Raw genomic sequence first — 238,562 nt, forward strand, 5'->3', positions numbered from 1 at the left:
TGAAAACACACCATATGTACCTCGGATTCTTCATTTCATATCAGCTGAACCGTTTTTAAAAGACAGTGATACGATTACAGAAAATGTGAAAAGTATAATTGATGAGTGGAAAAACAAACATGTAAATTATAAAGTTATTGTATGGACAGGCAGTACGATAAAGCTGAAATTTCCAAAACTAACAAACATTCTTAAGAAGATCCCAACACCAGCATGGATAGCTGATATAGTACGTTATAAAGTTTTGTACGAGAATGGAGGTTTGTATTTAGACACGGATATACGGGCTATTAGGTCAGTTGAACCTTTGTTAACAAAGTTTAAATCAGGATTCGTAGTTTGTGAAAGACCAAGAACAAGCAATATAATGATGGAGGTTCATTGTTTAACAATGTGTAATGCTGTTATTGCCTCAAACAAAAACAGTGCATTTATGAAAAGATTATTTGAAAAAAGTGTAAGAGTAACTCAGAAATATTTACATACTATAGAACCTAAGAAATTATATTCCTTCTTTAGAAGAAATACATTTACAGGTCCTTCACTGTTGACAAAGGTAAATAAACAGTCAGAAGTTCCGGTTATTGGTTCTATTACATTTTATCCTTGTGATTGGAGTGATCGTACAAAATGTGTCTTTGAACTCTTTGTAAATGGCAGTAAAAACATTTATGCAATGCATCAGTGGAGAAAGCGATGGTAAAACGCCTGATGTTTTTTTTTAATTAAAAAGTAAAAACATTATATCAATTCGTGTTTTGTTGTTGCTATTTACATATGCATTTGTTTTACTAACGATTTTTATAGAAACATTGCTACACTGTTAAATTAATAAAAATTGTTGATAATGACTTCTGAAATGACAATTTCAACAGTTTCTAAAATTGTGTGTGCATTACATTACACATGTCGAAAATTAACCTTAAAAAGCTGTATAGATTGGCTTGATAGCACAAGACAGATAACATACTAAAGAACTTGATATGGGCCTTTTTAAATCTTGATCTTTCTCTGATATCATCTAGATCTACCAAAACCTTAAGTGTATGTGAAGTTAAGGGCATACGATATAGTTACAGGGGAGGTTATGAGGTTGATAACGTAAATTGTAATTTTTGCGACGTCAAACTATGGCTTATCGGGAAAAGATGGAGTTTTCGACTGATTTTTATCATTCATTTTTTTTAATTTTGATAAATATACAGCAAAAATGTCATTTTTTTCTCAATGCATGAACATTTTGATTAATATGAGTTATTTCTGAATAAAAAATGCATTAATTTTTCGGATACTTATAAAATACAGAAATTACAAATTATCAAACAAGAAACAACTGTGTTAATCTTTGAAAATAAAAAAGATATGTATATCTTTCGAAAGGGAAATTACGGCCACAAATCCGAATTTTGAGCAAATATTCAAACTTCGACCTCATTTTACTCAAAAAGTAGCACGTGAAGGTATATTTTTTATTACATATTTAATTTATTCAGGTAAAAAGTAGTCTATAAGGAAATTTTTATCAAAATCTAAATACGAGATCAAAACTGCATCGTATGACCTTCGATAGCTCTAGAAACATTTTGAAATATAAACATAAAATATTTATGGACAGCCCAAAAAAGAAATGTATTGTCAACATTGCCCTGTGCCCTTTTTCCTGAAATTTTGACAATCTTAGCCTTTGACAAACGGCAGGTATCGAAGATAACATTATTCTCGGAAATCCTTCCGATGCAATCTTTTTATATATAAAGTCTATGAATTCGTCGTCTTTTGTGGACTGTGAAAGAACAGGGGGGTCTCAACGTCATTTAAGCGGTCTCATGTAGGTTTTCGCTATATATTTTGAATATTCAACTGGAACTTTTGGCCCTCAGTAAACATAGAAGACAGATAGATTTTCGCTATATATTTCTTTTTTTTTTTGGGGGGGGGGGGGCTTTCCATATATATTTCTATTTATATTTCTAAGTGTTTCTCGAATGATCGGTTTTTGTTTTCGACTGAAGAAATATTAGATATAAAATAACAGTTTTGATGTCGTTTTATTGTTAAAAATCTATACTACATAAAGACAAATATGCAACTTACATAAGCATTAATGAGGAAAATATGCTACTTACATAAGCATTAATGAGGATTTGTATTCGAGTTTAAGACAACTTGAACGCGTCATAAAAATATTTACCGCTCTTCAAAGAAATATCACTTTTCCAGATGTTTCCTTTGTATTTTCTGTGAACTTATATTTTCCTGAGTGTTTTTTTTTTTTTTTTTTTTTTTTATTTCTATTTTTTGTAGAGTTAGTACGTCTTCCTCCATTTTCTTGTGATTCGTTTCATATTTTGTCACACTTGTGCATTTTGGGCCTTTAATATGACTAACTCTTCTTACAGATTTCATTTATTTGTGTACTATTATCTTTTACTTTGGTTTTATGGTTGACTTTAACTCAATGCTCTTCAACTTCGTACTTGTTTGGCTTGTTAATGTTTTTGATATGAGCGTCACTGATGAGTCTTATGTAGAAGAAACGCGGGTCTGACATACTAAATTTCAATCCTGATACCTTTGATAACTATTTACCAGACGTAGCTTTGATAAACAATCAATTAAGAATTGTGGAACACGCAAACAAAAAGTAATATAATAGAGCTATTGTTCTTTTTTTTCGTGCATTTTCATTGATTTATCAAATTTTCATTACAGTTGTTAATGATTTGGTGTATATTTTTATAATTTTAGATTCAATAAACATTGTCTACATTAAACCTTATGTTGCTTTTTTTATCACGATATTTTTCTTTCTTACCTTTTTTCCAGGTTACTGCATTCAATATAGTTATTATTCAATAGACAACATTTTATCAAAAAAAAAAATCAAACCAATATCAGGTGTTTGAAGCGCTTTTTTGGATTCATCTCCTTCAGGAACGCTCAAAGCGTTTTATTCTAAAGCCGAAAAATGAATAAGAACCGAACAAGTAGTGTGTTTAGATAAGACAACATATTTCTTTGACAAGAGTTCTATTCTAGTTAAACTTTGCATTCCAACTTATCAATATATTCAACTTATCATTTGAACGTGTCTAATGACTAAAATTAATAAAACTGAAATGTGTCTATCAGTAATCTATTTGTCATGCCATGTGCACGATGTGTCTAATAAGCCAAATAAAAAATGTCTGGGTTACGTATTGATCTTTAAACCTTGTAATGTTTACGAGTGTTTTATCAATCTCTATCTCCCATTAAACCAATAAAGAGCGTTTTCTAAGACTTTGGTTATCCAGATATCAGTATAGTCAACAATTTGACTGATTGTGGATTCGCATGGCAGTTGTCCCGGTATGCATTGATTGCGTCGCTTACCCTGTCGACGCACACTGTTCCGTTTCTGTTAATTGTTTTTTGCTCATGCAATCCCAAAGTTTTTGTCTCTGCTTTCTCGATTTACGATTTAACATCGGTAAATTACTCTCGCCTTAATCTATATCGAGTTTTAAAGAAGATTATTATATAATTAATAAAGAGAATGCAATCAAACAAAAACATAAATTCCAGGTAGAAATCAGACAAGAGTACATTTCAAACGGTAATTTCTAAATCCCGAGTTTAGAGAAAAGTGATTTTTTTAATTTTAAAGAATACAAGAGATCTTAGACCAAAATCACATTATGTACATAAAATACTTCTACAGTATAATCAAATCCCTGTCCAACATTAGGGAAGTGTCATGACATTCAAACGAGTTTAACCCCGCATATTATGCAAGTGTCTGAGAGCGTGTATTTCTGTCACGTGTTGCTTTGTACCATCTTTGTTTTGTTAATTATTTTGTTCATAAATAAGGCCGATATGTTTCTCGTTCGAATAGTTTTACACAGATAATGTCATTTCAGGGCCTTTTTTCGCTAATCATTTGCTGTGTGCTTTACTCATTGTTGAAGGTCATACGGTGACCAATAGATGTTTATTTCTCTGCAATATTTTCTTGTGAAGAGTTGTCTCATTGGCAATCATGGCACATCTTCTTTTTTTATAAAGACAACAACTGATCTGATTTTAAACTAACAAATTGACAAGGGGTTAACCAGGTTGAAAGTTCTCAACTTTCTCCTTTTACTCTCAAAAGATGATAAGTAATCGATCAACTATGCAAGGCCCGAAAAATCTTTTTTTGTAATTATATATACATTAGTCTTGCACAAATTTTTGAACTTTTTTCGTGCATTATTTTGGATAAAGGAACATACCGTATATGGAAATTCTTTTCGCTGAATGGGAAATTTAGTTCAAAAGGTGTATATCGCAGTTAATAGTCATAAATTGAGTTGACAGAAACAAATCCGGATCAACTATAGAAGGAAAGCAACAGATATGAATGGCACAACACACAAAAAAAGGTATGACATGTATGATTCGTCAATTTAAAGATTATGACAGAAGAGATTTTAATTGAGTATGTCTAGTCTTGTGATCTGCCAAACAACCCAAATAAGTCCATAGTTAGTCGTATATTTATTATGATAATGGACAAAACTTTCAAACAACAATTGTTTTTGAAAGTCCCAGGGAAATTCCAGCAATGCAACGTTTTGTTTCTTCTATAAGACAAATAAAAATAAAATAAAACACAAGCGAAAAAAAATATATGCGGTATTTATTGAGTATTTCAAAATTGAGATTGGAAGCAGGGAATATATCAAAGAGGCAACAGCCCGACCAAAGACTAGAAAACAGTCCATGGCAATCAACAGGTCTTAAACGCAGTGAAAAAGACTCACATACCCAGGATAGACTTCAGATGGTCACTTAACAAAACATGTTTACTAGTTCAGTAAAAATGAACGTCACACTAAACTCCGAAACATATAAATAAACTAAATTAAACAACATGCAAGACTAACTAAGAGGATTCTGATTTGGTAACGGCCAAAAATGCAGCAGGGTTTAACATGAGTTGTGATATATAAGCCCTCCCCCTATACATCTGGAATAAACAAGCACACATCAACACTCAAAGCTAAACTCAATTCAAAAGACGTCAGAGACCGATGTCAGAAAAGGTAACAGACGAAACAATGACATGACAATGATTCATAAATAAACAATGGTCTACTAGTAGTTACTGACATGTCAGCTCCAGACCTCAGTTAAACTGATTGAAAGATTATTTCTTCATCAAATGAAAATCAAGCACAAACCCTGTAATTGAGAAATAAGTATCTTACTGTCATAAAAATATATGTGTATCATCAACAACAACTAGTTAAAAAATAAACAAGTTAATTGATACTAACGCATAGTATTCGATGATAAAATTAAGTAAACATGTGTTATATAAGAAACCCTGGTGTAGTAATTTCGGTAATACAGAGGTTTTTTTTTTTTGCATGCAAGTGAAACAAGTATTTTCACATGTATAACAGGATGTGTTGTCCTTTCTATCTGGAGCATTATTATGGTTCTATAATTTTTTATAAAGTTTCAAACAGAATTATACAATAGCCAATAATTAAAAATACTATTTTATTCATCTTATGTCGAAAACTCAGTTCTTGTGTATATCTGTTTGGTGACACTGGTAGGTGATTAAAAAATCAGAAATAATATTTATAACAGCAATCATCCTTATAACACACATCTTCGAATATACTGTCCTTATGTAAATTAATACGTAAGCTCCGTCCAATCAGTTGAAATAAAATTGGTAATACTATTTCTCAAACCGCTTTATCGTGAATGAAAATATATTGCATTTTGGTGAATCATGTTCTCAAAGCCAAAGTGTTCAATCTTGCAGACAGGTAACTTTTGTCATCGGAATTCTTATTTTGAGATGCTCAAAGTTAGACAATGTTCTACGACAGTGTTATAATATTCTGTTAAGGCGGATATTGCACATGTTACAAAATTAACTCTAAGATATTAACTTTTTTAATTTTGTTATTACCCTTTCTAATTTGTTATCAAGATTGGCATACACTGAAAACTTAATCTTAGGATTAGACTTCAAATACTCTGAAAACGGAGGAAAGATAATGCAGTGGAATATGCCTTTAAAGTATAATAAGCTAGTCCTAAGCAATAGTGAACAGATATTTCGCGACCTGTACGTAATCGGGGTATTTCACGTTATGCGCATTGAACCCAACAGGAATCGTGAAGATGAAAGCAACACATAAAACGCAGAAAATGTGTGTAGATAAGAGGTGAAGTAACAATGCACATAATATCCAAAATGTGTAGCTTCAGTTTTAGTGGTCTAGCCTTAATACTATCATTGAACCCATGAACGTCTACAAAAGGTCGCCTGCAAATGTCATGTGGGTTCATAATGCTATACTTAATGGCCTCAAGTTCCAAAGTGTTGATGTGTCCAATATGCGTTTCAATATCAGAAGTTCCTCGGAAACCATATTTTTGTAAAATATGATCCATTAAATCTAAACATGTTTTATAGCTATCAATGGAGAAAAGGTAAGATGCCAAACAGAGCCATCCTGTGATTGCGTCTTTCTGAAACCCAATTACAAGCCACGGTAAATAGGTTTTGTATCTTTTATACTGGTCTTTATTAGATTGCTCCGGAATGCCAATATACTTATATCCTATATGTTGACATATTGCGCACCAAAACAGTGTATACAGGTATCTATGTGATACCATTTTGTATCTTCTAAATAAGACGACGACTATATTTGGAGGCACATCATAATACCACCATTCTTCTAAAATACTTAACGGAGTAGTTATTAAATTGAAATCAAAACCGGTCAATAAATTCCTTTTTGATGAATGTCTGTCAACATATCTACTAGACTAAGTACTTTATGTTGTTCTGAGTTAAATCTGTTTTCAAATAAATTGTTTTTGGGTATGAAGTCGTGCGGAAGGAAGCTGATTTGAACATAATAACGAAGCCTGAATATAAGTAGATGAAAATAAGATATTTTAGTCATTTGGTTTAGTTTAGTTAATAAACCTTCTTCTTCAAGAACCCAGAACATCAATGTTTTTATAAAATACGAACAAAGCAGTCCTTTACAAAATGCATTTAAATCAATTATGTCTTTTAGGAGAATTTTTAAAAATGCATAGGATAGAAATACTAACAGCTTTTCAATCAGCACCTCTACAAAGCAAAGTTATATCATCTACGTTAATGTTAATTGTATGACAGATACCTCAAATAACGTATTAATTCAACTTACCTGGGTTTGTTTGTTGTTTTGGGGGTTTTTTGGGGGTTTCTTTTATGGGGGGCTTTACAGCATGTTGTTTGATGTGAGCCGAGGCTCTGTGTTGAAGACTGTACCTTGACCTATAATGATGTACTTTAATAAATTGTGACTTGGATGGAGAGTTGTCGCATTGGAACTCATATCACATCTTCCTATATCTATATCATGGATCAAAACTAAAAAAAATATCCTCTCACAAATCATCATCGCTCAAAGAAGCATGCTTTTAAAATTTCACTTTTCAAATCATAGAAGTTAACGATAAGTACGACACTTCAGAGTGTTGACGAAGATTTAAATGTAAAATCACCATGTAACTCTACATTTGAGATGGAGATGGTTTAAATGGGATAAAAACGAAAAAGATAGAAGAAAACTTAAAATTAAATTTAAGCTGTTACATCATACTTAATATCTTTGCAATATTTTCCAATGAAAATAATTTGCCATTGAACGTTAAGCAACCAACAATCAATCAATTAATCAATCAACCAATTCAAAGAAATTCAAAGATGGGGCTTTGGCTTTCGAACTAATCTCTTGCATGTTTCGTACACACATAAACTAGAGCTAATCAAAATGAAGAGTATCCGTTTAATTCATATATTGACTGATTTATTCAAATAGGAAAAAACTAAAATGTGTATTGTATGCTTACAAATTGTCAGTGCACTGAGGTAAATATATACGTCTCATCAAAAGGTAATATATATGTTATGTAATTTTCAGAAATCGTATTGTTATTTGTTTTCTTGTCTAAAATATAAGAATCAATATGCAACACGTACAGTTTTTCAGTTCTCTTGTTATGTTTTACTGCATATTTTGTCGTTTATTTCCTTTCCTATCCTTTTTTCGCAAATCGTCTTAACGTATGTTAAGATTTGAATGAGTCTCTGTTTTCCATTGCAGTTTTATACAGAGATGACAAACAACGTGAGCAATTCAATCTTGGCTTTTCCGTTATTAGTTTAGTTTAAACATATTTATTTATAGTGTATTGGGAAACAAGTTTTGCAACTTATATTAATCCCTTTCAAATTTGATTTATCGTTATTATTAGCAACAAGGAACCAATGCTAAATACTCAAATAGTATGGGCAATAGCAATATCATTAATAGGATGACATTAAGATTATTTAAACCTTGTTAATATGTTTTTCTCTTATGCAACTTCATGCAAACGTAGATCAACGTCTAAGCCCATGATTAACCGTTTAAAGACCTTGCAATTGCTATATATTGTTCGACGCTCTTTCAATTATTAACAATATGCTCTATTAAATAGATTGTCAGCAGTTACATTCGAAGAATAATTGATTATAGGGCCGCATTTCTTTATAACACAAACGATGCAAACAGCTAAGCGCGAACATGTTTTGATTATTTCTTTCAAACATACGTGGACAAACTATGCAAACGCTAAAAATGCGTCTGCAGTTTGTCGTATGTCGTTTGTTAGTACAAACGTTACATTTGTTTCTAACTTCAACCTGATTAAACGAAGTATTTGTTTCTACGTTTGTAAAAAGTCTGTTTACCAACAACATGTGCATGCATTATTTAAGTTCAAACAGGGTCAGTAAAGACTTATTACACGATGTATTTGTTTCTACTTTTGTAGCGTTTCGAAAACAACAACAAACGCGACACAACGTTTACAAAATTTTGGGTAGAAAGAAATGCGGCCCTAAGTGTAACGGGTTTCTTGGAACATTATTTAGGAGAAATGCTGGATAAAGAAATTCTACACTCTATAACAATTTTATTATGAAGAAAAGGAAAATATTCCTAGTGTACGAAGGGAAATTACAAAACTGATAAACAGGATGTAAACATGAAACATGAGAAGCACGATCGTGTACCTTGGTAAATAAAGGCAACAGTAGTATACCGCTGTTCAAACTCATAAATCCATGGTAAAGTTTTTCTTTGATGCAAATTCAATTGTTTGCACACGATATTTACAATTTATGAATAACTCGGAAGAATTATTTAGAAAATCTGAGGTTTCTTTTTATCTTGTATTTCTTGTTATTTATACCGAAAACGATTTAATAGAAAATTATTCTAATTTTTTTAGAAATGATCGAACAATTTTCTTGTAATTACAACATGTACAATGTTAAGGAAATTATTGAATTGTAATGCATGCATATATACAACAGTTAGTCATCAGAGCACGTTTCTCATACATTTTCATCGAATCCATATATATTAATCGGCAAAAAGTATTTCATTCTGTGATTGTTGATCGAAATATTGCCTACCAAATTTTAGGGTTTTGATGCCGACGACATTTATCGATTGTGACCTTGATAAATTATCAACGCAGAACTCCTCATTTTTTTCGTTAAACAATCTGAACTGACGTAATTGTTGTACAAATTGAAATTACAAAAATGATGAACAGGATGTAAACATGAAACACGGGGAGCACGATCGTGGACCTTGGTAAAGTTTTTCTTTGATGCGAATTCAATTGTATGCATACGATATTTATAATTGATAAATAGCTCTGAGGAAATATTTTGAAATCTGATATTTCTTTCAACCACTGTTTCGTTTTATTAATACCGAAAAAATTTGCAGAAAATAATAGCAAGTTGTTTAAATTCTATGGAACAATTTTCTTGTATATGTTTTAATTACAATGTTAAGGAAATTATTTAATTGATGCATGCATTTATAAAACAATAAGTCATCAGAGCACGTTTCTTTTACATTTATTTCGAATCCATAATGTGTAATCAGCATATTTCTTTCGATGATTGATGATCGAAAACTTTGGCTGCCAAAATTTAGGGTATCAGTATAATATTTATGTACACATATGAACGGCTGGATTTTATTATCAATAAATATTATTTTTCGACCACAGAATTCTTTAGAATGTATTAGAAATCATATAAAAGGTTATTGAGAGATAATACCCTGGAGAACTAACATTCCACACTGTATCGGTTAAGTAAGAAGCAATTCCGATTTAGCTTCAGTCGAATCGTAATTGCATACATAACTTATAACATGAGTGATCAGATGATCATTTAACCTGAGACGTTCAATAAGAATGAAAACCATTAAGGGTCAAATTTGCTTAGATAAAACTTTGATCTCCAACAACAGACGAAGGCCACCAATGGGTCTTCAACACAGCGAGAAAATCACGCATCTGGAGGTGGGCTTCGGCTGGCCCCTTATCAAAAATGTGTACTTGCTCATTGAAAATGGACGTATTGAATTTTATTTGCAGCAGGACGAATCACCTCGATCAATCACATCGTTTTAGGTAGATTCACCATGTTCACTCTTTATCGCCATCTTGAATTGAACAATAGCACAATCGGTCTATTTATTTTACGATATCTGCAAATTTTGAGACAGATTTGCAATTTATGGGTAAAACTGTTTACTTATATCAAGAGAAATAAGTGATTTTTTTGCATTATACGAAAATGTGAAAACAAATATCAAACATTTGTGTTTTAGATAACTCTCATATCAAACATTCTATACTGGAATGATAGTGAAATTTCAATGTTTTACTTGTAGCAAAAACTGTTCTCCTCATATTTAATTTCAAAACTCTATCTCTATCATAGATTTCTTTTAATGCACAAACATTAGTTTTGCCATGAACAGTCTATGCTATTTTGGACAATTTTAAACGACTTGTAGCTTAAAAAATAGCACGGTGACCCATACTACTTAACATTTTTCTTTTAAAAAGCATAGTTAAATCTTCATTTAAGCAAAATGTAAGAAAAATAAATATTTCAGGAAATAGATACTGATGATACAACTTAATTTATGGAAAAGCAACAGAGTCGATTTCATTCAACTATAGATGTACTGTAACAGTAATAATGATATAATTTTATGACATCTAAACCTGTAAACATTTGATCTACGATGTTTTTTTGTTGTTTTTTTTTATTCAAAATCCAGGTATTATTCAAAATCAAATGAGTGCTATTGTGCAAACCTGTTAAAGAACTTGCCATTGTTCCTTCGTTAACAAAGGGTCAGAATTACCTTTTTTAAGACAAGCAGATTGACAAACTTTTCGCAACGTCTTTATTTTCACTTTCAGATATATTGATTGTGTCATGTTCCTGTATTATATATTTTCTGTAATGTATCTTGCATCTCAAATATTTATTTGTGAATTTAAGACAGAAGAAGATATTCAATGTCTCCTTTTTTTTTGTTTCTTAAAAGCGAATTCTTTATTTAACATTTTGGATATAGTTACTAAAATTGTTCGTAAAAATCGTTCTCATTGACTTAGAAAAAATCGCAATCAAAGAATATTTCGGACCTAATTTCTATTTCAAAAAACAACGGCAATCATTATCTCTTAACCAAGCTCTGTTCTTTACATATAAATAAATTAAATAAAATTTTAGAGGATTGCAACACAATTTCATATTACAGCCCTAAGTATGAAATCGTTTAAATTATAATGGCATATTGTTATTCTAAACTGTTTCCTAAAATTAATCGCCCTGAAGATCATAAAAAAACATTTTATTAAAATAAAGTATGTTAATAAAGGTTTTGATTTTGTAAATATTGCCGGTATTTTTAACGACCATTCTGTTAAATAAGACCAAATTCCTGGGTATTTTGATAATACTGAACTCCCTCTTATTTGTTATCTTTACAGAAAATCTACCCGGAAATATGTGTTTAATTACGGCCAATTGTGTAAAGATGTAAATATCATTGAAAATACACCTATGTCATGTAATTGCACTAATTCTGAATACACTTATGGCCCCATTTCCCATGTCATAACAGGAGACCTTAACATCGTTCGCGACCGAGAGTTAAAATCATTCAACAAAGGACCTAAATATCGTCCCCGTCAATTATTAATTGGAATGAGTGTCGTAATATCATCCACGACTCACTCCGTACCTACTGTTTGAAATGGATAAAACGGGAAAAGGCTGACAAAAATCTTTGGACCCTTTTTTTAATTCAGTAATGAAAATAGTTGATATTCGAATACAACATTTTAAAGGACATTTTACTCTTAACAACATCCATAAAAACCCTATTTCGCGTATCAAACATAAACTAAAAGAACTAGCCAAGGAATTTGTTTTTGTCACGGCTGATAAAGCTGCTAAAAATATCATTATTGTTCGACGTCATTTTTATATTGAGGTTCTGCAAAAGGAAATCACGAATTCACCAACATTCCAACTGACTTCATTTTCAGAAAAAACGACATCTGTAACAAACACAAACTTTTAGCTACTTCTTTACAAGCAGAACCAAATAAATGAAAGTCCCAACTAAGTACTGGCTTCCGAAGCTACACAAAAAACCTTACAAATATAGACTAATTTCATCTTCAAGCTATTGTTCCACTACTAAATTGTCTATTCAACTTACTAGTACACTTGGTACAATAAAAAAAACCTGATTATAATTGTTCAAATAAGGCCTTAGAAAATTGTTTTGATACTATATATGCGCTTGAATTTTTACTTAATAACATTTTTGTTCGCTTTGGAGATTCCGTATATCGTCAAGTTATTGGAATTCCAATGGGGACTAACTGTGCACCACTTATTGCGGACCTGTTTTTGTATTGTTATCAGTTACAATTTATGACTAAAATTAACAAAGACCCATCGATACAACATTTGATACAAAAATTTAGCAATACTTAGATATTTTGATGATATATTGGCTCTCAATAATGACGACTTCAGTATGTATACTAAAGAAATTTATCCTGTTGAACTTCTTTAAATAAAGCTAATACTAACAATGACCACTGCCTTTTCCTTTCCTCTTGATATCTTTATAATGAACGGGAAGCATTATACAAAAGTTTATGATAAAAGAGATGATTTTTCATTTCCTATCGTTATTTATTCATTTTTAGATGGTGACGTTCCCCTGTCACCATCTTATCGTGTTTATGTATCTCAACTTGTACGATTCGCTCGTGTATGTAGCAACGTATTAGATTTTAGTGAGATAAATGTATGTATTGCTGAAAAAATTTTGCACACGGGTTTTCGATTTCACAAACTAGTCAAAACATTTACTAAATTGTATCATCGGTATAAGGAAATAATTAGTAAATAAATCTCAACATGCAGACATCTTATACGTTCAGGTATTTCACATCCAATCTTTTATGGTAATATTCTTTACAAAGCACAAAAATATCAGTATTCACCTCAAAAGTTTACAAAACCTTTAAACAGACTTATTAAGGAGGGATTTAGTTACAATACTGTTGTAAGGTCATTAAAGATTGCATATTTTGGTTTTAATATTGATTCACTTATAGGGTCGTTGCATCGGAACTAAACACATTTATTTAAAAAAAAAAACAGTTGTTGGCATGACACGGGTTATGTTCTTATATATATTTTATGAAAGTATGATACTAAACCCCTAACGGGAGGGATTGTGCCTGAAATTCATATAATTGAGGCCTGGAGCTGGCATGTCAGTGAACTACTAGTAGTCTGTTGTTATTTTTGTATTTTTGTCATTTTATTTATTTTCTTTTGTTTCATCTTCTGACATCGGACTCGGACTTCTCTTGAACTGAATTTAAATGTGCGTATTATTATGCGTTTACTTTTCTACATTGGCTAGAGGTATAGGGGGAGGGGTTGAGATCTCATAAACATGTATAACCCCTCCGCAATTTTGCGCCTGTCCCAAGTCAGGAGCCTCTGGCCTTTGTTAGTCTTGTATGCTTTTTAATTTTAGTTTCTTGTGTATAATTCGGAGTTTAGTATGACGTCAATTATCACTGTACTAGTATACATATTTTTTAAGGTGCCAGCTGAAGGACGCCTACGGGTCCGGAAGTTTCTCGCTACATTGGTTACCTTCTGTTGTCTGCTTTAGGTCGGGTTGTTGTCGCTTTGACACATTCCCCATTTCCTTTCTCAATTTTATCTATTAATGCTTTAAGCTATAAAAAATGCTTACTCTTATGATTATGATTAGAACGGCTGAAGTTCTGCAGTAGTCATCCCTCATTCTTTATGATTCTTCATTTACTAAAATGATTAGAAGCTTTTTCATAGCTCACGTTAATTCTAAGATAAAGATAAAGCAACAGAAACACTCAAGTGCAACAAAAACACAAAACGACAATGCAACACAAACAGAAACGAACTATAAGATAACAAATGCCATTTTCCTGACTTGGTACAGGACATTTTGATAATAAACAAATGGTGGGTTGAACCTAGGTTTTCGGGTAGTCAGACCTACTACTTGTATGGCATTGTTAAATATAAAACTAACATGATAACATTACATGAGAGGACTACAGTAAAAAATAATGCAAGAACATTACGAACAGAGAAATACACAAACAAATATTACAATAGGACATGCTAATTGATATCACGAACAAGGCATACAATCTAATACACCATACAAGCGTTTGTCTACATTAGACCCATAAGCAACGCCCGGATCTAAATAGTGCAGAAAGCCAAACAAGTACAAAGTTGAAGTTCAACGATGACCCAAACATCCAAAAGTTGTGCCAAATACTGCTAATTGTATCTATATCTGGGACAAAAAAATCCGTAGTATTTAGAATAATTTGTACCCTTGCGAGCAGCAGTAATTTTATAAAACAAAATGACTATATAATTGATGTTGATGTCATCACCGAACTGGGGACTAACCACAGAATAAAAACGAACACGTAAAATAAACCTAGGCTAGCACAGAAAGCAGCACAATAAAAACCTGCATTGTCACACGATAATAACGCTTCAAAAGTGACGTGACGTAATTTCAAATAATATTTCAAACATTCCAAATGTAAAAAAGAGTTGAAGCCATCAATATCAATTTCAATGAATTACAACGAAACACACATTCTGATATGAATAAAACTCCGACGTGGTTTCATGTATGAACATGAAAACATGTTTTATTTGAACCTGAACTTTAAGTACCTTATTTTCCTTTTTGATCAATGAAAAATAGAGATAATAAAAAAAGAGATATAAACAAGTACTCCAGTAAGGATCGATAGTACCAACTTGTGAATATCAAAATAATACTCGACTCTCTCCAAGGAGAAACATGTAAGACGGCAATAATATCGGTTTTCATGTTAGGACATAGTCTCTTTCTTTTCATTAGACGGATTTCCAGAGAATGCCCTTTGAAGAATTATCGGGAAGGTCCAAAAATCGGAATACAAACTGCGAATATCGTTTCTATTAAACAATTGAATTCCCACATATAAAAAACAGAAACAGTCATTTTACTAAGGTTTCATTTTCATTCAATATCGCGTTAAGTCCTTTAGAAATATTTCCATTGGTGACCACATATTTAGGTATGTCTCATATGTAATATGTCATGGAAATATCTAAAGGGCAAAACGTTCGGATGAATGAAGATGAACAATAGAAAATAACTCTCCATTCCTGAAAACAAGATGTCCGTCACAGGTGTATTTTAATGTACATGTATTATACTGGGTTATTATCAATGACAATACTGATCTGATTATTTATTCATCAAACTGAACTGAATATGAGGTAATGCTACTTGTGTTTTTGGGATCTTTTTGGTGTACAACATTTATTTATATTTAAGGTTGCAATCAATTTTACCATACGACAAAAGTTTTTCGTCTTTTTTTAATGCAAAAAATAATGAGGATTACTTTATTATCTCAATATTCCAAACAGACTCATTTTACATATGCGCAAATTATCGCGCAAAAAGGTGTCTTTTTAAACGTGTTGTGTTTTAAGGCTTACCGTCTAATTTCAAATATGTCATGCATATTCAAACGAAAACAATGTAAAACTATTAAAATATGAAGGTACTATGATATAGACCAATCTAGATGGATGGTGGAATACCTGGACTGCCAATTGGAAATGAGAAAATATATTTAACGTGCAGAAAACAAGGCACCCGCTGTATACAATTCATTGAATTTAATGGCTCCATTCTCACCGTTCTTTGCTGCGTATATATACATATCAAAATTAACGCCCACTACAGCAACAGTTATAATGAAGGCCGGGAGAGGTTCAGGGATGACCATATATCTTTACTCTAGGTTATCTCTTGAGTAATTGGTGTAACTTTATTATTGTTTTATTTGCGGTTACTATACTAAATAAAAATTTATAACAACACTTGAAAATCTTGCATTAAACTGCATAAGTTTGCTTGGTTTAAACTTATCTTCTTGACGTATATTACTCATCTCTTTTTACTCATATTTGAAATCATATATAACTTATTAAGTTGAATATATCATGGACTGGCGTGTTTCTATTTCGAACAACTTACATTGAAAGAGAACATTATAATGTTATCTTAATAGAAATCGGTTAAAAAATGATATCCTGTTTACACCAGCAATAAATGTAAATGAGGAAACTTTTGTCAATGTGCAGACCATCCTTCATCAGCTCATTGACAAATTTGGACGTCAACAAATAAAGAAGTTAAACTTGCAAGGAGAAATGTAACTAAAAGCAGCATAAAAAGTAAAGAAACATTGTCCACTTTGTGGATAATATTATCTAGGGCTTACCAGCAGAACTATTGACCCAAAATTATAAATTGTCTTTGTTTTATTACATTCTGTACACAAGTGCATTTCAATCTTTTATTTTTTACAAGTTGACCTACAAAACATTGTGTTTTCATTTAAATTTCACTTTATATACATTTCAACGCAATTCAGTCCAAATATTAAACGACGAAGTTCAAAACTCTTTAGTATATGTTTGTAATTCAATTTAAAACATTTTAATTTTTCCTGCATTACAGATAGATATGTGAAGTGTTTCCTGTAAACAGACAAAAGAAAAATAAACAGAATGTTAACGTAAGGAATGTGTTCGTGCTGCTACATTTTAAACTTATTTAAACGAAATATATTTAAAAATAATAAGTTGTTCTCCCCGACTACTATTTCAAAAATGATATGTTAATAAAACATTATAACTCTTGTAGTTTTAATTTTAATATATATTTTTCTAAATATTTCTATTTGTCAAACCACCTTCTTGTGAAACAAAAATCTCTTTCCTTCTCACGCATCATATTCTCAACACCTAATAGCTACTTTTAATTTTAAACAAATAACGTTTGTCACCAGAACTCCTATTTTCAGTTTCTCTTTAGTCCAAATATAATTAGAAAAACGTAACAAAGAACACAAATGGAATCTAAATTAACTGCAAACGCAGCTGGACAATGTTCGTCGACAGGGTTATAATCTTCTGCTAAGACTGAAATTACAGTATTAGTTCTAAGATATTAACTTTTGTAACTTCTTTATCAATCTATCTAACTTGTTAATTTGATCGATTAAAAATCGAGTCTTAAATCTATATTTAGATTTGAAATAGTCTTAAAACGGTACAAGAAAAAATAATGCAGTGGAATATTCCTTCAAAGCATAATTAGCCAATCCTAGGCAGAAATCCACAGCGGAATCGCTATATTTAATCCTCAAACTGTGCAGATCGTGTAATGCGCATCGCATACTCCTGTTATAACCAAGATAAAAATAGCACATAAATCGCAGAAAAAATGTGAATACTAGCGGTGTTATACGAAAAAACATACTGTCTAAACTGTCTAGCTTCAGTTTCAATAGCCAGGAATCTTCAGTCTGGCAAAATCCACCAAAGTCTAAAAAATGTCGCCTGAAAATGTTGTGTACGTTCTTAAAGCCATGTTTAACGGCTTCAAGCACCAAACTGTTTATGTTGAAAATATAAAAATCGATATCTGAGGATTGCTCAAAACCATATTTATGCAATATATATTCGACTAAGATCAAACAAGTATTATAGCTTTCAATAGAGAAAAAGTATGACGCCAAACAGAGCCATCCTGTGTGTGCATCTTTCTGCAACCCCATGATAAGATGCGGTAAATAAGTTTTGTGTCTTTTATAATTATCTTTATTAGATCGCTCCTGAATACCAATATACCTTTTTCCTATAAGCTGACATAGCGCGCACCAATATAGTGTATACAGGTATTTGTGCGATACTAATTTGTGTTTACTAAACATCCTAAATAAATCGACTAGTATGTTAGGTGTTTCAATGGAAAATGAACGATCTTTTAAAATTCGTAAAGAAGTCTTGATTAATTCGTAATCAAAACCGGTAAAATATTTCCATGATTCAAAATATACTGTAAAGAAATCTGAAACAGTTTCTGAATTTAAAAAGCAATAGATTCCTTTTTGGTAAATGTTTGTCAACATATTTACAAGAGTTTGCTGTTGTTGCGAGTTAAATCTGTTTTCAAATAAATTGTTATCAGGAATAAAATAATGCGGTAAGAAGCTGATTTTAACAAAATAACGAAGCCTGTATATTAATAGATCTAAATAAGGTATCAAGTTATGTGGTTCAGATGATGAACTTTCTTCTTCGAAAACCCAGAAAACCAATGTTTTAATGAAATAAGAACAAAGTAATCCTTTACAAAAAAAGTTCAAATCAATTACTTCTTTTAGAAGAATTTTTAACAAAGAATAGGTGAGCAATTGAACATGAGTGAATGAATAAATTAAATGTTTTTCCGCTATTGAAAATGATATTCTCCCTTCCAAATCTTCATTTAAAGAATTTTTACACCCTATTGGAACAAAAAGTACACCGTAGCTTACAATCTTTGAAACCAATTCACTTGAAGGCCATTCCCGATTTCTAAACACCCAATCATGTGCTGGCGCTATCCACAATTTAGATCTGAGACAAACCGCTACATCGTGACTTTCTGTAGCAGTTGTTATGCATGGTCCATGAATGATGACAGGAGACAATTTTTCTATATCGGAAAAATGTATTATCTTAAATTTCTCACTTGAGAGAAAAACACAACCATCCCTCTCACAGCACATATAGTTAAACAATGGTACTACAGAAGTGTGCAGTTTAAGGCGAACGAATCCAGGTTTTGTGTATTCTGATGACATGAGAAATGAAAAATACTCAAATCGGTCTAAAGGATCTTCAACAATGTTTATAAATTCTTTGACAAGCATTATATCTAGATCACTTCCCTTCATGTCTAAACCTTCAGCTTTGCTACCACTTGATATGCTGGTGATGGGTCTCCTATAAAAGGGCACGACGAGACGTCTATTGAATGGTGAGACATAATCATATATGTTATAGCACAATCTTCTTATTTTTACCATGTCCTCTGTGCCCAGTTTTTGACAAAGATAGTTGTAAAATGATGTTGATAAATCAGTCGTCATTTTTCTATCTGAAATGGAATACATAGTAGACAAAATAATGCTAGTATTACAATTTCCTTTTTTTTTTTTACAAAAAGTGAGACTTTGTCTATGAATATTAAATTAGAATTGAAATGGAAATGGGAAATGTGTCAAAAGGCAACAACCCGACCAAAAAGCTTAAGGCCACCAATGTGTCTTCAACAAACCGAGAAAATCCCGCACCATGAGGCGAGCTTTAGCTGGACCCTTAACAAACATGTTCTAGTTCAGGGAAAAAGTGACATCACACTACATTTCAAAACATATTAATGAACTAAATTAAAAAAACATACAAGACTAACAAAGGTCAGTGGCATACATAACACAGTTCGGCTATATTGTTGAAAGATAATTTTACAAAATATAAAAATATTATTATATATTTTAATAAAGTGGATTTTTTACCCAATCAACTCCACTCATCAAAACATTAATAGAAAAAATAATCTTACATATATAAATGATAACGAGAGTCAATGAGTACATATTTTTTATTAATAAAAGTGCATTAAAACATGTAATGCGTACTAAATTTCTCATCGAATTTTTATATGATATTCGAAAATACGAATGGTATTATCTCAATTTATCACTCAATGTATACGTACTACCTATATATAAGGCTCTATATTAAAACAAATCAACCATTTCAAGAAATGTTCTGGCATGAAATTTAGAAAATAAAATTATATTATATACCATGATTAATTTGGAAAATAATTACCCATTTCTGTATTAATCTAGAATAGAAATACCATTAGTAATGTTAGATTTAACATGAGGCGCATGCTGTCGTCGATTGAGCTGTTTGTACGTATAAAATCAAATAGATTTGTCCAAGGAAATTAAAAAAACAATACCCCCTAAAATCTATATAAATTGTTCAGATGCATTTCGCAGTATGAATGTAGAACCTTTACATGTTGAGTATGCTATTTGTCAATCTAAGAAAATTTACCTTTTTATTTGAGTATTTGATGTCCTTGATACGTACTGATTGACAATTAAACTTTTTGAATTCAAACTAATACGTACACTCGTGCTGAAAGTTTGATAAGTTTCATGTGTTCATCGTCTACTCATGTATTTCAGTTTTAACCACTCGGTTATTTATATACACCAGCGTGTAAAACCAGTACAGGAAACTTTAATGTTCTGTAAGTCTTTATGAACCTCCCTTACTTTTTCTTCGTTCAGAGAATTTTTAATTTCCGTAATATGAAATATAATAATTGTCACATTGACGTATAACAAAATGTTCTTTTATTCAAAATCAGGTGCGTAATGTTATTTTCAACATAGATTTCCATGTAATTGAGAAATGTTTTGTAATGCTTGGTTTTGTTTTCTGTTTCGGTTTCGTTTAAATGTATTCCTGGTGCATGTACATGATGTAGCAGCTGCAATTTCAATACAAAAAACCCCTCTCTAAACACTTTTATGCTTAGAAATGTTGATATTAATGAGGGGGTGGGGTCGGAAAGGTCCTGATCCCAAAATCCCGAGCTTAAAAAACATGAAATCCCGAAGTCCCGAATTTAAAGATATTAAATCCCGACATCCCAAAATTCGAAAAAAAGAATTCCCAGATCCCGAATGTAAGATGTAAACACTCTAAAATATTTTGGAGATTTATAACAAACGTGTTCATATCTATACTAATATACGAAACCATCATTATTATATAGAATTTCAAAATGCTAAACAAAGGCAACAGTAGTATACCTCTGTTCAAACTCATAAATCCATGGACAAAAAACAAAATCGGGGTAACAAACTAAAACTGAGGGAAACGCACAAATATAAGAGGAGAACAACGACACAACACTACAATGTAACTAACACACACAGAAACGGACCAAGCATCAGACAAAATCCCACGAGATTAACAAATACAACATCAAAACCAAACACATGAATCTGGGATAGACAAGTACCGTGACACGTCTTATCGCAATGTCAATTTACACTCAAAAATAAGAGAAAACAAACGACGCAACGTTAAATTGTAACACACACAGAAACGAACTATAATATAACAATGGCCATATTCCTGACTTGGTACAGGACATTTTTAAAGGACAAAATTGTGGGTTGAACCTTGTTTTGTGGCATGCCAAACCTCGCACTTAAATGGCAATGTTAAATATAACATAGAAATGACAACTTAATATTACAGGACTACAATACAAATAAATAGGAAAACGTATTAGACAAAGAAACACATGATTAATGAATAACAAAAAGCTTTAGGTTTAAAATTTAATACGCCAAAAACGCGCCTCGTCCACACAAGACTCACCAGTGATGCCCAGATATAAAAGATCGAAAGCGAAAAAAAGTACAAAGTTGTACAGCACTGAAGATCAAAAGTTGAAAAAGGTTGTGTCAAATACGGCTAAGTTTGTATGCTTGGGATAAGAACATCCTTACTATTTAATTAATGCTATTGCAAACAGTAAATTTTATTAAATGAAAATAACAGATATACATAATGAAACTGAAGTATTAACTCATTACATAAAACAAACACGAATACATAATGAATGACCAACACAGAATAGACACACCCGACTCAGTCCAGGCCTCAACGCAGTAAATTATGAAAATGACGTCACATACGATGGTGAAAAGGCATTAAAAATTACGTCACATACGATGGTGAAAAGGCATTAAAAATTACGTCACATACGATGGTGAAAAGGCATTAAAAATTGCGTCACATTTGAATATATGAAATTTCTGAAACAGCAGAAAAAATTACGTCACATATGAAAAACTATATCTCAAAAGAAAGATAGAATTAGGATTGATTAAAGATTAAAATAGAACTAAATACTGATATTGCATTTAAACACAATGCATATTGCAATACTTATTAATAGCAATTAACTATAATATATATATATATGTGCAGTTTGTTATGAATCCAACTTCAAGCGTAAATTATCGTACAGATTATGTTGACCAAAATAAAATCTAATAAATGACGGCGGTGATTAATTTTTGTTTCCATGACACATAAATATAATAGAAAAGACGTCAACACATTTGACAAAATCCGATGAGAATTACAAATATAACATTAAACATTTAAACTAAATACATGAATTTGGGATAGACAAGTACCGTAACACGTCTTATAGTAATGCGAATTCACACTCAGCAAAACAGTCACAATCGGGAATAAGTCACGTTTGGTAATTAAAAGATTAGACGACATAATGACAAACAAAAACTGTCAAACATTATTATCTCTCTCCGAACAAATGCATCCCAAAAACTGTTCCCGTGGTATTCCTTTCAATCAGATATTGACAAATAAGAGAATAAGTTCAACTAAAAATAGCAAACAAAAATACTTTGACAACCACTTTTGACAAAATATCTATCTACGTAAGGTTGCAATAGTAATAGTTTTCATAAAAGCAAACAGAATTAACCGCACACAAAAAGCATTGAGTGTACAGATAAGAATCCAACAGAAATCAAAACACCTCTTGCACTCATCCTAATTTTATAGGTCAAAAGCATATGAAAATTTTAAAAAATCACTTTCAAAATGACAAAAAAAAGCAAACGTCCATGGCACATTACCATCTACGTTAGTTTTAAGTGTAAAACTCAATCTACGTACTAACTAATATGTATCCTCTGTGGTATTCGGAGAGTTAGAGAAACAATTGAAACTATTTATATTTGGCATAATATTCAACCATAGATAATTAAACAAAATTATCGAAATATTTCCCCTCACAAAGCATATTAGCTAAAAAATAAACATCCTTATGGTAACTTATCTTTCCATATTATAGAAGTTAACGATGAATGGGACATTACGGGTGAGACGGAGAGGAGACAATTTCAAAATTTACCATGCAGCTCTACACATGAGAACCTGATGCTATAATTATAAAAAAAGGGAAAAGACAAATGTTTCAGTTGTGGCATCGTAATTTATATCTTTGAAGTATTGGCCAATGGCCGTTGGAAACTGACCACACGACAATCATTATATTTAGGACTGTTTTGCCTCAAGAAACTATTCTGACCATATATTTCCAAATACTAGCCGGGTATTGTTATTAGATATTTTGTAAAAGTTATACAGCTCTAATGATTATAGTTGCCAGTAATGTTGAGACTAAAAAACTTCTTGAACCAAGACATCTCATAATATAATATTGTTTAAGTATCCTCTCAAATGAACCATTAAACAAGTAGCCTGATTTTCATAAGTACTACTTAATCATGTTGGTAAAAAGTAAAATATCAAAAATACCGAAAATTCAAAACGGAAAGTCCCTAATCAAATGGCAAAATCAAAAGCTCAAGGTGTAATGCCACCATTGATTTTTCCCTATTAGTCATTGTTAAATTGGCATTTTTGAAAAAAAATGTACAGTATTTACCTTAATTTAACCAAAGAAATACTTTGCATGAATAAAGTTTTATCCTTTCCAGTGCTACAGTGAAAATTTCACACTATATTTCATTACATATAAGAAAGTAACCATCACTGGAAGTAAACAGCCCAATTTTTACACTGTTATTTACTGGTTACCTGCTTTGGTAACTATGTAACCTTAACTTTCCAAAAGACCATCAAATAAAAAAAGAATGATGCTTTCAGACACCCAACATACATGTTTATGACTCAGAAAATTTAAGAGCATTGAAATGCAGGGTTAATTTTTTACAACTGTCAAATTCAAGGGAATATTATTTTAGACCTACTTTCGTATACAACCGGATGTAACTTACCATGATTTGGTGGTATTTCACCTCAAACACATCAAACGAATATATAACAACTGTAGTTATCCTGACTTGGTACAGGCATTTTCATATGTTGAAAATGATGGATTAAACCTTGTTTTACATTGTTTTATAGCTAGCTAAACCTTTCACTTGAAAGAAAATCGCATAAAATTTCATTATATTGACAACGTGTAAACAAAACACACCTACTAGATGTACTCATCTGTACCATTTTATCATAACTTTTTTACCAAAAGAAATGTTTTTTATTGGTATTTTTTAATATCAGCTCTAGAATAGTTAATGGTAGAAAAAAATAATACGGCAGATATACATGCATTACATATTTGATTACCGGTATACTGCAGATTTCACTCAATATTTCAAAACATCGTGTAGTTTAAGGGCATACGATACAGTTACAGGGAAGGCAATGACGTTGCTAACGTAAAATGTTATTTTCGCGACGTCAAACTATGACATATCGGGCAAAGATGCATTTTTCGACTGATTTTTATCATTCAAACTGATTTAATTTGAAAACGAGTGCATGGACCCCTATTTTTTAAAACAGCAATTTGTTTCATTTTGCAAGGAGATTATGTGACCCAAATTTTATAAAACTGTAAATAGCGCAATTTTTTTTAATTTTGATAAACATGCAGCATAAAATGACGTTTTTTCCTCTATTCATGAACATTTGATAAATATAGAGTTATTTCGGAATAAAAATTACATAATTTTCAATGATACTTATAAAATACAGAAATTACCGATTATTTAACAAAAAACAATTTGTGTTTATCTTTTAAAGCAAAAAAGTTACGTCATTCTTTCGAAAAAGAAAATACGGACACAAATCTGAATTTTGAGCAAATATACAAAATTTCGATCTCATTTTACTCAAAAAGTAGCACATGAAGGTATATTTTTTATGACATATTTGATTTAATCAGGTAAAAAATAGCCTATATGCAAATTTTCATCAACTTGTAAATACAGGTTCAAAACTGTATCGTATGCCCTTAAGTCAAGATTTATTCGCATCCTTGTGCAAGCCTTTCCAATTAATGTACTATATTAGCGTCAAACAAAACCACATACTAGAACATTGGTCCTCTCATTCCTATTAAAATATTTGATATACAGTAGTGTGGTATCTATACTATTTAACGAGAAGACCTCAGTTTGTGTGCGGCTTCTCTTCCTCCCACCATAAATTATTATTATCATGTCTCTGTGTCCTATAGGTACCATGTATGGTCGCATTTGTCATCCATTCTTATAATTAATCAGTTATTTTGGGAGGAATACGGAAATAAATGCGTCCGGATATTGTTCCCGTCATCAGACCTACTTTAAAATCAGACAAGATTTCCTGTTTTAAACATACGTGTACGTAATTTTCATAAGTACTCGGGGACAGGACAATTATTTTCGCGTTAATCTGCATGTATACAATGATTATACTACTATAATATATTGAGACTCACTATATAATATAGCAGTGATCGCCGTGGATAATAAAATTGGAATTAATAGTTAAAAGAAAATACACTTGTTTTATCAAAATCAAATCAAATAATAATTGTATTGATGTAAAATTCCTATACAGGAATGATACCAGCTGGCATTTACAAAATACAAATACAAAAATAGTCAAAAATAAACAAACCAAATATATAGAGACATATTTTCTCAATGAAAAGAGACACATATTTAATATCTAAATTGCGTGGAGGTGTTATTCATACTATATAATGTATAATATACGTATGTTCATAGTATACAGAAACATAAAACTAATAGAACCTAACCGAAAACAAATAAAAATAACGGACTTCGGAAAAAAGGGAGAGGGTTAGAAAAAGTGTCCTATCTGCAAGTACCTATAGCATGTATAGTTAGCAAAGGTAACAGGATTATAATTTAGTACGCCAGACGCGCGTTTCGTCTACAGAAGACTCATCAGTGACGCTCATATCAAAATATTTATAAAGCCAAACAAGTACAAAGTTGAAGAGCATTGAGGATCCAAAATTCCAAACAAGTTATGCCAAATACGGCTAAGGTAATCTATGCCTGGGATAAGAAAATCCTTAGTTTTTCGAAAAATTCAAAGTTTTGTAAAAAAAAATAATTATAAAAATGACCACATTATTGATATTCATGTTAACACCAAAATGTTGACTTTTGGGCAGGTGATACCCTCGGGGTCCTATGACTCTTGATACATGTTCTGGAATTCTCCAGACATAACATCTTTTACAAAAATTCATCCTACTATAGGTTACATACTGTCAACTAAGCTCTAAATGCCCGAGATTTCGCGGGTGTGTTCTAGTAAATATTCAGTTAACACACACCCAAATAACGATACTTACAGAAAATGTATATTTGTTTCGCTCTAAATATAGAATATATAAAATCAATGTTTAAACACTAAACACTAAAAAAGGGTAAATAAAAAAAAATATAATATGTTATATAAGCATTGCAATTAACATGCAGTAAAAAGAATGGAACAAGTTTAATTTTCACTATTATTTGTTAACTGTAATCCGCAAATTCCATGTAATGCTTTACAATTGTAATTGTTTTATTATATTTCCATCTATTGGTATGTATTACATTTTATATTTGTATTGTTTCTTATTTTGTTATTTTGAACATTGACGTAAATTAAGACATTAAGTTTTATCAGTGCTTCTTTTATGTTTTACTGTAATTTCGCCGTTGTATATTAGCCCCTCCAATGGTTGTCGTTAATTTAATCAAAAATATGTTTAATTTTATTAAGAGATTACAAACAACATGAACAATTTATTCTTGAATTCTCCGTTATTTATTTTGTAATGCTAACCCATTTTGCTAAAAAAAAAAACGTAGATAATATTTACAATTTAAATTTGTTCGACGCTCGCAAAAGAATTCATGATATGATTGATTCTATTCAAAGATTGTCTGCAGCTACATTCGAAGTATTGATGCATTTAAATAGCAAACATGTAAATTTGGACTCAAGTAGAAGAAATGATGGATAAAGAATATCTGCCCTTTATAGGACGGAAGATATTCCTATGATACAAAACTGGTACACAGGATGTAAAAATAGAACACTAGATTCTTTATAATGACTTAAATTGTTTACGTACGACTTTTACAGTTTATGAATAACTTTGAATTAATACGTAATTTGAGATGTCTTTATAAAACATTTTGTTTTATTTCCGATTCATTTTATTTATACCGAAATTCAGTTTAATAGACAATAACAGCAAATATGAAACGAGTTTCGTGTAATCACCAGGTTACGGAAATTATTGAATCAATGCATGCATATAAACGATACTAAGTCCCCAGTGCAAGTTTTTTTTTACATTACTTACGAATTCATAATGTAATTATAATCGACAAAACAAATATTTCCCTCGGTTACTGTTAGCTGAAAACATTGGCTGCTACGTTTTGGGGTTTTGATGCAAACAATTATCAATATTGGCCTTAAAGACAATGAACGTAGAATCCTAAAACAAGCGGGGTAAACAGAATATTTCGAAATGTTCATTATGTTTGCTTATGGTTTCGAAATCGTTTTCGTTCAAAATAATACATGGTATATGTAGCAGTCTTAATTAGAATATACAACCCACTTCTTAATGTTATTACAATGTAAGCGATCAAATGTAAATATGTTGAACGAGAAGTAAAAAGTAAAATCACAAAAATACTGAACCCCGAGCGAAATTCAAAACGGGAAGTCCCTAATCAAATGGCAAAATCAAAAAATAAAACACATCAAACGAATGGAAATAAACTAGTGAGGCGTAAATGCGCAAAACATGGCTTGGAGAGTTATAACAACCTTTACCATTTACAATAAAAAGATGTGGTAATTGCCAAGAGACAACTTTTCATCAAAGACCAAACAGAAGTGAACAGCTAAATGGTACCGTGCGACAATGAATAAACACCATACAACAATTTATAAAAAGCCACAACGTACAGATGTAAAACTATTCAAACAATAAAACAAGTGGCCTGCTTTATGCCAAAAAAAAAATAAACGAAAAACAAATGTGCTATACATTAACAATTAACAAACGGCAACCAATGAAGTACATGCTCTTGGTATGGGACAAGCACATACAGAGAGTGATGGAGGTAAACATATGTATATAAACGGTTGCGTAACAGATTAACACAAGAACAAACTGTACCAACAACGCATCGAAACACAATATGATAAACAGAAGCATGCAACAAACCATGCATAACAGGTTCCTAAAATTACAACAAACACACGGGTATTTTACGGAACCCTAATAACGGATCTTAACATGAAAAAAAAAAACGACAAACTGATTTATATGTCAACAACGAACAGGGTAACTGAAAAATTAAGGTTTAGTCACTTTGTTGTATCGTCCTCAATATCTTTGTAAAATTGTTTTATGAAAAGAAATACCAAGATTGGGTAACATGTAGGTGATTTCCATTCCTTTTTAAAAAATCGCAAATTTTCTAAAAATATGTTACGATTTTGATTAGTCGTATGGTTTTAATGCATTTTCATTCAGACATTACACACTTCATGACTAATTCACTCTTAAATTATCCTTTTTTTTCTAAATGTTAAACCCAACTTAATACTATGAACGTACATGTATTTAACAATGTGAATACGATAAAATTTAAATTCTTCAAAATTTTATTATAAAACGTTTTTTTATTTCATTCTCAAAGGACCATAGCCTACTCTTTTTTTTCATATGCAACTTTATACAAACGTAAATCAACGGTCTAAGCATTCGATAACCTGAATGAAAAAACTTGGTATTGCTATATTTCGTTCCACGCTTTTTTAACCACTAACAGGTACTCATTATAGAAACCATAATTGAAATCTTGTATTTATGCCAGGCGCTCGTTTGTTTCGATTCTATAGATTGCAGACAATTTCAGTTATTAATTGCTCGGGTTTGCCATATAGGCGAGAAATATGTCTAGCCATAAAACCTAGTTCAACCCACCATCTTTAGAAAAATGTCTTGTACCAAGTACGTAATATTGCAGCTGTTATCTATAGTGCGTTTCTGTGTATTTTGGCCTTTCCTTTTGTTGTTGTTCTTGTGTCTGTTGGTCCGTTGGTTTCCTCTTATAGTTGATATGTTTCCCTCGGTTTAAGTTTTTGACCTGAATTTAATACTTTTTGCTTACTTGTATTATGACTATTGAACAGCGGTATGCTACTACTGCATGAATTTGACGGTTACCTTGCAAACCTATTATAGAAAATGATTGATAAAGAATCTCTTCCCCCCTAAAACAATTATATGTTTATATCAAAAAGGAAAATATTCATTATGTACAGAGGGAAATTACAAAACCGATTAACATAATTTAAATATGAGACATGAAACGCACGATTGTGTGCATTGTTAAAGTTCTTTGTGCGAATTAAATTTGCACACGACTTTTACAATTTATGAATAGCTGAGTAACCTGAGATTTTTTTATAAAACATTTCCTTATATTTCTGTTTCGGTTTAATTATACCAAAAAAACGTTTTAAAAGAAAATTATAGCTTGTTGTAATAGCTTGTCTAAAATGACAAAAGAAATAATCACTTGTGGAGATGTTATAAAATCAAAAAGATGTATACGGTACTTAGGAGCTTTTCTGGATGAGACTCTAAACTTCAAAGACCATATTACTAAAATATGTAAGACAGCAATGATGAACTACTACAAAATAAAGTGCATAAGATCCTATCTATCGAAAGAAGCAACTGAAACTTTGGTCTTTTCTTTGGTTATATCACATTTAGATTATTGCAATGTTATACTTTTTGGAATTTCACAAACTGATTTATATAGATTGCAACGTATACAGAATATGTGTGCCAAACTTGTGTTAAACCGTTCTAAGTATGATAGTGCCAATCAGGCATTGTTTGACTTACACTAGCTTCCGATCAAAGCCAGAATTACATTCAAAATCTTAACATATATGTACAACTGTCATGTAGGTAATGCACCGTCATATTTGATCAATTTGTTAAATCCTCAAGTGTCGAAACGTTCATTAAGGTCGTCAGAGTCATCTATTGGTTGTTATGCAGTCCCATATAACAAAAAGAAAACTTATTCAGATAGAAGCTTTAGTACTATTGGGCTAAAATTGTGGAATGAACTAGGTACAAATGTAAGAAACTCTGAATCTTTGGATACTTTTAAATGTCGGTTGAAAACATTGTATTTCGAAAATTATTTTGAACTTTTCTGACTTTTTTCTTGTGTAGCACAGTATATATTTTCAATTTTTGGTATAGTACATACATATTGTATTTTTGTATAGTATTTTTGTATTTTATATGTCATTTATGTAAAACGCCATTGAATACATATTGTATATGTAGAAATAGGCGTTTAATTAAGTTTTCATGTTTCATGTTTCGTGTTGTCGAAAGTCATACATTGTCATATGAAATTTTTCATTACAGTTGTTTTTTGCTTTGGTGTATATTTTGATAACTTTAGATTCAATAAACACTATCTACTCTAAACCTTATGTTACTTTTACTTTTATCACGATATTTCTCTTTCGCACTTTTTTTACAAGATTATCGATTTCCGATCCGACCAAGATCTCAATGTCCAGGTTACTACATTCAATATGGTTATTATTCAATAAACATAAAAAAAAATATGAAAACAATACCAGGTGTTTGAAGCGCTTTTCTGGATTTACCTTCTTTAGAAACGCTCAAAGCGTTTTATTCGAAAGCCGAAAATGTATAAGAACCGAACAAGTAGAGTGTTTGGATAAGACATCATGTTTCTTTGACAAGAGTTATATTCTAGTTAAACTAAGGCATTCGAGTATATAAAATGTATTCAACTTTTGTTATCATTTGAACGTTTCTAGTGAATTTAAAAAACGAACTGAAATGTGTCTATAATTTATATATTCATGCGTCAAATAAGCCAAAAAAAAAGAGGTCTGGGTTACGTTTTGGTTTTTAAACATTGTAATTTTCACGAGTGTTTTAACAAGCTCTATCTTCCATTAAACCAATAAAGAGCGTTTTTTTTTAAGACTTCGGTTAGATATCAGTAAAGTCAACAATTTGACTGACTGTGGATTCGCATGGCAGTTGTCCCAGCATGCATTGCTTTAGTCGCTTACCCTGTTCCGTTTCTGTTATTGTGAGCTCATGCGGTCCCCAAGTTATTGTCTCTGCTTTCTCGATTATAGATTTAAAATCAGAATTACTGTCCCCTTCATTTTTAAAAGTCTTTTTTTTTTTAATTTAAGATAACTAGTACCAGAGATCTCTGATAAAGACCAGATTCTGTACATAAAACTACAATATAATAAAACCCCTTTGTACATAAATAAGGCCATTCGTTTCACAAATATCATTTTGTGCCATTTTTCGGTGATTATGTTGTGTGTGCTTTTCTCATTGTTGAAGGTCATATGGTGACCTGTAATTGTTTATTTTTGTGTCATATGATCTTGTGAGGAGTTGTCTCATTTGCAGTCATACCACGTCTCCTTATTTTTAAAAAAAATAACAACTGAGATTTCTGACTTTAAACTGAAAAATTGACTAGGGGTTAAACCAGGTTTTCATTTCCAACTGCCCCTTTCTACTTTAAAAAAAATGATGAGTAGTTGATCAACTATGCAATGCCCGACAACATAAGCCATTTTGGACGAATGATGAAAACAAATAAAAATCGTAAGAATAATATGTTAGTAGTTACAATGTTATGACTTTTTCAAATCACAGAAGAGCTTTAAACTGGAGGTATGGATCATTACAGATATACAATTATCTGCGTAATAGAGAATTATTTTTTTTTACATTTCATGCAAAATATTCGTTAACGACAAAAATCATTAGATCGGGGGTAATTTAACTGATTACTGTTTTGTCATAATGCATGATTAGTCAATTAAATCATTATGAGAGCACATATTTTAATAGAGTATGTCTATTCTTGTGATCTCCAAACAACGCACAACGCAAAAAAATCCATAATTGAAAGTTTAATGATAATGGACAAAACTTTCAAACAACAACGATTCTTGGAATTACATGAAATTTACTCTTTGTGAAAAATTTGTGTTTCTATTATAGCCGCGAACTCATCGAAAATTAATCAAAAACTAAAGAAACCCGATATACAGATATTTATTAGGTATTCTAAAATTGAGATTGGAAACGTGGAATATGTCAGAGTGATAACAACAACACCAGAGAGCATTAGACAGACCATGCAAATCAATGTGTCGTCGACGCAGCGAAAACCAATCCCGTATCCGGGACGGCCTTCAAATGCCCCTAAACAAAAATTTGTACTAGTTCAAAGAAATATTACACAAAACTCCGAAACATATAAATCAACTAAAATTCAAAAACCTACAAGACTTACAACGAGGATCCTGACTTGGTACAGTCCAAAAATGCAGCGGGGTTAGGCATGTTTTGTGATATATCCACCTATACCTCTGGCTAGAGTAGAAAATATCGGATGTGAAATACCTGCATGTTGATTTATATTTACGGCGGATGTTATTGTACCGATGATAAAATTATCTAAGTATTTGTAATATCAAAAACCCTGAGATTTCTTTTGTTTCCCTTTTTGTATGCATAAGTTCTAATCACTCGGTATGCTGTTCAATACATTTCCGAGTTAAACAAGTATATTCACATGTACAGCAGGATCTGGCTTTTCTTCCTTCTGGATCATCTGTGATCCATTTCAGGTTTTGATGGAGTTCGTTGAGTTCAGTCTTTAGTTGTATACTTCGTATTTTTGTACTGATGGTTGTTTGCTTTGGGATTTTTTTACCATGTCGCCCAATATTCATAAATGTGATGAAATGTTTAAAAGCTGTAATAAAAAAAATGATCGGCTGAACTGTGCTTAAAGAAAGTTGTACAGTACTTGCAACCTTAGGCGTTACTATTTCAGCGATCAATCAGCGGTCATCGATCAGTCACCGATCAGTCAAGTTCGCGTCAAACTCACGTCAGCAATCCGTCAGACTTATAGTAAAAGTAATTGACTGATCGGACTGATCGGACGGATAGTACCGATCGACCTTGATGACGGATTGAACTTTAATACGTCACATGATGAACTAATATAAATTACAGAATCTTAGTTTCGTTTAATTTTTATTAAAATGGCGACTCGTGAAAATCGAACGTTCAATGATACATTTTGTTTATTAATTATTTAGCAAAGTTTTATGAATTGAAATGAAAAGAAATGTACAGATAAAACCTAAATTAAAATATCATCATTAAATAATGGTCTTTTTCGTTTTATTTAGGTTATATATTTTAAAACCCGGCGAGTGTCTACATCGCGAAATTGATTTTATTATTTTCCAAACATACTCGGGAAAAACAAAATGAAAGGATCAGTTATGGAAAAATGTAGTCTATTTTTTTTAATATTTTAAATTTTTGTATCCTTATCATCATAAAATTCTTTAAAAAAAATCATAATCATGGACTTTCTATATTCTCGTCACAATCGAAGCCTTTAAAATAACAAATTACAAAACTAACTACTCCTAAACAATAAAAAGTACAAAAATCCAATGGTGGTAAACATAAATACATTCCTTAAAAAGAAAGAAATAATTTTAAGCAGATTTATTCTTGAATAATTCACATTTTCTACAAAAAACATATGAAAATCATTTATAACAACTGATTGCAATTGAAATTACAATATTTTCCAATATGAGGAGAAATATTTGCATTTTGGCAACGCGTACAAAAAATTATATCTTTTTCCTTAAAGTAAACATAATTTATGAAGAACAGCCAATCCTGATGAACAAAAAGTAATGAAATCATATGGTGGTTAATAATTTATATCATAATAAAGCAATAACTGCATTCTTATTCCACAAAAATAAAAGTTTAAGCATTTTAAGTCTCATTATATCTCAATTCTGATTAGAAGACTTGTCTCAAAATGGTAAAAATAACTGATTTCCAATAAAATAGTATCATTTTTGATAAAAAGAAGAATAGTTTTGGTTATTTTAAACAATGCGAACAAAATTTTGGTATGATTTTTCTGATATTCTTTTAATTTTATGAAAAAAAACTATTCTAAACTATAAAAAGTACAAATATTTAATGGCGGTCAATAATTTTCAGTAAAATGAAGAAATATTTGCATTTTAGGCAACGCGTACAAAAATTTAGTATCTTTTTCCGTAAAGTAAGCATATTTTATGAAGAACAGCCAATCTTGATGTACAAAAAGTACTCAAATCATATGACGGTTAATAATTTGTATCAAAATAAATCAATAACTGCATTCTTATTCCACAAAAATAAAAGTTTAAGTATTTTAATTCTCATTATATCTCAATTCTGATTAGAAGACTTGTTTTAAGATGGTAAAAATAACTGATTTCAAATAAAATAGTATGATTTTTGATAAAAGGAATAATAATTTTGGTTATTTTATACAATGCGAACAAAATTTTAGTATGATTTTTCTGATATTCTTTTAATTTTATGAAAAAAAAACTATTCTAAACTATAAAAAGTACAAAAATTTAATGGCGGTCAATAATTTTCAGTAAAATGAAGAAATATTTGCATTTTAGGCAACGCGTACAAAAATTTAGTATCTTTTTCCTTAAAGTAAGCATATTTTATGAAGAACAGCCAATCTTGATGTACAAAAAGTACTCAAATCATATGACGGTTAATAATTTGTATCAAAATAAATCAATAACTGCATTCTTAATCCACAAAAATAAAAGTTTAAGTATTTTGATTCTCATTATATCTCAATTCTGATTAGAAGACTTGTCTCAAAATGGTAAAAATAACTGATTTCAAATAAAATAGTATCATTTTTGATAAAAAGAAGAATAGTTTTGGATATTTTAAACAATGCAAACAAAATTTTGGTATGATTTTTCTGATATTCTTTTAATTTCATGAAAAAAAACTATTCTAAACTATAAAAAGTACAAAAATTTAATGGCGGTCAATAATTTTCAGTAAAATGAAGAAATATTTGCATTTTAGGCAACGCGTACAAAAATTTAGTATCTTTTTCCTTAAAGTAAGCATATTTTATGAAGAACAGCCAATCTTGATGTACAAAAAGTACTGAAATCGAATGACGGTTAATAATTTGTATCAAAATAAAGCAATAACTGCATTCTTATTCCACAAAAATAAAAGTTTAAGTATTTTAATTCTCATTATATCTCAATTCTGATTAGAAGACTTGTCTCAAGATGGTAAAATAACTGATTTCAAATAAAATAGTATCATTTTCAATAAAAAGAAGAATAGTTTTGGTTATTTTAAACAATGCGAACAAAATTTTGGTATGATTTTTCTGATATTCTTTTAATTTTATGAAAAAAAACTATTCTAAACTATAAAAAGTACAAATATTTAATGGCGGTCAATAATTTTCAGTAAAATGAAGAAATATTTGCATTTTAGGCAACGCGTACAAAAATTTAGTATCTTTTTCCGTAAAGTAAGCATATTTTATGAAGAACAGCCAATCTTGATGTACAAAAAGTACTCAAATCATATGACGGTTAATAATTTGTATCAAAATAAATCAATAACTGCATTCTTATTCCACAAAAATAAAAGTTTAAGTATTTTAATTCTCATTATATCTCAATTCTGATTAGAAGACTTGTTTTAAGATGGTAAAAATAACTGATTTCAAATAAAATAGTATGATTTTTGATAAAAGGAATAATAATTTTGGTTATTTTATACAATGCGAACAAAATTTTAGTATGATTTTTCTGATATTCTTTTAATTTTATGAAAAAAAAACTATTCTAAACTATAAAAAGTACAAAAATTTAATAGCGGTCAATAATTTTCAGTAAAATGAAGAAATATTTGCATTTTAGGCAACGCGTACAAAAATTTAGTATCTTTTTCCTTAAAGTAAGCATATTTTATGAAGAACAGCCAATCTTGATGTACAAAAAGTACTCAAATCATATGACGGTTAATAATTTGTATCAAAATAAATCAATAACTGCATTCTTAATCCACAAAAATAAAAGTTTAAGTATTTTGATTCTCATTATATCTCAATTCTGATTAGAAGACTTGTCTCAAAATGGTAAAAATAACTGATTTCAAATAAAATAGTATCATTTTTGATAAAAAGAAGAATAGTTTTGGATATTTTAAACAATGCAAACAAAATTTTGGTATGATTTTTCTGATATTCTTTTAATTTCATGAAAAAAAACTATTCTAAACTATAAAAAGTACAAAAATTTAATGGCGGTCAATAATTTTCAGTAAAATGAAGAAATATTTGCATTTTAGGCAACGCGTACAAAAATTTAGTATCTTTTTCCTTAAAGTAAGCATATTTTATGAAGAACAGCCAATCTTGATGTACAAAAAGTACTGAAATCGAATGACGGTTAATAATTTGTATCAAAATAAAGCAATAACTGCATTCTTATTCCACAAAAATAAAAGTTTAAGTATTTTAATTCTCATTATATCTCAATTCTGATTAGAAGACTTGTCTCAAGATGGTAAAATACCTGATTTCAAATAAAATAGTATCATTTTCAATAAAAAGAAGAATAGTTTTGGTTATTTTAAACAATGCGAACAAAATTTTGGTATGATTTTTCTGATATTCTTTTAATTTTATGAAAAAAAACTATTCTAAACTATAAAAAGTACAAATATTTAATGGCGGTCAATAATTTTCAGTAAAATGAAGAAATATTTGCATTTTAGGCAACGCGTACAAAAATTTAGTATCTTTTTCCGTAAAGTAAGCATATTTTATGAAGAACAGCCAATCTTGATGTACAAAAAGTACTCAAATCATATGACGGTTAATAATTTGTATCAAAATAAATCAATAACTGCATTCTTATTCCACAAAAATAAAAGTTTAAGTATTTTAATTCTCATTATATCTCAATTCTGATTAGAAGACTTGTCTCAAGATGGTAAAAATAACTGATTTCAAATAAAATAGTATCATTTTTGATAAAAAGAAGAACAATTTTGGTAATTCTAAACAATGCGAAAACAAATTTAATATTATTTCTTTGACATTCTTTTAATTTCACGAAAAAACAACCTATTCGAAACTATAAAAAGTTCAAAAATCCAATGGCGGTCAATAATAACCATTTTCGTAGGAATAAGTTGATGTTAACAGAGTCATATAATACAATTATGTATTATATGTCTCTGATGTTAACAATATTTAATACAAAATTATTAATCAACACAAACAATTTAACGCTCTAAGCATATTATTCTGTTATACTATTTTCACTTTTTTATTGCAACCAATTTTATTAGAAATTAACGTGTAAATTAAGGTGCCTTCGTAGAGGTCCGCGTTCATCGTTTGTAAACACTGTCGAGTTCGGTTTACATAAAAATTTTAAATATATACGTATCCGTCCGATCCGTGCATAAATTTAATTTACTGATCGATCGGTGACAGTTGTCAGGGTAACTCTCACATAGGTTATTTGACTTATCTGACGGATCCTATGGGTCACCGATCACCGATCACTCATCGATCAGTCAAACATCCGTCACCGATCATTCACCGATCAGTCAAGTTCACGTCAAACAGTAACGCCTAAGGTTGCAAGTACTGTAATATTGACAGGAAAGAGATTATCTACTTATTGAAATACAAGTGCCTTTGAATACGAATTCCATTTTTATTCGAATGTAATATATATGCTGACACGAAAAAATATATCACACAGCAGTATTAGAGGCACACCTGTACTTGTAAATTGATACAATTGTTATCTGTACAAAATATTACAGAACTAAACAATTTTAATAAATACTAAAAATCAGCCTAGAAACTTCGCTACTCATTTTAAACAATTTTATGAATGTTATACTCTGCGTTACACTCATATTGTACTACATGTATGATTAAGGGAATTTGATGTATTTAAATGTAGTTAACATTAAATTATATGTCTGTTTTATGTTTTATGGTACATGTATAGTTAATTTGTCAAATTTGTTTGTATTCTATAAGTTGTACTTTCTTTTTGAATACAGTATTATGATTAGTTAGTTTTGAAAATTTTTTTGCTAAAGGTCATGAAAAATCATTTCGTGAACAAAACTAATTCCTAAACACATTCATCGTTTGAAATTGGATTAGCAAAATAACCAGATCGAATAAAGTGCAAGACATATAATACATAATTCATGTACATCATGCAGTTGGTGAGTCAGCCCTACTTAGTGACCATAATAACTTTAATAAATGGAACAGCTTACTGCATAATTGTCGAAATTGAAAGACTTAAAACAAAGCAAAGAAACGAAAGATGATTTGTGTATCATGTTTGCTTCGAAAGATGTAAATTATCCACTTAATCAAGACCGCAAGATTTTCACTTTTCTATTGAATTAAGTGAGGAACAAGTTCGTGCTGCAACTGTTTACGTTAATTAAAACGAAATATATTAAGAATGAAATGTTGTTCTGCTAGTCTTTTTTACTAAAACAAATAAAATCCTTTTCATCTAAATGTAAACTTATAGTGTTATCATCATAATAATCTTTTGTGAAATTCATTGCATCATGGCAAATCATGTCCTCAAAACCAAACAGTGTAATCTTGCAGACAGTTAACTTTTGTCTTCCAACCTCTTATTTTTAGCTTCTCAAAGTAAGACAATGTTCTACGACAGTGTTATAATCTTCTGTTTAGGCGGACATTCCACATGTTACAAAATTAACTCTAAGATATTAACTTTTTTAATTTTGTTATAACCCTATCTAACGTGTTATTAAGATCGGCATACACTGAAAACATAACCTTAGGATTAGACTTCAAATACTCAGAAAACGGAATGAGGAAAGATAATGCAGTGGAATATTCCTTTATAGTATAATAAGCTAGTCCTAAGCAATAGTGAACAGAGATTTCGCGACCTGTACGTAATCGGTGTATTTCACGTAATGCGAATTGAACCCCACAGGAGTCATGAAGATGAAAGCAACACATAAAACGCAGAAAATGTGTGTAGATAAGTGGTGAAGTAACAATGCTCAAATTATCCAAGATATCTAGCTTCAGTTTTAGTGGTCTAGCCTTAATACTATCATTAAAACCATGAACGTCTACAAAATGTCGCCTGCAAATGTCATGTGGGTTCATAATGCCATACTTAACGGCCTCAAGTTCCAGGCTGTTGATGTGCCCAATATGCGTTTCAATATCAGAAGGTGCTCGGAAACCATATTTTTGTAAAATATGATCAATTAAGTTCAAACAAGTTTTATAGCTATCAATGGAGAAATGGTAAGATGCCAAACAGAGCCATCCAGTTATTGCATCTTTCTGCAACCCCATTACAAGCCACGGTAAATAGGTTTTGTATCTTTTATACTGGCCTTTATTAGATTGCTCCTGAATGCCAATATTCTTATATCCTATATGTTGACATATGGCGCACCAAAACAATGTATACAGGTATCTATGTGATACCATTTTGTGTCTTCTAAATAAGACGACGAGTATATTTGTAGGCACATCATAATACCACCATTCTTCTAAAATACTTAACGGAGTAGTTATTAAATTGAAATCAAAACCGGTCAACAAATTCCACGATTTAAGGTCTGTTGCAAAGAAATCTGAAACAGTCTTTGAATTGATAAAACAATGAATTCCTTTTTGATGAATGTCTGTCAACATATCTACTAGTACCTTCTGTTGTTCTGGGTTAAATCTGTTTTCAAATAAATTGTTTTCGGGTATGAAGAAGTGCGGAAGGAAGCTGATTTGAACATAATAACGAAGCCTGCATATAAGTAGATGAAAATAAGATATCAAATCATTTGGTTTAGTTAATAAACCTTCTTCTTCAAGAACCCAGAACATCAATGTTTTTATAAAATACGAACAAAGCAGTCCTTTACAAAATGCATTTAAATCAATTATGTCTTTTAGGAGAATTTTTAGCAATGCATAGGATAGTAATTGGGTATGAGTGAATGAATAGATCAGATGTTTTTCGGCCATAGAAAATGATATTCTCCATTCCAAATCTTCATTTAGTGAATCTCTATTCCCTATAGGTACAAAAAGTACACCGTAGCTAACAATCTGTGAAACTAATTCAGATGAAGGCCAAATACGATTTCTAAACACCCACTTCTGTGATTGTGCTATCCATGTTTTCGATCTGAGACATATTGCATGATCATGGCTTTCATTAACAGTTGTTAAGCATGGACCATGAAGGATGACATGTGTATATTTTTCTATTCCCAAAAATTGCATGGTCTTAAAAAGTTCACTTGAAAGAAAGATGTGACCATCCCTCTCCTTGCACCAATCTTTGTCTAACGGTAACATTGGTAATCCTGCGTTTAGTCTTTTTAGTCTAACAAATCCAGGTTTTGTGTATTCAGTTGTAATAAGAAACGAGAACAATCCACAACTGTCCAAAGGAACTTCAACAATGTTTAAAAGTTCCAAGACATGCATCATATCTAGATCACTCTTCTTCATGTCTAAACCTTCTGCTTTACTGCCACTAGATATCCGAGTGACAAATCTCCAAAATAAGGCAAGGGAATCACGGCCAGAGAATCGTGAAACATAATCGCATATGGCATAGCTCAATCTTCTTATCTTTACAATATCTTCTGTGCCAATTGTTTGACAAAGATAGTGATAAAACGATATTGATAAATCAGTCGTCATTCTTCAATCTGAAATGAAGTATGAGGTGGAAACAATACTTGTAGAAAAGTTTACTTTTATTTGCATACCATGCGTTTCATTTAAATGCATTAAAAGACAGACTTTCTATATTAATATGCATACATAATACAAATTGCCTTCTGCATAAAAGATAGTTCACGTTTTTACATATCCTTCATGTCATTGGTATGTATCTTTTTAAATTTCAAAGTTATTCAATTGCATTTGAATTTCACATATTAAGGAAAAGTTTTTTTACGTATGATGGAAAAACAAGTCATAAAACATGATCAATTGTAGAAAAACACATGCATAAACACATGTAGAGTGTAGTTCAAAACACATCAAAGTTACGAATGGCTTATCATATAATTAAACATCCCTCGTCTTTCAATAATGTCTTCTCACCTCTTCATGTCTATGTATTTAAACTAATAGTAATGAAAAAAGCTTAAACTTTTTATTTACGTACCTTCAGCAGTATGAACATATGAATGCTACATGTAAACGATCATGATGTCATGTTCTTGTCACTCTTAAATTAATTACCTATATTTCCTTATCATATTTGAGAATATGATGTCCTTGGTGAATATAGTTCTACAACATCGACCGATTACTTTTTTACTTGAAAAAACATATCTGTGAAAGTTTTGTGAACTACATATGAACTCGTCTGCGTATGTGTTTCAGCTATTACCACACGGCTTTTTATATACGCCCGTGTGTAAAACCCGTACAGGAAACTTTTCCGTATGCTCTATGAATCTACTTTACTTTTTCTTAATTCAAAGCTTTTTAATGTTTCCGTAATATGAAACATTTTAATTTTCACATTGACGTACAAAAAACGTTTTCTTTTTTATTTAAAAAACAAGTCTATATTTTTCCTTATTTATTTTTAGGTAAAGGAGTGATATTTTGGAATGTTTGGTTTTGATGTCTGATTCGTTTTTGTTAATGACGTTTCACACGAATTTGACTAGTATACAGCCCTCGCACGGTCGGTCGTTTTCATTTAAATGAGTTCCTGGTATATGTAGCAGCTGATATTAGAATACGAAATATTATTTAGCCTAGTTATAATGTTAACAAAAAGGTAAAATAATTGAAAAAAATTACGTTTGAAATTAGCATGGAGAATAAAAACACACGTTTTCCTTCATATTAAAAAAGAGGTGTTATGATTGTCAAGGAGAAAACTATCCACCAAAGACAAAATACAAGTGAACAACAATATGTTACCATACGAAAATGAGCAAAACCCATACCACATATCAAGTTATAAAAAGCCTCGAAGTGAAAGTGTCAAACAATTTAAACAATAACTAGAGTAAGCGTGCATCCAACCCTCTGCCTCAATCAGAGACAATGGCACAACAACATAACACAAGAACAAAGTATCCAAAACAATTATCGAAACCCAATATGATAAACAGCAGCTAACGACATCTCATGAATACAAGGTATCCGAGAGGCAAATATATGTTTTACGGACTCATTATTTCGGATATCCAAATGAACAATGCGACTCTTCAAACCAAATGTTCCCAAACACTGCTCTCGTTATACATATTTCAGTTCGGCATTGACAAGAATATGATTGTATAACTAAAAACAAATCAAATGCAAGACTAAGTCAACTATACGTATTACTAAACGTCTGTTCACTTGATGACAAAATAGCAGCATTATAGAAACAGCTTCAATAAAAGGAAAGAATTGACAGCAAACATTCCTGGAGGATCAAACAGATCTCTCGTGATCAGATCTATCACCCAGCACAATGTGTCATTCATCGTTTGAAAGCATTGGAAAATGATAGAGAATTACCCTAATTTTTAACGTTATTTTCCTCACTACTAGCCGTGTGAACATCAGAAAACCCTGAAAAACCTTCGAAAACCAGCCATAATAAAAAAAAAAAAACAAAAACAATTTACTCCGCCTCCTGATTGCTATCAAACCATGTGGGAGATGGAATTGTTTATCCTGTAAAGCTGCCTATACTAGCAGCTCCTCCATCTGCATCTCTACAAAGCAAAGCTATATCATCTACGTTAATGTTAAATGTATGACATATACTTCAAATAATGTATCAACTCAACAAACCGGTGTTATGCAAGGAGTTGGAGAACAATTCGGCCTAATATTAAATCTGAATCATGGATAAAATCTAAATAAAAACATCCTCTCACAAACCATATTCGCTCAAAGAAATATCCTTTTCAAAAGTCACTTTTCAAATCATAGATTTACTGATAAGTACGCCACTTCTGCGTGATAACGAAGATTTAAACGTAAAATGCAATATGTAACTCTACATTTGAGATGGTGATTGTTTAAATGGAAAAAAAAACAAAGAGGGTAGCTAAAAAATTAAAATTAAATTTAACCTGTAGTATCATCCTTAATATTTTAGCAATAATTTTCCAATGAAAAGAATTTGTCACTGGAAGTTAAGCAATCAACAATCAATCAATCAACCAATGAACTTATTACTTTTAAAAATATTTCGTACATACGAAAACTAGATTTAATTGAAATGAAGAGTTGTTAATGCAATTCATATATGACATTTTGTATTATTGACAGATTTAATCAAACAGGGAAAAAACTAAAATGTCGATCGTTTGCTTACAAATTGTCAGTGCACTGAGGTAAACATATTCTTCTCATCTAAAGATAATATGTATGTTATGTAATTTTCAGAAATCGTATTGTTATTTGCTAAAATATAAGAATCGATATGCCAAACGTAAAGTTTTCCAGTACTCTCGTTATGTTTTACTGCATATTTCGTCGTTTATTTCCGTTCCTATCCTTTTTTGCAAATCTTCGTAAAGTATGTTAAGATTTGAATGAGTCTCTGTTTTCCAATGCAGTTTTATACAGAAAAGACAAACAACGTACACAACTTACTCTTGAATTTTCTGTTATTATTAGCAACTAGTAACTAATAGTAAATAATCATATAGTATGTGCAAAAGCCATATCATGAATAGGATAACATTGAGATTCTACAATAATTTTTTTAAACCTTTTAACTATTTTTTTCTCTCTTATGCAACATCATGCAAACGAAGATCAACGTCTAAGCCCTCGATTAACCGTTTAACGACATTGGCATTACTATATGGTGTTCTATGCTAATTTAATAATTAACAATATGCTCGATTAAATAGATTGTCAGCAGTTACATTAGAAGAAGAATTAATCAGGTTTAATAGTTTTCTTGCAACATTATTCAGGAGAAATGCTGGATAAAAAGAAATTCTACACTCTATGACAATTTTATTATGACAAAAATGAAAATATTCCTGTTGTACGAAGGGAAATTACAAAACTGATAAACAGGATGTAAACATGAAACACAAGAAGCACGATCGTATGCCTCGGTAAACCTTTTTATGCGAATTAAATTTTTTGCATACTATATTTACAATTTATGAATAACCCGGAAGAATTATTAAGTAATATAATTATTTATAATTTTTATTTATATTTCGTGTTATTTATACCGAAAAAAGATTAGTAGAAAATTAAACCAAATTGTTTAAAATTTATGAAACAAGTTTCTAGTAACATGTACAATGTAGAGGAAATTATTGAATTATAATGCATGTATATAATAGTTAGTCACCAGAGCACGTTTCTTATTCACTTTCATCGAATCTATAATGTATATTATATTAATCGGCAAAAAAGTGTTTCTTCCAGTGATTATTGATCGAAACATTGTCTGCCAAATGTTTGGGTTTTGTTGCCGCCGACATTTATTAATTGTGACCCTTGATAAATAAACAACGCAGAACTCTTTGTGATTTTCGTTAAAAAATCTGAAATGACACAATTGAATGAAATGGTTACCCGATACGATTTGTTGTTGTCTTAACTCAATAGTGGCATGTTTTCGAGATTTTCAATCCTTAGATCTATATAGTCGTTTGGTCTGACATTTTACCCATTGTGTCTATTCAATATTCTATATTATATATTCGGTTGCTGTCTGCTCTTTTGGTCCGGTTGTTGTCTGCTCTTTTGGTCGGGTTGTTGTCTCTTTGAAACATTCACCATTTTCATTTTCAATTTTATATTGTATTAGTTTGACTAAGAGTAAGTTTGTTTATCATCTTAATAACGTCGTATAGCGTTCATTGTAAATTATTTGTTGTAATAACCATATTTTGTCTCGGTACTTATTCATCCCGCCATTGTATTATTTATGTGTTATGGTATAATAATTTAATTTTGGATGTAACGCGTCTTCTGATTGGCTTACGTTATTTTGTTATGAGCCCATAGACATAATTTAGTCATGTGACCGTGACGTCATCAACGTTTTTTCATGGTTTTCTACGGTTTAAAATGGAATTTAGAATTAAATTATAAGAAATGACTGTAATATTTTTTCTGTCTATTCGAAATAACATAAAAAATGTGGTGCACACTGTTAAATAACCCGTTACGCGCGTTATTCAGTGTGCACCAATTTTTTATGTTATTTCTTCATAGACAGAAAAAATATTACAGTCATTCCTTAATTGTGGTATTCATATTTTCGTGTTTGCTTATGATCTTTGTCTATATGCCTTTTTGATTTTTTTTGTTGATACATTTTGTTTTTGTTTTATAATAACTAAGATTAAAACACAATGTTGACTGCTCTACCCCCTATTTTTGACTTTTTACCTACTATGTCTATATAAAAAGAAGATGTGGTATAATTGCTAATGAGACAACTCTCCACAAGAAACCAAATAACACAGAAATTAACAATCAATTTACGAGATTGGAACATCAGTCATCTACTGTCGCCTCATTTTTATGTTCTTTTTCCATAATATAGTTTTTTTTTACAATTTGACCTTGTATAATTAGTGCTGTTCATTTATGAACGTTAATGCAGAACTTCATAATCGCCGCTTGAGAAAGTCAGCTTTTTCTATAACATGTATAAGTTTCTCTTTTTAAGGTCGTATGGCAAGTTTTATGATAATGGTTGTGTATCAAGTAAATATCGTCTATGATCAGAGTTTATTGTTAGGTATCAATATAACAAATTGCAAACACTGTCGGAAAGATACTTTTATTAGTTGTATGCATAAGGTAATTTGATAAATATATATATAATTCATAAAAGATCTGTTTAGCCACAAATTGTATTATTCATCAGAAGAAACAAAACACTTATTAACTGTTTGTACGCAATTAGATGTTTGATTACTCCATCAACGACCCGACAGTAAAGCATGCATCCTATAAAGTAAACACAATAAATTGACGGTTCCCCGTACAGTTTAAAAAATGTGCTATCGGCTTTTCAATGAAAATGATTGTGTTTATTATGTATGACAGTCTAATTTTCACGCTGTTGTGTATGGGAACAAATATTCCATTGGTTGCAGCACAGTTCTGTTTATGATTGTACTTACATCATAACAAATGGAGCTACATGTAGATGTCGATTTTTTTATTTTTGGACTCGATTTCATAGTTTATATTGTACATTGCCATAGTACTGGTTCATCAATATTCTTGTCATCTTTTATTTTTCCTTGTAGTAATGAAATATAAACAACACTATTCTTAAAAGTTCTCTTTATAACTTTTTCATCATTTAATCTTTTTAAAAATTCAAAACAGACAGAGATGATCCATCATCACTTGTAACGTAAAGTTTAGTATAATCTTTGTTGAAACACAGGGAACCTATTCGACCTAAACCTTGATCCCCTGTGAGTAAAGTACCGATGAGTTGACCTTTATCTGATATACCTACAATAGTACCGCTACAACAGGAAAAGTACAAGATTTTATCTTTATCTACACATAGACCTCTTGGAATACCATTCTCGACAGGAAAACTAAAAATATTGAGTCCATCACTGGATAGACAGTTGGCAGTCGACGTTGAATAAAACAAAGTTTCGCCAGGACCTCTTTTAATAAATTTTACAGGAATTTTATCTTCTGGCAATTCTATACTTCTGACAAAGGCAAAATCCAAATCATAAAACTGGACGGTATTCCAACTTCCGACGGCAAGTAAATTTTCATACCAAACTATTCCGAATGGCGTACATTTGATTTCATTTTGGCTGATTAGTTTTAATTGTTCGCTGTCCAATAAGGCGATACATCCAGGTTTACAACTAAACCTTGACTCCTGAAGGGTAACTGCGACTTGGTTTTTCCCTGGTATTACGGTAATATCTCTTGGAATCATACTAAAATGAAAACTATTCTGAAACTCTCCTGACTCGTCATACCTCAATATGCGTTTATTGTTGACGTCACTGACAAGCACGTGGTTATCGTCTGCTACACAGATCCCATGGATATCAATTTCTGCATTTGACTGGGAAATAAATTTAGATAGGCAAACTAGCTTTTTCTCCGTATTTTCTCCTTCACTCATAGTTATATCTTTTGCAATCAAGGATACAAATATTCTTTAACGTGTCCTAAAAAAAACATAAGAATGAATTATGTTGAGTTCTGTAAAGAGGAAATGAAGATGGCATGTACATGTGTATATTTGCAAATAAGTAGCTTTAAAAATTTACAGTACATGTTCCGTTTAAAATTTTGATACCATAAGCTTCTGTGGTTCACTGATTATGTATGTTTCATAAGAGGTTGACATCAGCAAAAAGGGGTCAGTAAAACCCAGTGATGTATGCATACTTAAGAAAGAAGGAAACTTTGCGTATCGAAATGATAGTATTAGTGCTACCTTCATTATTGCCGTTTTTCAACATACATGTATTATAATGTGAATTGTCTAATGGGGTTTTGATGTGTAATCAAAAAAATGCCCCATAAACACATACATTCACTTCGGTTTATAGTGTTATATGAACAACTCGTGGCACGCGTTAAAAAGAATTCAATACATGTTCCATTTCAAAATACCCTGGATCATTTTAAACAGGAAGACTTCAGCTCGTTCCCTAATGAATGAATCATTATTTCAAATATCTTTCAAACAATAAATTCATTCTCAAAGTACACCCACTTTCCAATTCTACCATCTTTAAACAAATCAAATCAAATTTAAAATAATGTCTTTTTTGTGAAAAAAGTAATAATTTACAATTCTATAATTGAATAGAAATGTAATATATATGAACATGATAAATGCAAGTTCAACTTTGACGTTGGACAGTTGGGAATTGTCTTTTAATTAGATTACGATGATTGGTGAAGAAGTAATGTTATAACAAAATTATCAAACTCATAAATAAATTTAAAAAGGAACAGTCTATAAAACTGACAAAACCAAATGCTCGGGTATTCCTGATTTAGTGCTGGCATTTTCCGCAGAAGTGGTTGAAAGATAATTAACCTTGAGAACTGACAGTCCGCGAGAAATTATATCGGTTAACTGAATAGCAAATAAAAAGTAGCTTTAATCGAAGCGCCAATACATACAGATACGCAATATAAAATGCATAAATGAAACATACTAGTGCTGAAGCAATTGATTTATGGAGAGTCTTATTGTCACTCACAGTGGTATTGAAGATGTGGTAAATACATGCAATTCAACTGCAAAAAGAAAGATTACCTTTGGGAATAAAACGTCAACGCACATTAGCATCGACCAAGTGATGTAAAAAGACTCATCAAATATACCTGACAACGGAATGGAATGAATTCCCACGTGATCTATTAGATATATGATTATATAACAAAAGCACAAGTTCAAAGTACTTATTTACTAAATAAGCGGCTGACATTCAATCAGTCATGTCGTCAATTCAACATCGATGGATGAAGGAAAAGGGCAATACCATACAAGTTTCAGAAATACTGAATGATGCTATGCTATATTATATTACATATTATACCATTTGTTGATAAATCAATTATCCTTTTTTTAATTTACAAAAAAAAAAACAGATGTTTAAAAAATGATCACAAGAAATTTAAAACTTTAATTAGAGATTACTAATTTTATTCTAAATTACATTTTTTCTCTGAACTCGTAAATGTACTATACTAAGTCGCATGTGTATGTGTTTAATAGTATCCATATAGCCCGAATTTTGTCATTATTTGTTTTCTCTTTGCTATGTATTTATCATATTATATGGAACTTTGGTGTTGGTGTAGATATTATTTACGACTTCAAGTCGATTAAGAGATAAAATAGATTAACTTGTATTTGTAGTATTTGTATTGTTATCCATCTGATGAGTTAAGCCTGTTTCAAATGATTTTTATAGTTCGTTCTTTTATTGTATTGTTACTACGCTGTCCCAGGTTAGAGGAGGGTTGTGATCCCGCTAACATGTTTACCCCGCCACATTCTGTGTATGTGCCTGTCCAAAGTCACAAACCTATAATTCAGTGGTTGTCGTTTGTTTATGTCTTACATTTGTACATATTTGTTTTTCGTTCATTTTTTGTACAAAAAATAGGCCGGTTAGGTTGCTCGTTTGAATTGTTTTACATTGTCCTTTCGATGCCTTTCATAGCTGACTATACGGTATGGGCTTTACGCATTATTGAAGGCCGTATAGTGACCCATAGTTGTTAATTTCTGTGTCAATTGGTCTCTTGTGGAGAGCTGTCTCATTGGCAATCATACCACATCTTCTTTTCATAATATTTTTAATCGTCGTGTGCCCTCTGTATAAACGCCTGGTGTCCCTTATACTGGTATTTAAGTTTTTAGACTACTGCTTCGTTGATAATTACATAATCGGTACCAACTTTACTGCAACGGATGATTATTTCGGCCAGCAATGTCATTTCAGTGAGTCTCTCTCGCTCAAGCTAGAATATTCCTAAATCTAAAACCTATTACAAACTTTGAATTAATAGCTATTAACTTTAAGAATCAATAATCTGATGACATAATCATATAAAAATTATGCTAGCTCTTGACAATTTTTGTGTTTAATGTATCAAGTTAATGCAAACACTGTCGACAGTGGGGAAAATCAAATGTTAGCTATTCAAAAATATTCTGTAAAGAACAAGATCATATATCAACATGTACTGCATAGTTATATGGCTTTTTAAAGTCGATGGAAATTAGACTCACATTTAGGGAGATATTTCATAGCTACTAGTACAAATGTAGTATAATCAAATTGAATAAATAAAAATGAAATAAAAACTAATATACAATATAATTGTTGAATAAAACGTACAATGCAAATTGAAAATTTAAACGCTACATGTATATGGTTTTAATACACCTGCGTGTACAGTAAGTGGGTAGTAATCCAGTATAAATGAACTTAAAATGACTTGACCTTTGTCATCAACAGCAAAGCTTAGCAAAGCTTAATAAGAAGTTTACGATAATGTTTATACTTGCAATACCCTTCGTCCAGTGTAGATTGTAAAAAGTGTTAATAAAGGGCGAAGGATACCAGAGGGACATTCGAACTCGTAGATTGAAAATAAACTGGCAACGATATGAATAAAAAAAAAAACCAGACAAACCATAGTACACAAGACACAACATAGAAAACTAACGACAAATCAAGTTGTACATGTTGTAATGCTAAAAAGCAGCACAGCAGCTGTGTTTGCAGAAAAGAGGAAAATTCGACACGTTACGTCGTGCATTGCTTTAAAAAAAAAACTTGCAACTCACTTTAACTAATAATAAAAAATCAAAAACAATGATACAACAACTAAATAGACAGGTATTATGGTTTACTTTTATAAATTGTCACCTGGATTGAGAGTTGTCGCATATATTTGCACTGATACCACATCTTTTTATATCTAGGTACAATGAATCTCAGTTTCTTGGAAGTATCGAGTAAGTTCATATAAAAGATTAGCACAGCAAGCAACTTTCCAATATCGATTCCTTATAAATGCAATAAACAGAGCTACGATTAATGGTGATATAAAACATAAAAAGGCAGATTTACCTTAAAGAACACTCGATATGTTTGATTTTTTTAAGGAGCAGCATCAAACAAGAAGTTTAAAACTTCAATTTGAGGTTACTAATTTTATTCTAAATTGCGGTATTTCTCTGACCTACTACTAAGTCGCATGTGTTTGTGTCTTATAGTATCCAAATATCAGGAATCTTGTAATGTTTTGTCTTGTGATTTTTTTTTATTTATTTAAAATATTGTATTAATCCTTGGTGTTCTCTGTAGATTTTACTTACGACTTCATGTCGATTAAGAGATGAAATACATTAATCTTTTTAATCGTATTGTGCCCTCTGTATTAACGCCTCTTGCCCTTTATATTAGTATCTAAGTGTTTAGCTTACTGCTTCGTTGTAAATAACATAATCGATACCAAATTTACTGCAACGAGTGACTATTTCGGCCATTAATGTCATTTCAGCGAGTCCCTGTCGCTCACGCTAGAATATTCCTAAATATTAAACCTATTACAAACTTTGAATTAATAGCTATTAACTTTAAGAATCAATAAACTAAAGACTTTTAAATTTGTAATGCTAAACAGCAGCACAGCAGCTGTGTTTGCAGAAAAGAGGTAAACGCTGGATACTTAATGACTTGTGTTCTTTGTCTAGCGGCAGATATTACAGGTTTATTGAAAAGGATTATAGACATATGTTTTAAAAACAAACTCTATGTCTAAACGCAGAATCGTATTTTCAAAATGTTCTTGCTGAAAAAGAAACAGTCAGCATCAAAACGATGTGTTATTTTGAACCTAGGAAAACAGGACCACTAAACTAAGTGTTTCATCTGGCGGCCTTCTTTAAGGGTGCTATAGTCCTAATCTACATTGTTATTTAGTATTACTGACCTTACCAGCTGCAATACGAAGTTATATTAAATGTGGACGTGTCTGCGTATTTATACATCCCAAATAAACAGAATTGGTTTTACTATCGTATCGGAATGTTTTTAATCCTCGATTTCCCTTTTTTCGGTACAGTTTCCGTAAGTAGATGACTTCTTGGTTGCACGTATCACATGTATTAGAATTTATTTGTCATTATTGATTCATTTTTATCATGTTTTATAAAAAAGAAGATGTGGTATGATTGCCAATGAGACAACTATCCACAAAAGACCAAAATGACACAGACATTAACAACTATATGTCACCGTACGGTTTAACTACAAATTGTAAACGTAGCGTAGCACGATTACGTAACTGAAAAATGCCAGCCTCTGGTCATGTATCTCTCGGGATACGAGTTTGAAACAATTTATTGAAATACAATTTATTTGATTATCAATGCAGACAGATGATTATTGATAGCACTCTTGTCTTTGAAAACACATTCCAGGTTATTATTTATAACCTCTGGTGATTTTATGTGATGGAATTTCTATTTCGTTTATTGTATTACTATGTATCTACTTGTATATAATAGGTGAAATATCACCTTAACAATTTTCAGACTTTGAAAATGTCATAACATTTTTTCACATCATAAATATAAACTTCATGTACAATGAACACTCCTATATGTAGGATTAATCTAAATACAACTAATATTTGAATCAAAGAATATTCTATTGATGTTAAAATTGGTTTATTTATCTTATTTATTCATTTAAGTTCACAATGAAGCTAGTGGTTTATGTGGAGGGTTGAAAGCTCTCAAAACATGTTTTGCCCGACCGCATTTTTGCGCCTGTCCCAAGTCGGGAGATCTTGTTAGTCTTGTATGTTTTTTTATATAAATTTTCATTTATATGTTTTGAGTTTAGTATGATGTCCATTTTTACTGAAATAGTACACATTTTCATTTAGAGGCCAGCTGAGGACCACCTCCGGGTACGGGATTTTCTCGCTGCGTGGAAGACACACTTCGGTTGTTATCTGCTCTTTGGTCGGGTTGTTTTCTCTTTGACATATTCTCCATTTCCATTCTCAATTTTATTCCATATTCGACACGGTACGTCGTGCATTGCTTTTAAATAAAAATGTTCATCTCACTTTAACTAATAATTTGTTTTTAAAAAAACATGATACAACAACTAAATAGACAGGTGTTATGGTTTACTTTTAAAATTATCACCTGGATGGAGAGTTGCCTCATTTGCACTGATGCCACATTTTTTTTATAGCTAGGTAGAATAAATCTCAGTTTCTTAACTATAATGTCAATCTGATAAACAAATGTATAATCATATGCATTTCTAAGAAATTTTGAAAAGGTAGCCGTCCTCTTAACTACTGTTTAAAAGAGCTTACAAGAAAGCCATGCAGAAAGGTGTTTTCAATTTTAACAAAAGTTGCTTCATTTGGAAAATCTTCCCTTTCAAGTATCGAGTAAATTCATATAAAAGATTAGCACAGCAAGCAACTTTCCAATTTCCATTCCTTATAAATGCAATATACAGAGCTAAGGTAAATGGTGATGAAAAACATAAAAAGTCGGATTTCCAATAAAAAAACTTCGATATATTTGAAAGTTTGTACGGGGCAGAGTCAAGCAAGAAGTTTAAAACTTCAATTTGAGGTTATATATTCTATCCTAAATTGCGATTTTTCTCTGACCTACTACCATGTCGCATGTGTTTGTGTCTAATGGTATCCAAATATCAGGATCCAATCTCCCATACAGACAGAGTTATCGTCCTTTCCTCCTCAATCGAGGAGGAAAGGACGATAACTCTGTCTGTATGGGAAATTGAGGAGGAAAGGACGATAACTCTGTCTGTATGGGAGATTGATCAGGGTCTTGATATTATTTGTTTGCTGATGATTTTTATTATTTATGTAAAATATTGTATTAATAATTTTGGTATTCTCTCTAGATTTCATTCACGATTTCAAGTTGATTAAAAGATGACATAGATTAATCTTTTAAATCATTGTGTGCCTTCTTTATTATCGTCTTGTGCTCTTTATATTCAGGTTTTTAGCCTACTGCTGCGTTGTAAATAACATAATCGGTACACACTTTACTACAACGGATGATTGTTTCAGTCAGTAATGTCATTTTAGTGAGTCTCTGTCGCTCAAACTAGAATATTCCTAAATCTAAAACCTATTACAAACTTTGAATTAATAGCTATTAACTTTAAGAATCAATAATCTGATGACATAATCATATAAAAATTATGCTAGCTCTTGACAATTTTTGTGTTTAATGTATCAAGTTAATGCAAACACTGTCGACAGTGGGGAAATCAAATTTATCATTCTTCTATGTTTTGGTTAGCTATTCAATAATATTCTGTAAAGAACAAGATCATATATCAATGAACTTCATAGTTAAAAGCTTTTTAAAGTCGATGGAAATTAGACTCATATTTAGGGAGATATTTCATAGCTACTAGTATAATCAAATTGAATAAATAAAAATAAAATAAGAACTAAATACTTCTTTAATATACAATATAATTGTTGAATAAAACGTACAATTTAAATTGAAAATTTAAACGATATATGTTTTTAATAGACCTGCGTGTACAGTAAGTGGGTAGTGAACCAGTATAAATGAACTTAAAATGACTTGACCTTTGTCATCAACAGCAAAGCTTAGCAAAGCTTAATATGAAGTTTACGATAATGTTCATACTTGCAACACCCTTTACCTTCGTCCAGTGTAGATTGTAAAAAGTGTTAATAAAGGGCGAAGGATACCAGAGGGACATTCGAACTCATAGATTGAAAATAAACTGACAACGATATGACTTTAAAAAAAGACAAACAGACAAACCATAGTACACAAGACACAACATAGAAAACTAACGACTAATCAAGTTGTAATGCTAAAAAGCAGCACAGCAGCTGTGTTTGCAGAAAAGAGGAAAATGCTCTTATTGTTAGTTTGATCGGATACTTAATGACTTGTGTTCTTTGTCCAGCTGCAAATGTAACAGGTTTATTGAAAAGGATTATAGACATATCTTCTAAAAACAAACTCTACGCCTAAACGCAGAATCGTATTTTTAAAATGTTCTCGCTGAAATGGAAACAGTCAGCATCAAAACGATGTGTTATTTGGAACCTAGGAAAACAAGACCACTAATGTATTTTAGTAAAAAAAAAAAACACAGTGTTTCATCTGGCGGCCTTCTTTAAGGGTGCTATAGTCCTAATCTACATTGTTATTTAGTATTACTGACCTTACCAGCTGCAATATGAAGTTATATTAAACGTGGACGTGTCTGCGTATTTATACATCCCAAGTAAACAGAATTGGTCTTACTATCGTATCGGAATGTTTTAATCCTCGATTTCCCTTTGTTCGGTATAGTTTCCGCAAGTAGCTGACTTCTTGGTTGCACGTATCACATGTATCAGAATTTATTTGTCATCATTGATTCATTTTATTCATGTTTTAACTACCAATTTTAAACTTAGCGTAGCGCGATTACGTAATTCAAAATTCCAGCCTCTGATCACGTGTCTCTGAGGATACGAGTTTGTAATATTTTATTGAAATTCAATTAATTTCATTACCAATGTAAAGGCAAATAATTATTGATAGCACTCTAGTATTTCGAAACACATTCCTGGTTATTATGTGTAATGTCTGGTGATTTTATGTAATACCATGTATTCTTGCATATAGGTGAAATGTCAGCTTAATTTATTTATTTTTCACATTTAGAATATGCCATAACATTGTTTTTCAAACTGTAAATATAAACTACATGTACAATGAACAATCCTTATGTATATATAGGATTTATCTAAATCCAATTAATATTTGAATGAGAGAATATTCAATTGATGTTGAAATTGGTTTACTTATTTTATATATTTATTCTAATTTCATTTCAGTTCACAATCATGGTGCTATATATTCGACACGGTCGTGTATCGCTTAAAACTTTTATGAGCCTCTTAAATATCAGAAAGTAACGAAAGACAACAAAGAATATATGTATCATTATTTTTGTTGTTTCTTTTTGTTGTTATTTTTTTTTTTTTTTGGAGGGGGGGGGGGGGGGGGCCTTGCAACTCACTTTAAATTAATAAACAGAAATCAAAAACAATGATAAAACAACTAAATAAACAGGTGTTATGGTTTTCTTTTATAAATTGGGACCTGGATGGAGAATTGACTCACATATTTGTTTTTCGTTCACTTTTTTTATATAAATAAGGCCGTTAGTTTTTCTCGTTTGAATTGTTTTACATTTTCATATCGGAGCCTTATATAGCTGACTATGCGGTATGGGCTTTGCTCATTGTTGAAGGTCGTACGGTGACCTATAGTTGTTAATGTCTGTGTCATTTTGGTCTCTTGTGGACAGTTGTCTCATTGGCAATCATACCACATCTTCTTTTTTATATCATTTGCACTCATACCACATCTTCTTCTATCTAGGTATAATGAATCTCAGTTTCTTAACTGTTGTGGCAATCTAATAAACAAATGTATAGTTATATGCATTTCCAAGAAGTTTTGAAAAGGTCAGCGTCCTCTTATAATAATCCCTGTTAAGAAGATCTAACAAGACAGCCAGAAAAGTGTTTTTAATCTAAACAAAAGTGGCTCATTTGAGAAATCGTCCCTTACAAGTATAGAGTAAATTCATATAATAGATTAGCACAGCCAGCAACTTTCCAATATCGATTCCTTATAAATGCAATATACAGAGCTGAGATAAATGGTGATGTAAAACATAAAAAGTCAGATTTCCCTTAATGATAACTCGACATGTTTGCAAATATTTACGGGGCAGCATCAAACAATAGCAGAACTAGTTTTATTTATTGATTGCTAAACTCGTAGTGGTAATTACAACTGTATTCCATGCATGTTTAGAACGAGAAACGTCAACAATTAAGGCAATGTGTAGATTCTGCAAGGCAGGTCTACTGGAAAACAAAAGGTATATATTGGATAGGGATATTCTTTTTGTCTTGCAACAAGCTACGTATAAGTTGCTTAGTCTTTAGCTTTATGTTGTATCTGGTGTACTGATGTTTGCCTAATGTTGTTGACAGTTTATTTTCGACTTTTGAGTTTGAATGTCCTTTCGGAATATTTCGGGACTCTTATATAAACGGACCCCCTCAAATAATTATTATTATTGGAAACAAAGGAAAACACTTCCTCCTTTACTGAGCAAACAATGAAAATGAAAAACACTTCCTCTTTTACTGTGCAATCAATGAAAAACACTTCCTCCTTTACTGTTCAAACAATGAAAAACCTTCCTCCTTTAATACGCAAACAATGAAAAACACTTCCTTCTTTACAGTGCAAACATTGAAAAACACTTCCTCCTAACTATGCAATCAATGAAAAACACTTCTTCCTTTACTGTGCAAACAATGAAAAACACTTCCTCCTTTACCGTGCAAACAATGAAAACCTAAATCGAAACTTCATGCGATATACTTCCAAGTTATGTTCTCACAGAAGAACACGTATTCTATATCACATAAAGTTGTTTGTTTACGCTTCTATCAGATTGATGTGTATGTTAGTTTTTATTGTTTTAAGTCAGGTGTGTTGTTTACCTGTGATGTATGTTTATACGTGTACAATACTGGCTGTTGAATCCCAATTATTGTCACAAAATATCTATTCGGGTTGCTTACACAATGTTGTCAATATGACGAAACTTTAAACAGCTGTCTTACAAGTTGGAAGTTTAACATACATTATTCCTCTGAAAACTTCTGCACCAAGTCAGGAATATGAAGGGTTGGTATTTTTTTTCATTCGTTCCCTTGTTGTTATACGTAGTCGAGCATTTACTTTGTCAGATTTTATGGACTTCCGCTTTTTTTAAATTCATATAATAAATTAGCACAGCCAGCAACTTTCCAATATCGATTCCTTATAAATGCAACATACAAAGCTAAGATAAATGTAAATGTAAATAATAAAAAGTCAGATTTCCCATAATGATAACTTGATATGTTTGCAAATATTTACGGGGCATCAAACAAGAGCAGAACTAATGTTGATTGATTGCTTAACTTGTAGTGGTAATTATTCCATGCATGTTTATAGGACGAGAAACATCAACAATTAAGGTAATATGTAGATTCTGCAAGGCAGGTCGACTGGAAAACAAAAGGTACAAAGGTATATATTGGAAAGGGATATTCGTTTTGTCTTGCAACAAACGACGTATAAGTTGCTTAGTCTTTAGTTTTCTATGTTGTATCTGTTATATAAAAAAGAAGATGTGGTATGATTGAGACAACTATCCACAAAAGACCAAAATGGCACAGACATTAACAACTATAGGTCACCGTACGGCCTTCAACAATGAGCAAAGCCCATACCGCATAGTCAGCTATAAAAGGCCCCGATAAGACAATGTAAAACAATTCAAACGAGAAAACTAACTGTTATACTGGTATTTGCCTTATGTGGTTGACAGTTTATTTCCTACTTTTGAGATTGATGTCCTTTGGGAATATTTCGCGACTCTAATATAAACGGACCGCCTCAAATAATTGTTGCAATTGGAAACAATAAAAAGCCCTTCCTCATTACATTTGTAACTGTGCAAACAAAGGAAAACACTTCCTCCTTTACTATGCAAACAATGAAAAACACTTCCTCTTTTACTTTGCAAACAAAGGAAAACACTTCCTCCTTTACTATGCAAACAATGAAAAACACTTCGGAATCATCTTTTACTTTGCAATCAATGAAAAACACTTCCTCTTTTACTTTGCAATCAATGAAAAACACTTCCTCCTTTACTGTGCAAACAATGACAAACACTTCCTCCTTTACTGTGCATACAATGAAAAACACTTCCTCCTTTACTGTGCAATCAATGAAAAATCCTCCTTTACTGGGCAAACAATGAAAAACACTTCCTCCTTTACTGGGCAAACAATGAAAACCACTTCCTCCCATATATTGCAAACAATGAAAAACACTTCCTCCCATACATTGTAAATAATGAAAACCTAAATCGAAACTTAATGTGATATACTTCAACGTTATGTTCTAATAGAAGAACAAATATTATAGGTGTTACATTACTAAAGTGTAGAAGTATATCACATAAAATTGTATGTTTACGCCTTTATCAGATTGATCAATGTGTATGTTAGTTTGAATTGTTTAAGTCAGGTGTATTGTTTATCTAGGATTTATTCCAATTATTGTCACGAAATGTCTCTTCGGGATGCTCACACATTGTTGTCAATATGACAAATTTTTAAATAACTCTTATACAAGTTGGAAGTTTTTCTTCGGAAATGTTACCACCAAGTCAGGAATATGTGGATTTTTCCCCATTCGTTCCATTGTTGGTATGCGTGCTCGATCATTTTTTTTTTTTGTAAAGTTTTATGGTTTTTCCCCTTGTTTGAATTTTTACTGGAGTTTTGTACTTTTGGGCACTAGCTACGATCGAGATATATAAAAAATCTAAAGTATGTTTTTTTTTGTTCAATCATTAATGAAAGTGAAATAGTGAAATAATAATTTGCTTTTATCAGCTAAAGCTGGGGTCACACATTCACGATTTTTACTGCCGTCCTTGACAGGACCATTCCCGATTAAAATTTATCAAAAGTCTGATCAAGATCCTATGAATCGTGGATGTAAATTCAAACTTTAAAAACTTAATCACGACAACAATCAGATATTGTTCAGGAAGCGTCGATATTCAACCGTTTCCAAGCGAATTTATCCCGATAATCCCGTTCTGAATCCGCTTCTAATCCGATTTGTATCTTTCGCCAGGTAAAATTCGACCGAGTCTGTCACGACTGCGTCCCGATTCAACCGAATGTAATCCGACAGAGATCAGATAGTGACAAGACAGTGAACCGACGCTGACGGAAGTTATCCGTTCGAACAAATGTCTCCAGATCATTCCCGTTTCACAGGACACCGTCCCGAATACACAGAACATTGTTAGGAATTCGATCCGATACAGCAGAATCTGTCACGACATAGGCACGATTGTAATACGACTAGACAAAATCGGCTGAGTTTCCCCGAATGTTACGGGACGCACCTAACTGTCGGGGTGCTTTGCCGAACTATTCGGACCCTTCCCGACCAGTAGGAATCTGTTACGAACTAAAACGACTGCGTTCAGACAATAATAGGACATTCCAGATAATTGAGGATACTAATCCGACTTTTTCACTTTTCGTGTCGTATCGCTGTCTGATCTCAAACGGGAGTAATAATCGGCAATGTGTGAACCCCGCATAAAACCGTAGTCCCACTAGGCCACAATCGCACTACGATCTGTGAAAAAAATGCAAATTATGATGATCGTAGTACGATCGTGTAGATCGCAGTAAGGTCGTATCACGGTCGTGGTGAGGTCTTCAAGATCGTGAAGAGCGTGGCCAACTTTGAACTTGTTCAAAACAATCGTGGTGAGGTCGTGGCGAAATCAGGTCATAGTAAAAGGGAAGTGAGAGCGTGATTCTATTCGGAGAGATTGCGCTACGATCTCACAGCGACCCAAATACGCTTCCACTACGACTATACCACGATCTTCGCGACCATAGTACGATTTTAGCACGCCCTTACCGTCCTCATCACGCTCTTCTTACGACCTGACTACGTTCACACTACGACTATCAATCTCATTGTCATTTCCACATAAAATATATGAAACAGCTTTCTTGATTTTGTTTGTCTGAATTTAATTATCCATATGCTCTAACGGCTCAACCATGCTTTTCGTTTTTATGCAGATTAGACCGTTGGTTTTCCCGTTTAATTGGTTTTACACTTAAAATTTCTTGGGCCCTTTATAGCGTGTTGTTCAGTGTGGGCCAAGGCTCCGTGTTGAAGGCCGTACCTTGGTCTATAATGGTTTACTTTTATAAATTGTTATAATCTGTGTCATATCTGCTATCGTTCACTAAAATAGCGGTTTTTTTTTTTTAGCTTTATGGACCAGCAAAGGTTGTAATTTAGGTTGGATTGGTCGGTCCGACATCTCTGCTTGATCAGGATTCGTTACTTTGCTCCCTCTGTCAGAAAAAGACGGAATTGAACAGTATTGATATGGACCACAGAGTTGACGTTATTGCTGAGAACGTAACATAAGATCGCAGTATGAACGTACTTATAATCGTAGTTACGTGTTATTAGTATAATCGCAGTAAGATCATGTTGCAATCGAATAACTTGTGGTATGGTCGTAGTGAGAACGTGAAGAGCGTAGAAAGATCTTGATTAACGTGGTGAGGTCGCAGAATAAGCGTGGTGAGAACGTAGTATAATCGTAGCGGGATCGTTGTAGAAGCGAAATGAGGACGTCGTAGCATAGTGAAATCAACGAAAATTTACATTTTCATACCGCTCATACCGCGACCTCACCACGATCTAAATTTATTTTAGATCGCGGTGAGCGTGGTGCAATCGTGGTCTAGTGGGACTGGGGCTTTAAATAGTTCAAATTTGTCAAATTAAGCTAATAAACATTGATAATGAATTATTCACTTGCAAGTGAATAATTCGACTCATTAAATCCGTATTCATGTGAACTCCAATTTAACCCCGCAGAAATAGATATATAACGCATGCATTGTCCGTGTACGGTTATTTAAAGGAAAAGAATGTCCTCAATATTGAAAGTGAAACAAAGGTAAATAATTTGATTGACTGATCCAATCCACAAAAAATCATTCTTATAAAGGTAAAAACGACGATAAACTTGAATTTTTAATCTATAATACAAAATTTAACAGACCGATAAAAATCCAATTGCACGAGTTGACTAAATCTATTTATATCTATGTTTATGTTTACATCGCTTATATGGTCATAGAATGTCAGCTCGATAGATAATTATATGGCGTCTTGGCTAAAGTTCACTCGAAGCGAAGCTACATCTTATTGAGACAATGTCCTGTAACTTGTTTATTTTATACCTTTGATAGTTTGGAAAACTGTTTTACATTGTTATAAATAAAATATGACAATTTGAGTCAAATCGGTAAACATGAATTATCTACTGCCCTTTAAAACTGTTTGTTTCCTACAGTCAAAATTCTAGTCCTACATAACAGTCAAATTAACAAATTTACCTATTTCATATATTGTTAATTTGTTCTACTTAATATTCTGTAATAATTGCCACTGGACGTTGAACCAAAAACTATCGGTAAATCATAATGTTGTGTCTTTCAACCTATGGTGTGATTTTTTTCTAAAAAAAAATTTCTGTTCCATATTTCAAAAAATCCTTTTTTAATTTATCCAGCATTTTCGGAAATAATCTTTTATTTGCTGTAAATATTTCATCAAACCAAATATTGCATCAAAATAATATACAGATATAATTGAACATCTAAAAAAAGATACGTTCGAGTTTTGCTAATTAATTAATCTATTTAATAAGCATAAAACGAGTAAATACTTATACTTACATTAACCTCTCTTCAACATGTCTGCATATCAATATCCTGTTCTTTTTACGTAACAACACATACAATGCGGAAAAATTAAACCTGACACATATCACGCGATAAATTTATATTTACATTTTACATTCATCATTGTGCATTGTGCATTCGTTTAGTTTTTAACTGTTTAATGACGGCTTTCTGTGTAAATATTTTAAACCTCGATCAATAAAAACGACATTGATGAGAAATGTAAAATATGCAAGTCAGAATTTTCGTGAAGATAATGATTTTTTTGTCAGCGTCGACATTCTGCTAATGGTTGTCTCGGGGGGACAGGTTAATGAACTATTCGAAATGTCTTTTTACGACCTTTTATGAGAGAAGTCTAATATATGTGTGTGTCAGGTCTGCAAGGTGAGAATTGCCTGGTCATGAAAGTTCAGTTTTTTAGGGAGTGAAAAGAGGGGGCAATTTCTTTTTGGCGGACGTTTTTAAAGATCAAATGCCATTTTTTTTTCAAATAAAGATAAAAATCAATCATTTCGGAAATTGGAACATCTTACTTTTTCTTTGAATTCGAGTAAAATTTGTTTTTGGGGGTTCACTTCTTCTCTGGTTTTGATTGTTTGTCGGATAATCGGAATCCTCTAGTGTTTTGCCGCTAACCTTTACCTTTCTTTCCATAATTTAATTACATATAGTAAAAAACCTTTTGATGAAACGTTTATAAAAATCCTTGTTTTTTTCATTGTTTTTTTTTAAATAATGTTATTATATAAATGAATGAAAAATCAAGAGAATTTCTTTCCCGAAAAATGTTCAATTGATTATACTACATGTAGTATATATCTCAAAACAAGGACACTTTCCTTTGATTTCTTTTCAGTTTTAAAATTTTGTTATTTATAAACTATCGACATGATTAATTCAAACATTCTTTTATCAGGTTTTTTTTCCCCCGAAACATTCTCAAATAGCTTATACATAGTATTATATATACTTCCTTTGAAGAAATATACAAGACATATTTACATATGCGGTACAAAATGTTCTACAATCTGTCTATACCTTTATATTTGCATTGTACAAAGTCAAGATTTTCTTAAACTGTTAGTGACGGCTTTTTACTAAATCCATTGGATGTTTGATATGTACTGATTGATCATTTTAGTCTTAAATATATAATCATTGTATTAGTGGATATTGACTTCAAACTTCTAGATTGCAGTAACATCAAGTACTCTAAAATCTGTATTTATGGCTTTTTTGCTTTAGTTTTGAGGGATGTATAAATACCCTGCCCCGTTAGTTTTTTGTATTGTTTTTTGGGGAGGGTAGATGTTTTTCCTGCTTGTATCGAACAGACGAGTCAAGCCTTTCCAACTGATTTCATAGTTTGTTCTTGGTGTTGTTCTGTACATGTACACCACTGTTCGTGTTAAGGGGGTTGGTGCCTCCAAAAATGCGTCTGTTCTATGTTAATAGTCCGTAGTTCAGTGGTTGTCGTCGGTTCATGTCTCTTTTTTTTTTTTTTTTCATAAAATAAAAACTGTTACATTCTATACTGATAGATTAAGCCGTTAGTTTTTCTCGATTAAATTGATTCAAATGTTTCATCTAAGGGCCATTTATAGCCGACTATGATATGTTTTTTTTTCTTTCTCATATTTGAAAGCCGTGTGATTGCCTATAATTGCTTACATCAACTTCATTTCAACTTTGGTAGGTTGTTAACGTTGTCTAAATGAAAATCATACCACAGCTGTTTATGTTTATGTTTAAAATTTTTATGAAATATTATAAAATAACGTGTTAGCTAACACAGAATCAGATTGGTTTATGCGAACATTTAAAGTAAACAATGTTTGGCAAAGATTTATATGAATAAAAGATGCCCATGTGTATAAAATATGAAACTTACAGTTGTCTCATTGGCACTCATACCACATCTTTCTTTATCTACTTACAGACAATTTAAACAGAAACTAACAATTTGATCTTCAACAAAAGTATAAAGAACAAATGTTCGATTTCACTGCAACTTATTGAACACAATAATATCATCGGTGTTCTCAAATGAACACGGCTGTATATATATATATTTATTTTGATTTTTTTTCTTTTGAACTCCTTGTCTAAAATAAAAATTATCACTTTAGTATGTTCGTCGAACAGCCCTTTTCTTCTGTGTACCATGTATGAGCCTTTTCAACTAATGAAAAACACAGATATAAAGTGGGAAACCCTATTATAATTCCTTTTATGCGTTTGATAAGAACCTCGGCAATATTCAATTAAGTTTAAAGAGGAAATTTATACATCTTGATTCTATAGAAAACTAATCACAAAGATACCATGCTTACAAATTACTTAATCTCTAAATGTAACGCCTAAGATTAATTGAATTTTGCTGAAGCGTACGTACATTATACTCCTACAGTATCTTCTTATATCTTTTCGGTTTCTTCAACGTACTTTAGACTTAATGCTTAGAATTTGAAGTAATTGCTTTGCATTTGCCTAATTGCTAAGAAAATATTTTGCACAAGTGTATAATTGTCGTTTTACCGATTTTGCCAATAGAAGACCAGACATAGATGGTCGAAATCCAGTTGTAATTCTATATAGAACAGGAAACGCTTCCATGGCCAGACGTAATATCCAATAACATTGATAGTGCTGTTCGTAGATAAAACTGTCATGGAAGATTTATCTGTCTATAATGTAAATAGATTGCAATGAATTTTCATACATTATCTCAAACTGGTTTTGACAGTCGACGTGCATTATTTCGTTTAAATATCACGTAATCGACTTTCTTTTTACACCACGTTTAAATTGACCATTGATAGATCATTATTTGGTAAAAAAATAATGGTGTTAATACATTTGTATGTGTACTTTATGTGACGCTCAGATCAAAATAGTTAGAAAGCCAAACAAGTATATAAAGTTAGATGGCACTGAGGACCCAAAATTCCAAAAAATCAACTTATTCTATTGTTAATTATAGAAAACAATACTTAACCAGTGGCGGATCCAGATACTTTCATAAGTGGGACCCACTTACTGCCGAAGAAGGGACCCTTTCCGGTCACGCTTTGGTGATTCCCTATATAATCAAGCAAATTTTTTTCCAGCCAAGGGGGTTAAATCCGCCTAGGTTGCCTAGATACTATATTATCAATTCACAATACATTAAAACAAGAGAATAAATATGGAACGACTTTCAATTTTTAATTAGAAAATTGCTGGTTTGTTCTCAAATATTTACAAATTGATGTTTATGTGTTCGAATAGTACTGCAGTATATCTTTTTTTTAAATATATTTTTGTTTTTTATAATATTTTTTTTGTTTTTTTTTACATGTATTTTTAATTAGTTAATTCAATTTGTTCTATTCTATAATACTTTGTTTTACTATGTTATTATTATTTTTTCTCTTGTTTATATGTATAGCTTAAGGGTTTCTAATGTATATATATATGTTGATATGTAATACAGTGATTTTTTTATAGAGTTTTTACTAATTATATATTACAAAATGTATGTGATGTCAGACATACGTTATTGCATCTTCTTATAGTACTTCCTTCTATTTGGCCAAATAACATCCAGGAAAAGGCGAACATGTACTGTTTGTTTAAAACTATTTTGCTTTTGGAATTAGAACTGTGCAGACGTATCTAAGGTTAGTCTTCATTTTGAGAAATGGTACCACCAGATATTTGTTAACTATAAGTATAAAAAAAGATGTTGTAACTATGATTGCCAATGAGACAACTGTCCACAAGATACCTAATGACACAGAAATTAACAACTATAGGTCACCGTTCCGCCTTTAACAATGAGCAAAGCCCATACCGTATAGCCATATTACCAGGGTAAATTTATTATTATAAACTTTCCAATTTTCAATAACAGTTTTACAGCAAATACATTTTCACAATAACAGATAACGAAAATAAATAATAGTCCAATAACAGCTAACAGCTAAAAGTAAAATCACAAAAAACTCAGCCGTGAACTCCGATGAAAATTCAAAACGAACAGTCCTTAATCAAAGTCAAAATCAAAAACTCAAACACATCAAACGAATGAATAACAACTGTCATATTCCAGACTTGGCACACTTAGACTTTTTCTACATATTGAACCTGGTTAAACCGTTAAATAGCTAGCTTAACTTTTCACTTGTATGACAGCCGCATCAAATTCCGTTACTATTGACATGATTGACAACAATGCGTGAACAAATTAGTTTTCAGAATAACAGATAACAAAGAATTAAATTTTCCCCAAAACAGCAAAACAGTTATGCCTCACCAATGTATTTAAAATTATTTGGGTTGAATGTATGAATGAATACTTTATTGCAAAAAGCATATATATATATATATGCTATAGCAACGAAAAACATATTTACAACATGACAATAGGTTAGACTGGGACTACAATCCTAGTATAATTATAGTCCCAGGGTTAGATGAAACACATTTGCCTTTAGACTTCACAATATAGAGGTATGTCCCATGTGATTAGAGTCATAAAATTTATTAAATTTCAGGTGTCCTCAATCCTCAATCTTATGGCCTTATGGCACAACTCTTCTCATTGGTGTGCACATATTACGCCCTATGTGTATCTTCCTCCATGTATTTTCCTCCATGTACTTTAATTTTGTTTTTGCTGTTACGATTGAGGTTGCGGATGTTCGGGTAAGTCGAAACGTCCTGTTTTTGAAATAAAGGCCGAAATGATTTCTAACTTCCGTTTATATTCTTCTGTGTTTTCGTGATCTAGTCTTCCTAGCAGTGCGCATGTGTTGATTTTGCGTATTCCAATTTCGTTTGTAAATTTGGTGGTACATTTCTTCTCTATAACTCTCGTAGTTGGGGCACTCTGTGAGGTAGTGCTGTTGTGTTTCCTTAGTTCCACAGCTGTATAAGTCGGTGGTGTTTTGCCCTATGCGTTGTTTATAATAGTTAAGGGTTGTGTAGCCAGTTCTAAGTTGTATAAAGATGCTGAAGAATTTTTTGGTTGGATAGTCAAAGATTGGGATGTTTTTAACATTTGGTGTTATCTCAAAAAGGTCTCTTCCTGTGTTGCTTAATTCCCATCGTCTTTGCCTCTTCAGCATGACACTCTTGTGTGCACCTTGTTTTACGTCTTGAAGGGTAATTATGTTGTTTTTTGGCAAGAGTTGTGTTGCTTCTTCTGCTGCTTGCTTTGCCAATAAGTCCGCTTCATCGTTCCCTTGCATATTTGCATGTCCTGGTGTCCATAGGATGCAAATTTCCATCCCTTTAGTTCTTAGGTCCTCGATGTGTTCTCTGATGTCTCGAATCACATCAATATAGGATTTGGGTGCCCAATTTAGTGTGAGGAGTCCTACTGCACTTTGACTGTTCAGAGAAGATCTTAAGTGTGGTGATGGTGTTGTGTAGTCTTTCCAGTATACAAAATTCCAGTACCATTACAATTGCTACAAGCTCTGCTAGTAAGGCAGCAACCATTTGATTTTCTGGGGGGGGGGGGGGGGGGGGGGCTATGGGTTTTTTTTCTGGACAAATTTTTTTCGCGACAAGTCGAAAACAATTTTTTTCTTTCAATTTTAGCATTACATATAGTGGCAGCTGAGGGTGAAACAAACAATTTTTTTTTCTCAGAATTTCTCAGAATCAAAAACAAATTATTTTTTTCTCCAAAAACTGGAAACAAACTTTTTTTTCCAAAAAAAACCATAGCCCCCCCCCCCAGAAAATCAAATGGTTGCTGCCTAAGATGGATCCTCTTTGAGCGACAGGTCTGTGTAGTCGTATGGCTGGTCTTGAGTCTTCTGTGTATATGATTGCACCAGCTCCACATGGTCCCGGATTTCCCATGCATGATCCATCAGTGTATGCAGTTGCTTGGTCGTTTGCTGTGTTGCCTATTAATTTTGTCATGACTGTTATGCATAGTTTCTTTTGTTCTGATGTTCTTGATTTCGAGCTGCCAAGTCTGTTCCAGTATGATGGTGTTGTTTTTGTCCTTGATGTTTCTCCAAGTCTATAAGTAAATTCCGGCTCTATTAAATTGATGTTAATGCCAGTTTCTTTTTCCATTTCAACTGATTGACATAGCGCTTTGCCCATTGGTGTTATATGGATGTCATGGCCTATTTCTTCTTGGTAATTTATAAGTTGTTGTTTAATAGGTTCTTTTATGGACTTTGATTGAATTTTTGCAATTTCTCTTATAGAAATCTCTTCGATTCTCAGGTCTATTGGTAGAACTCCCGCCTCAACTTCTAAAGCTTCTCTGCCTGATGTTGATGGCATATCTAGGCACAGAGTGAGAGCTTTCCTCTGTAACCTATCAAGTTTTTGGAGGTCTTTTTGTTCAGCAACCTGCCATGCTGGGCAGCTATATTCCACAACAGATCTTATTAGACAAAAGTACAATTGTAACAGTTTCTTGGTATTCATCTTACTGATTTGTCTTACTTCTCGTAGTATGGTCAGATTTCTACTTGCTCTTTTTTCCAGTGTTTCTAAGTGTTTTCCAAACGTCATTTTCTCGTCCAGTATTACTCCGAGTAACTTTGGGTTTGGGTTATAATTTAGGTCTTTTCCATTTAATTTGATGGTTTTATCCTCTTTACTGATTTTCTTTTTGGTGAACATGCACACTTCTGTCTTTTCAATGCTGATATTAACTCTCCATTTTCTGGTCCATTCTATTGCTTTTCCGATGTCTTGTGCCATTTCCTCTTTCATTTCATCTATTTTCTCTGGCTTTCTGGATTGCCACATTGTACCGTCATCTGCAAATTTTGTGTTTTCACCTTTGATGTCATTCAGAAACTCGTTTATATAGATGTTGAACAGAGTAGGAGCTAGCACAGATCCCTGTGGTAGTCCTATATTTGTTTCAAATTCAGTTCCTATGAACCCATCAAATATGCATTTTGCCATTCTGTTGTTCAGAAAGTTTTTAATCCATTTCCATGTTTTTCCTTGGATTTCTAGTTTATGTAGCTTTACCATTAGTCCTTCTCTCCAGATTGAGTCATATGCTTTTTCCAGGTCAATTAGACATGCCAAAGTTATTTCACCCTTGTTGTATTTCTCTATGACGTTTCGGATAAATCGCAGTAGACAGTTGGAGGTAGAGTGGTTTTTCCTATTAAAGCCTTCTTGATTTATATCAATAATCTGCATTCCCTCTATGAAGGCTGCAAGTCGGTTTAGGATTATCCTCTCTGTTATTTTACACATGACACTAGTGAGGCTGATTGGTCTATAAGATGACGGAGAATAGTAGTTGGTCTTTCCCTGTTTGCGAAGGAATTTGACATTGGCAGTTTTCCATTCTGTAGGGAGTTTCCCATTGTTCCATGATCATTACTCTCATGGCTTCTATGAAATTTGGTCCTGCAAATTTAAATAATTCAGGGAAGTGGTCGTCTGCTCCTGGTGATTTGCCTATTTCAAGTGCAAAGATGGCATCTTCTACTTCATCAGATGTAATTTCATAGTCCAATTTGTGTTTTGTTGCTTTTATATTATCTTTTTATTATTTTATAGGTGTGACTTCTTTAACTATTACGGAAATACTACATGTTTGGTCGGTCATCAATCAAGATCTTATAGACCCGCCAAATACTGGTTTCCGATAAATTTTATTCTTTTTATCATAAACTGCTATAGATCATGTATATAGTACCAGTAAAATGTGACACTGAGATAAACATTGACCAAAGTCCACCGTTGTTGATCACAGACTGCTATCCAGGCCTCTAAAACGTAAATTGACACATGAACGAAAATAATTATGTATAAATAAGGTTTAGCAGATCGTAACACCTTTATTGCAAAGACATTCCGAGAAGAAAACTTTCATAAGGGCTTACACAAGTCAAAATTTACACTAACACTTAAAACAGTTATACACGGGATAATCCCTTTTGCCAGTTCTAGGATTTAGTGTCAAGACCTATTTTTTGATTTGGTCGCTTTGTGTGAGAACTTAGTGCTAGTGTTATAGCCCCATCTGTGTTGGAAAGCATTGAATTAGTCTTTAATACAAGTCCTGCATTCTGTTGGAACAAATTTTCATTTTCATCATGTCGTGGACAAGGTTAGTTTTATAGTTAGTACCTGTTCAGATAAGTTATTCCCAAAATCACTACATGTGCACTGATGTTTGACTGGGGAAAAGAAATATAGTCACTTGCATCTTTGACTGATTGTCCGTAAAACACTTACCAAAGTAGTGCGTCAGTTTGGCTGTGCAGGATGTAAAAGTACTTATCCACGTCCATTTTCATCTCGTTCAGTCTCTATTACCATGATTACATGACCTACCTATTGTTTTTATTGTGAATTTGTTCTCACTGTGAACATGCATGAAATATCTGCCACTGGATGTTTAGTAATCAACAATCGATCACTTTCGAATTAAATTGTGAAACATTTTCAATAGACCAAATAATCTTTTCGCACCCTGTCTTTCCCCCAAAAAAATGCCTTTCTCAAACCGATACAATTGTAAACAGAGAAATTTTTAATTCAATTTTCTGTACTGTACAATGACATGTACATGTAAATTATGTGTACATGTTATTTAATGAACAATTTTCATGTACAGCATTTACAGGTAATTAAAACCAATGTACAGATGAGAACAAATTTAATGTGAAACCAGTGTTCATTACATGAAACTAATTGTAAATGGGTTTACCATGTTTACAGTACGCAGCATTTGGTGTGAACACGGCCTAAGCCTTGTTATAAGAGGTAAGTTTATCCATTAAAAGACCTTGTCTGAGTTGTCTCATTGATTTACCATGGTTGATGAAAAAAAATGAGTATCATGATTATTTTCAGATGCAGCATATGAGAGATACTGGAGGTGCATTAGGTGTAACATTAGGGGCTGTGACAGCTGTTACAGCGGCTGCTGCCACTTATTACATTGCCACACGACCAGAGCCACTGATACCACCTACAGATATAAATGACCAGGCTACCACCTTAGAGGTAAACACCCGTGCCCACTCTAGCTACAGTACGGGTAGGGACTTATTTTTATGGATGTCTTAATCCGTCTAGATGTCAGACTGGGTCGGACAGTTGTCCCAGTGTAATAAACACCTGCTGTGCAATATCCAAGTGGAAGGTCGTAAATCAATCTGTACCAGCTTGATTAGAATTAAATTTTACCTGTACAGATATATTAGTATTTATGGAGGATAGATAAATGTAAAATATTGTTTTGTATTCAAAGAGAAAGAATTAAAATTAAATATAAGAAATAAAATTAAAATTAAATATAAGAATAAAAATTAAAATTAAATATAATTTTATTTTTTTTATAATTTGAAAATGAAATAAAGACGATTTTTAACAATATATTTTGTGCCAATTAACTATTTTGTATTTGTATTTGTAAACCGTAAATATTTCATCTAATTCAAAATAATAAGCCTAATAACAACCAAGACTGTTTTCAATAGAAGTTTAAATCAAATTGTTGAGACTTCAATCCCGTAAATTATACGAGTTTTCGTTGATGGTTATATTATTTCCCGCTTTTAGCGTCCTGTTCCTTTATATGTTATTATAAGAAACTCAATTTTAAGTATAAGGCCAACATATCGTATTTATGAAATATGTATAGGCATTTTGAATTAAGTTATTTTCCTTTTGATACAACTTTCCCCGTCGGAGCCTCTACATCTATTCACACCTGTCAATCATTTCTCGCAAGTGAAACATTTTGGTCAGACAGATCACTCGTGCTTTCTATTTTGCCATGTTTCCCGTTAATCTCTTTGAAAGTCAAACAATTGGTTTCCTTTAGTACAATATTTATAACGCCGAGATCATATTTCGATTCCTATTTTTATTTATTTTATTTAAAATTGTTGACACTCGAGATAATATGCCTTTCTATTTTCATGTCTGAAATTTTTTATGAAAATCGCCGGTGTTATAAATATATTTTACAAATTGTATCAAATCGATACACGAAAATCAAAGTTTAATCTTATATAGTTTATTGACTAAATGCACATTTATACCCCAATGGGGTTGAAGGCTAGTCGTACTAGTCATGATCAGCTGTCTTTACTTTTTCGTCGTACTTCTAGTCATTCTAAAGCTCGCGCAGTCAGTATGATTTTTTAAATCGATGTTGTATTATTTCCGAAGTTTAAAGGAGGTCTCCAAATAGATTATTTAAATGGGAATCCGGGAAATGACTGATAAAAATAAAACAAAAAATAGTTAAAGAAGACTAAATCGTGTTTTGATTATACATGTATGCAGAGACATATATACATGTGTATATATGTCTCTGATGTATGTAAATCGATTAAATTTCTATTCTGGTAAATCGATCAAGAGCCTCAAAACTAAAGCACAATACTGTCAATCATTCCACATCAAATTTAATCATGAATGAATTTTCCCACGGTCGGTCAGTAAGGTCACCTGTGTTTACTGTTACGACATTTCCCGCCATATAAAAATCTCGTGCAGTGGACAAAATCGATCTTTAATATCTTTTATTAGCATTCAATATTATTGTGAGTGGAGTCAAGTTAAAGTTCAACCACGTGCACACGCTGTTGATCACTGATATGTGTATCATGGAATTGTCTTTTCACGGCAATTTTTTCTTTTAGATTGCTATAAAAAATATAACATACAAGTTTCCTTTTTTACATGGATTGTGCGTAAATTAATATTATGCAATTAAGTTCGGGATTTCGGGATTAACCCTTTCGGGATCTGGGAATTCTTTTTTCGCGATGTCGGGATTTAAATTTATTTAAATTCGGGACCTTGGGACTTCGTGTTTTTAAGCCCGGGATTTCGAGATCCGGACCCCTTTTACCCCCTACCCCCAAATGCAGATCAATTATATTAATTTAGCATAATGAACTAACACGGAAATCTTAGAATAAACTTATGCCCGGGAAGAATCAATATTTTCTTCTAGTGTTATTATTTGCGTTCTATTTTAGTTATACATCTCCAACTTTCGAACAATATTTGTTTACAGTAAAAAGTAAAAACTACAAAGAATCATCAAGCTACTAATAATATACAAGTATTGCTCACTGTAATTATTTTTATCTCGGAACTGACACAACACAGACTGAATATTAAATACAAATTATAGAAATATTTTGCATGTGACCGCGTCAAACTAAAACGTATGCAGCAGCACTTGAGACAGCATTCTGCTAATCAATGGATTTACGTGGAAAATAAATCAGTAAAATAAAAATAACCGTAAGCTTCAAGAAATAGAATACATGCATGTAAAAATATATATGTTTAAAAAATTTATGCAAACAAATAAGAAAAAGATACAAAAAACAAAAAAAAAACAAACGAAAAGGAACATAAAATAAAAATAATTTTTAGGAACAAAGAAAATAAATAACAGTTGAAATATCAAAACGAAAATTAACAAAAATAGACTATTTTTATTAAACAAAGTTTTCTCCAGTACTTCACCTGTAAAAATATTTTATGTCAAATACGATGTAGAACTAATATAATCAATAAAGTGACTGAGAGGTTAAAATTACAGGTAATCTGATTCTGAAATCAGTGAACCGTAATTCTAGCAACACGGATTAAGATGAAAGGACCATTCACACCTGGATCTGTTGATTAATGACCATACTACCTACCATAAAAATGTCGGATTAGTCATATGGGCAGGAATTCGCTAGTGAAATTTTAGGGTCAATAGTGTTTATCCAATTAAAAAATAAAGAAATCATGCAAATATGGAGAATAAACATTGTTTAAATATCAAAGTGGGTTAGTCTTTATTGCCAAATGCAAAAAAAATGGATCCAATTAAAAAAATCAACAAAAAATCAGCACTTGTTATGTGCTGGTAGTTGAAAAATGTAGACAAAAAGTGTGACATTTCTGCAGTGGCAAAACCCCTAGTCATATTTAGAATATGCCTGAAGGATTGTTCTACTATAATAGTTGAAAATCAACTGCAAAATGATCCATCTATCATTTAGAAACCCCATTTTGTACAGAATCCGATTATTGCTGCAAATAAAATACGTTTGAAAATGGACAAGTGCATGTAACTTTTCCCGTCAACAAATGTTACATGCACCTTTTCATTAGCTGATTAGCTTTGGAAACAAGTTATTGGTCCAGCATGGCAAATTTTGAAAGGTGTCAACAATGGGTACAATTTGGATTTCATGATTTTTATCAATCAACTGAAGTTTGAAAAATATAGAAGGTAAGAAAATTTATTTCATTTTCGTGTCAATACTGCCCAATAATACTCATCTTTTTATAACAGTTGTATACTTTTTATAGTAAGCATTACCATAATTATTTTTTTCCCATTTCAACCCACTGACAATTACATTAAAATGTGGCTTTGTCATCTTTCACACTAGGCATATACCAGTGATCAAGCAGATGATAAGAGAGTGGGACCAGGTTAATTTGACCTCACAATGAAGTGTTACATGCACTTTCTGTGTAAATTAGGTTCTTTGATAATGATGTGTGACTTGCTTTGCAATTTTGTCAAAAAATATAAGTTTATCTTGTATTTAAACAGGTTTGACCCTTACGATATTCATTTTATTGCTGGAGAGATTTCTGTACATAACATTGACACGAAAATATTTACAAAGGAAAGGTGTCTATGATACATGCAAAAGCTTTTTTTTGTACGGTTTGCCTTATCAATCTAATTTTTTACATGAAATACCACAGATTAATTGCCAATTTGATTAACTAGTACTTGTATTCATTCTCAGCATTATAAAGATAACTGGCCACTTAATTTGAAAACATAAAATGTAACATTGACACCAGAATAAAAACAATATTACTTTATTACACTTAAAGCATAATTGGCCAGTGCATAATAATAAATCAAATGTAAATTTATGCTGAATTCTTAACAGAGAAGTTGTTGATCTTTCTTGATTTCTAGACTTTACAATATTTACTTGTAATTCTTATCGTTTAAAGGCATGTAACATTGACACATCTTCTGCGTCCAGGTTACATGCTACAACCTAATAAATGTGCATACAATTATTCAATCAATAAAATCTTGTTGAAATTTAAATTTGCTTCATTAAAATGATATTAAAGAAATAAATGAGTTTTAATTATTTGTGTTTATTTTTTTCCTGATTGACTAGCAATTTTTCCTCATCATTTGTTGGTGTTCCTGTCAATGTTACATACATAACCCAGAATTATAATGTTTTAAAAGCATTGATTTCCGAACCTCTGTTATGAGCTTTAAAATGAGTTTATCTGAGTTTATAAATGACTAAAATCTGAAATATTGTCATCACACAATTTCTTTGATGCTCCTATGATAACTTTATGAGTAACATGGACTACGATTTTTGTATCAGGTCTTTTTTGTGTTACATGAGAAGATTTTACTGTGTTGAAATCAACAGTTAATCTAATTTTTAATATTCAAAGTTATTATTATGATACCTATTTTAAAAAATAATGTATAAAGTAAACCCAAATTAAACTTTTTTTTCATTAAGAAATTGTGTATGTAACATTGACAGTCTATTATTTAGACTTTTACATGTTCAGGCCAGTGTTACATGCGTAAACAAAACTTACTGCCATATGGAGCTTTTATCTTATTTTTATTTTACAAAATTAAAGCGTTTTCATGTTTTCCTGTTTAATTTGTCTTTTAACACTAGTTAGTAACATTGACAACAATATTTTGTGTCAAGATTTTTTTATGTTACATGCAAAGGTATTGCTTCCTTAAAGTCAGACATTTATATATCATGTTATAACCTAAATGATTAATTAGATATTACTGGGCAGCAATTATATTATTTCTCCAAAGTTGACTATTAAGCACACCACTTTCATCTTCTGGTCTTCATGTATGTAACATTGACATACAACCTTTTACTTTTCTGTCAATGTTACACGCATGAACAGAACTGATAACATTTACTTAATCCTTTGCTCTATAAAGAGATTATTGATAATTTAACTTGTTTTACCACCATCAAACTTCATCTTTATTTCTAAATATAGATATTCTTTTTAGAAGTGTATTTTCTTCATTGACAACAAAATTGGTGTCGGTCTTGAAAATTTACATGCAATTTTTAATAAAAAAAATCTACAGCCAATATAAACCTAAGAAAGAAAAAGATGATCAGCAATAAATCCTAGTCAGCCTGGCAGATGGTGATGTTCATATTAGTCTGTCAGTTGGTGATGTTCCTGTCAGTCAGTCATATGGTGATGTTCCTGTCAGCCAGTCAGATGGTGATGTCCCTGTCAGCCAGTCAGATGGTGATGTCCCTGTCAGCCAGTCAGATGGTGATATCCCTTTCAGCCTGTCAGATGGTGATAACCCTATCAGCCTGGCAGATTATGATGTCTGTGTTAGCCAGTCTGATAAGGTCCCTATTAGTGAGTCAGGTGGTGACGGTCCTTTCAGCCTGTCAGATAGTAGTTCTGTGTCAGAAAACCAGATGATGGTGACTGTGTATGCAGACATACTAGTGATCTCCAATTTGACCATTCTACAGCAGTGTAGAAGATAGTTATTTCAAAATCTTGTTTATTTATCCCTTTTCATTCACCAGTCAACACATGTATCATGTGTATTTACTGATGCTCATTATAGAAATCATGAGGAATTCAATTTGTAACATTTTTTTTTAATTGTTATGCCAATAATTGACATTCCAGAATATCTTTTGCATTATAAGAGGTTCAGGCTCCTTCTGATTTCAAAATAATAATAATAAACTCATCATGGATACCAGAATTGAAATTTTGTAGGCCAGAAACGCTTTTCGTTTACAAAAGACTATTCAGTGACGCTAATGAAACAAAAAAGTAAAAGAAATAAAGTTGAAACAGGACTCACTATGGTCTAATGGGTGTTGGTTTTCTCTTCTGAATTGTTTTACACTGGTCATTATGGGGCCCTTTAAATTGTGGCTTCCTGTAGTTTAGGTAACAAGTTTTCAAGATGAAATGGCATTGAAAAATTGATACAAGATATTTGAGAGTTTCTATATTATTGTAAATTTTATAGTCTATGCATGGATTTTGGTTCTGATTGAGGGTAGATTAATTGTGTTTTGTTTTTTTCTTTTATCAGATAGATAGTTGAAGATGTTGAAGACAGAAAACAAGAAACAAGAAACTTGTTTTGAATATTTTAATGTTTGAAATAAAATTTATTGTTTAAACCTTAAAAAGTTATCATAAATGTAAGATAAAACGAGATATAGGGTAATATGTCTATCAGACAACAACCTCAAAGATGAAACCCAAATTGTTCTTTATAGAAGTTATGTAAACGATTGAAAATAAGATTCTCAATAAATGCAGCTGTATCAACTTCTCGTAGATTTGTCCATATTTTGTCTTGGTTTTTCATACTATTAGTTTTAAGTGTAACTGTGTCACATGAATGAGGGATACATGTAATCATTTTGTACCCTTTGTCAGTATTAGTTATTGAGTGAGAAACTTCTTGGATGCTGATGGTTGTGTGGTTGTCTTCTTATCAATCTCATCCCTGTGCATAACAAAACGGTTTGCTTACTTACTGATATTAAAATGTTTCATGTTGTGGAAATTTTGGATGACTCCTTCATCAATTGATCTATCTTTGGTCTTAATTTTATGTTTCTGGTTATTTTGACATTTGAATATCGTTTAATTTAGCCTTCCATAGTGTACCACCATGAAAAAGCATACTACTGGTATAGTTAAAAAATATGTCTGCTGTCTGAAATTTAGGTGAATGGTTTTGGTATTAACCACTATCTAAATAATATCATATATGAGAAATGTGGCAGTATAATTGTATAATTTACATTCCGTTGGTTGTTTGGAGGCTTTTTATATCTTTTAAGGTCAATTCTGGCATGGTTCATTATTCATATTTTTTGTGTCCACGTTACATGCAACATTTAAGTCACTATTTTATGACAGAAATGAGATAATTGCAATAATATTAATACAATTTTTTAATGTGAGGGGAACACAATGAAAAAGAGCCTTTACATGTTCAGAAAGAAAATGATTCTTACTGTATTTATCTCTTAAACATTGCATGTAACATTGACAGAAAAGTAGAGGAAACTTGCTTTCACAAAATTTCTGAAAGAAATGAAAATATAAATTTTAGAGTTTTGATGATAGACAATGTTTTGTGATCAATATATATGATATTGAATGTTGAATAAGTTAAGGAATCATTAATCTCAATTTGGAAAAAGTGTCCATGTTACATGCTCCAAATTCATTATTTGCTTTGGTTCCAAACTGACGCAAGTTTAAAAATGATTTTTTTGGTTACAAATAGAAGGACACCATTTGTAGCAATAATTTGTAAAAAAGTTAGAAGCTTATAATGATTTTTATTTTTTTCTTACTATGTCACACTAAAGTAGCATTAGCGAATTCCTGCCCATATCCGACTAGACGGATTAAGACATCCATAAAAATAAGTCCCTACCCGTACTGTATAATATATTTTTTTGTAAAAATATTGATTACAAATACTTATCTGCTTTTTTTAAATTGATTGTACTTGCAAGTCTTTTGATTAAACAAAAGAAATTGCATGCCCACTCATATGGGTGGGCAGAGTGGACAAGCTAGAAATTTTGCCCACACAGTGCCCTCTCCCACTGTGGACAGGTGGGCAAAGCAAAATCCACCTGAGCTGTAGTGTAATAATATAAAAAAAATATCTTTTAAAGAATCTGATTTATAACTTGTCCTAACTGCCCAGAGAGAATTTCATAGTTACGAGAAATTTTCAACACTATAAGAAGGCTTAAAGTACAGGTTGTGTTAAGATTTATTGGTAGAAAAAAGACACTTTAGTGTTTTAAATCTTGTAGCAGCTGATCCATGCACTTTCATTGATTGATTTATTGTTGGTTGCTTGATATCCAGTAGCAAATACTTCAGACATGTTCAGAACAATGTGCAAATTCAGACAAAGTATTTAGTTAAGAGCTAGTTTAAACGATTTTTTTCTTTAAATTAATCAATACCTCATGTAAATAGTATACAATTCTGTTACATGAAAAACATGTAAATAGTATTCAAAAACAAGCAAAATTGCTTTTATTGATCTGTTACCAGTGTATTGTAATTAAGTATTTATGTACTGTACATGTAGTATTTTTCATAAGGCCAAAAAAAAAGTATGTGTGCTTAGGCCAAATAAAAATATATGTGTGGTTCCAGTAACCCTACCGTCTCTACTTTTTCAGCTTAAAAATAGCCTACCCTAAAGATTTTATTGTCATTTTTCTTTAAGCACTGTTAAAGTCAGAATGTTGCTCCCATAGACTCAATGTAAAAAAAAAACATAAAATAAAAAAAAAATCCCTACCTACCTACCCTAACTTTTTTTCAGATGTAACTGGAACCACACATACTTTTTTATTTGGCTTTACTGTCACATGCTGAAAATAAACAGGGTAGCTATGCATGGCAGGTAGATAGGGATTTTTTAATATATTTTTTTGAAATTCAGTCAATGTGAGCAACATTGTGACTTTAACAGTGCTCAATAAAAAATGGCAAAAAAAAAAACAGGATAGGGGATAAAAATAAGGGTAGGTAGGGGTACAGTAAACACACTTACTTTTTTTTACCTAACACCAGGGTTGGCAAAAACCCGGGTTTTATGAGTATTGCCCAGCCCAGTGGGAAATACTGGGAAAACCCGGGTTTTACTGGGTTTTACTGGGTAATACTGGGCAATACTGGGTAATATACGTTTCTGGCCTGAATTTCAAAGAGGATTCAGTAATCAAACACAAATGCAATACATTTAAGATATATATGTAAACCTATTTTTATTTATAAATAAGTTTACTTGTTTGAGAGTCTTATGATACATACATGTACAAAAGTACAAGTGTATACATCTGAGAAAGAATTATTCTAACAACTCTGATAAAAAAATATTTTTTCAAATATATAACTAGTATAAAGAATTTAAGGATTACATGTACATGTAAGAAAAATTACTTTGAAATGATTTATATATGTACAAATGTACAAAACTAATTAATAAGTAATTATTCAGATTAGAACACAGATATGTTTATATAACAATAATCAGTCTTTTCATTTCTATAAGAGTTTAATAATGACAAGACCCTGTAGGGTGTTTATTTAGCAGTCATGATTGTGTATATAGCAATTTACTTTACAATTCACTTAAACACTGCAATAAAGTGTTAAGATTATTGAAACAATGCTTGGAAATTAACGAGGAATCCTAAATTGTGCAAATATTGTATTTTGCCTACATAAAATTTATGTGGAGAAGAGAATGAAATTGAATTTTTGATGACTCTCAATGGTTATCTGTATAAAATGTATATATTTAGCTATAATACTATGAAACTACAAGAAGTCTTTACTATTTTGTGTTGAAATAAGCTTAAAAAATCATATTGCCCAGTATTGCCCAGTATTCCCCGTTTCAGGGAGTATTGCCCAGCCCGGGAAAACCTGGGCGGGTAATACTTTGCCAACCCTGCCTAACACACATTTATTAAAGAATTTAAGATAGATTTTGAGACTTGCGTTCTTGGCATCTGCCTCACCAGTCATACACTTAACAAATTATTCATGTTATTAAGAAATTAAAGATACCTAAAAGACAATTTTATAATTTTAGGTGTTATCCAAATCTATTCAGCTACCAGTGATTTATAATTATTTCTATGCGAATGTAGCTGATTTCTAAATCAAAACATAACAAATATGCATTTGTAAGAATTGATCAGGGGTTCAACTGTAAAAGTGGTCCAACATCATAATGAACCTTTGATATATTTTTATCCCTTCAGATGTCATTTTGTCATTGAGTTGCTGTCTCATTTATGTATGTATACCCCTACATCTCCTTGAACTGATATTTTTCTGTTTAATTTTACTTCAGGATGGTTCACGTATATCAAAGTTCTGTAGAGATGGTAAATTGTTAGAATATTACTATGATGATGTTAAGACCACATTTGAAGGATTTAAACGTGGATTACAAATGTCAAGTAAGTACAATGCAATTAAATAGATAATCTTTAAAATTTGTTAAGAAAGGTATGATAAATACAGGTGTCGTAGACTTAAAACTGAGTTTTACTGTGTGTATTGTTATGCATATTTTTACTACATTGGCTAGAGGTATTAAGGGGGGGGGGGGAAGATCTCAAAAAACATGTTTAACCAATGATGTCCCAAGTCAGGAGCCTTTGGCCTTTGTTAGTCTTGTAAGATTTTTTATTTTAGTTTCTTGTGTATATTTCAGATATTAGTATGACATGTATGACGTCCATTATCACTGAACTAGTATACAATTTTGTTTTGAGACCTTATTAGAAGGCAATAAGCATCAACATAATCAACATGCATCTGATTAAGTGGACAAATAGAGTGCATTTGTTTCTAACCCTAAATTTTGTCATTGATGACTATCGTTTAGTAAACGTTAAGCTGCTAGAAACAAATACATCGTTTAATAAACTTTATTGACCCCACGTATTCAGACAGAAATAGATTACACTCACGCACTGTAAACAAACAGGTAAAAGTGCGGGAAATAAATTACCAGGACTTTGCGAAAACAACACGTGCTCGTAATTATTTAAACGACAGATGCAGAAACAAATTTATCGTTTACACGTCTCAACGATAAACGATCAACGACTACGCGACTATTTTGCAGTCTGCATGGTTAGCCACTAGTCCGATGCCCCAGTAAAATTTCATTCGGACTAGTAAGATTTTGCAAAACTTTGTTTGGCCCAATAAGAGAAATGTTAGAATATTGGTCTTCGGACTAGTAGTTGAAAAGTTTTTGGTGCAGACTGATTTTGCGCGTACATCATTTATGTGAACGATGTCAACGTTGACCAAAAAATGTAAGAAACAAATGGACTAAACGACTACGTGCATGATCGTTTACGTCGTTAAGGTTAGAAACAAATGCGCTCATAATATTTCCACAAAACTGCTTTATATACATACTCCAATTTTTTATTTGACACTTATAAATTAGATTATATTTTTACTTATGACCTATATTCTGAAATCTTCATAACCTGATTGCATTGATGAATTTAAAAAGAAAAATAATACTGAAATTTATGAAATTGCAACGTATACTCTATGCTCTACCTATAGATACGTTTCAACTAACTTTGCAATAGATATTTTTTATTACTTTTTCATAATCTCCAGATTGGAAACTGAATCTAGGACATTTTTAGATATTTAACTTGCATGATTAATACATGTAATTATAAAAGCAGATATTTATTTCAATGTTTTTAATCATTTAAACTTTTTAGAATTTTCTGTTGATTTAAATTAAATAATGTCAGTATCATTATCATGTTGCTTACAGATAATGGTCCATGCTTAGGAACCAGACCACCAGGGAGCAATCAGTATGTCTGGCAGTCTTACCAACAGGTAGGTACCAGTATGTCTGGCAGTCATACCAACAGGTAGGTACCAGTATGTCTGGCAGTCATACCAACAGGAAGGTACCAGTAATAACTTGATAGCAACATGATGATTAGTATTATATAAATAATTTATTGATTGGTAATTGCTTTTCATTTTATCTGCACAAAAAGGCTATATCGTGTCGAGAAATGTAAATGAAAGAAACTTCTATGTATTTCAAAGCAGCAGTAACCAAACAACACAGATAACTAATTACGCCGTCTTCAATTATATGATAACCATAGCAAAGAATGTATGAAGTTACTTAAAGATATTCAAGGACTTTGCAAAAACAGCTTTAAACCACCAACTCCGATTTTTACCTTTTCAACAAGCATGTTAAAAAATTCAGCACAGTATGTCAGTCTAGTACAAAGCAGGGTCTATATTCATATCACATTATCATATTCTCCTCCAGTATAGGCATTTTGGGCCTCGGTGGCCGAGTTGTCTAAGAAGTTATTACTGACTGTAATAACTAGCCAGTCAAAACTGAGGTGTGAGTTAAACCCCCCGCTCATGTTGGTGGACTATACTCCAATCTTAATTGACTAGGATTGTCAGTTTTCCTATTTTAGGTTGGTGGTTTTTCCAGACACTCCAGCTTCCTCAACCAATAAAAACTGGCTGCCTCGAAATAGCCCAAAAGCATTGCTTAAATATGGCATTAAAAACACTAAAATAAATCAATCTATGTATATGCACTTAATTAACCATGGCAAGTTGAACAGCTGGCCATCCATCAAGTTGTAAATTCACCGAAATATTGTAAAGTTTAAGACTTATTTAGGATGAAAGGGCTATGAATCATAGATGCATTCAATATATTTTACAGATTTATGACAGGGCTCAAGCTTTTGGATCAGGGTTGATAGCTGATGGTTTGGAGGCTAGAAATGATACATTCATAGGAATATACAGCATTAATAGAGCAGAGGTAATAAGATCAGACTAAATTGCACATTTATCAGGTTTACAAAATATCTGATTCATTTGTTTGGAACTGATGTTCAGACAAGGAGATCTTATTAAAGGTTGCAATTAGAATATTAAGAATATCTTAATCACTGTTTTTGTGGTTTTTTTTCGTAACAGGAAGTCAGATGCTGATATACTATAATTTCATTACTGTGGAAAACTCATGGATATTTAATTTCGTGGTTTTGGCCATGTCTGCAGACATTCCTTTAGAAAATTTGTAATTCATTGAATATTTAAATTGTTTTTCCCCCTGTACCCACGAACTCTCGGAAAATTAGTATCCAACACATATTGATGAATCCACACTGACCACAGGACATTTACATATGAAAAAATAACTTCCTGTTTAAAGCATTATATGACTAATTTTTCAGTGGGTGATTACAGACCAAGCGTGTGCCATGTTCTCTATGGTCTCAGTTCCATTGTATGATTTATTTTTTAGTGGGTGATTACAGACCAAGCGTATGCCATGTTCTCTATGGTCTCAGTTCCATTGTATGATTTATTTTTCAGTGGGTGATTACAGACCAAGCGTGTGCCATGTTCGTTTTGGTCTCAGTTCCATTGTATGATTTATTTTTCAGTGGGTGATTACAGACCTAGCATGTGCCATGTTCTCTATGATCTCAGTTCCATTGTATGATTTATTTTTTAGTGGGTGATTACAGACCAAGCGTGTGCCATGTTCTCTATGGTCTCAGTTCCATTGTATGATACACTAGGACCTGATGCATGCAAATATATTATAAACCAAAGTAAGTGAACAGATTAAAAAATCTTCATTTTGAACTTTTTCTGTAGAAGTTATTTCCCTTAAAAATGACTGCAAACTAGTTATACCCTACCTAGGATAGCATCTGTAGTCTGCATCTGTTTGTTCATCCACAGTTTTGATCTAAAAAAGGGAGGGAGAAAATACCTGAAGGACATTCAAAAGCATAAGTCATAAAAGAACTGATGACCACGCCATGTCTAAAAGAGAAAAAGATTAATAGACAAACAATAGTACACAAAACAGAAAAACAGAAAACTAAAAACTAAGCAAAACAAATCGGGGCACCAAAAACTGGGGGTGATCTCAGATCCTCTGGAAGGGTCAGCTCATCTTGCTCCACATGTAGCACCCGTCTTGTTGTCCATGTTAATACAAAGCCAGTAAAGAAGTCTAATTAGGTTTAATAGTCACATGCATGAAATGGGGACAGGATTAATATTGTTGTTATGACATATGTAACATTGAAGGTTATTATTACAATACTCTTCATCCATTTTAGTTGGTATATCCCATGTTGTTGTGGACAAAGAAGACAAAATCAAACTTTTATTGGAAAAGGCCAGCAGCATGCCAACGCTAGCCTGCATCATTGTGATGGAAAATGTCAGTGAAGAAACTAAATCTCAGGCAGCAAAGAGTAACATCAAAATTGTAAAGTTTTCATCTTTTGAAGTAAGTAGCTTATCTGTTTGATAGTAATTATGCAGAAAACTTTAAGGAATGAATAAATACCCATCTTTTATTCTGTTAACGCTCCTAATGTGTCTCACTATTTTATAAAAAAAATTTTAGTATCCAAGTTTCATATTCATGTTTATTATAGAAAAAGAATTCATGATTTGGTATTGTTAAAATTTTTTATTAAATATCCATAAGAGAATAAATCATGTTACGGTTCTCACATCAATGGAACAACAAAATGATTAATTATAGAGGTGAGGTAAAATTGCTTGTAAATATTGAAAGTTTTGTCTAATCTGTATATATTTGGTGTTATCATTGTTTCTTTTCATGTAATTTTAGGCTGACGGTAAACAGTCATTACAAGCACCAGTGGTATGTTAATCTGTTGATTTTCTTTTTCTTTACAAAAATTATTTTCACACATATATATCACATTGTTAGATACTACTGTAAATTAAGAAATTATTGCATGCATTTATTATTGCAATTTTTTTCATTTTTAGCTCACCTGGCCGAAAGTGACTCGTCGTCCTGCGTTAACTTTTACAAAAATCTTCTCCTCTGAAACTACTGGGCCAAATTTAACCAAACTTGGCCACAATCATCATTGGGGTATCTAGTTTAAAAAATGTGTCCGGTGACCCGGCCAACCAACCAAGATGGCCGCCATGGCTAAAAATAGAACATAGGGGTAAAATGCAGTTTTTGGCTTATAACTCAAAAACCAAAGCATTTAGAGCAAATCTGACATCGGGTAAAATTGTTCATCAGGTCAAGATCTATCTGCCCTGAAATTTTCAGATGAATCGGACATTCCGTTGTTGGGTTGCTGCCCCTGAAATGGTAATTTTAAGGAAATTTTGCTGTTTTTGGTTATTATCTTGAATATTATTATAGATAGAGATAAACTGTAAACAGCAATAATGTTCAGAAAAGTAAGATCTACAAATAAGTCAAACATGACCAAAATGGTCAGTTGACCACTTTAGGAGTTATTGCCCTATATAGTCAATTTTTAACCATTTTTCGTAAATCTTAGTAATCTTTTAGAAAAATCTTCTCCTCTGAAACTACTGGGCCAAATTTAACCAAACTTAGCCATAATCATCATTGGGGTATCTAGTTAAAAAAATGTGTCCGGTAACTCGGCCAACCAACCAAGATGGCCGCCATGGCTAAAAATAGAACATAGGGGTAAAATGCAGTTTTTGGCTTATAACTCAAAAACCAAAGCATTTAGAGCAAATCTGACATGGGGTAAAATTGTTCATCAGGTCAAGATCTATCTGCCCTGAAATTTTCAGATGAATCAGACATTCTGTTGTAGGGTTGCTGCCCCTGAAATGGTAATTTTAAGGAAATTTTGCTGTTTTTGGTTATTATCTTGAATATTATTATAGATAGAGATAAACTGTAAACAGCAATAATGTTCAGAAAAGTAAGATCTACAAATAAGTCATCATGACCAAAATGGTCAGTTGACCACTTTAGGAGTTATTGCCCTTTATAGTCAATTTTTAACCATTTTTCGTAAATCTTAGTAATCTTTTAGAAAAATCTTCTCCTCTGAAACTACTGGGCCAAATTTAACCAAACTTAGCCATAATCATCATTGGGGTATCTAGTTAAAAAAATGTGTCCGGTAACTCGGCCAACAAACCAAGATGGCCGCCATGGCTAAAAATAGAACATGGGGGTAAAATGCAGTTTTTGGCTTATAACTCAAAAACCAAAGCATTAAGAGCAAATCTGACAGGAAGTAAAATTGTTGATCAGGTCACGATCTATCTTCCCTGGAATTTTCAGATGAATCGGATAATCGGTTGTTAGGTTGCTGCCCCTGAATTGGTAATTTTGAGGAAATTTTGCTGTTTTTTTGTTATTATCTTGAATATTATTATAGATAGAGATAAACTGTAAACAGCAATAATGTACAGCAAAGTAAGAACTAAAAATAAGTCAGTATGACCAAAAATAGTCAATTGACCCCCTAAGGAGTTATTGCCCTTCATAGTCAATTTTTAACAATTTTCTTAAAATTTGAAGATTTTCAATAACATTTTCCACAGAAAGTACTGTTATAGATAGAGATAATTGTAAGCAGCAAGAATGTTTAGTAAAGTAAGATCTACAAACACATCACCATCACCAAAACACAATTTTGTCATGAATCCATCTGTGTCCATTGTTTAATATGCACATAGACCAAGGTGAGTGACACAGGCTCTTTAGAGCCTCTAGTTTACTAAAATGTTTGATTTTAATTTTTGAGATATTTATCAAAATCCTGTTTAATTTGTTTGAAATTTTGAAAATGGGAGTTTAATTATTGCAATAATAACCCTATTGTACTTTAGCAATAATAAAAACATTGCTGTAATCTACAGTATTACATTCAAACATGCAATCAGATTGAAATGTGTAAGTACCTGATGTGATACTATTAATACATACTTGTGCACTTCCCATCCTCATTGAGCAATTTTTGTTTGAAACTAATTAGGTACTGTTAGTAGATTGCATAAATCAATCTCTTCTACAGCTTACATTTTTATTTTTTCAGCCTCCCAAACCAACAGATTTAATGACAGTATGTTATACCAGTGGTACAACAGGTAGGTTATAGTATACTATAAGCAAAAGAAGACTATTTGCAAAGAATGTGTACATTTGTTAAGGATCATGTACATGATTAGATAGATATATTATGATAATGATAAGATGTTTTATGATTTTTATTTTGATTTATCAAAAGTCTTATGAATAGATAAATTAAACATTGCAACATGATTCATAAAAAAAAAGCTGGCATTGTTATGAATGCAATTCTTTTTATCTAACTTGTAGTCAGGTCGTTTTATAATATAGATTAAGCCTTTGTTCTCCCATTGTACAATTAGAAAGTCTAGATTCATTATTGCAGCTTGCCATACAATATGGGTTTTTGTTCATTATTGAAGGGTATACAGGGACCTGTAATTGTTTATATTCTTTCATGTGTCGTGCATAGTTGTGTCATTTGCAATTATACAATATCACCTTATTTTTACCTATATTTATTTACAGGTGATCCTAAAGGTGTGATGATCTCACATAGAAACATGGTAGCTAACATGTCGTCTGTTATTTATAGTATAAAGGTAACCTCATACAAAATATGTATATTTCAAATTCCATATATTTATTATCTACAATTTTTTGTAACAGAAATAGATTTTTTTTAAATGTCAATTTTTTGGCTTCGGCATATTTATTTGTGTTATCAATTTTGTTCATTTTGTCCTTCTGATATTAAAAAGATTTTTGGATATTTATCTCTCATTAATTCTTATTGACTTTGGAAACCTCTTAAAAATTATCTTCATCTAAAATGGTTTATAAAGCCAGCAAATGTACATTGAGCAATTGTCAAGAATTTCAGACCTGATTTGTTTTTTTTCAAGCACAGTCATGCATTTTATTAAACGATATAGTAGAATTTGAAAATATTTTTTATGCAATAGTTTTCTAATTCTTTTGGGAAGCTAGATTGTAAGTATTCATTTTTGAGAAGTTTTTACATATTATCAATTTAAATCTTATCAAATAATCTTTAAGCATTTAAATGTTAGTTTCAATACTGATATAATTTTAGAGGTACAAAATAATGCATAAAATGTTAATGAACGTTTTATTATATGTTTACATGAGGCATCATACCTATCTCATGGGAATTTGATTCTATATTAAAATTATTTTGCTTTAAATCTTTATTTCAGACATTGTATTTTATCATAATGATCCTGCATTCCCGAGGTATCCACTTTATGGAATCTACTCAAAGAAGATTTACCATTCGTTGGTTCATGTGTTTAATCAATTAATTTAATTAATTTATTTCAGACAGTTACCACGATAGGACCAGAAGACAGACATTTATCCTATCTACCATTAGCTCACAACTTTGAGAGAGGAATGAATGTAAGTTAACCAGTATTGTTTGTTGAAACAGTCGAGATCCCCACCCTAAACCATATATATTCATGTATATAATATAATAAATCAAATGAAATATAGTGGGAGTCCCTGTGGATCATCCCACCCCTCCTGTTTGAGAACTTGGAAACGGTCGAGATCCCCACCCCTAAACCATATATATTCATGTATGGGACAATATAACAAATCATATGAAATATAGGTGGAGTTCGTAAGGCCACTCTACCCCTTCCTGTTTGAGAACTTGAGAACAGTTGAGATCTCCACAAACAATATATATTCATGTATTGGACAATATAACAAATCGAATTAAAGGGGGAGTCCCTAGGGTCACTGCACCCTCATGTTTGAGAACTTGGAAACAGTCGAGATCCTCACCACGTAACCAAATATACTCATGTATGGGACTAAATAACAAATTAAATAAAATATAGGGGAAATCCCTGCGGTCACCCCACCCCTCCTGTTGTTTAAGAACTTGGCAACAGTCAAGATCCTAACCTTAAATTAAACCATATATTTTCAGGTATAAGACAAAAGAACAAATCAAATGAAATGTAGGGAGAGTCCTAAGGGTCACCCTACCCAATCCTGTTTGATAACTTGGAAACAGATGAGATCCCCACCCCTCAACCATATATATTCATGTATTGGACAATATAGCAAATCAAATGAAATATAGGGGAAGTCACTGGGATCACTCACACCCTCTTGTGTGTGTTTTGAGACTTGTAAAAGATTGAGATACTAACTCCTAAACCATATTCATACCAGTTTGTCATTTCAAAAAGATTGAATGACATATAAGGTCAATCACATAGGCGTTACATATGCATATCACTTTACTAGACCTAATACCTGTCATTTTATTCCAAACTTAGACATCATGGACTTGGGTTGAAGGTGGGAGTCATTTACATTTACTATGGACAGGTCAGTCAGACCTCACTATTGATCCCTGTAGTAGTAAACATTTGTCTGATTTGTGTCTCATAACTTTTGTACTGTAGAACACAAACTCAGTTTTTTTTCGAGGGAAGTAAGTCTATTCATACTTTTACAAGCTCGTACTAAAGTCAACTTGAAATACTAACAGTCAACTAATACAAACAATTATGATCAACTAGAAGATCTGCAATCATTGTGAATTTGTACCACTGCTGACTCAAGACTCATGACCATGAAAAAAAAATAAACTTGATATATATACGTTGCTATTGAAAACCTTGATAAAATATGAATTATTTGCCTTAATGATTATTTCATTAAATGAACATCAATGTACAATTATATATGAATGTTTAATGTTTGTTCTTTTAAATCTTTAAAAAAAAATTGAAGCAACATTGCCACAGTTTTCATAATTATGTTTGCCTTGGTTTTTGGTTAACTGCCTACAGTGCTTACAGCCCTTTGATTAACAATTTTCATTGATTTGGTAAATTTTTTCAAAACATTTTCCTCTGTAACGAAAGGGCCAAGTTTATTATGGATAGAGAAAATTGTAAGTAGCAAGAATGTTCAGTAAAGTAAGATCTACGAACACATAACCATCACAAAAACTAATGTTGTCATGAATACATCTGTGTAAGTTGTTTAATATGCACATATACCAAGGTGAGCAAAACATGAAGAGCCTCTAGTTGTTTTATAAATGAGTTTAAATGTGAACTATATCTTCCAGGTTGTTATGTATATGCATGGTTGTCAAGTAGGATTTTCCTGTGGAGATATAAGGAAACTTCCAGAAGATCTGCAGAGTCTCAAACCTCAATTCTTCCCTACAGTACCCAGGTTACTCAACAGAATTTATGACAAGGTCAGTTGTATTTAATGCCTTACTTCTTTTCAGCAGTTCCAGGCTTCTGCAAAGAATTATGACACCTTTCCTTGGGGATAAAGGTCAAATTATAGATTAAAGTTACAAAGGGACCATTTATGAACTTCAGCAGTTTTCCAAAATAGTATCTGAAAGAGCTGTTAACATCTAAATTATACATGATGAAAAATTAATTGACCTTAAAAAAATAGGTCTTTTTACATAGGACTTTTTCATTAGTACATGTTAGGTACATGAAATAGACCCTTTTAATTTGGTCTTTAGTAGACTTCTCCACTGACTGGTAATACTTTCCACATACTTTTTGACATATCAAGACACATTTCTTGAATTTATATTTTATGTCATACACTGCCTTTTATTTTAATGCTTAAATAAGTTGATCCCCAGATATACCAACATCTATTTTAAATCATCTGTTATTGTTCGTCTGCTAAATGAATACAAATTCTCTTCATACAAATCAAGGAAAGACAACCACTTTAGTCACCTCTATTTGCATATGTTTTTATACGACCGCAAAAAATTTTGCGGTCGGATATTGGTATCACGACGTCGTCGTCAGCGTCGTCCGAAGGCGGTCGGTATTTGGATAATAACTTTAATATAAGTAAACAGAAATCAATAAAATGTTAACACAATGTTTATAACCACAAAAGGAAGCTTGGGATTGATTTTGGGGGTTGTGGTCCCTAAGGTGTAGGAATTAGGGGCCCTAAGGGCCCAAAAACAGCAGTTATCTAGTGTCAGAACAATAACATGAATAAGTTGTGTATAAGTATTTCAATTGTTCTGAAATTGTACCACAATGTTTAATACCATAAGTTAAAGGTTTAGATATATTTAAGGGTTATTGGGCAAACAGTCTGGGAATAAAGGGCCAAAAAGGGGCCAAAAACAAGCATTTTTGTAGTTTCAAGTCAATAACTTGGAGTTATCTTTTTTTGTCCAGAATGGTTGTTGAATCAACTTAAACCGATGCTTTATATAATCTTCTTTGAAAATTAGAGTTATCTTTCTTTGCCCAGAATGGAAGTTGAATCAACTTAATGCTATTCACAGTATACAATGTAATATTCACTTTACTACCAACTGATAGATTAAAGCAATCTTTACCATTCAGTGATTACAAGCACTTTGATTACCATTCTAGGGTTATGCCCCTTTACAAGTGGAAAAATTTAAGAATTTTTTAGTTTCTGTTTGTCTCAACTAAATTTAATGAAATATGTATATAATGCTTATTACCCTCTAAACTCAGTTTAAGGTTTTGGCAGCTTCACTTTTACAGTTCTTGAGTTATGTCCCTTTATAACATTATATGCTAGCAGGGGCATCATCTGTGACCTTTTAGACACATTCCCCATTTATTTTTTAGAAGTTACTATTACATATTAATTAATATTAATTTTAACCATGACTGTATGACATTTTATATTTTATATTTTAAAGGCGCACTTGCTGTCAAATTCATGGTCACCAATTTGACTCAAATTCTCATATTTGATTTATAACAATGTAAAACATTTATCCAAACTATCAAAAGTCTAAAATAAACAGTTTACAGAGCATGGGGTAGATAATATATAGGTTTGTTTCGTGTGTATTTTAGTCCAGACGCCATCTAATTACCTATCGATTTGACCTCAGATGACCATATAAGCGATGTAAACATAAACAAAGATATGAATAGATTAAACCAACACGTGCAATTGGATTTTTATAGGTCTGTTTGATTTTATTTTATAGATTAAAAATAGATGTTTCTCATTGTTTTTAACCGTATAAGAATGATTTTATGTGCATCGAATTAGTAATCAACTGATTTACCGTAGTTTCACTTTCATTGTTGACATTCTTTTTCTTTAAATAACCAGTACGCGTACAATGCATGCGTTGTCAATGTCTAGCTAGGGGTTAAATTGAAGTTCACATGAATAAGGATTTAAAGAGGTCGACTCATTCACTTGCAAGTGAATTACTAATTATCAATGTTTCTTAGTGTAATTTGACAAAATTGAACCTTTTTGGCTGCAAAAAGCGAATTCTTATTTCACTATTTCACTTTCATTATTGATTGAACAGAAAAAAATTAAACTTTAGATTTTTTATATATATCTCGTAGCTAGTGCCCCTTTAATATTTTATGATGTATTTAAATGAGTAGTTATCGTTGCAAACTCCATTAGAAATTTGAATTGAGATAATTTTTGGAATAGGGGAAAGGGGGGAGTGAAAAGAAAAGTTAGGGTGGGGGTCAATTTTTTTTTCTCATTTCAGATTTCAGAATTTAAAAAGAAAATGTCTTCAAATATTTTTTCTTTGAGAGGATTAATATTCAACAGCATAGTTAATTGCTCAAAAGCCCCCAAAAAATAATTTTAAGTTCATTGGACCACATTCATTCTGTGTCAGAAACCTATGTTGTGTCAACTATTTAATCGCAATCCAAATTCAGAGTTGTATCCAGCTGATATGTTGTGTCAATGCTTGCCCCAACCGTTCAGGGTTCGACCTCTGCTGTCGTATAAAGCTGCGCCCTGCAGAGCATCTGGTTTTTAAATAAATAGCTTTGATTTAGATTACTTTATTTTCGCATAATTTACAGTGTCAATTTATTTTATTATTGAAAGGTTCTTGCTGCCACCAAATCAAGTGCTTTAAAGCGTTGGTTATTTAACCTGGCTCTGTCTGAGAAGATGAAAGAAATTCAAAGGTAGGTAACTCTGTTTAATGAAAGAAAAAAAGGAAAGGCACGACAACATGTTGAATCTCAACATTTAAATTGTCATAGTCCTGATATTGACAGGTCAATGTATAAATTGGAACACTTTGATCTTTATACTATTAATGTCAAATGTTGTAAAAGACAGTAAATTTCAACTTTTTGTCATTTATTCATCAGTCAGGGGACTTACTGAGATAAGTGATTTTTAAATCACTTATTTGAGTAGCAAATTCGAAGTATTGTTACAAATTGTGATTTTGTAGTTTTACCAAAATTTTAAACACATAGGTTTAAATAATATCTTTTCATTAGTAAAATTGAAAAAAAAATGAATTTTTTGCTTCTTTTAAGTATCAAGGTTTATGCCTTTGATGCTATCATTTAGCTGCAAATTCTATTTTAGTTGAAAAAATGCTATAATAATGGCTTTACATAATGAACTGATACTTTCTTAACAGATTTTTCCCAGCAGTGGGAGTATTATTCCTGTAAAGTTCAAGGTTTCAGCAGTGGGAGTATTATTCCTGTAAAGTTCAAGGTTTCGTCTTTCAGATTATGTATAAATAAAATTCTACTGTTCGCGATAAAAATTTCACTGTTCGGGGGTGTTGAAATTAGTGGGGGTTATTAACATACTGATACTTAAAGAAGTGATTTTTGGGAAGGAAATTGAGGTATGATACTTAAAAAAGTGATTTTTATGTCATTATCCTAGATTCAGTACAAGGTCATCCCCTGATATGACCTGGTCATCCTAGACAACACAGATGTTGGTTCTGATAAGTTTAGAAACATAATTAGTCCCTGGATCATTAGTATTTTATATTTAAAGCTACAGTAAAATTAAATCACTTCTTCTAGTGATTATTTTGTACTACTTAAATAGGTGATTATTAAAGAAAGACAACTCTTACTTTCAACCTTTGTGGAAATAATGTTACTTGAATCAGTGATTTAGAAAATTACTCATTTAAGTAAGTCCCCTGACTGTTCATAGTTACCAAAACAATGGTTATAGTTACCTCTTAGGTTCAAAATTCTTTTAGAAAATGTTTTTTGTTGGATTTTAACTTTTTGTATTGCATATTAATCTCTCATTCCTTAAAAATAGTTTTATATGAAAATTTTACAAATGTATTATATGAAGCTTTATTCGTCTATTTTAAGCTGTATAATAAGAAAAGACAGTTTATGGGATTACCTTGTGTTTGGTAAGATACAGAAACAGTTAGGAGGGAAAGTAAGGATCATTTTAACAGGGTCAGCACCTATAGAACCAAAGGTCATGGACTTTAGCAGGTGTGCATTTGGTTGTTTGGTGAGTAATACTGGATTTTTGTAAAAGGGGTACACAATTTTAAAGTAGTTCTTCGTTTTTCAAATTTAGAAGAAATTTATAAACACTACAATTATCCCTATTCAATTTAAATGGATCTGAGTGGAGAAATGTAATTCACCCCCTTCTCCAACCAATGTACTTACAGTAAACATACATTCATCAAATGGACAGATAACCATAATTGACCAAATGACCTATGTCCACGAAAAAGTTAATTAATCGAATAGCCCTGAACAATAACATTCTTGCCCCATGAAATCTTTTTCTCATTTTTGTCGGGAAATACAAAACCAAACTTCCTTAAATTTGGCTGAAATATTCATGTCAGCAAATCATCAACTGTAAAAAATGTTGATTTATTATATACATGATCTCAAAGGTAAACATTTATTTCAAACTAAAGAGCAAAGCAATTTACTACTGACAATGAATTACATTGACGAATAATTAACTAAATAATTTAATAATCCTATATATTATCACATTATATAGTGGTTTGACGCTGCAGTCGGTCCAGGGCTATGGTTACACAAGTATATATAAACATATAATTATAAATGAATGCAGATGATATATTCTGACATGCAAATGAATGCATGTTGATATTTCTGTTCTAGATTATTATTTTTCTTAATTCAAAACATTTATTTATCATTTGTTTATGCATATATACTTAAAAGATTTTTTTTAATCTACATAGTCTTGAATGAAAAGCCTTGAACCTTATCCACTGTGTATTTTACACAGCCTTTGTCATCTATCTTAAGTATATATTTTTTGCACACCTATATCTGTCTCTCTTTATGGTGAACACAATTATTCTAATCTTATATAATATGCCTATGTATACAATTCAAGTGTTCTACTAGCATGACTAGTTTTCTGTACTAAAGTAATTATGAATTGAGAAATTCATATTTTAGGAGTTTACTCTTTTGATCTGATTTTAGTGATTTTTTTCTAAAACCAATAATTAAAAATCTTTTACATGGTTTGTCCTTCACTATAATTTAACAGACTTTTATGTAATATATGTTTGAAATATCTAGTTCTTTAAATGTAAAGTTATACTGAAAAGCCATGTTTAAAATGTATTTAGGTGAAACCTTTTTTGGTAAATAGATGCATCACATAAGAAAAGTTTCTAGCCTGTGAGCTTTTTTTTAACATTGTCAACAAAATTAAAAATAAATGGGAAGTCCACCTTATTCAGACATAACAGTAAGAAGGAATAATGCTTTTTTAAAAGAAATAATGTTTAATTTAACCAAAGAAAAAAAGTACATGTTTCTATGCCATGTTTATTCTTCCGACTACTTTTTGATAATATTTCATGGGTTTCTCATATTTATTGACAGGTTATGGAAGGTTATGGACAAACAGAAGCACTGGCTGGGTGTACATTGACTATAGCAGGGGATTATACCACAGGTAAAATATAAGATAATGTAAACAAAATAAAACTATGAAATAATCCATTTTCCACCATAATTGTAATTTTTATGTCCCACCACGATAGTAGAGGGGCATTATGTTTTCTGGTCTGTTCGTCAGTCTGTTCGTCCATTCGTTCATTCGTCCGTCTGTTCATTATTTCTTCCGTTCGTTCGTCCGTCCCTCTGTCCCGCTTCAGGTTAAAGTTTTTGGTCAAGGTAGTTTTTGATGAAATTGAAGTCCAATCAACTTGAAACTTAGTACACATGTTCCCTATGATATGATCTTTCTAAATTTTATGCCAAATTAGAGTTTTTACCCCAATTTCAGGGTCCACTGAACATGGAAAATGATAGTGCGAGTGGGGCATCCGTGTACTTATGGACACATTCTTGTTTAGTATGAATTAAATATACTTTATTGTTCAAAATGACATATGGGTCAGAAACAAGGTAAACTACTTTGCCACATTTTCTGCGATTTGTTTAAACATTTTGGTTTGTATATAAAAACAGGGGATGTGGTATGATTGTCAATAAGATAACTATCCACCAAAGTTCAAATGAAGTACTAGTGGATGTAAGCCATTTTAGGCATCTGTATGGCCTTCAACAATGAGAATAATAGATTTAACTTAAATATACATTCTGGTAACAGTGTATTCTTTATAAAATATTTAGTATTAAGAGTTTGCATTATTTCTACAATGAAAAAAATACTTAGTTGATCAGATCACCTCTTTTCAATATGATATACCCTGGACGTTAATCAACCAACAATCAATCAGTATGATATAAAAAATCTCTGCACTTTTCACACAATGATTTTGATTGACAGGACATGTAGGCAGTCCATTACCTGGATGTAAAGTTAAAGTTGTGGATGTACCAGACATGGGGTACTTTGCCAGGGAAGGAAAAGGGGAGGTAAGTCTGTTAAAATAATATATTTCACAGTTCATATACTATATTTTGGTGTAAGTGTGACCTAATAAAAAATACATATACCTTTATACAGAAAGAAAAAGGTAGGGTAATATATCATAAAAAGGTTACATATTTTCAAAACTAACATCACCAGTTGATACATGCTTAGGAATTGTTTGGGTTTTGTAAAGCCTGCTATGAAAGTCACAGAGGCGAGATAGGGATCATACATTCTGTTGGCATTCTGACTATTTAGGTTCAGATAGAGGTTAAGTTTACTGTAGTTTTTTTAAAATTACCATTTCAATCTTTCATTTAAATTTTTACAACATTGAACAGAAGCTTCTAATGTTCTTATGACAGAATCTGAAGCAGAATTTTTATTTTCCATTTTTTTACAGATTGATGTACTTGCATAGTTTTATGAGAAAAAAAAAACTAACATACATGTTCATGTCTAAATAAACTTTTTTTTTTTTTTACAGTTTATGATATAAGAAAAACAGTCAATTTGTCTATCAAAACTTTACAATCAAGTTTAAGGAAAGTAGAAAATTTTTAAAAACATGTTCTGATTATGTTCTGACCAATGAAAGTAAAGAAAGAAAGATGTAAAAAACAAAACTTACCATTGCTATGGATAGATACTAAAATTTGTCACTTTCATTTTTGATTGGTGTAAATTATTTTAGGTATGCGTCTATGGACCTAATGTATTTAGTGGTTACTTCAACAACAAGGAAAAGACAAATGAAGCGTTAGACAAGGATGGCTGGTTACACACAGGGGATATTGGTGTGTGGTTACCTGTAAGTTAAATAAAAGTATTCAACACACCCCTTACTAAAGCAATGCTCCAGCATATGATATATGATATATATACAACTCGTCTAAACATCAACCCAACAATGTTAGATCTGTAAATTTGCTTTCGCAAATTTTTTGTTCTTCCCTCTCAGGGATTCGAACCCATGCTACTGAGATATCGTGACAACAAATCGCCTGCACTGTAGCCGTCCCGCTAGACCACACGACCACCTGGGCTTCACAATAATAAAGCTTTTGGTGGCCGTGTGTTACCTTTCCTCGTCAGTTTTAATCTAGCAGCGTACTACAGTACATGATATATAAGGCATGGATATGTTATTGTTACAAATCAGCTCAATTATCTATAGTAAATGATCCTACAAATTAATGCAAGATACAGTCACAGAAAATAATTATATTAATAAGTACGTCTGAGTCAGTGACAACTCTACAACAGATTTATCCATCGGATCACCAGCAATGATGGTGATACATGGCTGTGTACATTATGTATATACAACTCGTCTAAACATCAACCCAACAATGTTAGATCTGTAAATTTGCTTTCGCAAATTTTTTATTCTTCCTTCGCCGGGATTCGAACCCATGCTACTGAGATATATATGTAGGACTCTAAAGTGTGATATATATATATATATATCATTATATGTAGGACTCTAAAGTGCAATAGTACTCTAAAGTGCGATGGTCTACGCTAATAAGATGGTGTATCACGCATAAGTGCGATGGTTGTATGTTTGCTAAAGTACAATGGAATATCACGCTAAAGTGCGATGGTTGTATGTTTGTGAAAGTACGATGGAATATCACGCTAAAGTGCGATGGTTGTATGTTTGCTAAAGTATGATGGAATATCACGCTAAAGTGCGATGGACCAAGAGGGTAATGTTTAAAGGGTTTAAAACATTAAAGAACACAGATTTTAATAAATAGTCTTTTTTCAAAAGCTAGTATGCTGAGGTAACATATGTGATAATGTACCGGTAGGCTTAAGTGTTTGTTTTTAAATCAAGTAAAAAGACTGACCACGTGATAATTGTTAAAATGGTAATTTGGTTGTGACAAAAATCTATATATCCTTGTATGTTTGTTTTTAGCTCACCTAGCCCAAGGGCCAGGTGATCTTTTCTCATCACTTTGCGTCCGTCATCGTCCGTCGTCGTCGTTGTCGTCATCATCTGTCGTCGTTAACTTTTACAAAAATCTCCTCCTCTGAAACTACTGGGCCAAATTAAACCAAAACTTCAACCCACAATCATCATTGGGGTATCTAGTTAAAAAAATGTGTCTGGTTACCCTGCCAACCTACCAAGATGGCTGCCATGGCTAAAAATAAAACATAGGGTAAAACATAAATTTTGGCTTATAACTCTGAAACAAGAGTATTTAGAGCAAATTTGACATGACTTAAAATTGTTTATGATGTCAAGATCTATCTGCCCTGAAATTTTTAGATGAATCGGACAATCTTTTGTTGGGTTGCTACTCCTTAATTGGTTATTTTAGGGAATTTTGCTGTTTTTGGTTATTATTATAGATAGAGATAAACTGTAAACAGCAATAATGTTCAGCAAATTAAGATCTACAAATAAGTCAAATGACCAAGATGGCAGACATGGCTAAAAATAATACATAGGGTAAAATGCAGTTTTTGGAAAATTGACTCTTTCAGCGGCATGTTTGGATACTAGTGAACTGAACTTCCATTACATTTCTCTGCCTACCGCGCTTGGTTCGTATTTACTTTCCATTATATTTCTCCGTCTACTGCGCTTGGTTTCGTATTTACTATTTCACATACAAACTAGAATTTGCTTGTATTATCATTTTTGGAGGTACATTTTTGTGTAGTAATCAACCGGGAACCAGTTTACATACCTTCGGTCCTTCTTATTACCAAAAAGATCGAAGTGTACCAACCAATGTTGTTAAGATACTCATATATCTATTTTTGTAACTTTATTTATTATGTGAAGTAAAACTAAAACATTGTTAAACATTAAAGATATATAATTAATCGGGGAAAACTTGATAGTCTTTTCTTTTTACAAACAACAGCCTTTTTAGCTCACCTGGCCTAAAAGGCCATGTGAGCTTTTCTCATCACTTGGCGTCCGTCGTCTTCGTCGTCGTCTGTCGTCGTTAACAATTTTTCAAACATCTTCTCCTCTGAAACTACTGAATGGATTTGAATGAAACTTAGCATGATTGTTCCTTAGATTATCCTGCACAAAGTGTGTGCTTCGATTTTTGATCCATCGAAAAACATGGCCGCCGTTACTTAAAATAGAACATAGGGGTCAAATGCAGTTTTTGGCTTATATCTCAAAAACGAAAGCATTTAGAGCAAATCTGACACGGGGGTAAAAATGTTCATTAGGTCAAGATCTATTAGCCCTGAAATTTTCAGATGAATCAAACAAACCATTGTTGGGTTGCTGCCACTTAATTGGTAATTTTAAGGAAATTTTGCAGTTTTTGGTCATTATCTTGAATATTATTATAGATAAAGATAAACTGTAAACAGCAAAAATGATCAGCAAAGTAAGATCTACAAATAAGTTAATATGACCAAAATTGTCAATTGACCCCTTAAGGGGTTATTGTCCTTTAATGACAATTTTTCACAATTTGTTCTTCATATTTGCTAACTTTAAAAAATCTTCTCCTCTGAAACTACTGAATGGATTTGGATGAAACTTAGCATGATTGTTCCTTAGATTATCCTGCACAAAGTGTGTGCTTCGATTTTTGATCCGTCAAAAAACATGGCCGCCGTTACTTAAAATAGAACATAGGGGTCAAATGCAGTTTTTGGCTTATATCTCAAAAACGAAAGCATTTAGAACAAATCTGACACGGGGTAAAAATGTTCATTAGGTCAAGATCTATCAGCCCTGAAATTTTCAGATGAATCAAACAAACCATTGTTGGGTTGCTGCCACTTAATTGGTAATTTTAAGGAAATTTTGCAGTTTTTGGTCATTATCTTGAATATTATTATAGATAAAGATAAACTGTAAACAGCAAAAATGATCAGCAAAGTAAGATCTACAAATAAGTTAATATGACCAAAATTGTCAATTGACCCCTTAAGGGGTTATTGTCCTTTAATGACAATTTTTCACAATTTGTTCATCATATTTGCTAACTTTAAAAAATCTTCTCCTCTAAAACTACTAAACCAAATTCAACCAAACTTCAACTGAATGATCAGTAGGGTGTATAAAATAAAGTTTGTGCTTTATTTTTTATTTCGTCAAAAAACATGGCCGTCATGGCTAAAAATAGAACACAGGGTAAAATGCAGTTTTTGGCTTATATCTCAAAAACTCCAGCATTTAGAGCAAATAAGACAAGAAGTTAAAGTATTTATTAGGTCAAGGTCTACCTGTCCTGAAATTTTCAGCCGAATTGGGTAACTGGTTTTTCAGGTATAATGCCCCTGAATTGATGATTTTAAAGAAATTCTGCAGTTTTTGGTTATTATCTTGAATATTATTATAGATACAGATAAACTGTTAATAGCAAAAATGTTAAGCAAAGTAAGATTTACAAATAAGTCAATTTGACCAAAATTGTCAATTGACCCCTTAAGGAGTTATTGCCCTTTAAAGACTTTTTTCACAATTTGTTCATCATGTTGACTTACTTTAAAAAATCTTCTCCTTTGAAACTGCTGTATCAATTTCAGCCAAACTTAGGCTAAATGAGTTTCAGAGTATCTAGTATAAATTTTATATTTCATTTCCTTGTATGTCAGAAACATAGCTCCTATGGCTAAAATAGAACATAGGAGAAAATGATTTTTTTTTTGCTTTTGAAGAAAATAGGACGATTCAAAGAACATTTAAATAAATTGAAAAGCCGAAATAATCATTGATGAGAGATTTAACCAAAAAAATTAAGGTGAGCGATTCAGGCTCTTGAGAGCCTCTTGTTTTATAAGAAAATATAATGTGTCAGTGTTGGTCCACTTTCTACTGGTTATAAGACAGATCGAAGTACCGGAAATCCGACTCAATCTTTGTTTACAAAGTTACAACAGTAGAGTCTGTAACCGACTGTATCTGTATGACATGTGAATAAATTGTCGAGATCGATGCTGGCTTTAATACGGTTTTATTGGCGGGGCGGGAGAACAGATTTGAAGCTCTCTAGGTTTGACGTGTGCACAACAGTGTCGTCTAGCTGATTCGGCCCGATCACTGTCTTGCAGTGGTCTAATCAAATCGGCACCTGGTCAATTTGGCACCCGGTATACAGTCAAGGGTCTAACTTAAATAAGTTGTTAGAGAAAAATAACATGCATGTGTTATTACAGACACTTTCATGAGTTGTCTACTCTTTTTTCCTTAATCTGTAATAACATGTTTGTTATCAGTTAAATATATCATAAATATTTTTATCTTTAATGACCACTTGGGAATTCTTAAAACTTTGCGCAGTAACTTAATTTATTACCTTGATAACTAATTTTCTAATTCCATTAATACAATTTTGATCAACCATGGTAAATCAATGAGACAAGGCTTTTAAGGGCAAAACTAAGCTGTAATAACAAGGCTTAAGTTATTACAAGCATGTAACTTACTATATGAGAGTAAATGAGACACTTGGAATCTTGCGCAGTGCCTCATTACAAGCTCTGACCATCATTTCTTACAATGAATTGAAATAAATTGTTATGCATGTCAGAGCAAAGCCTTTAAAGAGATTTAGAGAAGCTGTAATAACACCCTTTTGTTATTGCAAGAATACATTTTCTGTAATAACATAGGTGTACTATGCATGATTGGTAAACTATGAGTTGTTATATCTTTGCAAAGATTAGTATACTTAAAGAAAATGATAATATAAATAGAACTTAGAAAAATTTAACAAAATAAAGGTTGTATATATTCCCTTTGAAACATGTAACATACATATGTTATCACAGTTTTTTGATATTTTAGCCCACAATAACAACATGTATGTTATTTTTCTCTAATAACTTATTTAAGTTAGACCCTTGACTGGTATAGTCAAATCGGCATCTGGTTAAATCAGCACTTGATATAGTCAATTCGGCACCCATGTTAGATTTGTTTAATATATATTTTTAACAGTATTTTAAGCAAAAACAGTAGAAATAAGAAATGGGTTGTCCAGAAATTTTACAGTATTTACCCAAGAAGAGTTAGATAAGGAAGGGGTTGGCCAGAAATATTAACCTAATTTTATCATGTTTATTCACATTTTTAAGGGTTGAATTATTTTTTTTTCCACAATAATTGTTTCGTGGTATTCTTTGAATTTCTCGGCAGATATGGTTCTCTTCGGACATGCTTTTAAGAGGAATTTGTCTGGTTCAATAGCGTGAATCAGCCCCTCAACTTCTTTGTACATAAATACTAACTTTGGCTTCAACGCCTTGTTCGTCCTTGTCTGGCGATCTTGTTGTAGTTCCAGTTTGGCAAGCATTTTGGAGACTTATCCATCCTCTTTTGACTTGTAATCTCTGATGATAAATTTTGCCGCTTGACATGTTTATTTTTGATACCGAGTAGGGGTTGTATACGGTAGCTCCATCAATCGATCAATAGATCAATTCCTAAAGGTCTAGTTCATTATCCAATCTGACACAAATTTCAATAACTGGAATGCCACCCAAGATGAATATATGATGACCCTCTATAACAGCATAATTACTTGGAATTGTGTTTAATACCATGATGGTTCAATGGCATAAACTTAAATGGAGACAAAATTTAACATGAAAGATTGTGGATTAGTGTAAAATAAAAAAAACTAGCTTACTATGATATATGGTTAAAGAATGAATATCAAATTATATAGGTCATGGGCAGAGTTGTTATAAAATATCACTGATATGGCAGAGAAGTGGTTTCAAGTTTCATATAAAGGGACCTGACTGACATGAAATAAAAAAAATCATAGGAGTATCCCTATTTGTCTAATCTTCAATGTGAAATAAAACAAGTATAACAATATTGTGAAAATCTACAGAAATAGAATTTGCTTCAAGTTACAGAAATAACTACATTTGTGTATGTCACTAGTAACTTATTTAATAAGTATGTGGGTAATTAGTCCTATAACATATGACCTCAGGAGCATTATTTACTATTTCTATTTACTGTTCTGATAATTTTTTTTTACTATCAATGTGTCACACTTTGCATTCAAAAATTTAAAAAAAAAATGAAAATATCAGTATAAAAACGTTAAAAATTGAATAAGAATGCGAAGTCATATGTTATAGGACTAGTGGGGTATAAGAGCTTATTACAACAGGCTCTTCATAATCATTTGGTTTGATAGGATACTAGTAGTCTGTATTCTAGATTTAGTAAAATGTAATTGCAAGAAAAAAAAATACACATTACTTAGAATACTTTAGATCATTCAGGTAGTCTTTATTTAGTACGTACAAAAGAACAGTCAGTAGTCATTGGGTATTGTAGATCATATAAATAGTCTTGACCTATTTATTAGTACAAAAGAACAGCTAGTAATCTTTGGACATTGTATATCATTCCAGTATTCTTGACCTATTTATCTGTACAGAAAAAAACAGACAGTAGTCATTGGATACTGTAGATCATTCAGGTAGTCAAGACCTATTTATTTGTACAAAAAAAAACAGCCAGTAGTTATTGGATACTTTAGATCATTTAAGTAGTCTTGACTCTTGACCTATTCATTTGTATTAAAAAAAAAACCAGTCAGTTGTCATCTTCACTTCACACACTCATATACGAATATCAATTATATGCTTACGAGACATGTTGCAATGTTCAACTTATTACGGTATGTGAAAATCAAGACTTGCATAAAAAATATCCCAATATTAGAGGCAGTGGCATCATTTTTCCTCAGAGCTTTCAGCTCTTTGATTGGTTTATATCTCTGAAACTGAAGCAAATCTGACTGGTGGCAAACATGTTCAAATTTAAATATATCTGCCCTGAAATTTTCAGACAAATCTGACAACCAGTTGTTGGGTTGCTGCCCCTGATTTAGTTATTTTATGGAAAGTTTGCAGTTTTTTGCTATTATCCTAGATATTATTATAGTATCTAATGATATCTTATACTATAAATTATGATTTTAACCTTATTTTACATGATTTACAAAGCGTCAGTAAATACAGGTGAGCCACACAGGCTCTTTAGAGCCTCTAGTTTTTTAGATTCGAGTTTATCAAATAGTTTGATAATTAGCGTAGCTTGCAGTTCACATGTAGTTTATCCCTTATGTAAACATCTACCCTTAAAGTCGTCATCGTAAATTACAAATACCATATTGTGTATTTGTTTAAATCTTAATTTAAATGAGAGAGAAATGCAATGTTCTCCGAGCTTTCTTCTTTTTGGCAGCTAGTACAAATACAGGTTGTATTTTCCTAAAATGTACAAAATTATGTTTTAGTGGACAATTTATGATTTACGCATGAAAACATGTTCCTTTATTTTACCGACTTTAATTTTTCATATTTTAACAGGGACAGCAAAGTAAACTGCAACATAAACAATAATTTCAATGTATCCGTTGGCTTCTAGTAGAAACGATATAAAGGATACTTATGCATATACTTTTGTATCTGTATAGTAAAACAGTCGAATGCAGGACACAAGTCCTTCCTCCAACACCCAGAAAAAATACATTTGCCTCAGCTGACAAAGCACAGTTAGGTTTTAATTATAAAGTCATGGACATTTGGTTTAAAGTTGTGAATAAAACATTCTACATTTATCTTTCGACATGTTCATTTGTCTTTCTGTTAGTATAAACGACTGTTCACGTCATTATCCATAGTTCGTTTATTATATCTATACTTTCGCGGACCATCATACTTAAGCGTGTGTAGGCATTGACTTTAGCAAAGACCATCACACTTTAAAGTGACCATTGTACTTTAGCGTCCCCATTGCACTTTAGAGTCCTTCATATATATTGTCTTTTTATAGGTTTTTAAACACAAAATTTTCTACATGACTCGTTCTCTTTAAACATGATTTTTAATTTATACAAGATCTTACAATAGAACTGTGTTAATGTATGCTTTTCTAGAATATTCATGTACAGTACACACTGCTGCAGAAAACTAATTTGAATATATTCTCTATTTAATTAAATTTGAAAACCATTGTAAATAAATTGATTGATTTTTTGGTGTTTTAAAACCACTTTTAAGCACCGCATTTAGGCTATTTTGTGGCGGTCAGTTTTTATTGGTGGAGGAAGCTATAGTGCCCTGTGAAAACCACCGACCTTCAATAGGAAAACTGACAATCCTAGTTAATTAAGATTGGAGTTGTCGTGCACCCTCATGAGTAGGGTTGGAACTAACAACCTCAGTGATAACTGGCTATTGATTACAGTAATAACTACTAAGACCACTCCGCAACCAAGGCCCATATTGTACATAGATATCATCAAAAAGGATCGATAGGAGTCATTGTTATTTTTTATTTACAGAATGGTACTTTGAAGATTGTTGATAGAAAGAAAAACATCTTTAAACTTGCTCAGGTAAGATCTTCATATAAACACATGTAAGATTGTTAAAATTTGCTCAAATACATGTATGATCTTCATATATGCTCATAAAAGATTTTCAGAATTGCTCAAATAAGGTTTTCAGACTTATTCAGATAAAATTGTGTTGATACATGGGCAACCCATACATCAGGAAGACAATTGTGAAATCATTTCAATATAAAATCTTAATTGTGTCATGTGAATAAAATAAGAGGTGGGTTAAATTATCTTAAAACATATTGATATCTACTAAAGCAAAAGATTTATTAAACTACAACATTAACCACTGTACTTCTGATTGGCTTCATACAGCAACATGATGAATGTTTTTGATATCAGGTCAAAACTTTGTTTTGTTTAAAAATTGGTGAAAAAGTTAAAATTTTAGTTGTGAAAATTACTAGCTTGGAGATAACAATAACAAAAAATGATATTTTTATTACAGGGAGAGTATATTGCTCCTGAGAAAATAGAGATAGCCTATATGAGAAGTGAATATGTTGCTCAAGTGTTCATTGAAGGTGATAGCTTAAAGGTTTGTATATACAGAGTTTAGTAAGGATCATTTCCAATTATATACTTTGAGCGTAAAGGTTGAGATAATTGTTAACTTTAATGTTAGCTTTTACAATTCTTTTAATGCTGTATGTAAATTATTGTATTATATATTTGATAAGGTTGGGGATTGGTTATTGGCAACTACTGTAGTTTTTCGGTGATATATATATGGAAATTAGTATGGCGTTCATTATCACTGGACTAGTATATATTTGTTTAGGGGCCAGCTGAAGGACGCCTCCGGGTGCGGGAATTTCTCGCTACATTGAAGACCTGTTGGTGACCCTCTGCTGTTGTTTTTTATTTGGGCGGGTTGTTGTCTCTTTGACACATTCCCTATTTCCATTCTCAATTTTATGTTGTTGGTTTTTTTTTTTCAAAAGTCAAGAATCTTACGGAAGTTTTCTCTTCATGCAAAAAGTATTTTCCTTTATTTACAGTAATTGTATTTGAAAATATCCGCATGATTATTCATATCTTTATGTTTTGTTTGACAATGAAAAGGAACATCCGACAGGTAAAACAAACAAATGATTCAATCTGATACCTTTAATAAGAAATGTACTCCACTCTTTATCTCTACCTAGGTATTTAATATACAACAGTGTTTCTTCTGTTTCAGCCATTCCTACTGGGTATTATAGTACCAGATGCAGAAACTATTATGAAGGTTGCTAAAGATAATGGCGTGTCAGAAGATATGGAATCAGTCTGTCAGAGTAAGGTAAGACAATGAAATAATTTTCTTTATCTTTCCAATAGAAAATGTAAAATATTTCCAATTAAGATATATTTATAATGATGACATTGTATATATCTTATATGTATTATATTGTATGTATGTCATGTATATGTTGCAATTATTGGAAATAAAAAAATCAAAAGTTAAAAAAAAGTCAATGGAGTACTGGAAAATATGGAAGTTAAACGTTTGGTTTGAGGTAGTTTACCATGTGGTCACATCAACTTGAAACTTAGTACAGTGAAACCTGGCTCAACTGAATCCTGGATAAACAGAAAACCTGTATAAACCAAAAATGTTCAAAAGCACCATCATATCAAAGGGTATGCATTGTGAACCTGATAAAACCAAACATCGGCCAGAACTGAACAAAATCCTAAGTCCTGAAGAGGTTCGGTTTAAACAGATTTCACTGTATACATTTCAAGATGATAAAAATTCTAAAGTTGAGTTTGAACCAGATTTTATGGTTCACAGTAAAATCACTGAAGTTGTAAGCTGATAGTGTAAGATAGACATGGCGTCTTAAAGACACATATTGGTTTTTTTTTTAACTAATGTGTTGTCAGTTGTGGGTTCAGTAAAATGTGTTATGCAAAAAATATTACTTTAAATTTGCAAAAAGTAGAATCACAAAAATACTGAACTCCCAAGAAAATTCAAAACGAAAAGTCCCTAATCAAATGGCAAAATCAAAAGCTCGAAAAACATTAAACGAATGGACAAAAACTGTCATATTCAGGAGTTGGTACAATTACTACAATAAATATTTATGGACGAAGTGTTTAGAAAATAATAAAACATGTTTGATATTTTAGGCTTATATGAAAGTTAATAAATGAATAAGTTAACATATGTTTCATTATTTCAGAAAATCAAAGACATCATTCTGAAAGACATAATAGCTGTTGGAAAAAGTTTAGGACTGAAATCTTTTGAACAGGTTAGTAATTATCATTGTTTATTTAAAGGGCCTCAATATTGGTAGAGATAAAAAAAAAAAAAATTGGTGTCTGGAAACTAGAAAAATGCTTATTTGGGTCCCTTTTTGGCCCCTAATTCATAACGAGGGACGAAAGATACCAGAGGGAGAGTCAAACTCATAAATAGAAAATAAACTGACAACGCCATGGCTAAAAATGAAAAAGACAAACAGACAAACAATAGTACACATGACATAACATAGAAAACTAAAGAATAAACAGCACAAACCCCACCAAAAACTAGGGGTGATCTCGGGTGCTCTGGAAGGGTAATCAGATCCTGCTCCACATGTGGCACCCGTCATGTTGCTTATTTGATAACAAATCCGGTAAATAGTCTAATTCGATAGGTCACATTCATGAAAGGGAAGGGGTTGTAATTACAATGTAAGGAACATATCCGATATCGTTTGTGAAACGGTTATTCCATAACGGTCAACCAACTCGTGATGGCGTCTGTAAAATTTATGAAGTGATGATTTTAACTTCACCATTTGGAAATCTTGGTTAAATAGCTTCCTTGTGAGCAGCAACCCTCTATCAAGGAAATCATGATAGGAAATGCAAGCACAGGAATATCGTATCAATTGGGAGATATATACACCGTATGTAGGTGCTGCTGGAATGTTGCTACTTAGAAATGGAAAGTTCACAATTGGAAAGCTGAATCATCTCTTTTGTCGTAAAGTTTTGTTTTCAACTGACCCTTATTGTCAATTTCTAGATGTAAGTCAAGATATAAGGCAGACTTAACTGTATCTGTAGTATCCTTTATCTCTAGTTCGATGGGATATATGTGTTCAACATAGTCACCAAATTTTGAATTATTTAGTGAAAGAACATCATCTATATAACAGAAAGTAGAGTTAAAGGATATTGCTAACTTCTTATCTTTCTTCCTAAGAAGTTCCTGTATGAAGTCAGCCTCATAATAATAAAGAAACAAGTTGGCAAGAAGAGGGGTACAATTTGTTCCCATTAGAATGCTGACAGTCTGTTGAAAAGCATGTCCTCCAAACGTAACAAATATGTCGTCAATCAAGAAATCAAGCATCTTGATAATGTCAGTTTCAGAGAATTTTCTATTTGAATCAGAGTGATCCTTTACAAAGTAGGATTTATCCCTTCCTAAGACAAGATACTTGTAACTACGTTGGCCATTCTTTTTTATGAAACAAAGCAATACCAATTCTTTCAATTTGTCTTTTAGTTTGGAATGTGGAATACTAAACTATTGGGACCATAACCCCAAAAATCAATTCCAACCTTCCTTTTCTGGTTATAAACCTTGGTTTTAAATTTCATAGATTTTCTTTACTTTTACTAAAATAATTGTCAGGAAACCAAATGTCTTTGGACAACGATGACGTGATACCAATATACGACCGCAAAATTTTTTGCAGTCAGATAAAAATTACAAAAATTTGAGCTTCCATTCTCTAACTTAAGTTTGCCTCAACCAAATGTTATGAAACTTATACACAATGCTGATTACCACAATATATAGATCAAGGTTGAATTTTGGGGGTGTCACTTTTACTATCCTTTAGTTATTATAAAAAAGATGTGGTATGATTGCCAATGAGAACTCTCTACAAGAGACCAAAATGACACAGAAATTAACAACTATAGGTCACTGTACCGCCTTCAACAATGAGATAAGCCCATACCGCATAGTCAGGTATAAAAGGCCCCGAAATGATAATGTAAAACAATTCAAACGAGAAAACTAACGGCCTTATGTCCCTTTATAAATTGAAAAATTACAAAATATTTTAGTTTCCGTTCTCTAACTTTAGTTTGCCAAAACCAAACGTTATGAAACTTATACACATTGTTTATTACCACAAAACACAGATCAAGTTTTTAAAGTCACAAAATAAAGACAAACTTGTCAAGAAAATTACATTACTTGTTCCAGGTGCAGAAATCTAATATCTGTTAGTCCATAATTGTAGCTGAATCAACTACATGGTTTACAACCAATGCTACATACGATGAAATATTCACTGAAAAAAAAAAAAAACAGTCTTTACCCTTAGGTGCTTAAAAGCACTTTGATTAATATTCTTCAGTTTTGTCCCTTTATAACTTTATATGTAATGCAAGCGGGGGCATCACCTGTGTCCCGTGGAATCATTCCCTATTTATTATGTTTTGTTTCATCTAGTAATAAACCTTTTGGAAAGAAACAGACAATAACAATCAAAATCAAGGAGTACTAAACAAAGACTCACAAAACCAAAGGACATTTACATCAACACTTATAAATAATAAATAAGAAACAACACGAACTCCCCTAAAAACTGGGAGTGAAATGAATATCAGATATGATTTCTGACACTTTGTCATAATGGCCAATCAGCTCATGATGGCGACCGTAAAATTTCTTGAGTGATGACCTTAATTTGATTAATAAGACTCTATATATATGTTAAATTATAATACTCTTTGTTGTTGGTTTGTCATCTCATATGTTGTCTGCATGTCTGTATGTCTCCTTTTCATCAATTCTATAATGTATTTTGACAACAGTGAATATATTTATTTCAGGTAAGAGATATTCACCTTCATCATGAGCTGTTTTCTGTGGAGAACAACTTACTGACATCAACCTTCAAGAATAAACGACCTCAGCTTCGGCAGTTCTTCAACAGAAAAGTTCAAGATCTCTATGCCAAACATGAAGTATAGGATAAAAGAACAGCTGCTGAAAAGATCATATATATTTTGTACTGATTTAATTACCAGTGTTTTCTATTTAGACATTTATTGGAAATTTTGTTGTTTTTTTATGGATACATTAGTTATATATTAAATACTGTGATATATTTTTGGGTTGTTAAATTGTAGGGTTATTTCATCCAGTTTGTTTTTTATTGATATATATCAGGGATATCAAATTAAGAGCATGACTTCATACTATTTTATTCAAAATGCCATATTTTACTATTTTTGATTGATTTTTATATTGGTATATTTTTTATGCTAAAAAAAAATACAAGAAATGATGTATGAAAAAGTATTTGGTCTATAACCAATTGTTAAGAATTAAATGTTTGTTTCATGATCATATGACTTGTTTCAATATGAAAAGGTTTGGAGATGCAAGATCTCTTCAATCATAAATAAGCATTGTTTTTAACATTTTCCACATTTGATAGTTTTTATTACAATTAATAGTATATCATTTTCTCCACTACCCACAAATAACTTGTCCATTATCCCAAAGGATGGTGCTATTTTATAACATTGTCAATCAGGGTAATAGTTTTATTTTGAATTGTTTTTGAATACATGTAATTTACAAAAGCTTTGAAAAATATTTGTTTGTCATTGCACAGTAAGCAATTTTACAATGCTGAAAAAATATAAAAGGTACATCAATCATTTCATCGTTTATGTATTCTATCTATCAGGGTTGTGATTAGGTGCTTTTGTTTACCAAAGATTTTGATTGTAACATTTTTGTATTTGTTTGATATTTTGCTACACTCCCATTTCATGATCCAAAAAAACTGCTGCATATTTTTTCTAATTTTAAGTAAAAGTGTATTTTATCCACCCTATATAACAATCTATTTTTTGAGGCTTCAGTAGGGTTCCCCCTGGGTTAAATGATTATGTTTAATTGAGTGCCTCGGGTGGCAAGGTCTTAACAAAGTCAGTTTTAAGCAAACTATACAGTTCTTAACTGATATGATTCTCTGTTTTGAACATTTTTATAGTTCACAGGTCAATAAGAGATGTTTCAAGGTCATCTGCTTAAACCCCAAGGATATTGATAAGATTTGGAGTCACATATTTGAAGTACCTACCCCCTTTAAAAAAAAATGTTGTTATGAATAAAATGGATCTTATTATTTTCACTTAGATCATTACTGAAATATAACATGTAAAAGACAATCATCTGAATTTCATAAATAAAGTAATACATGTAGTGTCAACAGGGTTATTATTCATGAATAATATTTTATTTTGATATTGATTAAAAATTACTGTATACATTATAACTACTCTTACTTAGTTGTAATGAAATAAATAAGATTTGTTGTTAATGTTTTTTGTAAGCCAGTATTTTTGACCTCATAAACTGGTGCTCTAATGGTGCCATAAAACAGTTCAGGGAATTACAAAGATGTGTTTTATTATAAGTCAGTTATATATTATAATCCTTCACATAACTCTTTATCATTCAATCATTGTTATAGTTGACTGTTGTTTAAGATTTTATTTTTATAATTAAACAAATAATGCAAAAATTTATGGCGAAAATTTAGAAGATAATTATGTACATTGTTTTATAAAAAATGTATACAGATTATTTTAAAAGTAGTATTTTAAGGAGTAATCAGCATTTGTCTTCCAAATAATTTATTAAAACAACAAGATAGCAACTTGCCATGATAGATTGATCTCTATCAAAGAAAGGATTGAAAGCAGATCAAGATAAGAAAAAAACAATTTGTAATGTTAATAAGGTTGCAAATAAAAGTATAATGACAAATGTGTGAATGTATTTGTTGAATGGCACTTTACCACTCACTGCAACAAGCTAAGCTTTTTAGAGAATTTATCTCATTTCATTGAACTTGCCATGGTTAATTAGGAGTCAATAGTATATTAGCTGTTTGCTCTTGCCAAAAATAAAACTGTGAGTGAACTTGCAATAAGAAATACCACATCCACATGTTTGATTATCTCCCCTTTAAGATATCAAACATCCTCATGTTTGATTATCTCCCCTTTAAGATATCCAACATCCTCATGTTTGATTATCTCCCCTTTAAGATATCAGACCAGGATACCCCATCCACATGTTTGATTATCTCCCTTTAAGATATCAGACCAGGATACCCCATCCACATGTTTGATTATCTCCCTTTAAGATATCAGACCAGGATACCCCATCCACAGGTTTGATTATCTCCCTTTAAGATATCAGACCAGGATACCACATCCACATGTTTGATTATCTCCCCTTTAAGATATCCAACATCTCATGTTTGATTATCTCCCCTTTAAGATATCAAACATCCTCATGTTTGATTATCTCCCCTTTAAGATATCCAACATCCTCATGTTTGATTATCTCCCCTTTAAGATATCCAACAACCACATGTTTGATTATCTCCCCTTTAAGATATCAGACCAGGATACTATTAGTCAATGCTCGTCATCAGGTAGTGATCTACAACTGTATATAGATTATATAAAGATGTGGTATGAGTGACAATGAGACATCTCTCCATTCAAGTCACAATTTATAAAAGTAAACCATTATAGGTCAAGGTACAGCCTTCAACACAGAGCCTAGGCTCCCACCGAACAGCAACCTATAGAGGGCCCCAAAAATAACTAGTTTAAAACCATTCAAACGGGAAAACAAACGGTCTAATCTATATAAAAAATCAAGAAACGAGAAACACTTATGAACCACATCAACAAACGACAACTACTGAACATCAGATTCCTGACTTAGGAGAGGTGCAAACAATTGCAGTGGGAATAATTGTTTCAGCAATATCTGTCGACCTTTTTAGGAAGAGTTGTGCTAATGAGAGAAAATGTCCACATTGCATCAATGAAGTATATTGTATTAAATAAGGAGAATGATGTTGCCACAATTATCCACATAAAACCAAATTATGCAGATGTTAATTTGATATCTATCCTCAAAGGCAAGACCAGGATTTGATCACTTCATACTTATCCTCATGTAGTATTCTGCAACCGTGTTAAATTGCACCAATAAATGTCCACCTTTTAAGGAAGAATTGAACTTACAAGAGATAATTACCATTTATAACAACATGTAAGTTGGTTAGTTTGATGATCTACCCATTAACTTAAACCAGGGATTTTATCCGTTTATGCTTATCTGCATGCAGTATTCTACTGGGAAAAGCTATTTAGCAGGAGGTTAGCCTGGCATTCTGGCCAAACCACCTCTATGTCAATTTGAGCAGTTAGCCATGGTCTTGGGCTAGCAAGAGTTTAGCCTGGCATCCTGGCCAAACTTCTTCACGTCAGTACGAGCAGTGAGCCAGGATCTTAGGCTAGCAGGAGTTGCATGCACTTCCAAGACACAGTAGGACACAGACAAATAGACAGGGAGACTATCTAGGAGCTACATGTATCTATATAACTCCTTCATTTCTTAGAGGGTACTATTATCATATTTAGAAACATTGATATCTTGTTATTAAAGGATACGGACAAAAAATATATACATTTATCTATACACCATGTGAGCATTAAACAAAATGTCCTTCTGATCCAGTATTCTAAACTAAATTTTTGAAATTGGCCATTTCTGAAATCAAAAGGATGAACTTCGACTGTTTGTACATAAAATTAAGTAATAGAAATGCTTAGTCACTGGTTAACTTTCCATTTTTTATGAAGTTTTAAGCCATTTCAGTGGTAGAAAACGTTGACAAAAGTTAAAAAGAGGAGACACAATAAATAACTAAAATATGGAAACCCAAATCACCAGAGATTTATAAATAATTTTATATATATATATATATTATGCCCCACCTACGATAGTAGAGGGGCATTATGTTTTCTGGATTATACGTCCGTTCGTCCGGATTCAGGTTAAAGTTTTTGGTCAAGGTAGTTTTTGATGAAGTTGAAGTCCATTGATTAAAATTCATTTTTTTCTTCCGTTTTTTGCCAAGTCATGGTCAGTTTTTCATTGACTTATGCGGTTTTGAATGTCCGCTTGCTGAATCCCTTTGTTTTTTAGACTGTTATTTTAAACGGAAGGAAATATTTATCGTGATTCTTACATTTCACAGAAAATGAGTCTACTTTGAAAACAAAGTAAAACAAATAGATCATAATTTATCGATTTGTATCGTTTTAAATTCGCCTGTTTTAGAATCTAAAGAATCATGGGTGATTTCGTACCCCAAAATGAAAATAACGTCACGTCATTGGTTGAATTTCCATTGTTTATAACATTTTTAACCTATCACGAAGTTTTGGTGTACACTTTTTAAAATCATTACCCAGGATGCATTAGATTCTGAAACGGCGAATTACTTCGCGTATTATGGAAGTTTTTGCACTCTAAGGTACTTGAAAGATAAATGCAAGATACGAAAGGTCATCAAGTTTGTTACTCATTCTTAATTCCTTATTTGTTACTTATTTCTTAATTATTCCTAAATGGTTATTTATTCCTTATTCGTTACTTTTATACTAGTACTTTTAAAATTATATCCATTTTAATGTTCGAAAATTCGCCCCAGTAGTTTGTGCAATGATCAAAACGTAGCGGATCCCTAGCAGGCAAATTTGAATATATAATAGAAACAGAGAATGTGTCAAAGAGACAACAAACCTACCAAAGAACAGAAAACAGCACATGGCGGAGACCAAAGAGCAGAAAACAGTCCAAGGTCACCAATGTTTATAACCTTGTTCGATGACTACACAACTAAAAAAAAACGTGATGATTTTAAATATCTGCCCCAATGGCCTCTACGTGTGACTTGTTATAATAAAGATAAGGCACCGGTCTTATTCAGGCACATAATCGAACCATTAACAGGATGAGGCCGCTAGTACTAATTATTTTAGGATTTACTTTGGTAAATGGTATGTATCGAATTTTTATAAACGTATGAAACACAAAGAGAAGTTTTTTTTTATTGTGTTAATATTTTTACGAAATTCATATTATATATGTTATGTTTAAAACTATGAAAGTGTGGATATGCACAAAAAGGTATCGTCAATATGAATGGGTGAATTAAAGAAAATAAAGGAAACAGAAAAATTGTCTGAGTAGTGTGCTGTACAACAGCAACACAGATTGTCATCCCAGTTCAAAGTTGAGCTTTAATTTTTTTTTTTTTGTAATTTTCTCTGTGAATTTTGGACATGTGGTTAACTGCCAAATCGAGTTTTAGTCTTCTTTGTGTTCATCATGACTAAATTTATTAATTCAAAAATCAGGGTTATCCAATATCTTCATGCATTTTCATGGTTACTTCTTCAATACGCATGAGCAACTTTTGATAAAATGGATAAACATCCTACCAAGTGAAGTAACTCTCCGACAAAACGACTCGGATGATTTGCGGTCACAATGCATCTTTGTGAACAAATTTCAAAGTTCGGAACTCCCGCACGAATTTTCAAATCGAAACCATTTTAACAAAATGTAAAGAGTTTTTGTCGAAGGACACCAAAAGAGATGACTATGTTGAACGAATCTATCCCATCGAACTAGAGATAAAGGATACAACAGATTCAGCAAAGTCTGCCTCATATCTTGACTTACATCTAGAAATTAACAAAGAGGGTAGGTTGAAAACAAAACTTTACGACAAAAGAAATAATTTCAGCTTCCTAATTGTAAACTTTCCATTTCTGTGCCTGCATATGGAGTATATATCTCCCAATTGACACGATATTCCCGGGCTTGTATTTCCTATCATGATTTCCTTGATAGAGGATTGATCCTCAGAAGGAAGCAATTAAACCAAGAGTTCCAAATGGTGAAGTTGAAATCATCTCTTCGTAAATTTACGGACGCCATCACGAGTTGGTTGACCGTTATGGAATAAACGTTTCACAGATGATATCGGATATGTTCCTTATGTCGTAACTACAATACCCTTCCCTTTTCACGAATGTGACCTACCGAATTGGACTATTTACCGGATTCGTAATAACATAAGCAACACGACGGGTTCCACATGTGGAGCAGGATCTGCTTACCTTTCCGGAGCACCTGAGACCACCCAAAGTTTTTGGTGGGGGTCGTGTTGCTAAGTTTTTAGATTTCTATATGTGTCTTCTGTACTACTATTTGTCTGTTTGTCTTTATATTTTTCAGCCATGGCGTTGTCAGTTTATTTTCTATCTATGAGTTTGACTTTCCCTCTGGTATATTTCCTCCCTCACTCGCAAATAAATATTCAGTTAAAAAGCTTAAATCAAAATGGTCCCATATAAATCAGTCTCGCAAGAAAATAATATGATGACCAGGGGCGGATCCAGCCATTTTAAAAAGGGTGGTGTCCCAACCCAGTTTAGAAAGATTTTGGGAATTAGAGTCGTTAGGAGTAGATAGCAATACGACAGATGTTGAAACGGTAGACTATATGGAAACAAATCAAAAGTCAGCAATCGAATTTCGAGAAAACATAAATGTGTGGAATAAACTAAATAAGTCGTATATGTACTTTGCGTTGTGTTTACTTTAAATGTTCATCAATAAAGAAAAGAAATTTAATTTTACACTTGCAGGAATTACTGTCTCTTCAAAACACAAAAAATAGAAATCTGAATTAAACTTTAACGAGTCCATGATTTTATTCTTTCCTTTGCACGAATTGATGCCTTCCGCAAGGGCATTGTTCTTGTCGGTATTTCTTCGTTGTTTGGTTCTTCCACATATTCATCAGATGGTGTTACTTCGTTTATTTCTTCTTGACGGGATGATGCGGGATATAATGTACAATACCTTTACTAATATCGGGATCCTTAACCTTCTCAATAAATCCTCGGCGTTCTTGATCCTTGATTATCTGTCCATATACCTTAAGCATTTCGGGATCTTGACTTAATTTTCGAATGACGTTTTCTGTTCTTCGTTTCGTAACGAAGAAGTTTGTAGGCAAGGGTTCGTGATCTGGTTTCCATGGCAACTTTGCTATGTACTTGTTTTCTCGGAATTCAATTGCTGACTTTTGATTTGTTTCCATATAGTCTACCGTTTCAACATCTGTCGTATTGCTATCTACTCCTAACGACTCTAATTCCCAAAATCTTTCTAAATTCAACTCCTCTGGTTTGTGCGATGTCAATATGTTGTACATACCTACATTACTCTGTTGACGATAAGACGTCGGAATTGGACCAGACAACAAATAACCAAGTTTGGATTTTACGGCGGTTGGACCATTTCCTCTTAATATTGTATCCTCTACGAAATCCCAATAGAAATCAGCTCCGATGAGCAAGGAGATTTCAAAAGAAGAGTTGTCTTCTGTAAACGGATGAGCTAAACGTAATCCTTTCAGGTACTTGAATTCTCGTATACCATTACCGATGTAATTGCTTAACGGGCTGGCGATGTTCGGTACTACTAGAACCTCAACTGGAATTTTCGTTCTATTTATCGACTCTACGTATACGCGTGCTCTTGACAAATGACGGACTTTGCTGTCGGTACTTCCAAATGCCGATAAATGTATGGTTTCTGTTCCTAGTATTTCTAAATCTATTTTCGACGCTAACTCCTCGGTAACAAAAGAGCGCTGTGCTCCTTCATCAAACAAAATGTGCGTATCAACATATCGATTTCCCCCAACTGGTGCAACGGCAGTTTTTAGAAGCACGTTCGAACGGAATTTTTCTTCAGACGAATGAAAACTTGCGGCGATCAATGTATTTTCGCTATCATCAACGACGGCATTTACTGACGTTTGCTTATCATTAGTACATGTATTTTCATGGCAGAGACTTGTGTGGTGCTTTTTATGGCACTGGCGGCAACGAAATTTCGATTTACAATCTACGGAACGGTGTGATCCTAAGCAGTTAAAACATAACTTCTTTTCTTTGACGATTGATAGGCGTGTGTCGTTATCTGTAACATTTGGGCATTTTGCAGGGTCATGTAAATTCTGGCAGAATATGCAAGGTTTTTGTCGAATATTTTGTGTTTGTCTCTCACGGTTATCGAATGTAACTTCTTTACTCGGTGTACCTTTTCTATTAGCGCTTGTCAAAAACGATGCGGTCATTGCAGTAGGCTGCATTGAATCCATAAACGACGACGAGCGTTGTCCAGCTTCAATTATAGTGATTTCTTTCAAAATTCCACGTCTCAAATCAATCAATTCCCAATTATCGGAACCGTTTTCACGAGCTAAGTGTTGTCGTATTTCTGACGGAAGCTTGTTCAGTATTATCGGAATAAGTAATGCACCATACGATTCTCCGGAGCGGCCTAACGATTCAAGACCTCTTATGTATGCCTCTAACTTGTCGTAATAACCCCTTAGACTGAGTAGGTTGTTTTGTGGTGCTCTAAGTTCTAGCATAGCTTGCATATAAGCATTTGTAATCTTATGCGATTGTCCGAAACGCTCCTTTAAAAGTTTAATAGCTTCCATGTAATTTGAGTTTGTGAGCGGTAACCCGTCAATAGTTCTTGCAGCATCATTAACAAGCTGGGATTTTAAATAACTAAATTTCTGTACGTCTGTGAGTGTTACATTGTAATGGACGGAAGATTCAAAAGAGTCCCAAAATGTTTGCCAAGTCAGAATTTCTCCGTTAAACATGGGTAGTGTAAGTTTCGGCAAATGGTGATTTTGGTTGCTAGGTTGCTGAACGGGATACATTTGTGTTGTGTACGGAACAGAACTGTGTTGATTAATGTTTTCAAAAGTGTGAGAAGGTAATGCGTGATCATGCTGTGGGATATCATTATCAGTACATAATTTGTTTGCGAATGTTTTCCGTAAATGTCGTATTTTGGTGTTCAAAAAGAATTTGTACTCATCTGCATTTAGAATTTCTTCCTCGATGTCCTCCTCCTTTAAAGAATTCATAATATCTTCGTCCAATGCACTAATAATTTTCTGTTTTTGAATTAATGTTTCTAAAAGTTCAGCACTTTCTTCATTGTCCAAGTTTGAATCATCTTCTGTTTTCCGTAAAAGTCTCTTTACTGCACTTTTGTGACCAGCTCTGACTGCTTTTGGCTTGCTGTCCATCTTATCCTGGTCACGGCACCATAAATGTGTGGAATAAACTAAATAAGTCGTATATGTACTTTGCGTTGTGTTTACTTTGCGTATAATATTTACAATGGCGAAGCCCATACAAGGTGTAAGAAACGTCACAAACATGTGAACGTAAATACGGGAAACGTAACGTTATAACTTCGAACTATTCTCAACACCCAGAGTAAAGAGGGGGTTCCAGCTATATGCACCCATTCAAATGCATTGATCGGTAAAAAAGGGGGGTTCCAACCACCGGAACCCCCCCCCCCCCCCCCCGATGGATCTGTCAATGATGGCAAATAATCCTATCAAGTATGAAATCTTTTGAGCAATTGAGCTATGAATTTGAATGTCCCTCTGGTATCTTTCTCCTCTCCTTTATAGCAAAGTCTTTGTGTGTTAGACTGTCACAGTGATTGCTAAAACATTCTTTTATAAGGTCACGCGGTAACTGTTTGATTTTCATGACAAGGCTTTTTATTCATTGTAAATTAAAACAAATAATCAGAAAGCATTCCTCCTTTTATGGCTTGAAATATTATTAAACAATTTTCATTTTTTTTACACAAAGGACAAGGTTGCGGTAATCAGACGTATGCACCTCACACATATCCACTGCCGAGCTCACGGATAGTAGGTGGCAGGGAAGCAGTGCCTCACAGCTGGCCATGGCAGGTAACTATAGACTTTTTTTCTAAATCACACATTTGTAAGAACAGAATTATGAGATATAAAGAAAAGTCATTTTCATTTTCTAAATGTACCCATAAATGTAATAGTCGAGCCTTCAAATATAGACTTCGTGATTATCATGTTATTGTTTCTTGTATTGATCAAAATATATGTCTATATCTAAATATTATTGTGTGTATATTTAAAATCTGTCAAAGTAAAACTGCATTCGTCATGGAGATGAACAGAAGCATTCGTAATGGAGATGAACAGAAGAAAATCTTATTGAATTAGAAATACACGTCTGTCTACATGTATGATATACTAAAAAGTTGTATTCCAACTATCATGGCAACATAAACCGGTACTTGATTTGTTTTGGTATATATTTGTTTTGTAGTATTGTTTCTATAAATTGTAGATAGATTTACGATTCCGGGATAATCCTCTGTGTGTTTTGTAGTATTGTTTCTGTAAATTCTAGGTAGATTTACGATTCCGGGATAATCCTCTGTGTGTTTTGTAGTATTGTTTCTATAAATTGTAGATAGATTTACGATTCCGGGATAATCCTCTGTGTGTGTTGTAGTATTGTTTCTGTAAATTCTAGGTAGATTTACGATTCCGGGATAATCCTCTGTGTGTTTTGTAGTATTGTTTCTATAAATTGTAGATAGATTTACGATTCCGGGATAATCCTCTGTGTGCTTTGTAGTAATGTTTCTATAAATTGTAGGTAGATTTACGATTCCGGGATAATCCTCTGTGTGTGTTGTAGTATTGTTTCTGTAAATTGTAGGTAGATTTACGATTCCGGGATAATCCTCTGTGTGTTTTGTAGTATTGTTTCTATAAATTGTAGATAGATTTACGATTCCGGGATAATCCTCTGTGTGCTTTATAGTAATGTTTCTATAAATTGTAGGTAGATTTACGATTCCGGGATAATCCTCTGTGTGAGTTGTAGTATAATTGTTTCTGTAAATTGTAGGTAGATTTACGATTCCGGGATAATCCTCTGTGTGCTTTGTAGTATTGTTTCTGTAAATTGTAGGTAGATTTACGATTCCGGGATAATCCTCTGACATGTGGTGGATCATTGATAAGAGCACAGTCTGGCCGTCTGTTTGTACTTACTGGTGCTCAGTGTGTTGATGGGTAAGTTATTCCCGAGGGTATCATCAGCTCAGTGGTCAGTACTTCGGTACTGACATGATTTAACAAACTTTTCTAAAATTGTCCGTTTATAAATTTTGAAATTATAAGAAATCAAGTTTTCAACTCCCTCAGGCATAGTTGACTTTAGATGAATTTGGCTACTTATTTTGGGTATTTTTGTCATATAGCTCTTCAACGGTTTCGGTACTTATACATCCTCGGATTTCAAATGTTTGGCTCTGAGCGTTCTGATGAAGGTAAATCCAGAAAAGCGCTTCGGATCGACGCATGAAATTATTAAACGTGTTGTTTCCACTTTTTTTAGTAATCTATGTTGTCTCTAAGATAACGACCATTTTACTTCAAGCGTGGGTTATGTTTTTTTTTTAAACAAAAATAGTCGGATCCCCAATTTGATTTTAAAAAAAGTGTATAATATTGAAAAAATAATCTGATTGATTACGTCGAAACCCTAAATAAATTTGTGCGCGAACAAAATTTTCTGGCTAAGAAAAAAAAAACCATACCCCCTTTTTTGAAGTTAAATGGTTGGTTTTCTAATACATGTACGTTCTATATATTTTAACAGCCAACATCGCTTCATACTAAACGTGAGCCCTTTTGTAACGCATTTACAAAAATCGTTATTTGCAAAACAAACACAAACCAATTTTGGTCATGGCAAATACATAGACAAAACAAACATAATGAAAACTTACAAACCTACAAAAGTACCCCATAAAATCTGTTTACTGAATTGTAATGCTACAACTAGAATTAAAAGTTAAATCAAGCCTTTCGTTTGATCTTCTGTGCATTGTTTTGTCGTTCTCACGAATTCAAAACTTATGAAATGCCTCGACAAATTAAAACTTCGCAATCTTATGCAATTTCTATGCAACGAAATTATATCCAATAAAATGCAGGATCATTTGATTGTCGATTCGGTTGACAAATACAGTGAAACCTGAATAAACCGAATCCTGCATAAACCGAAACCTGTATAAACCAAACATGTTTTTAAGCACCGTCATACCAAATTTTATGTGTTGTGAACCTGATAAAACCGGTTATCCGCCAAAACCGAACAAAATTTTAAGTCCCGAAGAGGTTCGGTTTAAACAGGTTTCACTGTATATATAAATTTCATATGGTTTATGCTATAGGTCAGTTGCGGCAGATTGGAAAGTAGATGTAGGAGTCCACTCTAGATCAGCATTGGAACCTGAACAGAAAACATATAATGTTAGAGAGTTCATAGTTCATCAGAATTACAGTCCATATTATCTAGAAAATGACATAGCTATCGTGAAATTGTCTCAGCCAATCGCAGAAGGAAATACCGTCTATCCAATTTGTGTTACTTCATTGCCAAGCAGTGATTTCTGGGGACAAGACTGTGTTGTCACTGGATGGGGCGCAACTGTTGAAGGTACACTTCCAAGGGTGAATTTTAGTGCAATAATTTCATTTTGGATGTAACGCGTCTTCTGATTGACTGACGTTGTTTTGTTGATCAGCTCATAGACATAATTTTGTCATATGACCGTGACGTCATCAACGTTTTTTCATAATTTACTCCGATTTGAAATGGAATTAAGAATTAAATTATAAGAAATGACTGTAATATTTTACCTGCCTATTCAAAGTAACATAAAAACAAAACACTTCTAAGGATGAATTTTAGTGCAATGGTTTACGTTTTTTCAATTTTATTTAAAAACATAAAAAAACTCACATTTTTGCTATTTTGTTCCACAAATCAAAATATGATGTTTTTAGAAATATAATTAAATAATTCGTTTTGTATTGAGGCGGGGGAGTGGATCAAAGCGTTGATTTTGTACATGAAGAGCTTAATACTAAAAAAGTGCACATATTCAACGATTTTACTACTCTATAGAATTACAAAAAAGAAGCATGCAATGCTAAATATGTAATTGCATAGTAACTATATCTATGAAATTACGTATTTAAACCTAAATCAAGCATTTCGTGTATGTTTCTATTCAATATTGACACGTTCGCGTAGCTATAAGATGTTGATTTTTATTCGGACATATCTCGTTTAAAACAATTAATGGAAATATATAAGGCGAATTCTGAAAACTGACAAATTAGGTTTCTTGTGAACACCGGAAAGATTTTTTTAATTGATCTCGAATTCGAATTCACAAGGCCAAACTAGTGGCCTTATAGTGTTTCCTCCTTTTCGGATATAAATATAACAAAACAACAAAGAATATGAAGTATTCATTTATGACCCAAAATCAGTACATGCAAAACGAAAAGACACACAAAAAACAACAAAGGAACAGTGATTTGCTCATTGTTGAAGGCCGTACGATGACCTATAGCTGTTAATTTCTGTGTCATTTGGTCGCTTATGAAGAGTTGTCTCATTGGCAATTTTTTTTATATTTAATGCTGTTCTTCATCTCAAATTAACAGTTAGTTCTTCAACGCAGAGCAACATAAAAAAAAGCTCTCATCGCAGTGCACTAGCACCGGTATTAACGGAGTTCTTTTAAAAATAATGCGGCTAGACTTAGTAAGAAACTCAGGAATATAACAGTTGTTGCCCATTCGTTTGATGTGTTTTATCCTTTGATTTCGCCATTTGGTTAGGAACTTTCCGTTTTGAATTTTCCTCGGGGTTCAGTATTTTTGTGATTTTACTTTTTTCGTATACATGTAAGTTATGAGTATATCCCGTTTGTATTATTTGCTTACTAGGTGGAGAACCTTCAGATAGACTAAAAGAAGTTTACAAACCAGTTTTAACTGATGCTCAGTGTTTAACAAATGTAGGCGGAGCCTATAATGCTACAAGCATGATGTGTGCTGGTTACCTTGCTGGCGGAGAAGGAGCGTGTGCAGTAAGTGATACAATTATAAATATAATATTAAAAAGTTCACATACAAGAACAAAATTCTCCAAACTCACTAATGCTTGATTATCAGAAAACACTATATATTATGTTGATTTTTTAAAATTAATGTGTGTAAACTGTTCAAAAATAAATTTTCTTGTTGAGTTCAAAATCAAAGCAAACAAAAATCATCCATCAAGCAACGCTATCCTTATACCATCATTATATAAAAGTGGTAAAAGAAAAGCACAACTCATAATTACTGGTAATTTTCAAGGCATTTTCATTACAAAACAGTAATTTTCAATAGCATCAGTACATGAAAAGACATTTATCATTCTTAAACAGGTTCAAGCTGGTTTTTTTTTAATAATATTATAACTATCGAAAAGGTGTGTAACTACTGTTTTGTAATGATTTCAAGTTTAAATAATATTTCTATTCATAAAAATAAAATTGAGAATGGAAATGGGGAATGTGTCAAAGAGACAACAACCCGACCATAGAACAGACAACATCAGAAGGTCACCAATAAGTCTTCAATGTAGCGAGAAACTCCCGCACCCTGATGCGACCTTCAGATGGCCCCTAAACAAATATACATAGAATTAAATTCAAAACAGTGTGGCTGTGGCCATTGATTGACACATTAAATTCATCCATTGACTGGGACAATTTAGGTGAACGTTTGTATGTAACGACCACTGCTAACTATGTACTTTTTAAAGACACTTAAACTATGGGGTCACCAAAGGTTTTCAACACCTTAATAAAGTAATTCGAAAAATTAATCAGAAATAACACGATGTTTTGATTTATATCAATTATATAAATCAAAACATAAAGGTTATTCCTGATTAATTTTTCGAATTATTTTATAATTAAAGGCGTTAAGAAACCTTTGGTGACCCCACAGTTTAAATGTCTATCGTAGGTACGTCGTGAACAGTGGTCGTTACAGACAAACGTTCACGTAAAATGTCCCAGTCAATGGATGAATTTAATGTGCCAATCAATGGCCACAGCCACACTGTTTTGAATTTCATTCTATGTACTAGTTCAGTGATAATAAGGCTATTTGGAAAAAAGACGTGTTGTTTTATAATTTCTTTATTTTGGTAGGGTGATAATGGTGGACCTTTATCTTGTAAAAACAGCCGAGGACAATGGGATTTAGTTGGTATGTACATATCATATACATGTATCTCTACTGAGAAAATTACACCACCACGTGGTTTTAAATTTAATGTCGCAACTATCTTTTATGTGTAGAAATGCGGCAACTTACAGGAAACAACGTATTTCAATTTTATCTATAAAAAAACATCTGTAATTGATTGATTGATTGATAAACGTATTTACACTTTTGGTATTTAGCTGTATTTTGCCTCCGAATGATCTTATATCACCTCCGAATCACCTTTTGACGTCAAGCAACAATCACATATTAGTTGTGACGTCAAATGTTTTGAATTATGATGTCAAAGTTTACGGGAACCTGTGTGATTTTATGTAATGGCGGACAAATTTGCATACAAGTGTAAACACGTCTATTGATTGATTGCTGGTGTTTAATGCCACATTCAGCACCATTGTCAATATCGTGGCAGCCATTTTTGTTGGTACAGGAAACCGGATAGAACCATCAACCTTAGGCAGAAACACTGATAATCTTAACTAGTACGTTAAGAGTGAAGTCGAACGCATGCACTTGCTACGTGCGGGGTTCGACCGATAGTGTAGATGAACTATTTACAAGACCATTCTGACACATAGGTGCCGTACTTGTAATTACATTTGTAACTTAAATTCCGCTACCACGTCCAGTCAAACAAGAATGTCCTTATTTTCACGAAGTACATTAAATTTTCATCTTACTGTGTTTGTAAATATTAGCCAAATTTGATATATACATGTATATACACTATTTTACAGGCATTGTGAGCTGGGGATTTGGATGTGCTAGAGAAGGATTTCCGGCTGTGTATGCAAATGTACATAAATTTCTTGACTGGCTAAATAATGAAACAACAGACGTATAAAATATTCCAAGTGATATTAACCTTTAAATTCTTGTACAGTGTATAAGTATATAAAATTTATAATGACTAAACAAGAATGACAATATATATATTTTCTTAAATGTGCCTTTTTTCATACATATAATTATGTATGAGCTCCTCGTGTAATTACCCAGGTATAGGTGTATTAGAAGTTGTGTTCTGAATTGTCTGACATATCTTTCTAGGTTAAGAATTGAGCTCGAGCTTTCAGTATATATTTTAATTTTAAAGACGTGGATCCTCAATGCTCTTCAACTTTGTACTTGTTTGGCTTTATAAATATTTTGATATGAGCGTCACTGATGAGTCTGATGTAGACGAAACGCGCGTCTGGCGTACTAAATTATAATCCTGGTACCTTTGATAACTATATAGTATGATATATCAAATTTATTAATTGTACATGATATTGGTGTGTTGGCTTTGATAATAATGATCAACTAACTTGTGATGGCGTCCGTAAAAGTTATAAAGCGATGATTTCAACTTCACCACTTGGAACTCTTGGCTTCCTTAGGAACACCAACCCTTTACCAAGGAAACCATTATAGAAAAAAAAAAAACGAGCAATGGAATATTGTTTCACCTGGGAGATATATACTTTGTTTACATGCGCTGCTGTAATCGGTTGCTAAATAGAAATAGAAAGTTCACAATTGGGAAGCTGCAATCATCTCTTTTGTCGTAAAGTTTGTTTTCAGCCGACCCTCAATGTCAATTTCTAGATTGGAAACTGTTGTTAGTCAATTCAATTTTTATTTTCGACATAAATTGGTCTTGGTGAGCAGTCATGATTAAACCTATTTGATAGCTCATATTTATAGACATAAGATATATCACCAAGCATTCTGAATGAAATACAGACATGTGTCCATGCTTTGCTTACAATGATAGTTTACCGATGCTGCGTATTTTGATAAGAATGATCACCAAGCACTTTTTGTTCCAATTGAAACTTACCGTCTTTACGTCTTTACGTTTTACTCAATCATCGTTGTCAATATAATGGAATTTGATGTGACTGTCGTACAAGTGAGAAGTTTGGCGCTATCAGAGACATTTTATACAAACTAATTGTACTATATGTCTCTGGCACTATAAAACCAGGTTCAATGAACAATTTTCTACATTTGAAAATGGTTGTACCAATTCAGGAATATGACAGTTGTTGTCCATTTGTTTGATGTGTTTTATCATTTGATTTTGCCATTTGATATGGGACTTTCCTTTTTGAATTTTTCTTGGAATTTTAGTATTTTTGTAATTTTACCTTACATTTCAATCGTTATATAAAGTGTCAAACTGCATAGTTATTCTTTTAAACATTTTATATTTCAAAATAGAACTAGAAATTATGCACTTTTGAAACGAGCAAAGCCTTTATCAATGATCTCATGTTGTACCTGTAACCAGGTTAGGGGAGGGTTTGGTACCACCAAACATGTTTTACCCCGTCAAATCCAGTGCCTGTCCCAGCTCACGAACATGCAATTCAGTTGTTGTTATGTGTTGCTGTATATATCTTATTATAATAGATAGTTCGTGTTGCTTGTTCTTTAGTTTTCTATGTTGTGTCATGTGTACTATTGTTTGTCTGTTTGTCTTTTTTCATTTTTAGCCATGGCGTTGACAGTTTATTTTCGATTTATGAGTTTGACTGTCCCTCTGGTATCTTTCGGCCCTCTTTTATTAGGGGTTGCTATTTTTCCTTGTTTTTCCTTAATTTGCACAACAATACATGTAGTCTTATCACTGGAAGTAAAAGATACATGTTCATAAATTGTCAAAATAATTGTTAATATTTTGAGATAATCTATTTTTCCTTTTATAAATGATATATTCAGCGACCTGAAAGTTTTTCGAAACACAATGTGTGTGATCTTTCCATAATATGACACTCATTTATTCTTTGTTATAAGAGACGGTTTTTTTATTTTTTTATTTATCTACCGCTCTTAAGTTACATCTATTAATCATTTTTCATTATTCAAAATTCAATAACGAATAATGAAATAGTTCATTATTCACTATTCAACGTTAAGTTACAAATAATGAATAACAAAACAGTTTAAATCTAAGTATTCCAGTTGAAAAGTGAATAATAAAATAAAAAAAAAAATATTTTTTGACTGTGACGCTATATCCCGTATTTCTGAATTCGTCATTTTGATCTAACTATTTTTAAATTAATATCAGAAAAGAAAAAAATCAGAACACTCTTTGACAGTTTTGACTTTATTTATTTATTTAATTTCGGGGGAAAAACTAGTGGGTTGATTTTTAGCTAACCTGGCCAGGTGAGCTATTCTCATCACTTGTCGTCCGTCGTCCGTCGTCGTTAACTTTTACAAAAATCTTCTTCTCTGAAACTACTTGTCCAATTTTAACCAAACTTGGCCACAATCATCATTGGGGTATCTAGTTTAAAAAATGTGTCCGTTGACCCGGCCAATCAACCAAGATGGCCGCCATGGCTAAAAATACACAATAGGGGTAAAATGTAGATTTTGGCTTATATCTCTGAAACCAAAGCATTTAGAGCAAATCTGACATGGCATAAATTGTTGATCAGGTCAACATCTATCTGCCCTGAAGTTTTCAGATGAATTGGACAACCCGTTGATGGGTTGCTGCCTCTGAATTGGTAATTTTAAGGAAATTTTGCCATATTTGGTTAATATTTCGAATATTATTATAGATAGAGATAACCTGTTAACAGCAATAATGTTCAGCATAGTAAGATCTACAAATATGTCAAAATGACCAAAATGGTCAGTTGACAACTTAAGGAGTTATTGCGCTCTATAGTCAACTTTTAGCATTCTTTTGCAAAGTTTGTTTAATCTTTACAAAAATCTTCTCCTCGGAAACTACCTAGACAAATTCAACCAAACTTGTCCTTAATCATCATTAAAGTATCTAGTTTAAAAATTGTGTCAGATGACCCTGCCCTCAAACCAAGATGGCCAACATGGCTAAAATAGAACATATGGTAAAATGCAGTTTTTGGCTCATATCTCTGAAACCAAAGCATTTAGAGCAAATCTAATGCAAATGTAATTGTTCGTTAGGTCAAGATCTATCTGCCCTGAAATTTTCCGACTATTCCGGCAACCTATGTTGGGTTGCTACCCCTGAATGGGTATTTTTTTATAAATTTTTGCAGCTTTTGGTTATCTTTAATATTAATATAGATAGAGGTAAACTGTAAACAGCAATAATGTACAGCAAAATAAGACTTACAAGTAAGTCAACATGACCCTGAAGGAGTTATTGCCTTTATAGTCAATTTTCAACAATTTTCATAATTTTTTAAATATTTTCCGCTGTAACTACTGGCCCAAGTTCATTATACATAGATATAATTGTAAGCAGCAATAATGTACAGTAAAGTAATATCTACAAACACATCACCATCATCAAAACATTTTTTCATGAATCCATCTGTGTCCTTTGTTTAATATGCACACAAGGTAAGCGACACAGGCTCTTTAGAGCCTCTAGTTTTTCTAATATTAATTTGCATATTTGTTAGATAACATCAAAATGACGATACTTTTAATGCAATTGGAAAGACATACGGTCCGGACCGTACGCGTACTGTCTAAATACTCATATGGTCTGGATCACATGCATTAAACTACTTTTTATGATTCTTATAATTGTTCACATTTAGTATATTGTGGTTTAATTTATAAGCTGATGTCAACAACAAATTGTATACCAAAAAACTTAAAACATCGAGTACTTAAGATTTGTCCGAAAAAACACCCATTTATTATGGTCCGCTCAATGGTATCATCAGAAAAACGCCATTGTAACATAAATATACTTATTACTTGACCTTTGCAGATAAGATCGTGTGTTTCTCACTTATATTGACGACATGAGAACACTTCTGTTTATAGGAGTGATTATTCAAGCTATTTTGAAAGGTAAATTATCTACGGAAGTATTTCACACGTTTTTTTTCTGTGTATTAAACAGCGAAAAAACATATACACAACAGCTGAGGTGGATTTTGCTTTGTCCACCCGCCAACAGTTGGAGTGGGCACCGGGTGGGAAAAATCTCTAGCTTGTCCACTCTTCCCATCCATAGTACTAGTGGGCATGTAGTTTCTTTTGTTTAATCAAAAGACTTGCAAGTACAATCAATTGAAAAAAGTAGATAAGCAATTATTATAATCAATATTTTTACAAAGAAAGAGATTATAGCTGGAGTGGGCACGGTTGGACTGTCCACGTTGGGCCGGTGGAAAAAGCAAAATCCACCCGGGCTGTTGTGTACATGTATAAATGAAGAAAAAACACATAAATTATTTCAAATTATTGTTAAAGAAACACAAAGAAAAGTACTCTGTAAAAAACTAAGAAGATATTGGTACGATTGTCAATGAGATCAATTAAAGGTCAAATGAGGTCGATACAAGTAATAATAATGCAAACGTACTATGACCTTCAACCATGAGCATAATATTTAAAAACACACACACACACACACCAGATGTGGCAGTGTATTTATACATCCATCAGAACAAATAGACTAAAAATACAAATCTAAGAGTACTCAGTTACTGACACCTAGTTCTATGCCAATAGCAACTAATAAAAATAGAAATGTATCTAAGACTAAAATATTAAGCCGTACACATCTAACAACAAATGGATTTAGTGTAAAGACGTCAACTAGCTTGTATTTCAAAAGAAATTAGGACTTCAATCTTTTTAAATATAATGTTTTCTACTACATGTACATTGTACATGCCCTTAGGAATTTAAATTACAAAATGAAAAATTCGTTTACAATTTTGTGCTTTGTTGTCCGCCTCCGTCCGCTAAATTGAATATAAGAATCTAATATTTTAATCTAACTATATCCAGTATTGGTAGCGTAAAGTGACACTACAAAAAGTTCACGTTGTGAGGACTGCTGTACCCCTATTTTGACAATTTTACCTAGTATGTCTGTTTTGTATCAATTATAATGGTAATGTTTATAAATTTCCTGTTATACCTTTGATTTTTTTCGAAAAACTAAGGATTTTCTTATCCCAGGAATATATTACTTTATCCGTTTTTGGCAAAAACATTTTTAAATTTTGAGTCTTCAATGCTCTTCAACTTTATAACTATTTTGATCTGAGCGTCAGTGATGAGTCTTATGTAGACGAAACGCGCGTCTGGCGTATTAAATTATAATCTTGTACCTTTGATAACTATTTACACCACTGGGTCGATGCCACTGCTGGTGGACGTTTCGTCCCCGAGGGTATCACCAGCCCAGTAGTCAGCACTTCGGTATTGACATGAATATCAATTATATGGTCATTTTTATAAATTTCCTGTTATAAAACTTTGAATTTTTCGAAAAACTAAGGATTTTCTTAACCCAGGAATAGATTACCTTACCCGTATTCGGCAAAACTTTTCGGAATTTTGGGTCTTCAATGCTCTTCAACTTTGTACTTGTTTTGCTTTATAACTATTTTGATCTTATTGTCACTGATGAGTCTTATGTAGACGAAACGCGTGTCTTGCGTATTAAATTATAATCCTGGTACCTTTGATAAATATTGCTCACGCATCGTTGTCAATATAATGGAACTTGATGCGACTACCATACAAGTAAGTAAGAGGTTAAGCGATATAAAACCAGGTTCAATCCATCATTTTCTACAATTTAAATGCCTGTACAAAGTCAGGAATATGACAGTTGTTGTTCATTTGTTTGATGTGTTTTTTCATTTGATTTTGCCATTTGATTATGGATTCCCGTTTTCAATTTTCCTCGGAGTTTAGCATTTTTGTGATTTTGCTTTTTTTTCTATTATGCAATATAAAATTAAAAAAGAACATTTAAACTTCAACATTTTTATTTGTTTCAATATTTTATTTGTCGTAGGCAACATATTTTTATAGAAAAAAACAACGATACGGGGTATTAGTATCCATTCATGACACGACATCATTATATGTACAGAAAAAGGTTGCTTGGAAGCTGAGACATTTTCACAAATGTGGTTCAATTTTTCGGGGTACGAAGTATGATTCATTTTTCCGTTATTTAGTACACCCCGAAAATACTTTCGTGATGCGGCTGCTCGTGGTAAAAAAAAGATTTTTTTTCACACAATGAGTTCCTCGAAAATGTCATACTTTGTATACATCTAATGACTCCATGGATTTTACATATTTATTCTATGGTTCTGTACTTTCTCAATCAAATGGTTAAGCTCAGCCATTGATAAAAATAGAAACCTGTCCAATATTACTATACAGTATACAGAAATATTTTTTTACGCACAACTTTTGTTCCTCAATTTGAGGCGCATTTGGGATATTGATCTAACTGGGAAATAGTTAACAATTAAATGCAATTGTTGCCTGGTGTTGATGGGCGAACTTGAAGGATGCTTAGGCCTAGAATTCTATCAAACTGTTAACTATTTTTCACAAAGATAAAGAAGAGATACCCACACCAATTGAATACAAATCTTACATGCAAGTTAAGTGGGACATTTAAATACTATATTAATAAACTTTGCATTTGAAACTAATGATTCCAAAAACATAAAGTTTAAATTACATATATTTGCATTCACATGAAAAATATTTAATTGTACAAACGTGTTTGTGTCATTGTTTTTTTAACGTTCTTCGTTGCTTATTTTATTATGAATGGCATCCTGTTTAGGCACCATTGGACAGCAATCTCGTCAATGTGGTGTACAGACATATCAACCTCACACATGGCCTGTAAACGGTCAAAGTTCTAAAATTATTGGTGGTAGAGAGGCCGTTCCGCATAGTTGGCCTTGGCAGGTACGTTAAACCCACGTGGTTGTTCCACAGGGCAATACTAGTATATTTACAGGTACGTTAAACACATGTGGTTGGACCATAGGACAATCCTATTGCATCTAAGGATAGCATACGATTCAACAATTGGATATCTCTTGATTATTGACAGAGTTGTACTTGCTGGACACCCAATAGCGACAAGTCATGCATAGTCAATCCAAAAAATCCTTCTGACGCATAAATCTTAAATTATCTTGGTATTTTCGGCAAGATAATGAAAAGTTTAAGACTGAAAAGAAATCTCGGTATTAAATATGTTCAAAAGTATAAACCGTGATCCTACATGTCTATGTAACAACATTCTGAATTATTCAAATCCAACAAATGGCGTACATAGACAAAACATAAGTCATTTTAGTCTTGTAAGAATCAGATGACTAGCTGCTGTCAGAATCTTTATGAAAAAGTCATTGATAAATGAATATCAACATAAGAAAACGTAGAAAATATGAAGCTTGGGAGACCACAGGAAGGTACAATGACCTTGTTGACAAATATTCCGTATCAACTTCACAAATAATTCACGATGGTCTTGAACATGTTGAAGTATAGATTCTGGGTACTGACGTTGTTTATCATCTTTCAAAATGACGTCTTATATTATTGTTTTATTTGTCTTTATGAATATTCTTATTGGTTAGTCTGCTTCTGATGATATCCATTTGACGTGACTCTGTACTTATACATTTCATCCCGTCATTATTCGTTGATAACTTTTGTATTCTTGACTTTCATTTTTCTTAATGTGATTTGTCTATATGCCCTTTTATTGTTTCTTTATATGCCTTTTGTTGTTTTTTTGTTACATATTTGTTTGTTTTCATAGTGCTTAAGATTATAACACAATGTTGACTAAAAACCAACAACCTCCCTCACTCGATGCGAATATGTTACAACGTGATCAACTAGGCGGTATGATATACGGGGAAACATATTCAAACCGTTTGATTGTGCATAAAAAAGTTAAAAAAAAAATAAAAATTCTTTCATCTTGGAACAAATTAGTTTTGATTTACCTATTTACGGGAAAGACAAAAAGCAAATGACGTGAAAAGATTCAACTGCACAATGAAGTTAATCTTTACAGAAGGTGCATGGTCATTAGAGTTGTAGCTCTTTCGTCATCCTAACTATTTGTGTGGATTTTATCTAATGCGAACAGTGAAGACTATATGATTAATTTATTTTCTATTAGGTTGTTCTCAGATTTCGAGATCATCCATTAACATGTAGTGGTACCTTGGTGAACAATAACAGCACAGGAGAACTTGTTGTGTTGACTGCTGCACAGTGTGTTGATGGGTAAATCTAATTTTCTGAGCCTGTTCTTGTATAAAAGCGATACAACATTCCATCCATGGCATTACCAAAAGAAAATGATCTTCAGTCTTTGAAATCGTAACATATATAAAAAAAAGATGTGGTATGATTGCCAATGAGACAACTCTCCAAAAGAGACCAAAGGACACAAAAATTTTAAACAACTATAGGTATTCGTACGACCTTCATCAATGAGCAAAGCCCATACTGCATAGTCGGCTACAAAAAGCCCATAAAAGACAAATGTACAGCAATTCAAACTAGAATACTAACAACTTGTTTTAAAGTAATAAAAATATTTAAAAGTCTTGTCTTAGAAAATCCAAGAACATGTGGTGTGAAAAAAAGGCTTGTCTTAAAACTAAAACAAATACTAAAATAACTGACGATTTTCTGATAAAATATAATTATTAACGCTATACATTCCTAAATGTAAAGAAACATGCAAGTGAATAATTCATCAGCGATGTTTCCTCGCTTATTATATATTTTGACAAAATTGCATATGTTCATAATTATCAAAACACTTCATGTTACAATAGTACAATGTACATTAAGCTGAGTAACGATTATTGTTGTGAGCTTAATAGGAAAACTCCAATACTTTACACCGAGCACAATGGCATCAGATATCAGTAACAAAGTTTGATGGACTTTTCTGTTGAGTACGGATCCAGGGGGAGTGGCGTTGAGGGCATTGCCAAAATAAAATCCCATGATTTTGTTTCACGACTTCTAAAAATTTATTTGTTTGACCTCACTCACCTATACTTAATTATTGGGAATTACATGTATGTCCCTTTTAAAAATCGTCGAAACACCCCTGTATATATCATAAAGTATTTAAGAGAAAGCGTACACACATAATTTTAAATTCCCGAAACTGTAATAAGAAGACGGATATTTCATCAGTAAGGAGAGAACGATACCAGGGCAGAGGGGCATTCAAAGTCATAGATCGAAAATGAACTGATTACGTCATGGCTAAAAAAAAAAGAAAAAGACAAACAGACAAATAATAGGACACTAGACACAACATAGAAAACTAACAATTTCTACTTCAGAACTCTGCCTGTAGAATGGACAATTGATGTTGGAGTTCATTCACGATCTGCACAAGAACAATATCAGAAAACTTATGATGTAAAAAAAATAATTTCGCACCCAGAATACTCCCCATTTCTGCTACACAATGATATTGCCATTGTAAGACTATCGACACCCGTAGTTGAAAATGAGGCTGTGGCTCCTATTTGTGTGACATCATTTCCAAGTAGTGACTTCTATGGAAAATATTGTGTAGTGACTGGATGGGGCGCTACGTCTGAAGGTAAATATTGTCATTTACCAAAGCGAACCTTGTAAATTAGGAGATAACTGTATTGTATTTTAAGCTTGGCCTCGTAAAACGTAGATGTTACTGTCGCAAATTGAATTTCCCTAACGACTCAGAGCGGATATAGAGCAATCAATGTTAACAGAAAACAGTATCAGCTGAGAGACACGATCAACATACACATTGTTGGAGAGTGGCCATTGTTGAATACACTCGAAATTGATAGATTTTTTATACTCTGGTTCATTTTTACAAACATAATTATAAATTTAATGGGTAGTACAGTAACACACATCATTGAGGGGGCGCAATAGGAGTTCGTTAACATGCTAACAACACATCGATTTTGGCAAAACAGTTAACACCAAATGCAAAAATGCTGATAACAGTTAACAAAGTGGGTTGAAAACAGTTTTAAACCAGCTTAAATTGATCTCGGATAACAGTTAACAACACCTTGAAAAAGGCCAAAACAGGTTAACATAAAAAAGGAATTGCCCCCCCCCCCCCCCCATCATGTTATGCCACATATGTTATATGTTGCCTTACCTTACTGAATCACTTTTCATGACGAAAACCAAAAAGACAAGTCCTCGTTTAATATCAAGATTTTTTAAAACATACCTATTTGAACCCAATTGATCAATCTTATTTTAAGTTAATCTATTTCAATCTATCAATCATTGTGCATGTTGAGATATTTGGTTTTTTTTCAAAATTCATATGAGAATTTGCATAGTTCTTTCATCCCAAACTGTAAGACATTCATGACGAAAATAATTTCGTAGTATAATTGTTCGAGCCTTTACTTGAATTTCGAAGTTGATGATCAACCATTGACTATTGGTATAAAGTATCCATTTCTTGAGAGTAAAATCAACATAATTATTCTTTTATTCATATACGTATGCATGCACTTCTTGTATTTAGGTGGGTCAACGTCAGATAGATTAAAAGAAGTATACAAGCCAGTATTGACAGATACAGATTGTTTACTCAATGTCGGAGGAACGTTTAATTCAACAACCATGCTGTGTGCCGGATTTGTACAGGGTGGCGAAGGAACTTGTACGGTAATGTTAATCTCCTTCAATAGATTTTTTTATTTGATACGTAGTGTTCAGTTATTTGGGGTCAAGTTAACTATATCGAACACAAATTAAACACGTGGTTTCTTAAACAACACGTGGTTACCAAAATACTTTGGTAAACTCCGGTAAACATAGGTAATTAAAAGTCATGTGATTGACGAAGTTTAGATGAAAATGAATCATTTACCAATTATGTTATATAATTTGATATACTGTAAATATCGTATGCTCCTGGTACATGTATGATGTGAACAATGATAATTGGTTGTTGTGCGTTTTGTTCTATCAGTCATGTTCATCTGTCCTTTACGTTTTCTAATGATAACGATCCCTTCAGACTCTGACAAATGCAATAACATTTACATTCAATTTTGTATTATTCTTTTGTTTTCTTTTTATTTGGTGATTATGTTTACTTTATATACCGAAAGTTTTTATTTACAAGTTTTGTGCGGCTAGAAGTTGTATCACTTGGTAAATCTTCTAAAGGAGATCATTCAGACGATCTATTACACAATTCTTTTAAAGCACATCTTGTAATATTCAGGAGGTAGTCAGACCTTCGTTCAGGGAGATAACTCTTTAAATCAGTAATTCGTTTGTAAAAGTCAAGTTTCATCAATGTATTTGTAGCCTTTACCTGAAACAGATTGATAATAAACTATGTAACTTAGAAGTTTAGGATATATTTATGAAAATGGTTGACACGTACGTACTGATGATTTTAAGAGTTATTTCCCTTATCCAAGATCCTCCTCCTTAAATTAATTGAGTAATATATGTTGTAGGGTGATGACGGAGGTCCGTTAGCATGTAAGAATGTAAATGGTCAATGGGACCTCATTGGTATGTATATATCAGGCAGGTGTTGACATTTGATAGCTCGGTGGACTAAATCAATTGAAAATAAGTCAAAACTTGTTTTAAAGAACATCTTCCGGTACATTTAGAAAACGTGTCAACTTTAAAATTATTAAGAAAATGTAAGGTCATATCACCAACACAGTAAGAAATATGTTCCAACTAAGTTGATGTTTATATTAATATATTGATCACATACCGCGTGTGGAATATGACCTGCCTACCGTTTTTGAACACACGAAGTCACCTCCGATTTTGGTGGGGTTCGTGTTGCCCCCCTTTTGAGTTTCTAAAATTGAATTTTGTGTGTTGTATTAATATACTCTGGGACTATTATTATATAAGTATAATGGTCCCAGGTATACTGATTTTTATCACGACAATATAATAGTTATAACGGTGCGGTTGAATTTCCTGTCATTTTTTTATCATCCACGCACGAACTTGTCTCAGAAAAAAATATCTCTGTACATTAACCTCAGTTTCAGGTATAGAGATATGATCTTTTTCTGTGACATGTGCTTTAACCATCCACAAGAACTTGCGGTCATCCGATGTTCAGTACTTCAGTACTTTGATTTAAGATTCAATTAAAGCAGGGAGAAAATCATGTGCAGATTACCAATTCCAAGACATGATATACTTTGAAAATAAAAATATTCCCGATCTATTAATGTAAAAAGTATTTTGTTTTTTGTGTAAATAAACTCATCATAGATACCAGGATTAAATTTTGTATTTACGCCAGACGCGCGTTTCGTCTACAAGAGACTCATCAGTGACGTACGCTCGAATCCAAATAGAAACAAAAGACCAAATGAAGTACGAAGCTGAAGAGCATTGAGGACCAAAATTCCTAAAAGTTTTGCCAAATACAGCTAAGGTCATCTATTTCTGAGGTAGAAAAGCCTTAGTACTTCAAAAATTTAACAGTTTGTGTAAAATTGACTAGTGACAACAATGGTACATCTTCTCACTTTTATAGTAAATTTGCTTTTACAGGTATAGTAAGTTGGGGATATTTATGTGCACGTGAAAGTTATCCGGCAGTATACACAGATGTACATCACTTTCTAGATTGGATAGGAAACAGTACTTTAGTTTAAAAATCACATACAGATTGTAGGTGTTGAAATAAACGTTAGAACTGTATCTGTATACTTTTTTTATTATTTTGGAAAGAAACATAGATAGATATAGGAAGATGTGGTGTGAGTACCAATGAGACAACTCTCCATCCAAATATCAATTTATAAAAGTAAACCATTATAGGTCAATGTACGACCTTCAACACGGAGCCTTGGCTCACACCGAATAACAAGCTATAAAAGGCCCCAAAATTACTAGTGTAAAACCAACCATTCAAACGGGAAAACCAACGGTCTAATCTATATAAAAAACGAGAAACGAGAAACTCGTATAAATTACATAAACAAACGACAATTAATGTACATCAGATTCCTGACTAATAGGACAGGTGCAAACATTTATATTTATCCTGCAATTGGGTGTCCTACTATACAGATACAGCCCTACAGATATCGATATGCTGTATCTGTATACTATACAGATATCGCTTTAAAGCTCCGCCCACTGCCGGACTGAGTATTGTTTGAACCTGTGTGACCTCAGAATGTGTATTCCAGTTGCATTCCAATGACGATGACAATTGTATATTTCAAAACTTGAATGTGTATGATTGTGTTACAAAATCAACCATGTCAATTTCAGCATGCATGTTTAGTGAATGTCAAGTCTGAAGCGTAGGACAACTCGTACACTTCTGTTTCAAATTTGACAATGTTTTGTTATTTGTTTTTACGGTTGAAATTAGTTCTTATGTTAAAATAGATAATTATCCACCTTGAGCGATGTATTATTGTTGACTATTCGAGATTCTTTTTTTGCGAACTCGTCTTCAGCGTAATGTGTGATTTTGATATTACTACGCGGGCCTCAAGGGGTTACAAATCGAAAATAAATGCTAAACATGTTAGTTTTTGTGTCTTTCAAAACACAAACAATATACAGAATTAATTGCAGGATAAAGACAATAACTGTTTGGTGTCTTTAAATATCAGCTGTATTTGTACTCGGCTCGAAACAGGTGTAGTAGCTCGCTAAAAGCTCGCATACACCTTGTTTCCTAGCCTCGTACAAATACAGCTGATATTAAAAGACACTAAACAGTTATTGTCTAGTATATAGATTACTAATAAATTCAACATTCCGGTATGAATATATACATTCATTTTGTCATTGGCAACTAAAAGTGACGCATACAAAATAAAAATTAACTTTAATTGTCCAACAACAAAACAATAACATCAACGTATTACAACATTGTTTTAGCTTTTATAACTCGTAAGGCTCTTGTTAGGAAAAGCCAAAGAAAACATGCTATAAAGCAGACTATTACTCCACACCAAGCTACGGGAGCTGGCCAAAGCATTGTTACTGTTCTAGCTTCACATGTAGAGGACGGATAAAATCGGATAGTATGACATTCTGATATTTCATAAAAGTTTTTGGTATGAAATATAGCTAGACCGAATATTGTGAATAAACCTGAAAAAAAGAAAATAGAAAATTAATATCATTCGTACTTATAGTGAATAAAATGCTTCGCTGAGCGTAGCCTAATACGAACGCAGAGTTCGAACCCTAAACAGCTTGATATTGTCTGAATTTGGAGTGTGATCAAATTTTTGACATAATATAGGTTTCTGACACAAAATAAATGTGTCCAAAGATCTAACAAATATATTGTGCAATACTGACAAAAAAAAATTGGAAACCAAAAATTATAAAATTTAATCCCCTAAAACAAATGGGAAAAAAAATTCCCCTCCCCCACTTTTTGAAATCCCCTTCGAGCTTTAACCCCAAAACTCAATCCCAGCCTTTCCTTTGTAGTATGGGACCTTGTGGTACAATTTCAGGGGGATCCATAAGCTTAAACACAAGTTATTGCCTTGAAACTAGAAAATTACTTGTTTTTGGCCGTTTTTAGGCCCCTTATTCCTACATGTTTTAGACAAGTAACCCCAAACTCAACCCCAGCCTTCCCTTTTAGATATGGAACCTTGTGGTACAAAGTAAGAGAGATCCATACACTCACACAAAAGTTATTGTCTTGAAATTAGAAAAATGCTATTGGACCTTTTTTGGCCCTTAATTTCTAAACTATTGGCCCCATCACCCCTAAAATGAATCCCAACCTTAGATGGAGCAATTTCAGAGCAATCGAATTATTTATACAGAAGTTATTATTCTGAACTAGAAAAATGCTTCTTTGGGGCCCCTTTTGGGCCCCAATTTCCGAAACGGTTGTGACCATCCTCCCCAAAATTAATCCCAACCTTCCTGGTGGTGTTGAACCTAGTACTTAAAAAAAATCATAGAGATACTAACTAAAGATGTTGACCGATACCAATGTATCTTCGGACGATGCAGACGACGACATCATACCATTATACGATCCCAATTTTTTTTTTTTTTGCGGTCGTATAAAAAAAAGGAACATCATTGATGGACCAATTTAGTATATTGGCATTAAAAAGTTTCGAAATTTTAGCAAAATTGTAAAAAAAATGTAAATTTTCGACATGTATTTTAAAGAACTGGACAAAAAGCAAGCAATATGCTCAGAATAGAATTTCTTATCCAAACTTTGATGGTCAAGAATTTACCTCGTGAAGAATATATTTTTTTACAGGATTCTTGTTAAGGGTGCTGTCAACACTATCAACGCATTTAAAAAAAAACTGTTGTAAGCAAATGAAACAGATTTCTTCTTTAAGTTTCTCTTCTAATTGACAACATGCCATATGCAAACGTGTTCTATTATACTTCCAGAGTGTCCTCGAATTTAAACAGTTGTTTGAAAAGAACAGTACACCATTTTATAATTCAATTTTGCTTCTTTCTCTGTTAGGTTCGTAATTCTCAGTCTATAGTTTTCTTTGTTTTACACTGATTGTCATGATTGTTTTTCAGTATTTGCAATGACATTGTCGGTTAGTTTTCGACTTTATAGCTTGCTGTTCGGTGTGAGCAAAGGCTCCGTGTTGAAGGCCATACTTTGACCGCATATAATATTGTTTACATTTTTACAAATTGTGAATTGAATGAAGAGTTGTCTCATTGGCACTTATATCACATCTTTTTTTTTCTTCTAATTATGAGTTTGCATATCCATTTTGTATCTTTCGCCTCTGTTTTATTGGATATCATGTGTCTTACCTGCCATTGAGTACAACACCCCCGTCACCATAAAGGCTGTTACTTGTTTGGTGGCCACAGCAAAGATCCCCACTCCAGCAGCTACCACCAGATCTATTATACTGACAATGAAACATGATGCTGCAGAATTCTGTAACCCTGTAATGGAAAGATACCATAAAACCTAGGAAATACATGTATGTATTGTACAGACAATGAAGCATGATGCTGCAGAATTCTGTAACTCTGAAATGAAAAGATATTAAGAGTACAACACCCCGTCACCATAAAGGCTGTTACTTGTTTGGTGACCACAGCAAAGATCCCCACTCCAGCAGCTACCACCAGATCTATTATACTGACAATGAAGCATGATGCTGCAGAATTCTGTAACCCTGTAATGGAAAGATACCATAAAACCTAGGAAATACATGTATGTATTGTACAGACAATGAAGCATGATGCTGCAGAATTCTGTAACTCTGAAATGAAAAGATACTAAGATTACAACACCCCGTCACCATAAAGGCTGTTACTTGTTTGGTGACCACATCAAAGATCCCGGCCCACTCTGAAATGAAAAGATACTGTAAAACATAGGAAATATGATTTTATTTCAAGCATGCATAGCAGGAGAGTTTTGACTCTGTCAACACACGAGGGTCCCGGTTCCGCACAATTTGGAGTATATGGGATTTATGTTGGTTTCTGTTTGACATATTGATTTGTCTATTTAGGATCGATTTACATAATATGCTTGAATATATAGAACAGAGAGTGATTGGATAAACATGATATAGAATAATGAAATGAAAGACCCGCTATACAGACCCTGATGTATTAATCATCGCAATGACTTCATCACGATGTTCTTTATATTCAAGCATCAAATTATTCTCTATTCTGGATCTTTTTGGCCTATTTTTGCATTTTTCTGAACATACCGTCATACATTGTGACTACAGTATTTCAATTAATTAATTAATTAGTAATGTATACGTAATCTAATATTATTCTTCTGAAGGAAAATTGGACCTAAGACAATGTTGAAACATTTAAGTCATTAGTGCTCTTAAATGATCAAATTAAGAAGTATCTGAAACAATTGAACTAAATAGGTACTTGATGGTTTTTCCATACACACATTTGAATCGCCCTATTATGTGATTATAATGGTTCATACATACTTGCTAATGCTTTTCCATCTGAGGTCAGTTCTGTATCTGATTCTTCGTCATATTCTACTACAAAATTATAGCAATTCTTTTTTGTTTCATTTCGTTTGGCTAGTTCTGTCCTTGCAGCATCTGTAACAAAATAATTGGAAAAAAATGAATTGTTACTAAACTTGAAACTTATATTCATTTAGTAAACAAAATACTTTACATTTGCTAAAAATAATAGAGAATACAACAAATTAATAAAAAGATGAAAACACTTGGTTAGTAAGCATGTTTTTATGAATGTCACGGTTAAAACGGATTGCTGCTTGCGTAACGTCCAGTGGCAAATATTTAATTGTTACCCAGGACAATACCAAACCAACAACACTAGTATATTAATATATAATAGATTCTTCAAAGTTGGTCGGCTAGGACGAAGGAAGCCAGATTTGTATTAAAACTGGAAAATGACGACATCTACTAAATTTATTTTGAAAACCAGTAAACTTATGTTTCATTCCGTGTACTTCGAATGTCAAGAATGAATATTTTAGTCATTACATATTTTATAGTTCTTCATTAGGTTTTAATTCCATGTAGGTCTTTATGATGTAGATTTTATTGATTGCTGTTGCTTTGATTATTTATTCCATTTTTATTAGTTTGTTATTTACTTCCTTGTTATTTACCCCATGGAAGGGTTTTACTCATTCAGTATGCATTTCAATATGTCACTGAAAATGTAATCTATATTGTTCATTCTATGATACATGTACCAAATTGCAGCGGGATAATATATGCATTACTTTCATGTTTATTTAAAAGAGCAACCATTTAGATGATTTATCAATAAAATAAAATTATGTAGTTTATAGATATATAGGGACTCTGTAGTGGATTTATACTGACGTAAATTGTAATAACTTATTCATATCCATGAGAATACTTCAATGGCTTATATTCCTATGTGATATCCACATTACATACATTTAATTTAACTGGGGAAACATGCATTACAGTTGTTTTCCATCCGTTTGATGACTGTTTGAGCTTTTGATTTTGTCATTTGTTTTTTTTTTTCAAATGGCCATTGTCTCTTTTTTAACATTAATGTTATATTCTTGCTATATAACTTAAAATGAGAAATTTTAATTTAAAATTTGTATTTTAATTTATTAGATAAATTATCTAGCATCAACATCAGATCAATTGCATTACAATAATAAAAGTTTGAAAAAATGTAATAATTGATTTAGTTGTGCTTAACACCACTTTCAGCACTGTTGGAATAAGAACAATAATGCAGTGTTAATCAGTTACAATCAATGCAAATATTATCAGGGTCTGGATTAGGGGGGGGGGGGGGTCTGTTATTCTGTAAACATTTAATTTTCACCCCTTTTTTCTCTAATCTTCAAAAAATTAACCTCTTTTTTCTCTAATCTTTTTTTTTGCCCGTTATTCTCTAATCTTCATTTTTAAGGGCATTATTTTTTAATCATTTAACCCCATCCAAACCCTCATATTATAGCATACCAAGACAAGGTCTAAAAACAACTTTCCACGGGTGCCACAACATCTTGTAGGTTTCATGATTTATTTCTCGAAAAACGAACAAATGGAGGAAATTTATGATACAAGATTTTATTTGTTGTACCCCTAAACATATGGTTCGTCATGTGTATTTTGAAAAATAAAGGATTGTTCTTTACATATTTATTAAGGTGCTTGTCTCCTCAACACCTAAGATTTTTTTAGGTATTTCAGAATACTGCTAATGTATAATATGTTTCATAATACGTACATGTATTTACACAAATAAATGTCAAATACCGTACATATCACAGTAAAGTCACGACAATGACGTAAATGGTATAATTTTATTCATTGTTAATTGATATTTAAAGAAATTGGCGAGAATAGGCTATCCCGGATTTTTACTTGATATTTACAATTGGCATTATTTTGATCTTATATTGTTAGAAAAGTATCTAGACTCAGCTTAAATTTTGAGCTATTAAAGTGTTCTATGAAAAGAAAAGTGAATGATATGGGCCTAAATAGTTAATCCTGCATCGTACAAAACAAAACAAAAGAGGTCATATACGTGACAAAAGAGACTGAGCAACATTAATCGTACCTTCTAACAACTGTATCATATAAAAAGTTTTAACAAATTCTGAACCACTATCACGCCTAGTGACTTGTCAATGATGAATTCCAGTATAAGGACACGAAGAAGGGAAAGAAATGTTTGAGCAAAGACAACCACAACTCAAAGCAAATATTTTTTTACGGTAATCTTTACACTTATAAACCATCAAACTTCAAAAATTAGTTTTCTTTGTTATTTAAAGATAGTGGATTTTTTGTGCAGACTGTATCCCATCGAAACATCAAAAGGCGTCTAGGGTACCAATTCGAATATTGCAGACATAAATAATTCTATTTATATAATTTTGCGAGTATATAATAACTGTCATATATAAATATTGATATCTGACATACTGCTGTTTTATGGATGTTCAAAGGTTTAAGACAGATACATTGTTTTGGTTTAAAAAAACAATTTTGATGCATAGAAAGGATAGCATGATATTATTAACATTCTATCAATAAGCCATTATGGGCAGGTGTTATTAAATTCTTCTGATTATAAAAATCAATAGCAATTCATGTATTCTATCATACCCACGATCATACCGTTTAGAAAATCTATTTCCTAGCGATTGTTACCTTATCTGATTGTATTGAAGTATACTCAAGTTAAATTCAATATATAGAATTGTTAATGTACTATCTGTTGTATTCAAATTTTCTATGTGTTTTATGTATAACCTAGTTCAAAAGATTTCATTGAATGCTGCGCTTCTCGCGTAACAATTTATGAGAGACGATCATTTGATAACCTGAGGAGAGGACAGGAATTAAGATGTTTTGCGAATTGGTTATACATTTTCATCTGTTGTTAAGCAGCCATCTTTTCCCCACGGCTTTGTACACAATCCTTCTTTTTGTGTAACTGCTGCAGAATATTTATTTTCGTTCAGTCTTATGCAAGTTTTTTGTTTTTTGTTTTATTTCCCGGGTGGAAAACCAGGCCAGAATATTCATTTTCAAATCCCCCTCCCCTAAAATCAAATGGTCGTGCCTTTTTTTTTTATATATATATTCAAACAAGTTATAATACTCAGTTATTTATAATTCAGGTTTTAATTCTTATAAATTACAATTAAAATAAATGTATCTTAGACACCAGGCCCCGTATTCAGATACGTGGCCAGACTTCAAGTTTTGTACGCTAGACTCGCAATTCGATTACACCATCTGCTTAAACCCCCCCCAACTAAGGTATCGGATAACCTGTTTTTGCGTTTTTCTCTACTTTTAAAATACATTATAAAGATATACTGATATTTTTGGAAGGGACTGTTTTTTTTTTATGAAGTTAACCAAATTGTTTTTGCTGTTCTTAATAGTCACTTTAAGGTAGATCAAAGGTAAATATTTTTTGAGACAGAATTTTCTTATACTTAGCCAAAATGAAGATTTTACTATGCTCTTTTCAAATATATGATAAAAAGTATGGGTCACCGTGCAATTTTTCAAGCTTTGAGTCGTTGAAAATTGACTAAATTTGGTTAGATTGTTCATGGAAAAACACATTTGTGTGCATAAAAAAAATCTATGAGATAGAATTTGGAAATAAATTGTAAAAAGATAGGTTTTGTAATATATCTTAAGAAAATAACAAGAAAAAAATGGTGTCACCGAACTTGTTTTCTTGCTACAAGTAAAAAGAAAAAAAATCCCTATCAGTCCAGTATAAATTTTTACTAAAAGAGTTATCTTCCCTTAAATGGCTCATTTGAAAAAAATGATTCTAAAAAAAAAAAAAAAAAAAAAAAATGATGTTTGTTTAAACATTTTGAATTATACAATAAATTACCAAGTTTTTTTTTTATATTATTAAACAGTATAAACTTAAAATTGCAAATCTGCCTCCAAATTTGCAGATTTAGGTAAATAACTAGACCGATTTTTTACTGTGATTGTACAATCCAAGATGGCAGTATACCATGTATCTACCTTAAGCTGATACTTAAAAAAATTACGTTTTGGCTTCCACGTCGTCTATTTTTGAGCGAAGATAATGGATATTTTCCAGAAGAAATAAAAAACATTCGTAAAACTGAGATCGTTACATTTTACAGTTGCAAATTTTCTTGATTTACATATGTGTATTCACATCTCATACATCATACCATTTCAAGAATGTTAATTATTATGAATATGTTTGTTTAGAGTCAAAGAGTTTAGATGAAACCCATAAATAGACATATATCCTGTTAATCTCCTTATTGGTTGTCAACGTCTTCTATCAAATTCCCCATTCTAGTGGATTTTGTAATATGTTTCATCAATTTAATTGAAAAGGATCAATAAAAAAAAAAAGGAATCTGTCGAGACTTCATCGTTGCAGATAATTTTACTGTCTTCTTACTGTTTACTTCACTAAATGCCTTTTCATCAGATTTGAGCTATTTCAATGTAGAGTGAGTAAAAAGACATTGTGTTCGATTTATTTGATACTAAGGTTTAATGATTCAGCGGTGATCCTTATAATCCATTATATAATTTTACTCGGAAGAACAGCAACACCCAAAGTGTCGTATACAACTTTATTTTGATGGTGAACCATGCTATTTGTTCAAAACAAACATCCATGATTTGCCACCTCAGGCACTTGTCTCAGAATTGTTTCCCTATATACCTTAATATAACTATACAGATTTTTTTTCTGAGACAAGTTCCTGTGTTTGTTACATTGAACCTAATTCAGAAACAAAGCACTCAGATATCTCTCTTTTTTTTCGAAACTTAAAGAAAACAAAGAAAATATCAGCATTCAAATATTTCAATATACAAGAAAATTAGCACACCTAGTATTACAGTAAAGGTGTCCTTTATAGACAAGAACAAATACTAATTAAAAACAACACTGCAAAATATCAAGGAATATAAGACAAGAACGAATGATGTGCACAATACAAAAATAGTCCCTTCCTATTGAAAGTCCCTTGAATGGTAATGCGGTTAAAGAACAATAATTCAACAAAATAAATAATTAAGTACATACGACAATCAAATTTCCTGAAGACATTAACATTTCAGGGGAAGAAGTATCCCTGTTTTGTGCTAACTCTCCCATGTTGCATGACAGAAGTACCAATATAGAACAGATTACTTAATTGGCTGTGTGATTGCGAAATAGCCAGCGACAAATATTCCAAGAATCTTTAAGGTGGAAAAAGTAACGATATAATCTTAACTACATGTAATGGGATAATAATTCGAAAACCCCTATTTGAAACACATAGAGATATAAATTCAAAGCTAAATAAACAAAACTAAGTAAATCAAAATGTTGTACTCCCAAATAAGCACATATATATCTATTACTTAGTAAATTCTTCTCCCACATAAGTACAAATCTATTACTTAGTAAATTCTTCTCCCAAATAAGTACAAATCTATTACTTAGTAAATTCTTCTCCCAAATAAGTACAAATCTATTACTTAGTAAATTCTTCTCCCAAATAAGTACAAATCTATTACTTAATAAATTATCACGTTTAGTATTTATATTGTACGTACCTGATAAATCATCGCATTGTTTCCACACATCGTTGTGCTCATTGTAAATATAGTATGTTGTCCATTCACTTCCAGACTGAACACGGAATTCTGAAAACCATTTCGGATTTGTCGAAAGAACTACTTGAATATTTGAAGTTGCATTCACATATTTCGACAATACAGCAGAGTCATAACCTAGTTCTTCCCATCTGTTAATTCCAAACACCAGCAACAGTAGGAATGAAGCAAGGCCACCAGTTGAAACGGCACTGCAGATGAGAATTAATAAAGGAGATGTCATTATTCATAATTTCACCATATATAAAATGTAACAAGTGAAAACTATTATGCGATCAGCAGGTGGTTAATAGAAAAGCAGTTTATCTTAATAATTCAAACTCATTCTTAGCTTCCTCATCTCTTGAGTAAATAAATTAATTTGAAATTCAATAATGTCATATTAAATCGTCTTTGAGGATGTTATTTCAAGTTGTTTTCCCAAGAAGCATGCGCATTGATCGGTTTCTATGACAGTCAACGCAATATTGTATTGCGATCGATCGATATTTCCTCTAAAGGTTAGAATCGACCAATTCATAGCACAGTAATGTGAGAAACATTTCATCAAATCAATAGACAATAACCATTGTTATTCTTACATATTGGAAACCGTTAGAATTGATTGGACAAACTACATAAACTGATTGTAAATGTTAAAATAGTGTACATTATTAACTGGTCTATTTGTTTCGGAGAAAGGCGTACTGTCAATATAAGAAATGATTACGGTTAATAATGACGAAGCTGTTTATTTCCAGAATAAATCAGCAGCAACACAAATATTGGTAAAAGAAAACCTTTTATCAAATTTAAAAAAAATAAAAAACAGTATCGAAGACGGTAAAACAATCAGAAAAAAAAACCGGAAGTTATTGCACCAATCAGGATATTCCAGTTTACGTCAAAACATATTTAGTCTTTGATTATAGTTTGATTTTATTTGAATATGAAGTGTTAGTTATCAATAATTTAACAAAGTACATTTACCTATCCGATATTACTTCTAAAAGACTTGTTAGGATTGTTAAATAGGCCTAGGTCCAGTTAGATTTATCTGACGACCCGTCGATAAATACTACATAAATGATACCAAAAAGATCTGTAACTGCGGTTATTGAATAATACAAGTGTACCAAGTGTATGTTCGATTAATTAATAGATCTCATACAGGATGGTCATAGAAGTTATTGAGATAGAAAGAAACCAAATATTTTCTATAGACTGTATTTGTCTAAATAAGTTTATTAAGTATTTACTTAAAGTAAGTAAGTAAGTAATATTTATTGGTTTGAAATCCAAAATTACAGGATTGATACCAAGACAATACAAAACATACAAACATATATATCATACCAAATTCATAAACATTGTATATTTATATAAGGAGGTGGTACCATACAAGTTATTTAGTACTTAATAAAGCATTTCTAGAAATGTACATGTCGCTTATAAATTTAACAATAATTCTAATTATATCAGTATCACCACACGTATACAAAAATTTAAATCTTGCTTCATTAGTCATATTTAAAAAAGATGGAACTATTTCACTAATTTTGGAAAACAATTGGTCTCTAATTATATTTAATTTTGTACATTTTAAAGTGAAATGAAATTCATCTTCTACTTCTATGAGACACAAAGGACAAATTCTTTCTTCTACAGGGGTTTTAGAGTGACGCCCTTGTTCAATTCTAAGAACACTATTACTAATGCGAATTTTAGAAAAATGCCCTATAACTTTTCTGTCTATATTTAACAATAAATAGGTTTCCAATTTATAATTTTCTTTAAGCTGTCTATATGTTCTCAGCTTATTACCATGTACTGATTTATTATCACAAAATATATTTTCTTTCCAATAATTAAGATATCTATCATTAAGTTTGGTATGAATTGCATATAATAAACGCCTTTTTGAAATAGTATCATGATTTTTCCAAACATGTGAAAAATTTAATGTAGTAAGTAACTGTTTAATCTTTTTAGCAAATCCATTGGTTAATTGCAGGTTTGAACAATAAATATGACTTGAGAAACATAACATTCAAAACCTATAGATCTTAAATATATTAATATGAGGATAAGTTAGTTGTTTTCTTTGTCAATGAGACATCTATCCACCAAAAACAGTTTAAAGATTGTCAACAACTACAGGTTACCGTATGACTTTTAAGAATGAGCAACCCCATACCACATAGTATTTTATAAGAGGTCTCGGGATAACAAATTGTGTGTGAAATTCTAAGAGAGAAATCCAATGGCACCATGATCTAAGACCCCATCTAAGTTAAGAACTAAAGAAAACAATTAAGGTAGACGATCCAAAACTAATTATAGTTTACGGTTTGGGATAGACACACACAAAGATGGGAGAGGCTATCAGTCGTGCGAGTGCTATGGCCGATTTCAGGATTATGAAATGCAATTGCATTCGAATTATGCATCCAACCTTTGTAGTATGGAACCGACACCCATTACATAGGTTGACTACTCAGATAGAAAGAAAAAAACAGGGATCATAATTCTTATAGACTACCTTAGTCCATCCTAAAAAAAGTGAAAAAAAAAATACCAGCAACCAACAAACAGTATACAAAACACAACATAGAAAACTTAAGACTGAGCAACAAGAACACCACCAAAACTTGAAAGTGATCTCATGTGATCTGGGAAGGGTATATATATATATAAGCAGATCCTACTCCACATGTGTCACCCGTCGTGATGCTCATGTTAGTACATAACCGGTGAATACTCTAATTCGATAGGTCACTTTCGGCGAATATAAATATCTACTGTAATTGTTTTTAAAAGTACAGCTATATTAGAAAGGTTTACCACTCATCACGTTCTTTTCAATTGAATAATCAACTAAATTTGCATTGAACTTATACCCCGGACCTGTACAATGTATGTAATTTTCACAACCACTCTAAAATACTTTATCTACGTGTACACATGGTGTATAGTCGTGTTTAAAACACAGAAGAGAAAATGTAAAGATCAATTATAGAATTCATTTACACATCTATTTGTAATATTTGATTTTCAATGCACAAAGATTTAACAAATAATATATAAGAACTGCTGTTTCTTTAAACACCAGTCCTTTTTAAGGATAGAGAAGAAAAAAAAAGAAGATTTTTTTAGTGTACAGCGTAAATTCTGCATTTTCAAAGTTATTGGAAATTCAAGTAGATATTCCGTTGGATTTAGTTTTAGATAACTTGTCTCTTTTTGAGCTTGAACAAGCAATCGTGTTTAGATTTTTCATAATTGGAGAATGTGAATAATATATCGTCTTCAAAGTAATTTTTTAGATACTTGAATGATTTGACATGGTGACCTTTTCATGAACTCTTATGACCTGTCTATCAAATTATTTTTTTCTACGTAAATAAACGTATGTACCAGATATTTGTACACGTGCACATTAATTTCAACCAAGGTATACATTACAAAAATGTAGCAGAGAACATGTATCTTAAATAATTGTATTGAATAGATTTGTGGGTTTAAATTTCCTGAACTATTTGACGCAGGACGTTTCGCCAACAACAATTCTGTCGTAACTGTGGCCATTTCAGATACATGTTCATAACCCCTTTACACCCCAATACACAGCTACTCAACACAAGTCATGTGTACAAGATATATCCGCTTTTAAATAGAAAGAAACGGACAGGTAAATATACATGTGTTGTGAAGTAATAATAATAACAATGGCAGATACATGTAGCATGGTTGCATGATTGCATTAAAGTAAAAATTGACATGATTACTTTAAAATGTTTTGATGTTTTGAGGATTGACATTAATAAACCGATGCAATGCAGTTACTTGTCCCAAGTCATTCGATTTTAATTGCTGTACTATAGTCAGTCTGTGGTTAATTTTAGCTATGAGTTCTATTTGTATCCGATATAAAAGTAAATAGAATAGATCAAATTCGATCAACCTGTCCGTGAGAGTCTAGAGAGTTGTAAATACACAAGTCTTTTTTATGGTCAAATGAAGCACGGTAGGTATAGTGTCCGGCTAGGATCGTGGTTTTTCGAGTGATTTGATCGGGCTTTTTCGAGTGTGACCACTTTTTTTCGAGTGAATATGATCAAAAATGTAAACAAACAGACTTCTTTTGTAACAAGACGTGATAAAGAAGCTTGAGTTTGATAAACAAGGTTGTACATGATATGTAAGCATTTGAGATATAAAGATAGTATCATTCTGACATTGCTTTTCGTTTAAAAAGTTAAATTTAGCCTCCAAAATACCGAATAAAGCCATTTTCTTACACATACCAATGCAAATGTCGACGGAAATGCATACATGGAATCTAACTATCCTAACATATACAGACACTTTACAAAAACGATTGTTATTGCATTGAAAACTACATTTTGAGAGTAAATTCAGATTTTTATGTCCGGGTTTTTTCGAGAGCAGTCCGGGCTTTTTCGAGTGTGTCCTTTTTTTATCAAGTGATTTACACACCCTTACAGAACTGAAATGTTTGCAGCAGATCTGCTGCAAACTTGCTGCAGGTCTGCTGTAAACAAAATGCTTGCAGGAACCCTTTGAATAATGTTTGCAGATGTTCGCAGCTAGCTGCAAACCTCCTGCAAACATTGCAGCTTTTTACTGCAAGCTTGCGGCAAGGTTGCAGAAACAAATATGTTTGCAGTAAGATTGCAGGAAAAACTAGAATATAAGGGATGTTCGCAGCTAGATTGCAGGAATCTTTGACAATTTTATATGTTTGCAAGAGCATTGCAAGAAACTACATAAAACGACTGAGCATGCCTATTGGTAACTTCGTGGAAGATAAAGATTTGAAATTTGAAAATGTTGGTGATGTTTGTGTCATGATATATATTAGTGTTCAGGGAGGCATTATAGTTTGGCAATTAACAGATTAGTTTTTAAAGACATTATTTGTAAGTACATATTCATCGTAGAATGTTAATTTATGAAATTCATTCCCTCCACAGATATCTGCATGAGGTTTAAAATACATTTTCAAATATGTAACCATGCAAAATATAATACAGTACTCCCTCATATGCTGAGAGATTATAACTTACAAAATATATGTAAGTCTAGTTGAATTTTATGACAATTTTAGTTTAACTATAGCTAAAAAAGGTATAAACTTATGCTATGATAATTTTTCAAATGATAAAGTAATTGAATTGTTTTATGAATGAATGGATGGATGTATAATAACTTTTAAAGAAATTGCTGTGTAATATAGATAAAATGATGTGTACACAACATGACATTGGTTAATTGTATAACAGATTGATTTGAATAAAAATGTTTGCAGCAGGTCTGCAGCAAACACGCAGGAGAAAGATTAATTTGCATAAATATGTTGCAGCAGGTCTGCGGCAAACACATATTTGCATATAAATGTTTGCAGCAGGTCTGCAGCAAACAGGCAGGAGAAAGATAAATTTGCATAAATGTGTTTGCAGCAGGTCTGCAGCAAACACTCATTTGAATATAAATGTTTGCAGCAGGTCTGCGGCAAACACTCATTTGCATGGTAAATTGTTTGCAGCAGACCTGCAGCGTATTTGCAGCAAACACGCCGCAAACACGGACTCTGTGTTAGCTGCAAGTCTGCAGCAAGTTCGCAGCAGACTTGCAGCAAATGTTTGCAGGAGGCTGATTTTTTCAGTGGGGGCATTCTTTATAGCTAAAAAATCTTATGTGTTTACGTTTAAAAACTATAAAATAAAGGCTCAAATTAGGTACTTTCAAGGCACATGATGTATCAACACTTGCATTTTATTTATCGTTCATTTGTATATATTCTTTTTCTCACATCTTATAAATTGCATGTACAGTATATATCCGTGATGTAAACAATCTAATGTGAGTGTTCCGGTAATACAAGTATTTGGACCTCATGGGATGACTATTACTGAACAGCAAAATGTCGACTTGGAAGATAACTTCCAAAAATGTCTTAATGAACAGTTAAACAAGTGTTGAACTGTTTTAACTAACTGACAAAAAAAATTCGATCTGATAAAGAGTCTAATAATTGATAGTAGAGACGGACAGAAAACATAATTATACTAGTACACCCAACTTAGACAATTATTTGAAAGACAGTGGGTTTCAACTTGTAACTTGTGCTGTTTTGTGTCGCTTTTGAACTATAAAATTAATACATTTTATGTAACCGTCGTTGTTATGCATACGTTTATTGTATTATTGAATCGTTTCTATTAAAATCAATCATCCTTAATCAGAACGATAGTTGTATGTATAAGTGTATGCGAGTGGGAGAGAAAGGCTTTTTATTTTTACTTTATGTGATTACATGCTTGTTATGAGCCCTATGATTAGGAAATAAAATATCTTTATTTTTATCTTATCTTTATCTTATTGTATAAACTTGAGAATGGAAATGGGGAATGTGTCAAAGAGACAAGAACCCGACCATAAAACTGACAACAGCAGAAGGCCTCTAACAGGTCTTCAATGCAGCGAGAAATCGTCGCACCCGGAGGCGTCCTTCAGCTGGCCCCTAAACAAATATATATACTAGTTAAGTGATAATAAACGCCATACTAAACTCCAAATTGTACACAAGAAACTAAAATTAAAAATAATACAAGACTAACAAAGGCCAGAGGCTCCTGACTTGGAACAGGCGCAAAAATGCGGCGGGGTTAAATATGTTTATGAGATCTCAACCCTCCCTCTTTACCTCTGGCCAATGTAAAAAAGTAAACGCATAACAATACGCACTTTAAAATTCAGTTCAAGAGAGGTCCGAGTCTGATGTCAGAAGATGTAACCAAAGAAAATAAACAAAATGACAATAATGCATAAATAACAACAAACTACTAGCAGTTAATTGACATGCCAGCTCCAGACCTCAATTAAACTGATTAAAAGATTATGTCTTCATCATATGAATATTAGGCACAATCCTTGGTTTAGTATTATACCATCATAACATATATAAAAAGATATACCTATATCGTTCCAAATTGACTTTCCCCTTGGGCACTTATTTTTTCGTCACCTCTTTCGCCAAAACAATATATTTTTCGCCAAGTAACATAACTATATCTTTTGTTTAAATTTTTTGTTTTATCCAATCCCACCCCTAAACCGTTATTTTTCCCGTCTGAATGTTTTGAACTTGTTATTTCAGGGGCCCATTCATAGCTTGTTGTTCGATGTGAGCCAAGGCCCCGTGTTGAACGCCGTACCTTGGACTAGAACGGTTTATCTTTATAAATTGTTATTTGGATGGAGAGTTGTCTCATCGGCACTCATATCACATCTTCCTATATCTATCATATGGTCCGACCATACGCGTACAGTTTGACCATATGAGTATCAGGAGCATACGCGTATGGTCACGACCATATGCGTATGGTCCTGATACTCATATGGTCCGGAACATAAGCATAGACTATTCGAATTGAGACGTACATGCATATATTGTATAAGATAAGATGTATGTTCTTAAAAAGTATACATCTTAGATATGTCATGATCTATTTGTCTTGTATCTTGTATTATTTATTTTATTGTTTAAGAAATTGAAACCGAAAATGACTAAATGCTACAACTGTGAGCAGGAGTCTGATTACACAAATATAATAATTGGCCATACAGCAACTAAACACCATGATAACTTCATTTCAGAAAGAAGAAAAGGGTCTAAAAAGTAGGAAATTTGAATATTAATCAAGACATTGAAATGGTGATCCTGGTGTCGTTCGAAGCACTGGACAATCTAGCTGGTGCTAGCATATGATAAACACATTTTGTATTCATCGATCATTGCTAAAGGATCATATTTAGGCTAATGAACTACATGTATTCATATCATTGTTGATTTTATCTGAAATTTTATTCAAATTTTGTGTTCAATGACAATAAAAATGGGATGGATTAAGTGTGTGTGTTTTTTATGTTTTTTTATTTATAGGTTTCTATTATTAATCTCCGGAGTTCACCACAAGAAATATTATTAACTGTAAAATCAAAAGTAACATGAAATGAAGTTAAAATGAATACGAGATCCCTGCATAATGTTCTAGACACCGTTTTGTTAAGGATCAAGTTATTTCTAAATAAACACTGGAAAATAGTTGTATAACGCTCTCCAAACAGAATATTTGCATTAAATTGAAAAAAAAAGATTCATTTTCAAATGTTTTTGATGACTTATTGGGAATATATGATATTGTCCTTCACTTAATTACAGTTATTAACTAGAAAAAAAAAGTAATTTCTAAAGCCTAGAATACCTTCAATTGTCTGTAAAAAACCCGGACCATTTGTCTAAAAACCCGGACGAATTCACAGTTGCTCTCGAAAAAACCCGAACAATAACAAACACTGATTTATTTATTAAATACAAGGAAATTGAGCTTCTTTGTTGATCAAAACATATATAGTATTCAATGTAAGATGCTTAATTCCCCATTTCCATTCTCAATTTTATGTAGTAATGTTTAAAACTGTTATAATTACGAAATATCCGTTAACTGAACTTATTGCATGTTTTATCACTCGAAAAAGCCCGAACCACACTCGAAAAAAATGGACCAAATCACTCGAAAAACCACGATCCTAGCCGGACACTATACCTACCGTGTGAAGTATAAGTTTGAAATCAGACGTCAGCACCAGAAATAATATATAGCAATATAATATTTCCCACAGAAAGTAACCAAAAGTTAAAATGTAATAAATTCCAATATTGCACTAGTGCAATAAATCTTCAAATTCATGACGTCATCAACGTCAAAATCTTAGTATAAACCAATTTTTACTTCCAAATATTATATTGCTATACAATAAAAGGGTTATTGTATGAATATTGGGGAATATTGTCCCTCGTAGAACATATATTGCACTCACCAGCTCGTGCAATATAAAATTCTACTCTGGACAATATTCCCCAATAATCATGCAAATGAATAACCCTATAGTAACCTATAACCGTCCTTATATATATATATTGATGTTATAATATATAATAGAAAATAATGGATCATTCATGTGGCAAACATAATAAGTTAGCAATATTTGCACGCATTCATTAATGCCAAATTTTACCTAAAAAAATACCTTTCCCTCACAACAAACCACCCTTGAATTAATACTATGATTTATTTATATCCAGTTGTCTTTTCAGAATTTCATGTTTAAAAATCATTGCAATAGGGTACAATAGAACTACGAGTCTTCCTAAATATATAGTGCATGCATACTTGTCATAAGTAATGTTTCAAATATCGACACTCTTAAAAAATTTGCCAAAACTATATTATCTTATCGGCTATGTATCGATATTGATATCGTTTTTTTCTTTTTCTTTTAGTTTTCGATTTCATTTTTTAAAATTTTTTAAATACAATGTACTGTATAATTCCGTCTAGGAAGAGACATCATTTACTCAATGATTGGCACAGCACAACAACGAAGTTCAATGTTCATGAATAGATAAAATACAGATATTTAACTGATATTGAATTGATATTGATCGCGTTTTAATTTCAAAATGTGTTTGTCTAATAATTCGTCCAGTAGCAAACATTTCATACGTGTATTGATGTCAACGGTGAATTGACTAATTGCTTACATTGTAGGGTTTGTAATGTCATTGACGGCTATTTCAATACAATTCCAAATAGCATTTACTAGGACGATAATTTGATCTTAAAATCAAGCTTAATTTACTACAAAGGAGGTCTTCGAATTGGTCAATGTCTGCATGTTTAGAGCATCAAACCATAATATTATTGTGATATTCAAATCATAACTATCTGTTGATAAAAGTCCAACGGCGACTATTTCGTGTGTATTCACGAAAAGACAAAGAGGCGGACTTGGTGGATAGTTTGGAAATTGGGCTGCTACTGGACGATGAGGGATCCAGGCCCGTAGCCAGGAATTTCCAAAGGGGGATGTTTCGATACAATTAAACTCAAATTTAAAAGTTACAATTCAAACAGAACGTAGACTTTAACAGTGCTTTATGTGTTTTCAAGGGTGGGGGATCTTTAGTGTTGTCTAGCATCAGCTAGTCAATAAATCAAACTCTCTGAAATTGACAGCATACTCAAGCATACAGGATATGACAGTTGTTATCCATTCGTTTGATGTGTTTGAGCTTTTAATTTTTTTTCATTTGATCTGGGACTATTTTTTTTTAATTTTCCTCGTAGTTCAGTTTTTTTTGTGTGATTTTACTTTTTACAGTTTTAAAAGATTTTCCTCTGTTAAAGCTGCGCTTTTTCATAAGATGATAATATAAAAAAGAAGATGTGGTATGATTGCCAATGAGACAACTATCCACAAAAGACCAAAATGACACAGACATTAACAACTATAGTTCACCGTACGGCCTTCAAAAATGAGAAAACCCCATACCGCATAGTCAGCTATAAAAGGCCCCCGATAAGACGATATAAAACAATTCAAAAGAGAAAAATAACGGCCTTATGTAAAAAAAATTAAAAAAAAAAAAAAAAAATTAACAAAAACGAATATGTAACACAAAAACAAACGACAACCACTGAATTACAGGCTCCTGACTTGGGACAGGCACATACATAAATAATGTGACGGGGTTAAACATGTTAGCGAGATCCCAACCCTCCCCTTAACCTGGGACAGTGGTATAACAGTACAACATAAGAACGAACTATAAAAATCAGTTGAAAAAGGCACAACTCATCAGATGGACAAAAATACAAGTGGACGTGGATAATACTTTATAATATTGATATATTGATAATGATTTCAATTTATTTCAGATGAAACTGGCAATCATCACGACCTCTTTCCGTCATGTTTCATACAAACAAAAGTTGCCACATATTCGACAATCAGCTAGGAACAAACTGTTATGTATATCAAGAATCTGTGTTTGTCCTTCAGTTCGCGGTATCGCTGACATGCCACACATTCCCGCCGATTTCAAGGACTATCAACTACACAGGAAGTTAATGTCAAACGAACGTCTACCGGAATATTTCAACTTCTGTAGTGAGGTTATTGACCAGTGGGCAGTGAGCAAAATTGTAAGTGACAGCATTTATGAATTATGGCAGCTGTAGTTGTCGGAATATGTGTTTCACCAATAATACATGACGAAAACTTATTTATATTTTCACAATAGATAAACCATAGGTATTTTGGTGATTTTAAACTATAACTACTAAAAAAAAAGTAATAAAAAAAAGCATCATTCAAGAAATTTGAACACACATATACGAATTTTATTATTAGGTACAGTGAAAGAGGGGCGACAGATACCAAAGGGACTGTAAAACTCATAAATCGAAAATAAACTGACAACGCCATGGCTATTTAAAAAAAGACAAAAAGACAAATAATAGTACAAAAGACACAAAATAGAAAACTAAAGACTAAGCAACATGAACTCCACCAAAAACTGGGAGGATCTGATCATCTGAGGCTATTTTATGAATGATATTCTACAAAAACTCATCATTTAATCTTCCTTGAGTATGCGCTTTTATTCCATTTTGACAGAGGAATCCAAACCATCCAGCGTTTTGGTGGATTGATGATAGCGGGAAAGAACTGAAATGGACATTTTCGGAATTAAGTCAGCTTTCTAAAAGGTAGGTTAATTCAAGACGCTATTATGATTATAGTAACTAATTGATTTGTATAGTTTCGTTAATCCTTGTTACAGAACAAAATTTAACATTTATATCGACAGTCTAAAACTAACAAGCCAACCACAAAGTGTATTGACGAATATTGTATGCACCTTGAACTGCTACCGTAGACAATGTGTCCTGGTTTGGAAAGGCGTTTTTGTTGTTGTTTTAAACAGCATGATAATGTATGACTTGTTCTGTATCCAATTTAAAAGGATTTACTTTTTTCGATTTAGATACCGTTTGATTTGATATCGAATTGAACGTCATTCAACTGCAGACTCAATTTTTATTTTCTCGGATTTAAATACTTTACTTCCAGAGCTGCTAACATACTTCAGAATCACTGTAAGTTGGAAGTTGGAGACAAAATTATTGTCATTCTACCTAAAATCCCAGAGTGGTGGATTATTAATTTGGCAGCAATAAGAGCAGGTTTGTAATTAACAGACATTAGACATAAGAAGATGTGGTATGAGTGCCAATGAGTCAATTCTTCATCCAAGTCATAATTGGTAAAAATAAACCATTAAAGGTCAAAGTACGGTCTTCAATACGATGCCTTGGCTCAAACCGAACAACAAGCTATAAAGGACCCACAACTAATGACTGGGGTAAAACCAATCAAACGGAAAAACCAACGGTCTAATTATATAAAAAACGTGAAAGCAGAAAAAATTATGAACCATATTAACAAACGACAACCAATGAACATCAGGGTTGAGTTCAATATCGTAGCAGCTACGTAGCGGCTATGTAGCTGCTATCAATATCTATGTATCAACTAGTCTATAGCTACACGTTCAATAGTCAAAATCTACGTAGCACTCCTTAGCTGCTACGATATTGAACCCAACCCAGGTTCAGGACAGGTGCAAATAAATGCAGCGGGTTTAAACGTTTTGATATATACCAACGTCACCTTTACCTGGAACAATAGTGTGACGTAACAACATAGAAAGACACACTATGTACTAAGACATCCTATAGGTTTACTAATAATGTCGTATTTCGTTAAAAGTAAATTAAAATCGTGCCACCTACTATCCGTGAGCTCGGCAGTGGATATGTGTGAGGTGCATACGTCTGATTACCGCAACCTTGTCCTTTGTGTAAACAAAATGAAAATTGTTTAATAATATTTCAAGCAATAAAAGGAGGAATGCTTTCTGATTATTTGTTTTAATTTACAATGAATAAAAAGCCATGTCATGAAAATCACACAGTTACCGTAACCTTATAAAAGAATGTTAACAATCACTACAGTTAACATTCTAACACACAAAGACTTTGCTCAAAAGAGAGGAGAAAGATACCAGAGGGACATTCAAAGGGGGTCTCATTGGGGGGTTCCGATCCCGGATTCCGCTTACTGTTTTGTCAGATTCCCGTATCCCGCTTACACTATATATACGTAATCAATTCTCATTTTTTTGTAATTTCCCGTGTCCCGCTAGACCTCATTTCCCGTTTTCACGACACAATAATTTGACTTTCACGTGTCACGCTTATAAAAAATCGGCAATGCCGCGTCACACTTAGACCCCAATGAGACCCACTAAACAAATATACGCAAATGCATAAGATTATATCTATCTATACTATTAAACGAGAAAACCTCATTTTGTGTGTCGCTTCTCTTCTTTCCACAATAAATCAATCATCACGCCTCTGTGTCCTATAGGTACAGTACATAATCGCATTTGTCATCCATTCATATGATTATTCAGATTGAGTTATTTTGGGAGAAAAACGAGAAAAAAGGTGTCCGGATATGTTTCCGTCATTGGACGAAATTTTAGGTCAGATTAGACTTCCAGTTTGCGTTTTTCTGTATACTTTGAACATACATACATTTACTACGAATAAAGTGTATTTTCTTTCTGATATCATTTTCAAGTTTACTATCCACGGCGGTCACAGAGTTTATTAAATAGAAAGGGTCTGTATAATATATCAATGACCGCCGTGGATCGATTATTAAACTGAGAATTGAATGTAAAAAGAAAATACACTTTATTTATAGTAATGAATGAAAGGGAGAGAGGGCAGGACCTTTTCGGAACATCGGGAATGGGATGTTTTTAAGATCGAAATTTCAGGATTGACCATTTCGGGATCCGGGATTTCTTTTTTCGAATTTCGGGATGTCGAGATATTTAATTTTTATTAAATTCGGAACCTCGGAATTTCATGTTTTTAAGCCCGGGATATCGGGATCAGGACCCCTCCGCAGTGGCGGATCCAGAAATTTTCATAAGTGGGTGGCCCGTTGACTGCCTAAGAGGGGGCCCGCTCCGGTCATGCTTCAGTGATTCCCTATATAAGCAACCAATTTTTTTCAGAAAAGGGGGGGGGGGCGCCCCCGCCCCCCCCCTAAATCCGCCTCTGCTCCGACCCCCCTTTATGAATGTTCATAATATACAATTAAGCGCTAAAGTTATTCATGTGTCATTAAAATTAATAGAGAACAAACAAAAAAAAAAAAGGATTTTTTTTGTGGAAAAAGGAGGAGCCGGGCTAGAAAAACAATTATCCTGTCCCATATTACCTATGACTTTTGATACCTTTTCTGAAATTCTCCAGTCATTAAATGTTTTACAAAAACAAGAAGATGTGGTATGGATGCCAATGAGACAGCTCTCCGCAAGCGACCAAAATGACACCGAAATTAACATTTAAAGGTCACCTTACGGCCTTCAACAACGAGCAAAGCCGATACTGCATAGTCTGATATAAAAGGCCCCGAAATGACAATGTAAAACAATTCAAATGAGAAAACTTACAGCCTTATTTATGTACAAAAAATGAACGAAAAACAAATATGAAACACATAAACAAACGACAACCACTGAATTACAGGCTTCTTCTGACTTGAATGTTCATAATAAACTAAATGTATGTTCATAATGAAATTAATAGAAAAAAAAAAAAAAAATGGGAATCTTGGAAATAAAGGAGGAGGGTTAAAAAAAAACATTTTCCTGTCCCCAAGTACCTATGACTTTTGATACTTTTCCTGAAATTCTCAAGTCATTAAATCTTTTACAAAATTCTTCTTACAACACTTAACATACTTTCAACCACGCTCTGAATGTCCGCGATTTCGCGGGTGTGTTCTATAATATTATATCGCTTCTGTAAAACCTTTGTTTTACGCTTGGCGTAGATCGCCCCAATTTTGCTAACAAGATATACCTACATATTTTACAATCGAAGAAAAATGGTCATGCGTGCAAAAATTTCCCTGCTCAAAATTGTTTTCAATTTAGAAGCAACATTATCAAAGTATATTTTTGACTTCACTTTTCTTTATAAAATTTTCCAAATAGCCAAAACATCATTTAATTTGCTAATATTTCAAAAATAACTTACATTTTTAAAAGAGTGTTGAAGTTCATCGCAGTACTTTGGATAGATAATACGTCATCTTCATTGATTCTTCCAAGTTATTAGTATATATATATATTTTAATAATTGATGTGTTACTTCATGTGGAACTTTAAAATAATCATGTTGAATACATCCCTTTGTCAAAAGTGAAGTAAGCGGAACACAATTATATATCATAATCTTAAAAGATTGACTTTATTGCATTTATTGTAAATATTAGTGGTTGCTATGGATACGTTTTATATAAAAATTAAAAGGCAACCATAAAAACAACATATACCCAAATCAGCAATAAATGGAAGTACAATTAGCTGTTTTTCTACGTTCTATTCTCATTTCTGGGTTAGCTTTCCCCTTGACACAGTTAAGACACCAAAATGTATAATGCATGTAACACAAGTACCTAATATATGTGTGGCACTCAAATAAATTAGATTTAATATTATTATTATTATTATTGGTTTTTTTTATTGATATTGTTGTTGTTATTATTGTAACTGTTGTTATCATCAATATTGTTGTTGTTGCTGATAATATTATTATGATTTTTGTTGTTATTACTATTATTATTATCATCATTATCATAATTATTATTATTATTATTATTATTATTATTATTATTACCAAAAGTATCATGAAAAGAATAGCCAAATCCATCTAACTTAAAGGGTCGACTTTACCCGTGCAAATTACAATTTAATGGTATGAAAAACTAACGAAATTTAAGTAAATTAATTATCGAATTTCAGAATGTAACAAAACGTATATATACATAATAAACAAATACAATGAAGGTGACTTCTGAAATATTGATTAGGGATACAGTAACCAATGGTTTCAAACCAAATTAAAACTGATCGTAATAAAGACGTTCTTTAATCATTATGATTTAAGAAGCTTTTTACTACCTTCTTTGAAGCGTTAGATAAAACTTTAATTGAATTCATGCAGTTGGTGCATTAAAGTTAATTCAGCTATTTTGATATATATTCTCTTCGCTTCAAATAAAGCCATAATTTCAATTCAAAGTTTCATACATTCACTTCTTACCCGTTGTCAATGCCGCGGATGTGAATATAAGGGTGGTAAGTGGGGTTGGGGGGGGGGGGGACTTAAGGGAGGGATCTGATTAACACTTTACCTTGACAAATATATACCTTTTATACGATATCGTATTAAAAAACATCATCCAATCAGGACATTTTGGTGTACACTTTTGAAAATATTACCTAGGATGCATTAGATTCTGAAACGGCGAATTATAGTGTACTGATTTATGTGTTTGTTTTTTGCTTCATTTTGTTGTTTGTTTGTTTATGCTGAATCGTTGAAACAGAATGCCAGGGATGGAAATGACAAAAAAAAAAAAAACAAAACAAAACAAAAACAAAAACAAAAAAACTACAGAATAATAAGAAATTATTCGGCACTTTTTTATTTTTTTTTAAATGGCGAAACATGTTTCAAAACGACTTCAATTAGTACGAGATAAATTACACTGTAATTGAAAAGAATAAAATTATACAGAATGTAATGTTCATTTGATACATTGTAGGAATTGTACTAAGCCCAGGTACAATCCTGCTGAGATCAAATGACATCAAACATAGAATTAAATCAGCAGGTGCCAAATTAATCATAGCAGATGTTTCAAGTGTAGACAATGTAGATCAGGTAATAGTAATAGTATGATTACAGTTCTTCTATAAAAGCATGCAAAACAAAACATTGATCAACTTGCTTGCTAGTTTGCTTGGTTGTTTGCAAACAATAGGTAGGCGGAGTTTCAGTCTGTTTTTATATTTACTGGGAATTGATTGGACAATAAGAATTGACATGAAATGAATTTAATGTTTTTTGTCCAATCATATTCCAGTAAATAGTAAACACACTGAAATAGACTACCTACCTGTTGTTTACAAACACCCAAACAAATATAGCAAGCAAGTTAATCAATTGTTTGTTTTGCATGCTTTAAAAGAAGAACTGTAATTTACCTGTTTAACACAAGTCTGGTATTTAAATTTTTTGAGAAGTTTGTGTTTCTTTGCTTCATTTATGTTTGTTTTATAGTGATTAAGATAATCGTTGTCAATATAATGGAATTTGATGCGACTGTCATACAAGTGAGAGGTTAAGATAGCCTTAAAACCATTTTTCCACCATTTTCTACATAAGAATATACCTTTACCAAATCAAGAATACGATCATGACGACAGTTTTTTCCATTCGTTTGATGTGTTTGAGCTTTTTATATTGCCATTTGATAAGAGACTTTTCCTTTTTGAATTTTTCCCTAAGTTCATTATTTTTGTGATTTTAATTTTCAAACTATATATTTCATGTATTTAGAAAAAAAAAAACACTAAGGTTATGCGGGGTTCTCCGACACCTCATTTACATCCAACATGTTTCAATTTTCCTTGGAGTATTTTTGTGATTTTACTTTTTGACATTAAGCAAAGGAACGTCACCGCTGTTTCAGGGCTTAAATTTATGGAAGACATTTCTCTCAGCTAGTTATATAACTTTGCAAATTTCTTGATTCGATGTTATTCAGATTTTGGTATTGTATGGACGTTAATCTATTGATTTCAAACCAAAATGTTGACCTCTAAACGTCTTCAATTGCCTATATGTGTGATTGAGTTAGCCGCTGCTGTCTAATGCCGTTTAACGCAACATCTCTAGCTATAAATACTGACACGTATGAAATGCATGTTTGTGTGAAAAGTCACGCTTGGATATTTGTGAAACATTTAATATGCCTTGTTCTTAGCTATATATATAGATACCGAATGTAAGGAAAAGACGAAATAATGTCCTAGGATTTTTTTTGATAATTCAGTCAAACTCAAACGTGTTTTACTTCAAAGGAATATAATTGTAACTGCGAACCACAACTTCCATCGAGGTAATACTGGTTTGGCTTTATAAGTATTTTGATATGAGCGTCACTGATGAGTCTTATGTAGACAAACGCGCGTCTGGCGTACTAAATTATAATCCTGGTCCCTTTGGTAACTTTATACTCCATGAACGTGTCTTGTGTATTTTTTTTAATTTAAGTACTTACAATTTTAAAAGTTCAAGAAAAGAATCTTTGGAAATACTTTAAAAAGTAAGTTTACACACAATCAACCGTAGAACTACTTATGGATTAAAAATATTAAAGTGAACTAACAACTTTTCACTTTCATAAAAAAAACAATCGTTACCTAATGATCAAATGTTCCTTAGTTGTTGAACCGAATGCCCACTTATACATTGTTTTAAAATATAGAAGACAAAGACATACAGGCTGATTGCTGTCTTGTTTATCTTTATACGCTTTCTACCACTTGGTCGTTGCCACTGCTGGTGGACGTTTCGTCCCCGAGGGTATCTTCAGCCCAGTAGTCAGCACAACTTTTTGGTATTATGGGTCCTCAATGCTCTTCAACTTTATACTTGTTTGACTTTTTAACTATTCTGATATGAGCGTCACTGGCGAGTCTTATGTAGACGAAACACGCGTCTGACGTATCAAATTATAAACCTTGTACCTTTAATGACTATGTATGGCTACATTGTATGTGTTTCCATATTAAACATAACATTTAGCAAAACTAATTTATTTCAGGCAACCAAACACTTAGAAGATTGTCCACAAAAAATATTTGTCGGTGACAAATCAGATACAAGGTACCCATTATATTGGTGAAATGTTATTCATGATATATATACTTGTACCTATCATATTGGTGAAATGTTATTTACGATACACGTACATGTACCTATTACATTGTTGAAATGTTCATGATAGATGTACATGTACTTATTATATCGTTGAAATGGTATTCATGATACATGCACATGCAGCTATCGTTGTTGTTGTCCTTTCGTTTGATGTTTTTGTGCTTTTGATTTTGCCATTTGATTAGGGACTATCTGTTTTGAATATTTGTGATTTTAACTTTTTATATCGGTGAAAGGTTATTCATGATACATGTACATGTACCTATTATACTGGTGAAATGTTTTTCACGATACATGTACTTGTAACAATTATATTGGTGAAATGTTATTCATGATACATGTACATGTACCTATTATATTGGTGAAATGTTATTTATGGTACATGTACATGTATCTATTATAAATCGGTGAAATGGTATTCATGATACATGTACATGTACCTATAATATCCGTGACAGTTTATTCATGATACATGTTCATGCAACTATTATATCGTTGGAAGTTTATTCATGATACATTTACATGCACCTATTATTTTGATACAATGTAATTCATGATACATGTACATGTATCTTTTTTATTGTGGTCATTGAACTGAAAACATATACGTCGAAGCGTTAAAGAAATTCTGAAAAAAGGTTGTTTAAAATCAATGGGTTTGTTACTGCTTATGAATAATCATATGGTTAACATTACTTTATTTCAGTCCAGGATGGGCACATTTTGAGAGTTTGATGGATGAAGCTCCAGCAAAATTTGAGGTATATCCGATGGTGTTTTTTTTAAAAACCTTTTTGGTGTTGTTCTGTTTTTGTTGAAAAGCTACATATTCAGTGAAAATAGTGTAATTGTTGTAAACCCAGTATCCTTTACGAACGTTTGAACGATGTAACCAGTTCTATATCAAGGCAGGTTATTGAAATTAATGATACACAATGACGTCCTGCTGTCTTGTTGATGGAAATTTAAGCAAACCAATACGAAGACAGATCTTAACTAATTAGTTTTATCATGGAGGTTATATTAGATATTATAACATGAATGGTAAATTTTCCTTTAATCTCCAAGTGAGTTTACTTCGGTTATTTTTAGAGGAGTGCGTTAACTGAATGTTTTTTTTAGTATTTGCACTCTCCGATCCCGCCGTTGACCGTATCTGGTTGGGAAATCAGATAATGGTAGGAACTTACACCAGTGCTCTAACTTCCATCTCAGAAGTTGATAATCCACAGTCTGGCTCCGCCTCCATAGAGAAGTAAATAATGAAAAAACTTAACAAAATGTTAAAAACAATTTCTGCTTTCATCGCACAGGCACTTGTCTCAGAATTTCCCCCTATATACCTTAATACAACACAAGGTACTTGACTCGAATTTAAAAAAAAAATGGCAGCCGGTCGCGAAATTCCATTGTATGCCGATTTCTCAGTTCTCAACCCAATAAAAATTGTTATGTCGTAAATATAAATTGATTTTTCTACACAATGATGTATTACACGCACGCCTACTTTTGTTGACAAGTGCCTGTGTTTCATCGTGTCGAAATTAGTAATATTCTAAAACAAATATATGTCACTGGATGGTTTGTAAATTTCGCCATTTTATAAAAGTCTATCTTCGTGAATTGATTTTGCTTCAAATATTTGTCTCTAGACCTTATTCGCAGTCAACAACCACTGCAAACAATTAATCGATCCTTTAACAGTTATATAGCTTATATCCTACTTTGTAAAGGATCACTCTGATTCAAACAAATTATTTTCTGAAACTGACATCATAAAGATGCTTGATTTTTTGATTGACAACATATTTGTTACGTTCGAAAGACGTTTTTTTTTTTGAACAGACTGCCGGCATTCCAATGGGAACCAATTGTGCCCCTCTTCTTGCCGACTTGTTTCTTTATTATTATGAGGCTGACTTCATACAGGAACGTCTAAGGAAGAAAGATCAGAAGTTAGCAATATCCTTTAACTCTACTTTTCGCTAAATAAATGACGTTTTTTCACTAAATAATTCAAAATTTGGTGACTATATTGAACGCATCTATCCCATCGAACGAGAGATAAGGGATACAACAGATACAGTTGAGTCGGCCTCATATCTTGACTTACATCTAGAAATTGACAATGAGGGTCGGTTGAAAACAAAACTTTACCACAAAAGAGATGATTTTAGTTTTCCAAATGCAAAGTTTCTTTTTCTAAGTAGCAACATTCCAGCAGCACCTGCATACGGGGTATTTATCTCCCCATTGATACGATATTCTCATGCTTGCATTTCCTTTCATGATTTTCTTGAAATAGGGTTCTGCTCACAAGGAGGCTATTAAACCAAGAGTTCCAAATGCTGAAGTTGAAATCATCCCTTGAAGTCGTCATGAGTTTCTGGACCGTTATGGAATAACCGTTTCACAAATGATATCGGATATGTTCCTTACGTCTTCACTACAATGCCCTTCCCTTTCATGAATGTGACTTACCGAATAAGACTATTAACCTGATTTGCTATAACATAACAACACGACGGGTGCCAACTGTGGAGAAGGATCTGCTTATCCTCCCGGAGCACCTGAGATCACGCCTAGTTTTTGGTGGGGTTCGTGTTGCTTATTCTTTAGTTTTCTATGTTGTGTCATGTGTTCTATTGTTTGTCTTTTTGTCTTTTTCATTTTTAGCCAGGGGTTGTCAGTTTATTTTCAATTTATGAGTTTGACTGTCCCTCTGGTATCTTTCGTCCCTCTTTTATATATAACGTCCTTTTTTCGTATTTGCATTCAGAGAAAATGGTAATCGTTTAAAAAATAGACTAGATTCAATTAAATGCATGTTCAATACTTACAAATCTTTTTTAAGATTCATATACTTAATTTACTGAGACAAAAACGTAATCTGTTAGCCCAAGTTATCCAATATGACATACAAGACACCTCTTCAATAGAATACAAAGTACTAAATAATAAATAGGTTCAGCTACGTCAACTTTGCTTGATGAAGTTGTAAACTAAGTACTGACGCACTACAAAGCTGAAATCATACAATCGAGATCCTGTAATCTTTACAATAATATTATTATCCTTTAGGTTACATATTTTCAAACGTTAATCTCTACGTTTATTTCTAGAAATGTTCTTTTGTTGATAAGGATGTCTTTTATTTATCCTTAAGCTTTGGATTTTACATATTTTGGCCATGAGCATCACCGAAGAGACATGTATTGTCGAAATGCGCATCTGGTGCAGAAAAATTGGCACCGTTAATGTTTTTACTACCACTGGGTCGATGCCTCTGCTGGTGGACTGTTAGTCCCCGAGGGTATCACCAGCCCAGTAGCCAGTACTCCGGTACTGGCATGAAAATACGGATTTTTTTTGTGTTATTAAATTTGCTGTTACAAAATATTAAAAATTATTATAAATTAAGGAATGTATCTCCCTCTTGCAAAGCTCTGATTCCTTTCACGGATTTGGCTATACTTTCTGGAACTTTTGGATTATAGCTCTTCATCTTTTATATAAGCTTTGGATTTACATATTTTGACCACGAGCATCACTGAAGAGACATGTATGTCGAAATGCGCATCTGGTGCAGAAAAATTGGTACCGTTATTGTTATTACGTACATCCTATTGCCAAATTTCACTATCATTAGCTAGCTAAATGACCTCTTATCTGTTTACCGTAAGCTTGTCCTGTCTACCTTGTAATGGAAAAATATATCATTTTGATATATATTGTCTGTACTTTTTCTTCTTTGTAATTTTTTTGATATCAAAGTTTTTTTAAATTGTAGAAACATTTTTTTTTTTGTGAATTTCAGACGATAAAATCGAAATCTAGTGACCCAATGACATTGTTTTTCACCAGTGGTACAACAGGTGCACCTAAAATGGCATTACATACTCATGGTAGTTATGGATATGGACATTCTATAACAGCAAGGTTAATTATAAGATTGTATTTTATATACTAGTAAATATATGAATATGAATTATTCGAAAATCTAAGGATTTATTATCCAAGGCATAGACAACCTTAATCGTATTTATCACATTTTTTTTTTTTGAATTTCGGGTTATAGATGCACTTCAGCTTTGTACTTGTTTTGGCTTTTTAACTTTTTTTATTCTAAGCGTCACTGATGAGTCTTATGTTAAAGAAACTCGTCTGGTGTATTACATTATAAGCCTGGTACCATTGATAACTATTATAGTCATACATTGTATGATATGATCAAATGAAAGGTTATAGTACCAGTCTATCTAAATAAATAATTGTCTAATTTTGAAATAGCTTATTTAATCAAACAGTAACATTTTCAAATCCTTGCCAGAATTAGTAATAGATTTTTTGTTTTCTATGTAATAAGATCTGATTTTTCCCCATCACCAGCGATCAGATCTAATGGGCACATGAAACTAAACATGAAGAAATTCAAAAAGGAGATCTTAAATAATAAGAATAATTAAGACACAGGTTAACTAAAAATAAAATCTGTTATACACAGCATGCTAGCAATCTATTATCATGTTCATGTAAACTATCAGAAACATAAAATAAATTCTAGCGATATTAATTTTGTAAAGGTTAAAAAAAGTCGGAAATGCTAAATACTGAGCTTTTTATATGTGTTTTAATGAACCTGAATATTACATTCAATTATCTGGATTTCTTTTACTAAGGTACATGTTAAATATAGACCATAATGGTATGATGTGGAATATGTCTGATACTGGGTGGGCTAAAGCCGCTTGGACTAGTCTGTTTGCACCATGGATCAGAGGAGCCTGTATATTTATTCACAATTCTGATAAGTTTGACCCAGAAAGAACACTACAGGTATATGCATAGAAATAAAAAAAAAAATAGATGGTAATATGATATAAAGATCGAAGATTTAACCTTAAAGTTTGAACTACATTCTATAGCATTTTCATATGGCTCTGCTGTATAGCGATTATGCATTAATTTAAATCTTTATCATATATGACAGGGAGAAATTGAACAAATATTCCCCTATATCTGAATAACTTATTTTGTTTTAAAATTCTCTTATTACATGTTTATTTTTTTAAATTTCATTGCAATTTCTAGTTTTCATTTTGTTGTTTCCTCTTTTTTTAATTCGTCTTTCAATTGTTATACGAATAAGGAAATGTGGTATTAATTTCAAATTGTAATATCTATTTATTTCAATAATTGAAATTTGGAAGAATAGTGTGAGTTCTTTGATTATATATTTTCTTTTGCAGATTTTAGATAAGTATCCTCTTACTAATTTCTGTGCACCACCAACTGTGTATAGACATTTAGTAAAACAGCCACTCCACAGATACAATTTATCGAAAAATTTGCTTTGTATCGGTGCTGGAGAACCTGTTGTAAGTTACAAACATAAAGTTCATCAATAAAAAGGGCATGTATAATTAATAAATACATTGCCCCAATATAAAATTAAGATAATGTGTTATGATTGTCAATGAAACAAATATTGCACAGAGGTGACGTAGATGTAGAGACCGAATGACGTAGATGTAGAGACCGATGACGTAGATCTAGAGACCGATGACGTAGATGTTGATACCGAATGACGTAGATGTAGAGACCGAATAACGTAGATCTAGAGACCGATGAAGTAAATGTAAAGACCGAATGACAAAGACGTACAGACCGAATGACGTAGATGTAAAGACTGAATGACGTAAATGTAAAGACCGAATAACGTAGATGTACAGACTTAATGGCGTAGGTGTACAGACCGAATGACGTAGATGTAGATACTGATGATGTAGATGTACAGACGGAATGACGTAGATGGACAGACCAAACAACGTAGATGTATAGACCGAATGACGTAGATGTATAGACTGAATGACGTAGATGTAAAGATCGACTAAAGTAGATGTAAAGACTTAATGGCGTAGATGTACAGACCGAATGACGTAGATGTAGATACCGATAACTTAGATGTATAGATCGAATGACGTAGATGTACAAACCTAGTGACTTAGATGTAAAGATCGAATGACGTAGATGTAAAGACTGAATGGCGTAGATGTACAGACCGAATGACGTAGATGTAGATTACAATGACGTAAATGTAGAGACCGACTGACTTTGATGTACAGATTGAATGACGTAGATGTAAAGACCGACTGACGTAGATGTAGAGACTGAATGACGTTGATGTAAAGACAGAATGGCGTAGATTTACAGACTGAATGACGTAGATGTAAAGACCGAATGGCGTAGATGTAGAGACTGAAAGACGTTAATGTAACGACTGAATGACGTAGATGTACAGACCGAATGACATAGATGTACAGACCAAGTGACGTAGATTTAAAGACCGAATGACGTAGATGAAAACAACTATAAACCAAGCCCTGAAGTAAAATAGGATTTCCGTGATACGGAGGTTTGCACAAATTTTAGCTTCAAATTTATATAATCGGTTATAAAAACTAAAAAAAATAGATGGTTTGATACGTACAGTCCTTTTGTTTAAATAAGATATGTATGAATTACCAAAAAAGAAGATGTTGTATGATTGCCAATGAGACAACTCTTCATAAGAGACTAAATGACACAGAAATTAACAAAACCCAGACCGCTTAGTCAACTATAAAAGGCCTCAAAATAACAAATGTAAAACATTTGAAACGAGAAAAATAACTGCCCTATGTATGTATAACATGTATAATAAAATGAACGAAAAACAAATAATATGTAACACAGAAACGAACGACAGCGGTAACCACAGAATTACAACCTCCTGACTTTGAAGAGGCACATACATATATAATTTGGCGAGGTTTAACATGCAAGCGGGATCCCTACCCAACTTGGAAGTCGCGTACCAGTAAAACAAAAGATCGAACTATAAAAATTAGTTGAAAAAGACTAACCTCACCAGACGGATACAACAATTTACATAAATGTTAATTTTTTAAAAGGAAATATTGTTTATTGAAAGCATCTATTGATGTTTTAAGTGCATTTTGTAGAACCCAGAACTGCTTAAAGAATGGCATGATGGTACAGGTTTGAATTTATATGAAGGTTACGGACAAACTGAAACAGTAAGATAATTCATTATCTATAACATTAGTTTTTAAAACATCTCTAATAAGTATAACAAAAGTATCGATCTTCAATGTATGAAATATATTTTAAATAATAATTATGTAATCAAAGTTATTAACAAACAAAAAACAAAGTAATGACATATTTCGTATTGCGAAAGAAAATAGGTGTGGGTTCGAATATCTATGGGGTACGTATTTGTAAAATAGAACACTTAAAATTGATAAATGGTGCTCCAACTCAAGCAAGGGTTAAGACTATGATGTTGTTGTGCTGCTCTGCGTACATTGTAAGTATTACATTTCAGGTGCATGATAAGCTTTCTTCATCTTGACTGCACTTTGTGAAATAAAAAAAACATGAGAACTATGAATAAAAACCTTACTGCAAACGATAAAAAAAGTTTAAAACATTCAAAATCCGTTACCGTGCAATTTCGTACACATTACAAATAATATTCGTTCAGAATATGCATGTAATATTTTCCACTGGATGTGAAACGTTTTTAAATTCATGTTCATAACCTAAGATAATGTATTCCTAAGCTCGTGGATAGATTTTTCAAAACAACTGTTGACAAAGCTGTTTTATGATGGAAATTAATTACATTTTACTGATAGTCCAAACATCGTATACAGTTATTAATATTATGTTGATATGATTAAAATCTTAAAGGTTTCACAATGCAAATAATTAGACACTCAAATGCAGTTAGGTCTATACCTGAAAACGTGTGTATTCGGTTTTATTTTATTTATCTTAATTGTTGTTTTCAGACTTTTTTATGTGGTACATACCCATGTGTTGAAATAAGACCAGGTTCTATGGGGAAGGCAGCGCCTGGAATTGATTTAGAGGTCAGTCTAATGTTACCAATAACAATACAAAATGGGGTTATATGTAAATAAACTGACAACGCCATGGCTAAAAAATAAAAAGACAAATAATAATACACTAAACATAACATAGAAAACTAAAGACTACAACACGAACCCCACCAAAAACTGGGGATCATCTCAGGTGCTCCGGAGGGGTAAGCAGATCCTGCTCCACCCGTCGTTTTACTCATGTTATACAAATCCGGTAAATAGTATAATTCGGAAGGTTACATTCGTGGTGAAAAGGGAAGTGGATTGTAGTAACGACATAAGGAACATATCCGATATCATCTGTGAAACGGTTATTCTATAACGGTCAACCAATTCGTGATTGCGTCCGTAAAATTAACGAAGAGATGATTTCAATTCACCATTTGGAACTCTTGGTTTAGAAGCTTCCTTAAAAACAGCAATCCTCTATCAAGGAAATCATGATAGGAAATGCAAGCCCGAATATATCGTATCAATTGGGAGATATATACTTCATATGCTGGAATGTTGCTACATAAAAATGAAAACTTCACAATTGGAAAGCTGGAATCATCTCTTTTGTCGTAAAGTTTTGTTTGCAACCGACCCACACTGTCAATTTCTAGATGTAAGTGAAGATGAGAGGCAGACCTAACTGTATCTGTTGTATGCTTTATCTCTAGTCCGATGGGAATGATGCGTTCAACATCTTTATAGCGGAAATTTAAGTTAAAGGATATTGCTGACTTCTTATCTTTCTTCCTTAGAAGTTCCTCTATGAAATTATCCTGAGATACAGACTTGTATAGATAAAGGATGATGTGGTTTGAGTGCCGAAGAGACAACTCTCGATCCGAGTCACAATTATAAAAGTAAACCATCATAGATCGAGATACGGTCTTCAACACGGAGCATTGGCTCACACCGAACAGCAAGATTCGCACGCATGACATTATCATGATTATCTAATGTGTTGTTTGTATTTTTAATGCCATTTTATATTTCACTTTGGAACACAGCACGTGAATTTTAGTTGTTATTAAATTATGTTTTGTGAAAAATGGTAGGCCTGTACCGTTAATATACTGGTGACGATTTGAAACAAGCATTATTGATACAATTTGACGTTTAAAAACATGTTTTTTGTAGATAGTTGATAATGATGGCAGTGTGTTACCTAGAAACACTGAAGGTGTGATTGGTGTTAGAGTAAAACCTGTTCGACCAATGGGATTATTTTCCCATTATGTCGTAAGTGATAATAGTATGTTGTATTAATAGTAAATAGAACAATTCGCACTTATGAAAATATAAATGTACAAAAAACATTGTTCGACTGAGAAACTTGATTTTTTAAAGATTTAACGTTGTTATCGGGTTTTTATGTTTGTTACATAATATTGTTTTTTTTTTATATATCAAATTGCAACGATTTAGAGTTTTATATCAAATTGCAAATACACAAAGCGAATTTCCAATATCCTTTAAATTAAAATACCAGGTTCGAAAGTGCTCAGATTTAGATTTTTATGCCGACATGAATATGAAGCTGAACATCTTTATGTCGACATTTCTTTTGAGCTAGTTTTGAAAGATATCAATATTTAGGGTTAATCTAACTTAAGGAAACTGGGGTGTCTTCCTTATCTTGGATTGTGAAATAGCAATTGGTCTAGATCTTTTATGAAATGAACACATTTTGTGAGTAGTATGTAATTCATGTGTAAGACCTTTGCCACATACGGTGATACAACTGACATAGAAGGGGATGTAGATAACTCAAATAAAGTATTTTTTTTATAAAAAAAAGAAGTGATATGTATTTACTTAATACTTTATTATAAAGTAAGAAAACAATGCCGATGACCACATTAAATCTTTTACTTATCTGAAAGAATGTTAAACGAGCTATCTTCTCTCATTGATCTCAATGATTTCATGTCATTGTATCACACAAAATTATCCATGAATAATCCATTGAAATTCTTTCAACTTTGCACACCTGGTAGCGTGAAAAAAAGTCCGGTGACCCAAACTTTTTATTACTTTGTGGAATAAGCATGATAAAATCTAGAAAATAAGGTGTACTCTAATGGTATCTTTTTTCGTATTTTTATTCAATATAATTACCGAAGCTGCTTCTGCATGATGAGTTTATCTGACCATTTGGATCACCATGGTGACATCACAAAAGAATATTGATTGCATTTGGGGTTGAATTTTAATCAAATCAATCTTTGTACAGAGTAATTTGAGGAAAAACGAATGCAAACAATTGATGTTTCTTCTTTTTCAGAATAAGCAAGATATCAACAGTCTTGTGTATCCGATCTTGAGAACGTTTTTTAATCGTAGTTTGTGCAAAATTGTACATGACTTATTTTTCGTTTGTTTCGTTAGTTGTTATTGTTAACGTTTGAAATTGGTTTTGAGGGTTTTGTGGACTTGCCTTTAAACGAATTTATATTGAAGTTCGAGATTATTGTAAAACGATTTTCTATATTGTTCATTCAGTTACATTAATGTTAAGGACAACATATATTTTTTGGCATAAAATTACAACCATAAGCATTAAATTCTTCCAGGATGATGACAACAGAAATAAAGCCGTCTTTAAAGGTGACTTTTACTTAACTGGTGACCGTGGGAAAATGGATGGAGATGACTACATTTGGTTTATTGGACGTGATGATGATGTCATGTTGTCGTCTGGGTATGCATGATTCAAGCTAAGACAAAAGTAATGTCTTTTTATATGGGATGTGGGGATTATTTTATTTAAAATGCATGAACCAATTCTTCCACTCTATTAATCGTAAAAGTTATTTGAATCAACTGATATAGCAATGAATCTGTTTTGATATAACAATAAAGAGGAGTGGTATAATTGCCAATAAGACAACGTCATGAACTAGTCACAAAAGTTCAAATCGAGTGGATGTAAGCAAATACAGGCAACTGTACGGGTTTCAACAATGAGAAAACACCAAAACCGTATGGTCGGCTATAAAAGTTTGTATTACATTAATACCTGGTTAAACTCCAACATAAGCGTTTTGTTCATCATTTGTTCTAAAACTTGTAATGTTCGACATTTTATTATTCAATAAACATGGTATACACATTTTATTTCAAGTTGGTGCTTGTATTTGAAGTTCCTCTATACAAATGAACTTAAAGATTTGGATTAATCTGCTAGTATATATTGCAGTTATAATAAAAACAAGTTGTCTTCAGATATCGAATAGGTCCTTTTGAAGTTGAGAGTGCATTGATTGAACATCCAGCAGTTCTTGAATCGGCAGTAGTAAGCAGCCCGGATGAAGTAAGAGGAGAGGTATACAAAATTCTAATTTCAAGAAACACTTGTTGAAGAAACAGAAATAAATCCTACGTTTTTTATGTTGTTAGAATACCAGTAAAAATTAAAGTAAATTATTTGGCAAATTGATGCTTTTGAAACATTGAATTTGTTTTGTTCCTGACAGCTACACACAAAAAAAGATTCCTACGATAATGTATCATAAATTAATCGATATCGGTTGTTGTCTTATTTACATTTTTTTGTAATACATGCGCAATGAAAGTTCACAATTATGACAACATGTGATGCTTAAAGGTTTTATTATGACATTTTTCACTGAGTGATAGACTTTAATAACTTTTTAAACACATAAACACATAAGATCTCTTGTGATATATTGTAGGTAGTCAAAGCATTTGTAATTCTAACAGAGCCATATTCCAACCACGACAAAGAAAAGTTAAGAGAAGAGCTACAGAATCATGTAAAGTCTGTCACAGCACCTTATAAATATCCTAGAAAGGTACAACTTAAAACGTATAATTTACTTCCTGGTGCGGGATTTGCTCGCGGTGTTGAAGACCCATTGGTTGCATTCGGCTGTTTACTATATAATCTTTATTGCCAAACATGAAACACTGGCTGGTTAAAATGCAAACATAGTACATTCACTGCCCTTTGATCAAGTTGTTGTCTCTTTGACACATTCCCACTTCCATTCTAAATTTATTTTCTAAATTTTGTTTTCTAAATTTCACATTCTAAATTTTATTTTTAAAGATAGAACTCAAATTAATTGAATAGAAACATAGTATTTATGTATTATACTGTTATAGTTATTGAAAAAAATATTGAAAGATAATCAAGCAATAGATGGCATGAAAATTAGAACTGGATAATCTCTGGGTATATCCTGCGTTGCATCACCTCATCATCATCATGATGATGCTAATCACATTCTGTCAAGATGTCAACATCGGGAAAAGACACACTCGTTAAAATTATAAATCAGTCCTTATTCGATTTTTATGAACCCCGTAAGCACACTGAATCAGTTAAAAATCTATTGAGGATACCTAACATTTCGTGAAATTGTTTTGGTATATCATGTTTATTTAAAAAACTAAATGTAATAGACTAAGACATATTGTGATCTAGACCTATAAGAACTATACAAAATTAAAGTACATGTTAACGATTGCACCGATGAATAAGCTTAACAGTACATCATTACTTAAACACTATAAATCATTGCTAAAATGCATTTGAATCCTATGGCAGTAAAGACAAAACCTTTAATTATAACTTAGTACTAGACATTGAAATCAATTTCACCATAGGCATAGCATATTTTACCTTTAACTGTATTTGTCTCAAAGAAAACTCGTGGGTTTTACGTATAAAGATATAGAGTGTCTGTGCTAAGACTAATTGTGAAAATATGTTCTTGAATAAATTTATTTTGAAATTATAACAATAAACCATCTTTTGAAATTATTCGCAGTTTTCAAATTGATATGCAAACAATAAGTAATCAAAATGCCAGACAATATTGTCCCGTTTTCGACAGGGTATTATATATCTTATATTATTTTGTATAAGTTTTAAAACTGATTATTTGTTGCTTAGTTTGTTACGATTTTAAATCTTGTATACATAGTTTGCATTGTTGCTCATTTTAGTAATTTCATTTTCTTTCCTGCTACTTGATGTCTTTTAGTGTATATACATTTAAACAAACTGTTAAAAATGAAAGATGTTTTATAGATGGAATTTGTGGACCAGTTACCAAAGACGGTCAGTGGTAAAATAAGAAGAGTTGAACTCAGAAACAGAGAATGGGGGCGTAATGGGACTGAAGTGTCGGAAAAGGATTAGAAAATCGTTGTTATTCAACACAGTTTTTTGATATATTTTACACACTCATTTGTACAAAGTTTTATACAATTTTATTACTATACTGTACTTAAATACAAAAAAGGATGATTATTCAGTCTGTATGTTTTATTTAATATGCAAGGAAAAATACCTGTGGGTAACAAAAAAAAATGTGGGTAACAAAACATACATTAGTTAGCCATAGCAAAAACAGTGAAAGGATCATTCATTTTATGAATACTGTTCAACAAAATTGTGTTAAAACTGATTTTTTCCTTAATTTTATTTCTGTCATGTTATCCAATAGCTTTAGAAATCGAATATTTCGATATTGACCAATGTTGATGAGGACTGTTTCGGAACACCATTGTCCTGAAAAACAAATGCAAGCATTAAAAGGATTACAGGAACCACCAAACAATATCCATATTACAAGTAAAAAATAAATATCATTTTATCAAATGTATACACTGTAGATATATGTATTTGCCGATTTGATTTGCATATTTTAGTAGAAAAATATAAATCAATATAAAAATCGAGAGACAAAGTTCTATTTTCGTTTGTGAGTGTGTTACATTTCCATAATGGAAACCAAATCATTATAGGTTTTACATGAAAGTTTGTCAAACATGTGTTTGAGTAAATATTTTATTATTATTTGTAAGATACAGTGCTCTATGTTTAACACTTGTCATACTAGCATCTAAGTTAAATTTCTTTCACAATTTAAGGAAACAGAATCACTAGTACTAAGCAATAAACGCGTAAGAGTGAAAATATTTTGTTCGGTAAAATACAATTTTTATTCATATTTAAATATCAAGAGGAAATGTTTAAGATCAATATAAAACAATTTCATAATCTGAAAGATCTCAACATTCCGCATGTTGACCACTTATTATTTGGTAGATGAATATCTCTTCGTTAACATGAGGACATGTCATGTGATAGATACAGAAGGTATACTGACCGTTGCATTTACTTGATAATGATATGTTGTATGACCATGCTGGAGCTCCTCCTTTAAAGTTATAACGCCGGTGTTTGGATCGATTTTAAAGGCATTGTATCTTGATGAGGGAGATGAAACATGGTAGGGCTGAATAATATATTAAATATTTAGCAATATTTCGATACTTATATCATTTATATGATTTGGTGAATATACACGTAGGAATCACATAAATATGCTTCACTGTAAAGAAGAAAGATAGAACAATTAGCAGCAATAAACGGCGCAAACTATTAGGAATTCAATTATTGAACTGTCTTTTTAACATTTAATTCATTAAAAGTGGGATGCAAAGAGTGCTAAATCATTGTCGGCATTGGCTTGACAATTACTCATAGTTCAATATTAAAAATACTTTATATTCTTAAATATCTTGCGTGATTCCAAATCAAATTCAGGAATGCAGTGCTTCATTATAAATATTACATTCTTCAGACTTTTCTGTTTGGTTTCTATTTTATTACGGACTTTCATAGACTGCACGGTACGTTACGAAAATAGTTAATTTTGACTAGTCAATTATCAACAAGATAAAACATACGCTCATGGAGTAGCTTATCGCTGCATTTGGTCCTTCGTCTGCATCCATTGCAGTCACATGTAAAATTTTAGATCCAACTGCCAATCCCTATAAAAATGAAATAAATCGAAATGTAAATATTCTATGTACAGATGTAACAAGTGATTAATTTCTTGGGTATATGTAATACAAAATAAAACCAAATGTACGTTAGCTTACACAAAGCCATTTAATCATTTGCTCGAACGATAAAATAGGAAAAACGTGCTTCATAATTTAAGATAGCAAACCCAAAAGATCTCGGCTATATCAAGCTCAAGCAGGTTATATATGTATTACTATGAAATATTCATTGCGTCATATTCATATTCGTCCTGAATATTCATAAAACATTCACAATAGACATTAAGCAAACGACAGATATTCAACCAATCATTTTGCATACTTAAGTCGCTCTATAGGTGTGTAATCGTGTTGGAAATGTATTTTAAAAATATCAGTTACTCAAGTTGTGATACGGTTGAAATCTTATTAAGGCTATAGATTGCATTTAAAACAATTTTTGCGAGTTCATCATATAAATAGAATTGTACGAAATATATTATCGTCTACTTACATATCCAACAACAGAATGATAATGGTCGTGCCCAAAGAATGGGGAGTTGTCATTTTCATCATCAATATGCAGTGGCAAAGTCCATAAAGTCTGAAAAAAGTAAAACACTTTAAACTGACACTGTTACGAATAAACCAAGTAGGATATCGGACTTCTTTTTTAAACTAGTGGATGGTTATCTCATTGGCAATCACAGTACATCTCATTTGTTTAAATAACATTTATCAATATGATTTTAGTAAATTATACTTAATTTCATATTAAGCAACGGAACGAATTGAAAATATATGTCGAATTAATTTGGTGATGAAGGGACCCTAGATTTGTACTGAATTTGACAACATAAATACGAGGTGGATAAAATGGAAGATCCATCAGTCGCATGGATAAAAAAAAGCTTATCTACAGCATAAAGTGTAATTATTTGTAATTAAACTATTTTAAAATACACAATTTAAAAGGTACACATTTTCATATAATGACTCTAAGCTGATCCTCTATATCGTCTGCAAGATCGCTTCTTTGAGAATAATCTAATTTTGAAATTGCCGTTTGCAATGTCATCAAATTGAACGTAGAGAGGTAAATCATTTGCAATTTAAAGTGAATAAAATAAACATGCCTTGTGTGATAGATGTTTCCGTTGCATGTTTGCATGTTATCCTCGTATAAAAATGATAAAGCTCATCTACTACCTATACTTACATCACCATGATTGTCATGTGCTTTAAATGTCAAATACCATGTATGCTCGTCCTGAAAGACACAAATACCAAACATAAAGACAGTTAATGAGTTTAAAGAGAAACCTAACTACTTAAAAAAATATCCTGATGTAAAATTTATATATCATGTACTTTCTTCATGTTCTTGTTCGTTTGTTTTTTTTTTCTTTACTGTTTTAATTTTTACTACCTTTTATTTGTTTGTGTAATGGTCAGGAAGAAAGTTTCATTATACATGTTATACATATACGTAAAAAATGCATTAGTTGGCTCTTGTAGTATTTTAATTGTGTGTGTTTGATAAGAAAAAAACATATGCTGCTTCAAAGCATTCAATTATATGAACAATGTAAATATGGCGCCAGTAGGCTGTAACAGCTCTTTTTTTTAAGTCGAAGACACATGCTTTTATATTCCCAAAGTTATATCAATGTCAGGCTATTCACTGGTATCAAGTGATGTATATTTGACTCTAGAGGTTGCATATCTGTAAATATTGACAATGCAATTTCCCACTTGTCCCATAGGAACTCCTTTTACGGCTAAAACTGTACCTCTGTTACTATGAAGTTTTGAAAAAAATCGTATCCTAGAATTGAAAGTTCATATGCACTACAATTTGTTTCAAAGGTCAAAATAAAGGGCTGTGCGGCATATTTTCAACGTTTATATGCCCAGAACTTTTCAATGTAAACAATATGCACATGTATATTTACTGGTAACATTCCCAAGTTATGTCTCGATGAGATTGAACACAGAGAGCATAACTGAGAACCAGTATGTAAACAAAATTAATTTTCTATGAGTATTCTAAATCTCCCCAAAACAGGCGTGGTTTGAGAAACCGCTGTATTTACAAAGTGCAACCTATACAAACATTTGTCCAAATAGAAAACTCTCTAAAATCAGTTTTTCTCACATTAATACTCATTTATCAGAATTGCAAGAAATTACTGTGTATACTCTAAGTTTTTTTTACTGAACATTTTATACCCCTCCCCTGTTTAAATTTTTAAAAGAATTTGAAAACAAGACTATAATTATTGCCAGCTTACCCTATTTGCATATTTTCTGATATAAAATGCCTAGAACCTGTTGAAAACGGTCTTCAAAGTTGATAACATATTAAAAGCATATCAGAATACATGGAATACTATAAATGTAATGTATAGCAGTCAATCATTACAACATTCAAGATTATATAAAGTATCCAATCCTGCCTCTGTCTCCAGTCCACATCTTATGCCTATTTGTCAATTAAAGTTCACATTTTCTACCTCAAATGGTCAATTTAGAATTCTTGTCGAATCAGTATCATCTGTAATCATATATCTGACACAATTTACCTAATAAATATACTAGTGTTCAAACAAAGCCATATTTGCAATAGGTGTATGTATGCAGATACCAGTCTGAGATATAAATTCACTTAAAATGTTATAGAGATGACTGCTAACATCTGATTTTTGCATAACTTCCAAGCATAGTTATTGTTTTCTATATCAAGATCTTAAAAATCATAAAATCATAGCATTTTACGAGTTAAATTATTTGTTTTATAAACCAGGGAGTATGCAATTTTCTATGTTTTTTGCCCCTGGGGCCTCAAGTTTACTTAATTATTCTGCTGTTTCTAGCAATTTGGAATATTTAGTACATTTTCAGGATAGAACACACTATTGTAAATTTGGTTGAGATATTTTTGTATTTCTAGCTTGTATTTTTATGCCGTGGTGACAAAAAAGCAGATTTCGGTGTTTCGGCTTACTTTTGGGTTAACAATAGGACACACACACCCCATACATAATATTCAGGAAGGATCGATGAGTTTCAAAGACTGCGAAGAGTAAATATAAACACTTCTTAACAATTTAACTTACATATATGCAAATATTATGAATAAATTTTGTATTCAGGACTTTAAGTAAACTATGCATACTGTAAACTGTGAATGTATGCTGAGTCGAGTCATCATATCTAAGGCCCAGGATTCTATCAATCGTCATGAAATATTTATAAAACTTCATATTTGAGTTAATATCTTTAAAATCTGTGAGATAAAGCAAATTTGGTTAAATTCTGAATGTTCTCTTTTTTCACCCTATATAGGATGCATATCTGTAAATATTGACAATGCACTTTCCCATAGGAACTCCTTTTACGGCTAAAACTGTACCACTTTTACTATGAAGTTTTGAAAAAAAATCTTATCCTAGAATTAAAAGTTCATATGCACTACAATTTTTTCAAAGGTCAAATTCAAGGGCTGTGCGGCATATTTTCAACGTTTATATGCCCTGAACTTTTCAGAGTTTAAACTAACACTAATTTTCTTAATTACCCCTACCTCGAATGAATGGTTACCACAGATTTCAATGTAAACAATATGCACATGTATATTAATTGGTATCATTCCAAAGTTATGTTTCTATGAGATGGAACACAGAGAGCATAACTGGGAACCAGTATGTAAACGAAATTAATTTTCTATGAATATGCTAAAAAAGAGGCGTGGTTTAAGAAACAGCTGTAGTTACAAAGTGCAACCTTGAATTGTTACGTTCAGTAAACATACTATTGACCTTTCGTCCTATATACTAAATTTCTGAAAAACAAATTATATAAATAATGTAAAGTTATATCAGTACCTCTCTATCCGGGATCTTCTTAAGAGCAACCCTGTATGTCGAGTTGATTCCTAATCTAGTTGGGAACAGAAAAACTCTTGATGCTGTAGCATTGTCGTGTGTTGTTAAAGTTACTGTATCATTTGTTTGACTTGACGCGTCTATTATTACAAACTCTGTTCCTAAAATAAATTTCAATAAGCATAGTATTTTTTTATTTTTCTCCACATTTTATGATTTTGTATGAGGTCTTACTAAAAGAAAAGTATTTATCTATCTATTCATTTTAATTGTCTTTTTATGACATTTGTTAAAAAGGTAAATCAGAAATATAAAATATTAAAATTTGTTTACGCAACAACATTAATCAATAGCTAGCAAAACTAATTTTAAATAAAGACAACAGTAATTTACCGGTGCTCAAAAATCATAAACCGATAAACAGAAAACAGATCCTGGTTATAAACGAAAACTGAGAGGAGCAAATCAACTACAATGTATAAGAGGAAAAAGGAACAGCAGGGGTACTATACTGCAACAAAAACAAACACCAACAAACAAAGAAACGAACTAGTTGATAACCTGATTTAAAACTAGTGAAACAAAACTCCTGATTTATGACAATGTTAAAAAATATCGCTAAACTGACAACACTTCGTAACAGAAATGAAGAACAAACATGTACAAGAAAATTCATCACAGAGAAAATTAGATGTTTTTGACTACTGTGTAGCAATGGTATTTGGTTTTTGACGCTGTTACCTGTTTTATGTATTAGTAAAAACTCTTTCCATACCGATTCTATGCTAAAAAAAAACTGTATTGCACACACAAAATGAGTAATCGTAAGGCATTGTATGTTTATAGCTACCATAAGGCCGATGGTGCTGGTGATAAATTGTCAGTCATTCATTTTACACTCAACTTGTTGATAGTTTTGTTGTACTGATAAGATTGAAATAATACATTTCAATTGTAAATTCTTATTTCATTAACTGATCAGTTGTCCTTGAAACTAAGGTTTCGAGTACATTAGAACTGGGTAATATTGGAGTTTATGTCCGTCTGATGTGTGTGATCTGCCATTCACATTGTTTATCCCTCTTTTCAATATTCAAAACGTTTTCACGCTTGCATTAGGTCTCCAAAAACTAATTAACATATCGATATTCTGGACAAAAGAAAATGTGTATTTCGGCAAAAAATAATTGCCGTATAAATGCCGTACGTCTGGCATATAAAATTATAAGCCTGGTACCGTTGATATCTATTTACACCACTGGGTCGATGCCACTGCTGGTCGACGTTTCGTCTCCGAGGGTAACATCAGCCCAGTAGTCAGCACTTCGGTGTTGACATGAATATCAATTAAACGGTAGTTTTTGTAAATTTACTGTTTTCAAAAGTATGAATTATTCTAAAAAGTAAGGATTTTCTTCGTCCAGGCATATATTACCTCAGACGCATCTGGCGATAATGTTTGGAGTTTTTGGTCCTCAATGCTCTTCAACTTTGTACATGTTGTACTTGTTTGACTTTTGATCTGAACGTCACTGATGAGTCGTATAGGTACCTTTGATAACTAATGCATAACGATGTACACGATACGCTGATCTAATCGTCGCATCCTGTATCGTTCATTTTGGAGTTCATACGATTCCCACAATTTTGATTTTAATTGTCTCTTTCTTATCTTTTAGCGGGATTCGGACATTTATAGGAAAAGGTGCTGCCTTACTTTGGTATATACAATTGCAAGTTTTCAGCGGATATCTTTTGTTGGGATGATTGTCAGTGTTTTTCGTTTCTCGTTTTTTATTATATTATAAACATATACCAACATTTGTTTTTAAAATCACAGTATAACCTGTATCTAACGATTTTAAACCTATCAGCACCCCACCACACTGTGTAAATATCTGTGAGAATATTTGTTTCAGCATGAAACCAATTTATCCCAAGTGGGAGTGCTCTGATATAAATATATAACAGCGGAAGTACCTGTACAGAACAAAACATTGGTTTCTTTCCCCCTTACGTATATTCCCTATCAAAAAATGTTCGTTGTTAGAATACAGTACAAAAAACTTCTAAAGGATTTGCCTTCAACTGCAACTATATTTTATGCTGGCAATACAAAACTATCCATACCCGCTTCATGTTTATGCACCTGTCCTGATTGATTCAGGGGCCTGTCGTTCAGCAGTTATCGTTTGTTGATATGGTTCATTGGTATTTTCGCGTTTGGATATATAAATTAAATCGTTTGTTTTCCTGTTCAAATTGTGTACACTAATATTAATTTTGGGGTCCCTTATAGCATGCTGTTTGGTCTGGGTCAAAGCCTTGTGTAAAAGGCCGTATTTTGACCTGTGTTTGTTATTATCAGGTTGGGAACAACCCTCCCTCAGACAATGGGTCAATTAACTGAAAACCTTTGAAAACTTAGAATTTTTTACTAAAAAACAGGAGAAATACATCATATTTTAAACAACTTTTTAAAAGAAGGGTCCTCTTATTTTGAATAATATTAAACTGTTAAAGCAAATGTGTTAACATGGTTAAAATGTTTTGACCATATAATACCAAATAGATGTATAGTTCTTTTGGAAAATATGAGCCCTTTTGTACTAAAAAGTGTTTTTTACAAAAAGATATATTATAACTTATATTGACCCCTCATAAAAGGGATATTTATAACATTAATGTTCCCAACCTGATTATGACTTTGATGGAGAATCGTCTCATTGTCAGTCACACATACATAGACCAGATTTAATTATTCAATTATTTCTTGGCGAACAGGGAAAAAATACTTCATAAATTAAAGAAAAGTACAGGTAACAAATCAAATTTTTATATTGTCGAAACCCACTATTTTATATTTACAAAACAAAATTATAATCGCTCGCCTTTACTTCTCAAGTTTCGCCTCACATAGAGGTAGAGCCCATTTGTCGGAATTTTTTTCATTCGATACGATAGGTAAATCATGTTTTAAATAGCCCGATAGATGCTTATTATAGTACATGAAAATATGTCACATCATCTATTTTCATACCTTGAACAGGTATTCCTACAAAAACATGGCCAAGACTATTGATTTTTTAATATTGATTTTAATTTATCAGTTACATCCTTTATGCAAGGTACCATACCACGTAACTTGTCAAGGAGCCACATATTATCGAACAAATTCAAATTTTAAGGTTTTATCGTCTATAAGATAAGATAAGATAATAAATGTATATATTTTAAAGCCCTGGTCAGAACGAACCCACGACATAATCTATGCAGCTCCACGACATGACATTTTGCCAAATCGCGGGTCATCTGTGATCGTCGTACAACAGTCGCGCGATATTTTGAGCATCGTGGCTCTGTCATGTGTCGTGGGACGAAAATTGGACATGCACCTTTTTTGCTCTCCGATTATGTGTCGTGTCACTGTCTTGTGGCTGTCGTGATAGTGTCTTACCACAGTTGTGGGACTGTCGTGCGATAAACACATTGTCGTTGGTACCACCATAAACCGTTTTACTAAAAAAATAATCGTACGACGGTCGTAAGACAATCGCACGACTGTCGCAAGACACTCGTAGTACAGTCGAACGCTTGTATCACGAATACCAAATTTCGTGCGATGCTCGCATAACATTGATTGTCTGTCGTACGACAGTGGTACGTTCATCGTGCAACATATTTTCGTTTTATTTAGAAGAATGCAATTCGAAGGGAATGAATGTTGAAAAAAAAAACATACAGTCTGCCGTTTAAAGAGGATGGTTATTCCACAAGAACGATTACGCTTGGCCCTGCTATATAGGCGTTTTGCCGGAATCCAACAAGAGCAAAGTATGGTCCTGTTAGCGTTGATTAGAGCCCGTGAACAGCATAGGAAACCAGCGAAACGCCCAATGTTGGTGGGTTAGGCCATGAATCGAACTGCGACTGATGTTTGGGCAGTAAAGTACGCGGATGCAAGAGTTGAAGCGGGAATTCGAGTCTGCCCGTGAATTCGTTGGATTCATGCGGATAGAGCTTGTCATATTTCAAGAGCTTTTGCTGAGAGTCGCCCCTTGCATCACTAACCCAATACATCGGGCCTTCTTTACAAACTAGTAGTTCGGAGTCAAACGCGGGGGTGACCCAAGACTGTTGTGCGATAGTCGTACGACAGTGGAACAACAGTGACACGACAGTTGCACGACAGTAGCACGCGCATCCTATGACATAGAAACCAGAAAAATGGCCCGAAACAACTCACGATTGTCGTACGACTGTCTCACGACCGACTTGCGACAAGCCCACGACAGTACAATTACAATGTTGTTTTTTTTCTGTCGTGTACCCATCGTGGAATCATCGTGGACATGTCGTAGCTATAGCTGATGTGACCACTCGAAATATTTATTTGACATTTTGCACAACAGTGCCACGACAACTATATAATAGATCTTCCACGACAAAAAAATCGTGCGATCTGTTGTGACCGGGTCTTAACCGTAAAAAATCCTACATCAGTTGGTCATAGATCACCCTGTGTTACTAACACATGTTATATTGCCCTTTCTGACATTTTAACAAATCGGCCGTTCGTTGTGATACAGATGCAACAGTTTCTTGATGTTTTACCTACAATCACGATTTGTAGTGTATTAATTGGTTTGTTCTGTTGTGTTGTTTTAGTTTCTGATTTCTTAGGTACCGGTGTAAGGACAGTGGTAAAACTTTCAGTGCTAGTATCTACGTACACAGTTTGTGAGTTGGCGACAAACTTGCTGTTGCCTGCATTTGTTACATATAATACCATGTTCAAAAAAGATTTCGAAAAATTGTTTGTGTAGTTTTTAAACTTGTATACAATGGCCTTGTTTTAAGTTATGTGTATATTACACCCGCAACATTTGGGCTTCATTGCTATAGAATCAATTCTCGTGTTTTTGGTTATGTACAGGCACCTACATCAGTATGACGGCAGTTTTTCCTTGTAATAATTGTAAACACATGAATAGAAAGTAAGTCAAAAGTATGGACAGTCATAGGAATGCACAAAATACAAAAAAAAAAAATAAGCGATACATTATTTTTTTCTTTAAAATACATGAAAAATTATATACTAGTAAATCATATAGTTAAAATGAACCAGAATGACTCTATGAATTAAGCAAACATCCGAAAAAAAAATATGATAGAAACATTAACATTTAATATATCAACACAAACAATGCAAAATTTCTGAGCCAGATTCGAACCCTTCCTTCAAAACCATCATTCATTAGTAGCTCTGTGGTCTACTGATTTAGCCACGGCGATCCTTATTCATGAATTCCTTATTAAGGAGCTATATCGCTACAAGTTAGCGATGTTACAATATTTTCTTTAAAAAGTTGTTTTTTATGTAATAAGAACACACCAAACCAATTTCATTTTTGAGGAAAAAAGTAGTATGAATTACAACAGTCATAAAAAACATATCTTTTTTTTTTTGGTTTGAAATAACCTCCTGAGGGGATTCCATGTTTTTCCCACCTAAAAACACCCGAAATTCCGCATATTGGACTTTCATTCTTTTTGGGGATTAAATTAACTATTGATCACACATATGATAATATATGTAAATCGAGATATTGATCAAAAAGCATTTTTATTTTTTATTTTTATAGTCAATTTTATTCTGTTGGCACTTTCGAAATTGGCCCCTCTGTGAAAAAAAAAAAAAAAAAAAAAAAATCCAAATAAATTGGCCCTACCTCAAATTTGGAAATTCAATATTTTTTTATTATTATTTTCAAATCACTCGCTCGCCCCAATTTTTGGAGTCCAAAAATCCATAGAACAAGAAATGGCCTTAGTACACATGTTTTTCTAATTTTTATGCCAAATAAGAGTTTCTAACCAAATGTCATGGTCCATTGAACATAGGAAATTATAGTGTGAGTGGGGCATACTTGTACTTTGGACACATTCTGGTTCATTTGTTATTTTGAGACCCTCTATCACTTGTTGTTCGGCGTGATCCTAGTCTCTGTGTTGAAGACCGAACTTTAATCTATAATGCTTTACTTTTTACACACTGTGACTTGATGTAGAGATCTCTCATTGGCACTCATCTCATATTGTCTTATTTCTATACAGTGTAGGGAATTTACGTACCAACTCTTGAATTTTCCTTGATATTTAGGTATGGATGATTGGTATGAATTATTGGCGGCTTATGTATAACTAAAGCCGTTGTGTATTCTACAAATATAAAATCATGATATTGGTCAGATAGTAAATTTAATATAAAATACATAGTTCAGCCATTTGGGACTCGTTTTGTATCAATTTTTGTAGATTGAAAATAACTTATATATTTGTAGATATTTAATCAACTTTTTTTTCCAAAGTCAGCATGCAAGCCTATGAAAATTCGTTTAACATCTAATTTCGGATTTTACAAGTACCAAAAACATTGACAAAAATTGGTTTCTACCGAATAAAGAATTCACAGTATTCTTAGACTTGTTTATATATTCACTTCTCCTCATTTATGTAATTGTACCCAAAATAAGGTTGCACATTTGTTAGGCAAATTTAATTTACAAAAGTCGAAAACGATCATCCAGTTTAGATCATTTTCTTAAAAGATTTTATGTAGACTGGTTTCCAAAATCCATCTTTTAAGCGAACTATCATATTTCTTAGCACTTTTGCAATAAGATTTTGAACAAAGAATTTAAAATAGGACAACATTTCAAGTACTCCATAAACCACTAAGAATATATATAGCATTACGTTGCTAATCTTTCTGCACCAGAAGCGCATTTCTACAATTTCGACGATTAATTTATCTTTAGTGATAGTCGATACAATGTGAACCATGAAGAGCTTATACAATTTGAAAGGCTAAAATGTATAGACTAACACAGAATCAAAGCTATGCGCGAGGAAAACACATTTCAAAATGGGTTTTAAAGATTGATTGCAGCATATTGCAGTAACACAACATCCGAATTTCCAGCGCTGTTATACATGACGCGACAGTGATCCACTGGGAACTTCTGGTCAACAAGAAGAACTATCGACTGTGTCTACATAATATCATAATGACATCAACGCTTTTACAAATTTATTCACTTACCAACAATAAGTAAAGTAAGGACGGCAACATAACACCGGTACATTTCTCCCAGTTATGCTCTAAAAAGCAGTACTGTACATTTAATAACTAAAAGTTTAGTATTTAAATGAATTTTATCAATGTGTTTCATAAACAACGTTTGAAATGCTATTCCGTATCAAATAGGCATTGTGCTGATTGACTGTAAACTTTCACTAAATCACAATCTTATTATTTTCTGATGAAACGTATAAACGACGGACACTTCCACTCGAGAGTACTTTACAGTTACATAGTATAAAAGTAAAAAAAACATGATTTAAAAATACTGAAATGTACGTCAAATCTGTCACTTCGACATCTACTTCAATACGACACAATACATGCTGCAAAGTTTATATAATAAAATATAAACACATAAATACTAAAACAATTTCAATAAGTAAATGCTAAATTCAGATAAATGTACCTGGTCTGTCTTTGGTCACGAAATTGTTTTCAAGGTGTCCTTTAAAGGTCACCAAAGGTAGATAAGAAGTTAACAAGTTTCACATGTTATAAGGACATGTCATTGGACAATACAAAGAAATGTTCACATGTAGTACTGTCTTACCTTTTGTTTTTCAACTGGTACTTCAGTTCTTACACTGTCGACTTCGGTTGTATTTATCAATGTTTTTATAAGCACTTGAACATATAAAACAATGCTCATACATTGTTAAACAAACTGGACAACGATGATTTGGTAAAAAAAAGTTTAAAAATCATTTTACAAAATAAGAGAATATGCTAGATGAAACATATTTGAGAATAAAAACTGAAAAAAGTTGTTTGCTTTGAATTTTTATTCCATTAGGTTTTCAACAAAACCGTCAAATATCTTTTGGATAATGTTTATCTAAAATCAATCATGTTCAAATATTTATGTCAAATATTTTTTCTTCTTCATAATGTTGTATGATTTATTAAAGTTCTTCACTCATGTATTCCATTTTGAAAGAAAAACGACATATGTCTTTATTAATCATAGTTTTAATTTCATGAAATATATACTCGAGAGGTTTCTGATGCAGTCATATCATGACCTTGATAAAATGGCGTTGACAACCATTAAGGAAATATATTTTAAATAGATACTTTGGTTTTTGTTTGAATTTGAACTCTTTTTTTCTCTTTAACAGTCCTATAACTAGCATGTCGAGCAGGATCTTCGAACCAGTCCAGAACACCTGAGATCCGTCCAGTTTGGTTTGGCATTTGAGTTGTTAATAGTTTTCTATGTTGTGTTTTTTGCACTGTTGTTTGAGTTTTTGTAGATTTTTGTGTTTTGACATGGCGTTGTAGGTTTGATTACAACTAACTAAATTGAATGTTTTTTTTTAATATCATTTACTAGTTCACTATACAGATATTTAGACACATGATAACAAACTCATTTTAGCATAAACTTTGTTTAAGTTAATAAATTAAACTACAGCTGTACCACCCTGAAATATGTGTGTTGCCTAAAAACGAAGAGACATAAAAACACAAATAAAATGCATTTGTAAAGTGATGCATGTACACTGTTTGATCTTCCATACGGTGCTTTACATGATATTTTAACGAAACACAAATGCATACTTAAATTAGGTTCTTTAAAGTTTGATTTACAGCAAAACACATTGATTCTTTCAAAATAGCTGTTAATGTGATTTCGATCTTCATTTTCGTACGCGTTAAATTCGTATATTTACACAAATAGTATTTGATAACATTCATAAAATTGCATTGGACTGCCTGTTTATACAATGTTATTGTTTTCATTACAAAAAAAAATCATTCAATCACACAAATGATCTAGAATAATATTTGTAGGATTCCACCGTCCTAAAAATATATATTGACCTTTAAAAGTATATAACAATATTTAAATGTATATAACAATATTTAAACAGATCTAAAATCTCTCGATTCCTGTATCTTTGCTTTGCACAACGTCATGTGTTTCTCTGACTGTTAATGACGTCTTTACACTAATTATATATTTTCATTGGATAATTGATCTGTACCGATCGATAATTTAGTCTTAGATGCATGTTTTTTATCAGTTATTATTGTCTTTGAACTAGCTAACAGTAATTGCAAGTACTGTCAGATAGGCCACGTTCACTCTATTTTTTTATGGATTTCTAATTAGTTATCAAAGGATTATAATTTAGTACGCTAGATGCGCGTTTCGTTAACATAAGACTCATCAGTGACGCTCATATCAAAATATTTATAAAGCCAATAAAACTGCTAGTGGACGTTTAGTCCCCGAGGGTATCACCAGCCCAGTAGTCAACACTTCGGTGTTGACATGAATATCAATTATATGGTAATTTTTATAAATTTCCTGTTACAAAACATTGATTTTTTCGAAAACTAATAAAATTGAGAATGGAAATGGGGAATGTGCCAAAGAGACAACAAGCCGACCATAGAAAAAAACAGCAGCAGAAGGTCACCAACAGGTCATCAATGTAGCGAGAAACTCCCGCACCCGGAGGCGTCCCTCAGCTGCCCCCCAAACAAATATATACTAGTTCAGTGATAATGAACGCCATACTAATTTCCAAATTGTACACAAGAAACTAAAATTAAAATAATACAAGACTAACAAAGGCCAGAGGCTCCTGACTTGGGACAGGCGCAAAAATGCGGCGGGGTTAAACATGTTTGTGAGATCTCAACCCTCCCCCTATACCTCTAGCCAATGTAGAAAAGTAAACGCATAACAATACGCCCATTAAAATTCAGTCCAAGAGATGTCCGAGTCTGATGTCAGAAGATGTAACAAAAAAAAAAAAATAAACAAAATGACAATAATACATAAATAACAACAGACTACTAGCAGTTAACTGACATACCAGCTCCAGACTTCAATTAAACTGACTGAAAGATTATGATTTCATCACCCCGTTAGGGGTTTAGTATCATACCATCATAACATATATGAGAAGAACATAACCCGTGTCATGCCAACAACTGGTTTTTGAATAAATGTATTTAGTTCTGATGCAAAAACCCTATAAGTGAATCAATATTAACGCCAAAATATGCAATCTTTAATGACCTGACAACAGTATCGTAACTATATCCCTTCTTAATAAATCTATTCAAAGGTTTTGTTAGTTTTTGAGGTGAATACTGACACCTTTGTGCTTTATAAAGAATATTTCCATAAAAAAATGGATGTGAAATACCTGAACGTATGAGAAGTCTGCATGTTGAGCTATATTTACGAATGATGTCCTTATACCGATGATAAAATTTAGTAAATGTTTTGACTAGTTTGAGATATCGAAAACCCTAGTGTAATAATTTTTCAGAAATACATAAATTTCTCTCGTTAAAATCTAAAACATTGTTACATACACAAGCGAATCGTACAAGTTGATATATATAAACACCGTAAGATGGTGACAAGGGAACGTCACCATCTAAAAATGGATAATTAACGATAGGAAATGAAAAATCATCTTTTATCATAAATTTTAGTATTCAGCTTTCCGTTAGTGATATAGATATCAAGATCGAGGAAAGGGCAGTGGTCATTGTTAGTATTAGCTTTAACAGGATAAATTTCTTTAGTATACATACTGAAGTCGTCATTATTTAGAGCCAAAATATTATCCAAATATCTAAAAGTATTATTAAATTTGTTTATCAGATGTTGTTTCGATGGGTCTTTGCTTATTTTTGTCATGAATTGTAACTCATAGCAATACAAAAACAGGTCCGCAATAAGTGGTGCACAGTTAGTCCCCATTGGAATTCCGATAATCTGACGATATACGGAATTCCCAAAGCGAACAAAAATGTGATCTAGTAAAAATTCAAGGGCTTATATAGTATCAAGCATGTCCAATTGAGATAGTTTTTTTGTTTATTGCTACTAAAAAATGACCTAAAAGAGTTTGAACATATATATTCACATTCTGACTTTTTAAATGCCCATTTAATTAGGTGTGTGAATTTTTTCTTAATGAGAATGTGAGGCAATGTGGTATACAGGGTAGAAAAATCAAAACTTTGAACAGATTCAAAATCACCAATATAAGTATGCAATTTATCAAGTACTTCCAACGAGTTCTTGACACTCCAAAAGTAATTAATTCCACTATTTTCGAAGGCCATATTTGAACAATTTATTATCAGATTTTTAATTGTACCAAGTGTGCTGGTAAGAAGAATAGACAATTTAGTAGTGGAACAATGGCTTGAAGACGAAATAAATCTATTATTGTAAGGTGTTTTGTGTAGCTTCGGAAGCCAGTACATAGTTGGGACTTTCATTGTATTTGGCTCTGCTTGTAAAGCGGTAGCTAAAAGTTTATGTTTGTTACAGATGTCGTTTTCTGAAAATAGAGTCAGTTGGAATGTTGGTGAATTGGTGATTTCTTTTTTCAGAAGCTCAATGTAAAATTTACGTCAAACAATAATAATGTTATTAGCAGCTTTATAGGATGTTCTTATACCAGACATAGATTACCTTAGCTGTATTTGGCATAACTTTTGGGAATTTTAGGTCTTCAATGCTCTTCTTTTAGGAACTTTAGTCCTTAATGCTCTTCAACTTCATACTTTATTTGACCTTTTTAACTTTTTTGGATTCGAGCGTCACTGATGAGTCTTTTCAGAGACATATAATACATTGTATTATATGTCTCTGGTCTTTTGTAGACGAAACGCGCGTCTGGCGTATATACAAAATTTAGTCCTGGTATCTATGATGAGTTTATTTATTACAACCACTTGGTCGATGCCACTGCTGGTGGAGATTTATTTCTCCGAGAGTATCACCAGCTCAGTAGTCAGCACATGATTGTGCTGACATGAATTATCATTGATATGGTTATATTTATAAATTACCTGTTTACAAAATTTTGAATTTTTGAAGTACTAAGGCTTTTCTATCTCAGGCATAGATTACCTTAGCTGTATGTGGCAAAACTTTTAGGAACTTTAGTCCTTAATGCTCTCTAACTTCGTACTTTATTTGACCTTTTAACTTTTTTGGATTCGAGCGTCACTGATGTGTTTTTTTAGAAACATATAATATATTGAAGTATATGTCTCTGGTCTTTTGTAGACGAAACGCGCGTCTGGCGTATATACAAAATTTAGTCCTGGTATCTATGATGAGTTTACTGCAACTTTGGACATGTTTGGCTTTATAACTACTTTGATCTGAACGTCACTGATGCTTCTTGTGTACACGAAACGCGAGTCTGGCGTATTAAATTATAACCCTGGTACCTTTGACAATTTTAAATTAATAAGCCGTTAGTTTTCGTGTGAATTTTTTTACATTATTTTTTCGGACACTTTTAAAGCACAAAGCGCAAATAGGTCGGCATTCAAAAACTAAAAAAACTTCAAACAGACTTTTTTAAGAAGGGATATAGTTACAGTACTACCCGTGACATTGTCTTAAGAGTGTCGACCATAACATTCATGGTGGCCATGGTCGACCTATATGTCGATCATATGTTCACCTTCTGTTTGTTTAATAAACAAGGTAATTATCGAATTAAATGTCCCAAGTCAAGCGTACTAGAACCTACCAATTGTACTAGGTGATTATTTATAGGTTAGACAATACTTGGTCATGTTTTATGAAGATTTAAGCCCAAGGCGAAGCCGAGGGCTTAAATCTTCATAAAACATGACCAAGTATTGTCTGACCAACTTAGAACATATTCACACTTTCGAGTGACCTTACAAAACTATCCTTTCCCATATTGTAATATTCAAACCTAAATAAGAGTTCACTTTTTATATAATGAACTAAATATAAAACATAGGTAATGATTATTTCAATGGATGAAATGAAATAGCACTGACATAGTTTGTGAAAGATAAATTGTTTTTCTTCTGCTTCAGGTAAAATTTAATACTTATATATCTTTAGATTTATTTTAAAAAGCAACACAATGTTATATAAATCCTCTTTTTGAAATTTGATTTTTTTTTATAAATATAAAACTCTCAACATTAAATGCTTACTTTTTATTGATAAATTAAAATGTATTGTGTTTTTCCGAAAACAATCCTTTGCTATATATTTATCAGCAGTCTGGCATTGTGTTATTTTGAAAGTAAAAGAAAATAATTCCCACAAATGTAAGGTATATAAATTAAATAAATATCATTTTAATTCTTACCAATTTTTTTTGGTGTATTCTATATATGTGTACCATTAGAAAATGCATGAAATTTTGCAAAATTCAAAATGTTTTTATTTTAATCTTTGCTCTTTCATCTTTAAACAGTAGGCTATTTTCCCAAGGAAAATGCCTTAGGGGATTGTAAACTTCGTTAGTACAGCTATTAAGAGTTCACTTTCATTATTAACTGACAATGCAAAGTCATTCATGTACAACATTTCATAGTGCATGGAAAACCATGTACTATGAAAAATAGAGGACAAAAAACTGACTTTTCATTGGACGAGAAGGGGTGAGTATGTTCTAATAGAATACATGTAGTAATAATAGATGAGCTCTCGCAGGTAAATCTTAATTACATGTATGTTCAAGGTGTCACAGTTGGTGTGTTTTGATAGAATTCTTCATGAGCTGTTATCATAATGATAAAATTCTATATCAGCACGTCGATTTAAAACTGTAATTCTTTTTTTTTACTTTTCAGGTCTGTTTGGCAAAAACGAATAATATGTTTATGTATAAGTTAAAATTTTGTTTTCTCGGAAGATATAATCTAGATATAAAATTAATGTATAGAAACAAAAATAATAGCAATGAGCAGCAAACGGTGCCATTTTTCGTTTTTAATAGATGCAAAGCTCATTAATTATGCAGAAATGTGTTTGAACTGTTATGACCTAGACCTTAAATAGCTAAAAAAAAAAAAAAAAGCAGCAGTCGGTGGTGAGGTACGGAAGGGACAATATTCATTTTTAGTACTTGTTCACTTTTCTCACGCATGTTCATGTAAAAGGCTACGTTCCTTGTGATAAATAATTACAATGAGCACTGTTCATAGAAAATGATAGTTTTTGTTTAAAATTGCTAGAGTATTTAAAAAATAATTTAAAGTATAAAATACTTTTATTTTATCTATTGTCTGTCCATTGATAAATTTTCGATAGCGTAATATTTTGATGTTGTACTTTAAATATTTTTTCTTTATAATTCTCTTTAAATTACTTGTCAATGTATAGAAGAAAATATTTATTTCCAATTATGGGCCTTAAAGGGCATACATATATAAGATTTCATTACATGCCGGCTAGCAAACATTAAATATGGCTTCACTTTCCTGTTATAATTAAAATTTATAAGTCACTGAGAACTTGATTACCGAGTAAACAAACTACTGATGACTGATTGACCTATTACGCCCCTGCTGACTGGTGGATCAAACTTTTTATTGATAAGGGGCAATAAATTATGCTAAAACGATAGTAACAATTTTCAACTATTTCTTATATATAAATGTGCATTTCATTGATAAATAATCATAAAAATAATATTGATTTTTTTTAAAAGTATTTAAAAATTTTGCTACAAATATAATTAATATCATAATTCGAGGTTTGAACAATATTTTTCAAATGTACTTGTGCATTGACGGTGTTGTAAACATGATTTATGTAAGAATGTGTTTCAAATGGGTTCGAATATTGGGAGATGGACAAAGCTAAATTTAAGAATTGTATGATGAAAAACAATTAAAAACTCTTTTCTTAAAATTTGTGTAGCCTTTAAAAAGGCTGTTGTATATGATATAAGTGTCTGTCAGATGTGGGTACTTAAAAATTACAAAGATATTTTAGAGTACATACAATCTAACTCTCTTTCATCTTGTAATAGTATTAAAACATTTGACTTTTCTACACTTTATACAAGTATTCCACATTCCAACTAAAAGACACATTGAAAGAGTTATTTTTTTGCTTTATTGATTTGTTTCATAAAAAAGAATGGCCAACGAAGATACAAGTATCTTGTCTTAGGAAGAGATAAATCATACTTTGTAAAGGTTCACTCTGATTCAAACAAAAAATTCTCTGAAACTGACATTAACAAGATGCTTGATTTCTTGATTGACAACATATTTGTTACGTTCGGAGGACGTGTTTTCAACAGACTATCGGCATTTTAATGGGAACGAATTGTGCTCCTCTTCTTGCCGACTTGTTTATTCATTATTATGAGGCTGACTTCTTACCGGAACTCTTAGGAAGAAAGATAAGAAGTTAGCAATATCCTTTAACTCTACTTTCCGCTATATAGATGATGTTCTTTCACTAAATAATTCCAAATTTGGTGACTATGTCGAACGCATCTACCCCATTGAACTAGAGATAAAGGATACAACAGATACAGTTAAGTCGGCCTTATATATCTTTACTTACATCTATAAATTGACTATAAGGGTCGATTGAAAACAAAACTTTCAGACAAAAGAGATGATTTTAGCTTTCCAATTGTGACTTTCCATTTCTAAGTGGCAACATTCCAGCAGCACCCGCATACGGTGTATATATCTCCCAATTGATACGATATTTCCGTGCTTGCATTTCCTATCAAGATTTTCTTGATAGAGGTTTGTTGCTCACAATGAAGCTATTAAATCAAGAGTTCCAAATGGTGAAGTTGAAATCATCTCTTTGTAAAATTTACAGACGCCATCACGAGTTGGTTGACTGTTATGGAATAACCGTTTCACAAATGATATCGGATATGTTCCGTACGTCGTAACTATAAATCCCTTCCCTTTCATAAATGTAAACCTACCGAATTAGATTATTTACCGGATTTGTTAACTCATAAGCAACACGATGGGTGCCACATATGGAGCAGGATCTGCTTACCTTTCCGGAGCACTTGAGATCACCCCTAGTTTTTGGTGGGGCTCGTGTTGTTTATTCTTTAGTTTTTTTATGTTGTGTCATGTGTACATTTGTTTGTCTGTTTGTAAAATTTCATTTTTAGCCATTGCGTTGTCAGTTTATTTTCGATTTATGAGTTTGACTGTCCCTCTGGTATCTTTCGTCCTTCTCTTATATAAGTGTTTGGTTACCTGTCATCTTAACTCGGTAGGATGTTAGCGATCTTTTGTCGAAGTAGCGGTTCTTTCAGCTTTGAGTTGAAGTAGTCAATAGATTTCCCAAGAGACCTCTCTGGGAATATCTTTCGTGGAAGGTCTGCCATGGCTCGTCCTTGGACAACCATAACCTAACAAAAAGGGTTACAGTGCCAAAATTGAAGCCAGATGCCAAAGTAATCCGTTGGTGTGAGGGAATAAAAGATACTGCTGCCGTAGAAGACCCTTATCAGTTCAAATCAGCAACACCACCGCCAGTTCTGCCCATTGAACTTCAACCACCTGCCCTGTGCCACCTTTTCCAAGATCATCAACTCCACAATCACCAATTGCAGCATCTCTAGACAAACAGCTACCTGCAAACAGCGTACTGATAGCCATAGCAGTCCTGAAGTCCCACGTGCAAGTCCTGAATGAGTGGTCCCTAGCTCAAGATGTGGCCATGAGGAAACTTCAGCAACAAAATGAATGACTAATTCACCTTGTACAGAGCTTAGTTGATAAACCAAGTGCAACATCTCAGAGTTTCACTCCGCCCAGACCATGAGGCAACACGACAGCAACACCAACAAGAGAGCCAAGACAACTCATCCCAACTTTTTCTCCTTTACCAAACAACACACCTACAGTAACTCCTGTACCATCACCTTCTATTAGACTACCAACTTCAACTAGATTAGTTTCATCCAGCAATATGTTTAATGTGATAGACAGAAAGTTTCAGCACATACCAAAAAGCAACATGTGATCTAGTTCGGGTATTCAATTCATCTTCGGGACCGGGTAATTTTGCCAAATATTTGTTGGGATTTTTTTTTTACCAGAATTTTATACCTAAGATTGTCTGGGACGCCACTTTTCCTACCATGGTGACTTTAAGAACAAAAAAATCCATTGGACCAGGTTCGCCTACAGTTCCTCATAAAGTATGTTTGCACGTCTACCCTGAGGCAAAGCAGCCACAAGCTTGGAAACTTATGGTAGTAACACAAATCGACCAAGCCCCGAGACGTCAAGTTAAATAGCAAAAGAAGATTGTGTTTTAGACTTTGATTTGACAATTTCATATCTGTGCTAAAATACTTGATGTTGAATGAAAACTATATATTGTATTGTTAATATGACAATTAATTGTGACAATGTTTAACGCATTAATGTTCTAACTGTAATAATAATTATCTTATTTACCATCAGATTAAAATTATATAGTTTAATGAATATAATCGACTAGTATTATTAAATTATAACACATATCATTTTCTTTTCTTATGAAACTGTTTCAAAAATTGCTGTTGCTTCAGAAAATGATTTTAAATATTACATTTATAATTCATGCTATGTTTAGAAAAACTTGAATTGAAAAAAGTATATATGTTTTTTCAAAATATGTGTACTCATATTTCTCCAACACTGCAACATCATACAAAATTCTTACTAGAAAGAAGTTATAAAAAAGAAAAAGAAAAAATATACCAACCTGAATAAAATTAATAAAAAAAAAATAAAAAATACAAAAAGAAACAAAAGAAACAAAATCAAAACATTTAAAAAACAAATTAGAAAGAAACAGATACAATAGTGAATAAAACAAGAAAAATTTCAAACAAAAGAAAAAAAAGCACAATCAAAACATAAAAAACAAAACTAAACAAGTAATATAAATAAACAAAGATTTAAACAAAATGTTATTATACAAATTCAAGAATAGGTTAAAATGTCAATTTCAAAAGAATCATAAATTACCTGTACATGTAAATTTTAATGACACACACAAGCCGAAAACTTCAACCCTGATTGATTTCAACAGGTAACATAATTAGATAAAACATCAGCCTATGTTTTATAAACTTAATAAATGGCCAACATCTCAAGATTGAATACCCCAATAAATGGTCACCATTTCAAGGTGACCATACAAGAGGATGAACATAACTAAGAGGAAGTCACAGGTTGCACTGTACGATACTTTTGTCTGGTCACTAACGATGGCATAATTCGGTATAATATTGATTCACTTACAGGGTCTTTGCATCGAAAAAAAACATATTTATTTTAAAACCAGTTGTTGACATGATACGGGCATGTTCATCTGAAATATTTTATGATGCTATAATACTAAACCCCTAACTGGAGGAATTGTGGTTGATATTCATATGAGAAAGACATACTCTTTCAATCAATTTATTTGAGGTTTGGAGGTAGCATGTCAGTAACTACTGCTAGTCCTTTGTTAATTATTGTATCATTGTCTTGTTTAGTTTCTTTGGTTATCTATTCTGACATCGGATTCGGACTTCTTTTAAACTGAGTATTACTGTGTGTGTTGCTGTGTGTTTGGTTTTTCTACATTGGCTCGATATATAGGGGAGAGTTGAGATCTAAAAAAACATGTTTAAACCCGCCGCATTTGTACGCCTGTCCAAAGTCAGATGCCTCTGGCCTTTGTTAGTTTTGTATGGTTTATCAATTTTAGTTTCTTTGATATATTTCGGAGTTAAGTGTGTCGTCCATTAGTACTGAACTAGTACATGTTGTGTTGATTAGGGGCCCGAAGAAGCACGCCTCCAGGTGCTGGATTTTTTCGCTGTATTGATGACCCATTCGTGGCCTTCGGCTGTTTTCTGTTCTTTGGTCGGTTTGTTTTCTCTATGGAACATTCCCAATTTCCATTCTCAATTTTACCATATCAAATAGCAATGTAAATTTACATTAAATGTATGTTTCCCGGGTAGGTTTGTTTAATTAAAAGCAAATCCCACGTTCGAAAATAAACCTTTAAATCAAAATATATACAATCGTGATAAACAAACGTGCACAAATTAAAAAAAAAGATAAACTTGATAAACTTTTAATCATAGTTTCATTAGAAAAAAAGTAAATACTTGACATGAATGCTTTTTTTTTTGTAAATTGATTAGGGTCTAACAGTGTTGATCGTGGACACATTTATAGAATGAGTCGCGGCCGCGCTTTTCATACAACGATGAATGCAACTGTTGCTTCACCTTCCCAGTAGTCTTCACCTCTGTGTAAACGTGAAGCGGTTACAAAACTTTGAATTTAAAATTTTTTTTAAATACTAAGGCTTTTCTACCTCAGGAATTATTATAGATAACCTTAGCTGTAATTGGAGAAAATTTCAGGAATATTTGGTCCTCATTGATCTTCAACTTCGTAAATTATTTTGCCATTTAAACGTAAAATTACAATCCTGGTTATCAATGATGAGTTTATTTTGTATAATTCTACCCTTACGATATGAAAATATTTCTTTAACCTTGCAACTTAAAAGGTTTTAGAAAATTTACCGATACGCGAAATAACAACCAAAGTAATACAGGAACTACATATGTGCATGGATTAAAAAGATAAACAATGAACAGAAAATTAAATTTGAGCTAGTATTATTAGACAGAATAGTAACCTCATATTGGGTATTATAGGTAAATGATTACCTTTTTCCTGTGATCATACTATGCATGCTATAGACATACGGTATAAAATAATATCAGATCACGGACAGGACTAAATTCTTTTACTCTGAAATATTATGCATGAAGGCAACCCAAATAAAGCAGCAACTTCATGCTAGTTTTTATGGATAAAATAGGATAACGTGCATCCACCTATGAGGCAAAACCGATGCATGCAACAAATCAACACAAAACGCAAAGGAGCAGTGATTCAGTTGCTTTTTCATCTCATATTTTTCATGTCTGTCTTCTATCTGTCATACGATAAATAAAATATTGCAGCATATTGTACCCGTAATGAGTCTTTTAAAGTTTTTAAACGTTTATGTAAACTCGATATAACACTGAAAGAAACAAATTGAAAGAGAAATAATAAATAAATAATTATATATCAACTGCATTTAATTTTTTAAAAGTAACTTTAAAAGGTCGAATATAATCGCTCTTGTAGGTTCACTCGATGTTCTGGCTGACAAAATGTTCTCATTTTATATTGATAAAGGGAATTATTTAACTAATGGAAAAAGTAACATCCATATTCAAGACGGAAAATGTAAATTTTGTATGTGGATTTCACTCATGGTGGTGGTCAGTTATCTATTTCCTGGTCGAAGAGATGTAATGCGAAAAGTGATGAGATATAGCGATATTTTTCATAGGAAATTCGTACGGTCATCGATGACTCTCAAATTTCAAAACGATGTACATTTTTTCAATTGTTAATGTCTAATGCTGAAATTTGATACCGAAATATGACGTCATGATTTAATCCGCAAAATTCTAGATCAACGACTTGGAAAAATTGGTTTAACAACTCGTGAGTCGTTTGACATAAACTCTCGTTATATAGTTTAAAGAGTAATACTAAACTCAAATTAGGCTCGTTTATCAAAATCTTTTGTTATTTCATTATAGCTGTTAGAAGATTCTGTGTTGGTGTAATTGTTCTTTAGAAATAAATAATTTGACCGTATAAGGTCCGAGACCACAATTATTTCGTAGTGCATATTGTTTATAGTGTGTTGTACTACTTTTGGGACAAATTATATCAAAATTATAGAAACATTAGTCGGCTCTAACTCAAAATATGGACAATTTTAAATTTTGAAATCTTTTGACAGCTTTGCTAATTTTTAACCTTTTTCAACTGGACCAAATCACTACTTAACTTTTAAAACTCATGACGCAAATTGTTTGACAGTGTCATTTCATCCCCTGACTTGCTATTTTAGTCCTAAAACATGAAGAAATACATTTGGAAGAGGTATAAAAAAAATGGCAAGTAAAACAATGTCCACACTAGGAACTATATTCGTGGACAACGAAAACCAAGGGACGACAATTGTGGTCTCCGACCATAATGCAATGTTTGAATAAGATATTAAACTGTGCATTGAACCAATACATATTTTAAGAGGGATATATACGTGTTAGCAAATTAATATCTTCAAATCATTTCGTCTGTTGTTCAATATTTGTTCACTACTTAGGGTAGGATCTATTTTTAAATAAGCTTATGCCTCCTTATATTTTTGTTTGATATTTATTATTTGACAAACCTGAAAGATGAAAGTTTCTTAAGTCTTTAAGTATTTAAAAAAAAATTGTTGGTAGTTGTTCATCTGTAAGTACTCCATTGTTGGTCAGTGATATACGTATACAAACGCAACAATTATTTTAATATTACTAGTTGTCCAAACTTTCTATCTCTTGTTTTTGTCCATGTAGTTACTGGATAACATATGTAAGTCAACAAAATGCAATGTATTTTCCATATCTAATGAAATTTTAAACACTGTGCAGAAGTAAACAATTGCCCCATTGGTTTCATTTTAACAGAGTTAATTTCAGTTTATTTAAGGTAAATAGGCGAATTTATTTGGAGGATTTTTTTTCATCCAAAAACTCGCATTTTCATTCCACTAATTTAAATTTAACTGATTTTAGAACTGAAAACTTTACTCTTAATCATGGTCTATTTTAAAAGTTAAATGCCTTTGCAGATATTTGAATACTTTTAAAATTATCATCTGTTGTGACTTTCGTCATCATTTTCCACAATATAAATTTGCCCTCTGCGTTCAATAACTCGTTATTTTATAATTTTCCAATTTGGTCAGATTCTTTTAATGTAGTTTCTTTGTTTGTGAATGTTTTTCGTTGAATATTTTAATTACTTTTCCTATCTATTATATTTCTTGATGAACTGGAGTTCACATTTAACTTATATATAATCAAATACTAGATGTTTCTTTTAGCATTTCTTATAAACATTATAGTATATACAAATATCATATTAACACAGTGACTACATATTAACGATGGTTTGACTTCCTACATAATATCCGTATCCTTTATCACACTTATTATACGTAATAAGATATATCATATGTTTTATGTTAGCAAAGGCAGTACATAAATGATGTAAGTAATATAAACTAAAAATCCATGATGGAAAGTGCTGTAAATGTCCATCAAAAAGCACACTTTTTGATTCCAATTGTAATTGACAGGTAAGTCGATGTCATCAAAATTCGATAGGCTGATTAAAACAAATTTCACAATTAAAGTAACTTCAGAATTTTAAACTTCACTATTAAAGTAAAGTCCGTACGGCGACCTATAGCTGTTAATTCTGTGTCATTTGGTCTCTCGTGGAGAGTTGTCTCATTGACAATCTATTTTTATATACACAATAGTTTTGCTATATTAAGAGAATATGTTCAAGCAAATATGAGACGGTTTCAATTGTGTTTCTAAATAGTGACAAAATACCCAATGTGGAGTTTTAATTCCCCGAGGGTATCCACTGCCCACTAGTTAGCACTTCTGTGTTGACATGTATTATCATTAATATGGTCATAATTATAAATTTACTATTTATAATTATCTACCTTAGGAATAGATTACCATAGCTGTATTTGGCAGAATATTTAGGAAGTGTTGATCCTCAATGGTCTGCAACTTCGTAATTTATTTGGCCTTTTTAACTTTCTTGATTCGAGCGTCAATGACGTGTCTTTTGTAGACGAAAAGCACGTCTGGCGTAAATACAAATTTTCAATCCTGGTATCGAAGATGAGTTTATTGTAAGAAATGACGTGCTGTAGTAAATAAAAAAAAACCTGTGGGGAACAAAAAGATGTAAATGCTATTCTGTATGATACGATTGCTTCAAGCAATTAAATAAAAATGAAAATGTAATAGGGCAGTGCTTGCAACGTTACTCAAACATTACTTATACTTAGAGTAATTATCAACCAGGGAACACATTTTTTCGGGATATCTACCGTTCACTAGCATTAAGTTTAAATATAGCTATTACTACAATGTAGGGGTTAAAAAAGTCGAATCAAAGGGGAAATTTAATTATTTGACTTGTATGTTTTTTTATTATCATGTTCCAAATTCCTTAGACGAATGATAATAGCGATATATAAAACTTCATGGTGTTTTTTCCCCTCATATTGTTATAATCCGTGTAATTCGATCTAATGATGTATTATGAATGATTCTGTATATTTTTTTCAGACTAATACTCAATATGCATTCATCAACCTGTGCATTTCTCGTGTGCATATTAATCATGTCGAGTACCGCATCTAAAGAATGGCTAAAACCCGAACCATGTATGTATTCATGTGAGAACCACGATAGTTTATGCAACGACAGATGTAAAGGTTTACCAAGGGAAGATAAAAAGATTCTATGTTCTGAACTGTGTTTTATCACTTTCCAAAACTGCCGGGATTTTTGCACTAGAAAACCAAACCTGACTTAGGTTGAAAAAATATGACATATGAAATTGTATTTAAAAAATTATTTGTACATATTCCTATTCAAACAAATACAATAAAGTTATCAACAATAGAAAATACTTGTAATTATATTTGGTTTGAATCTTATAAGATTTGTTCCATAAAACTTATATAAAACGTATCTAGCCAACAGTTTTTGATTCGAAATTTTCAAAACTTTCTACAAAACAAATTTATTATTCCGAGCATTTCCAGAAAACTAACTAAATATGAAAAGGAAAGAGGTCTGAATGCTTTTTGAAATGAAAGAGGTCTGAATGTGTTTGGTTTTTTTTTAATGAAAGAGATTGGATTGATTTTTCTTAAATAAAATACGATATAAAAAAAATTGAGCCGACCAAATGACCGAAATCTGAGCTAAATTAAAAAAAAAACGGAGGTCCAAAAAAAGCTGACAGAAAATCAAAAGCTGAACTAAAGATATTCACCAAATAAACAATTGCAAATAATTGTCATAAATTTGACTGGAGGCCGACATTTTCCGACGCAAAAAAGCCAAACGCTAGCAAAAAAAAACCAGACACAGTAAGTGGATTGTACTTGAAAGTTATAATTACAGTAGTGAACTTAACACAGCATGATCATAAAAGAAGCATAATATGATTCAAATGTATTTCGACACTCAATATGATTAGAACAATTGTCCTATAACATTTTGATTGGAGTTTTTTTCTTCTACTATGTGAACAATTTGTCTACTGAATTCCGTCTACCATACAGTGATATGTTGCGTCTGAATATGCAATGAGTATCGTTCCTTATAATGTCAAATGTTCCATTGAAACAATAAGTGTATTCTTTTTATTCAATGTGTGCACCTATTCAAACCTTTGTTCGTAATTCATTATCTCCTATTACCTGATTAGATAGGTAACATTTTACTTTCTACAAATCATATCTGCACTTAACACAACGATTACAAGGACTTACAAGGTACGTTCAAATTTTATAACTGTTTAGTACTGGATATAAAACAAAAGAAAAAAGAATATCTGTCCTAACAGAATAAACGATATTAAATTGCCAGAGTCTCATCAATAAAACTTACCGATCACCAGCCGTTGTTCAATATAACCAGCAACAGCAAACAATACACCTGTGTAATCATTCCCGAGGAACGAAAGAAATATAATTTATACTTAATTTCTCTAATACTATCACCAACCATTACCAAGAAAATTATTTCAGATGAGCAGCGTGTGCACTATAGAATGAATATTTATTTACCTAGTAAATGTGAGAGCTCTAGATGAATACATAACAGTATCTAAAAAGTAAACGGAATCATCTCGAACGCATTATCAAAGATGATGTTACACAATCCTGAAACAGGAGCGAAGGTAACAACATCATGTGCTATACAATAGCTTCTGCCTCTGTCATAATAAATCAGCTTTTATGTACTGACAAATAAATCAAAATCGTTTATTTATCGATTAATTAAGTTATGAGGTCAGTAATTTTCTCGTTCGATTTGATTTACCTTTTTTTCATTTCGGGTCCCGTGATAGATTGGTGTTTCTGCTCTTGTTCATTGTTGTTACAGGTAATATGTTGACTTAATTATAGCTGGTAGCATCACGTCTGCGTAATTTAGACTCTGTTAAAGAGTTGTCTCACATAGTTAGGCATACTACATCTTTCAATTTTTATATAAAAACGCGACTGATTGAATCGCATAAATTCTAAAAGATCAAGTTCGCAGATTTACATGTCTAGCGTTGACTGCCTTAACAATCAAGACGCAAAATGTAAATAAAGAATGATAACACAATTCGAACAGCGGTATACTACTGTTGCCTTTATTTGGTTACTTTACATATTAAAAAGAAGTACTGTTGTTCATAATTGTAAACGACAAAAGCTCAATGGACTTAGCTTGAATGAAATGTTACAGATAGGTCTTTTTCTATTTATATACGGATGTTTGATGCATTAGCCCCTAATTAGAGTAATATAAATATAGGTTATTTCAAGGTAAGTCTGCATAAGGTCAAACAAAAAGAATGCTTATAAAACATAAATATGAATAACAAATTATTACAAGGGAAATAAAATCTGATTATCATGAACCCTATTCAAACCCAGGAAGACTTCTTTCACTCTGAAAGTGTGAAAAGTTCCTTCTCTACCCGTTTCACTCGTCATGTTGTTCTTGCAAGTACAAATCCAATTAAAATAATCAACGAAATATGACCAGCTGAAGTACTTTGCATTGAGTGAAAAAACATAAACGTTTTTGTTTATTTGTACGATCTATATTTAATATACACACAGATGAGTACGATACAAAAAGGAGATTTGAACCTGTTGATTCAAAGATAAAAATTATAAATGGTATGGGGAAAACATGACGACAAGACGAACAATAGCCTTTAAAACCCTGATACAAAGACGCCTAATCCATAAGCAACTCCATCTAATATATGCATTAGATCCTTAGAGTAATACAAATATAGGTTATTTCAAGGTAAGTCTGTAACGTTTTTTTAAATTGTTATTTGACTGGAGAGTTGTCTCATTGGCACTCACACCACATCTTCCTATATCTATCCGTTGTAGCAATACATTAGTATATCTAATAGTAGTCATTCAAATTTACAGAGCATAACAAAACTTCGTAGGCATTTGTCATTAATTCAATTTTTGTTTTCAGGGAAATGAATGTTAAATTCAGGTTTGGAACTGTATGTTCGATTATATTGTTATATATTGGACACGGTGAGTTTTCATATATGTTTCGTTTGAGGGAAGAACTATTTATACATAACACTTACTACTTATACCATACGCTACCTTGTAGCTATGGTGTAAATTTGTTTTTTCGGATGACTTATAACTAATACCTTTAACTTATAATTCATATTTGCACTCATTGAATATAAGAATCTTGCAGATCATTACTCATAACGTGTGTCATTTGGGAAATGATACCCTACAAAGTCGCACAATTGATTGAGTATAAATAACAATTCGACTTGAAGTCAATACCAATGTCCAACGGGAAACCCATAACTATTATGTGTATTTCATTAAGAAACCAGATTTGTAAAAAATCTCATAAATTCAAATTGTTCAAAGCAAATTCAAGTTATTGTATAATTTTTATAGGAGTGAGAGACGACAAGTATTTCTTTATTTGAAATGAAGATAGCTTCTGCACATTTTTTTTTGAAAAGTGCAAATTTAACAAAGACTAATAGGGGAAAATCAATGATGGTATTACACCTTAAACAATTCAACTAATTCAAAATTGGCCTCACTCAAAACAGAGAAACGATGCCCCACCGGCCATTAACATAAATAGTTCGTAAACGACTAGTTTTTCTTGTCCGATTATTTTTTATTACAGACCGATGGATTTTTGTTTTTGCTTTAGAATACGGAATGTAATGTGGCCCCTCCTCATCCTATAAGAGAAGCTAATCTTAACCGATTTGAAATAATATAAAGTAGATTTAGGAAAAAGACCGGGTGCGTCGATAGTGAAACCGTCTCTTGCTTGCTAGGCATGCATCAAACAAGAACAAAAATGAACAAAATAACAACCTTCATTTTTTTCCACTTTAATACTGCCTTACAGTAGTATTTACCTTTTTTTGAATTTGATCATTTGCCTACGGTCCTTAACTTGTTTTCACATAGTACACCTTAAACAAATGTAATCTTAAATAACAAAATAAAAAAATAAACACCAAGGAAATTTAAAAAAACGAATAGTGTCTCATAAAACTTATTACATGTAAAAAGGTATGATGGGTGAGAATTTTTTGAACAAGGACAGACTCTATAAAATATGTAATGATATAAAGCTACAAATTGTTTAATGAAATGTGTGTAATAATCAGAAGCAAATTTGCGTATAATAAATTCTGTAAACAGCTAAATTACAGGATGAGTCTTTTGAAGACGAAACACGCGTCTGGTGTATTAAATTATATTCCTGGTACCTTTGATAACTATTAGATGTTGCTGAAAAGTGTACGTAGTTGTTTTTCAAACAGTAGTCTGTTTCTGTTCATAAAGGTTATTCTGATGTTCCATATCATACCAGCCACAATGGCATTCGTAATACCAAGACCTTTGTTATTTCGACTACACTATTGCACAAAATATATGTCAAATTGTCCTCCAGTTTGAAATTATATATTCTTCATGTAGATTCACAATTGATAACGTTACTGGTGAGATAAAAAAAAGAGAAAGTGTTGTACTAGATTACGAAAAAAGAGACGAATATATTTTAATCTTGGTGGCAAAAGACGGTGGTGGCAGCCTACAGTCAGCTGAAGTTGTTGTTAGACTACATGATATCAATGACAACCCTCCGGTATTTTCACAGTCATCATACATCGGTAGTATAGAAGGAAGTGATCCGAATTATGAAATAACTGTTTCAGTATGTGCATTATAAACTCTGATACGTTTTGATAAAATTTCTTTGTATTCTCGCGACAAATAAATACACATCATGAAAAAATAAAAGAAAGTTTCTTTTTCAATAAGACGGAGATATAGTATGATTGTCAATGAAACCAAATAACACACGAGCTAGCTTGTTGCTTTTTCACATGTGATTTAAATATGCAGAAAAAAAAATAGGATCCCTAAAATACTGAACTTCGAATGCTTTTCGTTTCCTTGAAAACAGAGAGGTTTATCATTTATAAAAAATTCTGAAGAAATAACAATTAAATTCTAATATACATAAGATAACAAACAACTTTGCAAATGACATGTACTTTTTAAATTACTTTATGCCCTAAATACCATTATACTGGATACGGTTTATGATGTGTTACTCAATACACGATTGTTGTTATAATGGCTACAGTCCTTGGATGGTGTAAACTTCCCACTAATACCATAGCACCATAGCACCATACACCTTACACTATTGCACCATATACCATACATCATTACACCATACACGGTTTTTTGGGAAGTTTACACCATCCAAGGGCTTTACCTTTTATTTGGAAATCGTTTTGTCTGTATTTGATGAATAGTTGTTTATGCAGGAACTGTTTTAATTATATGTTATCTTTCAGGCATCTGACAGAGACAAACAGAACACAACAAACAGTCAAATTGGATTTTCTTTGATTGATTCACCGCTCAACATGCACAATAATTTCACAATTACGACAACATGGAAAAATGAAGAGTCCATGGGAAAAATTTCTTTGAGAAACTCTCTAGATTATGAAAAACTTAATAAAACGACAATTGAACTATACATCAGAGCAATTGATTTTGGTAATCCATCTTTAAGTGCAACTAGTACTGTTATAATACACATACAAGTAAGTTAGATAACTCTACTATTCTTATTTTTGTCATGCTAAATTAAACAGGTTTTTTTTTGTCATTTGTTTCTCAACTTGACATTATATTATTTCAATATTTACGATAAAAAAATAAGCTAAAAAGTATCAAATACTTATGCGTATTAATTGTTTGCAGACAAATGTTCTTTTCGTCCAGGATATCATCTTTTTTAAATTTTTAATCGGAATTTGCGTAATGCGATAGCTAAGATAAAAATACAAAAATATTGAAAGGAAAAAATTAAATGTAAACAAATGAATTTTTGCAATACCAACATCATGTTAATCATGTTAATGCTATACATCGGACATTTCAACTTAATGTCTTAGTTGTATAGATTCTTAAAATAGAAGTAATACGTCTATTTTTAATTTTTGTATCTTTTTAAACTAAGTACAAATACTCTTTCAAAAAGTACAATTGTCTTTCTTATCCTTTTATAATCACACTTTTGCTTTTAATCTGATTTTGCAGCCATGTTCAAGCCTCAGCTGTAATTGTCCGTGTGGAAAAAGTTTGAAGGTAAAGATTGATTGTTTAAAATTTTTTATGAACAAATTACATAATTCTTGCTTCTAATCTAGAAAGACACAAAATCTGGATGATATTTTTTAAAAAGACATATTTAATGTTACATTACAAGTGAAGAGGTACCGATTTTATAACTTTCATTACAAAATATTCAATAATCATTTCTCTTCTATTGGATGGCATTACTGAAAAATATTTTATCTACTTTCAAACATTTCTAAGGATACAATATTAAGCATTTTGGTTGCATAAGACTGCCATTTATGTAAATAAACTCACTATCGATACCAAGATTGAAATTTTGTTCTTGTGCAAGACGTCCGTTTTGTTATCAAAATATTCATCTTTGACGCTCGAATAAAAACCAATAAAAATACCAAATAGAGTACGAGGTTAAAGAGCATTGAGGACCAGAAATTCATTACAGTGTTGCCAAATACAGCTTAGGTAATCTATTACTGTGATAGACACACCTCCGTATTTCAAAAATTCAAGGTTTTGTTCACAGAAAATTAGTGATAATTCAAGTCAACACAGAAATACTGACTATTGGGCTAGTGCTACCCTCGGATACTAAAAAATGTACCAGCATTCACTTCAACCCAGTGGTTGTAAATAAACTCATCATAGATTCAAGATTGAAATTTTGTAATTGCATCAGACGCGCGCACGAACAGAAGATTCATCAATGACGCTCGAATAAAAAGATTACAAATAGACCAAATAATGTACGAATTCAAAGAGCAGTGAGGAGCAGGTTTAATCTTAATATGAGATAAACATCAACTATTGCCATAATCAAAGATATAGCTCCAATCATTTCTACAGTATGTCATAAAATTTTAATCGAGAGTAGCTGGTAATTATGCAGAACTGTCTTTCAGCTTTGTGTGTTATACGACCTAATAACAAGCAGACAACAGAATTAAGATTGTCCTTTTATTCATTGTCTGTTTTGGACGTTATGAACTGACAATACAGTAAATATTTTTTTCAGACTCGCGTAACATTTCCGACACATGAGAGTACAGATAAATATCACCCAATGCATTCAATTGCCGGAATAAAACACTTTGTATTCAGATATGATCCTGATTCAGTAAGTATTATATATAGTTTGTAAATGGATAGATTGACATCAATAACAAGCGGGGAAACGCAGTAATTTGATTAACAAATGTTCATAATCTAGGATTGAGATATACTTGCAGATGACACCTTTGCATATCTAGTAATCAAATTCAACAGTGATTGTTAAACCCTTCAAACGTATCTTTATACACTATATTTCCAGTGTTTAAGAACACATTTGCATTTTTTTCATCATGACATGTGAAGTATTTTGTTCTATCAATCAGACGATATGCATATCCATTTGCATATAAAATACAAGTTGTCACGTTACAGGTTGTGCAAAATGACATATTTGTGTGTGATAATAAAGTAACAACATATAAGTTTCTGATAAAATATGAAAAGACAACTCTAAAAATTTGCTAAAAGAAAAAAATTGGGTCACCGTACTCGTTTTTATACTACATAATAAAAGAGGTAAATTCATAACACGTTCTTTCATAACAATTACTTTGTCTGAGTGATCTCCGATAATATATTAGTTACTTCCCCTTATATGGCAAAGTAGAAAGAAAAACATTCAAACAAAATCATTCTGTTTTTCCTTTATAAAATACAGCTGTAAATATGATAAAAAACATACTTTTCCATATTTACACGATAAGTCTTACACGTGAGTTACATACTACGCACAAACTTTTCACACATCTAGGCTGATTGTTATCTGAAATTGTAAAATTCAAAATTGAAGAGAAAAACATCTCAGTTACGTTATTTAAAAAAAAAAAGAAACAAAATTAATGTGTACTATTTTAGACCTAGTTTTGTTTATATATTAGGTATTTAATTTTACGGTAAATACCTTTCCGCATAGCATTACGAAGTACAATTGAAATTAACGTACGGTCACTTCATAGTAGAAGTAGAAAAACAAACGAATAAGAAAACTTAATAAATTATTCGATTAACATTAGTGTCTTGAAAGAACCGTTAGTTTCTGTTCTTGTGAGTGGTTTAACATATTTATCGTAATACGTAATGACACTAGCAAAAAAACAAGTAATAGTCTTACTTTTACATAGTCGTAATGGTCTGCAAATGGTTAGTATTCTTCATAAGGTTGTTTTTATTATCTGAAAAACCGAGTTTTAAATTCCGTTATAAAACTCAGACCCAGAGTCGGGAAAAATGTGTTTGAAATCAACATATGCTAAATTATTGTAAACTAAGATGTAGTGCTATTACTCATACAAACACTATTTACAAGAAACCATATTTAGTCATTTTGTTTACACATATATATCTTTTATAGCATGTCATGGTTGCAATTACACGAAAGAAATGTTATTTATACATAATGTCTGTCACAGACTCGGATGATGTACAATTTACTGATGGTCTTCGTAGGCTAAAGGTATGATAGTTGTCGTATCTATTTCATCATTGACTGGGGAAAAAATTCACAAGGGATAGTAGTTGTAAGTTTAATTTTACTCTTACTGATAATTCAAATGAGTGAAAATGATAAGTTGTTATAATTCCGTTTTGCAAACTAACCTTGGATTTAATATAATCATAATGTCATGTTAATTTCGAATTTCTGATTATATGTTTTAATAACATATAACACAAGTGTTTCTTACTGGGTTTTAACCCTGTTTTGTCACCGTTTGAGATGACACATCACATTTACAGAAGTGTTGTTTTCATTTTAAAAGAAGGACGAAAGATACCAAAGGGACAGTCAAACTCATAAATATAAAACAAACTCATAAATTTAAACTGACAATTTGGAAGTCTTTGATTACTATAAGTTATTTCCTTGTATTTCATCTTAAAATATAATGTTAATTAGATATGATGTTTAATTGTTTTATAGCAAAAAACCATGCATGTATTTCTATCAAATATTTATCAAACCTGAATGATAAGATACTGTCATTTAGATATTTTGTGTAAAAGACACATATAATGGACATTTTTACTATGTTTTCTTTTACTAAAAAGGAAATAAGTCAATCCAACATGATTTGTTTTTGAACCTGAAATTAAGTTCAGTTATCAGAAACATACTTTAAAGTTTTAAACTTTATTTGAAATAAATATGATTATTACATTGGTTGCAATGAATTACAGTGGTTGCAATGAGTTACATTGGTTGCAATGAATTACAGTGGTTGCAATGAGTTACATTGGTTGCAATGAATTACAGTGGTTGCAATGAGTTACATTGGTTGCAATGAATTACATTGATTTCCCAGTGAAATAATAATTGATAATTTCAAATGTGAAATAAAAACATATAGTTCCTTGCATTTTCTACTTAATTTCAGTTAAAAAAAGCCATGTAATTAAACAAATACCAATCAAAGAATTCAAATATCGAAAAATATTCAACTCTTGACCCAGCAACACTGATAATTAACTCATGCGCTATGCGCATTCGTGAATTAATTTGTTGTTCGGTCACTCGTTGAATATTGATTGTTCTGTTTTTGAATTCTTCGATTAGTTACATGTATTCTTTAATTTTAAAATTGAGATTAAAAGGGAGAGGACAGCTATCAAAAACAAAACAATGCTAAACCTATCAAATTTGCATTTGACGGTTCCGAGTCTGGTTTCGAGTCAGTGGTTGCCTTTTGTTTCAGCAATTTTGAGTGTTTTTGTAATTCCGCTTTGCCTTTCTAAAATCGTACCTGATGCCGTATTTCTTAAAAAAAAAGTAATTCACAAGAAAACTATGTCATTCGCTTTTTGTTTTTATCGATTGTTTGCTGTCTCCTGGACGAATGAAGCAAACCAAATTGTAATCATTGTTTAAAAGAAGTACAATGATGCAAGAAGCTAATCAATTTCACTTGATTTGGAAGGACCTGGCTAATATATATATACTTTTTGAACGTATCGTACCTGTAATGCATACATATATAGCATTTGTAAGGACGATGAGATATTCAAATTGTTTTATCAGACGTTTCCTAAACAATCGTTACTAAAAGTACTTCAAATTGGTGATTTGTCTTTTACAAATGTACGTTTGTGAGTGCCCAATATGTTCTAATTTATAGGTGATTAATGTTAAAATTCAGGACGTCCCAACTACCTGTTTATAAAGTTGTTTACTTCAGAACTATATGCTATCTTCATCAGTTCAAAATATGTGAATGTTACTGTGTATTTGTTACCCCGAGATTTGTGTCTTCATATATGATTTTTCGTTTAAAAATAAAATGTTGTTTACCAGTCGTAGGTCATCAAAAAAATTAAACATGATAAAAAAACATAAATAGATGTTTTCAATAACTGAATATTTAAATTCGGCATGTGCATGCTATGTTTTGTTTTTTATTATCTGGTTATTAATTAAATACCTTTTTATTAAGATTTATCATATATATGAAAATTAAATTCAATCCTCTTCTTTCAGTTATAACTTACAGTATATCATAACTTGTTCCAATTTCAGACGAAAGTTATCACTATAGTAGACAGCAAATATAAGTCATACACTACAGTGTCCCATGATGAACTGTCTGCCATCAGTAGGTCGTCAGCAAGGCTGTGTAACCACTTTCACTGGACAACCTATAAATTGAATTAAATTCAGATTTTGTTTCATTGGAATTAAGAATTTATTTTAAATGGCAGGCAGCTGGAGTCTACCGACGTTCATAACTGATGACATCATTTAGAATTAAAAAAAAACCAATTAGCAAAACCTTATCGAAACCTTACATTCGGTACGTCGACAATGTAAGCCTATCCTTCCATTAAGGGAGTAGACCTTGGTTCAGGGAGATAACTCTTGAAATCAGTTAAGCGTTTGTAAAAGTCAAGTTCATCAATGTATTTTAAGCATTTACCTGAAACAGATTGAAAATAATCTATGTAACCTAGAAGCTTAGAATATGTTTTTGGAAATGGTTGACACAAGCGTACTGATGATTTTAAGAGTTATTTCCCTTAACCTAGGTCTACCTCCTTAAAGCATCATTCTTAGTGCGATGAAATCGATAAATCGACATATCAGACGACTTTAAAGTTCAGACAAGTGCAGCTGATGTTTATAGTTTAATACTATGTTTTGCTGTACACCAACTGTCACGCACTAGAAGGATCAGCGCAAGCAAAGATATAACCCCACCACATTCGCTATGTGCCTGTACCAAGTCAGAAGCTAATAGAAGAGGGGCGACATATACCAGATGAATATTCGATCGAAAATAGACTTACAACGCCATGGTTATAATGAGAAAGACAAACAGACAAATGTACATAAAAGACAAACAGACAAATAATAATATGGTTACAAATTGACAACATTGACACACATGTATGTGGCATTCGTAGTGTTTGTCTTATTATTACAAACCCGGTCAATAGTTTAATCAGTAGGTCACATTCGTGAAAAGGAATCGGGATTGTAGTTACGACATAAGGAATATATCCGATATCATCTGTGAAACGGCTATTCCGTGAGGGTCAACCAACTCGTAATGGCGTCCGTAAAATTTACGCCGGAATGATTTCAACTCCAACATTTGGAACTCTTGATTTAATAGCTTGCTTGTGTAGATCAGTGGTTGTCGTTTGTTTATGGATTTTTATGCCCCACCTACGATAGTAGAGGGGCATTATGTTTTCTGGTCTGTAGGTCCGTTCGTCCGTCTGTTCGTTCATTCGTCCGTTCGTTCTTCCGTTCGTCCGTCTGTTCGTTCGACCCGCTTCAGGTTAAAGTTTTTGGCCAAGTTTTTGATGAAGCTAAAGTCACATCAACTTGAAACTTAGTACACATGTTCCCTATGATATGATCCTTCTCATTTTAATTCCAAATTAAAGTTTTGATTCCAATTTCACGGTCCACTGAACATGCAAAATGATAGTGCGAGTGGGGCATCCGTGTACTATGGACACATTCTTGTTTTCATTTTTCTTCGGGATTTTTTTTGTTGTGCATTAGGGTGTAAGTTTCCTCGTTAAAATTGTTTCAAGTTTTTTTTAATGCTGAGGCTTTTTAAAGCCTAATTTATTGTATGGGTTTTTTTTCATTAGCTTTGGATACAAGTTATAACAAATTGACAAATTAACATCATCCCTCCAAATAAATGCAATATGCAAACTTTGAAGATAACAGCAATTTTAAAATCAAGTGGACAATCAATATATGCAATAAATATATTTCGACACTTTCTTCATATTCTATAATATTTCCATTTGAAAAAAAAAGAAATTTTACCATCTGTTTCTTTACCAACTACATACCAACTACATGGCTTTTTTATAGTTCAATGATTGAAAAGGACGTTCATTTCATGTATGTATATTTAATTTTAAGATATATTAACAACAGAGTTTTGTCCCGCCTGACGTCTGGCGTCTTATTTTTTTTAAGCCTGGTACTTTGATAACTATTTGCACCACTGGTTCGATGCCACTGCTGGTGGACGTTTCGTCCCCCGAGAATTACCAGCACTTTAGTGTTGACATGAATATAAATTATAGGGTGTATTGTTTTCAAAAGTATGAATTATTCGAAATACTAACTTAAAGTATTTTCTTATCCAATGTATAGGTTGTCGTAACCTTATCAGTCAGGGGCATTACTTAAACAAGTAACTTTTAAAATTACCTATACAAGTAATGTTGAAAACGAGGCTATTTTTAATATTACTTATATAAGTAATTTTTCTAAATATTATTTTTATAGGTGTCCAATTATACAGATTTTACTAGCTTTAACAAATTTTCACAGTCATCTGCTTATTGTTCCCATGAAATATAAAATCTAATCCTTCTGAAACACTAATTGCCTTTCTGACTTATCTTTCATATCGACGCTTCTGGGTCAAAGATTGGTCTCTTGTGACTATTAAAATATCATTTTCCCTTAAAAATCTTGAAGGTAGACAGATATAAATACTAAGTAGATAGAAACTTGTGATTTAATTAAGACTTAAAGTTATTTATAATTTGTAACTCAAAACAATTACATATGTTCCTTAAATAAGTGTTATTACTGATTATTTCAAAGATGTATAAAATAACTTATTCAAGTAATATTTTTGTCGTTATTCTTAAAGTAACCCTTTACCTTTATACTTCTCTCAAATTTGATAAATCTTAATTTTATGATATAAAATGGTGTTAACATTGATGAAAACTACATTAAGTCCATGCTTCTATTGAAATTAAAAAAAACTCTATTGAGTAATTTTATATTTTTAAAAACAAAAATTACCTATATAAGTAACTAAAAAAATAACTTGTTTAAGTAACGCCCCTGACTGCTTATATACAGTTTAATAAAATTGTCTGTTATCATATTTGCATGACTGTGGTATATTTTAAGTAAGATTTTATAGGAAACATGAATATTGATCGTTTTCTATTTCTGAATTTGTTTAATAGAAAGATCTCAACATAGTAAGATTTTTATTCAACATGTGCAGTTGTATCGCCATTTTGAATGAAGTTTAGTTTTGAAATGTGTTATGGGACTAGAAATCATGTGATTGAATCGATAACAAAAGCATAAGTTAAAAACGTTGAGAGTCTCAAGAGTCATGAGCGAATTGTTTTCCTATGAATAATACATGACATCCATTAGCACATTCTGAAGAAAGTATAAACCCAGGACACAACTACTCGATAGTACTATACAGTTACATGATACAAAGGCAAAACAATACGCAAAGTTTCAAAGTAATAAAGAAGACAATGCTGAAACTTTAGAATTAGTGACAATACACAATTATAGGTACTTCAAGTTTAACAAAAGATAGAATTTAGAAAACACAGTTTCTATATTTAGGGAAATATTATGTCTTCTGTAACGATTTGTTTTCATATTTATTTAGTCCTCTAAAGGTCATCAAAGATAAATAAGAAATTAACAAGTTTCCCATGTTAAAGGGACATGTCATTGGACAATACATAGAAATGTCCACATGTAGTACTGTTTGATATTTCGATTTCAAATTGGTACCTCAGTACTGACACACTTAACTTCATTTATGTAACTTTCATACACAAAATGAAATGCAGGATGTCATTATTGGTTATATTGGTCATAGTTTTGATGGTCGTATAATCTGACGCAATTATACTGTGACATAAACAAAGTCGTCAGGTATACAAATCTTGAGCAAAGATAATTTTAAAGGAGATATAACAGATATTTATTTTAGTACCTTTTTAATATATAAGCTCTGTTTATCTTGCAATACTTAATCTAGCATGCTTCGTAGGAACACTTACCCCACAGGAGCACCTGCGATCACCCAAGGTATTCGTGGGGATAACGTTGCGCAGGGTTTAGTTTTCTATAGTGTTTTTTGTTTGTTTTGTTTACTGTTCTATGTCTTTTGTTTATTTATAATGTTGGGCTACGGTGTTGTCTTGCGAGTTTGAATATCCATTTTGATATGTTCCGCTGATTTGCAATACAGATGCGAAGATTATATGATAAACAGATTTCAAAAGTATCATTTTACAGTTATATGTTTTTATACATTCATTACCATGATAGAGAGACGGAAACATAAGTTAAATGCATATTTGAAGATGCACATGAATGTTTAGTTAGAAACAAAATTAGAACTTGTATCTAAAATATGAAACAATTGAGATAAGAGTACCATTTATAGTGTTTTCATTTCATTAAGATCTTGGTAACATGAAACTCAAAAGGGCACATAGCTTAGTACTATATTTAGAAAGTTCGTTTTGTACATTGTCGTAGACCAAATGAGAAACTATTGTTTTACGTATCAACGAGTAGATACTAGTACGCGTGTACTGATAATCCCCGAGATTATGATAAGCGCAGTAGTCAATAATTCATAGGTACCAGCATGGTTTATAAAACCTGAAAATTTCCGTAGACAAAATTAATTATCTCTTTCAAACAAAGTTGATCGTAGTAAGATCTCCTATAGGATTGAATAGCTCCTCACATATCCAAATATACATACACATGCTTGTCATTTTGAGTGTGTCAATTTTATATCAAGGTAAGTAAAAAATGCCCTAGAGCCAACAAACATATGTGCAATACTGCTATTTTCATTATTTTAGATATTTATCATTCATTGGTCTTTTGTGTAAAATGTTTTATGGGTATTGGTATAATCCCGCAGCATTTTTGCCCCTGTCTCATTTCAAGCGCTTCTGTTCTTTGTTAGTTTTGTAATGTTTTTTTTACATTTTTTATAAGGAATCAACTGAAGCGTCCGGTGCTGGATTGTCATGCTGTGTTGAAACTAAGTGGTGGTTTATAGCTGTTTCTGCCGCATGAACGGGTTGTTGTCTCTTTGACACATTCCCTATTTCGATTCTCTAAGTTTTTCCCCATGAGTTGACGATTCTTAATTATCGTCATGTATCCCTAGTTATTATTAAAAAACAACATAATTATGCGTATAACTCTTTTGCTTTTCTCTACATTGCTTAACATGAAATTGTCATGAAACACAAATGCATTTTGAAAAGTTAGGAACTTCAATTAGAAATTGTGTGTTAAACAACAAATGACTTTTTGCAAACAGCTGTTAATTATGATCTAGATCATTTTCGTACGAACGAAGATCCTATAGCAACCATATGGTAAATCAGAGAATTAAAAAAAAAATACTTGAACTGTAGACCAATTTGTTTATTATTTCATGATTTTAAACAGAAGTCATCCAATCACACCAAAATCTAGAATGGATATGTCCACTAAGGCTGATGCCACATGCTGTGGGATTCCTCCATCCTGAAATAAATATACATCTGTACATGTATATAGAATTTGGTTTTGAACAGTCTAATTTAACGTGTACCGCGCTTTCGTTTGCTATATTTGCTCACCGTTCTGAAAAAGTAATGTTTGAAATCTTAATATAAAGGAAACACACTCATAAAATTCAATCATTAGACGAGAAAATTGTCATTCAAGAATTAAAATAAACAACAGTAGTATACTTATGCTCAAAATATATAATTCTATAAACATGATTTAGTAAACGAATGAAAGAAAGAAAGCATGATAAAATTTCATCATTAGATGCGGAAATGGGTGCGTAGACACAATAAGCGTCATTTGAATCCACTCACTTAATATGTTACTTTCGAATCAAGATTAAATCATTGAAATTGTATGTACTCGTACCAGAGAGATCAAACTGCGAGCCTATTCTATGTAATTTTCATTAACTCAACAGCACTGACTCCTTTATTTTTTTGGAATGCTTGATTATTTTATTTTGTCTTTGCTCAGTGAACAGTGACAGTTTGTTCCAATTATTTATTGTTTGATCATAATTGTGCTTGTATTAGAAAATTGAATGTCTAATCAAATATAACCGGTTCCTAATTTCATATTAAACTGTTTATAAATACCAATTCTTATCCGAAAACAATACATATTATCTAATATAACTTACAGTTGCATTGACCTGATAATGATACACACTCTGTCCATGCTGCAGTGTCTCCTTCAAAGTGATATCTCCAGTACTCGGATCGATATCAAAGGCATTGTACCTTGATGATGGATGCGTCACTAGATGGGGCTAGTAAATATATATAACACTATATGATATAAGTATGTGTAGTAGAAGAAGTGGCGAATTGAAGTTTTTCTGCTTTTGTATAATGTTTTTTGTCTTTTGATGGCTTGCATTTGTTTCGTGGTATTGTTAAATGAAAAAAAGGAGTGGCATTAGTACAAATAGGACAACTCTCCATCCATACCATACTGTATAACAGGTACTAGTAAACAATTAAAAGTCAAACTACGTCCTTGGCTTACTACGAACAGCAAGCTAAAAATGACTAGGATTTTCTTTATGAAAAACAAGAAACATTTTGGAACCACAACAACAAAAGACAACCACATAACAACATACTCTGGAATATGGATAGGTGCATAAAATGCAACGGGTTTAAACTTTTGATAGGCGCCAACCGTACCCTAAACTGTAACAGTAGCGTAACCTTACAAAATAAAAAGTCATACTATAAAATATCTAAAGATATGGCTAAAGAGTTATCAAAGGTACCAGGATTATAATTTAGTACGACAGACGCGCGTTTCGTCTACATAAGATTCATCAGTGACGCTCATATCAAAATATTTATAAAGCCAAACAAGTAAAAAGTTGAAGAGCATTGAGGATCCAAAATTCCAAAAAGTTGTGCCAAACCCGGCTAAGGTAATCTATGCCTGGGATAAGAAAATCCTTAGTTTTTCGAAAAATTCAAAGTTTTGTAAACAGGAACTTTATTAAAATGACCACATTATTGATATTCTAAACTAGACCAAAAATACGTATAAACAAAAACAAGAAGACATTCACTAAACGAATAAGTTTCATTTATGACACAATATTAATACAATATTACTAAAAAAATAATGTCAAAAAGATCACTTTAAACCGGCACATAATAGCGTAAACTTAAGTTATGCACAGAGGTAAAATAATTTTGTAGTTAGTCGTACGGAAATATTTTTTACGAAATAAATACATCTCTTATTTCAATACGAGTGCAGAAGTGAAAATTTATCGTCATACTGAACAAATTATCAACAGTGGTTTATATTAAAAGATAGTGAGACGAGATATAACACAAAATAAGTAAACATTCAATTACAGAAATGCATAACAAATTTTGTCAACAGGTCAAATAAGCACGAAAATACTTTTTGAGACTATTCATAGTTACTGAAAGCTAGTTTAACATGTTTAAAGCCAAACACAATTACTAATAAAAAATCATGCATCAGAGAGTAAAATCAATGACTAATTAATATGTTTTCACTAATCTTTTGTCTTTCTTTTGGTGTAAACAATACAAAGAATACGGGGTATCCATTCATGAATACAAAGTCAGTTCAATCACATAAATGAAAACACGAAATAATAGGAATAACACATGTGTTGCTGTTCCTCAGCACAAATTCACAGTTAAACCGTCTATTCGGACTAAAATAACTTTTACATTACTCCTGTCAACTGTCTAAGCGGATTTGGTTGCAAAATATTTTGGTAACGTTGAATTATGCAACACTACAAAATCAGTCTAGGTAAAAGAAAGAACATACTGGAAATGGTAGTACATATTTCAAACAGAAAAGTGTCTACGTATAGGTGTAAAAAATAAACTCTGTAGGATATATTTTGGTAATTTAGATTATTAATGAAAGTGGAATGACTGATGATCCCTTTAAAACACCGTTTGACTGATGATTTTGAACAATTCAATAATGTAAACGAACGGCATATCTTGACTTGATATAATAAGTAAAGTGGTTGAAAATCTATGCATATTTAAAGGTGAATTTATTTTTTTATTGGAAATTCAAATGTTCAATGTAATATGGTATATTTGTCACATAACTTCCTTTCTGCCTGCATTCATTAGGACATCGGAAAAGTACCGAATATGTATATACTTAGGAAATGAATGATGATGAGCGTTTTGTAAAGAGGACACTGCTTAGCTTTCGGAGCTTTAACGTTTGGGGTTTTATGTATAATGAACCAGTTTTTTCTGTCTTCTATTTAATCCTCTTTATGCTTATATATGCTTACACTCATTGTTGTATTATTCTATTTCCAGGTTTTACTAATAGCTATAGTGTTGATCGGCCTTCTCAGAGCTATGAATTTTGTCCTTTCTGTTAATGTTCCTTTGGTATTTTGTAAAACATGTTGAAAAAGCAGACACACTTGGAAAATTCTATAACCATTGTTTAAACTTATAATCTAAAATATATCCTTTATTCTGATTCAATTTTAGAAAACAGTGTAAATTAAAAAAAAACTAATATAAAACTAGAGACGACCGTTCCTTTTACACCTTTCTCGTCATTAGTTATGTTAGTGCCCGAATCAAAGTAGTTCCTGGCCAAATCAAACACGAGTTTCGAAGATTTTTTTTTACCTTCATTGAGTATGTAATAGCCGCATTGGGGCCCTCATCAACATCCAAAGCTGTCACATGCAAAGCCTTCGTTCCAACTGTCAAACCCTGAATATAGATGAAATATCTAAATATTTAATGGATACAACTATAAAAATAATTTCTGCTTACTGTAATTTTATTCATCCTCAAATATCCCTTTTTAAGTGGTAGTGCCAAGAGTAGAAAATTTGTAATATGCAAAACCGATATTTAGTTTTGATTGTGTCGTGTACTTGCTTTGATATCTATATAAAGGAATTAATACTAATTTCAGTTTCGAACTTACAAATCCAAAAACAGCATGGAAATGGTCATGCACGAAAAATGGAGCGTTGTCATTTACATCATCGATGTGAAGAGGCAAAGTCCATAAAGTCTGAAATGAAAAGATAAATGGTGGAGATCCTCTATTTGTCTGTGGATCATAAGTCTAAAAAGCCCCTCTGATAGCCGTTTTTAATTACAACTCAGTTTTCAATTTAAAATAGTTGGAGTTGATGGTCATGTTGGATAATAACTCGGCTTACAGTTTGAATATCCAAATTAAAACATGTGTTTCAAGCAAGTCTGATTAGAGAACAGTACCTTACCATAGTGATGAATGACAAACGTCTATTTAAATGAAAATTGTTCAGGGAACAACCTTTTCATAAGCTATACAGGTCACTACGAAAAGGTAAAACTAGCTGATGGATGGAGAAGTTAGCATATGTCTCAAACATGGAGGTAAAGGTAAAATACTTCCATTTCAAATACCAATGAAAACTAGCTACCACGGCACCAACACGAATTGAATAAGAAAGACTTCAGGAGATACTAACACTTGCAATTTATTTAGTACATAGTTATCAAATGTAATAGGATTATACTTAAGTATGCCAGACGCAAATTTCGTCTACATAAGACTCATCAGTGACGCTTAGATCAAAATAGTTATAAAGCCAGAAAAAAAAGTACAAAGTTGAAGAGCATTGAGGACCCAATATTCCAAAAAAAATGTGCCAAATACGGCTAAGGTAATCTATTCCTGAGATAAGAAAATCCTTTGTTTTTCGAAAAATTCAAAGTTCTGTAAAAGGGAATTTATACAATTGTTTTTTTTATGTAATAGAAAGTAAAAAAAGTCATGCCTTTGTTTCAACACCTCCCCAAACAATGATTTGTTTTGATGAGGCATCGCGGTAAAGTTAATCGTATTTCGTTCTTTAAAAATCAATGAGTTTTAGAGTTGAACAATAATTCGGCAAGTTTCCATCCAAAAATTATCGAAACCGACGAAAATTCATAGATTTAACCCACTTTTTAGTTACCATTTAAACATTTTTGCAAAGTTATTTGTATCATACTTTTTAGAAGAATAATCTATTCAGTTCGCTAAATCTGCAACGTTGTTTTTATATTTCAAATCGGGTAGAAATTCACGTCTTTGTGAAATATATTATAAGTTGAATTTTTACTGAGAATGATTTACAAATGATACTATCATATTACAAAGTTTCATTTGTTGTTTTTGCTCAACTCTTTGAAATTAGCATGTTTTTGTGAACATTTGACCGTGGACTTGACTGTTCTCGACACTGTTGAAACAGTATTATTTGGTATCTTTGTTGCCTTTTGATACATTTTAGTGTATGTATTCAGATAATTTGATATTCAAATTACATTCGGTTACGCTCAATGTCGATTCCTCGAATGACTTTGCCAACATTGGCACTCATACAACATCTTCTTATATCTAGGTTAACTATAAACATTTTATAAAGGTTGGAAAAATACTTTGTTCCTTGTATCAAAAGTTAAATGTCAAAATGTCTTTAACTTCTTATTTTTTAATAAGTGTATTATTTCATAATTGCGTAAAGCTACTATTTAAAACTCCAGCAAACAAATCAAACAACAAAAGTCAATGATAATGTCCAACATAAGTTTGCCTATTCTATTTGAAAGTTATCATTGTTTATTGTGATATGTTTTAGCGAGAGAGAAGATAAAATATATTTGCTTGTTGTTGTAAAGAAAGATAACTCTTGGTGGAAAATGTCGTTGATTTAAGGTTTATATCAAAAATAATATGAACCGACTTATTTTCCATTTATTTTACTTACATCGCCATGAGAGTCGTGAGCTTGAAATGTTAAATACCAAGTTCTTTCTGTCTTAAGAATATAAATACATAAAAATTAATTAATTAACTAAAATAAATCGACTATCACAAAGCTTTATAAACTAAAATACAACCACGGCAAGAAGTTGCAGTATCAAATTATTTAATTAATCTACCATATTCTAAATTATACCAAGTTTCAAAAGATTGGTAGATCATTATAATGGTTTATATCTATAAAGACGCTGTTCTTTTCAATTTGAAGAAAGTTTATTCAGTGGCTGTCTACAGCTCGAGAAACCGCCATCTATATTAACAAGCAATTTTATATAAACTTGTATCACTGTAATTCTGAACTATTTTATTCAAATTGTAAAACCATTTTAATAGAACATTATTTAAATTCAGTTAACCATTACGAGACAATAGGTATACCCATTTTTACAACACCAACTAATTGAAATTTTAATATGCTTCTATACGAAAATCAGTTCTGAAAAGAAGGCTGACACTTAAGAATTAGGTAATATGATTTTTCAATCAAATAAATCTACCATACCTCTCTATCAGGAATAAGTTTAGTAAGAGCTCTGTATGTCGAGTTGATCCCTACTTTAACAGGAACTAGGGTGATTCTTGCAGCTGTTGCACTATCATGTGGTGTCACCGTGACAACATCATTTGTTTGACTTGACGCATCAATAACAACAAATGATGTTCCTGCAATTCAACAAACGGCGCTCACAGTGAATATGGATTTGTTTGCCGTATCTCAATGCATCATCTTCACCAACCTCAATTTCGTCAAATGACTAGGTAATATACGACACAATGCCCTTGCATCTTCTTCAAACAAGTTTATAATACAGTTTAGGATATTATTTTCTAATACCGGTAATAATGTAAATTTCCCCCTACGTTTTATGCTAATATAAAACTATTTATATTTGAAATGTTGCATAAAAAAAAAATCATCTATTAAATGTTATTAGATGAAACTGCAATCTCATGACCATGTCGACCGAAAATATTCCTTGACATCGGCAAATCTAGTTCATCAAGGTAATAAACGCGAGAAACTGAAATTTGTCAAAGGAGACACCATTGTTTTACTGTATATTTTACTAAATTTCGTATGCAACGGAAGCAAAAGCAGACCCTTTACTGTAAATGGCTTGACAATTAGTGCTCATTTTATTTTAAATCCTATTATCATTAGAAAAAACATGATATCCACGAGAATACAAACTTCTGACGTTAGTCAGATTCATCAGATTTTTTTCAAGTTTTTTTTATTTCCCACGAATAATCTGTGTCCTAAATTTAGCAGCAAGCAAAACTAATGAACGCCATTCAGGAAAAAAATGTGTTGTTATTATAATTAATCTCATACACATTAGTAGGTTTCATTCTATTTGAATATTTCAAAATGAATAAAACTTTTGTACTTACCTATTGGGGAATTTTCTCTGATGTTAAGATATGGATGATTTGTGTGGATTATTGGGGGTTTGTGTACTAAAATTGCATTTGTTGAAATATCTAAAACATAGGATATTCAGATTATTTTCAATCAACAAGCAGTTTCTCGATATCACTTTTGATATGTTTGTTTGTATGTATGTATTTTATTATTATAATAAGTTTTTTCTTGTGTTTATTTATAATTATGTCATTTCATTAATACTTGGATGACAGTTGTTATCGAACAGTAGTATTTTGAAAATTCTGAGTCTATGTGTTTTACATATATACATGTACATAGAAACTATTAACATTAAACAAAAAACTGTCATATTCCTGACTTGGTTCATGCATTTTCCTATGTAGAAAATGATGGATTAACACTTGTTTTATAGATAGCTAATTAAAACCTCCCTCTTGTATGACAGTTTCATTTTGATTATGCCATTTTATTAGAGACTTTCCTTTTTTTGAATTTTCCTCGCAGTTCAGTATTTTGTGATTTTACTTTTCACACAAATTGAAATATTAGTACATGACACACCCATTTAATCACACAACAAATATGAATAGCAGTTTCGGGCTACTATTATCATCTATAAACATTAAAATGGTCGAAATACACAATACTGAACTGATTTTTGTGGGTCAAGTTTCACCTTCTTTTGTTTTTATTTGACATGGAAGCGTTTAGAAATACCTTTAAAAATCGAGCTGGGTGCCGGAGCACTCATTTAATAAACGCCATAATGTAAAGTATTCAATTTCTACTAAAAATAAAAAAGGTAAGCACTATTAAATGCTTTCCGAAAAAAATGGTCGATATGGACAAAGGCTGGAAATGTAACCTACCGATGGTCTTGACGTATATTAAGTACAGGTACACATTTGACTTATGTCAGCTAAGAAATGATCAAAGTGCATTTGCTGTGGATTTTCAATGCCGAGATTCTTGCAGTTTCCAAACAAATACATATATAATGTATATATTAAGATAAAAAGTCTCCATTATAAACAAAAGCTTTCGAAACATATGTAGTTATGGGAATATTTAAACACATGTACATGTATATGAATCCCTCTTGCTTTCTATCTTTCTTCTTCCGTCATGTAGAGGTTCTAATTACAACAAGCATTTATGATCATAACAAAGTTCAATTTAAATGACAAATTTCGACGAGTAATTTTCACACATTTATTCTCCCTGATCTGTTCGTAGACTGACGGCAATTACATTACTTGGGTATTATTAAATCAGAGAAAAAATAAAATGATAATACTAGTACTATAAAACAAACATGTCTTTATTTTAACCGTGAGTCTAATAGCATTTATGTTAACTTACACAAACTGAAAAGAGCTACCATAGACAAACAACTGCCAATCATTTCCATGGATTAAAAAGCTGAATGATAAAATATATTCATATCAATATTCGACTCCATATTAAGTAAAATATAAGAAATGAAATGAATTGACAGAATAATTCTGAGTGAAAAATATTCGGGACGAAAATATCTAGAATGATATCGAGTAAATTTCACATAGATCTACACTACTTTAAATAAAATACTAATTAATTTTTAAAAAATAAACACGTCATAGATACTAGGAATGAAATTTTATATTTACGCCAGACGCGCGTTTTGTCTACAAAGGACTCATCTGTGACGCTCGAATAGAAAAACGTTAAAAAGTACGAAGTTGAAGAGCATTGAGGACCAAAATTTCCTAAAAGTTTCGCAAAATACAGCGAAGGTAATCTATTCCTGAGGTAGAAAAACGTAGTATTTCATAAATTCAAAATTTAGTTAAAAGTTAATTTATAATTATGAACATATCAATGGTAACTCAAGTCCACATAGAAGTGCTGACTACTGGACTAGTGATACCCTCAGGAAATTAGAACTCGACACGCAGTGGCATCGATCCAGTGGTTGTAAATAAACTTATCATAGATACCAGGACTGAAATCTTATATTTACGCCATACAAAGTTAAATGACATATTTTGTTTAAATACAATCTGCAATGAATAAATAAAAGTCATATGTAACTGATTAAGCTTTAAGGATCTGACATAATTGAAATTTATCATTAGATAGAACAAATTATACATAAATAAATATAACCTGTCTGAGAATGAATCCGTCAAGGTCAATTAGATGAATTACATGTCCGTTTATAGAGATAAGACATACATGTTCTCAGTGAACTCAGGCCTAAATTCGTACAATATGCGAAACAGTTATCCTGGGTAATTTTTGTGCATCCGGAAGTGTTCGAGACATTTGTACGATTTTATTATTCCAGATTATATTTTTTTTTTGATTTGTGTGTTATTGAAATAGACCGGAATTAAAATACCTCCTCCCTTTTTATGGGATATAACTACAAAATGTACTTTATTATGGCCCAGCAACGAAGTTGTCAGTGCCATATAGTTTTACCCTTGTCCGAAGTTCCGTAATTCTGAAATTCCGTCATTCGTCATTCCGTCATTCCGTCATTCCGCAACAAACCATCATACGGAGTTTTTTTCTAAACGCCTTCAGATATTGAGCCGATTTTTAGTATGTGAGTTAACCATGATGAGTAACAGATCAAGTTTAAATTTCGTTCGCTCCGCTAAATTTTGCCGAAATTACGGGCTTTGGACTTTAATAAATTGTTGAAAATCACAGTTTTACAGACTTTTTTCTAAACTCTTTCAGATATTGGGCTGATTTTTAGTATGCGAGTTAACCAGATTGAGTTACAGATCAAGTTTAAGTTTTGTTCTGCTTGGCTAATTTTTGCCGAAATTATGGGCCTTTAATAAATTGTTGAAAATCACAGTTATACAGACTTTTTTCGTTCCTTGAATATTCGGCACCCTGTTAATATTTTTCAATCTCTGTGAGATTTTGGTACTAGAAGATTTAAAATAAATCCTCTTGATTCTTTCATTTGGTAGTGTTATGCCATATATGTAATTGTTAAAATTTTAGAATAGGCAACAAAATATTACAAGACAATTTGACGGAGCTTCAATGTTAGTTTGAACTCGCAATGCTATAAGACGTGTCTCGGTATATACATATAAAAAATAAATGAATTTGGTTATGTTGTGATGTTTCTTTTGTAAGTACGTTTGTATATTGTGTTTTGTCTTATCGTATGTGGTTTAAATTCTGTATTTACGAGTCATTTCATATATGGCTTATTCGTCAGTGTAGTGACGTTAGTGTTCATTTGCTATGAGTAAAGTATGTTGATAGTCTAGATAAAAATGACGTCGCCACGACATTAATTTAAAATAGATTTGCAAGATCTACACAGCCATGAAAATTATTTGGACTAGTATCGTGAAAATAATTGTTTATTTTGGATCTCGTTACTTATGATTGTATGAATTTCAAGATTAAATATACGCCATAAATGACGTCCTTGTTTTGTGACATTGTTCCATTCATGTGACACGCAGTTTGTGCTGTCATATGCAGTAGTTAATTGGAGATGATCATTGGTATCCTCCAGTTTACATGTTGAAATGTACTTTAATTTATTTGTTTCTGAATTTCAATGTGTTGAGTATTCTCGCGATTGTTTTCACTGTATTCCTGTCACTTAGTGTCATGTTAGCGATATTTTGTTAACATTACCATGTCAGCGGGCGGTTTGTCAAGTTCCGCCCACCATTTGTTCTAAAAACGTACTGTACCAAGACAGCAATATGACAGAATGATTTGGGGTATTTTGGTGATGGTTTTTTTGTTGCATCTTAATGTATCTGTTGCTCCGTTGTTCCTCCTATAATTGATGTGTTTCCCTTGATACAATTTATAACCCCGATTAATTTTCTCGTAATCTATTTACGACTATTGGGTTAAATTTTGTGTTGAGTTTTAAGTATGTATTTTCATTCTAATGTAAATAAATAATTTCCTGAAAGATAGATTTCATCAAAACCCATGTCATACACCAAACTTAATTAAATACATATATAGGTTGTCTATCTCAGCCCAACAATGTTATTAGATATAGGAAGATGTGGTATGAGTACCAATGAGAAAATTCTTCATCCTAGGCACAATTTGTAAAAGTAATTTATTGCAGGTCAAAGTACGGTCGTCAACACGGAATACTTGGCTCAGACCAAACAGCAAGCTATTAAGGGCCCAAACAATCACTAGTCTAAGGGTAAAATCATTCAAACGGGAAAACCAACGTTCTAATTTATATAAAAAACGAGAAACGAAAAATACTTATGAACCATATTAACAAACGACAACTACTGACCTTCACCCTTATAGAAAACTATAGTGTAACATCACAACATAGAAAGACACACTATAAAATATCAATTGAAATTGCTCAACTCAATCAAGGGACATATTAACACAAGTGAATATACACTGAAAGAATAAATTTGATCTAAATACAAAATCAATAAAATAAGGGGTAAATAAATATAGGCAACAGAAGTATACCGCTGAGAGATATTGTATATATATAAAGAACAAACAACAACCTAGAACAAAAAGACCGAAATTAATGGTATACACAGGTAAATGAAAATACCTTTGTTATATAAGGTATTCTATTTAAATGGAAAACGGAAATATTTTTAGAAACAAAAAATTGTGTTTTTCATATTACCAAAAAGTGAAAAGTTATAGTCATACCAAACACTTATCAATGCTGGAAAATAAACGAGATATAACCCTGAATAAGTAAACATTAAATAAGAAAAAGCATTAGATCTGCAAAATTGCGAAAGCATTTTTTCTTCCCTCACAGGGATTCGAACTCACGCTACTGCGATATGATGACACAAACTCGCCTTGCGCTATGCCTGACACGTTAGACCACTC

At 32.1% G+C, this 238,562-nt stretch overlaps 8 protein-coding genes and 3 long non-coding RNA genes across 17 annotated transcripts; 6 read left to right on the plus strand and 5 right to left on the minus strand.

The window, feature by feature from the left end:
- Nucleotides 1-39,118: 39,118 nt before the first annotated feature.
- On the minus strand, nt 39,119-41,752 carry LOC143044638 (uncharacterized). Its single transcript, XR_012968742.1, has 2 exons — nt 41,564-41,752; nt 39,119-41,099 (listed from the first exon to the last, which is right to left on the minus strand). It is a non-coding gene; the product is annotated as an uncharacterized LOC143044638 (long non-coding RNA).
- Nucleotides 41,753-46,164: 4,412 nt separating this feature from the next.
- Nucleotides 46,165-62,694, minus strand: LOC143044639 (uncharacterized). Its single transcript, XR_012968743.1, has 2 exons — nt 62,359-62,694; nt 46,165-47,558 (listed from the first exon to the last, which is right to left on the minus strand). It is a non-coding gene; the product is annotated as an uncharacterized LOC143044639 (long non-coding RNA).
- Nucleotides 62,695-65,935: 3,241 nt separating this feature from the next.
- On the plus strand, nt 65,936-112,069 carry LOC143044640 (long-chain-fatty-acid--CoA ligase 1-like). Of its 4 annotated transcripts, none has more exons than XM_076216695.1 (22): nt 65,936-66,029; nt 71,212-71,364; nt 81,332-81,440; nt 82,796-82,863; nt 83,735-83,836; nt 84,539-84,638; nt 85,158-85,330; nt 85,682-85,714; nt 87,906-87,957; nt 88,409-88,482; nt 89,225-89,302; nt 91,002-91,136; nt 93,791-93,873; nt 95,053-95,203; nt 96,583-96,655; nt 97,496-97,584; nt 98,277-98,393; nt 106,897-106,950; nt 107,405-107,494; nt 108,140-108,241; nt 109,131-109,202; nt 111,796-112,069. In XM_076216695.1, exons 2-22 carry the CDS (start codon nt 71,212-71,214, stop codon nt 111,934-111,936), a joined length of 2,049 nt encoding a protein of 682 aa, XP_076072810.1. In that variant the 5' UTR covers nt 65,936-66,029; the 3' UTR covers nt 111,937-112,069. The 4 variants fall into 4 exon arrangements, with proteins under 4 accessions (XP_076072810.1, XP_076072809.1, XP_076072811.1 ...); XM_076216694.1 differs by lacking the exon at nt 65,936-66,029 and adding an exon at nt 70,035-70,128; XM_076216696.1 differs by lacking the exon at nt 65,936-66,029 and adding an exon at nt 70,360-70,462.
- A 4,649-nt stretch (nt 112,070-116,718) lies between these two features.
- LOC143044641 (trypsin-like) lies at nt 116,719-127,850 on the plus strand. Its single transcript, XM_076216698.1, has 7 exons — nt 116,719-116,853; nt 121,576-121,679; nt 122,731-122,834; nt 124,001-124,266; nt 125,571-125,713; nt 126,830-126,887; nt 127,643-127,850. Exons 1-7 carry the CDS (start codon nt 116,808-116,810, stop codon nt 127,747-127,749), a joined length of 828 nt encoding a protein of 275 aa, XP_076072813.1. The 5' UTR covers nt 116,719-116,807; the 3' UTR covers nt 127,750-127,850.
- A 3,722-nt stretch (nt 127,851-131,572) lies between these two features.
- Nucleotides 131,573-140,393, plus strand: LOC143046704 (trypsin-1-like). Its single transcript, XM_076219805.1, has 7 exons — nt 131,573-131,705; nt 134,467-134,594; nt 135,829-135,935; nt 137,018-137,283; nt 138,220-138,362; nt 139,169-139,226; nt 140,244-140,393. Exons 1-7 carry the CDS (start codon nt 131,657-131,659, stop codon nt 140,345-140,347), a joined length of 855 nt encoding a protein of 284 aa, XP_076075920.1. The 5' UTR covers nt 131,573-131,656; the 3' UTR covers nt 140,348-140,393.
- A 1,135-nt stretch (nt 140,394-141,528) lies between these two features.
- LOC143044642 (uncharacterized) lies at nt 141,529-150,794 on the minus strand. Its single transcript, XM_076216699.1, has 4 exons — nt 150,287-150,794; nt 144,653-144,772; nt 143,487-143,624; nt 141,529-141,809 (listed from the first exon to the last, which is right to left on the minus strand). Exons 1-4 carry the CDS (start codon nt 150,567-150,569, stop codon nt 141,577-141,579), a joined length of 774 nt encoding a protein of 257 aa, XP_076072814.1. The 5' UTR covers nt 150,570-150,794; the 3' UTR covers nt 141,529-141,576.
- Nucleotides 150,795-153,935: 3,141 nt separating this feature from the next.
- LOC143044644 (acyl-coenzyme A synthetase ACSM3, mitochondrial-like) lies at nt 153,936-182,368 on the plus strand. 3 transcript variants are annotated; one of them, XM_076216700.1, is made up of 17 exons: nt 153,936-154,016; nt 161,134-161,400; nt 161,876-161,967; nt 162,332-162,444; nt 166,958-167,076; nt 169,025-169,086; nt 169,847-169,901; nt 172,958-173,079; nt 173,820-173,976; nt 174,390-174,518; nt 176,145-176,219; nt 177,000-177,080; nt 178,221-178,322; nt 179,657-179,784; nt 180,309-180,408; nt 180,779-180,898; nt 182,143-182,368. In XM_076216700.1, the coding sequence occupies exons 2-17, from the start codon at nt 161,134-161,136 to the stop codon at nt 182,251-182,253; spliced, it is 1,833 nt and encodes a 610-aa protein (XP_076072815.1). In that variant the 5' UTR covers nt 153,936-154,016; the 3' UTR covers nt 182,254-182,368. The 3 variants fall into 3 exon arrangements, with proteins under 3 accessions (XP_076072815.1, XP_076072817.1, XP_076072816.1); XM_076216701.1 differs by lacking the exon at nt 153,936-154,016 and adding an exon at nt 154,290-154,352; XM_076216702.1 differs by lacking the exons at nt 180,779-180,898; nt 182,143-182,368 and having other exon boundaries at nt 179,657-179,811.
- Nucleotides 182,369-182,495: 127 nt separating this feature from the next.
- Nucleotides 182,496-195,394, minus strand: LOC143044645 (protocadherin-9-like). The gene is made up of 9 exons (XM_076216703.1): nt 195,331-195,394; nt 194,883-194,941; nt 193,913-193,999; nt 187,778-187,938; nt 185,110-185,160; nt 184,405-184,494; nt 183,810-183,896; nt 183,227-183,355; nt 182,496-182,625 (listed from the first exon to the last, which is right to left on the minus strand). Exons 2-9 carry the CDS (start codon nt 194,923-194,925, stop codon nt 182,563-182,565), a joined length of 711 nt encoding a protein of 236 aa, XP_076072818.1. The 5' UTR covers nt 194,926-194,941; nt 195,331-195,394; the 3' UTR covers nt 182,496-182,562.
- A 14,453-nt stretch (nt 195,395-209,847) lies between these two features.
- LOC143046705 (uncharacterized) lies at nt 209,848-211,308 on the plus strand. The gene is made up of 2 exons (XR_012969238.1): nt 209,848-209,946; nt 210,965-211,308. It is a non-coding gene; the product is annotated as an uncharacterized LOC143046705 (long non-coding RNA).
- Nucleotides 211,309-213,898: 2,590 nt separating this feature from the next.
- Nucleotides 213,899-221,808, plus strand: LOC143044646 (cadherin-related family member 2-like). Its single transcript, XM_076216705.1, has 7 exons — nt 213,899-213,972; nt 215,413-215,650; nt 216,303-216,557; nt 217,057-217,104; nt 218,111-218,212; nt 219,500-219,601; nt 221,657-221,808. Exons 1-7 carry the CDS (start codon nt 213,941-213,943, stop codon nt 221,789-221,791), a joined length of 912 nt encoding a protein of 303 aa, XP_076072820.1. The 5' UTR covers nt 213,899-213,940; the 3' UTR covers nt 221,792-221,808.
- Nucleotides 221,809-226,827: 5,019 nt separating this feature from the next.
- LOC143046706 (protocadherin gamma-B4-like) lies at nt 226,828-235,931 on the minus strand. Of its 2 annotated transcripts, none has more exons than XM_076219807.1 (9): nt 235,839-235,931; nt 235,053-235,112; nt 233,696-233,785; nt 232,803-232,963; nt 232,245-232,295; nt 230,426-230,515; nt 230,119-230,205; nt 227,616-227,744; nt 226,828-226,945 (listed from the first exon to the last, which is right to left on the minus strand). In XM_076219807.1, the coding sequence occupies exons 2-9, from the start codon at nt 235,099-235,101 to the stop codon at nt 226,871-226,873; spliced, it is 732 nt and encodes a 243-aa protein (XP_076075922.1). In that variant the 5' UTR covers nt 235,102-235,112; nt 235,839-235,931; the 3' UTR covers nt 226,828-226,870. The 2 variants fall into 2 exon arrangements, with proteins under 2 accessions (XP_076075922.1, XP_076075923.1); XM_076219808.1 differs by having other exon boundaries at nt 235,828-235,883.
- Nucleotides 235,932-238,562: the final 2,631 nt, after the last annotated feature.

This window comes from Mytilus galloprovincialis, chromosome 9, assembly GCF_965363235.1.
Source record: "Mytilus galloprovincialis chromosome 9, xbMytGall1.hap1.1, whole genome shotgun sequence".
Taxonomy (NCBI): Eukaryota; Metazoa; Mollusca; class Bivalvia; order Mytilida; family Mytilidae; genus Mytilus; species Mytilus galloprovincialis.

Excerpts from the sequence above, each read along its gene's own strand:
- LOC143046706 (XM_076219807.1), bottom strand. The coding sequence starts at position 235,101 with ATGGAAATGATTGGCAGTTGTTTGTCTATGGTAGCTCTTTTCAGTTTG. Across the intron at positions 232,964-233,695 it reads CAGAGAAAATTCCCCAATAG|GAACATCATTTGTTGTTATT; the intron begins GTAAGTACAAAA and ends GTTGAATTGCAG. Across the intron at positions 232,296-232,802 it reads AACTTATTCCTGATAGAGAG|ACAGAAAGAACTTGGTATTT; the intron begins GTATGGTAGATT and ends TATATTCTTAAG.
- LOC143044646 (XM_076216705.1), top strand. The coding sequence starts at position 213,941 with ATGTTCGATTATATTGTTATATATTGGACACG. Across the intron at positions 216,558-217,056 it reads CTGTTATAATACACATACAA|CCATGTTCAAGCCTCAGCTG; the intron begins GTAAGTTAGATA and ends CTGATTTTGCAG. Across the intron at positions 218,213-219,499 it reads TCAGATATGATCCTGATTCA|CATGTCATGGTTGCAATTAC; the intron begins GTAAGTATTATA and ends TATCTTTTATAG.
- LOC143044645 (XM_076216703.1), bottom strand. The coding sequence starts at position 194,925 with ATGTACCGGTGTTATGTTGCCGTCCTTACTTTACTTATTGTTG. Across the intron at positions 185,161-187,777 it reads AGAAGATCCCGGATAGAGAG|GACGAGCATACATGGTATTT; the intron begins GTACTGATATAA and ends TGTGTCTTTCAG. Across the intron at positions 183,356-183,809 it reads CGATAAGCTACTCCATGAGC|CCCTACCATGTTTCATCTCC; the intron begins GTATGTTTTATC and ends TATATTATTCAG.
- LOC143044640 (XM_076216695.1), top strand. The coding sequence starts at position 71,212 with ATGCAGCATATGAGAGATACTGGAGGTGCATTAGGTGTAACATTAGGG. Across the intron at positions 71,365-81,331 it reads ACCAGGCTACCACCTTAGAG|GATGGTTCACGTATATCAAA; the intron begins GTAAACACCCGT and ends ATTTTACTTCAG. Across the intron at positions 106,951-107,404 it reads ACATCTTTAAACTTGCTCAG|GGAGAGTATATTGCTCCTGA; the intron begins GTAAGATCTTCA and ends TTTTTATTACAG.
- LOC143044644 (XM_076216700.1), top strand. The coding sequence starts at position 161,134 with ATGAAACTGGCAATCATCACGACCTCTTTCCGTCATGTTTCATACAAA. Across the intron at positions 176,220-176,999 it reads GTTACGGACAAACTGAAACA|ACTTTTTTATGTGGTACATA; the intron begins GTAAGATAATTC and ends TGTTGTTTTCAG. Across the intron at positions 178,323-179,656 it reads GATTATTTTCCCATTATGTC|GATGATGACAACAGAAATAA; the intron begins GTAAGTGATAAT and ends AAATTCTTCCAG.
- LOC143046704 (XM_076219805.1), top strand. The coding sequence starts at position 131,657 with ATGAGAACACTTCTGTTTATAGGAGTGATTATTCAAGCTATTTTGAAA. Across the intron at positions 131,706-134,466 it reads TATTCAAGCTATTTTGAAAG|GCACCATTGGACAGCAATCT; the intron begins GTAAATTATCTA and ends CATCCTGTTTAG. Across the intron at positions 134,595-135,828 it reads CGCATAGTTGGCCTTGGCAG|GTTGTTCTCAGATTTCGAGA; the intron begins GTACGTTAAACC and ends ATTTTCTATTAG.
- LOC143044642 (XM_076216699.1), bottom strand. The coding sequence starts at position 150,569 with ATGACATCTCCTTTATTAATTCTCATCTGCAGTGCCGTTTCAACTGGT. Across the intron at positions 144,773-150,286 it reads ACAATGCGATGATTTATCAG|ATGCTGCAAGGACAGAACTA; the intron begins GTACGTACAATA and ends ATTTTGTTACAG. Across the intron at positions 141,810-143,486 it reads GGTGTTGTACTCAATGGCAG|GTTTATTCACAATATTCGGT; the intron begins GTAAGACACATG and ends TCTTTTTTTCAG.
- LOC143044641 (XM_076216698.1), top strand. The coding sequence starts at position 116,808 with ATGAGGCCGCTAGTACTAATTATTTTAGGATTTACTTTGGTAAATG. Across the intron at positions 116,854-121,575 it reads AGGATTTACTTTGGTAAATG|GACAAGGTTGCGGTAATCAG; the intron begins GTATGTATCGAA and ends TTTTACACAAAG. Across the intron at positions 126,888-127,642 it reads AGGACAATGGGATTTAGTTG|GCATTGTGAGCTGGGGATTT; the intron begins GTATGTACATAT and ends ACTATTTTACAG.